Below are 218,373 nucleotides of genomic sequence, written 5' to 3' on the forward strand. Positions count from 1 at the left end.
AACCGTAGTCTGGCTTTTTTATGGAGGTTTTGGAGCAGTAGCTTCTTCCTTGCTGAGCGGCCTTTCACGTTATGTCGATATAGGACTCGTTTTACTGTGGATATAGATACTTTTGTACCTGTTTCCTCCAGCATCTTCACAGGGTCCTTTGCTGTTGTTCTGGGATTGATTTGCACTTTTCGCACCAAAGTACGTTCGTCACTAGGAGACAGAATGCGTCTCCTTCCTGAGTCGTATGGCGGCTGCGTGGTCCCATGGTGTTTATACTTGCATACTATTGTTTGTACAGATGAACGTGGTACCTTCAAGCGTTTGGAAATTGCTCCCAAGGATGAACCAAACTTGTGGAGGTTTCTTTTGATTTTCCCATGATGTCAAGCAAAGAGGCACTGAGTTTGAAGGTAGGCCTTGCAATACATCCACAGGTACACCTCCAATTGACTCAAATGATGTCAATTAGCCTATCAGAAGCTTCCAAAGCCATGACATCATTTTCTGGAATTTCCAAAGCTGTTTAAAGGCACAGTCAACTTAGTGTATGCAAACTTCTGACCCACTGGAATTGTGATACAGTGAATTATAAGTGAAATAATCTGTCTGTAAACAATTGTTGGAAAAATTACTTGTGTCATGCACAAAATAGATGTCCTAACCGACTTGCCAAAACTATAGTTTGTTAACAAGAAATGTGTGGAGTGGTTGAAAAACGAGTTTTAATGTTTCCAACCTAAGTGTATGTAAACTTCCGACTTCAACTGTATATTTGCATACATACTCTATGTATGTGTATGCGTATATGTCTCCAAATCATAAAAACGTAAAACATCCAATGATTTAGAAAAAGCACAGGGCAGGCAGCATATCAGGAAGAGCAGTCATCAGCAGCAACGGTAGGCAGAAAGCACTAACACCTCAACACGTTACTGTGGAGAGAGAGCCTTTGTGCTCAGCTCAGTCCCAACAACAGGGAATCACACAAGTACTGTAGGCAGACCTCAGAACACTCAGGGATGTGAAACGGTGTAACTCTACTCAGAAAACCAAGGTTACATCAATGTTTCGTTGGCTTTACCACTACTGCCCTTTATTAGACAAAACAACAGAGCTATCATTGTATGTAAGTGAGCAGTCCTCTTCATCATGATCATTATTGTCATCATTATCATCGTCGTAATTTACTTTACACTCTAAAAGAGCATTGTGTACTACATTCTTCTCCTTGACAACATCCATTCTCTCTGTCGGCATGTTTACTGATAAAGACTTGTTTCCCTCTCTGTTTTTGACAGGCCCCCTGTGCTGGCATGCCGTGGGCATCTCTCCCTCTATCTCTCTCTCTTACTGACCCATATTGAACCCTCTGTTCTCAGTGAGGAGGGTCCTTATCTGCCTGCCTGTCTGGTTCCACAGGTTCTTCCAATCTGCTCCAGTGAGCCACTCAACAGAACCAGCCTATATATCATTTTTTCAGCAACTAACCATTTCTGATGGGAGTGGCCATCAGTGTCATGACGTAGACCCAGAAAACAATAAAGGCATATTGTCCTGATGCTCTCACCAGGTGTGTTTGCATGTGTGTATTAATCACTCTGTTAGAGGCTGGGGAGCCGAGGCTCTGCATCTCTACCCCCTCGTGCTCTATGATAAAATATGCAACAAGAAATGTGTATGCTGCTCTCGTAGGCCTACAAAATGCCTACAAAATGCAACTGTGAAAACTGAAAAAATATGTGTGTTGGGTACTGTACTGTCTGAGTTGAAAGAGTCAACAACAATTGCTGACACAATCGTTTAATGTGTGATTTATTCCAGCCCTGCCACGTGCACACTATTGCCCCCAAGGGAGAGAGAGGAAAGGCCGAGGTACTGCAGGTATTGTTTGCAGAAAACAGGATCCCCCATTATAGTAGATGGAAAATGTCAATCTTCCAGTAAGTGAAAAAGTGCTTTGAAGACAATCGTGTTACTAATAATTGCTTCTAATACACCAGATGTATGTCATTGAACTGATTATTTAAAAATCTCACACAGAAGAAATTATAAGGATCAACTTAAACAGGAAGCACACATGGTAAGGACTGTTCAATGTTGGTCTGACCAATCGGAATCTATGCTTTAAGATTGTTTTGATCATGCGGACTGGGAAATGTTCCGGGTCGCCTCTGAGAATAGTATTGACGTATACACTGACTCTGTGACTGGGTTCATCAGGAAGTGCATAGACGCTGTCGTTCCCACTGTGATGATTACAGTTTACCTAAACCAAAAACCGTAGATAGATGGCAGAGTTTGTGCAAAACTGAAAGTGCGAACCATCGAATTTAACAATGGAAAGGTGACTGGGAACATGGATGTGTACAAACAGACCAGCAATTACCTCTGTAAGGTAATCAAAGAGGGAAAATGACAGTACAGGGACAAATTGGAGTCGCAATTTAACGGCTCAGATATGAGACGTATGTGGAAGGGACTCCAGACAATCCCGGATTAAAAAGGGAAAGCCAGCTACGCCGCGGACACCATTTCCTCGTTCCAGGATAAGCTAAACACCTTCTTCGCCTGCTTCGAGGAAAACAACATCGAGCCACCAACGCGGGCCCCTTCCGCTCACGAGGACTGTGTGCTCTCGTTCTCCGTGTCCGACGTAGTAAGTCATTGATGTTAACCCTCACAAGGCTGCTGGCCCAGACAGCATCCCAAGCCGCATCCTCAGAGCATGTGCAAACCAGCTGGCTGGAGTGTTTACGGAAATATTACATCTGTCAGTCTGTCTCCCAGTCTGTTGTCCCCACTTGCTTCAAGATGTCCACAATTTCTCCAGTACCCAAGAAAGCAAAGGTAACTAACTAAATCGCCCTGTAAAACTCACATCTGTCATCATGAAGTGCTTTGAGAGGGTAGTTAAGGACCATATCACCTCCATCTTACCCCACAACCTGGACCCACTACAATTCGCACACCACCCCAACAGATCCACGGATGATGCAATTGACATTGCACTGCACACTGACATATCCCACCTGGACAAGAGAAATACCTATGTAATAATGCTGTTCATCGACAACAGCTCAGCCTTCAACACCATAGTGCCCTCCAAGCTAATCACTAAGCTCAGGGCCCTGGGTCTGAACCCCTCCCTGTGCAACTGGGTCCTGGACTTCCTGACGGGCCAACCCCAACTAGTGAAGGTAGGCAACAACACCTCAGCCACGCTGATCCTCAAAACCTCAGCCACGCCGATCCCCACAGAGGTGCGTGCTCAGCTCCCTCCTGTATTCCCTGTTCACCCATGACTGCATGACCAAGCGTGTCTCCAACTCAATCATCAAGTTTGCTGATGACACAACAGCGGTAAGCCTGATTACCAACAATGACAAGCCCTGCCGGAGTGGTATTAGGAAATGAACCCCTCCTTTAACGTCAACAAAACAATGGAGCTGATCGTGGACTGTAGGAGACAGCAGAGAGAACACTCCCAATCCATATCGATGGGGCCGCAGTGGAGAGGGTCAAAAGCTTTAAGTTCCTCTGTGTGCACATCACTGACAACCTGAAATTGGGGGCACACTGCCTGCCCTCCAAGACATCTAACAGCACCTGGTGTCACAAGAAAGCTAAGAATATAATCAAGAACCCCAACCACCCAAGTCACGGCCTGTTCACCCCGCCACCATCGATATAGAACAGGGGTTTCAAAGTCATTCCATGGAGGGCATAGTGTCTGCGGGTTGTTGGTTTTCACTTTCAGTTAAGAACTAGACAACCAGGTGAGGGGAGTTCTTTACTAACTGGTGACCTTAATTCATCAATCAAGCACAAGGGAGGAACGAAAATCCGCAGACACTCGACCCTCCATGGAATGAGTTTGACACATACAGTATTATGATCTAGAAGAAGCAGACATTACAGCTGGATCAAAGCTGAGACTGAGAGACTGATAAACAGCTTCTATCTCCAGGCCATCAGACTGTTAAACAGTCACCACTAGCCGGTCTCCACCCGGTACTCTACCCTAAACCGAGACTGCTTTTCCCTATCTACATAGTCATTGAACACTGGTCACTTTAATAATGTTTACATACCGTTTTACCCATTTTATATGTAAATACTGCATTCTAGTCATGGCTCATCCTATATAACTACTGCAGTAAAGAACTTTTCTATTCATATACTGTCTATACTGTCTGTACACACCATTATACAGTGCATTCGGGAAAGTATTCAGACCTCTTCACTTTTTCCACATTTTGTTACATTAAAGCCTTATTCAAAAATGGATTAAATAAACAATTTGCCTCATCAATCTACACACAATACCCCATAATGACAAAGCGAAAACAGCATTTTAGAAATGTTTGCAAATATATATAAACGAAACTGATACCTTATTTAGATAAGTATTCAGACCCTTTGCTATGAGACTCAAAATTGAGCTCAGGTGCATCCTGTTTCCATTGATCATCCTTGAGATGTTTCTACAGCTTGATTGGAGTCCACCTGTGGTAAATTCAATTGATTGGACATGATTTTGAAAGACACACACCTGTCTATATGTAACAGTATATCTTCCGTCCCTCTCCTCGCCCCTACTTGGGCTCAAACCAGGGACCCTCTGCACACATCGACAACAGCCACCCTCGAAGCATCGTTACCCATCGCTCCACAAAAGCCTTGCAGAGCAAGGGGAACAACTACTTCAAGGTCTCAGAGCGAGTGAGGTCATCGATTTAAAACGCAATTAGCGCACACACCGCTAGTAAGCTAACAATTTCACATCGGTTACATATATAAGGTCCCACAGATGACAGTGCATGTCAGAGCAAAAAGCAAGCCATGAGGTCGAAGGAATTGTCCTTAGAGCTTCGAGGCACAGATCTGGGGAAGGGTACCAAAAAATGTCTGCAGCATTGAAGGTCCCCAAGAACACAGTTGCCTCCATCATTCTTAAATGGAAGAAGTTTAGAACCACCAAGATACTTCAAAGTAGCCACCCTTTGCCGTGATGACGGCTTTGCACACTCTTGGCATTCTCTCAACCTGCTTCATGAGGTTGTCACCTGGAATGTATTTCAATTAACAGGTGTGCCTTCTTAAAAGTTAATTTGTCGAATTTCTGTCCTTCTTAATGCCTTTGAGCCAATCAGTTGTGTTGTGACAAGGTAGGGTTGGTACACAGAAGATAGCCCTATTTGTTAAAAGACCAAGTCCATATTATGGCAATTACAGCTCCAATAAGCAAAGAGAAACGACAGCCCATCATTACTTTAATAAGACATGAAGGTCAGTCAATATGGAACATTTCAAGAACTTTGAACATTTCTTTAAGTGCAGTCGCAAAAAACATTAAGCGCTATGATGATAATAGCCTCCACAATCACCCAACCTCAACCCAATTGAGATGGTTTGGGATGAGTTGGACCGCAGAGTGAAGAAAAAGAAGCCAACAAATGCTCAGCATATGTGGGAACTCTTTCAAGACTGTTTGAAAAGTATTCCTCATGAAGCTGGTTGAGAGAATGCCAGGAGTGTGCAAAGCTCTCTTCAATGCAAATGGTGGCTACTTTGAAGAAAATATAGATTTTGATTTGTTTAACACTTTTTTGGTTACTACATGATTCCATATGTGTTATTTCATAGTTTTGATGACTTCACAATGTAGAAAATAGTCAAAGTAAAGAAAACCCCTTGAATTAGTAGGGGTGTCCAAACTTTTGACTAGTACTGTATGTAAATGTGATATTTCAGTTTATGTTTAATACATTAGCAAAATGTTCTAAACACATGTTTTTGCTTTGTCATTATGGGATATTGTGTGCAGATTGATGAGGGGGATTCAACAATTCAATCAATTTTAGAATAAGGCTGTAACGTAACAAAGTGGAAAAAGTCAAGTGGCCTGAATACTTTCCAAATCCACGGTATACTCTGAGTACACAAAACATTAACAACACCTGCTCTTTCCTTGACATAGATTGACCAGGTGAAAGTTATGATCAGTTATTGATTTCACTTGTTAAATCCACTTCAGTGTAAATGAAGGGAAGAAGACAGGTTAGAAGGATTTGTAAGCAATCAATTGAGACATTGATTGTGTATATGTGCCATTCAGAGGGTGAATGGGGCAAGCAAAACGTTTTAAGTGCCTTTGAACTGGGTATGGTAGTAGATGCCAGGCACACCGGTTTGTGTCAAGATCTGCAACGCTGCTGGGTTTTTCACACTCAACAGTTTCCCATGTGTATCAAGAATGCTCTACCATCTGAAGGACATCCAGCCAACAAAACTATGGGAAGCATTAGAGTCAACATGGGCCAGCATCCTGGTGGAATTCTTTCGACACCTTGTGGAGTCCATGCCCCGACGATTGATGCTGTTCTAAGGGCAAAAGGGGTGGGTGCAACTCAATATTAGGTGTTCCCCTAATGTTTGGTATAGTCAGTATTCAGACCACTTGACTTTTTCCACATTTTGTTACATTACAACCTTATTGTAAAACTGATTTAAATCGGGGGGTTTTAGACACAATACCCCATAATGACAAAGCAAAAACAGGTTTCGATTTTTTAAAATAATTTATACAAGTATTCAGATCCTTTACTCAGTACTTTGTTGACACACCTTTCGACTGCGATTACAGCATCAATTCTTCTTGGGTATGACGCTACAAGCTTGGCACACCTGTATTTGGGAAGTTTCTCCCATTCTTCTCTGCAGATCCTCTCAATCTCTGTTAGGTTGGATGGGGAGCGTTGCTGCACAGCTATTATCAGGTCTCTCCAGAGATGCTCGATCGTGTTTAAGTCCAGACTCTGGCTGGGTCACTCAAAGACATCCAGAGACTTGTACCAAAGCCACCCCTGCATTGCCTTGGCTGTGTGGTTAGGGTCATTGTGCTGTTGGAAGGTGAACCTTCATTCCAGTCTGAGGTCCTGAGTGCTCTGGAGCATGTTTTTCATCAAGGATCTCTCTCTGTACTTTGCTAAGTTAATCTTTTCCCCGATCCCGACTAGTCTACCAGTCCCTGCCACTGAAAAATATCGACACAGCATTATGCTGCCACCACCATGCTTCACATTAGGGATGGTGCCAGGTTTCCTCCAGACGTGACGCTTGGCATTCAGGCCAAAGAGTTCAATCTTGGTTTCATCAAACCAGAGAATCTTGTTTCTCATTGTCTGAGAGTCTTTAGGTGCCTTTTGGCAAACTCCAAGTGGGCTGTCATGTGCCTTTTACTGAGGAGTGGCTTCCTCTGGCCACTACCATAAAGGCCTGATTGGTGGAGTGCTGCAGAGATGGTTGTCCTTCTGGAAAGTTCTCCCATCTCCACAGAGGAACTTTAGAGCTCTGTCAGAGTGATTATGAGGTTCTTGGTCACCTCCCTGACAAAGGCCTTTCTCCCCCGATTGCTCAGTTTTGCTGGGTGGCCAGTTCTAGAAAGAGTCTTGGTGGTTCCAAACATCTTCCATTTAGAATGATGGAGGCCACTGTGTTCTTGGAGACCTTCAATGCTGCAGAATGTTTTTGGTACCCTTCCCCAGATCTGTGCCTCGACACAATCCTGTCTTGGAGCTCTACGCACAATTCCTTCGTCCTCATGGCTTGGTTTTTGCTCTGACATGCACTGTCAACTGTGGGACCTTATATAGACAAGTGTGTGCCTTTCCAAATCATGTCCAATCAATTTCATTTATCAGGTGGACTTGTAGAAATATCTCAAGGATGATCAATGGAAACAGGATGCACCTGAGCTCAATTTCGAGTCTCGTAGCAAAGGGTCTGATTACTTATGTAAATTAGTTATTTGTGTTTTGTATTTTTTATAAATGAGCAAAAATGTATAAACACACGTTTTCGCTTTGGCATTATGGGGTATTGTGTGTAGATTGCTGAGTAAAATTGTTTATTTAATCAATTTTTGAATAAGGCTATAATATAATGTGGAAAAAGTGAAGAGGTCGGAATACTTTCCGAAGGCATATAGCCTATATATTTATATTCTGGAATCTGACATTGCTCATTCTGATATTTCTTAATTTCTGTTTTTACTTTTGGATTATGTGCAAATTGTTGTCTATGTATTATTACTGCCCTGTTAACCTAGAAACACACGCATTTCACTGTACCTGTGATAACATCATCTGCAAATTTGTGTCAATAAACATTGATTTGTCCAGTCATATATACAGTCATTGGATTTAGGCCTACTCCACCATAGCCTCATCTCATACTTATCCTCATGATAATGCTGTGTTCATTTGCTAGTCTGAACTAGGAAACTCGGACATTTCCGACTTAATAACTGGTTGAACGCAGCATGTGTACAACCAGTTAGCAAGTTGGAAATGTCCGGGTTTCCTAGTTCAGACTAGTAGAAGAATGCGGCATAAATACCATAGCATCAATTTGACAATCCGCGCGTTCTGTCTCTGCTCCGTTCTTTGCTGAATTATAGTATATACGAGATAGTATAAGCCAGATATTTCACCGGATGTATAAATGCGAAGCCTCTGGTTGGCGTTTCCACTCACTACCAAATATGGTGATGAGAGGAAGCCCAGTGACCGGAATTGGGAGAAGATAGAACGAGACGAATTTTGGTAAAATTCTGCAAATGTTGTCATCAATTAAACATTTGACCTCCATACAGTTTTCTGTTTTCAAAACCTCAATCTGTAGCAAACAGAGTGGACTGCGTTTTGCAGACTTTACCCTTTGCCAAGGTTTGAAAAAAAAATTGTTTAGAAGGAATGCAAGGGTCGAATAGCGTTATTGCACATGCGCACTTCACATAGTAGGCGTTCCCTAACGGAAATATGTAAATAAATGCTAGAACGCGCCAATAGGATTTCACTAGTTCGTGCCTGCATCGCCCCACCTCTGCTCGTTTTGGCCAATATGATTATTTTGTTCCCATTTCAATCGACACGCTCTGGTCTAATTTGGGTTAGTTATAAGAATCTTTGGTATAAACATTGGCTGGATCGTACCATTCTCTCAAAAAATATTTTAATTTAACTTCTTTTGACATATTTGCATTAATTTGTTTTATAAAGATAATACATTGTTATGTCATAAATGTTGTGTAACATAACCGTTTAATGCTCTCAAAATGATCTAGTCGTGCATTTCAAAAGTGTGCACTCCCCCAGTTACGTTTTTGGTTTATTCCCATAGACTGCCATGTTGGATTGAGTCAAAAATCTGCCGCTACTTGCGCTGGAGTTCCGATGAAAGTTTAGTATCTACCATATGCAAGACGTTGCAGGAATGTTCTCATAATTTGGATTGAAGGAGGACCTTACGTTGTGTTTGGGACCAACGGAGATATTATCATACTAAAGCTGTTTCTATCGGGAAGTGAACGAAGGTGCATCGATGTGAGGGTCCAGTTGCAGGCCACGGGAGATCAATGACTGTTTGTTTGGGTTTCATACAACGTCGAATCGGAATCATAACACACCTTTTGGTTGATTGTCAATAATGAGTGGCCATCTGTCGCAACGGCGGCCCGCTAACAGTGCATCCAAACTGCTAACCCCACAAGAGAACGACTGTCTCTTCAATTACCTCGGCAGAAAATGCACCGTAAGTTTATCAATTGTTATACTTTCTTTACTAATTGCTCGTGAATGATGTTTACCCGTTTCAGGATTAATTGAAACCTCTAATTGATGCCTCAATATGTTTGATATAACATTCGAAGGAAAACAACTCTCGCCACAGGCACTGACGGTCCTTCCCTTGGCTTCGGCTAGACTGGTGGAATAGGGGTAGGGAAAAATACAACTTGATATCCCGGGACATAGTGACATTGGGCGGTAGAAAGTTTCAGTCAAGCCCCGAGGCCTCGGGTGTTCCCTGACACACCTGCATAGCATGGAAACACCGAGAAGAGCCAAACCACTGTTAACAAGAATGTGCTGCTCGGTTTTGTTGGCCTAGACCTGTGCCAGTGTTAGGATCTGCTAAACTCATCAATCTGGCTACGAATGTTTTTCGTACTGACGTTGCATAATGTCTTGGCTGATTTCGGAAGCAGCCTGTGTGTTCAGAACAATCTGTCTGGCATGCATTGTTCTGTTGTCCACACAATACTTTCTCATAGGCAATCACACAATTAAATTCAGTTGATTGCAGCAATCAGTGAAGAATGTGACCAGTGTAGCGTTAGTATATCACTGTAGCAAATTAGCTCTGATGGGCAGGGACTCTATTTAATGTGACAGCTTGAAAAATGATATTATATACCGCCTTTTGTTATCATTTGACCCAGCCAGGAAATTATATTTCAATAGAAACAATGTGTCCTCTTGAAACATGATCTGCATTGATTGCACCCTTTAACCTCGGGTATTTAAGTTGGTGTAATGTACAATAGCATTGTAAAGGCCTACACTTATGTCAACAAAATAGGTATACAGTATCTATTTGCTGGTTTTACACCCCAGTATGTCAACTTGATCTGTCAATAAACTACCTGGCTAGCCTTGGGTGGTAGGCTAATGTCATCCGATGTCAATTCAGAGAGCGAATGCACCCACCCCACTTATTTCACAGTACATGCAGGTATGAGCTACCTATAAACAGGTTGGTTGATACAATTGGATTTTTAAAATGTATTTTATTTCACCTTTATTTAACCAGGTAGGCTAGTTGAGGACAAGTTCTCATTTGCAACTGCAACCTGGCCAAGATAAAGCTGCCATTTTTAAGGCTGTTAATCAGTTCATCAGGAATGTGGTTTAATCAGATTTCCTCATGGATGTGGGTCTGTCTGTCTGTGTTGTGTAATGTTTGAAACTAAGTTGGTAGGTTTCTACCCAGTGTGAAGTCGGATACTGCTCGCACACTTTCCCTACAGTGGTTGAGCCTACAGTTTCTCCAGAGTAGATGAGTTGATCGTTTTGTCTCGGTAGTAACTTTCCCATGCCACCGTTACCACACCCTTTGCTACTTCCCCATATCATCTGGCTTTGAGTCATGTCACCTTTGTCATGTTCACAAAGATGGCTAAGATGGTGTTGAGGAAGTCGTCTTATCTTACTTCCTCGTTCTCACGTGGTGGGCCAGAAGAGTCCCGCCTCCTACCTGTCTGTCACAGTCATACCTGTCCCAGGTGTGTCTCTGCACCTGTGTTGTACACCTGCATACACAGCCAATAACATCATTCCACAGACATCCAGGCCATGTCACTCACCATGTGAGACAGCCCAGGCAGTTGCGTGAGCGACATTCCTGCCTCGCTCTCCGCATGAACACACTCCTGTTTAAAATCCGCGAGAAGTGAGCGATTGCTTGTTATGTAATGGTCTCGCGTAGCTAGAGAATGAAAATGTAGGAAGCTGCTGTCTTTTCTCTTCCTCCACAGAGAACTTAACACTGAACAGCCCCAGGCTTCTGTGTTTAACCTTTGGCTTATTCCAGTTGTTAAAGGCAAGTTATGCTAGCTGAGCCAGAAGCTCATGTCTAATACCTGTTGCCTGTTGAGACATGGATGTTATGTGCTAGTTGGAGACAGAGCTGTGTCAGTGAATTTCAGCTCAGGGCCTCGCTCTCTATCTTGGTCTCTATCGCTCTGTCACTCCCCTCTCTTTCAGTGATTCATACATACAAACAGTGAGCGGCACACTCTGAAACACAGGCCCTGCCAGATGATGAATCACATGTGAGAGGTCCAACCTGTGTTGCTGTGGCTTCACTGACATTCAACTCATTGGTATTCCTACTGCTTCACTTTTTACTATCAGCACCGGGCTAGAGGTGGAAGCTATCCAATTCGCGTTCTGTGTGAGTGAGACAGACACAGAGACTGCCTGGTCAGCAGTCCTCTCCAGCAGGAAGTGCAGTGGTCAACCTCCTTCAGTGTTTTGTGCTGGAGTGGCGAAAATGTGCCTTTTGATCTTTACCTCATACTTTCCTTCCCAACCTCTTCCCTGTTCCCTCTTTCCCCACCTCGGCCTCCCCTTACCACCCCTACTCTGGGCCTCTGCCTCCCAATACCAGTCTCTGTATTTCCTACTACTCTCCAGTCTCTACTCCTTCCCAACTCCACTTGGACTTTCCCCCCTCTCTTTCTGTCCTTCCCAACCCTAGCCATTCCTACCCAATCCCACTTTTTAGGCTACATGGGAAATACTGTCAGGACATGGATGAATGATGCACACTTACCGTACATTCAACATCCTGTTTGTTTGTTTTCCCTGTGAGCCCTCAACAGTCCTATTGGCTGTAGTGTGTAGTAGCACCAGCAGCCTGGAGAGTGGTGTCATGGCGAGCTTTGATGATGTCACTGGGACTGGTTGCTTCCTGTGGCCAGTGGGGCTCGTTCAGGCTGCCACTTGTGATCAGAGCTCGAGAGGCTGATAGATGAAACCGCTCAGCTCTCTGTGACCTCACTGCCTTAGTCCTGTTGTGGGCACAGCCAGCTAGATGAGCACAGACAAATATTGCTTTCTTTGAAATGTAGTCTAGGCTAGAAAGCTTCATGTCCCCAGACACTGCACAGCCCTTACCCATCTGTGTGTAGTTAGCTACTAGGCGTTCTCGTGAACTTGCTTTACCACTTTCCGCTCTGGCCCGCCTTTCATCTGCAGGGTAATGGGCCTGAACCCCTCTGCGAGGAGGCTAGTAAACTTGGGGAAGAACCTGGGTCCCGTTTCCCAAAAGCATTTTAAGGCTAAGTTTATCTTTAGAACCTTCGTAGGAGCTTCGGTAAATCTCTGTGCTGTTTCCCAAAACCATTGTTAGCTCAGTTGGTAGAGCATGGTGTTTGCAACGCCAGGGTTGTGGGTTCGATTCCCACGGGGGGGCCAGCAAAAAAAAAAAAATGTATGAAATTGTATGAAATGTATGCATTCACTACTGTAAGTCGCTCTGGATAAGAGCGTCTGCTAAATGACTAAAATGTAAAAAAAAAAAATGTAAAAAAATGTTTCACTTGAAAGCGCTTGTTGTTTACCGACTGCTTGTAAAACAGCTAAGTGTTTTGTGAGCTGCTTTTTTTACCCTTCTGCGTCACTTTATTCACCAAAGATCTCTGCTAATCATAGAATCAAGATGTTTCTGACTGACCAACAATAACTTCCGAACAAAGTTGTCTACAAATAGGCCTACAAAGTTGCCAAAATATTGGCAGTTGTTACAAACAAGTGAAGCATAAAAAGCTTAAAATGTAAGCCGAGATGACTGCATTTAAAATATACTTTTGCTCATGTAATGTATGTGGACACTTGCTCATCAAACATCTCATTCCAAAATCATGAGCATTTATGTGGCGGTGGTCATCCCTTTTGCTGCTATAACAGCCTCCTCTCTTCTAGTAAGCTTTGACTTAAGTCTACTTGAAAATCTATGGCAAGACCTGAAAATGGTTGTCTAATTTGACAGAGCTTGAAGAATTTTGAAAATAATAATGGGCAAATGGTGCACAATCCAGGTGTGGAAAGCTCTTAGAGACTTACCCAGAAAGACTCACAGCTGTCAAAGCTGCCAAAGGGGCTTCTACAAAGTATCCACAAAGTATCCATTTCTGTATTTAATTTTTAATACATTTGCTTTGTCATTATGGGGTATTGTGTGTAGATGGGTGAGAGAAATAATCTCTTTAGTCAACTTTGAATTCAGTCTGGCACACTGGTCGATCACGATCGACTGGTCGATCTCCAAGGCATATCTAGTCAGTCGCCAAACATTTCTGTTAAAAAACAAATAAACCCTTGTTCCTATTTTTTTTAAATTAGTCTCGGGCTGTTGGTGGTAGGTGAGGCCAATTCCGCTGCCCCGCGTGCCAGGTAGGCAAACTGTTGCCATTTCATGTGTCTGAAGGTACAAACTCTGCCTTCCCGGTGGGCCTGGAGAGGAAATCAAGTGCATTATGCCACTGCTGGCCAATCCGATTACTCAGATGATCGAGTCTGCTGTAATTTAGCAGGCTTAAAAAAAGCTACGGCAAAATTGATACTGTGAAATTTCAATACGCTTAAAACTATGACTAGAGAGAGACTGTCAACGAATACAGCAAAGAGCTGCTGTTTTTGAGTGAGTTCATGTTTAAGTTCTTACTCAGCACTGTCAACACTTTGTAGTCAACACTTTTTTTAACCCACAAAATGCGCGTTCTTCCTATTTCCACTCAGCGCTAGAACAAGCAGTGTAGCATTAATGAATGAGTAGGAAAGTGTGTGTGTATATAGGCATGCGTTGTTATTAGCGGCTTGGGTCATTTTTAATATCAAGGAATATTTCACTTTTCTCTGTTTATAGGAGTAACAACATTAATTTGTGCATGAGGCAAAAATAATGCGGTGCGACTCGAGTTTCGTCATCAGCTGGAAGACGGTGTCCCTGAGAGACGGACCCTCAGTCTGCTGCGCTCTCTCTCCGCTGAGACTGACCATCAGGTGCAGGCACCATCAGCCCAGGAAAGTAAAAAAGGCAAATGATTTAAATGTGCCTCACAAGTAATACAACCATGAATCTATTACCAGTGTGATCATATAGCCTACCTCAAAATATGAAATATTTTTTTAAATTCCCGAACAACAATGCACTGGCAGGTAAATTCAAGCAAAGCTAACATGCGGTGATAATGTATTGGGCCTATAGCCTACTGCACAAACCTCATTGCTACAGTATTGTTTTAATAGGTTAATGTTGCCTAGGCTTACATTTTTTTTAAGTCATGTTAATAAAAAATCAGAGCGGTAGATCTCGGCATGCATGTTGACTCAAAGTGATCTTGACTCAGAGAAGGTTGGTGACCACTGGGCTTCTGTCTCTGTAATTTGTCTAACGATGCACTTAGCGAACATTCTCTCCGTGTGGTGTTTTTCGGCTTTCGGCCGTTGTAGGAACGACGCATCGTAAGCCTAAGTTCCATCGGTATCGGGAAACCGGGCCCTGATCTTGAGTCTGTGTAGTGGAGCCTGACATCCAGCCCTGCTGAGTCAGAGGGTTCTGCTGCAGGCCTGTCTGCCCCAGCAGGATCACACATAACGGGCATGGTAGAAAGGCCTGGCCACATCAGTCTAAGACCATGAGATACTTGGCAATAACACTCCAGTTAGCTCTGTTTGAGCTAGCCCTTTATCTTTATGACAAGTTATCTTCAAAGAGCTGAGGACATTATTTGCATCGCTGCAGCAGCTTCACTTGGTAACCACTGCTCCCTGAGACGGCCTCCTCCTAGTACAGGGCTGCCCAACCCTCTTCCTGGAGATCTACCGTCCTGTGGGTTTTCAGTCCAACCCTAATGTAACACACCTGATTCTACTCAGATATGCTCAATTAGGGTTGGACAGTAGATCTCCAGGAACAGGGTTGGGCTGCCCTGTTCTAGAGCTTCTAGGTCTAGATGCATTACGAACATGTCTGCTTTCGGAGTCAGTCAGCAGTGTGATAGCTCGGTCCTATAGAGAAAGGCGTAGAGGCTGTTACGGTGAGACACACTGCTGCCAACAATAAAGACACATTATGACAGGCCAGCCTTCCTGTCCTCGTCTCATTACTATAAGTAAGTGACAAGAGTATATTCACCACTTTATTGGCAGCCTGACAGGCTACTTTACCGTCCTGCGTGAGGAGACTGCTGAGATGTCAGTAAGCAATACAGAGGACAGTACTGGCACACAAGAGGACAGGGTGACTTTAGTCCTGCTGAGAAATGAACAGCTCTGCGGTAGTCTAAACTCTGCCAATGCTGTCACACCTTTGTAGTAGTGTTTCTGCGCATACATTATTTTCTAACCTTTTTATTTAATGTTCGACTTGGCGAGATGAGGTTGCCCTGAGCAGATCCGCAGATATTGAGATGAGTGCGATCAGGGGCGAAAATCTGATATCAACTTTGGAGGGGACAATTACATGAAATTTTCTCAAGAGCAATTCCTGAGGGGGACACCAAAAGTAGTGCTGTAACACAGCCTACATTGTAATATGGTAAATGTATATTGCGGAACCAAAGAAATAAGGCGTTTGCCGTACTCCTAACTACCGGTACCCAAAACTACACAACTAATCACAACAGCAATACCATTGCCTTACTGGTGACTGAACTAAGATTTGTTAAAGTTGAGAGTGGGGGTATCCATGGCATTTTCCAATTATGTTACTATTTTACAAGTTAAAAAAAATTAGAACCTTTCATAATGTTGCCAAACAAAGACTCAACAAACTTACCTGAGACTCCGTCTCTGCCAGTCTGTCCCTGCATATCTGTCCCCAACTCTGCTGTCTGTGTGCCATCTGTTGCCTGCTCTGCCTAATGACATCATTGTGAAACATTTCCATTAGAATTTCATTTCTTTCTTATGAACATTTTATCAACTAGTCTTTGAGATATTAGGCTACTAGGGTTCTTACTTTGCGTTTTGGTGTACTGAAAAATACTCTGATGTCCGTCTTTTATTTTTCTGCCATTTTTCTACCTGGCTGGCTGGCTACACACACACACAGTGTGTAGGTTATTTACAGTAGGAGATGGGCTTTTATCATCTTTTATCATTCTATTTGGGCTTCGATCTAGAAGGGAGCTAGCAAATGTGAAACGGATTAAAATGACAAGAGTTGACAGCTGTATGAGTTCACCATTTACACAACATATGCTGCAACCTTTTGTAATTTTAATAGTTTGTTTCATATTGGCTGGCTTCCAACAATAGCTGAATTTGCAAAGCTAGCGAGCACCAATTTTGTTTCAGTGGTGTTTGCTATAATCTTTGCTACCCGGGTTAAATAAAGGTGAAATAAAATAAATAAATAAAAGTTCCCTTGCGACAATTTAGCTTTTGCAACGAGACCATTAAATATATTTAAGACAATGGTAGAAGAGTGTAGTTCTGTTCAGTTTGGACTTCAGTTTATCGCTAACCTTATCACAGGGACTTTGAAGCACTAACTTACATCATCTGCATGCTGATCTTGGAATAAATTGACGATAGCAAAGATTCCATCTTTGACGAGGCCACATAAATGGAATAGGTACTAGCTAGCTTAATAGTTAATATTTGCGCGCTAGCTCTGCATATTCACCTAGTGTGTGTGCGCAATTGACTGGATTAACCTCACGTCAGTTACGTTCATTGAGTGCCTTTCAGACAGTGGATACGACCCCTCTGTTACCTTGCCAACTAAGGAACTGGCAGTGGATCAAACCATTGTGAGGCAAAGGGTGGGGGGGTCGCAATCTTTTGAAACTTAAAAACGCGCTATTAAGTGTCTATAATCAGCACAATTGCTTTCATTGCGTATTATTAATATTATTTAAATTACATAGTTTTGTTTCAGTGATATATTGGGGGGGACAAATCATATTTTTTCCCAGGATGGGGGGGTCGTGTCCCCCCCGGGATTTCCGCCCCTGAGCGCGATACAAAATGTTGCGCGGTCACAGAGTATCTGCGCACACGCTCGGGTGCGCTTCACACTGTTACAGCGTGATCTCTACGTGACCAAAACAGCAGAGATGTTTAGCCTCGCGCTTCAACGCTCTTAGTAGTTGAGGAAGTCGGCCTGATATTGTGTATACTTGGGGTCCTTGAGTCTACCTTTTTAAAGCAGGAAGTTAATTCCATTAGTCAAATACATATTTTTAAAGGGAGACCTGGCCAACACTGCTTCACTGTAAAACATAGACTGAGAGTCTGTGGGTCTCAGTTGAATCCCTATTACATCCATTTTACATTTTAGTCATTTAGGCGACTCTCTTATCCAGAGCGACTTACTGTTAGTGGGGGTTAGAGCGTTGGGCCAGTAACCGAAAGGTTGCTGGATCGAATCCCCGAGCTGACAAGGTAAAAATATGTTCTTCCCCTGAGCATGGCATTTAACCCACTGTTCCCCGGTGTCCGAAGACGTGGCTGTCAATTTTAAGGCAGCCCCCCACACCTCTCTGATTCATAGGGGTTGGTTTAAATACAGAAGACACATTTCAGTTGAATGGATTCGGGTGTATGAACCCCTTGTGCCTTTCTCCCCCCTGCAGTCGCTGTGTTCTGCGGTGGTGCAGGTATACTCAGCAGACAGGAACTCAGCCTGGACCAAGAAGTGCTGTGGTGTGGCCTGTCTGGTCAAAGACAACCCAGCACGATCCTACTTTATCAGGGTGTTCGACATGAAGGTGGGTTTAGTTCACACTGTAAAACAACACATTTTCACTACACCTATCTGATGTATGTGACAAAACCATAGATTAAAACAGATGATGATGATAATAATAATAATAATAATAATAATAATTATATCCACACATTCTCTCTCTCGCCACAGGAGGGTCGAAGCATGTTAGAGCAGGAGCTCTACAACAACTTCATAATCGCTTTCCCCAAATCTTACTTCTTCACATTCGCAGGAGATGTGAGTTATCCCTTTCTCTATGTACTTGATGTGCCTTGCTCCAGCCAAGTCCTTTCACATGTCATGGTCAATTTATTTATGGCAAAAACCTATGTGTGCTGTTTTTTTTTTTAAGCTTGCAGTGTTGTTCGTTCTTATGACATTCCACTTCCTGCGTTTTGTTGGCGTGTGTGTGTGTGTAGTCGTGCCAGATGGGACTGAACTTCTCCAACGAGGAGGAGGCCAAGCTTTTCCGGGGCGCCTTCGAGGACCTGCATGGGAGACGACAGAGAAAATCTGGTGACTACTACCTACCGACGCCATCTTTTATTCTACTGACCTCTGATATTAAAAACCATCTCTCCTCTGACCTTAGCTTGGTCTGCTAATGAGTGGACAGATCCTCTCAATTTTAAGATACAGATCCTCTCAATTTTGAGATATGGATCTCTCCTTCTTTCTATGCCATCTCCTTTACGTCCTGATTGTTCAATTGACAGCTCTCGCTCTCTCTGGCCCACCGTTAAGGGCTCTAGCTCCAGTAGAAGGGGAGCAGATCTAGAATCAGCTTCACCCTCTCCTAAATCCTAACATCAACATGTGCCTGATCAGCTAAGATCAGTGTCCAGGGGCAACAGTGCTCTTCCGTGCCTCTTTTTGAAGTGCTCATGGAGATCAGCTTGCTATAATGACAAGGTCAGGACTGTTTGTCCTCTGTCCCAAACCAGCAAGCGTCGATGCAGTTTCTAATGGATGATCCTTTTTTTTTTAGATTTGAGCTCTGTTTTGTCAGTCTGTGATCGTTCTGGTAAATCACTAACTCGTACACGTACGCTTGACAATCAATCCCCCCCCACACACACGCATCCATGCTGCTTATAAACTAACTCCATCCGAACCCCCCCTGCTTACAGCAGAGTTCCTCTTTGGTCCATACACTTCAGTCACCTGTAAATCCATACCAATCCCTTACCTTTCACTAACACGCAGCACTATACAGGAGATTAATTCTATACATTTTGTTTTACAGAAAAAAGACGTGACCCTCCAGGTCAAAATGGTAGGTCCTTCATGAAAGTCTTTTTTTTTTAATATATATAATTTAGATTTTAACCAGAAATCGACATAGACACTAAGTTTTCAATCAAATAACCCAGAAATGATTTGACTTAAAATATACATACACGTAAACAAACACACTCGTCCCCACGTGGCTTTGATTGAGTGGTTCCAGTGTAAAGCCATTGGATAATCCACTGAATGCAGGTTGTTTCCGAGTGAACACCTCTCCCAAGCCCCTAACTAACACTACCTACCCTACCCCCCCAGTCTTAATCTTAACCATAAGGGGTATGGAAGTACTGTATATCTGACTGTGGCATCAGTGGTGAGAAGCAATTTCAATGTACATAAATCCGCCTTACAGGACATGCTTAGGTATTCTGCATACACATTCCAGAAAGCCAGTTCTACAGGAAGTTGAGCAGATCCCTCCCCTCAATCTTAAAATACCAAACCTGTGATACCACTCACTCCATCACACACTCCACACCAGGCCATATGAATAATCAGCTTACATTCACAGTAGATCACCTAGCTATAGATAAGATGCTACGGTTGAAGTCGGAAGTTAACATACACTTAGGTTGGAGTCAATATCGTTTTTCAACCACACCAAAACTATAGTTTCTTTACAAGAAATTTGTGGAAAGTCGGTAAGGACATTTGCTTTGTACGTGACGCAAGTAATTTTTCTTACAATTGTTTAGACAGATTATTTCACTTATTCACTGTATCACAATTCCAGTGTGCCAGAAGTTTACATACACTAAGTTGACTGTGCCTTTAAACAACTTGGAAAATTCAAAAAAATGATGTTATGGCTTTAGAAGCTTCCGATAGGCAAATTGATATCATTTGAGTCAATTGGAGGTGTACCTGTGGATGTGTTTCAAGGCCTACCATCAAACTCCGTGCCTCTTTGCTTAACATCATGGGAAAATTGTAGACCTCCACAAGTCTGGTTCATCCTTGGCAGCAATTTCCAAATGCCTGAAGGTACCACATTCATCTGTACAAACAATAGTACGCAAGTATAAACACCATGGGTCCACGCAGCCGCCATACCACTCAGGAAGGAGACGCCTTCTGTCTCCTAGAGATGAACGTACTTTGGTGCGAAAAGTGCAAATCAATCCCAGAACAACAGCGAAGGACCTTGTGAAGATGCTGGAGGAAACGGGTACAAAAGTATTTATATCCACAGTAAAACGAGTCCTATATTGACATAACCTGAAAGGCCGCTCAGCAAGGAAGAAGCCACTGCTCCAAAACCGCCATAAAAAAGCCAGACTACGGTTTGCAACTGCACATGGGGACAAAGATCGTACTTTTTGGAGAAATATTCTCTGGTCTGATGAAACGACAATAGAACTGTTTGGCCATAATGACCATCGTTATGTTTGGAAGGAAAAGGGGGAAGCTTGCAAGCCGAAGAACACCATCCCAACCGTGAAGCACTGGGGTGGCAGCATGATGTTGTGGGGGTGCTTTGCTGCAGGAGGGACTGGTGCACTTCACAAAATAGATGGTGTCATGAGGAAGGAAAATGATGTGGATATATTGAAGCAACATCTCAAGACATCAGTCAGGAAGTTAAAGCTTGGTCGCAAATAGGTCTTCCAAATGGACAATGACCCCAAGCATACTTCCAAAGTTGTGGCAAAATGGCTTAAGGACAACAAAGTCAAGGTATTGGACTGGCCATCACAAAGCCCTGACCTGAAACCTATAGAAAATGTGTTGGCAGAACTGAAAAGCGTGTGCGAGCAAGGAGGCCTACAAACCTGACTCAGTTACATCAGCTCTGTCAGGAGGAATGGGCCAAATGTGTTTGGCCAAGGTGTATGTAAACTTCCAACTTCAACTGTGTATATAAACTTGTAGAGTATAAGAGGTGCGTCCTTCTCAAATCCCCTCTCATCAGTACCCAGACAGGCTGTGGGTGATACGGTTCATTGGTGTTTTTCTTGAACTTAAGTCACTTAGTCCCAGCGCTTTCCTTACTGTACAGATACTATAGCAGTCAAAAGCTCTTTAGAGATGCTCTCGGGAACTGGTCATGTAGATTTGCTGTGGTGGAACAGTACAGTGTCACACTTTTCATAGCACTCCTTGGCTCTGTGCCTGGCTCCCCATAGTGTTGTACTGGTCTTTATGGGGGGGGGACAGACCGTGTCACCCCAATCAACTCCTGGTCTGCTTAATCAGGCTAAGAGGATTTAATTCAGCTGCTAACGTTAGTTACTTCACAGCACTCACACTACCCCAGTCTACTCACAGCACTGGCCATGGAAGTGTTGTAGGGGGGGGGGGCTGAATTGGTGACATTTTCTCCATTTGTGACCTGTAAACAGATTGCTGAGGGTGATGTTTTTACATGGCACGGCCCAGACCTATCCTGTCCTATGAAGGTTGATCAGACTGGTAACATACAACATTCTGGCCTAGCAGGCATGGTGTGTGCTGCCTGTGGACATACAGCGGTTTATCTGTGGTGTCCCAGTGTCTGCAGTCATGACAGGTGAGAAGGACCCTGCAGATAGGAAGAGCACACAGCCAGATCCAATGGTTGGACAGGTGGATGTGGTGCCGTGTTTGTTTGGGTCTGACTCACTAGAGTGTGTCTGGGGGAATTAACCGTGTTCACCCAGAATGTTACAGTTTCTGTTGCCTTATCGCTCTTTTTCTTACACTATCTATCCTTCTTTTCCCATGCTGTCTCAGAGTCCTGTCTCCCAGCCAGCCAGCCAGCCTCTCTCTCTCTGATGTAGATTCATCATGTTTAAGAGAATCTCGGGGATTATGGTGGATTAGCAGTGGGCATTAATGGTTATGTAAAATCCAGCAGCACTGTGATTTGCTGGGATTAGAGGTGGGCTGGAGTTGGGGGTGTGGTTTGGCCCGCTGGTGGAGAGGGGAGGAGGGGATGAGAGAATATGGGAAAGCGTCTGGCTCGTAGAGCTGGGACCTGGCAGTGCTCCCTGTTGCGAGGGCGAGGAGAGAGCACTCTGTTTGGAGGCGGGGCCAGCTGTAGCTGTGGCATTTGCCCAACCCCTAGGCACCTCACTCAGCCAGAGGGTCTTAGTCTGCCTTGCTCTGCCTGCTGTCCATCTGGTCATACCCTGCTCAGTCTCCTCTCACGATCTCTCTGGTTGCTCCTCCACCTGGTTCTCTGAATCTGTTTTTGGAAACGCCTGGAGTTGGTTATCTAGTTCTATGGCTCGGGATGTCTCTCTGATTCTCTAGATCTTTGGATCAGTGGATCTCTGAGCTATAGCCCAGGACTAAGCACCACGTAGTCTTGCCCGCCCCCCATGCTGCCGCCTTCGCTCTGAGATGATGTTCTGTACCACCTTCCTGTCCTCTCCCTCTGAGGACCTATCTGAGGGGGGAGGAGGAGGGGCGATGCTTCCGGGAGGGTGTCTCTCCACCCTCCACTGCCTGATCCTTCCCCAGGAGGAACTATATGCGCCCCCCTCGGACCTCGCTACCCGCCTCTCGCTACGCCACGGGGACCACGCTTGCGGCGTGGTGGGTAAGATGCTGCTGGACGTCAACATGGCGGCGGCCGGAGAGTGTAAAGGGGACAGAGGGGGGAGGAAGGGGGACGGAACTCCCTGTGACTGTAGTCCCTCAGTCTCGCCCTCGGTCAGAAAGAGCCCCCGTGGGGACTCCAGCCACAGAGGTAGGTGGCTAGGGAGTCAGGACACTCATGTCCATAGAACTCAGTTTGGATTGACCACTATGTGGGTGTCACAGAACGTGTGAGTCACAGGTAGTGGCAAATAGTATTCAGTGTGAGGATTCCACACGAATCTCATCCAGTCAGTGTTGTAGCGGTGGTTTTGTTTTTCTTGTTTGCTGTGCGTTGGTCTATCCCTGTGGTCCCACCAGCAGACATCTCTCTAACTGCCCTAAGCCTAATGGGAGGCATTAGAGAGGAGATGGGTTTTACACGAGGAGTGCTTACTGAGATTGTAATTTGATCACAGTAGCAGATAGTGTGTCGGGACATTGGCTAAACTCTCCAGGTGTTAAAAGTCAACCCACTGTCTCACCCTGTGTGCCCTCTCATTGAACTAATTGTGGGAGGACGCATCAATGATGGAAGTAGGCCTCATTAATGAAATGTACGTCAAAAGTATTTTGTAATCAGTATGTTAAACTACCTAGTTCTGAGACTCTGGTCTCTCTCTCCCTCAGACCTAGAGTCTCCCGGACTGTTGCATTGTGTGTACTGCAGTTCTGACTCTTATGTTCCTCCTTAGGCCCTGCCCTGCCCATGGCCACGGTGGACATCAAGAATCCAGAGATCAGCAGTATGTCACGGTTCCACGGCCACAACTCTCAGCTCAACATGGTGAGCAGCAACGTCAACAACAACAAGAAAGAGAAGAAGGTGAAGGGAAAGAAGGGCAAGAAGCTGACCAAGGCAGACATCGGAACGCCCAGTAACTTCCAGTAAGTATTCTTTAATCTATTCTATTCTGTTTAGGTGTGTGTGTGTGTGTGTGTGTGTGTGTGTGTGTGTGTGTGTTTAATTCCGCTCTTATTTGTGACATCTGAGAAGTAAGGGTCTTTCACAAGACCTCAGTGTGGGTTGAATCCATCATGAGATTAGATTTGTGGCACTTCTAGTTACTCACTGTGATGTCAAGTTAGGATGTGGCCCGTTTGGGTCAACTGGGGGGTATTGCACGGCTAATGTATAGAGGAGTACCTCTAGCCGTACTGCAATGTGTTAATGTGCACGCTAAGAGTTGATGGGACTTTTTAATCCTGGACATATTTCTAATCACATGTAATATGTATCTGGCATGATTGATGGATGTGAGGATCATCTGTCCTGTGTTTTTATTAATTGGACACTGGTAGTCAATACTATGGTATTGGGTTACTGAAGTAGTGTAAACCTGGGGTATTTAACCGGGGGTCTGCACCCAGGTACTGCAGGGGATCCGCGGAAATAAATGCATTTATACAGTACCAGTCGAATGTTTGGACACCTAGTCATTCAAGGGTTTTTCTTTTTACTATTTTCTACATTGTAGAATAATAGTGAAGACATCAAAACTATGAAATAACACATATGGAATCATGTAGTAACCAAAAAGTGTTGAACAAATCCAAATATATTTGAGATTCTTCAAAGTAGCTACCCTTTGCCTTGATGACAGCTTTGCACACTCTTGGCATTCTCCCAACCAGCTTCATGAGGAATGCTTTTCCAACAGTCTTGAAGGAGTTCCCACAAATGGCTGTGCACTTGTTGGCTGCTTTTCCTTCTCTCTGTGGTCTAACTCATTACCAAACCATCTCAATTGGGTTGGGTGATTGTGGAGGCCAGGTCATCTGATGCAGCACTCCATCACTCTCCTTGGTCAATAGCCCTTACACAGCCTGAAGGTGTGTTTTAGGTCATTGTACTGTTGAAAAACAAATGATAGTCCCACTAAGTGCAAACCAGGTGGAATGATGTATCGCTGCAGAATGCTGTGGTAACCATGCTGGTTAAGTGTGCCTTGAATTCTAAATAAATCAGACCATGTCACCAGCAAAGCACCATCACACCACCTCCTCCATGCTTCACGATGGGAACCACACATGCTGAGATCATCTGTTCACCAACTCTGCGTCTCAAAGACACGGCGGTTGGAACCAAAAATCTCACATTTGGACTCATCAGACCAAAGGACAGATTTCCACCGGTCTAATATCCGTTGCTCGTGTTTCTTGGCCCACGCAAGTCTCTTATTGGTGTCCTTTAGTAGTGGTTTCTTTGCAGCAATTCGACCATGAAGGCCTGATTCATGCAGTCTCCACTGAACAGTTGATGTTGAGATGTCTGTTACTTGAACTCTGAAGCATTTATTTGGGCTGCAATCTGAGATCTAATGAACTTATCCTCTGCAGCAGAGGTAACTCTGGGTTTTCTTTGGCGGTCCTCATGAGAGACGGTTAAATCATAGCGCTTAATGTTTTTTGCGACTGCACTTGAAGAAGCTTTTTATTAAGTTCTTAACATTTTCCGGATTGACTGACCTTCATGTCTTAAAGTAATGATGGACTGTTTCTCTATGCTTATTTCCCCTCTTCTTGCCATAATATGGACTTGGTCTTTTACCAAATCGGGCTATCTCCTGTATACCACCCCTACCATGTCACAACACAACTGATTGGCTCAAAAAGACATTCCACAAATTAACTTTTTAGAAGGCACACCTGTTAATTGAAATGCATTCAAGTGATTGTCCTTATCAAGCTGGTTGAGAGAATGCCAAGAGTGTGCAAAGTTGTCATCAAGGCAAAGGGTGGCTACTTTGAAGAATCTCACATATAAAATATTTAGATATTTTTTTTTACACTTGTTTTCTACATGATTCCGTATGTGTTTCATAGTTTAGATGTCTTCACTGTTTTTCTACAATGTAGGCAATAGCAAAAATTAAAGAAAAAACCCTTGAGCGAGTAGGTATCCAAACTTTTGACTGGTACTGTATATATCATTGTTTTTTGTGTGGATATTTTATTTTCCAATGTTTTTATGAATATCACTAGCAAAAACAGAATAAATACATGTTGAATTAGGAGTGTCTTGTTTCTATTGATTTGTTTCTCAACTCCTAATATTGAGTAAATTACACTCTGGAGTATCGGTCATGGGCTTTGAAAAAGCACCTGCAAATAGGCTACCAGTGTGGTAGTGTCTTGACTTGGACATATATTTTTGCCAACACATGGCTCACCCTTGGTTAACCAGGTAAACAGCTGCTCTTAGCGAACATTTGCTTGGAGTTACCTTTTCTAGTTAGGCTACTTTAGAGTTTACACTTCCTCAGTGTGTCCTCTCATCCCCTGAGTGTAGGGTTAGGCTACCTACTATATACTGATCTGATCATTCCCTCAGGCTCTGTACTCCTCTCTCTCTGATCATGTGTTTCCTTCTAGGCACGTCGGCCATGTCGGCTGGGACCCCAACACAGGCTTCGATGTGAGTATGACTGACTGACTGACTGGGTTTTGACTGAGGAAGAGATATTGTCGTCTATACTGTAGCCTCTGGCTAGTAGAATCATCCCCTACTTCTAATGGTATGGGAAGATCCTATCTGACCTGTGATCTGCCTCTTCTCACGCGGTGGTCTACCTAGCCTCTGTCATAACGTATGGGACGTTTCAAGTTTTAATGTCACATGAACAAGTACAGTGAAATGCCTTTCTTGCTAACTCAAACCAGAAGGCCTGGACAGTGGGATGGTTTCTCTCTGAGGATGTGTATTACTGGGAGAAAGAGGGGAGGGTGGGAAGGAAGGAAGGAAGGAGAGTGGAGAGGGGGGTTGTTGTGTTTTCGTCCCCCTTACCAGTGCTCAGGCTCAGAACTTGTTTATTTCTAAGATAGTGTTCGTCAGACACGATTCTCCTCAGAACTAAATATGTCGTAATATTTCATATCTCTGCCCACTGCAGAAGTCACTGCCAGCCCAGGGTTACACAAGGAGATTTCACATTATAAACCTGTTTCTGCATAATCCATCCATTCATTTCCAGAAAAGGATAAGTAATTATTGCGTGGTGTTCTACACGCACATCGAACATAGCAGACGGGAACCGGAGGATTTGTTGAAGTTTCTGAGCTTTAATACTTTCAAGGACTTAAGTTGAGAGAGAGAGAGAGATGCGCGAATTTAAGAGAAAGAGAGGATCTTTTAACATGTTTCGACAGAAACAGGAAAGAACCCTGCAGGTTTAAAATGTTTTATTTACAGCTGTAATTCATTACATAAAAGAACACAACCTGAATTACATAGAGGTGAACAAACTAACTAAGCTGTTTGTGTCTCTGCCCAGAGAGCTAGAGTAGTGGTTTAAAGTAGATATGATATAGACCTGTGTAATCTAGTTCTGTGGGAATATAATCTCACAGCCTTCAATCCACTCTACCGGATGGGCAGTGCCAACCTGGCACAGTTCCCCTCAGCCACCAGGTGGTGATGCAGGGGCTGTTTTACAACAGGGGTGCCAACATCAGAACAGTTTATCTGAGACCGCCAGCTCTGACATAATGTGGTTCTAACTAATGTTTTATCCCAGTGAGGTTCTACCTAGGGATGCACAGATGCCATTTTTGACCAATATCCAATATTTTCCTTGCCCAGAAACCCGTTACCGATAACGGATATTTAAAGTTTTAGCAGCTTTTTAAGCATTCCAGTACACTTAAATAGTTGAAACACACACATACACACACACCAAAAAGTTATTTTGTTGGCATTTACGCATGTCCCCATTACCAGTAAAACATCATCAAACCCATTTCTTTCACTTACTTGCTGTGCTGTTTTGTCGTTCAGTCATTTAACTCTCAACCAGGATTTCATTATACATGTCGAGCAGTGAAGTTTCAGCTCGGTCTGTCCTTGGCCTCTTCTGACGTGGGTCCTCTTCCTCCGTGCGTACTGTCACTGTGTCCGTTTCCATCTTGTCCAGCTGTCTAACATTTCACGTAAAAACCCTGTTCCTTTTCTGCATCGAAGTAGCGGTCCTTGTACATAGCATCGAGCTCGGTGGCGACACAGTAAAGAGGCTCAGAGAGAATGCCACGAATCCCTTATTCCCAGCCTCTAGTAGAGTACTTTTGCAAGTTTTAACCCCACAGTCTGTGTGGGCAGTTTCATTGAGCAGGCGTTTCAACTCCATGACGGAGGGTATCACGTCTGCTGCAGACGCAGTCGATGAGCTTATTTCTCCAGTCAGTGGTTCGAATGGCGCTAGGAAGTGTGTTCATGTTTTCAGTGAGAGTCCACTGGTTTGTACTGATTGTTGCAGGTAACACAGTCGGCTGCGTACACGCCAAGCACTCATTTTTGTTCCAGCAGGCTCTCCATCATGTAAAAAGTGCTGTTCCATCTGGTGGAAACGTCTTGCTTAAGCCTTTTCGTTTTCACTCCAAGCTGTTCCCGAATTGCTTGCAGGTGGCTGTATGCTAGCAGTGAGTGTTTTAAAATGACCCCGCTATCTTCCTACCTGTTGCCACTGTGTCAGATATGCATGGAAAACTGTCGACTCCGCATTCTTCCAAAGCCTTTGTCATGTTACGTGTGTTATCACGTAGCACAGCGTGTACTTTGTTCTTGGGGATTTTCCAAGTTTCAAACATGTTCTCCAATGCCATTGAAATGGCAGCAGTGGTATGACAACCAGCACATTCTTGAGCATGCAATACGGCTTTCCTCAGTACGAAATCCTCGTCGACCCACTGCTGTCAGACTCAACATGCTCATGGGGCTGACGTCGCTGGTCCTGTCGTCAGTTGTGAAGTTAATAGCAGTGACGCCCATAGCAAGTAGCTCATGGATGTGCATTTTCAAAGTTTCTGTGCAACTCCGGTAGGGCATCATCTGAAAAATAGCGCCTACTTGGTAGTGTGTACCGGGGCTCGAGGTGCTCGACCAGCCGGCGAAAGCCAACATCGTCCACAACAGAGAACGGTTGATTGTCAAGGGCAATGAATTCTATCTTGGCGTTAATGAATTTCGCCTTTGAGTTGTCTCGCTGAAATGTTCTTTAACTTGTTCAGTTGTGCACTTAGTCACTGAGCGTCTGGGGGTGATGCACTTTCAAATGAGTAATTAGGTTTGTGGTATTGAAAGATTTCACTTTTTCCCCTCGGGGAAATAATGGCAGCAGAAATGTTGCATTATGGCCTTTTTGTTATCCATCTTTGAAACTTAAATAGATCCACACAGCAGACATTGGGCTAGGTTAGTAATGCTGTGTTGCACGTGGTGTCATTACGTCACCTACCTACGTTATACAGGTATGCACGTCGGCGTTAAACTATACATAGAGCCGATATTGGCATTTTTAGCAAATATCTGCCAATTCAGATATGCTTACCGATTTTTTTTAAATTTATTTTGATTAATTTTTTTAATGTATACATCTCTCATGCATCCCTAGTTCCTAACTCATTGAGGTTCAAACTAAGTGAAGTTCTGAGTGAAGTTCTAACTGATAGAAGTTCTAACCCAGCATGGTTTTATTTCCTGTAATCCAGTGTTCTCTTCTCTCCTCCAGGTGAACAACCTAGACCCGGAGCTAAAGAACCTTTTTGACATGTGTGGCATCTCTGAGGCCCAGCTGAAGGACAAGGAGACCTCCAAGGTCATCTATGACTTCATCGAGAAGAAGGGAGGAGTGGAGGCAGTCAAGATAGAGCTCCGCAGACAAGGTGCGTGTGTGTGGGGAACTAAGGGCTTTGGGTTGTGTGTTTTGTCAGAAGAGTATTGATAGGTCAGTGACTTACAAAAACAAGTTATCTTGTAACCTATGTAGTGTCCATATAGATTGTTTAGTGCTCTAGAGTCTAATGTTCAGTGTGTGTTCCTCAGGTCCTCCACCTCCAAGGTGGTGTGGTAGGTTGGTTTATCTCTGCATGGTGCTGCTGTGGCATTAGTCTGACTGGGAGCTGTCTGATAGACTAACTCTGACCTCTGCAGGACAAAAGAGTCTAACACAGGGTTTCCCAAACTCATTCCTTGGTGCACGTCTTTTTGTCGTTGCCCAAGCTGATTCAATCACCAACTCATCAAGCTGTGTAGTGCTAGGGCAAGAACCGAAAAGGTGCAACCAGGGGGGCCCCAGGACTGAGTTTGGGAATCCCTGGTCTATCACAGGGGTGCACAACTCAGGCCCTCGAGTTCCTCAGGACTGAGGCCCTTGAAGACCAGGGTCTGTATCCACAAAGCATCTGAGTGAGAATGCTGATCTAGGCTCTGTTTTGTCTTATAGATCATAATGAATAAATTATATGGAAAGATCCTAGATCAGCACTTCTACTCGCAGATGCTTTGTGGATATGAGCCCAGAGCTGTGCGCCCCTGGGCATGATCTAACATTGACAGGCCAGACCAGGAGTCCGATTGCAGTGTGCTGAAGAGACATTTTCCTTTTCTTGACTGTAGAATGACATGTTAGTCAATGCTAAACTCTTTTATAAAACCACAAAGCTTTTGTCTGAGTTTCTGGGTTAGTTGAGAAGAATTACATGAAGCATAGCTGTCCCTAGTGGCTACAGTCATTACTGCATGGTGTCATAGAAGCAATTGAGCTGTATTTATTTGCTGCCTTTCCTCTGAGGTTCTTCTAGAATCTAAAGCATGTTGTGAAGTGTGTGTGTACAATAGTAGAAGCCATGCTAAAATTATTTCTCTGCCTGCTCCAGCCCCTCCACCCCCTCCTTCCAGAGGCGGACCTCCACCTCCTCCCCCACACCAGACCTCCAGCCCCCCACCCCCGCCCCCACCGGTCAGGGGCAGGGGTGCACCTCCCCCTCCTCCCCCTTCCAGAGCACCCACCTCAGCACCACCACCTCCTCCCCCCTCCAGACCAGGCATGGGAGCTCCACCCCCACCCCCACCCCCAACTAGAGGCCTTCTGCCCCCTCCTCCCCTAGCTCCCCATGCCCCACCTCCTCCCCCACCTCCCTCCTTCACCCCAGCAGGTATTGGTTCCGGAGCACCCCCTCCTCCTCCCCCGCCTCCCGGCCCTCCTCCCCCACCCATGCTTCCGGATTCTGATGGAGGGGTTGGAGCTGCTGGTAAGCCCTCAGCCCTGTTGAGCCAGATCAGGGAGGGGGCTCCGCTGAAGAAGGTGGAGCCCGTTTCCACCAGCACCGGACGAAACGGTCTCCTCGAACAGATACGACAAGGCAAACAGCTAAAGGCTGTGAGTGAACATTACCTCTTTATACATTACTCCCTAACCCAGCGTTTCCCAACTGCCGGCCCGTGGGCCAAATCTGTCCCATCAGCAATATGATTTGTCACCCCAAAGCCCCCCAAATTAACCTAGTCAACAGCCAGTGGAATCGCGTGGCGCAAAATACAAATACCTCAAATGCTATAACTTCAATTTCTCAAACATATGACTATTTTACATCATTTTAAAGACAAGACTCTCGTTAATCTAACCACATTGTCCGATTTCAAAAAGGCTTTACAGCGAAAGCAAAACATTAGATTATGTCAGGAGAGTACCCTGCCAAAACTAATCACAGCCATTTTCAAAGCAAGCATATATGTCACAAAAACCAAAACCACAGCTAAATGCAGCACTAACCTTTGATCTTCATCAGATGACACTCCTAGGACATTGTTATACAATACATGCATGTTTTGTTCAATCAAGTTCATATTTATATCAAAAACCAGCTTTTTACATTATCATGTGATGTTCAGAACTAGCATACCCACCAAAAACTTCCGGTGAATTTACTAAATTACTCATGATAAACGTTGACAAAATACATAATTATTTTAAGAATTATAGATACAGAACTCCTTTATGCAATCACGGTGTCCGATTTTAAAATTGCTTTTCGGCGAAAGCACATTTTGCAATATTCTGAGTACATAGCTCGGCCATCACGGCTAGCTATTTTGACACCCACCAAGTTTGGGGCTCACTAAACTCAGAATTACTATTAGAAGAATTGGATTACCTTTGCTGTTCTTTGTCAGAATGCACTCCCAGGACTTCTACTTCAACAACAAATGTTGTTTTGGTTCCAAATAATCCATAGTTATATTCAAATAGCTCTGTTTTTGTTTGTGCGTTCAGGTCACTATCCGAAGGGTGACGCGCGAGCGCATTTCGTGACAAAAAATGTCTAAATATTCCATTACCGTACTCAGAAGCATGTCAAACGCTGTTTAAAATCACTTTTTATGCTATTTTTCTCAGCGATAATATTCCAACCGGGCAACGTTGTATTCATTCAAAGGCTGAAAGAAAAAAATGGAGTAGTCTCGTGAACGCGCATCTCAGTCTCACTGTCCCCAGGCTGACCACTTACAAACTCTCCTGCTGTTCTTTGCCCAGAGACAGCAGACACCCCATTCCACTTTCTGGCGGCTTTAGAGAGCCAATGGAAGCCTTAGAAAATGTCACGTTACAGCACAGATGCTGTATTTTCGATAGAGATGCAACAGAAGGACAACAAATTGTCAGACAGGGCACTTCCTGTATGGAATCTTCTCAGGTTTTGGCCTGCCATATGAGTTATGTTATACTCACAGACACCATTCAAACAGTTTTAGAAACTTTAGAGTGTTTTCTATCCAAATCTACTAATTATATGCATATTCTCGTTTCTGGGCAAGAGTAGTAACCAGTTTAAATTGGGTACGTTTTTTTATCCTGCCGTGCAAATACTGCCCCCTAGCCCCAACAGGTTAATTATGAATATTTGTTTTGTTTAAAAATGTCGGCCCCGAGATGCAAAAACTCCCAAATGCAATGTCCCAAGAAGGCAGTTAACCTGCCTAAATAATGCAAAAGTTACTTTTTAACTTCATTCTTGAGGTGAGAGAATGCAGGAGACATTCAAATAATAATAAAGCATGCAGTGGACTATATTGTGGTGCTGAAATGTAAAGCTGCAACCGCAGTGCAATCAATAGGAGATGAACAGCACCTGGTGCTGGAAATATAGCTAACTTGTTATGCAAGTGTTGCACAGCAACAGATGGATAAAAACTACACCAGTCGAGTAATTCATTTCAACAATGATCTTCATTTTAATTTTTTACTTTACAAACAACAAGCGGGTTTAATTAGAGTCTATTTTTGAAGAGCCTAGGCCTATATAAAATAACTTAACTGGCTGTGGTAGTCTGAGACTCAAGAGCATTTTCCCAATCATTTTTTTTTATTGCCTAATAGAAGTGGGATGTTTTTAATTAGGCCTACTTACAATTGCAGCTGTCCAAAAATGTAGCGTCCTACATAAGACAATAATTTAAAGAAAAAAAGGCTGTGTCTGAATGTCGGTATAGGGGTAGCCAGCTCCTGTAACGACAGAACAATTAGAAAATACTGTCAGCTTGACCTAAATATCCCTGAATAAGCACTCACAATGTTAGTATTTATTAAATACAGTCATATAGGCCACTAAGTTGTTTAATCAATAGGAAAAGTTGCATTTCCCCCCGGACACGATCTTGTGGATGTCGGGTGAGATGGATGCGATTTTGATGCGCAGGCGGTCCTCAATCGACTTATGTGAAAGCCGGTTCCTGGCGTGAGTCTATTCCGCGTTCATAGAGGAAAATGAGGACATTGTTAGCACACAAAATGCGAGTTTCTTTATTGTGCTGTTTTCCTCTGAGAATGCCACCCAGTTAACGCTTCAAAGTTTCTGCGTCGGGCCTCTGTCTGGGGCGGGAAGGCCACTTTGAAAGTTCTATGCTTAGATTCATAATGTCTGAGATTGAATTATTTGCAGACAGCGACATTTTCATTGCAAAGAAGACACACTACGTAGACGTGTTTTTCTCCACCAGTCAACGCACAGAGAAATAGACAAAAATAATAATTTAATAGAGACATGGTGATTTTTTATGAGCGTAATCAGATCTAAATGATTATTTTATAGTCACTGAATTTATTATGTACTAATCAGATGTGTTAATAAACGTTGCTCAAATTGTAGTGTAGGCCAATTAACTGTGTTAATATTATGTACTAGTTCTGTTCTGGCTTGCCGACTATTGGCTCAGAAAAAACTTGTCCCAAGGCCAAACCTGGTTCAAGAACCCTGCCCTAACCCCTTTGCCCCTATACCCTAGCACCTACCTCAACACCTAAAAGCCAATTTATGATTGCTCTGGCATTGCTATCCGGAGGCTCCGTACTGAGGGTGTGATGCAATTGTGGATCCTCCAGAGTCTTGTAGAGGCCAAACCGAGCTCCGTACCGCATCGCCGTGCGCCTCCCAAATTTTGTAACAATGCAGAGGGCTCCGTATAGTTCCACATTGACATGATTGACAACTTCCTTCATAACAGAGCTGCTCCCCTAAGCGCAAGGAGTATGAATGCACTGGCTTCTACAGAGGCCGTATCGCAGTAACTGCTGTACAGCCTATGCAGACGTTGGCTTGACCATGCAGCGACTTTAAGGCTAGCTCTTCACACTTCCCCTATCCTCTAAATTTACTAGACGCACATTCCCCTATACTGGAGAGTGTTCACTGGTGTGTGTTCCTGTGTGTGTTCCAGGTGACTGACGAACCAGGGTCAGGAGGACCCGCCACACCTTCAGCCGGCATCGTAGGAGCTCTGATGGAGGTGATGCAGAAGAGGAGCAAAGCCATCCACTCTTCAGGTACACGCGCGCATGCGCACGCGCGCGCACACACACACTAGATAAGTGGTTGCTGTTATATTCATACCAATGTATTTTGTTTGTCTTTCTCTCCCTAGATGATGATGACGATGATGACGAGGAAGAGGACTTTGAGGAGGATGATGAGTGGGATGACTAACGACCCTCCCCCTCGCGGATGATTGACAACACTACATTGTTCCTAAATTGTCTTTCTAAATCTTATTCAAATTATAATGTAAATGTTTTATCAATTTGCTGTATATTTTTGTTGCCTTTATGCTCTTTTTTTTTCTTTTTTTTTGTTATTCTGTGCAATACCTCATTTAATCTGTAAAGGTTTGTCATGTCATCTTTCTGTAAAGTTTTTCTTCTCTCTCTCCTGGATTTAACTTTTTTTTTGTCAAGTTTCTCTTGATCTGGAAGAGGTCGGTCAGTGACTGGAGGGAGAACAAATGAACAAACTGTCAGAGCCCTTAATAATATAGTTGTTAAAAATCGAGAACACTATTTTCATACCCTTCTCTTACTTTATTTTTACTTAGTCAAAAATCCTAGTTTAACTTTCTTATGAAATCAGCTCTGTTGGAATATTTAGCCCCATTCGCTGTCAATTGTAAATCTCCTCAGAGTTTGTATTTTTGCACGAATTGAAAGAAGAGGCTCAGTACGTGAATACAGAGCAGTATCATGGCTGTATCTGCAACGTTATGCTTTAAAGGCTATCACTTCAATTATCCAACACTGTCAACCCGTACACTACAGTAGTACACACAGCTGTCTGCTGTCTTTTGGTTTGTTTCATCATACACTACATAATTGAGTACAAACAGTTATCATCAATGTTTTTAGTTTTTTTATAGTAGCAATCAGTCTCCTACGGTTATTTGTTTGAATCAGGTCGGTGCCGATGCAAAGCTTGAGGATGAATTAGTTTGTCAACTTAATATGACAACTGATCTTGCAGCCGAGTGTACCATGATGAGCTGTTTCACTAACAAACTGTCCTTCAGAACCAGTGAACTACACTAACGCTCATCTACTGTCGACACTAACCCGACTCTACACAGGGGGATGCTGCTTTCTCCTTGGAAGGGAACCAATGCTGTTTTTTTTTCAGTATCGCTCTGTCTGTTTTCACGGTTAGTGAAACGGCGTTCAGGAGCCAGGATATATGGACATCAAACCTTCAGAAATTAGGTTGGAAGAATAATGGACTATTAAATTGTACACAAATAAATGTTAATATTTACAGAGATGCTCTCCTGTTTTCTTTGGGATGGATGTATGTTAAATATGAACAGCCTTTGTACAGTAGGATATGCACATTTTACAATAAGTGCTTGTTTGGGCCTAAGATTGAGGGAGAGCAACTTCTGAGTGTTTACCTATTTTCATGTGCGAGCACGTTCAAGGCCTGGACATGGATATGTGCGTGCGTGCCCACTGGCATCCCTTCCATCAGTAGTGAGTGATGACCAGAGCTCTCATCACCAGCAGCTTAGCATGACTGATTAGATGAGCGGGCAATCTTCACATGGGGTCTTTGAACGGTACATATCGAAATGAATGCGTATGGAAGACATCTCTATATGCTACTGATATAGAGTCTGATCTACATTTAATATTTCTGACTGTCCAGTGATGTTCCACGGCATGTCTGAATACCTGAATATCCCCCTGGTTTGTCTGCTCACACAAACTGAAATAAGATTACCTGCGTTAATATTTAGATTTAAGTGTAGTTGGTTATTGCAATCTGTTCCAGGTGAGTGTAGCTATGCAATCTGTTCCAGTGTAGCTATGCTGAAGATGGAGGGGGTGCAGAAGGGTAGAGTGTGTTCTGTGTCCACGCTCCTTTGTGCACTTGGTAAGCCTGTGGGACCAGCGTCCCCTATGAAGGGTTTTACAAAAGGGATTATAGCAGGCATGTCACAGTTCCAGGCCCCCAGCATTGTATGGGAATTACTCATGAGCAGTGAGCTGGGCACCCTTGGTGACAATACACTGGGAACAGAGCAAGGACATATACCAACAAGGGGATTTACTGTAGCACAGGTGACATGGGAACAACACTGCTTAATGGGAACACGTGGGCATATGCCACAAGTCTACCACAGCCACTAAATCTGAGTACATTGTTTGCTGGAGGCCTGTAGAAGCGTGATGGGAGGGTTGGACCAAGTAGGAAAATACAGAATTAACAGCTGTTAACTTGGTTTCAGTGTGGCCTATGGCCCCATTTGTCTCTCAGTTCCCAGTACTCATCCTGTTGGCTAAACCCACACGTGAAACTGCGAGGTCGGACTGCGTCCACATCACATAACTCTTGGATTATTTGTAGTGTGTATGTAATAGAGATTAAGCTGGAATGATTGGATAGAAGGATGGAAAGAGTGAATGATTTTTTAGTTTTAAATTAATGAAAATACAGTTTGCCAGGCAGTGGGATTAGAAAAATAACTCCAATGAGCTTTCAGTAGACACTTTATTAAGTTATTTTACACCCTGTTATTGGCTGTGTTTACACAATCTGTATACATCTTTTTTTTTCTGACTGTCCATGTCAGATTTGCACATTCACACTGATGTCAAAGCCTCTGAAGTAGCATACAGATGCAGTGCTCATTTCCTGGCACTAGCTAGGTTTCCATCCAATTGGCGAGAGATTTTCATGCGAATATTCTAAAATCCGCGTAAACAAAAATGACGAATTTTCCATCAAATAGACTTGTTCGCTGATAAAAAATCATCGCGTCATGTCATTGTGCACACAAAATGTACTTTTTCGCGTAAATGTTTATGAACCGAATAATCTCTAGCCAACAGCTCGCAGATAGTGCGTGTAGACTAGTCTTCATTATGGATTATAGTTAAAAACGAGAATATTTGTAAAACGGAAGTCATGCATAAATCATCATGTCACCAGAATAAGACCCTCGATTTTTATTGGAAGGGAGCATCAAGATCACCGTACGTGCACTTTTTCCACCCTGTGAATTTTATCCTTAATTATTTCATCTGTAGCCTATAACCTGCATGGTTTTGCAAATCGTAGTGGGAGGACCACACACCATATCATCGCGTGACTCCAAGTTTACCTCGATATGATGGTTATTATATCAATATTTTTGCGCATATAGGCTTTTCCACCGCCATTAAAACAAATATCAGCATTTTATACAATTTTACCAAAACGTCATGTTTTGTGATCACCTGTTGTGATTTTTTTTTTACATGGTATGACTTTACTCTCACAAAAACTGTGGATGGAAACAAGTGTTCCTGGGTAGTTTTGTGGTAACGGCTGGTCATGTAATTAAACAAAAACACTTCCGAGGTCCAAACCATAGAGATCCTATTAAATGATTATAATTCCACGGTCCAGACTGAGGTCGCATATGGAGCACTACAATTTTATCAGGATTGAGATCCACATATGGATGTAGTTCATATCTGAACTCAAAATATCAGATTCCATGGGTTTTTTTTCTGTTTACACATTAGGGAAAGATCAGATATACAGTACCTGATGATAATACCTGATAATACCGAAAACTGTGAATATTGTTTCCCTCCAAGTCAGTTCTTTAGTAGAACTGAGGTAAACCGTGTTTTTGCGGAGTTTGATGTCCTTTCCAATTCCATGTGGGAAGCTAGGATGGTTAGTCAAGGACAGTTGTTGCTGCTGCCAAAAGCATTTCAGTGTTGTGTTTACTTTTAACAGATGTGGGGTGGATTTAGGACCATACCAGAGAACTCTTCCAAGACACACAAATGCACAGGGGAAGTATTAAGTGTTCCTCTGCTACATACACTGAGTATAAAAAAACATTAAGGACACCTGCTCTTTCCATGACATAGACTGACCTGCTGAAAGCTTTGATCCCTTATTGATGTCACTTGTTAAATCCACTTCAGTCAGTGTAGATGAAGGGAAGGAGAAAGGTTAAAGGTGGATTTTTGAGTCTTGAGACAATTGAGACGGCTTGTGTATGTGTGCCACTCAGAGGGTGAATGAGCAAGACAAAAGATTTAAGTGCCTTTCAACGGGTTTAGGTAGTAGATGCCAGGCACAGCGGTTTGTGTCAAGAAATGCAACACTGCTGGGTTTTTCAAGCTCAACAGTTTCCTGTGTGTATCACAAATGGTCTACCACCCAATGGACATCCAGCCAACTTGACACAACTGTGGGAAGCATTGGGGTCAACATGGGCCAGCATCCCTGTGGAACACTTTCGACCTTGTAGAGTCCGTCCCAACGAATTGAGGCTGTTCTGAGGGCAAAGGGAGGTCCTCAGAACCTTTTATACAAAAGCCTTAGGACAGTAACTTTTGAACATTACATTTTGAAGAGAATCTTTTGGACAGTCTCAATACCTTTTGGACAGTAACATGGTTTAAGCCGTAATAAAACACCATAAAACTTCATTGTGTTGTTACTTTTATCTTCATGTTCAATTCATACAGTATATTCCTCACACACCAAATACAATATTTACAATTATACAAAAAAAGGTTACCTCAGTAAACAATTTAGACAACAATTTATACATTAATCATCACAAAAATGTAGACAACCAAATGCCTTTCTGCAAGGCATACACCGTAAATACATTTAAAATAACATGAATTTCAGATTTCTTTTTCTCCAAAAGTACAGGTGCTATTACAGTGTTAATTTCCAGTATCCTCTCTGAGGAAATTCCAGTTCAATCTGAATGTATTGTTTATGTGTCCTGAGTAGTCTCAGGGTGTTCCCTGTGTCTTCAGATCAGCTAGTCTCTTCATCAGGGACAAAGACAAACTTCCTCTGTGGAACTTCCACCTGCAATTAAAAAAAACAACAACGATTTCTGTTAAATAAAACAGGAATGTTCTTATGCTAGGTTCCTCGAAAACAAAAGATTCCATTTTGTGATTCTGCGATTGCAACATTGTTTGCAAAATCAACAATTCCCTACATATTATGCAAGGGCTTGCAAATTTGATCAATCACCGCACTATTACCGCATATATATGTCAAATCACCGTAATATTACTGCATAAAACTGTCTGATAACCACACTACAAAAAAGGGCTCACAAAAAATTCAACCAATCACCACACTTTTACAGCATAAAGTTAAGCCACATGTCAACAAATGTTTTCCCCGCCAGCGCATTTTCGCGATAAATTGTGCAAAACTCATCATAAAATGTCAGAAATGCAGTAGCAGTATTGAACATTTTTGCCCACAAATATTACAAAAATTACTTTGCACTTTCCCTATTTACTCTTTGTTGTCAGAGTTCGTTCTGGCACTGTGAGGCAACACTCCCGTTTCCTTTATCGTAGCAGCCGTCCAACAGTCCTATTTATAACTCCAGTTAAGTGGCAGGCATTCACAGACTCTAGACCCTAGCCTTCTGAGGGCAACCAGGATTTGCCACAGTAACAACATAACAAGCAGTTACCACACATTAATGGGCCCACAGAAACATTAGAGACTAGACTACTCCACTGCTCCTTTCTCCTTCTTTCTCTCAATCTCTTTCTTTTTATCCCCCTCTCTCCATATCTCTCTCTCCTCTATCTCGCTCTCTCTCTCTCACACACACACACAGCCTGTGTTAGGGACTTCAACCATGACTTGTGTTGTGTTTGGCTTTGTTCAGACGTAACACAGCGCTTGACGATGGAAAGGTGTCATATGATCAGCGTCCATCGTAATATAACATGTCAACCACAGGAGATGACTCAGATAGCGATGTTCCTCTGTCACCTGTCTAAATCAGACTGACCTCGGAGGTATGTGTTCCCTTTGACTGTAAGAACGCACCCTAAGGTTCTCAAAGCACAACCTTATTTATCTTAGACTGTTTAGACCAGATTCTTTCTCTCAGACATTTTATATGAGTTGTCTTTGACATTTTCCATGATGACATAATGTCTCAGTCTGCTGGCTATGTCACACAAAGAGACACTTTTCCAGATGGAAACATGTTAATTAGTTTCCAGGGCTATTAGGCCGGTGGTGAAGAATTGGGGCATATAGTGTCTGTCCAGGAATACCCAGCCCAGGATACAGCTGGAATAGACTCCACATTGGTAAGGGCCAATTGTTTTTCCTAGCCATGGGACCAGACCACAAAAGAACTCTGGGCCCTAATGATGATGTATGTGACTATGAACACTCATAGGTGGTGTCTCACCAGCTGACCATCTTTAACCCTTAAACTCTTGTTAACTCTCATTGGCTGTGCATGTACATGCACGCACATGCACGCACATACACACACACACAATCTCACCTTTCTGAGGGAGCGAACACTAGCTTTGCGGATGGAGTCCATGAGCTGGTCGTGTGAGGAGCGCAGTGGAGTGGATGGCCTGCTGTACTCCTGTTCTCTGTTCTCTGCCACTGGCCGCAGAGCATTCTTCAGCTCCTTCAAGATACTGTTGGTATCTTTCAAACCTTTCTTCCCCTTCTTCCCCTTCCCTTTCCCTTGCTTCTTAACGACCTCCTCGTGGAGCCTGATCACCTCCGCTATCTTCCTAGTCGGCTTCTTCTTCTCTGCCGGGGGCTGGCAGGGCAGTGGAGGGGGTGGGGGAGGAGGTGGAGGAGGCGGCGGCGGGGGAGCAGGAGGGGTCTGTTTCTTGGGGAGTTTGGGGGATTGCCAAGGAGACACCCGCGGGGAACCATAGGGCGAAGAACCCGGAGTGCCCTTCAACAGAGCGGTCGTACGGGGGTTAACGGCCCCCTCTGGCCCCGCCTGCTGGTTCTGTCTCTGCTCCTGCAGGCGTTTCTGTCTCTGACGGTCCATGTTACGGGTCAGGATGCCTGTCATGCTCATCCGGGGGCCTGGCAGGTGGAACTGGTAACCCAGCTTGATCAGGGTGTGGTTCTCCCTCAGAACCTTCACCATCTCCATCTCCACCTGACAGACAGACAGACAGACAGACAGACAGACAGACAGACAGACAGACAGACAGAAAGGGAGAGAGAGAGAGAGAAAGGGAGAGAGAGGGGGTGGGTGGGGGTGGGGGGATCGTGAGATTGTGCTTTTACCATTGCCTGAAAATGTGTGTTGAGCAGCAGCATCAAGATTGAATACCAAGTCCAGACTGACTGACCTGTCCCCCACACATGTGTCTCTGGTTATGGAAGCGTAGCTCGGTCAGGGTGCTATTGCTAGGCAGAGCCTGGACCATGGCCAGAACCCCTTTCCCTGTCACATAGTTGGACTCGATGTTCAGGCTGATGATGGAGGTGTTTTCGCACAGCGTCTTGGCAATGGCCAGCGCAACGGGGTCGTCAGCATGCGTGTTGGCCAGGCTAAAGACACGCACGTGTGTGTTGGAGCGCAGTGCCTCAGCGAACTGGATTAGAATGTCCTGTGAGATGTCCTCGATGTTGTTGAGGTTGATCTCTTTGAGCTCAGGGTCGTTATTAAGGACTCTTTCCAGGGCCTCGTCGACAACTATTGGGTTACCGTCGGTGTTGGGGTCAAGTGGAGGTGGGGGCGGGGTTTGTCTCATAGGCTCCACCCTTGGGGGTCTCAGGAGGCTAGGGGAGGAGATGACAACTGACAGCGGTGATGGAGGACCAGAATCCTTTGGGGTCGCTGATTTAGGCCTCTTCTCTTCTGGCTCCTCTTCATCCTCCTCTTCATCCTCCTCATCCTCTGTTTCAGCTTCCTCTTCCTCACTCTCCTCCTCCTCTTCTTCTTCCTTCTCCTCTTCCTCTTCATAATCTTTATTTTCTTTCTTGTTCTCGTTATCCTTCTCCTCTGCTTCGCTGTTGCTTTCTGTCACGCATTCTTCCTCACTCTTTTCGGCATCATCATCGTCATCCTGTTTAGACATAAGGTGTAAATCTCTCATTAATCTGACTCAGACACATGGCCATGTTCTCTTTTAACTGTATTATGTCTAAAGTTAGACCTAAACGGGATGTAAGATTTGCATTTTTTTTGTGTGAAGGTCCTAACTGGTTCTCCATTTTACCAGAAAGTGATCATTATTGAATAATGAAGCTTCTTAATTGGTCAAACGTAATTTAAGGTTATCCATAAAGATCTGAGAGTAGCAAGCTAGCTGAGTTCAGACTCTCTCCTGATCACTGACCTGTTTGGGGCTGCTGGCTTCCCCTCTCTCATCCTCCAGTATCCTCTTGGTCTCCTTCTCCCAGTACTTCAACAGAGAGTCTCTACTGAAGGTGCCAGTGGGGGTCTTCTCCGTCTGGTCTCTCTGTCTCAGGCCGATGGGCACGTTGGCATCAGGGTCTATGTCTGCCAGCTCCATCTCCAGCTCTGCTAGCTCCTCTGGGCTGAGAGAAGCCAGTAGTTCATCCTCATCCACATCCTCATACTTACTCAACTCCCGACGGTACCCAAAACTGTTCATTGCTGAAGAGGTTGGCCTCTGGGCTGGACTCCAGGTAGATGGGCTATGCGTGCCGTACGGGTCCGATCAGGGTGGGATCTTTCTGGGATAGGTTTCCGGTCAGAGTGGAGTCTTTCTGGAGATGTGGGTCCAGTCAAGTTCAGTCTCAGCCTGATCTGTTTGTCCTCTACTGCTTCAGTGAGAACAGTACCAGTGGTGTGTGTGCAAGGGGCCTAGCTGGGGTGTCTGTGTCGGTGGTGTGTGTGTTGAGTGTGTGTGTGAGTGTGTGTCCTGTTCTCCTCTCTTCTAATCTCTCCAGCTGCTGCAGAGGCCTTAAGAGAGGGATCAGTGGAGTGCAACAAAGCGTTGGACCATGATGCACAGTGCTTTTTTGGGAGGCGCTGCTCAGAGAGATAGACTAGAGCCACAAAAAGCATGTGAGCTCAGAGAGCAGAGCGGCCCTGGTCAGGCCTGTCAGCGGATCCCAGCAGCAGCCACATTGTTGGTGGCCAAAAAAAGCCCAACCGGACCCAAGAGAGACAGAGAGCGAGTCATGGAGGCACATAACAACAAGCAGAAACACAGCGGCCAACATACAGAGACACATAGCAACATTAAACATCACACACAGAGAAACCTCACAGACATAGAAAGACATTCAGACTCAGAGACACACAGAGACACACACCATGGCATAAACGTTGTCTCAAATAGTACACTTTACCCTAGGCGGCTCTGTTCAAATGTAGTGTACTGCAGAAGGAATAGGGTGTAATTTCAGATATGCCTCTAGTAAGGACCAGAGTGGTTGTTGATCTGATAGGCAACAAAGTGAAGTAGGCCATATTGAAATTGTCACTTTTCAAGTGTCCACTCAACATTGCTGTGTGACACCACTGGCCATCCCGTGGGATTAAGTACTAAAGGTAACATGGTTTCTAAGGTAACATGTTTCTATGGAGCAGACTACTATGGCAATAACGTGGAAGTAGAGCTGTATCTTTTAGTGGGCTTTCATTTAGAACAATGGTTCCTGAAATACTGGGAATAACAATAGACGTTGCGTCAGTGGGCTTATTTAAAAGAGGGTTATGTTATCATTTTAGGCTTGTCAGAGTAGAGTGGAGGAGCTTTTCTGAGAGCTGGCAGACAAGGCAGTGGGATGTTCTCTATCTCTCTCTGCTATTCACTGCTGGCTTTGGGTTTTTAATCAGACCTCTTTGTACATCACCACTCTGTCTGACTGAATGAAAAATTGTATTTAGTTGGAGAACAAAAAAACGGTCTGTTTATCTATGGAGCTTTGTAGAAGCTCTTCCGTTCTGTCAGTCTAAATCTTCTAATGACCCCGAGTGATAATAGTCTGGCTAACACCTAACTCTCAAAGTCCTCCTGACTTCAAAGTCAGGAATGGCTCTTTGAAGTTGTGGGCACAATGCGTTGATAATGAAGGGGGCTGTGCTTTTACTGGTTGTTTCACCTCTGTGTCTTTCTCACTCAAACACCCATATGCACAGCCAGACACAGGCCCAGAGCGCCGTCCCCCTCCCATTACAACGGTTGGATTTTCCAATCCAAACAAAGAGGTCTCAATCCCAGAGGGAAAAAAAACACATTTGAGTGAACCAATCAAACCCGTCGCTCAATTTCTGAGCGAATACTGCATTAACAAACGGCCTCCTTTGCAGACTAGTGTGTCACAGCTCTCCCTGCTCTGGGTCACGTGGGTTGCGTCAGCCAGGCTAGGGTGATAACTCTCTTTGGGTCAAGGGCTTGTTGTTGTAGGTGGCTAATTCCAGATATTCAAAATAGGTTTGACGTGTGTAGATGCATGATGTGTGCATACTGTTTCAGGCAATGGGAAATGATGTGGAGCCTATGATACCTTTCTGTACATCTATTTCTACCGTAAATTCCGGACTATAAGCCGCAACTTTTTTCCTAGGCTTTGAACCTCGCGGCTTAAACAATGACGGGGCTAATATATGGATTTTTCCGCTTTCAATTTTTCTTTCTTAAAAAAAAACACATTCTGTGACGTGTTCAGTTTTTTGGGGGCATGAAGCTTTCATTAGACCAATGAAATTGCCGAATGGGTTAAGGTCAAACAACTTTTTTGTTTACGGTTTAGATTAAATCGAGCGCTCGCAAACTTCCCATCATTCTGATTACGGTAGTCATTTTGTCACCCTCATCATGGCAAAGACACGGAGAAATGCATATGATGCCGCTTTCAAGTTGAAGGTGATTGATCTGGCTGTTGGAAAAGGAAATAGAGCTGCTGCACGGGAGCTTGGTCTTAATGAGTCGATGATAAGACGTTGGAAACAGCAGCGTGAGGAATTGACTCAGTGCAAAAAGACAACTAAAGCTTACTGCTAATTTTTGTTGTTGTTGTTGTTACAAGCCGTGTTTCGTTAAAGCCTATTTATTTTTGTTACAAGCCGTGTTTCGTTAAAGCCTATTTATTTTTGTTTATTTTTGTTACAAGCCGTGTTTCGTTAAAGCCTATTTATTTTTGTTACAAGCCGTGTTTCGTTAAAGCCTATTTATTTTTGTTACAAGCCGTGTTTCGTTAAAGCCTATTTATTTTTGTTTATTTTTGTTACAAGCCGTGTTTCGTTAAAGCCTATTTATTTTTGTTACAAGCCGTGTTTCGTTAAAGCCTGTTTATTTTTGTTACAAGCCGTGTTTCGTTAAAGCCTATTTATTTTTGTTACAAGCCGTGTTTCGTTAAAGCCTATTTATTTTTGTTACAAGCCGTGTTTCGTTAAAGCCTATTTATTTTTGTTACAAGCCGTGTTTCGTTAAAGCCTGTGTAAAGTTAATTTGTTTCAATGTACCGGTAGGCACCTGCGGCTTATAGACATGTGCGGTTTATTTATGTTCAAAATATATTTATTTTTTTAATTCAGTGGGTGCGGCTTATATTCAGGTGCGCTTAATAGTCCGGAAATTACGGTATGTACAGCAGAATTGTGTGTCCAATACATTTTTCCCTTGGGGATAATAAAGTTTATTGAATTGTGTAATGACACACAGAGAGGGGCTACTGTGAGTGAGGAGGATGGAGGATGGGCTTTAGGTCAACGTGGTGTCAGGGAAATTCATATTATTCCGTATGTAAATCTGTGACACTCCATTTAGTGTGACGTGTTACATAACATTAGGTTACAGACCCATTATGAATGGAATAGCGGTCGTACAAATCTTACAAATTAGAGGATGTATAGTGTCATCCCACTGGGCACACAATGTCATTTCAACGTGGATAATTGGGTAATATTTGGTTGAGACGTTGATCAATGAGATTACAATTTATATTCACCCAATCAAAAGGACCGCAAAAGTCTCCTGAGTGGTGCAGTGGTCTAAGGCGCTGCATTTCAGTGCTAGCTGTGCCACTAGAGATCCTGGTACGAGTCCAGGCTCTGCCGGCTGCGACCGGGAGACCCATGGGGCGACGCAGGGAACGACGCAGGGAACACTTAAACAACACAATGTAACTCCAAGTCAATCACACTTCTGTGAAATCAAACTGTCCACTTAGGAAGCAACACTGATTGACAATAAATTTCGCATGCTGTTGTGCAAATGGAATAGACAACAGGTGGAAATTATAGGCAACTAGCAAGACACCCCCAATAAAGGAGTGGTTCTGCAGGTGGGGACCACAGAGCACTTCTCAGTTCCTATGCTTCCTGGCTGATGTTTTGGTCACTTTTGAATGCTGGCGGTGCTTTCACTCTAGTGGTAGCATGAGACGGAGTCTACAACCCACACAAGTGGCTCAGGTAGTGCAGCTCATCCAGGATGGCATATCAATGCGAGCTGTGGCAAGAAGGTTTGCTGTGTCTGTCAGCGTAGTGTCCAGAGCATGGAGGCGCTACCAGGAGACAGGCCAGTACATCAGGAGACGTGGAGGAGGCCGTAGGAGGGCAACAACCCAGCAGTAGGACCGCTACCTCCGCCTTTGTGCAAGGAGGAGCAGGAGAAGCACTGCCAGAGCCCTGCAAAATGTCCTCCAGCAGGCCACAAATGTGCATGTGTCTGCTCAAACGGTCAGAAACAGACTCCATGAGGGTGGTATGAGGGCCCGACGTCCACAGGTGGGGGTTGTGCTTACAGCCCAACACCGTGCAGGACGTTTGGAATTTGCCAGAGAACACCAAGAATGGCAAATTCGCCACTGGCGCCCTGTGCTCTTCACAGATGAAGCAGGTTCACACTGAGCACGTGACAGACGTGACAGAGTCTGGAGACGCCGTGGAGAACGTTCTGCTGCCTGCAACATCCTCCAGCATGACCGGTTTGGCGGTGGGTCGGTCATGGTGTGGGGTGGCATTTCTTTGGGGGGCCGCACAGCCCTCCATGTGCTCGCCAGAGGTAGCCTGACTGCCATTAGGTACCGAGATGAGATCCTCAGACCCCTTGTGAGACCATATGCTGGTGCGGTTGGCCCTGGGTTCCTCCTAATGCAAGACAATGCTAGACCTCATGTGGCTGGAGGGTGTCAGCAGTTCCTGCAAGAGGTAGGCATTGATGCTATGGACTGGCCCGCCCGTTCCCCAGACCTGAATCCAATTGAGCACATCTGGGACATCATGTCTCGCTCCATCGACCAACGCCACGTTGCACCACAGACTGTCCAGGAGTTGGCGGATGCTTTAGTCCAGGTCTGGGAGGAGATCCCTCAGGAGATCATCTGCCACCTCATCAGGAGCATGCCCAGGCGTTGTAGGGAGGTCATACAGGCACGTGGAGGCCACACACACTACTGAGCCTCATTTTGACTTGTTTTAAGGACATTACATCAAAGTTAGATCAGCCTGTAGTGTGGTGTTTCACTTTAATTTTGAGTATGACTCCAAATCCAGACCTCCATGGGTTGATAAATTGGATTTCCATTGATTATTTTTGTGTGGTTTTGTTGTCAGCACATTCAACTATGTAAAGGAAAAATAATTTAATAAGATTATTTCTTTCATTCAGATCTAGGATGTGTTGTTTAACTGTTCCCTTTATTTTTTTGAGCAGTATATTATCACTGTGCAACATCTAATAGCAGAACCAAATTACCTGGATTGCAGTTGAAATTACATTAAAAGTGCATGGTGCATGTGATAAATGCCGTTCGAGATTCTGCACCGGTTATTACAGCAATTTTGAAGATCTTCACAGTCCTGCGACAACCTATTCATGCTACTGTATCTTGAACATGCATGCTCTTTATGATTACATAAGTAGACATTTATAGTAACAGTAACCTTAAAATGTGGCCATGGATGTGTTACTCATTTTAAGGTTGAATGTTACATTAGTTTGTAAGATAGTCTGAACTTTAGGCTATTTACTGTATTAAAAGTAATATTGAATTGTGTTTGGTTTGCAACGCAACCAAATATCAACATTTGAAAGAGATGTTTCTGCTTGGATAGTTCCATCTGTACAACTGAAACACTGTATCAAAATGGCGCCGGAGAAGAAGGCAGACATTTTACGTGCCCCCAACCGACTGTGTTTTTAGTTGGTTTATTTGCGTTGTTTGTAACTTATTTTTTTACTTATTTTGTTCATAATGTTGCTGCTACCATCTCTTATTTCTGAAAATAACTTCTGGACCTCAGGACTGCGATTACTCACCACGGACTAGCAGAATCCTTTTTTTTCTTTAACGAGTCTGATGAGCCCGACATGAACGATATACTGCTTTCGTGGGAACAGGCCCAGATCCCCGTGATTTGCATGAAGAGGAGGCAGGGAAAAAGGGGCCGGAGGGCGGGCTGCCTTCTGAGAATTCGTAGGCGATCGAATAAACCCCCACTTCCTTCCATTCTCCTAGCAAACGTGCAATCTTTGGACAATAAAACAGAGGACCTACGCGGAAGATTAAACTTCCGACGAGACATTCAAAACTGTAATGCTTCACAGAGTCATGGCTGAACGACGACACTATCAATGTACAGTTGGCCGGTTATACACTTCACCGGCAGGCTAGAACAGCGGCGTTTGGTAAGACAAGGGGCAGCGGACTATGTATTTTTGTAAATAACAGCAGGTGCACGATATCTAAGGAAGTCTCAAGCTATTTCTCGCCTGAGGTAGAGTATCTCATGATAAACTGCAGACCACACTGTCTACCAAGAGAGTTTTAATCTGTATTTTTCGTAGCTGTTTACATACCACCACAGTCAGAGGTTGGCACTAAGACAGCATTGAATGAGCTGTATTCCGCCATAAGCAAACAACAAAACACTCACCCAGAGGTGACCTTTAAACAGGGCAAAATTCATAAGGCTGCAGGGCCAGACAGATTACCAGGACGTGCACTGCGAGCATGCGCTGACCAACTGGCAAGTGTTTTCACTGACATTTTCAACCTCTCCCTGTCTGAGTCTGTAATACCAACATGTTTCAAGCAGACCACCATAGTGCCTGTGCCCAAGAACACTAAGGTAACCTGACTAAATGACAACCGAACTGTAGCACTCACGTCTGTAGCCATGAAGTGCTTTGAAAGGCTGGTCATGGCTCACATCAACACCATTATCCCAGAAACCCTAGACCCACTCCAATTTGCATACCACCCCAACAGATGCACAGATGATGCGATCTCTATTGCACTATACACTGCCCTTTCCCACCTGGACAAAAGGAACACCTATGTGAGAATGCTATTCATTGACTACAGCTCAGCTTTCAACACCATAGTGCCCTCAAAGCTCATCAATAAGCTAAGGACCCTGGGACTCAGCACCTCCCTCTGCAACTGAATCCTGAACTTCCTGACGGGCCGCCCCCAGGTGGTAAGGGTAGGTAACAACACATCCGCCATGCTGATCCTCAACACAGGGGCATTGCACCTGTTGTATTCGGCGCATGTGACTAATAACATTTGATTTGATTTGACTCTGGCCTTAATTCCAGTTTGTCTACAAATGAATAAGATACATTTTGGATTCACGTCTCCATCTCAACCAAAAATCACACTTAAAGAATAGGACTAAATCAAATCATATCATACTTTAAATGCACTTTAAATATGGATTTAGTGCTATTGCTTTTACTTAGATTTTTTGGTTGAGATGGAGACGTGAGTCCAACATATCAATTATTCATTTGTAGACAAACTGGAATTAAAGCCTGACTAATTCAGTGGCACAGATGAAACTATCCAAGCAAAATATACATCTCCTTCAAATATTGATATTTGGTTGCGTTGACAGCCAAACACATTTCAATACCACTACATTTCAAATCAACCAGAGCTTGAAATGCTAGGCCTATTGAATTGTCTATTTTTTGTTTAATTCTGGGTTGAATTGAAACAATAGCAGTTGATGACTGCAAATGCTATATAGGCCTAAATAGCTACTAGCTACCATTTTGTATTTGTTATTTTTAAGTAACACTGCATAATCCATAACCCCCGAGGGGACATTGAGTGACATTGTGACAAAGATCTTGAAAGAAAAGGAGGGGAGAAAAACAGAATGGACTGTCTAGTTATCCTACTGTTTTGACCGAACAAATGTCAATGAAAAGCATCACTAATGATCTATGAGTGATAAAGTATGGTTACATTTCCTTTGCTCTGTTAAACCCTTTGGAATGACTTCGATAGCAACAGTGAATCTACAGTATTTCATTTTTAAGTGGCGATCGTTCAACAATCCCTCTCACGATAGCACATTGGTAATAGTTAGTGACAAATAGCTAAGCAGGGATCAGCTTTGTTAAAACCCTGGATGGGAGACCAAAAGGTAGCTGTAGATAGATCTATTCTCCAGTAGGTGGTGCTACCCAGCATGTTTTTTTTCTTTCTGATAGTGGATATTACATTGAAGATCTGACGTTGTTATAAAGGTACAAATCAAATTCAACATATTTTATAAAAGGCTTGTCTATGTTGAAATTTGGTTACCATGATGGCATAATCCTGTGGTTGAAATTTCAACCCTCAAAACACCAATTGATGTTGATTACTCTTTTCAAACTCAATGTATTGTCCAGGACATTCCACGTCACAATACGTCTACTATTACATTGAAACAACATTGAGTAAACCAGTTTGTGCCAAGTGGGATATGTCTTACCCAGTCGTACAATAATATATGAACTGGATGATAATCATTCAAGTATTATACTTTTTTTTCTCTGAGACCACATTTCACATTTACATTTTAGTCATTTAGCAGACGCTCTTATCCAGAGCGACTTACAGTAGTGAATACATACATTTCATGCATTTTTTTTTTTTTTTTTGTACTGGCCCCCCGTGGGAATCAAACCCACAACCCTGGCGTTGCACACACCATGCTGGCATTGCACACACCATGCTGGCATTGCACACACCATGCTCTACCAACTGAGCCACAGGGGGGCCGGGTTGCTTGTTGCATCTTGTCAACAGAGGAGAATTATGGGGAGAATTTAAGTTGGTGGTTAGGTGAATTAATGACAAAGGTTATGCAAATGTAAGTAGAAGGTTAGGTGAATTGGGTTAAGTTTAGGATAAGGGTGAGGGGAATAATTAGCTAAAATCCTACAGTTGTCTCCGCCATTAGCTCAAACGCTCAACCTTTGGAATGCTAGATGGTTACAGATTACTCTCACCCATCCTCCTTGAACAAATTCCCTACTTTTGTTTCTGTCTCAAGTAACTAGACCATTAGTAGGTATCATACGTCTTGGAGGTGCTAAAAAATGCGTAAGTATGTTTCATATGGTTCTGAGGCCAGGCTGTTTAGGTAGATGACCAAAGACTTGTAGTACTCATAGTACTCGTAGTATTCTCTTTGGTGTGACCAGAGAGAATTTCTATGGCAGGGTTCTCCAACCCTGTTCCTGGAGAGCTACCGTCCTGTAGGTTTTCACTTCAACCCTGATCTAGATGGCTTATTCATCACAAAACCATTTGATGTTGACAACTATTTTAATGAGTACTTTATTGGCAAAGTGGGAAAACTTTGGCAGGAAATGCCAACAACAAACAGTTGTGAAACATCATATTCATGCATCAAATAACGAAAGAAAATTGTAAATTTGAATTTTGTAAAGTTAGTGTGGGAGAGGTGGAAAATGTTTTGTTTTCGATCAATAATGACAAACCTCTTGGCATTGAAAACTTAGATGGAAAGCTACTGAGGATGGTAGCTGACTCTATTGCTACTCCTATCTGTCATATCTTTAATATGAGTCTAGAGGAAGGTGTTTGTCCTCAGGACTGGAGGGAAGCCAAGTTCATTCCTCTACCCAAGAGTGGTAAATCAGCCTTTACTGGTTCTAACAGCAGACCTATCAGCTTGATGCCAGCTCTTAGCAAACAGTTGGAAAAAATGGTGTTTGACCAAATACAAGGCAATTTCTTAGTAAACAAATTGACAACAGACTTTCAGCATATAGAGAAGGGCACTCAACATGTACTGCACTGACACAAATGACTGATGAATGGTTGAAAGGAATTAAGAAGAAGATTGTGGGAGCTGTACTGTTAGATTTCAGTGCAGCCTTTGATATTATTGACCATGACCTGTTGTTGACAAAACTGATGTTTTATGACTTTTCAACCCCTGACATATATTTTATTCAGAGCTATCTATCTAATAGAACTCAGAGGGTTTTATTTAATGGAAATCTCTCTAATGTCAAACATGTAAGGTGTGGTGTACTGCAGGGCAGCTCTCTAGGCCCTCTACTGTTTTCTATTTTTACCCATGACCTGCCACTGGCATTAAACAAAGCCTGTGTGTCCATATATGCTGATGATTCAACCATACATGTGTCAGCAACCACAGCTAATGAAGTCACTTAAACCCTTAACAAGGAGTTGCCGTCAGTTTTGGAATGGGTGGCCAGTAAAACTAAGAGCATTGTATTTGGTACAAATCATTCCCTAAGCTCTAGACCTCAGCTGGATCTGGTAATGAATTGTGTGGCTGTTGAACAAGTTGAGGAGACTAAATTACTTGGTGTTAACTTAGATTGTAAACTGTCATGGTCAAAACATATAGATATATAGATATAACTCCTTTCTATCTCATATTGCTCAAATAAACAGCAAACCTGGTTTCAAAAAACAGATAAAGCAACACCTCACGGCACAACGCCTCTCCCCTATTTGACGTAGATATTTTGTGTGTATGTATTGATATCTAGGCTTCAGTATGTGTGCCATTTTTTAAATGTATGTAGTCCTGTCCTTGAGCTGTTTATTAATGTTCTGTATTATGTCATGTTTCATGTTTTGTGTGGACCCCAGGAGGAGTAGCTGCTGCTTTCGCAACAGATAATGGGGATCCTAACAAAATACCAAATAACAAATCTAGCTCACATGATTCTAATAATTAGCTGGTTGATAAGCTGAATCAGGTTAGATAAAACTGGGATTAGAGCAAAAGCCTACAAGAGGTCAGCTCTCCAGCAACAGAGTTGGAGATCCCTGGTCTATGGTATGACTAGTGGGTAGGAACAGTTTCCACTCCACTGTGTCTCTCTGAGCGGCAGGCTGGTGTTGACAGGGCAGGAATGCTGCTGTTCAGATAACAACAACAGTCTGGCAACGCTAGAACTCTCTCAACATAATTCTACATTGGACCATGCTACTCTAGTCTACTCTCTGCTAGCTGTGCCTTCACAACAACAGAACCCACGTTTGGTTCAGTCAGTTACCTGGGGTGTTCTTCGTTTTAAATATTTCACTGCGGCGGCAGATAGCCTAGTGGTTAGAGCGTTGGACTAGTAACTGCAAGGTTGGAAGATCAAATCCTTGAGCTGACAAAGTAAAAAATATGTAATTCTGCCCCAGAACAAGGCAGTTAACCCACTGTTCCTAGGCCATCATTGAAAATAAGAATTTGTCTTTAACTGAGTTGCCTAGTTAAATAAAGGTAAAATAACTATTTGATTTCTGAATACAGCAATTGTTCAGCTACTGTAAAGGCCCAAGGCTTGGTTGGAGTGGAGGATACCAGGCACTGCATAGGACTATAGTCATATGTGTGGATGCTGGTGGTAACATTACCACCAAATGGTATTTTAGGGTTACTCGACTTTGCTTTGGGAAAACGGCCAAAATCCTAACATGTATTTGGGGAATGTTACGAGATCTGGCTCATACCCTCTCTGTGTGCCAGGGAGAGTTGAGCTGAGGGTTGCACTACAAAGCAGGATCATTGAGTTAGCCAGCCAACTCCTAAATATTCTGAAATAACTTGTTATTTGTTTTAGATAGATACGCTTGGAATGGTCTAATTGATTCAACTTCCAAAAACACACACAGTATCTAAGTTAAGCTTTCATAATTAACCAGAAAATGTATAGTTATTTCTGGTTGTTTATCAAAGTTAGCTGGCTAACTCATTGATTCTGCTTTGTAGTATACCCAACAGGTCTCAGTAGCCTTGTTTATACCTGGTGCAAACATGCATCCTGTCCTGATCTTGTCAACATTCACATTTTCAGACATTCTTTCAAAATAATATGTATTTACTTATTTTAAGACTCACATTGATGCCATAAGTCACTTGTCAAGGATTTTAGACGGCTGGATAATGATGATTTAAATGGTTTCACTGTCCAGATCGGTCTACACTTGAACGCCTGACTACCTCCGGAGGTTGTCAGGGAAATCCGATCACAAACAGATCACAATGAGTCTTTTAATCGTCTACACCTGTCTAAAAATGTGGGCACAATCAGAATGTGGACAAGATCAGGACAAAGAATCCATGTTAGCACCAGGTATAAACAGGGCTAGTGACAACACAGTCTCAGATCCAGAGCTCCAACTCACAGAACCTTAAGGGTATAATATGGATGTCTAGATCTCTCTAGATTTAAGCCCTGGTATAATGAGTCAGGTAGGTGTCAGGGTCACTGTAAAAGTCAACAGTCCATTGCAGCAGAGTCATTCAGACCAGTGTCCAGTGAGTGTTTAGCTCTATGTATAAACTGAATGAGCTCTCAGAGAGTTATTTTTAGTCCTGACCTGCTTTTCCCATGGGGAGATCTTGAGGAGCAGATCACACTACATGTACTGAACCATGCTGCACAGCTGTGCTGTCTAATGTATGCAGTCTAGTAGAAGTAGTAGTACTATGGTAAGGACTATTCAGACTATTCAGAGAGCATAAATCAGTGTGAAAAGAATTGTAGTTATTACAAACATTACATCACCAGTGCACTTGCCATACTTCATATAAGCATAAGTATATGAGCTAAAGCATTATGTGATAGTTATGTACAGAACAGGATCATTTTTTTCTTCTAAATATGTTTTCATTGATATAGTCCAGTTATGAGTGTGTGGCTGCCAACCCACCATACTCGTCGTACTCCCTGTAGGTGAGGTAGTGTTTGAGTGACGGGGGGAATGGTACGGCAGCCATGACCTGAGGGTCATTCAGTCTTCTAGGGGTCATCTGTCTCCTAATGACCAAACGACACTGGTGCTGCAGGGACCGCGGGTTGTCTGGGGGTACACACACATGGACGGGCACACACACACACACACACACACACACACACACACACACACACACACACACACACACACAAACAGTCTGTTTATTATGTTCATGATGATGGCGAGTTGATCTGTAAGATATTTCAGTATTTGCATTCCCACAGTGTTTTGTCCACTATTATTGTATTTGTGATTATAAGAGGACGTGGATTATGCTTATTAGCAATGATGCTGCCTTACCCAGAATGTCACAGATGTCTGGCCACTCTTTCTGTTTTTCCAGGACCCGTAGAAGGTTGGGGCAGATACGTGGGTGTCTGATGTAGTCCAGAAGCATCTGTACCACACTCCCCGCCAGGTTGACCACCGACGACAGGGAGATGATTTCACAGAACTGGAGCAGAGAGCGAACAGGACAGCGAGACTGACATCAGAAGGACAAACACTGGAACTGGACTTGCTGTTATGTTCTTAGTTAGACCAACACATTCTACATCATGCGCTGCCAACCCTGGTCATAGAGGACCACACTGTGTGCAGGCTTTTGTTCCAGCCCAGAACAAAAATACAGAACCTGCCTCCCTCCAGAACCAGGACTTGTCTACTTCCTGTATTCTAAATCAAAGATTGGGGGCCTACTCCTGTTGTACTGGAATAGACCAGGAATAGGCCTACAGGACTTACCGAGGCTCTGCAGTTCTCGTTATAAAATAAAGTTCTTCTATGGTTATTTTGGTAGTCGACCCAGGAGTCGCAGTCCATATCCTGTCCGTTGCCGTGGTTACACATGAAGCACTTGTCTACGTCGTAGCCGTTGTTGAGCAGCAGGCGCAGAATCATGTGATCTCTGAGACAGTACTGCAACGCGGTGGGAAACAGTGTGTCACTGATCATTCTGAAGTAGCAGTTGACCTCGGCACCCCTGGACAATAGCAGACGCACCAGCTCATACCTGGGGTCGGATGGGTTAGGGTTAGAAAGGTGATGTCATAGAAGAGAGACCAGGAAGTAGGCAATACATGAGAGCTAGGTTGAAGATAAAAGGTTAAGACAACGTCATAATTACAAGCGGAAGCGGGAAGGAAAAAAAATCATGGGACCTAGCAAACTGTTCCAATAGATAGAAGTTGGTGACGTCACTGCTGTGTTCCATTCAGTTTCATTTAAACAGTGCATTCGGAAAGTATTCAGACTCCTTGACTTTTTCCACATTTTGATATGGATTAAAATAGATTTTTTTTTTAAAATCCTCATCAATCTACATACAATACCCCATAAAGACAAAGCAAAAACTGATTTTTTAAAATGCTTGCAAATTTATATAAAAATTCAAAAACAGAAATACCTTATTTACATAAGTTTCGAAATTGAGCTCAGGTGCATCCTGTTCCGATTGATCATCCGTGAGCTGTTTCTACAACTTGATTGGAGTCCACCTGTGGTAAATGCAATTGATTGGACATGATCTGGAAAGGCAAACACCTGTCAATATAAGGTCCTACAGTTGACGGTGCATGTCAGAGACAAAACCAAGCCATTAGGTCAAAAGAATTGTCCGTAGAGTTCCGAGACAGGATTATGTCGACGCACAGATCTGGGGAAGGGTACCAAAATATTTCTGCAGCATTGAAGGTCCCCAAGACCACAGTGGCCTTAATCATTATTAAATGGAAGAAATTGGGATCCACCAAGAATCTTCCTAGAGCTGGCCGCCCAGCCAAACTGAGCAATCGGGGGAGAAGGGCTGTGGTCAGGGTGGTGACAAAGAACCCAATGGTCACTCTGACAGAGCTCCAGAGTTTCTCTGTAGAGATGGGAGAACCTTCCAGAAAGACAACCATCTCTGCAGCACTACACCAATCAGGCCTTTATGGCCAGATGGAAGCCACTCCTCAGTAAAAGTCACATGACAGCCCACTTGGAATTTGCCAAAAGGCACCTAAAGGACTCTCAGACCATGAGCAACAACATTTTCTGGTCTGATGAAACCAAGATTAAACTCTTTGGCCTGAATGCCAAGCGTCACGTCTGGAGGAAATATGGTACCATTCCTACGGTGAAGCATGGTGGTGGTAGCTTCATGCTATGGGAATGTTTTTCAGCGGCAGGGACTAGGAGACCGGTCAGGATCGAGGGAAAGATGAATAAAGCAAAGGACAGAGAGATTCTTGATGAAAATCTGCTCCAGAATGCTCAGGACCTCAGACTGGGGCGAAGTTCACCTTCCAACAGGACAACGGCCCTAAGCACACAGCCAAGACAATGCAGGAGTGGCTTCAGGACAAGTCTCTGAATGTCCTTGAGTGGTCCAGCCAGAGCCCGGACTTGAACCCAATCTAACATCTCTGGAGAGACCTGAAAATAGTTGTGCAGCGACGCTCCCCATTCAACCCGACAGAGCTTGAGAGGATCTGCAGAGAAGAATGGGAGAAACTCCCCAAATACAGGTGTGCCAAGCTTGCAGCGTCATACCCAAGAAGACCCGAGGCTGTAATTCGGTGCCAAAGGTGCTTCAACAAAGTACTGAGGAAAGGGTCTGAATACTTATGTAAATGTGATATCAGTTTTTTATTTTTTGCAAAAATGTCTAAAAACAGGTTTTTGCTTTGTCATTATTTGGTATTGTGTGTAGATTGAGGGGGAAAAAACAATTTAATCAATTTTAGAATAAGGCTGTAACATAACAAAATGTTGAAAAAGTCAAGGGGTCTGAATACTTTCCAAATGCACTGTAGCTACAGTGCCTTGCAAAAGTATTCATCCCCCTTGGTGTTTTTCCTATTTTGAAGCATTACAGACGGTAATTTAAATAGATTTTTATTTGGATTTAATGTAATGGACATACACAAAATAGTTTAAATTGGTGAAGTGAAATGGGAAAAATAACTTGTTTCAAAGAATTCGGAAAAAAAAAAAACGGAAAAGTGGTGCGTGCATATGTATTCACCCCCTTTGCTATGAATCTCCTAAACAAGATCTGGTGCAACCAATTACCTTCAGAAGTCACATAATTAGTTAAATAAAGTCCACCTGTGTGCAATCTAATTGTCACATGATCTGTCACATGATCTCAGTATATATACACCTGTTCTGAAAGGTCCCAGAGTCTGCAACACCACTAAGCAAGGGGCACCACCAAGCAAGCGGCACTATGAAGACCAAGGAGCTCTCCAAACAGGCTAGGGACAACATTTTGGAGAAGTACAGATCAGGGTTGGGTTATAAAAAAAATATCTGAAACTTGAATGGCTCCCTGCTTGTGCCATTAAACCCCTACAACTCATCCAGAACGCCGCAGTCCGTCTGGTGTTCAACCTTCCCAAGTTCTCTCACGTCACCCCGCTCCTCCGCTCTCTCCACTGGCTTCCAGTCGAAGCTCGCATCCGCTACAAGACCATGGTGCTTGCCTATGGAGCTGTGAGGGGAACGGCACCTCCGTACCTTCAGGCTCTGATCAGGCCCTACACCCAAACAAGGGCACTGCGTTCATCCACCTCTGGCCTGCTCGCCTCCCTACCTCTGATGAAGCACAGTTCCCTCTCAGCCCAGTCAAAACTGTTCGCTGCTCTGGCACCCCAATGGTGGAACAAGCTCCCTCACGACGCCAGGACAGCGGAGTCAATCACCACCTTCCGGAGACACCTGAAACCCCACCTCTTTAAGGAATACCTGGGATAGGATAAAGTAATCCTTCTAACCCCCCCTTAAAAGATTTAGATGCACTATTGTAAAGTGGTTGTTCCACTGGATATTATAAGGTGAATGCACCAATTTGTAAGTCGCTCTGGATAAGAGCGTCTGCTAAATGACTTAAATGTAATGTAAATGTTTGAACATCCCACGGCGCACCATTAAATCCATTATAAAAAAATTGAAGAGAGAGGGCCGCCCACCAAAACTCACTGACCAGGCAAGGAGGGCATTAATCAGAGAGGCAACAAAGAGACCAAAAATAACCCTGAAGGAGCTGCAAAGCTCCACAGCGTAGATTGGAGTATCTGTCCATAGGACCACTTTAAGCCGTACACTCCACAGAGCTGGGCTTTACAGAAGAGTGGCCAGAAAAAAGCCATTGCTTAAAGAAAAAAATATGGTGTTTGCCAAAAGGCATGTGGGAGACTACCCAAACATATAGAAGAAGGTACTCTGGACAGATGAGACTAAAATGTAGCTTTTTGGCCATCAAGGAAAACGCTCTTTCTGGTGAAAACCCAACACCTCTCATCACCCCGAGAACACCATCCCCACAGTGAAGCATGATGGTGGCAGCATCATGCTGTGGGGATGTTTTTCATCGGCAGGGTCTGGGAAACTGGTCAGAATTGAAGGAATGATGGATGGCACTAAATACAGGGAAATTATTGAGGGGAAACCTGTTTCAGTTTTCCAGAGATTTGAGACTGGGACGGAGGTTCATCTTCCAGCAGGACAATGACCCTAAGCATACTGCTAAAGCAACACTTGAATAGTTTAAGGGAAAACATTTAAATGTCTTGGAATTGCCTAGTCAAAGCCCAGACCTCAATCCAATTGAGAATCTGTGGTATGACTTAATAAAGATTGCTGTTCCCCCATGGAACCCATCCAACTCGAAGGAGCTGGAGCAGTTCTGCCTTGAAAAATGGGCAAAAATCCCAGTGGCTAGATGTGCCAAGCTTATAGAGACATACCCCAAGAGACTTGCAGCTGTAATTGCTACAAAAGGTGGCTCTACAAAGTATTGACTCTGGGGGGGGTGAATAGTTATGCACGCTCAAGTTTTCAGTTTTTTGGTCTTATTTCTTGTTTGTTTCACAATAAAAAATATTTTGCATCTTCAAAGTGGTAGGCATGTTGTGCAAATAAAATGATACGAACAGGCAACAAAATAGGAAAAATGCCCAAGGGGGGTGAATACTTCCGCAAGCCACTGTATTGCAGAGGTCGTTTGTGAAACATCTCAAGTAAGGAATAACTCTCAAGTAAGGAATAACTTTTCCTAAGGGAGACATGAAGACTTGCGTTATCCCAAAGTTAACACCTGCTGTAGGCTTAGTTCTAACACAGTCTTGAGGTCTTAACACGGTCTTGAGTTACCCATACAGATACGGTCTCATACCTCCCAGCGCGTACAGCCACCAGGAAGCAGCGTAGCGGGTCCAGGTCAGTTTTGGCGCCGGCAGCCAGCAGCATCTCTGTGCAGGTGAGATCACTGTTGGATACGGCGAAGTAGAGCGGACTCCGCCTCATGTCCCCGTAGTTCTCTGGTAACACAGTAATAACAACATGCTCAATTTATCCATTTTATTTCATTCTTATCCAAAACATCTTACAGTTAAAACGTTTATAATCAGAAGCCTATATGCAGGGTTGGCCTCAGGCATGAGCGACATAAGCGGTTTCTTAGGGCCCCCTGCCACTAGGAACTCAGTCGGGGGTTGAGAGTTAGAATAGTGCCATTTTGAAATGTGGTTGTGCATCGGCAGTTTTTCTCTTGTTATGTCAGTCATTCAATTAGCCCATGTCAGCTAAAATGTTTTAGATTGGTAAGTTAGTCTAGACAGCATGAAGGGAACATACCCAGGGGCCTTGACCTCCAGGGGGCCCCCATTGGCCCACACAGGAATCAACCTCACAACTCTGGAGTTACAAGCACCTTCCTCTTGGACAGGTCTCCTTTATAAACGAGATTGTGTGTCCATGTGTGTGCCCAATTGTACAACCTGGTTTGTGTGTGTCCATGGATTGTACCTGAGATGTGTTTGTCCAGCTGAGCGTTGACATCGAAGCCTTTCTCTATGAGCAGCTCCAGACAGTCAACATGGCCGCCATCTGCTGCAGAGTGGACTGGGCTCTGGCCAGACAGACGGATGGCTCTCTTAGTTGTGATTGGGATGAAGGTCCTCAGAGCACTGGGACAAACAAAACATCATAGTTCAGATTGTTGATTATACCAGCACTGTTGATTATGTTGTTGAAATTAGATGTGGACTATGAACTGAACAACTGCTTCTAGACCCAGGGATGGATCATTCCTCAGGGACAACACTTTCTAAGAACTGGATAATCAGATAACTCTCTAGCCAAATACATATGTTGATCAATTGATTTCCACAAAGACCGGCGTGCTTTCCAGTAGTTGTTCTAGACATCCTTGTTCTAGACTGTTAGTAATATATGCCATTTAGCAGACACTTTCATACAAAGCAATTTACAGTCATATGTGCATACATTTTACATATGGGATAGTTTACATCCTGGGAATCGAAACCCACATGCTCTGTCAGCTGAGCTACTGAGGACCACGTAGTAAGAGTGAGCCACTCACAGGATGTGTCCCTCATAGGCAGCTCTGTGTATGGGCAGCTGGCAGGCCAGACTGGCTATGTTAGGGTTGGCTCCAGCTTGCAGGAGGAGGGATATGCAGTCCATGTTCCCTGAGCCGGCTGCATCGTACAGAACAGTGTCTCCGTTATATGCCTGCGCGTTCACGTCGCCACCTGGTGGGAAAGGTGGACGATTAACCCTACTCTAGTCCTGTGTAGACTTCTGTTCAAGCCAAACATTTATGAATAACGGATATTTACATGAAACTATTTTTCAGTTCCTTGTAATTGTATTTTTGGTTATTCCATCGAGAATGTTTATTTGCCTGTCGGTATGACAATAAATGTCAAATGTTTACATTATTCATCAAGGATAATCTAAGGCCTCTGATTGGCTCGTACCGTTCTTTATGAGTATATCCAGGACCTCGGCATGGGCGTACTCTGCTGCGATGCCCAGCGGGGTGACATTGTGCCCATCTACAGCTGTCACCTTGGCCCCATGTCTCAGCAGAAGCACCAGGATGGCTCTGCAGCCCACCTGGCAAGATAACGCCCACTTTTTAAGGGGAAGGGAATTACAATAAAATATAGTTTTTTTTAATGGCATTCCAGCACCTTGATGATAGGGGAGATGGTTGAAGAAAAAATATAAACAAGACGACAGGTGTAACTCGATCTCACCTTGGCTGCCTCGTGAATGGCCATCCACTTCTTCAGACACACCTGTTCCACGAAGGCCCCACAAATGATCAGAGTGGACACCATGTCATATGATCCCTGTCTCACCGCTAACACACATCAACACATAACAAAACAGCACATGCATGCTTGATTGACAACATAGAACACTGCTTGAATACAGTATAGTGCAGTGCCTGTGTGTGTGTGTGTGTGTGTGTGTGTGTGTGTGTGTGTGTGTGTGCGTGCGTGCGTGCGTGTGTGTGTGTGTGTGTGTGTGTGTGTGTGCATGTGTGTGCGCGTGTGTGTGTGTGTTACCGAGCAGCAGTGGGGACTCATTCAGGCTGTTGGTTTTGTGTGGAGACGCTCCATGCTGCAGTAGAGTCCTGACATTCTCCAGCAGACCCTCCTGAGCAGCCAGAATCAACGCTGTGTCACCGTCTGAAGTCACATCGTCCACAGTCACATCACAGGAAGCTGCACACACACAAAAGTAATGGGAATGAAACACATGTCTTAGGTGCTTCATTAGTATATCCCAGTAGCAGAGTGTTATAGAAGCAGTACTGTAAGTGGCTACTGATATTTAAGGTACTAGTTGTGAGGTACTGCTGGTGGTATGTGGGCCTCTCACCCTGCAGGACCTGATCCAAGACCTGTTCCTGGGACAGCACAGCGGCTCTGTGTAGGGGAAGCCACCCTCTGCTGTCCCTCTCTGTGAAAGCCTGCAACCCAGACAGCTCCTGCAGGGTACACACATCACCTAGGGAGAGACACCACACAGAACCCTACATTAGGGTTATGGCAAGTGTTATGGCTAGGGTTAGGTTTGAACCCTGATGTGGACTTAAAGCTCAGGTTAGGGTTAATGGCTTAAGAGCAAGGGTTGGGCTAGGGCAGTTTGAAAGGCACGGTCGGTGAGGGGTAGTCCTACCTTGCTCGATGGCAGTCACTATCCTCAGATAGTCACCACTGACTGTTGGTATGCTGTTGAGATATGGGTAAACTAAGTCAGGGAGAGGTGACAAACTTTTTGCGGGATGTGCGAATAATACTTTCATATAATCCTCTCCATTTTCTGAATACCTGTCTATTGATACATCTCGAATACTCTCTCGAATGGCATACTCAATAAGCTCCTCCTCACATCTATCGACGTCTTCCATTCCTACAGAGAAATAAAAAAGAAACACCATGAACCTCAATACTCATGTTACTGCAGTCTGTATAGATCAACAGACACATCCTAAACTATAGGCATACAGACAGGAATGACATTGCAATGACAAATTGAAAGGTTTTAAAGCACCTTCGTCACTATCAAATATCCCAGTGAATGGGCAACTCCAGTCTTATCTGTAAAATCTTCAGTGAAAGTTCCAGTCTCCGAAGGTTTGTTGGTGTTTGCAGGAGTAATGGGATATTTTTAGACCTGCTTGTAATATCAGCCCCACACGCTCTGAGAATGCCTGTCACGCGGTCACATGCAGTGCTTCACTATCACACTAAACACAGTTTATCATAATAAGATTGAATTTACTATAGGAGGCATACAGTAAAGACAGGCTGTCTGACTTATAGCATTATTTTTGATATTGCTAGTATGTGTAGTGTACCCACTTGGAATGATTTTAAATTTCCATTTGTAATACTTATTTTTCCAATCTAATCATTGAACATGTATTGTAGGAGCCGTTAGTTAATAACATGTATTTAGGCTACTGAATAAGAGGACTCATGTCCACTTAACGCACAATCACACATAGTGAGCTTTTATTTTGAAAAAACGAGGACGTGTTGACGTCATTTTTATTCGACTGAAGTGACCCAGCATCCATTGCGCCCGAAATCATGGCTGGTGTTCTGAAAAAGGTACGAGTGGAGGTCATGTTATGATTTTGTGAAAATGTAATGTGCTTTTGTTAATTCAGTTAGTGTCCTTTGACTTTACAATTGATATGAGCTTTGTCGCTTTCTATTGACAAGCAATTTACATGGCTGACACGATGCGAACGCAAAGCTACATGGCGTTGTATCCATACGTTCTGTAATGTTCCACCTTCCTTCTGAATGCCGTATGACTATTTTTACCCAGGAGATTACTAGCTAACGTTAGCTATGTCGTCTCGCGTGCTAACTCATTGTGTGTAATATTTTCCCCAGACAACAGGCTTGGTGGGACTGGCCGTGTCTCACAACCCTCATGAGGTGAGTCCCCAGTAAAGACCATAATATACTGCTTTAGTAGTTGTGTAGCTGCCGTAATGATCATAAACGGCAGTAGTACACCACAACTACTTTTGTCTTTAAATGTAAATGTGAATGTGTGTGTGTGTGTGTGTGTGTGTGTGTGTGTGTGTGTGTGTGTGTGTGTGTGTGTGTGTGTGTGTGTGTGTGTGTGTGTGTGTGTCCCCTCAGCGCCTGAGGATCCTGTACAGTAAGATCCTGGCGTCTCTCCAAGTCATCCCTCAGGACGCAGCCTACAGAAAGTACACAGAACAGCTCGTCAACGACCGCTTTGACCTTATCAAAGCTGTAAGTTACACTCCAACCACGGTCACGTTCAGGGCTAGACCAGGGTCAGGTTAAGTTTAACACCGTAGAAAACCCTTCCTACCAGCCCGCATTGTGACTGATTTCATGTATTAGCTTGAACTTATGTGAACCTCTGAGGTTATCCCCTCATGTTATGAGACATTGTTTGAGATGGCGTCTGTGTGTTTAAATCCATATAGATCATTTAATTTTCTGTCTTCATTTCAATGGAAAGGAGCCTGATGTGGAGAAACTAGAGAAGAAAATCAACTGTGGTCAGATCGAGGAGGTCATTCACCAGGTACAGAGAGGAGCCTCACACTCTTTTCTTTGCTTTATATCTTCCTCCTAGAGTTGCTTTCTTTAGCCCTGTTTATACCTGGTTTCAACATGCGTCCGTTGTCCTGATCGTGTCCAAATTCGGGTTGTGCCCACATTTGTTGACAGGTGTGGACAATCAAAAGACACATTGTGATCTGATTGTGATCATTTCTTCCTGACCACCTCTGGAGGTAGTCGATGACACGTATTGTGCGGATATCCTTGAAGTGGATCACTAAAAATGGTCATTAAAGATCGCATTGAACTTATCGTAAGAGTAGGGGTGTTAACCCCCGGTGTCCTGGCTAAATTCCCAGTCTGTCCCTCGGGTACCTAATCATCCCCAGTTTACAATTGTCCCATTCATCCCTCCTCCTCTCCCTCTGTAACTATTCCCCAGGTCGTTGCTGTAAATGAGACTGTGTTCTCGGTCAACTTACCTGGTCAAATAAAAAGTGTAAACAAATCCGGACAACAAAAGCGTATAAATTTGGCTAACGTCACGGTTGTCCCGGCCAGTTGAATTAAGATCATGGTCTTAGAAACCTGTGCATCCAGCGCTGAGTAAAATTGGAATATAGAAAAATATGTTTGAGATTTTGTTCCGAATGGGGGGGAAAAAGGGTTCTCCCGTTCTCACATCCAATGCCAGCGCAGGCAATGCAAATAGTCTGGGTAGCCATTTCATTAGGTGTTCAGGAGTCTTATGGCTTGGGGGTAGACGCTGTTTAGAAGCCTCTTAGACCTAGACTTGGCGCTCCGGTACCGCTTGCTGTGCGGTAGCAGAGAGAACCGTCTATGACTAGGGTGGCTGAAGTCTTGGGCAATTTTCAGGGCCTTCCTTTGACACCGCCTGGTATAGAGGTCCTGGATGGCAGGGATCTTGGTCCCAGTGATGTAATGGGTCGTTCGCACTACCCTCTGTAGTGCCTTGCGGTCGGAGGCCAAGCAGTTGCCATACCAGGCAGTGATGCAACCAGTCAGGATGGTGCAGCTGTAGAAACTTTTCAGGATCTGAGGACCCATGCCAAATCTTTTCAGTCTCCTGAGGGGGAATAGGTTATGTCATGCCCTCTTCACGACTGTCTTGCTGTGCTTGGACCATGTTAGTGTGTTGGTGATGTGGACACCAAGGAACTTGAAGCTTTCAACCTGCTCCACTGCAGCCACGTCGATGAGAATGGGGGCGTGCTCAGTCCTCTTTTTCATGTAGTCCACAATCATCTCCTTTGTCGTGATCACGTTGAGGGAGAGGTTGTTGTCCTGGCACCACACGGCCAGATCTCTGACCACCTCCCCATAGGCTGTTTCGTCGTTGTCGGTGATCAAGCCTACCACTGTTGTGTCATCGGCAAACTTAATGATGGTGTTGGAGTCATGCCTGGCCGTGCAGTCATGAGTGAACAGGGAGTACAGGAGGGGACTGAACTCGCACCCCTGAGGGGCCCCTGTGTTGAGGATCAGCGTGGCGGATGTGTTGCTACCTACCCTTACCATCTAGGGGCGGCCTGTCAGGAAGTCCAGGATCCAGTTGCAGAGGGAGGTGTTTAGTCCCAGGGTCCTTAGCTTATTGATGAGCTTTGAGGGCACTATGGTGCTGAATGCTGAGCTGTAGTCAATGAATAGCATTCTCACATAGGTGTTCCTTTTGTCCAGGTGGGAAAGGGCAGTGTGGAGTGCAATAGAGATTGCATCAGCTGTGGATCTGTTGGTGCGGTATGCAAATTAGAGTGGGTCTAGGGTTTCTGGGATAATGGTGTTGATGTGAGCCATGACCAGCCTTTCAAAGCACTTCATGGCTGCAGACGTGAGTGCTACGGGTCGGTGTTAATTTAGGCAGGTTACCTGAGTGTTCTTGGGCACAGGCACTATGGTGGTCTGCTTGAAATAAACTCGGACAGGGAAGTTGAAAAAAAAATGTCGGTGAAGACACTTGCCAGTTGGTCAGCGCATGCTCACAGTACACGTCCTGGTAATCCGTCTGGCCCTGCGGCCTTGTGAATGTTGACCTGTGTTAAAGGTCTTACTTGCATCGGCTGCGTAGAGTGTGATCACACATTCTACCCGGAACATGATGAGGTACCGTTAGTGAATTATCAATGATTTGGAGGAAACTAAACCATGGTAATTCTCCCAGCATGTCACGTTTTTTATTTATTCCTTTGGTACTGTTTAGGCCTATACTAAAGGTTATTTACAATAATATAAAGATAATGTATGTAAACAATGATGCGTAAAGAACAAACCTATCCAGACCTGTTTGGATAATGCATTGCGCCATTCAGAGATGGACTTTGTAGCCTACTCTGTAACTTAACCTTTTTCTGTTTTTACGATGTGCATTAGGGCTTAGTGATATTTGGATTTATACTGTGCAATAATTGTATTTTGTATACGCATCCAGATTGTTTGTGGGGGTGACGCTTTTAGGGATGGGAGAGATTCTCTGAATATTTATTCGTATGGCTGCTGGACAAGTCGAGGTTATCGGCACAGTAGTCCGTTATGCCCAGTCTTAAATCGTTGGATAACAAAAGTAGGCTCTAATGATGAGTATAAAACTATTGATTATAAAAGCGTGCTGTTTTCTGTCTTTTATACAGCTTGTGTCATAGCGGGAGGTCGGATTAATATGCATACAGGGAGGGACCAGGGAATCTGGTCACAATCAGGACGAAGTGGGCAGATATGAATCACATTTTATTGCCGTGTGTAGACGCATCTCGATCTGATCACTTGATTGGATGACGACAGCCATGTTAATGCAAGGTGTAACCACGGCTACAGAGACATTGTTTTGTTTCTCAAACTATTTTGAAGCATTCAGAAACCTCCCGCATACTGTGTCTCTCTCTTCCCCATTTATCCTACATCCCTTGCCTTATCTGACCCACTAGTTTCCTCTTCCCTCCAGGCGGAGTGTGAGTTGGCACTATCCAGGAAGATGGCAGAATGGAAACCATGGGAACCACTGATTGAAGAGCCTCCTGTCAACCAATGGAAGTGGCCTGTTTAAAGACTACTTCCTGTATTTATCATATGTCTGTGTCAATGTGTAAGTACTTCATGCTCCATTCACAATGAAGCATGTACAAATAAAGCTGTGGAAATATTTTCCCTATCCTTGTAAAACTAATCTTTGACATTTTGCTTGTGGGTACTGGGTGATACATAATAAAAAATAAATTCAGACAGTTTACATAAGTACAGTAGCCAAATGAATGGAAGATACTATTTATTGAAAAACATTCCAGTCCTGATCGTGCTCATTTGTTGCAAAACGATTAGCTACTGTTTGCACTAACGAATTGACCCCATGTGTAAACCTGATGATCAGATCACAAAAAAAACAGTTAGAATGTACCTCTTTTGAGAAAGGGTGTCGTTCTATCCTAATGTACCCCACATATTTAAAGCTGTTCAGTCAAAGTTAACTTAGAAATAAGATTGGACAACAGTTTGAATCCCAGTTGTGACTGACACCCATGTGGGTCGTAACCTGCGTGTAATGCCCCTCATCCACAACCAACCTGCCAACTGTAAGGCAATTATTTTATTTGACTCTCACCTGTAAACTCCATTTACATTTTAGTCATTTAGCAGACACTCTTATCCAGAGCGACTTACAGTAGTGAATGCATACATTTTGTTGTTCTGGCCCCCCGTGGGAATCGAACCCACAACCCTGGCGTTGCAAACACCATGCTCCACCAACTGAGCCACAGGGAAGGCCACACACACCTTTCATCCAACCAATCAATTTGTCCGGGACTACCTCTGGAGGTGGGCAAGAAGATCACATCAGTCATTTTAATCATCTACAAACACAATTATTTGGACAAGATCAGGACACATACTGCATATTACGAGGTATAAACAGGGCTCAAGATACAAGCCTTCCTCAGGGAACCCTGTTATCAGACACAACAACTTGTTTTACTTCTCGTTTTATTATAACCACAACCTTAGCGCTTTAGACCCACAGTACATCATTAAAAACAGAACATATGAACAGTTGTATAGGCCAGACAGGAGAAAAGAGCTTGTCTGTTTAATAGACCGGGCTCTATTCAATCCATATCGCTGAAGCGTTACATTTAGCTCGCTATTAATCTAAAAGTAATTTCCCAATGAGCCGACATCTGCAGCGTTTACCGCAAACGCGGCGGGAACATTGCATTTATATAAAGATTACGCTCAATTTCCACCATATAGATTAAATAGAGCCCTTAGATTAGGTTATTAAAGTCCTACTATCAATCATTCCTTATAATGATAATTATTGTTCACAAAGCATTTAACAGAACAAAATTTGGTTAACCAGTAAATCCCCTACCAATAACTAGCAAGCATTTATTTCCCCGTTCACTAGTATGAAGCACAGGTAACTTCCCCCTTGTGTTGCCCTCTGTGGCATAGTTATAGAATTAGCAGAACAGAAATGTGCATACAACATGGTGTGTGGCGTTCCATTTGGAATGTTTGAATTGCTCCCCATCACATCCATAGAAATGGAGTAACCCTTAAGTCATATCAATAATGGAAACTCCTGTTGGGTGGACCATTAAAAAGGCTTAAGGATGTTCATAGCCATGTCTGTTCTACAAATTCTAATTCTATAGTCATAACATTCATAACATCTGGATGTGTTCTTCACGGAGCCGTTCTCCATGCCCGTGTGAAGCGCAGACAGTTGCATCATGGGAGCGGTAGTTCCCTCAGGTCCTGGAGTCCTGGGCTCCGCTGGTGGCCCTCTGCAGCAGCTGAACCATGATGGGGTAGACCGGGGCGAACTCCTTCCCCTGACGAGCCTTCACACTCTGCATGTAGGCCTCCAGAGCACCCCTAGCACACACAGAAGGAGATGGCGTTTCTAAAGACACACTACCCCAATAGAATTGATGGGAATTTCATCATTTTACCACAAGAGGGTGCTCACTCCCTCTGAGTGATACCAAACAACCCACCAGCGGTCTCAAAGGTTGTAAGACTTTTGTCGTTCTCCTGCAGTTACCTAATGAGTGTGAGGCGGTCTCTCTCTGAAGGGTGGTCATCCAGCCACTGGGAGTAGCGAGCGATGGACCACTCTGCTCTCTGTGGAAGAGGGAGAATTAGTACAAAGTTAAGATAAAGATGACGGTTGGAATCAGTATAGATAAGTGTGTATAGAAGTATTTGTAGGTACACTATAAGACCAAAAGTATGTGGACACCTGCCAGTCGAACATCTCATTCCAAAATCATGGGCATTAATATGGAGTTGGTCCCCCCTTTGCCGCTATAACAGCCTACAGTCTTCTGAGAAGGCTTTCCACTAGATGTTGGAACATTTCTGCGAGGACTTGCTTCCATTCAGCCACAAGAGCATTAGTGAGGTCGAGCACTGATGTTGGGTGATTAGGCCTGGTTCGTGTTCCAATTCATCCTAAACGTGTTCGATGGGGTTGAGGTCACGGCTCTGTGCAGGCCATTCAAGTTCTTCCACACCGATCTTGACAAACCATTTCTGTATGGACCTCGCTTTGTGCACAGGGGCATTGTCATGCTGAAACAGGAAAGGGCCTTCCCCAAACTGTTTCTACAAAGTTGGAAGCACAGAATCATCTAGAATGTCATTGTATGCTGTAGCGTTAAGATTTCCCTTCACTGGAACTAAGGGGCCTAGCCTGAACCATGAAAAACAGCCTCAGACCATTATTCCTCCTCCACCAAACTTTCTCCTGGCATTCGCCAAACCCAGATTCGTCCGTCGGATTGCCAGATGGTGAAGCGTGATTCATCACTCCAGAGAACGTGTTTCCACTGCTCCAGAGTCCAACGGTGGCGAGCTTTACACCACTCCAGCCGACGCTTGGCATTGCGCATGGTGATCTTAGGCTTGTGTGCGGCTGCTCGGCCATGGAAACCCATTTCATGCAGCTTCCGGCGAACAGGTCTTGTGCTTCAGCACTCAGTGGTCCCGTTCTGTGAGCTTGTGTGGTCTACCACTTAGCGGCTGAGCCGTTGTTGCTCCTAGACATTTCCACTTCACAATAACAGCACTTAGTTGACCGGGACAGCTCTAGCAGGGCAGAAATTTGACAAACTGACTTGTTGGAAAGGTGGCATCCTTTGATGGTGCAACGTTGAAAGTTACTGAGCTCTTCAGTAAAGCCATTCTACTGTAAATGTTTGTCTATGGAGATTGCATGGCTGTTTGCTCGATTTTATACACTTGTCAGCAACGGGTGTGGCTGAAATGGCCGAATCCACTAATTTGAAGGGGTGTCCACATACTTTTGTATATATAGTGTGTGTCTGTGTGTGTGTGTACCTGGTGAGGTGATTTGAGCTCAGACGGTGCTCTGGTGAACAGGAAGTGTAGCAGGGTGCTGTATGGAATCAGATCCCCCACGGCTGGACTGCTGGCTATCAGCTCACTGTTCTGGAACAGCAGGGGCCTAACAACACACACACACAAAATGTCGGCTACATTGAGGTGTCTAGCCTAAATAACGTGTTCATTATGTTACACCATTACCCTTTACCCATTATCTTTAAACCATTACCCTAGCGTCTAAGCAGAGGCAGACGGCAGGGAGACCGAGAGAATTACAGCTCCCTAACCCTCCAATAATGACTAACATCTTCATTAAGATCCACTCTCACTCTGGAAACTACCGCTGCTATTGAGGCGTTCCCCATCTCATCAAAGGTTTAACAGGAATAGGCTGTGCATAATAACTGATGTAATAACTATGTGTAACTAATGCGTCATGCATGTGTAAGAAGCAGAGATGTAATAACATACCTGAAAGATCTCAGCAGGCGGTAGGGTTTCCCCAGCTCAGACACTCTCCTACAGAGAGGAGCTACGGCCAGCTCCATCTAAAAATACAGGGAAGAAATAGCACCGTGAGAACATGAATACAGAGTTACTTGATGAACTTCAAAATGCACAGAAACACCCAAGAGACAGGCAGATACGGAGAGAGATACCGATAATACCCTCACATAGAGCCCTTCTCACCTGAGCGAAGTCAGCCGCCAATCTCATCTTGCCTCCCTCCCCTAGGGGGCGCAGCAGGCTGGCGTGGCGGATGAACAGTGTGATGCAGCGCTGGGCGATGCTCTCCGTGTTGTCGTATATGAAGTCGACACACTGGAAGTGGCGGAAGTAGTCCGCCATCACACGGCCCACGAAGCCCTGTAGCTCCCGCATGTACAGAGAGCAGGGCACGTCCGGCTTCCCCGGGGTGGACATAGTCCTGGACACACACACACACACACACACACACACACACACACACACAATGGTTAGTATAGGTCAGGGTCTGACTCATAACCATGAACCTCAGGCCATTAAGTGACTACACACTATACCTATGTGTGTGTGTGTTCTGTGTTACTGAGTGTATGCAAATGTGTGTATGTGTGTGCTGTGAGTCGGCTAACTCCCAGCAGGGCCTTGTCTGTGTAAGATCAGAGAGCGTAAAGCAGTCTAGTCTGTATTCAGAGTGCTGAATGTCAATCTGAGCTCTCGGCCTCTGTATGTATGGCCGTGACAGAATAACCAGCGTGTGCCAGGGGCCGATAACATTTAGTCAGCGGCAGGAGGCTACAGTACTGACGCAGGGACCCTTTGTGTGGCTCTGTCTAATGGGACCCTGCTAGCTGTGTGTGTGTGTGTGTGTGTGTGTTCGTGACCGCAAAGCCCCAAGACTAACTGAGTCTACAGGTCCATTGGGAGCCTCTCAATTGTACAGAGACGAGTCTGGGTAATATGAATGGACCACGGCATGAATGGAGGGAGAATATCTGAATGCAACTGTAGAGGGTCTAGAGACGAAGGGTTCCTAAACTTTTTCACTCAGGCCCCCCTTCCAGCATTGGGAAACATCCCTCATCCCCCCCTGCTGCGCGCACCACAAACTGTTCACATCCCTCTTGTTGGCGAAGAGAACACTTTGCAGGTTTAAAGCTTATTTTCCTACAATTCTACACATTTTGTCATGGGGTGCAGAGAAAATGTTGCAATTTTAAAGCGCATTTTCTTGCTATCCTATACATTTTGCCATGTCTAATGTGTATTCATGCGATATTTGAGTGACTCGAACATCACTACAAAATCTATGGGCTAAAGAACCTAGCTAGAAAACTAGCTGACATGGGCTAGTTGATCTGGGCACTTCTGACCAAGTTGTAAATAGCTCTCTAAGGTATGACTGACATGCCGTATAATGATGATGCACTACCCAATGTAGAAATGTCACGTTGTGCACCTAGAGGGTTGCGCCCCACAGTTTGGGAACCACTGGTCTAGACCATAAAGATCCTATTAAATGCATTCCTAATTCTATGGTCTAGGCTGGTTCTACCTGTGTGTGCACAGATTGACAAGTGAGCTGCTGGTCTCACAGCTAGGTTCCACAGGGCTATGGCCTTGGCTGGCATCCATGGATGCTTGCTGATTCAGACTTGACCTTTTTACAAAATGAACCCCCCCACAGTTTTTTTTAACACGTCAATATCGCCGCTGCGACTAGAATCCTGCAACAGCTACTCTGCCACTGTGTCCCTATGGCTTATGTCTGGGAGACGGTCAGTGGGGTCAATGGCTCAAGGAGACTCGGATGGTAGCGTGACTAAGAGTTCACTCAGAGGATGTGTGTGTGTGTGTGTGTGTGTGTGAGGAACAGGGTGTGTCACTGCAAGGAGCTCCCTCTGCGCAACACAAGAGCAAGTGTGTGTGTGTGTGTGTGTGTGTGTGTGTGTGTGTGTGTGTGTGTGTGTGTGCAAGTGCATTTGTTGGGGAGAAAGGGGGCAGGGGTGAGTTCAGTCACTTAGCCACATTGTGTTTATCTGACCATGAAAAGGTCATTTGGACAGGGGGCTGAAGAGACAAAACACACACACACGATTCTATACGAGAGCAGAGCAGTGTGTGTAGAACAGTAGATAGCCTGAGGATGTGTGTATGAGTGCGTAAATGTCAAGCTCAAGGGAAAGAGAGAAACATTTTGTAAATGTAAATTAGCAATGGATGCTGTTTAGTGCCAGGTGAAACAGAGAGACAATCAGATAATAGTATCACAGATAACGTATTATCAGACATAAAGCTCTGTAGCACTATGTCACCAAGCCCACCTGTAAACATTGCCCTTTAAACAACTTAAACCTCAACCTTACTCCTAGAACGGGGGCAACTAGCTTGAGGAGTGTGATGTCTTAAAGTGTGTGTATACTAACCCAGAGAAGTCTTCCTGATGCATAGTGATGATGATGGCTTCTATGGAGTCACTGACCGACAGCAGGAGAGGCTGTACTGCACTGGCCATCAGAGCCTGTACTCCCTACACGCACGCACGCACACGCAAGGGAGGGCATAATTAAACAAGGCATAAAAAGGGTTGTGTGTCATAACTCTGAAACAACTCCGTCAGACAATGACATCTCAAATATCAGTGGACGCACAATGATGAACTGAACAAAAATGACCATAACTTCTTGCATCTGCAGGCCAGGTACATAGCTGAAGGACACAGCCCCCACAGGGACACACCTGATTCACTTAAGTCTGCCATTGCCTAGCAACCCAAACAGACTGGTCGTCTTGGCAGCATGAATGCGATTTGCTGATAAGCGGACGTTTGCAGTGAGCTTTAGGATAGGAGCTCTGTGCACGTGACATGTCAGACGAGAGAGGAAGAGCGCGCGTGTGGGTGTACGTATTTGTGTGTGTGGGCATGTGTGTGTGTCGGTCGCGGGGTTCGGAGTGGGGCCGCCAGTTTATCGTTCGCTCCATCTTTAGATCAATCTAAACTCAATAGACCTGACCCACTGTGTGTGTGTGTGTGTGCGTGTTTGTGTTTGTTCCCATCAGCTAAGCCCCTGCCAATGATAGATAACCAGATCTCTGTTCAGATCTCTTCTCTAAACTCCTTCACAACAAAGTTAACAATGTCCCCCCCCCCCCCCCCCGTTGTGTGTGGCGTGGGGGATTGGCGGAACGCAGAGAGAAACAAGCCTCCGACCATCTTCCCAGTTACAACAAAATACCTTGGTGAGGAAAAAGCGAGTGATTGCCAAAGAAGAGTCTACACACTCCACTCAGTATTTACCGTTTTATCTCCCAGAGTGAGATGCATCAGAAATAGCAATGTTTTGTTTGGTTTCCATAACTCAGTTCCAAGTTCCAAAATTGCCCATTCAAACCCCATAATGAAAAACCAGCAGCATAATCCACCACCATCTGCACATCAGAGAGAATGGAGAGAAAAAGAAGAGGGGAAGACTAGAGAGGAGTAGAGATGAGAGGAGGAGGAAATCAGTAGAGAAGAACGATAGAGGAGGAGGAGTAGAGAGGAGAAAACAGTAGAGCAGTATAGGAGGAGACGAGTGTCTGTCTTACCTCTAGTGAAGCAGTGAGAGCATGTTCAGCAGCCGGAGGACATGACCCCAATCCTGATATCACCTGAGAACACACACACAGAGAGACACACACACAGAGACACACACACAGAGACACACACACAGAGACACACACACACACACACACAGAGACGCACACGCACAGAGACGCACACACACACAGAGACACACACACACACAGAGACACACACACACACAGAGACACACACACACACAGAGACACACACACACACAGAGACACACACACACACAGAGACACACACACACAAAAAGGACAAAGGTTAGGTTACAGTGAAACCTGACAAACACTATTCGTCTTTTTCCCCACATATCCCTCCCGTATTCTTCTAACGGTTATTACAGCATTTATCCTCCCTCCTTGCTCTCCAATCCTCCACGTCCCTCCTTCCATCCCATCCTTCTCCCCCCCCCTCCCCCCTCCCTCCTAAAATAACCAGCCATTCTTGCTGAAACGGCTTCACTGCTTTCAAATGGGAAAATTTTGACAACCTCCCAGGCAACTAAATATTTGATGGCAGAGTAATCTCCTTTTATGCCACTATTAATCACACAGGCCCCAGCACCAGGACACATCATACATCTTTAATGGGCCATATTAAGGAATAATTTTCCCCATTTCTCCCTCTAACTCTCTCTCTGGATCCCACTTCCTTGCACTCTCTTTCTCTGCCCCTCTACATCTCTCCCTTCCTTGTCATCCTTCTCTCTTTTTACTCCTCTCTCCGCTCCTCTCGTCCTCTCTTCTCTCCCCGCTCCTCTCTCCCTCAACACTCTCTCGCCGCTCCTCTCTTCCCCTCTCGCCGCTCCTCTCTCCCCCTCACTTACTGCATCTCTCCCTCTCTCACTGCATCTCTCTCTCTCTCCCTCCCATGCAGCTAGTTTACTTTGGGTGATGAGATACATTAACTCTACAAATAATTGGTTGTCAGCATTTTCCCATCAAACCATTGTGACATCAGATGACCAGCACACACACACACACTCTTCTGCGTGAACTCTTAGTCACGCTACCATCCCAGTCTCCCTATAATATGTAATATAACACACGTGTCAATGTCTGATAAAGATATCATGTAAAACATAATGTAGCCGTGTAAAACATAATGTAGCCGTGTAAAACATAATGTAGCCGGGTAAAACATAATGTAGCCGGGTTAAACATAATGTAGCCGTGTAAAACATAATGTAGCCGTGTTAAACATAATGTAGCCGTGTAAAACATAATGTAGCCGGGTTAAACATAATGTAGCCGGGTTAAACATAATGTAGCCGTGTAAAACATAATGTAGCCGTGTAAAACAGAATGTAGCCGGGTTAAACATAATGTAGCCGTGTAAAACATAATGTAGACGTGTAAAACATAATGTAGACGTGTAAAACATAATGTAGCCGTGTAAAACATAATGTAGCCGTGTAAAACATAATGATAATGTAGCCGTGTAAAACATAATGTAGACATGGAAAAAGAACACAAGTGTAATGTGGTGTGTGTATACGTGTGTGTGTTACTTTAGCAACAGCCTGGTGTAGTCTGTAGAGGGAGTTGACCACCGCCATGTTCCTCCTCTGGCCTTCCGTTAGAGGCCCTATCACCTGACTGGCATCCCCCTGGGTAGATAGCTGGAGAGAAACACAGAGTGAGAGAAGAAGGGAAGGATGGAGGGAGGGAGAGAAATAAGAGGAAAGAGAGAGAGAGAGAGAGAGAGAGAGAGAGAGAAATAGGTGGAGAGAAGAGAGAGAAAAAAAAGTCAGGACACCTGTAGTTCTCAGCAGACACAGCAGCAGTGAGAGCAAGGGCACACCAGAGCCAGACTCCAGATCCCACTGCTATAGCAGAGCACGGAGGGGCCAGGGAACAACACATACAAATGGGACAGGATCCAGCTGTAGTAGCAGTTTGTGCTGCTGTCTCCAGGCCATGTTCCACAGGCAGACAGGGACACCTCACCACCACTCATCTCAGAGGTGATAACATGCAGGTCACACACACACCTGGGGAAATTAGAGGCTCCCTATCTGAGATGGCCATCTCAGGAAGATGAAGAGAGAGAAATTAGGGCCATCTCAGGAAGACAGAGAGAGAGGAATTGGGGCCATCTCAGGAAGACAGAGAGAGAGGAATTGGGGCCATCTCAGGAAGACAGAGAGAGAGAAAAAGCGAGAGGCAACATGTGCAAAGTGGTGCCATAGCAACGGTCTAAAAATGGCACAGCAACAGTTAACTATAGCCTTAGAGTGTAGTTGTGTGGATGGCAAACACGCACACACAGAGGCCCACACACAAACTGACATTCATGACACATGCACGTGCCCACACACACGCACAGAAAGGTGTCAGGATACCAGCACTGAAGTAGCTTCCAGTTCACACCTGAGTATGTCTGTGTTTGTGTGAGAGTAACTGTAGATCAGGCCTGTGTGTGTCGCATCTCAGTGTGTGTGTCAGAGTGTATATTTAAAGCTTGGGGTGTCTGTGGAGGAGGCCCCAACCTACTAATAAAACTTCTAAGTTAGTCACTGTTAACTTAGAAGCATGTTTTTGTACCCTTCTCATTGATGAGCAATTTTTTTTATTTAATACATTTAGAATAAAGCTGTCACGTAACAAAATGTGGAAAAGGGGAAGGGGTCTGAATACTTTCCGAATGCACTGTAATTAGAGGGTTGTAGGCATAAAACAAATAATAATAATATTAAAGTAAAACAAAATAAGTAACCAATTCAGACCTTTACAATTAAGTTAGCAGACTTCATGAGTAAGGGTGGGTAATGAAGAAAAATAAAGAAAATTAAAACAAAGATGATATGATCGCTGTAGGACCAATAGCACTTAATCCATTTTCTTAATTCATTATTAGCAATATACTTTAAAAGACCTTAAACCAAAATGTGCCATCCTTTAAGTGCTCTATACTATTTACCAAAAAACAAGAGGGCATGAGCAAGAAGAGCGCGATGAGCCAAGTAAAGCCCCCCCCGGCCAAATCTTCCCCTAACCTGGACAAAGCTGGGCCAATTGTGCGCCGCCTTATGGGACTCCAGGTCACGGCCAGTTGTGACACAGCCTGGGATCGAACCCGGGTCTGTAGTAACGCCTCAAGCACTGCGATGCAGTGCCTTAGATCGCTGCACCACTCAGGAGGCCCCTCGCAAGGTGCATTTTTTATCTGTTTTTTAAATCAAATTTTACTGCTTACATCAGTTGATGTGGAGTAGAGTTCCGTGTAGTTATGGCTCTATGTAGTACTGTGTGCCTCCCATAGTATGTTCTGGACTTGGGGACTGTGAAGAGACCTCGTGGCATGTCTTTTGGGGTATGCATGGGTGTCCGCCAGTAGTTCAAACTGACAGCTCTGGGGCATTCAACATGTCAATAGCTCTCACAAATACAAGTAGTGATGAAGTCAATCTCTCCTCCACTTTGAGCCAGGAGAGATTGACATGCATATTATTAATGTTAGCTCTCTGTGTACATCCAAGGGCCAGCCGTGCTGCCCTGTTCTGAGACAAAACTAGGGCCTGTGAGACCTGCCTTGATGATTGCGCTATTAAGAAAGTTGAGCTGCGCTTTACTATGGACATTTTAGCTACTGTTGTAGAAATATGTTTTCACCATGGCAGTTTACAATCCAGGGTTACTCCAAGCAGCTCAATTTACACATTATTTATTACAAGATTTAAGTGAGGTTTAGGGTTTAGTGAATGACTTGTCCCAAATACAATGTTTTTAGTAAAAAAAAGAAACGTATTCCTTGCCACCCACTCTGAAACTAACTGCAGATCTTTGTTAAGTGTTGCAGTCATTTCAGTCGCTGTAGTACAGTTGCTGACTTGTATGGTGTTGAGTCATCCGCATACATAGACATCTTTGTTTGGATCTGGATACTGCTTTCAAGCTAATTTCTGCAGCATTAGTAAAGATGTGAACAATAAATGTTGCTGATTTCATTCCTGTGCTGTTTGTAACTACCCTGGTAGGTTGACTGATAACCTGAACCAGGTTGCAGGCACTGGTTACAGTTTGAAGTTTTTTCTTAAGTGGGCAGTTTGATGAAAGCCAGTCAATATTTAAAAATCACCCAGAAAATATACCTCTGTTGATATCACATACATTATCAAGCATTTCACACGTTATCCAGATACTGACTGTTAGCACTTGGTGGTCTATAGCAGCTTCCCTCAAGAATGGGCTTTAGGTGAGGCAGATGAACCTGTAGCCAACTACAAATACCTAGGTGTCTGGTTAGACTGTAAACTCTCCTTCGAGACTCACATTAAGCATCTCCAATCCAAAATTAAATCTAGATCGGCTTCCTATTTCGCAACAAAGCCTCCTTCACTCATGCTGCCAAACATACCCTCGTAAAACTGACTATCCTACTGATCCTTGACTTCGACGATGTCATTTACAAAATAGCCTCTAACACTCTACTCAGCAAACTGGATGTAGTCTATCACAGTGACATCTGTTTTGTCACCAAAGCCCCACATACTACCCACCACTGCGACCTGTATGCTCTCGTTGGCTGGCCCTCACTACATATTCGTCGCCAAACCCACTGGCTCCAGGTCATCTATAAGTCTTTGCTAGGTAAAGCCCCGCCTTATCACAACTCACTGGTCACCATAGCAACACCCACCCGTAGCACGCACTCCAGCAGGTATATTTCACTGGGTCATCCCCAAAGCCAACACTTCCTTTGGCCGCCTTTCCTTCCAGTTCTCTGCTGCCAATGACTGGAACGAATTGCAAAAATCTCTGAAGCTGGAGTCTTATATCTCCCTCTCTAACTTTAAGCATCAGCTGTCAGAGCAGCTTACCGATCACTGTACCAGTACACAGCCAATCTGTAAATAGCACACCCAACTACCTCATCCCCATATTGTTATTTATCCTCTTGCTCTTTTGCACCCCAGTATCTCTACTTGCACATCATCATCTGCACATCTATCACTCCAGTGTTAATGATAAATTATAATTATTTCGCCTCTTCATTGCCTTAGCTCCCTACTCTTCTACATTTGCACACACTGTACATAGATCTTTCTATTGTGTTATTGACTGTACGTTTGTTTATGTGTAACTCTGTGTTGTTGTTTTTGTCGCACTGCTTTGCTTTATCTTGGCCAGGTCGCAGTTGTAAATGAGAACTTGTTCTCAACTGGCTAGGTTAAATAAAGGTGAAAATTAAATTAAAAAAAACTTGTTTCTTAAACTACATATGTTACGTGGGCTATTTTGAGAAGTTTTCTTCTGGGATGCTTACCTGTTTTCATTGCTTTAATGGGAAGGCTAGCAGAAGTAGATATGCTTATGTTATTTATGTTAGTGCAGGGTGAGCTGCTAGGGCACACCGGCTCAGTGCTAATAGTATAAATCTGGTTCATAGGCATATGATTACTGCATACAATAGCTGTAGGATCAGCAGAGGCATTTAGGGCAGTTAAAGGGACATATATTAGTATACTTACATTGTGTCTACCAATGCTGGCATAATGTACATTTGCTGAAGCTTTATGACAACTCAGCGTCACAATGGCAGGGATTAACTGAGCTGGGCTTGGGTCATTGATAAGTCATTGTCTCAACGCAGCCTTTTAATGCTGTGAAAGGATCCAGGAACCCAAATGATGTGGGTGGATCCGTGTTGTTTTCAAAAGGTATAGAAATAGTCAACAAAAGTTACCCCCATTGAGAGGCAACAATCACGTAGCAGGTTGTGAAGAGAAAGAATCCTGCTAAAGCTTTCAATGCCAATATTCAGAGTGGGCACAGGGCCAGATATGATGGGTATTTTATTATTGTCTAGCAGAGAGTCAATCAGCTCTTTAAAATCCAGTTTCAACTGTTCAATGCTGCTCTTCATAATGTCATTAAAACCCACATGATAGATTTGTTTTCCATGTCCTGACGTAGTACATTCGGGAGCAGCTTAGTCATGACATTTACTCCAGCTCCAGGACAGGACATTGCTTTTGCACCAGGAACGGTCAAATGTATTACCATGGAGCTGCCCAAAATCACGGCTGGCGAGAAGGACAAGGAAATCCACCCACACCCACGCTTCACAGGATTTGGAGAACCCTTTATGGACGGGCGAGAGGCAGGATAACTTGAGCGTGTTGCTCCCGGCGCAGGCCTCTGACAGATGGAGAAGCCCTACTTTTGACCAGAGCCCTATGGGTCACTAACCCAGCCACTAGCCTCTTCAGTAACCCTCCTCATCGGACTATCCAAGCAACCCACTGATGATGACCATTGATTCATAGCAGGGAAATTCTGAATGAACACTGATGACTATGGGCTGAGAGAGACATGCTCTGACCGGTCTGTACTATTCTACCTCCCTCTATTGTCTTCTGTTCTCTCCTCCTCCTCCCCTCTCATCAAATCAAGTCAAATCAAACTTTATTTGTGACATGCGCCAAACACAAGCGTAGACCTTACCGGGAAATGCTTATTTACAAGCCCTTAACCAACAGTGCAGTTCAAGAAGAGTTTAGAAAATATTTACCAAATAAACTAAAGTAAAAAAATTATAAAATCTCCCCTCATATCCTCTCTTTGCGCCCACTGACACTCACTGCCATACAGGGCTGCCACTTAGCCACAGAACAGGGTTTGACTGATGGACAATTGGTTGTTGTGGTGACCTACCAGCTGCTCAGACTTGACACAGAAGAGCTGGACGGTCTTGGCAGCGTTCTTGGCCACCGCCAGAGTGAGACTGGTGTCTACCGACGCCACGTTCAGCTCACTGTGGAGGACACACACATAATAATATAACATGTAGGACATTGGAAAGAACAGGATCAGGGCAGGATCAGCAAAAAAAAAGTGAGATGACCAACAGATGTAAGAAATAATATTTCTGCTTTTATCCTGAGAATTTTGTCTGAGTAGGGAACAGTGTTTGTGTAGGTGTGTACCTGGTGATGGTCTTTATGATGCTGTCCAGTTCGTCGTGGGAGGGGGGGTTGCGTCCCCCCATGGGGAACACCAGGTTGATGGGGTCAAACAGACGAGACAGAGACTTGGAGAGGTACGCTGCCTCGTAGGGCTGCAGAGAGTCCTTCAAAGCCTTCTCTGGACTACACACAGACATATTATTTATCTCATGAATGTGTTTACATACTATATACATTGATGGTTAATTATTTTCCTGGTTTCAACAAAGTTCTACATTTCGGAACATGCCTAGAGGCCAGATTCTCTGTCTATTTACACATCTCACACACGCTGATCTAGACCCACAGTGAGTGCACAGTGGACTGGTCTGTGCCGCTGGAGCGAGATGAAGACATCAGCAGTGACAGGCTCTGGCAGGCCTACCCCTCTCTTCCAACTCTCTCTCTCCCTTGCTCTCTCTCTTTTCTCTCACACTGATGAAATGGGGAAGAGGTAGAGAAACCCAAGCTAACAACAGCCTGTAGGGGCATCAAGGGACAAGGTTGGATATGGGGTTGCGCATGATTACACACACACACACACACACACACACACACACACACACACACACACACACACACACACACACACACACACACACACACACAGTGTTGTATGCACTTCTGCAGCAGCGCTCCAATCTTTGGTTCATCTGGCCAGTCATTTTATGCACCATAATTCATCAGACAGGGCGCCTATTGATTAATGGTGCTCTCTCGTTAACTGAAATGTAGCTAAATGAGAATAATGACAATGTGCACACGAGCAAATGTGCATTCAATGTTTGTTCTCCATCTCATCACTCTCTCCTCTGAATTATTTTGCTCCCTTATCCCTCCCGTGTCAACCAGCCGATTCATCCATCTCTTCCCACCCCGTCACTTCTCCGTCTGGGCTTTTTCACACTACCTCCTTTCATCCTATTCCCTCACTTTATCCGTTCGTGCAGTTCTCTATCAGCTTGTTAGTGTACCCTCTTTCCTCTATTCATGCACCCCTCCCCCCTCCCTCCCTCCCCTCTCTTCAGCCCCCTCTCTCTTCAGTGCCCAACCACAGCAACAGACACCTTGAGTAACAGAGGTAATTTGGCCCACAGCAGCGCCCGTAATTACAAGTTTAAACATTGAGACGGCACACAACACACAGGCTGACAGCTCTACATCAGAGAGCAAACAGAGAGACGAAGCGAGAAAGAGGGTATGGGGTAGAGCGAGACAGGCAGAGCAAGGAAATGAAAGACCGGTAGAGAGCGGGATGGAGAGAGGGACCCAAGAGAGAAGAGAGTAATAGAAAGAGGGAGAGAAAGAGAATGAATAGAGTCAGGGAGATAACCTGGGTCTGCTCCCAGTGGCTCTCATGTACCCATGGTTAATCAACACTGACTCAACTTGACTGAGTGCCAGGGGGATAACCAGCAGGGCCAGGCGCTGTAGCCTGAGTACCCTGGCACAGGATCTCCTACTGGGAAACTGGGAGCAGCAAGGGCCCCTGGCTGGGCCTGGAGCTCCACACCATTAGGTTAATGTGTGACTCATATCAGGCTCCAGCAGTTACAGACATACGCTATAGTGTACAGGAGCCATTTCCACCTGTCTGCTCACATAGCCATCACAACGCAATTTAAACACTCAAGTTGTTGCATCTGTCACAAATATAGTTGCTTATTCCAGACATCTACAGGCAGGATAGGGATATGATAGGGATATGTCAGGCCTGAAGTTCACCCAGTAGAGGGGGTCTACGTCCCAAATAGCACCCTATTCTACGCCTGTCCCTAACAAAAAAAGATATCTTGGTCGACGAGAGTAGTCTGTTCTTTAGAACCAATCGATTGTTTGAAATTTGAAAATGTGTATTTTTCCATATATAAAAATCGAATCAAATGTTATGTCACATGCGGCGAATACGAAACAGGTGTAGACCTTACCATGAAATGCTTACTTACAAGCCGTTAACCAACCATGCAGTGAAGAAAATATTTACTAAATAAACTAGAGTAAAAAAAATGTATAAAAAGTAACACAATAGGGCCTCCCAAATGGTGCAGTGGTCTAAGGCACTACATTGCAGTTGCTAGCTGTGCCACTAGAGATCCTGGTTCGAGTCCAGGCTCTGTCGCAGCCGGCACAATTGGCCCAGCGTCATCCGGGTTAGGGGAGGGTTTGGCCGGCAGGGATGTCCTTGTCCCATCACGCTCTAGCGACTCCTGTGATGGGCCGGACGCATGCACGCTGACACGGTCGCCAAGTGTACTGTGTTTCCTCCAACACATTGGTGCGGCTTCTGTGTTAAGCGGGCATTGTGTCAAGAAGCAGTGCAGCTTGGTTGGGTCGTGTTTCGGAGGACGCATGGCTCTCAACCTTTGCCTCTCCCGAGTCCGTACGGGAGTTGCAGCGATTAGACAAGACTGTAACTACTACCAATTGGATTCTACGAAATTGGAGAGAAAAAGGGGTAAAAGTAAAAAATATATTAAAAAAGTAACACAATAAAATATTGAGGCTATATACAGGGGGCACCGGTACCAACTCAATGTGTGGGGGTACAGGTTAGTCACGGTAAATTGTACATGTAGGTAGGGGTAAAGTTACTATGCATGGATAATAAACAACGAGTAGCAGCAGTGTAAAAACAAAGGAGGGGGGGGGGGTGTCAATGCAAATAGTCCGGGTGGCCATTTGATTAATTGTTCAGCAGTCTTATGGCTTAGGGGTAGAAGCTGTTGAGGAGCCTTTTGGACTTAGACTTGGCACTCCGGTACCACTTGCCGTGCGGTAGCAGAGAGAACAGTATATGACTTGGGTGACTGGAGTCTTTAACAATTTCTTTGGCCTTCCTCTGACACCACCTAGAATATTGGTCCTGGATGGCAGGAAGCATGGCCCCAGTAATGTACAGGGCGGTATGCACTACCCTTTGTAACGCCTTACGGCGGAAGCCGAGCAGTTGGTGATGCAACCAGACGGTGATGCAACCGGTCAGGATGCTCTCGATGGTGCAGCTGTAGAACGTTTTGAGGATCACGGCACCCATGCAAAATCTTCTCAGTCTCCTGAGGGGGAAAAGACATTGTCGTGCCCTCTTCACAACTTTCTTAGTGTGTTTGGACCATGATAGTTCGTTGGTGGACACCAAGGAATTTGAAACTCTCGACCCGCTCCACACAGCCCGTCAATGTGAATGGGGGTGTGTTCGGCCCTCCTTTTCTGTAGTCCACGATAATCTCCTTTGTCTTGCTCACGTTGACAGAGAGATTGTTGTCCTGGCACCACACTGCCAGGTCTCTGACCTCCTCCCTATAGGTGGTCTCATAGTTGTCGGTGATCAGGCCTACCACCGTTGTGTCGTCAGCAAACGTAATGATGGCGCTGGAGTCATGCTTGGCCACGCAGTCGTGAGTGAACAGGGAGTACAGGAGGGGACTAAGCATGCACCCCTGAGGGGCCCCTGTGTTGAGGATCAGCGTGGAGGTTGTGTTGTTGCCTACCTGTCAAGAAGTCCAGGATCCAGTTGCAGAGGGAGGTGTTTGGTCCTAGGGTCCTTAGCGATGAGCTTTGTGGGCACTATGGTGTTGAACACTGAGCTGTAGTCAATTAACAGCATTTTCACATACAGTTCCAGTCAAAAATTTGGACACCTACTCATTCAAGGGTTTTTGTTAATTTTTACTATTTTCTACATTGTAGAATAATAGTGAAGACATCAAAACCAAAAAATATATTTTAGATTCTTCAAAGTAGCCATCCTTTGCCTTGATGACAGCTTTGGACACTCATGGCATTCTCTCAATCAGCTTCACCTGGAATGCTTTTCCAACAGTCTTGAAGTTCCCACATATGCTGAGCACTGCTTTTACTTCACTCTGTGGTCCAACCTATGCCAAACCATCTCAATTAGGTTGAGGTCGGGTGATTGTGGAGCCCAGGTCATCTGATGCAGCACTCTATCACTCTCCTTCTTGGTCAAATAGCCCTTCCACAGCCTGGAGGTGTATTAGGTCATTGTCTTGTTGGAAGAATAAAAATGATAGTCCCACTAAGCGCAAACTAGATGGGATGGCGTATCGCTGCAGAATGCATTGGTTAAGTGTGCCTTGAATTCTAAATAAATCACAGACAGGGTCACCAGCAAAGCATCCCCACACCTCCTCCTCCATGCTTCACGGTGGGAACCACACATGCGGAGATCATCCGTTCACCTTCTCTACATCTCACAAAGACATGGCGGTTGGAACCAAAAATCTCAAATTTGGACTCGGACCAAAGGACAGATTTTCGCCGGTCTAATGTCCATTGCTCGTGTTTCTTGGCCCAAGCAAGTCCTTTCTTTTTATTGGTGTTCTTTAGTAGTGGTTTCTTTGCAGAAATTCAACCATGAAGGCTTGATTCATGCAGTCTTCTCTGAACAGTTGATGTTGAGATGTGTCTGTTACTTGAACTCTGTGAAGCATTAATTTGGGCTGCAATCTGAGGCTGGTAACTAGTGAATTTATCCTCTTCAGCAGAGGTAACTCTGGGTCTTCCTTTCCTGTGGCGGTCCTCATGAGAGCCAGTTTCATCATTGCGCTTAATGGTTTTTGCAACTGCACTTGAAGAAACGTTCAAAGTTCTTGAAGGTCAGTCAATCTGGAAGATTTCATGTCTTAAAGTAATGATGGACTGTTTTTCTTTGCTTATTTGAGCTGTTCTTTCCATAATATGGACTTGGTATTTTACCAAATAGGGCTATCTTCTGTATAGCACACCTACCTCGTCACAACAACTGATTGGCTCAAATGCATTAAGGAAAGAAATCCCAAACAAACAAACTTATAACAAGGCACACCTGTTAATTGAAATCCATTCCAGGCGACTACCTCATGAAGCTGATTGAGAGAATGCCAAGAGTGTGCAAAGCTGTCATCAAGGCAAAGGGTGGCTACTTTTAAGAATCTAAAATCTATTTTGATTTGTTTAACACTTTTTTGATTACTACTTGACTCCTTATGTGTTATTTCATAGTTTTGATGTCTTCACTATTATTGTACAATGTAGAAAATAGTAAATATAAAGAAAAACACTTGAATGAGTAGGTGTGTCCAAACCTTTGACTGGTACTGTAGGTGTAAATAGACACCCTATGTTTGAATAAAATCAACTATACTATATGTAGGCACTGAAATGAAAAATAAAGACACACAAATGACTAAAGAGGGAACAAGAGATCAATATAGCCTAACCAGAAGAAAAAAACCTGTTCCCAACCCGGCCCTCTTCCTCCAGCTGGCCTTCTCAGATTCTGCCATTATGCTCCTGAAGTTGCTGGTAATAAGCTACACCAGTGGTCGGCAAGTTATCGTACCACTTCTACTGATCTGCGTGCCAGTTCTGATTTTCATATGCACATTTTTGTGGAACAGTTAGATTTAATTCATAATAAAGTCTTCACATCTCAAAATCAATGTCATGTGGTTAATCAAAATTATATCTAAATGAAAATTATACAAATTCAACTTCTATTGCCAATATGTGAAAATAGCCTACATAAAGTCAACAAATGAAAACACTGTAGCCTGCAGGTAGAAAATATCCTGATAAAAATAAATATCCTATAAACCACATTTGCTATTGCATGGCCTGTCTGCAAGGAACTTGAAACATGGTATCAACTTAACTTAGGTCCAGACTGAAGCTCACACTAGCAAACTTGTAACATTGTATAAAATACAGTTCAAGTCAGAAGTTTACATACACCTTAGCCAAATACATTTAAAAAAAAAATTCCCTGTCTTAGGTCATTTAGGATCCTTTTGAGAATGTGAAATGTCAGAATAATAGTAGAGAGAAGGATTTATTTCATCTTTTATTTCTTTCATCACATTCCCAGTGGGTCAGAAGTTTACATACACTCAATTAGTATTTGGTAGCATTGCCTTTAAATTGTTTAACTTGGGTCAAATGTTGTTTCAGGTAGCCTTCCACAAGCTTCCCACAATAAGTTGGGTGAATTTTGTCCCATTCCTCCTGACAGAGCTGGTGTAACTGAGTCAGGTTTGTAGGCCTCCTTACTCGCACACACCTTTTCAGTTCTGTCCACAAATTTTCTATGGGATTGAGGTCAGGGCTTTGTGATGGCCCCTCCAATACCTTGACTTTGTTGTCTTTAAGCCATTTATCACAACTTTGGAAGTATGCTTGGGGATATTGTCCATTTGGAAGACCCATCTGCAACCAAGCTTTAACTTCCTGACTGATGTCTTGAGATGTTGCTACTATATATCCACATAATTTTCTTTCCTCATGATGCCATCTATTTTGTGAAGTGCACCAGTCCCTCCTGCAGCAAAGTACTTTTGTACCCGTTTTCCTCCAGCATCTTCACAAGGTCCTTTGCTGTTGTTCTGGGATTGAGTTGCACTTTTCGCAATGAAGTACGTTCATCTCTAGGAGACAGAACGCCTCTCCTTCCTGAGTGGTATGATGGCTGCGTGGTCCCATGGTGTTTATACTTGCGTACTATTGTTTGTACAGATGAGCGTGGTCCCTTCAGGCATTTGGAAATTGCTCCTAATGATGAACCAGACTTGTGGAGGTCTACAATTTTTTTCTGAGGTCTTGACTGATTTCTTTTGATTTTCCCATGATGTCAAGCAAAGAGGCACTGAGTTTGAAGGTAGGCTTTGAAATACATCCACAGGTACACCTCCAATTGACTCAAATGGTGTCAATTAGTCTATCAGAAGCTTCTAAAGCCATGACATCATTTCCTGGAATTTCCCAAGCTGTTTAAAGGCACAGTCAACTTAGTGTATGTAAACTTCTGACCCACTGGAATTGTGATACAGTGGCGTATAAGTGAAATAAACTGTCTGTAAATAATTATTGGAAAAATTACTTGTGTCATGCACAAAGTAGATGGCCTAACCGACTTGCCAAAACTATAGTTTGTTAACAAGTAATTTGTGGAGTGGTTGAAAAACGAGTTTTAATGATTCCAACCTAAGTGTATGTAAACTTCCGACTTCAACTATTTGTGAGCTCTGGACAGACAGACAGAGCTGTAGGATATTTGCGCAAGGGATAAGAAGTAATCAGGTAGGTCTTTTTTACACATTTCCACCAGATCAGAGCATGAGATTCTTTTCCCTTTTCATGCTGAGTGGTTATCGAAAGAGAGAGAGCTGGAAAGATTTTTCAAATAGGCTACGCTGAGGAACTATTGTCATTCACAACGGATGTAAACACAGACTTTGTTTACTTGCGAAAAAGAGACGAAGAAAAAATGACTTTCGGAAGCTCCACAGTGATGATGAGTTAAGACAATTGGAAATAGTACATTTGCGCGCAGGCCAGGTAGCCTAGTTCTATGCGTAATCAGGTGCGTGTCCTTACTCAAGGTTGACAGGAGCACTCCAAACAAAAGACAATGAATAAATTGACAACTCGTAAATGGAAAGAAATAAACCCACATTTTTCCTCACAAGTGTAGCCTAGACTGTGCACTCCTAAAAAGACAACGGTGAGACTAATATTAATAATATATTGAATCCATTAACAGAAATGACCGTAACAAAACAAACATTGTAGATTAGAAATGATGGGAATTAACTGTAAATGTACTACTGGTGTGCCATCCCCGCGGCCTCTGTAATGGATTAGTCCAATCAGACAGGCGTGAATCAGACCAGTGTCTCGTGTGCCATTGTTTGTACATATTTGCCAATGCTCAACCCCCAAAAAATATATCGGCTGACCAACAGCCTATCGACCAAACAATCAACTAAATGGGATCAGCCCTACCCTATCCATATTTAGTGCACTACTTTTGACCAGGACGATGGGAGGGTGAGTCCGGTCTAGCAGGATTCTATAAAACTCTGATGTTGACGTTTCTTTATCAATCATTTTCTTCAACTGTCCTTCGATCGTTGTCTGTTCTCTCCACTACAAAGCCCCGTCTCTCCTCAGAGAGGTGCCATATAGCTTGCTCCCGTCAGATAGCTACTGCCCTCCATGTCTTCATTCAACTACTTCTTATACGCTCACACTGGAGGCCTCTGGAAAAGCTTTATCTCTCTCCCTTCTTTCACTCTTTCTGGCACTCTGCCCACACACATACACACTTTATCTCTAACTCGCGCTCTCTCTCCCCCATCACTCTCCTCTGAGCACTCTAAAATATAGTAGGTTTAATGGACGTTTACTTTCTGCTCCATCCATGCGTACCAATCAGTGTGCTGGCTGTGACCGGTTCTGTGGTTTGTTTTAATTGCTAGTGGTCTCCCATATTTAAACTCTCCTACAGCTTTAGTACTGTATATAAAGAGACTTTACATTCTGAGATTCACCACGTATCACAGAATCTGTCTGTCTGTCTGTCTGTCTGTCTGTCTGTCTGTCTGTCTGTCTGTCTGTGTGTGTGATCTGTCTGTCTGAAATCTGTCTGTCTGTCTGTCACAGCATGTCTGTCGTCTGTCTAATCGTCTCTTCTCTGTCTGTCTGTCTGTCTGTCTGTCTGTCTGTCTGTCTGTCTGTCTGTCTGTCTGTCTGTCTGTCTGTCTGTGTGTGTGTCTGTCTGTGTGTGTGTGAGACTCATCCAGAACCGTTCGATCACTGAGTAGGATGTGAAGAGGCAGACTGCATACTGTAACAAGTTAGCACACAGAGAGAGAGAGAGAGAGAGACAGACACAGAGAGAGAGAGAGAGAGACAGAGAGAGAGAGACAGAGACATTGTGTGTGTGTGTGTATGTGTGTGTGTGTATATGTTCACTTCAGACTCACTCGTAGTCGTGTTTGGTTTGTGTGAAGAGGTCCTGGTTGTCTATCTCTGTGGTGGGCAGGTCCATGGCGGTGTCCAGCCCTGCGCTGCTCGATATCACCCCCTGGATGCTGGAGCTGTACTGCTGCAGCCGACGCCACAGGTCGTTATAGAGACGGAGAAGCTTAGGGTACTCTCCCTCTAATGCCTGCTTGAGGAAGGATGAGGCTGGAGAGGGAGAGAGAGAACGAGAGTGAGAGAGAGTGAGAGAGAGGGGGTAGGGGTGAGAAGGTCACAAAAAGAGGATGGGAAGGAGGACGAGCAGAAGAGTGGAGCCGTAAAATGTCACCTTCTGTGTTTTAATGACTAGAAAGGTAAACATCTGCTTTGATGCACACTAATAGTCTTTCTGCTCCCGTGAACTAAAAACATCACATTATCCCTGATTACCAGACTTGAACATGGATGAAGGGATGAGACTGAAACAGAAAGACTATCCTGATAAAAAATAAAATAAAATAAATGGTGACATTTTCCCGCTCATTATTATGTTAATTACCTGACTTTGCGAGTGATTAGTTGCTCGTTAAGGGATGATATGCAGATTGTTTTAATGTAAATTGATTTGGTGAATGCATAATATAGTGTTTTATAATTATTCATACAGGTTTGAACTGAAGTACTTTCAGGCTCTTGTATATTTCCATATGCTAATAGAACCAAAAGGTTATTTCACCATAACAGAAAGAATAAGAGAAAAAAAATTAAAAATATTTGGAGGGGTGGGGGGCACTGGCACAGAGACAGACGGATAGAGAGAGAGAGAGCCAAGGAGACAAAGAGAGAGGGAGGAAAGAGAGATATACCGGGCCTGTGCGGATGAACTCCGTATTGACCAGTGAGAGTGAATGAGGAGTGTCATTAACAGGTGGTAACACTGTACTGTGTTAGAGCAGGGATCAATAGACACCGATTCGTCCAAGGCAGGCTGCTGTCGGCTTCACGACATGGTAAAGACACACGTAATGATTCGTGTGCTGGTGACTGGATCATAGCATGACTTCTCTCTTTCTTTACCCTGCCAAGAGAACACTTTGTATAGGTTGTGTTGGAGACATGTTCCTTTAGTATCCTTTTCATGTCATCCGCTATCAGTCAATGTTCTCGAGTCTGTCTCACCACCAGGGCATTAGATACAGATCTCGGCAGGAGAAACGGCAACGGCGTCTGGAAGAGTTTTTAGAAACAGTTCCACACGCAGTCAACAGATCCTGTAGGTAGGCAGCCCACAGATCGCTGTGTGAAAATAGAGTTAACAGCACCACAGGAACCAAACGCGCCTCTCTTTTACTCACCTCTAAATCTACTGACATTTATCCCTTCTGCTGAAATGGCACACTTACTGTAAGATAAGGAGGGGGCGGAAACTTTTCTCCGCGGTGTGCGTGGATGGATGCTGTTGGGTTGTCTCTCCACCTTTTATAGGGCCTGTCCCATGGCGGGGTATAAATTAAAGAAGGGGTGTGCGAGTGTGTCTGTATGTGTTTATAGACCCTGTCCCGTCTGAAAAAGGGGCTATATATCACCAGAGAGGTGTAATCATACCCCGCAGTGGTTGGGACGGCACAGGGAGGGGCGTTTAGGGTTTATAGGCGAAGGGAAGAGTGATGGCCCACTGTTTGTGCTGTACCGCTGACACACACACACACACACACACACAAATGCAGGGAAACGCAGGTACAGCATTATTTGCAGGTGGCATAACGCTATGGCTGACAGAGAGAAAATGAAGAGAAATGTAAGAGGGCGAGAGAGACGCAGAGAGAGAGAGTAAGCGCGCACACACACACACACACACACACACACACACACACACACACACACACACACACACACACACACACACACACACACACACACACACACACACACACAGCTACTAGGGTGCATCAGCGTTACTCTGTGAAACAGACATTGCTATGCAGCCTCACCAGCCGTAGCTCTCTGGAACTCCACCGAGAGAGTGTGTGTGACATCACTCCAAAACGTGTAGAGGATATCAGGCTGGCCGTCCTGCCGAGAGAAGAGAGAAACAACTGAACAGAGGGTCACACAAGGAGACACACACAGGGCTGTGATGAGTGCAGTCTGCGCCCAACAGGCAGAAGGGCAGTATGACTTCCATTATCATCATTATCTACCAGTGTGATCCTCAGCCACACCAGATGCTGCTATCGCCGCACACATTTATCACACTGCAAATCAGCTAGAAACACACACACACACACACACACACACACACACACACACCATAACCATCACCGTGGACAACAATGACAGCTCATCACCATAATGACAAGTCATAGCAGGGCGTCTTAAGATGGGCTGAGGAGGTTTGTCCACTAATGAGGGTCCACTCCTCTGAAGCATGCAGAGCTAGTGCACACATCTGACTCAAATAAGAGTCTTGTAACACAGGGAATACACAGTGACTAGATAGGTTGGTGAGGACAGAGGAGTGCCATTTTTAAACACACACACACACACACACACACACACACACACACACACACACACACACACACGTAAATGCAAACACACACACACACACACACACACACACACACACACACACACACAGTTTAATGAACACACACACACACACACGACGGAAGTTAAAGTAGAGAGGGATGGGAAAGTCTAATCAAAACAAAGACATAAGAAGGAGGAGTGTGTGTGTCACCCGGCCCTCCATCAACGTGGCCCTCCTCGCCTCCTAATATAATCACTGCTAATCAGTGGAGAAGGAACACACACACACACACACACACACACACACACACACACACACACACACACACACACACACACACACACACGATGCTAGATCTATGTGTGTCTTCGATGGGTGTGTCTTCGATGGGTGAAGCAGATTAGTGTGTGTCTTCGATGGGTGAATTTCAATGATTTAATGGCCATGTCTCACAGAAACTAAAGTAAACTAGGCCTACTTCGCTTCATGTTCTGCACCAGGGGTGGGCAAACTTTTTGGCTTGAGGGCCACATTGGGATTTTAAAATTCAACGGAGGGCCGCATTTTTTGGGGGACCAGTTGTTTGTTAAAATCAATTTGCGGGGGCCTCCTGAGTGGCACAGCGGTCTAAGGTACTGCGTCGCAGTGCTTGAGGCGTCACTACAGACCCGGGTTTGTTCCCAGGCTGTGTCACAGTTGGCCGTGACTGGGAGACCCATGAGGCGGTGCACAATTGGCCCAGCGTCGTCTGGGTTCGGAAAGGGTTTGGCTTGCCGAGATTTCCTTGTTCCATCGCGCTCTAGCGACTACTGTGGCGGGCCGGGCACAGTGCACGCTGACACGGTCGCCAGGTGTACGGTGTTTCCTCCGACACATTGGTGCGGCTGGGTTCCGGGTTAAGCGGGCATTGTGTCAAGAAGCAGTGCAGCTTGGCTGGGTTGTGTTTCGGAGGATACACGGCTCTCGACCTTCGCCTCTCCTGAGTCCGTACGGGAGTTGCAGTGATGGGACAAGACTGTAACTACCAATTGGATACAACAAAATTGGGTTGAAAAACAAAAGTGTAAAAATGTTTGGGTGTAAAAATAAATTATTATTCGTATTTAAAAAATAATGTTATGTCTCGCGGGCCGGATTGAAGTGCCTGGCGGGCCGTACTTTGCACCCCCCCTTGTTTTACATTGTCCTGTGGGCCAACACAGAAAGGACACACACAGTCCATCAATGCTAACCTGCTAATGTTAAACCAACACAAAACAGACCATGTGTATGTCCTCCTTCTAAACATACGCACACAGGCAGGCAGGCACGCAGGCACGCACGCACACACGCACACACGCACGCACGCACGCACGCACGCACGCACGCACGCACGCACACAGCACTAGATCTTAATTGGAGCAAGCTGATAATAGGTCCACTGCTCTCCTGAATATAAAAGGACAATTATAGGACTGTGGACTTTCATAGAGGATAAAGAGAGATGGAGAGACAGATGGAGAGAGATAGAGAGAGCGTGACAACGGAGGGAACGAGAGGGTGGGGGAATATAAGGAGAGATAGAGGGAGGAAGGGAGAGAAAGAGATGAGCGGGAGCAAATTAAGAGGTCTATGCTCCTCTAAGAAAGAAAATTGGCACAGCTGAATCTCTTTCAGCTTGTATTAGATAACTCAAGTCCCTCCAAGCTGTTCTGCTTAACAGCCCAGCATTCTGCAGATGCAAGCAGAGTCAATAAAGCCTGGGTAGATCTGGTTCAGGACAGGCCCAAGTAACGGACCGATCAGTATGGAGAGAGGGGAATGGGAGAGGGAGAGGGGAGGGGAAAGAGGTAGGCAGGGGAAGGCCAAAGAGAAGAGAATGATACTGCCAAGAGTAGAGGAATAGATGTTGTGGAAGAGTGTGCTGATGACAGTCCAGGGGCAAGGACACACGGGCCTTATATGAGGACATGGCGTCTCACCTTAATGATCTCACTGATGAAGCAGACGTGAGTGACAGGGTCTCTCTTCTTCGTCAGGACCTTCTGGAGGTGTTGCACCTAAACACAGAGAGATTACAGGTTAACTCCGTACTCCCTGACTAGGTACATTACTCTACTTCAGCAGGTAAAAAAGTGCACACTTACTTTTACTCAGGTAAAACTAAAATATCTGTAAAGGTAAAAGAATACCTGTCCGCAAGCGGCACAGATCTGGTCCATGAGTTTCTCAAGGTTGGTCCATAGAGCAGCTCGGAACGCTGCTGTGTTACCTGGGGTTGGCATCACCGCTCTGCCTGGCGCACCTGACACACACACACACACACACACACACATGAAATGACACAGGTTAAAAAGTTACACAAGACAAGAGTACCAAAACTGAAACACCATTTTCCTCACCCTCTAACTCTCACCCCCACCTACCTCTGTTGCCAGTGGGCTGGGTGAGTCCCTTGATGTCCAGGGCGGTGGTGACGTTGTCCTGTATGGTGGTCCGGTAGCCCTCCACCACCCCACTGATGGTCTCCCTCAGACTGCCCAGGTTATAGAACACCTGGAGGGCCGTGCCCACCTGGGTCGGGTTCTACATGAGGACACAGAGGAGAGGAGACAGTTGGTGTGTGTCAGGTTCAGTCAGTCAACCCCAACCCCATCTAGTCTGAGACAGTCAGTCATGGAGCACAGTGAAGTCCAATCAACCAACTAAATACACATCAGACATACTTCTACTAACTGGACAGACACACAGAATGAAGTGTACATCACACTCTGGAATAGCACACTTAGAAACACACGTACAAATTGACACACACACACATTGACACACACACACACACACACACACACACACACACACACTCACACACCCCACACACCTCCACACACCTCCACACACCTCCACACACCTCCAAGCTCAGACGATTGACGTCACTATACGCAAGGGAGGGGCTGGTCTAAAAATGGGTCATATTCAACAATTCTCCTTAGCTAACGAAAAAAATAATAAAAAATAAATAAAAATCAGGATACGCAAGTACTCTGACATTTCTCGGTGTGAGTGTGAATGTGTGTGCGTGCATGGTTGTGTGTGAGTAATTACTAGTAGGGTCTGATAGCAGCTCTCATTAAAGAACCAGCTCTCAGTACTAATAGGAGCTTTGTTCACCATCATCCAGAAACCGCTCACACCCTCCCCATCTCTCCCTCCCCTCTCTCCTCGCTGTTGCACACATGAAACAGAGATTGAGGTCAGAACCCAGTCTCCTAGCTCCCTCCCTCTCCATCTCATTTCTCCGGCCTAACGAGTTCTTGGAAACACAGTTTCAACTCTCTCCATTCCTAACTCAAGGCCATTTAGGAAACTGCCCCTAAAGTCAGCTCCAGCTGGGTCCTAATCAGGAAGTCAGAGCCAGAGCTCACGGCCCAGTGAGGTGTCAGCTGGTGGATGTGATAATGTCAAGACCCTGTCATGGAGCCTCGACCCCAGCCGTCTGGAAGACGTGACACTATACGTCTCATGTCTGCAGTCCATGGATCAGTCAATGGGGTGACACAGGTGTTGAGTAAACCATGCTGTTATGATGTCCAGAGCCATGACGCAGTACTTCTAATGCCAAAGAGTTTGCTGTGGATAAAAAGGGCACGTCCGTACATGACACACACACACACAGAAATACACTAACTGACGAGGGGCGATATTTGATCAGTTCTTTGCGAGCTTGAGCTCTGCAGCATCCATCCGGGTCAGGTGTGTGTGTGTGTGTGTGTGTGTGTGTGTGTGTGTGTGTGTGTGTGTGTGTGTGTGTGTGTGTGTGTGTATACACATACACTACATGACCAAAAGTATGTGGACACCTGCTCGTCGACTTGCTTCCATTCAGCCAAAAGACATTAGTGAGGTCAGGCACTGATGTTGGGCGATTAGGCCTGGCTCGTAGTCGGCGTTCCAATTCATCCCAAAGGTGTCCGATGAGGTTGAGATCAGGGCTCTGTGCAGGCCAGTCAAGTTCTTCCACACCGATCTCGACAAACCATTTCTGTATGGACCTCGCTTTGTGCATGGGGGCATTGTCATGCTGAAACAGGAAAGGGTCTTCTCAAAACTATTGGAAGTTGGAAGCGCAGAAATGTCTAGAATGTGAAGGGAAATCTTAAGGGGACTAGCCCGAAACATGAAAAACAGCCCCAGGCCATTATTCCTCCTCCACCAAACTTCACAGTTTGCACTATGCATTGAGGCAGGTAGCGTTCTCCTGGCATCCACCAAAGCCAGATTCGTCCATCGGACTGCCAGAAGGTGAAGCGTGATTCATCACTCCAGAGAACGCGTTTTCACTGCTCCAAAGTCCAACGGCGGCGAGCTTTACACCACTCCAGCTAATGCTTGGCATTGCGCATGGTGATCTTAGGCTTGTGTGCGGCTGCTCGGCCATGGAAACCCATTTCATGAAGCTCCCCTCAAACAGTTATTGTGCTGACGTTGCTTACAGAGGCAGTTTGGAACTCAGTAGTGAGTATTGCAACCAAGGACAGACGATTTTTACGCGCTGCCGTTCTGTGAGCTTGTGTAGCCTGCCACTGAGCGGCTGAGCTGTTGATGCTCTGAGACGTTTCCACTTCACAATAACAGCAGCTCTAGCATGGCAGAAATTTGACAAACTGACTTGTTGGAAGGGTGGCATCATATGACGGTGCCATGTTTAAAGTCAGAGATTATATACGCCTGTCAGCAAACGGGTGTGGCTGAAATAGCTGTCATCCAATGGACTCAAATGATGTCAATTAGCCTATCAGAAGCTTCTAAAGCCATGATATCATTTTCTGGAATTTTCCAAGCTGTTTAAAGTCACAGTCAACTTAGTGTACGTCAACATCTGACTCACTGGAATTGTGATACAGTGAATTATAAGTAAAATAATCTGTCTGTAACAATTTTTGGAAAAATTACTTGTGTCATGCACAAAGTAGATGTCGTAACAGACTTGCCAAAACTATAGTTTGTTAACAAGACCTTTGTGGAGTGGTTGAAAAACAAGTTTTGATGACTCCAACCAAAGTGTATGTAAACTTCCGACTTCAACTGTACACACATAGACACACAGACACACACCAGTCAAACTTTTGTACATCCCTACTCATTCAAGGGTTTTACTTTATTTTTACTATTTTCTACATTGTAGAATGATATTGAAGACATCAAAAACTATGAAATAACACACATGGAATCACGTAGTAACTAAAAAAAGTGTTAAACAAATCCAAATAGATTTGAGATTTTTCAAAGTAGCAACCCTTTGCCATGATGACAGCTTTGCACACTCTTGGCATTCTCTCAACCAGCTTCATGAGGTCGTCACCTGGAATGCATTTCAGGTGAGCCTTATTAAAAGTGAATTTGTGGAATTTATGTCCTTCTTAATGCGTTAGGGGTGGTATACAGAAGATAGCCCTATTTGGTAAAAGACCAAGCCCTATTTGGTAAAAGACCAAACCCATATTATGGCAAGAACAGCTCAAATAAGCAAAGAGAAATGACAGTCCATCATTCTATCATTCAGTCAGTCAATCCGGAAAATGTCAAGAACATTGAAAGTTTCTTCAAGTGCAGTTGCAAAAACCATCAAGCGCTATGATGAAACTGGCTCTCATGAGGACCGCCACAGGAAAGGAAGACCCAGAGTTACCTCTGCTGCAGAGGATAAGCTCATTAGAGTTAACTGCACCTCAGATTGCAGCCTAAATAAATGCTTCACAGAGTTCAAGTAACAGACACATCTCAACATCAACTGTTTAGAGGAGACTGCGTGAATCAGGCATTTGTGGGCGAATTGCTGCAAAGAAACCACTACTAAAGGACACCAATAAGAAGATGAGACGTGCTTGGGACAAGAAGCACGAGCAATGGACATTAGACCGGTGGAAATCTGTCCTTTGGTCTGATGAGTCCAATTTTGAGATTTTTGGTTCCAAGCGCCATGTCTTTGTGACACGGATGATCTCTGCATGTGTGGTTCCCACCGTGAAGCAAGGAGGAGGAGGTGTGATGGTGCTTTGCTGGTGACACTGTTGGTGATTTATTTAGAATTCAAGGCACACTTAACCAACACGGCTACCACAGCATTCTGCAGCGATGCGCCATCCCATCTGGTTTGCGCTTTTGGGACTATCATTTGTTATTTTTTAAAGGACAATGACCCAAAACACACCTCCAGGCTGTGTAAGGGCTATTTGACCAAAAAGGAGAGTGATGGTACTGCATCAGATGACCTGGCCTCCATAATCACCCAACCTCAACCCAATTGAGATGGTTTGGGTTAAGTTGGACCGCAGATTGAAGGAAAAATCTGCCAACAAATGCTCAGCATATGTGGGAACTCCTTCAAGACTGTTGGAAAAGCATTCCTCGTGAAGCTGGTTGAGAGAATGCCAAAATATATTTTGATTTGTATAACACTTTTTGGATTACTATATGATTCCATTTGTTATTTTACAGTTTTGATGTCTTCACTGAAATTCTACAATGTAGAAAATAGTAAATAATGTAGAAAAAACATTGACTGAGTATATATATATATATATATATATATATATATATAAAAAACACACAGTATAGGCCCTGTTGGGGCTCTGTGGCAGCTCAGTGCCAGTGTGAGTTGTTTTCACGTTGCCTCGCCCCAGGGTAAAACACAAACACCTTTTGTTCCCAGTGTAGCAGGTGCCAAGCAGGATCTTTCTCTTTCGGCGAGACAAAAATCAGGTTAATTGGTTTGGCTTGATTGGGCCACACACACACACACACACACACACACACACACACACACACACACACACACACACACACGAGTAGTGAGACGTTCTCTGTCGACGGGGAGGTGAGAGGAGCAGTCTAAAAATAGCCCCACTCCGTCTTAAATGAGCATGTGGCAGTATACACAGGCTGCTTCCCAAATGGCATCTTATTTTCTACATAGTGCACTACGGGCCCTGGTCAAAAGTAGTGATCCATGTTTTTTTTTGTTTTTTTTAGGGTGCCATTTTTGGTATTTATATTGACACCCCCCCCATCCATTTGGTTTGCACACTGCTGCTACTCACTGTTTATTATCTATGCATAGTCACTTCACCCCTACCTACATGTACAAATGACCTCGACTAACCTGTACCCCCGCACATTGACTCGGTACTGGTACCCCCTGTATATAGTCTCGTTATTGTTATTGTGTTACTTTTTACTTTTGTTTATTTGGTAAATATTTTCTTAACTCTCTTGGCTGCACTGTTGGTTAAGGGCTTGTAATTAAGCATTTCACGGTAAGGTCTACACTTGTATTCATCGCATGTGACAAATAAAGTTTGGGGAAGAACAAATACAGTACAGGGGAAAAAAACACCCTTCACAAACCATTACTGTATTGTTGTTGTCAGGCAGGCAGCTGCATCCTTATGGACACCATGTCAGATAACCTCATTAAACCAGGCAGGGAATGTAATATTCACAGTGCTGTGTAACACAAACAGCTGGCTAGGTTCTTGGCTTCCTTCACTGCTAGGCCTATTCCTTGACATGAAAGTGATGCACTGACCGCAAGGCTGCTGTCATGGTTTCGGCATTTCTCATTTCAAGAGACGTCCCGGTAAAAGAAAAATCATTCTTAACATATGAACGTAGCCAAGGTCAGTTAAATTCACTCACAGTGTTACATATTCAGCTGGCAGCGCCTGCCTCTTTACAGATGGCCTGGGTCCGCAGTGTTAAAATATATATCTCTATGGCCGGGCCTGCTGCTAGTACAAGGTTGGTGTGAACTGGATCCCACACACTCAGGGAAGACATCCAAGAAGGTACATCATCACACAGAAAACAACCATTTCTCATTAGAAGTGAGGAGGATAGCAGGCCATATGTGCAGGCATATTCACATTCACAGGAGTGAGAAAGGCTTATTTTGGTGGTTACAAGATTAGATCCGTTTCTCTAGAGGAAGGTGGGTAACCATGGAGAAGAAGCTTTGCATGCTGTGTCTCTATTTTGTTTCGGAGAGAGGCATGTTTCAATGTTCGTGGTTTTGTTCTTTCTAAAACATTACAGGCAGGTTTAATGTTTGTTTTTTGGTGTGCACGCATGTGTGTGTGTAGGTAGGTTTATTTGAACAGTGAGAGACAGAATAACAACAACAAAAAAATCCAGAAAAACGCATGTCAAAAATGTTATAAAATGATTTGCATTTTAATGAGGGAAATAAGTATTTGACCCCTCTGCAAAACATGACTTCGTACTTGGTGGCAAAACCCTTGTTGGCAAACACAGAGGTCAGACGTTTCTTGTAGTTGGCCACCAGGTTTGCACACATCTCAGGAGGGATTTTGTCCCACTCCTCTTTGCAGATCTTCTCCAAGTCATTAAGGTTTCGAGGCTGATGTTTGGCAACTCGAACCTTCAGCTCCCTCCACAGATTTTCTATGGGATTAAGGTCTGGAGACTGGCTAGGCCACTCCAGGACCTTAATGTGCTTCTTCTTGAGCCACTCCTTTGTTGCCTTGGCCGTGTGTTTTGGGTCATTGTCATGCTGGAATACCCATTCACGACCCATTTTCAATGCCCTGGCTGATGGAAGGAGGTTCTCACCAAAGATTTGAAGGTACATGGCCCCGTCCATCATCCCTTTGATGCGGTGAAGTTGTCCTGTCCCCTTAGCAGAAAAACACCCCCAAAGCATAATGTTTCCACCTCCATGTTTGACGGTGGGGATGGTGTTCTTGGGGTCATAGGCAGCATTCCTCCTCCTCCAAAAACGGCGAGTTGAGTTGATGCCAAAAAGCTCCATTTTGGTCTCCTCTGACCACAACACTTTCACCCAGTTGTCCTCTGAATCATTCAGATGTTCATTCAGATGTCAGTGGTTTAAGGCACTTCTGGGAGCAGTTACAGCAGCTTCCAGGTAACTTCCCCTGTCAGAGAGACTGAGGCAGCGACGCAAATGACAACCCTCTGCTTTCCACTTCCCTCCTACAGACACCTGTTGGCCTGAACCATTACCCACTGTCCATACGCCCTGTTAGCTTTACCACTGAGTGGACATTTACTCACACACACACACACACACACACACGGTATGACAAGAAATTGTTCAAACAAACCTATCGCTGATAAGAGGATGGGTGAGATGGTTTACACACATGCTGGTGGGTTATGTCCCATCTGACGTTTGCTTTCCTGTAAGTGTGTCTGTGTGTGTGTGTCTCAGTTTTATGACAAATATCTGTTTTGAGGTAACAGTATCAAACAACACCTATGACATATAGGTATGCCATGACTGGGCTTTTGTCTGTCTGGGGTAGATGTCTGTCCGTCCTGAATGGGGTTCATGACTGGGCATATGTCTGTTTTAGGGTCATCTATAAAAATGCTGGGCAGGCCCAGTTGCCCATTATTTTGCCTGCCATGACTTGTCCCCATAGAATGACAATGCCTTCATTCAAAGGACACGAGTGGTCACTGAATGGTTTGATGAGCATTAAAACGATGTAAACCATATGCCATGGCCGTCTCAGTCACCAGAACTCAAACCAATTTAACGCTTATGGGAGGTTCTGGAGCGGCGACTGAGACAGCGTTTTCCACCACCATCAACAAAACACCAAATGATGGAATTTCTTGTGGAAGAACGATGTCACATCCCTCCAATAGAGTTACAGTCATTTGTAGAATATATGCCAAGGTGCATTGAAGCTGTTTGGCTTGTGGTGGCCCAACGCCCTATTAAGAAACTTTATATTGGTGTTTCCTTTATTTTGGCAATTGCCTGTATGTTGGTGGGTTAGGCACACTCTGACATTTGCTTTCCTGTAACTGTGTGTGTGTATATATATATATATATATATGTGCGTGTGTATGCGGGTGTGTTTGTGTGTGTTCTGGGAGTAGTTACAGCAGCTTCCAGGTAACGTCACCTGTCAGAGAGACTGAGGCAGCGATGCAAATGACAACCCTCTGCTTTCCACTTCATTGGTTCCTTCCTACAGACACCTGTTGGCCTGAACCATTACCCACTGTCCATAGCTTTTACCACAGAGTGGACATTCACACACACACACACACACACACACACACACACAACACACACACACACACACACACACACACACACACACACACACACACACACACACACACACACACACACACACAGTATTTGTCAAACAAACCAATCGCTGATAAGAGGATGGGTGAGAATGTCCAAACACATGTTGGTGGGTTATGTACACTCTGACATTTGCTTTCCTGTGTGTGTGTGTGTGTGTGTGTGTGTGTGTCTGTTTGATGACAAAGGTCCAATCTGCTTTGATGTAACAATATCAAACAACACAATAACGAGCTTATGCTTTTACTTGACTTAATCTACAGCTGTCTGAGTTCCTCACAAAATTGTATTCCTAAATTGCTGAGAGTGACGTTAGTTAAAACAGAGGTTAACATGAGGGTTAAATGCACTAAATCATTCAGGAGGAAAGGAGATGAAAAAAGGTATGAAAGTGCAGCTTTTAAAAGAGATAAAGAAAATAGAGGGTGTGTTAAGCAGAAGAGCCAGAAATAAGTGAGCAATAACATCTGCAGCGTAACCAAGGCAACCCCATAACAAACATCTGAAAGGCCTACTCAAGTCTTTTAGGGCTGGTTGTGTAAAAATTAAGACAGACACAAAATACACATACGACAAACGACCAGGAGAAAGAATGCACTTTTTAGGAGAGGAGGATGGGAAGAAGACAGAGGGTGGGAAAATGACAGAGGAGTGAAAAGGTGACAAACAAGTGCATGTAGAGTGGCCTCACAAGTGAGTCAATGAGTGAGGAAACGTTGGAGAAGTGTAAGAAACAAAAATCCCTTGACAAACAACCCATTTATTATCTATTTGGACATCACAGCACAGGATCAAACTCTACTCAGAAGACTTAGATAATTGGCTCATTTCTTCAAGGCTGGGGGGGGGGAGACGAGATGTCGTCAAATATGAATATAAAATGAGGACTTCATCAATGTGCATGAAGCACACGCACACACACACACACACACACACACACCTGCTGGAGTCATTAATATCAAATAAATAGACTAATGAATATGAGGAGATGATAGCTCAGTACTGTCATTTTCATGGTAGCTTGAGCTGCTTCTGTTGTTGTTCGATGACAAACCTCTTGCCCTCTGCTAATGACTTGAGCATGAGGTGACTTATGTTCCCCCAACATCACTGGCATTTAGTTTCCCTTGATTTGATATTCAAACTAAAAAAGGTCAACGTTTCAATAGATGCTAAAATGCTTTTCAATATTCAAGACGTGTACAATAGCAAATTATGCCCATTAATTATCATACAATAACCACCAAACAGACAGTGTCTTTCTGCTAGATGAACCAGAACCAATATAACAGGAAGTGGTCCTGTGCTGCTCAGTCGGTAGAGCATGGTGCTTGCAACACCAAGATCGTGAGTCGATTCCCACTGTGGCCACCCACATGAAAATGAACACACATATGACTAAGTTGCTTTGGATAAAAGCACCTGCTATATAGCATATATCATATTCTGTGTCATAGGAGGAAGAAGTGTCCGACTCAGTACATCTTCCACAAAACAAGTGTAAAGTGGTAGAAAAAGCCCACATTTTCTTGTGGACCAGTATTTTTCTCCATAAAGAAATCACCAGGTAAGCACAATGGCTTATTCTGCTCTCTTTCCACCCAGAGCTCTAACTATAACACATTTTAACTAGTGGGCCTGGTAATGTAAACAGCGAGGGAAAGTGTTTTTCCAGCACAGGACACTTGTCTCCCCGCTGGTACACAGAAGAAACACATCCTGGTCCTCACAGAACACTGAGCTACACTGAGGAAACAATATCACTTTGTTAAAGCCAACTTGGCCCACTGCCAGATAAAGCCTGTAGCTGACAGAGTGTGTATGTGGGGTTGTGTACGAGCATTCGAGTGTGTGTGTGTGTGTGTGTGTGTGTGTGTGTGTGTGTGTGTGTGTGTGTGTGTGTGTGTGTGTGTGTGTGTGTGTGTGTGTGTGTGTGTGTGTGTGCTCCGTCGTATGTGCATGCCAGTTATGTACGCGTGGAGACAGTGAGCTAAAGAGCTCGTTCTGGGATGCTCTCTCCTCATTTACTGACAGGAGCTTTGAACAGCTCTGCTCTGTCTCTGTATGTATGAGGAACAATCCCAAAGTCTCAACAATTAAATAATGAAGGGACTGTAGCATGCTGGTAGGAGGACGGACTCCTCAACTTTCTGAACACTAGCAAAGAGACTACAGGATGTAGTAATACCTTGGCAACATGTTCCATCAGAAAAAACAGACCCTTCCCAATCAGTCCTGCTGGGGCAATCGTTATTAACACATACACCGCCAGTCTCTCCTTTGTGGTCCCTCAAAGGTCAGCTCACAATAATAATAATGAAACCGTCACTACCATGCCATAAATCATCTGTCAAATTAAGTGTTAAAGATTATTCCCATCCATACACGATTATCGTCACTCACGTTTTTATTGTTGTCGTTTCGGTCAGCGGCCTTTTTTGAAAGACAAGGCTATACTTTTGACCAGAACTTCCTCTCGTGTGTTCTTTGTGCCTTCAAACAATACAAGTAGGCCTAATACAGATGTGTGAGTGCATTCTCTCTAGTCCTGTCTCTACTTAACCAATCAGCTTGGTGTAGCACCCAATCACACTGAGCAACAATTCACTTTTTCTATTTTATGCTCTCTACTTGTCAGTGTTCCAAAAGGACACTATTTGTTTTTTTTACCTAAACATGCAAACACCATCAGATAGAATTCATAGCAAGCAGTGTACTGGAATGACATTCACTCTCATTGGATGCGAGGTAAAAAAGAACTCACTGAAAGCCACACCTCCATTATTACCACATTGAGGCATATGTCACTGTGCTTCTTTGGCCACACACACACACACACACACACACACACACACACACACACACACACACACACACACACACACACACACACACACACACACACACACACACACACACACACACACACACACACACACACACCACTGCCTACTTTGTTTGTTCATTTAGCAAACAAGACGGCTCATAATCCAGTGCCATTATCACAGTCAACACACCTATATTTGAGCTTTAACTAGCTTTAAAAATGAAAACATCTCTCCCAGTATCATGGCAAAATATGTTGAATAGCATCAGATTAGCTATAAAACTGGTAATTTTGCTCTTTGGCCCATGGCAAAATGTGTAGAATTGCAGGTAATTAGCTTTAACAACACCAACATTTTCTCTCAACCTCATGGCAAAATCTGTAGAACAGCATGAGATTAGCTATAAAACTGCAAATGTTTCTCTTTGCCCCATGGCAAACTGTGTAGAGTTGCAAGAAGTTAGTTAGCTGTTTTCCGAAATGTCCCACATTTTGGCAGACCCACCCACCAATGAATTTCTGGCTCCGCTACTGCCGTGTCGGCTAATGATTTCCTAGAAAATGTCACTGAAGGCTAATTTTGCTGTTTAAGGGAGATGATAAAGCACACAGTATATGCATGGTGACAAGACTTTCAGCCAAGTGACAGATGGTCACTTGTCAACTGGTGAAGGATAGAGAACACAAAGTTATGCAAAGGTTGTGTGTGTGTGTTTATGGGGGGGGGGGTTGAAAGCCAATACAGTGCTCCACTTCTGATATAGTGAATACAGTCATTTGGTATTTGCACATAGTCTTCTGTATGACACAACAGAGAATGCTGATTGGCTGACAGCTGTGGTATATCAGACCGTATACCATGTGGGTATGACAAAACATGTATTTTTTGAGAGAGATATGAGAGAGAGAGAGAAAGGTGAGAAAGACAGTTGCAAAAGAAGGAGAGAATTATGCAGAGTGAGTGAGGGAAGGAACAAGAGAGATTTTGTGAAAATAAGAGAGAGAGAGAAAGATACAGAGTAGTGACAGCTGCTGTCACTACAGACAGCGTGCACTGTAGAAAACCACCTTTTCACACATTCTGTCTGTTCCTCTCACCTTTTCCATCCCTCCCTCCCCGCCTTGCTCCCTCATTCTCTTTCTCTGCATGTCCTCATGTCTCCTGTGGTTCTCATGACACACGCAGACACAGGTGGTCAGACAGACTCACACAGACACACAGACTGACACACAGACACACACTCACTCCCAGGCTGAGGGGCCATCTGCTCCTGAGTCACCTCTGATCACGTCTATCCCACTCTCCATCCTTTCATTTCTCCATCTATTCCCTTCTCATCTTCCCTCCATCCTCCTCTCGTGTCTCCAGATCCTCTCATCTGCTCTCTCTCTCTCTCTCTCTCTCTCTCTCAGAGTTCAGATCAGTCAGAGACAGGTCTAGGAATGATGCTAGTAATGGCTGGCTGACATTTCATGACTTTGATTCTAGACCACTAATAGGCTCTGGGTTTGGATATAAGCTCATTAATTGACAATTTCTTGATTGTGTTAATGAACTCCGATGAAGATACAAACTGTATCTACAGGGACAACGGAAGAGGGCTGCAAGCACATTTCCTCCTGATGTGCTGACAGTGTGCTTGTTTATGCCTTTTAATACAGAGACAAGGTGCAGTCAGCATGAAACTAGCTTTCATCTTCTCCAATCTTCTCGGTTTCTGGTGGTAATACAACAACTATAAATAAGTCTAGTGTGCGGAGACACGGGCAATTAAATAGGCTCATAATAATAAATGTGTTTCTGAGGGAGAGAAATGGAAGGATGACTGAAAATAAACAGTTCTTCCAACCTATTTCCCTCCATCTTTACCCACGGCAACAGAGGCAGAATAGCACTTTCTTAGCATTTTCTGAGTAAGAGATTAGTGAGAAAAACAAGTTGACACTGATTTCCTTCTGTTTAGCTGGAGGGATACACAGTCAAAGCCCATTTGTAGCAGCAGACACAACACTTTAAGTAACATCAGAATCGATTTAGATTAGGGCTATTCTCTGCTGTTTTTCAACTGGCCCCTGTAATCAGGGACTGATTCAGACCTGGGACACCAGGTGAGTTGGCCTCTCTGGGCAATCAATGATAACACATCTATGGGGATTTAACAATAATACATCTATATAATAGCATGTAGAATGATTAGGGTAGACAATACACTACTAAATGCGTAGGTAGGTAATCGTGTGCGGGAGTTATCTTTCATAAGGAATTGAACTCTGGGTCCTGTATTTCCCCGTTCCTCAAATGAGACTCAGCGTGGTGGTGTTCATGCCAGGAGTCATGCACACAGCCACACACACAGCCACACACACAGCCACACACACACACACCACTAATCAAGGGGAATTACAACCTACACAGATGCATGTTAACATGGAAAACATGCATGACCTGGAATGTGCACATTAGTAGCCTAGGGCAGACAAGCTCTAATGAAGGAGAGGTGGTTACTCATCTATACAGATTAGCCTTTATAGAGACCTGAGATAATGTGTATAGCCTCAACCTACACACACATCTACCTTTATCAGCACAGTGAGCTGAACAGAACGTGGCCCATTACAGACTACGGAGAACAGACACAGGCCCAGATTATCCTGTTCTGTTCTCACCAGAGTTCTTTTTATGGTCAAAATCATTCCATTATCTTCCCAGGGTGAGACTGAGCAGACTGCGTGTATGCATCCCTCCTAATCTCTTCTCTCCTGACCTCCTCTCATCCCTCCCCCCAGAGTCTCTGAAACAGGACACTGTCCCCCTGAGAATACAGCTTTCTGGGTCACGATGACAACAGCCAGGGTTTACACACTCTCCTCTGTGTGTGTGTGTGTGTGTGTGTGTGTGTGTGTGTGTGTGTGTGTGTGTGTGTGTGTGTGTGTGTGTGTGTGTGAGTGAGAGAGAGAGAGGGGAAGAGAGAGTGAGCGAGAGAATGAGGTAGTGAGACACACTAATGTTCAGAGAAAGAGCAGTTTGTAATGAATAAGAAACACTTCAGATTAAAGATGAGGAGATTAAGCATACAACTCTCTCTCTATCTCTCCCCCTCCATCCCTCCCACACTTTCGCCATCTCTGTATCTGTCTCTCCTCCTCTCCCTTTCGGTCTCTTTCTCTCTGCCCGTCTCCCTCTCTTGTCTGAGTTGCAGTTTTGAGAAGTCTGTCCGTCTGCCTGTCTGTCCGTCTGCTGTGCTGCATAAGTGAATATCTCACGGAGGGAGAAAGGGAGGCATGCTGCTTGCCTGATAGCAATCTGACCTTGACACGTTCACCTTGAATCCCCCTCTCAAAACATCCCTCCGCCCTCCCGTGAGCTACTCTTCCCTCTCTTCTGGTGCATAACAAGTAGAGAACCTCACTACGTTCCCAACATCAAACCACAATAATGCTTGATGATTTAAACAAATCACCATGTGCAGGGAATGTAACAGCGGGGGGGAAGAAACTGGAAGAAGAGTGACTGTTTCAAGGGCACCCACACACTGCACGGCACACACGCACGTTCCTAACTTCCTACTCCTTCAGAATAATACCTCTGTAGATGTATATCGGACGCCGACACACAGGTACAGGTACTCAAGCAGTAGACAATTGGAGGGGGCGGTTCTCCATTCCTGTCAGCATCGGTCTACTGTAACCGCTATATAGTGCACTACTTTTGACCATATATAGGGAATAGAGTGACATTTGGGTCGCAGACTTAGTCTTTTATCTGAGCTGCCTGATAAGAACCAGGGACTACACACTATGGCGTGCCACAGTGATGCTCTGACCAAGCCCTGAGTATACAGACACACATCTGTGTGCATCACTCTCCAATTGCCAAGCCAGGCCTGAAATTGCAGAAGTCAATAAAAAAAATATGAGATGATTTATTAAGCAATAAAAACAAAAAAGACAAACATTAAGTCCTTGAGGGTTTGACTATTCTCCAGAAGAGTTTTCATCTCTAGTACAGGCAGGAGGGAAGGAGGGCTGGATGGATGGGTGGAGGAACAGGGTCAACATTTAATCAGGCAAAAAGCTGTGTCCTCTTCGGGAGGTATAGTGGAATAAAAATGAAAAGAACAAGAGAATAGTGTTTTTATGGGAAGGACGAAACAAAAGAGGGCAGTAATTGGAGGACTATAAATAAATGTCTCATGAAATGTTCACACACACACACACACACACACACACACACACACACACACACACACACACACACACACACACACACACACACACACACACACACACACACACACACACACACACACCAGGTGAGAGGGGCCACGAGGAATCGTGATAGGACTAGAACAGTAGCCACCTCAATTTCCCTGGATTTCAGAGCATCCGGTAACAGGAGTCAGTTTATTTGGCCTTGCAACACGATCACATTCCAGGTCACTGGTTTACCGGACACCCCCGCAGCTCTCAAGCTCTGGGGGCCGTTGCGTCTGTCATCGATGTCAATTATATATATTTTTTTTTACATAATAAATCATTGAGAGCAACCCTCCAAAAAGTCATTAATTCATAAACCTTTTTAAATTTCCATATGTACTAGGAAGCTAAGTGTTTGTTTCTCGGGCTTCAGGAATGTGACTGAAAAAGTGCCACAGGTCTTAATATATATATTTTTTTACTGATAGAAAGTATAAGGGGGACAAGGAACAAATGCCATGGTCAAGGCTACGGTGGTGCCAGTGCAATGAGTAGAGCTTCCTCAGGTGTTCAAAAGCTCATGTAGTTCTTTATGAGTTTTAGTTTAGAAAACGATCTCTTTGCAGAAGTGACAGTTACAGGGATGGTAAAAACAGCTTGATTTCCGTAGCAACGTCAGGGAAACTGGGCAGAAGAGAGGAGTGCTTCAAATACAGCAGTTCTGTAACATCTTTAATTTAGCCTCTCATTCTCCTTAATTGCCGGCCTCAACACGTTACGGAAAGAGATGAACTGTATAGGAAACTCTGGGGACAGGTCGTCTGGATACTGGACAGACAATAAATTGGCAGCTGAAAACAGATGATCATATTTAGCAGACAACAGTTCTTGAGGGCTTGAACAGAAAACAAAGTGGTTAGCGATTTTCGTTCATACTGGTGAACCGGTGTTTGAGTTGCGTGGTTGCAATATCAACAGTCCCTGATCGCTGGTATATCTTGGCATGCATCAGAAATGAGTTTAAATTGTGTGAAGCGCAATGGACATATAAAGCACAATGTCTCAAGAAAGACTGTCTGAGTTGGCAACTCGGTAATAGTATGGACCAACAGGCCGCGGTGAAAACATTTACACACAAAATAGGAGGACTTCAGGAGACCAGGGGAGTCTCTCAAGTTGGATTTCACTTGATTTAGGCCTAAATTAATTTACCTTCAATATTACAGCACATTTGTGTAGGGTATTAGCCAGACAAAACCCGCTGGGTTCAACAATACCGGCTGAATTTATCCTCAAGCCAACTACTTTTTTCTTCATTGTTAGGCTATCTGATGTGTCATTTTCATAAAAAGGTTTATAAATAGCACCTAAATCGCAGAAAAAAATGGTATATAGCTATAGATAGTACACTACATAATGAAACAATCTCTAGTGAGTTAGCGTTGAGGGTGGCTTGACTATTATTGGCATAAATGCAGAAAAACTGCGTTATGCCAGTGTTCCAGGTATGATATAAATACAGGGCTGAGGCCAATCGAGGTCGGACCAGGCGAGGACAGTGTTATTTTAGCTGCCGAGCGGTGCAGTGAGGGTCAGTATCAGAGATGTATTACATTCAGAGCCTTGACCGACTGCAGGGCGTGTTTCCCCGATAGCCGTACAGGGGGGTGGACCCTGGCCTCCAACTCAAGGCTTCCTCTCTAATATAATGTGAGTTTCCTGCAAATCAGTTCTTATTAATAGTACTGTGGCCAACCTGCTCGCTGGGGTATGGGCTGATAAATTATACACTTAACCTTGGAGAACTCCTAACATTTCCAGTAAACATTTTCAATAGAAGGTTAATATTGATTCGACTCTATTTAAAAAGCATTCTCTCCAGTATCCGTTCAGTGAATCTAAAAGTAGATGTTAAATCTGAAACTGTACACTGACCAATGGAATGAGAGAAGTACAGATACAGAGAGAGGTAGAGGTAGAGGTAGAGAGAGAGAAGGGGTAGAGAGAGAGTGGGGGTAGAGAGAGAGGGAAGAGAGATTGAGAGAGAGAGAGAGAGAGAGAGGGGAGAAGAGAGAGAGGTAGAGACAGATCAGTGATGACCATCTGGTCCTCACAGTGAGGTGTGCTGTAGGCAAAGCCATCTCAGTGGGCGTCGGCGCTGGAACTCAGCGCCAGCTGGGCCCCACCGGGTCATATATTACCTAACTGACACCCATCTTTGGCCTGCTTGTTTGAGCCTACAGTGAATTCTCGTTTTGGCCAAACGGCAAAAAAAAATATGTGAGTCACCTTTCAGGAAATGTGTACGAGTGATAACTAGGAACGAAGTTATCCACATTATCTTTGTAGACTGTGTGTGTGTCCTACCTGTATCTCCATGCCCTGCTCCAGCAGTCTCTTGGCTTGGTTCTCCACCTCCAGTCTGGCTCTGCTGATCAGCAGCAAGTCATTCTCTATCACGTCTATACCAGACAGATCCACCCCCTGGGACAGGTAGTCTGGAGAGAGGGAGAAGAGGGTGTTAGAGGGGGTGTGTGTGTGTGTGTGTGTGTGTGTGTGTGTGTGTGTGTGTGTGTGTGTGTGTGTGTGCGCGCATGCATATGTACACCTTCAGACATTTGCCTGAGATCTAGAAAAACACCCTTCGACATTTGACAATATAACATTTGGCATTCAGTGTGATTTATTTTCATTTCGACAGAAAACCAGCCTCCCACAATACAGCCTCCCACAATACAGCCTCCCACAATACAGCCTCCCACAATACAGCCTCCTACAGTATTGGAGAGTGAAGGTCAAAGGGAAAAGGTGACAGGCACACAGCTGTTGACATAGAAAACAGGTGGAACTGCAGTCAATAGGAAAGGTAGCAGTACATGTTGACTTTTAAACATGCGTGTGTATATTAGTGTGTGTGTGTGTGTGTCAGCCAGATGTTCTATGCAGATGGGTTGATCCAATTAACCCCTTTAACCCCTTGCTAACATTCATTAAGACCTTCCCATGGCTGACACAAACATCTTCAGTCCCTTCTACAACCTATTGTGTTAAAAACAATATACAGTTGTATCTTTAAAAACTCTGTCACAAAAAGAAATGTGAACCAGCGACACAGGTGGGGAAAGCTAAGCTACCATTTCAGTGCAATCCAAAGGAGAGTGCAGGCAGCCAGATAAAAAATCTGAAATAGCTTTTATGTCTGTTTGTCTAGACTCCCTGCTCTGCGCTGAGCGCTGTGCTCCCCAGTGAGAGCAGTCAGTCAGCAGACTGGCCAGGGAGAAGAGCTTGGACAGCAGAATATCTAATCCAAAGAAAATCCACTCACAGACAACTAAAATTCACATCCCTAGTATGCTGGGCCCTGTGTGTGTGTGCGCGCGTCAGGCATGGAGTGCGTGTGGGGCAGCCCCCAGGGACGGCCCTGGGCATTAGCGACATAGGCGGTCGATCCCCCCCGCAACAAAAACAAGTATATATTAGTATATTTTTTTTTGGGGGGGGGGGGGACGACTAAGTCAAGGTTTCAATTTACTGTTGAGCATTAGAATAATAGAATACACAAGGTGCAATTTCGAAATGTAGTTGTGCATCAGCGAATTTGCTCCTGTTATGTCAGTCACTCAATTATCTGGGTAGACTAACTTACCAACGGAGTCATTTATTTTGGTACTGTCCATATGTAGCTTGTTTTTGGTCACAGGTCCAGGAATTACTGAAGAATTGCAACATTTACCTGGAGCTAACTCTACTGATAACACTGCTGGGTGATTTGAAAAATCTTAGTAAATTGATCAGTAATATAATAATACTTTCAGCAACAACAAAGCATTTCACAATCTGTAGAAACTATGAGAATAGAAAGGTTCAGAACTGTTGTGAAACATCACACACAGAACAGTTGAAAAATATATGGCAAATAGAAATCCAATATGGATGGTGTTAAGCGATAGATGAGATGGGGTTGAATGGAGCTGAAGGGTGGGACCAATAACAACAAGATAACTCATGTAAAATATCCTGAGTCCGTAAAATGTATATAGGTTCAGAACTTTTGTGAAACATCACAAATAAAAATATATGGCAAATGAAATAAAACTGGATGGAATAGAGGGGAAAGGTTGAAGGTAGTAGAAGGACAGGACCAAAAACAAACAAAATATAACTATTGTAAAATATACTGTGTCCGTAAAATGTATATAGTATGTATAATCTGGAAGTAGAAGCCTACGTGTTGTTGTCCTTTAGTTTACTCCAATTAGGGGCTAGTAGAAAATACATTTTTTAAAGATATGTATGTATGTATGTATGTATGTATGTATGTATGTATGTATGTATGTATGTATGCATGTATGCATGTATGTATGTATGCATGTATGTATGGACACCTAGTCATTCAAGGGTTTTTCCTTATTTTTCGTATTTTCTACATTGTAGAATAATTGTGAAGACATCAAAACTATGAAATAACACATATGGAATCATGTAGTAACCAAAAAAGTGTTAAACAAATCAAAATATATTTTGTATTTGAGGTTCTTCAAAGTAGCTACCCTTTGCCTTGATGACAGTTTTGCACACTCTTGGCATTCTCTCAACAGCTCAAATAAGCAAAGAGAAATGACAGTCCATCATTACTTTAAGACATGAAGGTCAGTCAATCCGGAAAATGTAAAGAACTTTGAAAGTTTCTTCAAGTGCGGTTGCAAAACCATCAAGCGCTATGATGAAGCTGGCTCTCATGTGGACCGCCACAGAAAGGAAGGGCGGGGGGGAAACCTCACGGGCAAAACATTTTCGTACGCCAACCCCCCACCCTACAACCAAATATCGCCTAGGGCCCCCAAAAGGCTAGGGCCGGCCCAGGCAGCCCCTCAGATAACCATACCCTTCTGAGGGGCTAAGGGTATGGTTAAGAATTCTCATTTGTTGAGAAAGGCTGGTCAGAAAATGCTGTACTTCCATCCTTTCTAGCTTGGCCACTGGCCAGGTAGTGACGGCTAGCAAGGTCCTCTTTGGCAGTGGCATGGCACTGCTTGCACCATGATGTGCATGTTGTTGGCTTCTTGTGGTGCCTCTACACTGGGCCCTCGGTCTGTGTTGTGCCATTGCACTGGAAATCGGTTACCTCAGAGGAAGTGGAGGCTACTGATTCAACATCAAATCAGCCTGTCTCATCGTCGGCCATATTTATCTGCACTGAGCAGACCCGTCTAAACCACAGCATTACACTAAAAACAACTCCAACTGTGACCTTGGAAACACAATTTAGTCATTACAAGGTACAAGGGGAGAAAGGGACTTCTGATAAGAAACATTAGCTATGACTCAATATGGCCGACTGGAAGCTCTCTAGGACGGGAGAGGAACGCTGAAATGATTTCACAAAACATGTAATTCACTTCACAGCTGATAAGGAGGAGGAGGCGACAAATAGAGAGAGCGATTGTTATTGTCCAGAGAGCCAAGCCTCCATTTTAAAATTAGAAAGGAGGGATGAGAAAGAGAGAAAGCGAGAGAGAGAGAGAGAGAGAGAGAGGGGGATGGACAATTTCTTGGGATAGCCTTCCAAATAAGCTTTGTAAATTCCCTTCTGCTATATATGCCTCAGCTCTCTGGCTCCATCAATATGTGAACCTCTTAAAAGGTCTTCACAAGAACACAATACAGCAAGAGCAATGGTGAATCCTCTTGTTTCACTTTCAAAAGGGAATGGAGAAAGCCTGCAAGTAACATCCAACGCAACGACGGCGAATTCTGCAGATATTGTGTGAAATGACATTTGAACGGTCCACATTTCCAGAGTAAATGCAACCATGCAGGACACCATAGTGTGACAGTGAACGTATAGGCTACTACTAAAATAATACAGGTTTGAAAGCCATTTAGAGAGTCAATGTTGCGGTAAAGCATGCAGTAAATGTTAGTTTGGATGGCTGGTATAGACAATCACAGCACACGGTTTTAAGTGCGTGCATAAAGCTGAAGAGAACAGCTCTAACCCTGGCGCAGTCAGAGTCATTATTGTGACAATGACATACTCACTCAGACAGGAGCACTATTGAATAAAAATAATTTTCCCTTATGTAACCCAGAGACGGGGTTAAAACTGGTGCACTGTTTAGGGACTAGAGACGTATTATCATTGTTGTCTCTGCCTGTGATTGTACAGACTGTAACAACTGTACCATGAGTTCTCATTGGTTCCATACACTGAGCATTTCCCTTCTATTGTCTGTCTGTCAGATGGACGAGAGGATAGAGAATGTGTTTGTAAGTCATTGGGCCGGGAACGCCAAAAATCCACACACAAGGGGACACGAGGATTAGAGGAGAGAATGGGCAGAGAGAGACTAGACAGGGACTGGGTACAGTAGGAGTCAGCCTCTCTCCTAATGTTTATTTTTTAAACCAGGTTTCTGAGAACCAGTTTCAGAGTGGAGGGCTAAAATAGCTCTGCAGTCATTATATCTGGACACCAGGGACACAGGGGCTACATAGAACCCGTTTCCACACTTGTTTGAGTGTAACTGCTAGCATAAACCTCAGTGTGAATTTGCTGCCAAAGCCGAGATGTGAAATAGACAAAGAGGAATCAGATAAGATAGAGAGATGTTTAAATGTTTATTTGCCAAGCAGAGCATGTGTTTGTTTGTGTGTGAGTGTGTGTGTGTGTGTACAGTATGTGTGTGCGTGTGACCTCCGCGCTGCTTGAAGGTCACCCCCAGTGTTTATTGGCACTCAGTCCTTTCCCAGGACTTCCCAACGCCTCTCAGACAGCAACACATAAGCACATGCTCCCTCCACAGCAACAGGAAGAGTGTGTGTGTGTGTGTGTGTGTGTAGAGAGAGAGGGGTGGCTTGCACACCCTCCCAGTGGGACAGTGAACAACAGGAAGAGACAAGCTCCAGCTCCATGGTCCACAGAGGGGCCTAGTGAACAAAATACAACCCCAGGAGAGAACACTGTGTGGGGGAGACAGGGCTGACCTTCCTCCCTAGAGACTAGATGGATGGAGGGTGTGATTACCACACAACACGAAGGACAGTGAGTGTTTACGGTTTACACCAATGATGGCTCTGGAATTATCATCAGATCACACCAGCCAGTTTATCACACTATCCCCATGTTTTATTAAGAGGGAAACACACAACTATGTTTCATAGGTCTTTCAGTGAAGAGATTTCAACGGTGTTCACCTTGGCCAAATATATGCACGTACGGAGACATACGGAGACATAGCCAGCCTGCTACAGGATGACCCCTGAACTCAGATGACCACTGACCACTGACCGCACACAGAATACACTAAAATCATCTCTCTCAGTATAGGGCTATGAGTGAGGGGGAGAAGAGAGGGATGAAATGGAGGAGAGAAAAGACACTCAAGAGGTGAAAGGGACATGAGGTACTGTGATTAACACATAGTGACATAATCTAAGAACACTCTGCTATCCTGTCCGTCATCACTAAAACGGGCAGACTGGGTGAGTTCATCAAAGATGGTCAGTCAATGAGGTCATCACAGAGAGCCCAGGTCATCCGTGTTGTTATCAGTGGTGTGACATCAGTGAGGTTTAATGATTCAGAATGGAGTAACGCTGGTGTGTGTGTGTGTGTGTGTGTGTGTGTGTGTGTGTGTGTGTGTGTGTGTGTGTGCACGCATTTGTGTGTGTGTCTGTCAAAAAGGAAGGCGTAGCAGGTGGCGTGGTGGTAATGGGGTGGTTTTTAAGCCAATTTCCTGCAATTCCACAAATTTCTCCATGGAGCTGAGAGACATTTTTGCAGTTTCAGAGGAAATTTCCTGCAATTCTACACATTTTGTCATGGCGCTGAGATAAAATCTTGCAGTTTTAAAGCACATTTTCTGCAATTCTATATATTCTGCAATGGAGCTGAGAGAAAATGTTGCCATTTAAAAAAAAAATCCTACAATTCTATGCATTTTGCCATGGCTAATGTGTTATTTTTCTCAAACATAATAACAAAATCAATACTGCTGAATTCATTGTTTTTGGCATTTTAAATTATTCCAGACTGTCTAGCCTAGCTTGTATTTTGGTGATTGTTAGTTCTCAATGATCATATTATTAAAAAAAGATAGGTCCATTATCTTTTCTACATACTTTATATCTGCTTTTAGTTGTTGAAGTTTACACAAAGGATTTTGATTATTATAATTGTTTCACCGTTTGGTCCCGCCCAAGCATTTTCTATGCAGAAAAATCCCTGACTGTCTGAATTCTTATGTCATTTACTGGAGTTTGATCAGGTTCCAGTCACTGTCTGCTCAGTCACCTCATCCCTCGCTCGTTCTCTCTTTCTCCTCCAGTTGCAGACTACACAATGAGCCCAGACAGGCTGTTTCTGCCCCATTAGCTCTTGCCATGGTGCACTGATCTACAGCCTCAACACAGATAGTCAATATGGCTGGAGCTGGGCAGACACACACTGATCTAGACCCACAGCGAGTGCACAGTGGACTCGTCAGCAGTGACAGGCTCTGGCACGGCTACTCTTTCATCCCACTCTCTCTCTCTCTTCCCTCTCGCTCTTTGCACACATACACACACAAAAGTTGAAATGGGGAAAAGGTAGAGAAACCCAAGCAAACAGCAACCTGTAGGGGCATCAGGAGACAGGGTTGGATATGGGATTGCAATATTAATACCAGCATCAAACATTTATGGGCATTCTCTCCTCCAAGCAGAGAAGTTGAAAATTATTTGTGTGTGCGCGCGTGTGTGTGTGTGTGTGTGTGTTAGGGCTGCACAATTAATAGAATTCACATAAAAACCGCAAGAGATCCATGATGCATGTTATATTTTGAAACGTCACTCAGAACACTCATGTAACGTCCGCTTTTATAGTTTACTCCGTTTGTCAGTTTACATGCTGCTCTGTTAGGACAAATGCAGTCAACAGATTGTACCAAACAGGAACGATGCTGCTTTTCACTTTGTTTCTTAATATACACTACCGTTCAAAAGTTTGGGGTCACTTAGAAATGTCCTTGTTTTTTAAAGAAAAGCACATTTTTTGTCCATTAAAATAACATCAAATTGATCAGAAATACAGTGTAGACATTGTTAATGCCACTCCTGTGTTCCAATGATCATTTAGCCTTTTAAAATGATAAAAACTTGGATTAGCTAACACAACGTGCCATTGGAACACAGGAGTGATGGTTGCTTATAATGGGCCTCTGTATGCCCATGTAGATATTCCATTAAAAATCAGCCGTTTCCAGCTACAATAGTCATTTACAACATTAACAATGTGTACACTGTATTTCTGATCAATTTTATTTTATTTTAATGAAGAAAAAAAAAGTGCTTTTCTTTAAAAAAAACAAAAAAACATTTCTAAATGACCCCAAACTTTTGAACGGTAGTGTAAATCATTTTATTTTTTATGATTCCAACAGTTGTCCAAGTGTTTTGATCTATATCGCAAACGCAATATTTGGCCAAAAACAATTTGCAATGACATTTTTTGTGCATATCGTGCAGCTCTAGCGTGTGTGTGTTTGCATTGTACAGTTCACCACTTCTAATTTTTGTAGGTTACTAATGATGGTCATTAGTAACCTACAAAACTTGCTAAGTGCCTGGTACTCAACACTCTATTGTCCCTCTAATCACTCTGACATCAATGCAAATGTGATCAGAAATCTAATCAAACACTTCCTGAGAGCCCATGAGCTCATATTGCTAGTGGTTGTATTAATTTGGGATCTATCCCATCCCACAACTGTCCCAGACTATGTTTGGAATATTTCCTTCTCGCACAGAATATAATAGGTCGACTTTTATACTATGGGGGATAGTAGATTGACATAGGCTAGTGCTTTTGCTGTTCGTTAGGCCAACACATCTTGTTGGCTGATGAAAAGTAAAATGTGGACAGTTCTTCCAATATGCACCTCGGAATTGGATAAGGCGCGCGCAGTTGCATCCCCGATGTGTCCGTCTTCACTTGTAGCCTGTAAGAAAGACCAGATCACGTGACGGAGAGCCATTTGAGTGAGAGGTGTCATGTCTTTGGCTATGCCGGATTAAGTGATATGACATGCTATTCTATAAAATCATTTCTCTGTAAGTAATATTACCTGATTAAGCTAATCAGGTAAATGTAATTAACAAGAAAGTCGGGGAACCACAAAATAATGTTTATAGAGCTGTTATCTTCCGAATAAACAGCTGGTTACACAAAGAAAGGGGGTTGGGTTTTGAATGAAAGAGCAGGAAGACTGAGGAACAAAAAGATTTTGTGTCTCTATCGGGCCGTAGTCAGCTATGCTATCGTAAATACAGTATCTTATGCATTCTAAATAGCTGCCCATTTGAAAAAAGAAAATGCAATAAATATTTACTCTGAGTTGCGCTTCGGTAGAATGGTCGTAGAAAGAAGGCGGGGTGGTCCAGCATGGATCTCTGGTCCTCTGAAGAATGTCTAGTGGTGAACTGGAGCATGGTAGAATGGATACTCCGTCCGTCCTTTCCTAGCCCACGTTTAACGGGCGGAGAGGGTATCACTTATTTAGTGAATAAAAGTTAAAAGTTCATACCAAGTTGCCATACTTTTATGCTCATGCTATATTCTGGCTGGTATAGTCGAAATTCATCCTTCCGGCGTGTAGGTCATCACCTTCACGTTGAGATTTGATGCAAATTTCGTTAGGTTCCTGTCGTTCAACCAGAGCTCACGCTGAGGTTGGCTTAGTTATGTAGGTAATCGGACCGCAAGTCCGCACGTCCTTGGAACAGAAAGTTGCATTTTCGTCAACGGGTTTATATAGTGGTGAAAGAAGGGCGTGTTTCATAGTTTACAACCAATGTCTGTTCACTTGGGCGGGGCCTCTGAGTGAGCGGAGTTCCTCTATGACAAACCGTTCTCTCATTTAAGAAGCTAAAATTACATTTCATCTTTTCACAAATAGTTTCATATTTAAACACGTAAAATTGCACAACAATTCCATGTGAATCTGATAACTACAATGTGTCGACTTTCCAAGATACAGTTTGTCATCCTGTCATTAGTAGTAATGTCTCAGACAACAACTGATCTGAGATCATTTTCATTAAGTACCAACGCATATTTTCAACTGGTTGGATTACCGAAATATGGTTCCGTTTCCCACCTTTCGATGTTACCAGGCTCTATGTTACAAAGGCTTTACAAGAGTCAACTCTATAAAGTAGAGAGAGAGAAAAGAGGAAAGGTATTTATGGGGGTCATAAACCTCCCCCAACAGGCCAACATCATGACAGTGGTGCTTTGGAGCATGCAGCCGGGAGAGTAGAATAATAATGATAATATTCAGCCCAAGGGCACAACGGCCACTGGCCACAAAAGGCATGTTTTTTCAGGGGGCATTACGGCCACACAAAGAGACGCCGCAGGGAAATTGGAAGCATTATCAAGTGCTTGTCAAATTGTGAATGAGAAACTAATGCAGTGTGTACAGCCTGTGCAAAAAAACAAAGCAGAGCTCATGCCTTTCATGCAACTTTTTTCAAATCATCATTAGAGTCTCATCATGCAGCCTTACAATGTATTAAAAATCAAAACATATATCCAACTTTTTTAGAACTAAAGTTACATTAATAACTCTAAATTAAGCATATAGGAATACCTATTTCTTTGTTAACCGCTCAACACAGAATAGCCGCATGTGCGCACTCCCTCAAATCGCTGGGAGAAAATATCCTTCCTATTTTATTCAGCTATGTTCAATTATATTCTTCATACTATAAAATAATGCCATGAAAAAGTTAAGCAAATCTTGTCTGCAAAATGAATTGGTGTAGCCCACAGCCATATCAGGGCTTAACATAATGACAACTCAGAGTATGTTATTCTGTTCTTCTGAAATACACTACATTTTCTTCAAATAATGTTTCCTTAGACCTGTCTAAAATAAATAATGGATTTATTGTGATGGTGTAAGCTATACTAGAGTTGTGGTTGTCATGAAATTTAGTCAGCCGGTGATTGTCAAGCAAATAACTGTCATGGTAATTGACTGTTAATTAGCATAAACACATTTAGCATCTCCTGTCTTCCACGCATAGCCTCCAAGCCACTGATGCAGACCTTTAGTAACATCTACATTTTAAAAAGTCTGTATTAGACTTGGAAGACAGGAGATGCTAAATGTGTTTATGCTAATTAACAGTCAATTACCATGACAGTTATTTGCTTGACAATTACCGGCTGACTAAATTTCATGACCACCACAGCCCTAGATGTGACACTTGGCATTCAGGCCAAATAGTTTAATCTTGGTTTCATCATACCGGAGAATCTTGTTTCTCATGGTCTGAGAGTCCTTTAGGAAGCCTTTTGGCAAACTCGGTCATGTGCCTTGTGGCTTCCCTCTGGCCACTCTACCATAAAGGCCTCTGGCCACTCTACCATAAAGGGTTCTCCCATCTCCACAGAGGAACTCTGGAGCTCTGTCAGAGTGACCATCGGGTTCTTGGTCACCTCCCTGACCAAGGCTCTTCTGCCCCGATCGCTCAGTTTTTTTATTTCATACATTTTAGAATAAGGCTGTAACGTGACAAAATGTGGAAAAAGTCAAGGGGTCTGAATACTTTGTGAATGCACTATATATTCCCTACAGGCTGCATCTAATCTAACCTGGTCATGTTGCCTGATATTCTTCATAAATTAGCGAACTCCTTTGTCATTCAAAGTGTCATTTGGCATTAAAATCAACAAAAGAGTAAGATAAAACAAGCAAATCTGACAACCAGGCTAGTGTGACTAATGGATTGGGGGCAATTATGTGTGTCCTATCAGACAGGTGTATAATACCTGATGATTGGCCAAAATCCCCTAGGGTTCACCTACCTTTACCATCGGCACAGTTGCCGAGCCCGGTCTTCAAGAGAGTGCAAACACACAGACTGGCATGGCGACAAAGAGAGGGAGAAAGACACAAAAAGGGAGTGTGTGTGTGTGTGTGTGTGTGTGTGTGTGTGTGTGTGTGTGTGTGTGTGTGAGAGAGAGAGAGAGAGAGGAGGGGGGAGAAAGAGAGCGACAGAGAGAATTTTGAATTTAAAAATCGACCTTTGGCACAATTCCGAGATGTAGTGACACCAGCACCAGCGGAAAACCAGCGGAAAACACCCTCCGAAGAACCATATGTGCTCTGATGCCTCGGAGTTGAGAGAGACAGACAGCTCCTCTTTCATTTTGCCATTTCCTGGCAAAATATGACATCATTATCCTCTGCCTGACATTGACATCCCAATTTCAGTTCTGAAACCTAGCCAATCTGTGGAATGTGAATCCTAATGACAGTGTTCCAGAGCTTATGTGGAGAAAATAGCCATTACTGAACACAGGCTTGAAAGCTGCATCTTGATGGGTGTCATGTCTATCTGTGGAGCTAGTGCTCCTCTCCACCCTCTCCGAGTTGGGCATCTCCGGCGCGGCCCACGCTTGGATTGCGTCCTACCTGACAGGTCGCTCCTACCAGGTGGCGTGGCGAGAATCTGTCTCCGCACCATGCGCTCTCACCACTGGTGTCCCCCAGGGCTCTGTTCTAGGCCCTCTCCTATTCTCGCTATACACCAAGTCACTTGGCTCTGTCATATCCTCACATGGTCTCTCCTATCATTGCTATGCAGACGACACACAATTAATCTTCTCCTTTCCCCCTTCTGATAACCAGGCGGCGAATCGCATCTCTGCATGTCTGTCAGACATATCAGTGTGGATGACGGATCACCAGCTCAAGCTGAACCTCGGCAAGACGGAGCTGCTCTTCCTCCCGGGGAAGGACTGCCCGTTCCATGATCTCGCCATCACGGTTGACAACTCCCTTGTGTCCTCCTCCCAGAGTGCTAAGAACCTTGGCGTGATCCTGGACAACACCCTGTCGTTCTCCACTAACATCAAGGCGGTGACCCGATCCTGTAGGTTCATGCTCTACAACATTCGCAGAGTACGACCCTGCCTCACACAGGAAGCGGCGCAGGTCGAGTCAATCACCACCTTCCGGAGACACCTGAAACCCCACCTCTTTAAGGAATACCTAGGATAGGATAAAGTAATCCTTCTAACCCCCCCCCTTAAAATATTTAGATGCACTATTGTAAAGTGGTTGTTCCACTGGATATCATAAGGTGAATGCACCATTTTGTAAGTCGCTCTGGATAAGAGCGTCTGCTAAATGACTTAAATGTAAATGTAAATGTAGTGCCACTGAGGCTACAGACACACTAGAGTAGTGGGCTACAGGCCTACCAAAACTGGCCAGCGAGTGATAACAATACTGCAAAATCATTAGGAATTCAGCTAAAATAAATAATACTATTTAGGAAATCTGTTTGCAAGTATTCCCAGAAATAAAGAAAGAGACGTGATCGTGCCTCAATGTAATCAAAGAATGAAATTGTCATTTTGAAATACAAATTTAAATTTCTTGGGCTTAGTTATGTCAATTTGCAATGAACATTAGAATTGCAGTGTACATTATAATACATGATTATAATTATGTTCCGGCCCCCCAGGCTGAATCTACCTGCCTACCCCTGCACTAGAGAGACAATACTACACTGAATTAAACACTGCACAAAGCTAACGAAAGGATGAAATGAGGGACCTGTTACACGAGACCCATCAGAGGAAGGAGAAGTAAAGAGAGAAAGGGAGAATAGGGAAAGAGAGTAGAGGTCGACCAATTAATCGGAATGGCCGATTAATTAGGGCCGATTTCAAGTTTTCCTAACAATCGGTAATCTGCATTTTTGGACACCAATCATGGCCGATTACATTTCACTCCACGAGGAGACTGCGTGGTAGGCTGACTACCTGTTATGCGAGTGCAGCAAGGAGCCAAGGTAAGGTGCTAGCTAGCATTAAACGCATCTTATAAAAAACAATCAATCAATCTTAACATAGTCACTAGTTAACTACACATGGTTGATGATATTACTAGTTTATCTAGATTGTCCTGCGTTGCATATAATCGATGCGGTGCCTGTTACTTTATCATTGAATCACAGCCTACTTTGCAGCCTACTTCACAGCCTAAAAAAGCACTGTCGTTGCACCAATGTGTACCTAACCATAAACATCAACGCCTTTCTTAAAATCAATACACAAGTCAATATTTTTAAACCTGCATATTTAGTTAATATTGCCTGCTAACATGAATTTCTTTTAACTAGGGAAATTGTGTCACTTCTCTTGCGTTCTGTGCAACAGAGTCAGGGTATTTGCAGCAGTTTGGGCCACCTGGCTCGTTGCAAACTTTGTGAAGACTATTTCTTCCTAACAAAGACAGCCAACTTTGCCAAATGGGGGATGATTTAACAAAAGCACAATCGCTGCACGAATGTACCTAACCATAAACATCAATGCCTATACACAGAAGTATATATTTTTTAAACCTCTATATTTAGTTAAAAGAAATTCATGTTAGCAGGCAATATTAAACTAGGGAAATTGTTTCACTTCTTTTGCGTTAATTGCATGCAGAGTCAGGGTATATGCAACAGTTTGGGCCGCCTGGCTCGCTGCGAACTAATTTGCCAGAATGTTACGTAAGTATGACTTAACATTGAAGGTTGTGCAATGTAACAGCAATATTTAGACTTATGGATGCCACCCGTTAGATAAAATACGGAACGGTTCCGTATTTCACTGAAAGAATAAACGTTTTGTTTTCGAAATTATAGTTTAAAAATTTTACCATATTAATGACCTAAGGCTTGTATTTCTGTGTGTTATTATATTATAATTAAGTCTATGATTTGATAGAGCAGTCTGACTGAGCGGTGGTAGGCAGCAGCAAGCTCGTAAGCATTCATTCAAACAGCACTTTACTGCGTTTGCCAGCAGCTCTTCTGTTTGACTTCAAGCCTATCAACTCCCGAGATTAGGCTGGTAATACTATAGTACCTATTAGAACATCTAATAGTCAAAGGTATATGAAATACAAATGGTATAGAGAGAAATAGTCCTAAAATAACTATAACCTAAAACTTCTTACCTGGGAATATTGAAGACTCATGTTAGCAAGGAACCTAAACGTTAGCTTTTTTACATGGCACATATTGCACTTTTACTTTCTTCTCCAACACTTTGTTTTTGCATTATTTAAACCAAATTGAACATGTTTCATTATTTGATCATATTACTCCAGTGCTAGCCTCCCTACACTGGCTTCCTGTTAAGGCAAGGGCTGATTTCAAGGTTTTACTGCTAACCTACAAAGCATTACATGGGCTTGCTCCTACTTATCTTTCCGATTTGGTCCTGCCGTACATACCTACACGTACGCTACGGTCACAAGACGCAGGCCTCCTAATTGTCCCTAGAATTTCTAAGCAAACAGCTGGAGGCAGGGCTTTCTCCTATAGAGCTCCATTTTTATGGAATGGTCTGCCTACCCATGTGAGAGACCTCTCAACCTTTAAGTCTTTACTGAAGACTCATCTGTTCAGTAGGTCCTATGATTGAGTGTAGTCTGGCCCAGGAGTGTGAAGGTGAACGGAAAGGCTCTGGAGCAACAAACCGCCCTTGCTGTTTCTGCCTGGCCGGTTCCCCTCTCTCCACTGGGATTCTCTGCCTCTAACCCTATTACAGGGGCTGAGTCACTGGCTTACTGGTGTTCTTCCATGCCGTCCCTAGGAGGGGTGCGTCACTTGAGTGGGTTGTCACTGATGTGGTCTTCCTGTCTGGGTTGGCGCCCCACCTTGGGTTGTGCCGTGGCGGAGATCTTTGTGGGCTATACTCGGCCTTGTCTCAGGATGGTAAATTGGTGGTTGAAGATATCCCTCTAGTGGTGTGGGGGCTGTTCTTTGGCAAAGCGGGTGGGGTTATATCCTACCTGTTTGGCCCTGTCCGGGGGGGATCATCGGATGGGGCCACAGTGTCTCAGCCTCCAGTATTTATGCTGCAGTAGTTTATGTGTCGGGGGGTTAGGGTTAGTCTGTTATATCTGGAGTATTTCTCCTGCCTTATCCGGTGTCCTGTGTGAATTTAAGTATGCTCTCTCTAATTCTCTCTTTCTTTCTCGCTCTCGGAGGACCTGAGCCCTAGGACCATGCCTCAGGACTACCTGGCTTGATGACTCCTTGCTGTCCCCAGTCCACCTGGCCGTGCTGCTGCTCCAGTTTCAACTGTTCTGCCTGCGGCTATGGAACCCTGACCTGTTCACCGGACGTGCTACCTGTCCCAGACCTGCTGTTTTCAACTCTCTAGAGACAGCAGGAGCAGTAGAGATACTCTCAATGATCGGCTATGAAAAGCCAACTGACATTTACTCTTGAGGTGCTGACTTGTTGCACCCTCGACAACTACTGTGATTATTATTATTTGACCATGCTGGTAATTTATGAACATTTGAACATCTTGGCCATGTTCTGTTATAATCTCCACCCGGCACAGCCAGAAGAGGACTGGCCACCCCTCATAGCCTGGTTCCTCTCTAGGTTTTGGCCTTTCTAGGGAGTTTTTCCTAGCCACCGTGCTTCTACACTTGCATTACTTGCTGTTTGGGGTTTTAGGCTGGGTTTCTGTATAGCACTGAGATATCAGCTGATGTAAGAAGGGCTATATAAATACATTTGATTTGAGACTAAATTGATTTTATTGATGTATTATATTAAGTTAAAATAAAAGTGTTCATTGTTCATTCAGTATTGTTGCAATTGTCATTATTACAAATATATATATATAAAAAAATCAATTAAAATTGGCCGATTAATTGGTATCGGCTCTTTTGGTCCTCCAATAATTGGTATCGGTATCGGCGTTGGAAAATCATAATCGGTCGACCTCTAAAAGAGAGGGGTTGATAGAGAGAGAGAATGTTGAGAGCGAAAAGGTTGATACAGAGAGAAATAGAAAGTGTTAGAGACATGCAGCCAGAGAAGAGGAGGGAGGGTGGGTGGGCGAGATGAGTAGGAAGGGCTGTTAGTGCTCTGAGACGGAGCGAGTGAGAGTGGGAGAGGGAAAGAGGGGAGAGCGCAGCACAGCCAGAGAGCAGAACATTGATCTCTCTACTCCAGCCTGGATCCTTCCACACTTCTCATTGAGACCAGTCCCGGGAAACAGACCCTGAGGACTTAACTACACCATCTTACCCGTCACACACAGCCAGAAACCGCCTCAGCAGCTTCTGGTCCTTTCCTCTATCTCTTCCTCCTTCACTCTACCTGGGAGAGAGTGTTCCACCTGGCTATCTATGCTGACAGTGCTGTGAGGTAGAGGACGGACACACGACTACTTCAGAGGACAAGGTAAACATCTATCACTGCACTGATTTCTCTATTCTCTGTTACAATTGCGCGCTTGATAATGAATGTCAGTTTGTACACTGAAGCAAATAAATGCATTTCAGATGCGTTCAAAAACGAACTCAAAATGACAACAGTAATGACTTCAGTTCTTGACAAAAGCACTCTCATTTTCTATCTCTGCTGAACTGTGAGGAACGGTTGTCAAAACGCCACCATACTGTACAGTATGTGCACACTAATCAGCAGAGTTCAAAAGAACTGGAGCAAAAAGCCTGCAGACTTCTCACTTGTATTGTACCAACAGACAAAGAACCACCAGCCGTGTGCGCTCACTGCATGTACAGTACCATAGCGTTCTAGCACAGTCTCTGCCTGTCTGCTCCACCAGCCTACAGTCACACAGTAGAGAGAACTTGACCAATACAGCACACAGTCTCATCCAAAGGGATTATATTTCCGCTCCCTCTCCTGCCTGCCCACTTACTCAACACTCTGATGCTAATGTTAAGCATCACTTATGAGCGCGGTGTCTCTGAAGCCTTGCTCTTAGCGCGGTGCAAACACACCGCTCTCATAACAGCCTGAGCCTTCCACTCATCTCACACACGTAGAGAGACACACACACACACACCAAATACACCTTCTCAGAGTGCTCTGTGAGCTGTCATGCGTGCAAGTGAATAACTGAAAGCCAGTGGCTTAACCTCTGTGTGCAGTGCCACTGTGTGAAATAACAGAAACCAAACCACATGCTCTGTGTCATACGGATCCCAAACTGTCATGTTCCGTGTCATACGGATCCTACGGATCATACAGTGTTATATGCTCTGCGTCATACACTGTCATATGTTCCGTGTCATACGGATCATACCCCGTCGTATGTTCCGTGTCATACGGATCATACCCCGTCATATGTTCCGTGTCATACCCCGTCATATGTTCCGTGTCATACGGATCATACCCCGTCATATGTTACCTTGTCATACGGATCATACCCCGTCATATGTTCCGAGTCATACCCTGTCACATGTTATCTTGTCATACGGATCATACCCCGTCATATGTTCCGTGTCATACGGATCATACCCCGTCATATGTTACCGTGTCATACGTATCATACCCCGTCGTGTGTTCCGTGTCATACGGATCATACCCCGTCATGTGTTCCGTGTCATAAGGATCATACCCCGTCGTGTGTTCCGGGTCATACCCCGTCAGTGTTCCGTGTCATATAGATCATACCCCGTCATGTGTTCCGTGTCATACGGATCATACCCCGTCATATGTTCCGTGTCATACGGATCATACACTGTCATGTTCCGTGTCATACGGATCATACCCCGTCAGGTGTTCCGTGTCATACGGATCATACCCCGTCAGGTGTTCCGTGTCATACGGATCATACTCTCATATGCTCTTTGTCATGAGTTTCTCTCTTCGCCCAGTAGCACTACCACTCTCTGGCCCTCTTGAGCTTCTGTTCACACACAGCCAAACAGCCACAGCAAGAGATGAAGACAGCGAGAGAGAGACAGAGACACAGAGAGCAAGAGAGAGAGAGCAAGAGAGCGAGCAAGTGAGCGAGATGACAGAGGGAGGGAGCCTGCACAAAGGACCAGTTCAAAGACTGAGGGCTCATTTGTCAAACAAACGCATGACAGAGACTACAGTATCAAGAACAGCAGAAGGCCTTGAATAGCCAACAGTATAATAAGTAAGACATCCACTATGAATCAAACAAGAGACAGAACACCTCTCTCTTTGTGTCTCTCCATCCCATTTTCTTGGGGGGGAGGATAATTAATTCAATACAAACCCGATTAGAGGTTATTAACAAAACACACTATAACAGACAGGCAGTTCTATCACTGGGTTAACTTAACGTACAGTAAGTAGGCTGTTACTGATACAGCTCAACAGACTGTCTGGATAATGATAATTTGGGTCTGATATGTCATGACACACTTTCTTCTCATTCATTATCCTCCTTTCATTTACGTCTCTTCCTCTCTCCATCTTTTTGTTCTCCAGGGCGACGATTGAGGGAGGAAAAATAAACAGAAGGATGATGACGTCATCCCCTGATTGGTCCCCCTCTCCTACTCTATGATAGATAGAAAGAGAGGGAGAACGCGAGAGAGCGCACCAAACGCCACATAGCTAGCGGCCCAGTGTTCTAATATATTCTCCTCTCGCCGAAGTAGCTAACGACCTTCCTCCCAGCCTGGTCTGAATTTGTATAAGGTGCCACAGCACTGAGGTGATCCTGCCTCACTCCAGTGGAATTACAAGGTGGGAGGAGACGGAAAGGCCATTGACCTTTGCTCTGCTCTCTGGAAGGTGATGAAGGGGTGTTTCTGAAGGGTGTCGGGGGGGGGGATACGTACAGAAGGAAGAGAGGAGGACAGTTAAGTATCAGCCAGGCACTGCTCTGGCTCTGTTAAGATCCAAGGAGGACTACAGATCAAATAACAAAGAACAACAAGCAGCTGCCTAAAAGAAACCATTCATTTAGTAAACCACGTGGCTGGATGCTACAATGCACATCCTCTCCCTGCCCACTGCAGACGATGAGTGAATGTGTTTCTGCATTTAATGAATCCTCAGTGCTTCTCCCTAATCGGAATACGGTGTTTTTATTGGATGTACGAGAGCACAGACCAGTCCTCTGTGATCCATCACTGTTGTTTGCAGCCTCTGGGTGAAATAAAATCGAGAAATGTTTTGAAGGTGGACTGTTTTTTCTCTCATGGTGGAGCTGAATTTGAAATAGAAAAGGAAGGATCCAAGAAATACAGTTTCAGCTTGCTCCAACTGCACTCATCGGCATAATAATCTTCCCATTATTTCGACAAAGGGCTGCACCACTTGGATTAAACGTGTGCCAAGTGGAGATTTCTTCTACTACTACATACAGAACTATGGTTGAATCTTATGATTTCCTATTGAGGCCTCAGCAAGTCAGCTCTGGCTGGTTCATGGACTCTTGAAGGGGAGACAGCACACAAGGGAGGGGTGAGTACAAAAGGACTGTCTGGTTCTGGACAGTTTCTCTGGACAGGACAAGCCTCTGGACAGATCACACGGGGAAAAAACGGTTATATCTAGACATCAAAGCAAAGCAAGGACATGAATTACTGAAATACCTAAGAACATGGACACATTGATCAAAGTAGCCGAAAAACACAACTCTAAACCTAATGTAACAAACACTGACATAAGTGAAGCACTATTAGTTCTAGTCAGCTAACAACAACTTAACACTTGATAAAGCTGTCAGCAATGAAGGAATAAAAGGGAGAGTACTCATTTAACACTCTTTCCACAAAGAGAAAAAGTTATCATGCACAGCAGAACACCATTTTTCAAAAGCACAGCGGAAAACTGCGGAAATTGGCTTTTTGATTTATAATTGACACCTTTTGAAAGATTCCATCAAGATGACATCACAAATTGAGAAAGGTTCACACATCGGCCACATTTCACACTAAATGGAATCCCAGTGAGGTAAAAATACACTCAGACAAAGTCCCAGACACAAAAACAGACAGACAGATTGACAGTTAAAAGGAACAGAAATAGCCTATTCTACACTGTTGTATGCTCGCATATGAACTAGTTTCAACTTTTTGAAGGTACAGGAGATGACAATGAGACACATAAAACCTAGATGAGGGGAAGTCAATAGTCATGTATACTATACACTGTTGTGGTGAAACACAACACCTTTATCTCCCCCATATATGTTAATGCAATCAGTCCCGGTTCTGATCTCTCTCCTTTCCCTCCTCTCCCTCTGTCACCACGTCTCTCTAGGATAATGCATACCCCTCCTGTGCTGATCTCAGAAGCCGCCATGAGCAACGTGACTGTCCTCGACACCTCGGAACCCTCTGACCTTGATATGACCCAGTCTGCCGCCCCCTACCCCGTCAGCTTCCAGGTACACGCTTACATCACTTCTACTTTTCCTTAAAACTTTGTTCCACGTCAGTTATTGTGATTAAAGCAGTTATCACAGAAAATCTATTTTCGCGATTAAAAGCAGATTGCACGATTAAAGCTTACAGTTGAAGTCAGAAGTTTACATACACCTTAGCCAAATACATTTAAACTCAGTTTTTCACAATTCCTGACATTTAATCCTAGTAAAGATTCCCTGTCTTAGGTCAGTTAGGATCACCACTATATTTTAAGAATGTGAAATGTCAGAATAATAGTTGAGAGAATTATTTGTTTCAGCTTTTATTTCTTTCATCACATTCCCAGTGGGTCAGAAGTTTACATACACTCAATTAGTATTTGGTAGCATTGCCTTTAAATTGTTTAACTTGGGTCAAACATTCCGGGTAGCCTTCCACAAGCTTCCCACAATAAGTTGGGTGAATTTTGGCCCATTCCTTCTGACAGAGCTGGTGTAACTGAGTCAGGTTTGTAGGCCTCCTTGCTCGCACACACTTTTTCAGTTCTGCCCACATATTTTCTATGGGATTGAGGTCAGGGCTTTGTGATGGCCACCCCAATACCTTGACTTTGTTGTCCGTAAGCCATTTTGCCACAACTTTGGAAGTATGCTTGGGGTCATTGTTCATTTGGAAGACCCATTTGCGACCAAGCTTTAACTTCCTGACTGATGTCTTGAGATGTTGCTTCAATATATCCACATCATTTTCCTCCCTCATGATGCCATCTATTTTGTGAAGTGTTCCAGTCCCTCCTGCAGCAAAGTACCCCCACAACATGATGCCGCCACCCCCGTGCTTCACGGTTGGGATGGTGTTCTTCGGCTTGCAAGCCTTCCCCTTTTTCCTCCAAACATAACGATGGTCATTATGGCCAAACAGTTCTATTTTTGTTTCATCAGACCAGAGGACATTTCTCCAAAAAGTACAATCTTTGTCACCATGTGCAGTTGCAAACCGTAGTCTGGCTTTTTTATGGCGGTTTTGGAGCAGTGGCTTCTTCCTTACTGAGCGGCCTTTCAGGTTATGTCGATATAGGACTTGTTTTACTGTGGATATAGATACTTTTGTACCCCTTTCCTCCAGCATCTTCACAAGGTCCTTTGCTGTTGTTCTGGGATTAAGTTGCACTTTTCGCACCAAAGTAAGTTCATCTCTAGGAGACAGAACACTTCTCCTTCCTGAACGGTATGACAGCTGCGTGGTCCCATGGTGTTATACTTGCGTAATATTGTTTGTACAGATGAACGTGGTACCTTCAGGTGTTTGGAAATTGCTCCCAAGGATGAACCAGACTTGTGGAGGTCTACAATTTTTTTTCTGAGGTCTTGGCCTATTTCTTTGGATTTTCCCATGATGTCAAGCAAAGAGGCACTGAGTTTGAAGGTAAGCCTTGAAATACATCCACAGGTACACCTCCAATTGACTCAAATGATGTCAATAAGCCTATCAGAAGCTTCTAAAGCCATGACATCATTTTCTGGAATTTTCCAAGCTGTTTAAAGGCACAGTCAACTTAGTGTATGTAAACTTCTGACCCACTGGAATTGTGATACACTTAATTATAAGTGAAATAATCTGTCTGTAAACAATTGTTGGAAAAATGACTTGTGTCATTCACAAAGTCGATGTCCTAACCAACTTGCCAAAACTATAGTTTGTTAACAAGAAATTTGTGGAGTGGTTGAAAAACGAGTTTTAATGACTCCAACCTAAGTGTATGTAAACTTCCGACTTCAACTGTATATCGCAATGAAAGCAGTTATCACAATGAAATTGGTTATCACGATACAAGCAGATATTACAATACTATTATTGTGATAGCATTTAGTTTTACGATAATGATACTATTATCCTCCAGGTGTCGCTGACAGGGTTCCTGCTGCTGGAGATTGTGCTGGGCTTAAGCAGTAACCTGACAGTGCTGGTCCTCTACTGCATGAAGCAGAACCTCATCACCTCCGTGTCCAACATCGTCACCATGAATCTGCACGTCCTAGACGTACTAGTGAGTGTCAGTATTTGATGTTTCCATTAGGCACAGGCCTCGGATCAGTGAAAATACAAACTTTAACCATTGGGAGGGAGAACACAAAACTGACCTTACACCAATGTGTGGGGAAAATTCCAGTGAGTGTCTAGGATGAGATGATTGCAGTGCAATTGGTCTGTTACAAATCTCAAGATTCTTCAGGAAGCAGGCCACTATATCTGCTGTAGGAGAAGACAAATTTAACTAATAATAATCGTAATCTTTATTTATCTCTCTGGTTCCAGGTGTGTGTGTCTTGCATCCCTCTGACTGCCGTGGTAATACTCCTCCCCCTAGAGGCTGATACAGCGCTGGTCTGCTGCTTCCACGAGGCCTGTGTCTCCTTCGCTAGCGTAGCCACTGCCTCGAACGTGCTAGCCATCACTGTCGACCGCTACGACATCTCAGTGCGTCCAGCCAACCGCATGCTAACCATGGGCCGCGTTGTGGCTCTGCTGGGCTTAATTTGGGCTATGTCCTTTTTCAGTTTCCTGGTCCCCTTCATGGAGGTGGGCTTCTTCAGTGATTTTGGCTCAGAGTTCGTCAACCAGACTGCAGTTGCCTCTGTGGTCCATACTAATGAGTACTACACAGAGCTGGGGCTGTACTACCACCTCTTGGCTCAGATCCCCATCTTCTTCTTCACGGCCGTAGTCATGCTGGTGACCTACTACAAGATACTCCAGGCACTGAACATCCGCATCGGGACGCGCTTCCAACACAACCAGCCCAAGAAGAAGCCCCGCAAGAAGAAGACCATCTCCTTGACTACCGCAACGCAGGTGGAATCTACAGATGCGTCCCAGGGCAGCGGGGCAGTCCGAGGGGGCGGAAACCCACCTGCGGTCCTGTCCATGCGGACCTCCGTCTCCGTCCTCATGGCTCTGCGCAGGGCCGTTAAACGCCACCGGGAACGGCGGGAGAGGCAGAAACGCGTCTTCAGGATGTCCCTACTCATCATCTCCACCTTCCTGCTCTGCTGGACGCCCATCACAGTCCTCAACACGGTCATCCTCAGCGCAGGGCCCTCAGACTTCACGGTCAAGTTGAGGTTGGGTTTCCTAGTCATGGCCTACGGGACGACCATCTTCCACCCGCTGCTCTATGCCTTCACCAGGCAGAAGTTCCAAAAGGTGTTGAAGAGCAAGATGAAGAGGGTGGTGTCCGTGGTGGAGGCTGAGCCCACGCCCAACAATGTGGTCATTCACAACACCTGGATCGACCCCAAGAGGAACAACAAGAAAGTCACCTTCGAGGAGACGGAGGTCAGGCAGAAGTGTCTATCTTCCCAGGATCCGGAATCAAACAACATCGTCTGTCATCCATGATAAGGCTATAGGGCATCGTGAAGATTGGCGCGGCTTGGGGGCAGTTGTTAAGTCGAAAGACATACCTCTCAACAGAGGTGGCAGAGTGGGATAACTTGGAATAAGCTATGTCCATCTTCAGAGAAAGTGAAATAAAGAGATAATTTCTGAGAAGCCATTGAATATCTGCATGGCTAGAGGGAGTTGGTAGACATGAGTCTGAGCCAAGGTCAAGATAGAAAAGCTTCGGTTCAGAAGATGCAGAATAAGACAATGTGGATTATGAGGACGTGAAATAAGAATAAAATGGAATAAGCAACGGACACATACAGGGTGACAAAACATTATCAGGAACCAAGTCATTTAAAAAAGGGAAACCACTTATCCAAAGCAGTAATGTAAATGAAAGTGTTTTACCTGTACAGTTACCCTAAAGGGGATAATTTATTACTATTTATTGTAAGAGGTTGATGTGGTGTCAAGGACAATTTAAACAAAGTACTGTACCTACTGCATGGTGTTGTTATAGCCCGTAACATAATTATTGTGTATAGTCATGTACAGTGTATAGAATAAATATATGTTTACAACACAAAGGGAAGATTCACCCATTTTGAATGTTATATCGTATAGTGCATCTCTGAGCTATGAGCAATGATGCAAAATGTGTCATACCGGCTGTATTTCTGCCTGCTTGAATAGCCTTTTATCTCAGATACACATGAAAACAAATGACCCCTGGAATCGATAGAACATAGCTCAGAGATAGACAAATATGATATAACATTTAAAATAGGTGACTTTTTCCTTAAGCACTAAGTATTTGTCCTTTTATAATAAATAATGTGAAAAAAGTTTAGAGGCCATTCTGTTGGGTATTCTGGTTAAAGGGTCTTCTGTCACATATTCCCCAGTTTATTACGCTTTTGTAAACTTGGCCACTAAGGCACAGATGACATCAAGTCAGTGTTGCGCCACAAATATTTACAGGTGAAATTCCACTTACCCCTTTCCTGTCCTCTGAGAGTCTCTTTCCATGTGCCTGTTATATGTGTGATTTAGTGTAAGATGGAGGGATAGAAACAGAGGCAAGCAGCACTTTACAACCTAAGCGAGAGGCTGCAATCTGAAAACTAATCACAGCATTACTAAGACATGACCTTATGATTTCAACACATAATCAGCGCCTGTAGTCTAACTATCCTGAGATGACTCCAGCTCCTCTACCGGCCGTAAAGCAGCTGTTATGCTACTTCTCTTGTTATCTAGCCACAGGCCGGGGTGAAGAGAACAACATGGCTGCCAAAACTGGAGCCTGCTTCCTTTCATAATCACACAGAGGCCAACTGGCAAATCATTCTGTATTTTCTGGTTGGAGTTGGAGGACACAGAGTGAGCGAGTGACTGAGGACTCGGATCTACTGCAGTCCATAGCGCTTAGCAAGGCTGGGGCAAGTGGGAGGAGAATTGTGAAGTGGTCTGGTCACGGGCTTATGTGGTGTTGATACAACACTCGCCACAACACTTGCCCTTGCCGAGCTCCCCTTTCTCCCACTTGATGCCTTGTGATTACCAAGGCTAGCACTGCTAGCTAGATCATAAAGGCTGACTGTGGCAGGCGATGCATCACAATCACTCTCCCTCCCCGCCGCCATCATGACACGGCAAGGTCAAGGTGGTTTTCCCTATTCTGTGTCAGAGATGCGGTCACCGACACACACACACACACACACACAGACACACAGACACACACACACAGACACACAGCACTGTACCTAGCAATCTGTGCAGCTGAGAGAGGGCATCTAGATGCTAGGAAGGGGAGGGGATGTGAGCGAGGGGAGAAATGTCTGGACACTTAAAGAATGACTCATATTCTGTAATGCCATTCAAGGCTAAACACATTTTGTCTAAACTGCCATTCAAGATGTCCTTGCAATGTTTGTATTGGGCAAGTGTGTGTAAAATGTACATCCCTCTCATATCTCTCGGCCGATGAGATAATAGGGTACATTTCCTTTGAGAAATTATTTTTTGAGAAGGGGATGTAAACAACTTGACCTACAGTGTGTGGGGTGTGGTCATATGAAATATCAGTTGAGGCACTATGTGAGGTCAGGAAGAGAACGGCGTAAAAAAAAAAAAAGAAAAGGTTTGGAACAGATTGGCTGGGCGTCATACAGCCACTCTGTAGAGGTCATAGGTATGGTATGCAGCCAAGCTTTCTGTTTTAGAACCCTCATCGAATGGCCCTCTGAGTCTCCTAAAAATCACTCCCTCTCCATGAGCATTTTAAGAGCTGGGGTACTTGGCTGGCTGTTTGCCAGCAAGCAGCACTAAAGGCAGGTTGGCGAAGTTGATTGAAGATCCATCTAACTGTTCACTACAGGTTGGCTCGCTCCTCAAGTGCCATTACCAAATGAAGGCAAGAACCACTTGTCTATATGAAGTAGATGAGTAATGCATAGACAAACCAACACTGTACCACAATCTTCACAACTTGACTGATTTTCTATGCCTACATGGAGGATGTGCACACTGCACAGGTTCACAAAGGTTAGATTCCAGGCTACATTTCATGGGTCGAAAACATCAAGCCTATTCTTTATATAGGCCTCGGCTATCGGTCTACATGAGTAGAGTGCCGAGGAGGATACATTGAACCGCTCTCCTCTCTGAAGTAGCAGAGTAATCTCGTCTGTCTAAGCGATCAGTCTCACAGAACTCTGAGTCATCAGACCGGAGAGGAGCAGAATTCTGTTCTAGAATGAGATGAAGAAAGATGAGCCTAGACAGAGATGTCAAAACCACCAAATGTTCTTCAGGAAATATAGACCTATCAGCATTGCCAGCTGGGGAGCCAAATGGAACTTACTGATAAGATTGGAACAGTTGGTTCAACTTCTCATGAATACTTCCTCGGTGTTTGGTGACATCATCTTAATCCTGCATGTCATCCCGGGCGCTACCTGGAAAACTACTCAGAGTAGGCCCATCTGACTGAAATATCCGCCTCTGGTCCACACCATTTCCCACCCTCTTAGCTCACTTACTGCACACCAGGCCCCCCTCTCTCTCTTCCATTCTCTCTATCCATCTCTCACTCTCTCTCTCCTTACCTTTCCATCTATACAGTATCTCTCTCCTCTGTTCCCTCTAACAACACTCAGCCCAGGGTCGCACGTGGCCGATAAGAGGAGTGCTTTTGATTCCGGAGGCCCTGCGTGTTCTAGTGTTCTGGAGTGTTCTGTGTGCCAGGGTTGTTATGTAAAAGGTTGTTGTGCATTTGTTATGTATGACCAAAAAAGGTCTAGCTCATATGAGGGGAGGTGTTTTGTGGTGCTGGGCCTCTCAATGGCTTAGCCAACTGCCACCTATACTTTGCCAATAAATTGAACACAATGAATTGCCTTTCCATTCCCATCCTTGTCCCACATCTTACTTCAATCTTCCCTCTCTTCTCGGTCTCCTTCCTTTCCTCCACTCCCATGTGAGTAGCCTGTATGACTGACAGTCAGGACCATTGTGTCATTATAGCTGGTCTCTGGGGCTGGCTGCTGTGATTGACTGACATTCAGTACCATTGGGTCATTATAGCTGGTCACTGAGGCCGGCTGCTGTGACTGACGGTTAGCACTGACTGACACTTCATCCGCTCTGACTGACAGCCAGGGCTGTGGTCCCACAGCAGCGGAAACCAATAAAGCCGAGATATGAGAGGAAGACGACATAGACACAAGTGGATTAAAATATGCCAAAGATATTGAGTCAAATGAGACATTGCAATACCACCAAGTTATTGCTCGATAACATCATATGCTGTCACATTGAAAATACAATGAAGAAAAATATAAACACAACATGTAAAGTGTTGGCCCCATGTTTCATGTGCTGAAATAAAAGATCCCTGAAATGTTCCATACGCACAAAAAGCTTTTCTCTCAAATTTTGTGCACACATTTGTTTACATCCCTGTTGGTGAGCATTTCTCCTTTGCTAAGATAATCCATCCACCTGACAGGTGTGGCATATCAAGAAGCTGACTAAACAGCATGATCACTACACATGTGCACCTTGTGCTGGGGACAATAAAAGGCCACTCTAAAATGGTCAGTTTTGTCACACAACACAATGCTACAGATGTCTTAAGTTTTGAGGGAGCGTGCAATAGGCATGCTGACAGCAGGAATGTCCACCAGAGCTGTTGCCAGAGAATGTAATGTTAATTTCTCTACCATAAGCCACCTCAAACTTTGTTTTTAGAATTTGGCAGTACGTCCAACCGGCCTCACTAACGCAGACTACATGTATAACGTCGCGTGGGCCAGCAGTTTGCTGATGTCAACGTTGTGAACAGAGTGCCCCATGGTGGCGGTGGGGTTATGGTAAAGGCAGGCATAAGCTACGGACAACAAACACAACTGCATTTTATCGATGGCAATTTGAATGCACAGAGATACCTTGACAAAAACCTTGAGGTCCATTCATCTGCCACCATCACCTAATGCTTCAGCATGATAATGCACAGCCAAATGTCGCAAGGATCTGTACACAATTCCTTGAAGCTAAAAATGTCCCAGTTCTTCCATGGCCTGCATACTCACCAGACATGTCACCCATTGAGCTTGTTTGGGATGCTCTGGATCGACATGTACGACAGAGTGTCCAGTTCCTGCCAATATCCAGCAACGTCACACAGCCGTTGTAGAGGAGTGAGACAACATTCCACAGGCCACAATCAACAGCCTGATCAACTCGAAGCGAAGGAGATGTGTCGCACTGCATGAGGCAAATGGTGGTCACACCAGATACTGACTGGTTGTCTGATCCACACCCTTACTTAAAAAAAAAAAAAAAAAAGGTATCTGTGACTAATAGATGCATATCTGTATTCCCAGTCGTGAAATCCATAGACTTGGCGCTAATTCATTTATTTCAATTTATTGATTTCCTGCCTTATAGGATCTGTAACTCAGTCAAATCTTTGAAATTGTTGCATGTTGCATTTACATTTTTGTTCAGTATAGTTTGTTTTCTATTATAAGTAGCAGATTCACGTAGCAGATATCGAACGTTGTAGTAAATTTGATCTAAGCCAAAGCCAATCCTACAACAGACGGCTACGCTACACAGTCCAACATCAGTGCAAATAAAGGGAATAGGGATGTGGCTTTTGATTCCCTCCTCAACAACAGCAGGCTGCTCTCTCTCTGTGTCCCCTCCACCCTGCCACTGCATCCACTTCAATCACTTTATTACATTCGGCAGGTGGCTCTCCCCCCAGTCACCCCCCTCCTGCAGCCATCCATCCATCCCTTGTTTACTCACTCTTGTTCTTTCTCCATCCCCCATCTGATCCCTTCTCCCTCTTCTTCTCCTCCTATTCAGTCTCCCTCTCCTCCCTCTCTACTACCTGTTCAGTGTTCTCATCCCTGCCCAATGCTACAGGCTGACAGAAGAAAGCACTCCAAATCACATTAGGCTGGCTGTGCTGTGTGATTGTATTAGGCCAGAAGCAGTATCAGGCCTGTAATTCAGGCCTATTATAATGTCCTGGCAGTTGAAGAAAGGGGGCTGAGAGTGGATTGAAGACCGACCGGCCGGTGCGGAAAATTACTGGCTGGAGATTGATTTCTGGCTCCGTTGAAAAGCTTGCTAAAAACAGGGAAAACAACCAGGGATGTGTCTTGAGAGTCAAGAAAGAGGGAGAGGAGGAGGTTGAGAGGAGGAGAGACCGCATGATGCCAACGAGAGAACAGTGACTCAATCAGCTTTCGTCTACCATTCAGGCAGCAGTTCGAGCCGAGGTGGCCATTCGTTGTGCTTTGCCAGCCTCATTGTAACTACAGTAGATCATTGGCTAGTTCAACAGGTAGGCCTAAAGTTAGCCTCTCACCCTTAAACAATTGTATAGTTGTAACCAGATTGGACAGGATTGGTCCTGAAACTCTACACAATAACAATTTCTGGTTGGGTGGTTGAGTTGGGAAATTCCCACCAACATGATCACGTGAAACCCCACATGAAGTGAACTCAACACTGAACACACTCATATCACCTCTACGGGACCAGAAGTCACAACTGAGTCAACAACCAAACTAATCTTATTTAGTGTGATAGAGAGAACTGTGTATTGTACTGTGAGAGAGAAGTTTGACAACATGACTCCAATGTGGTGGAGAGTGTGTGTGTGTGTGTGTGTGTGTGTGTGTGTGTGTGTGTGTGTGTGTTAGGGCTGGCACAATTACCGTATAATCGACGGTTATGGATGAAGACCGTCATGAAAAGAAAAAAACCTGTAATAACCGTAAAAATAACTACAAATCATTTGGAACGAACAGCTGACTGAAGACAGGACAGCCGTGCATTCGTAACATGACAAAACTTTGTTGCTCCTTGCTGAAAAAAGCAACGTGTTGTAGCAAACGAGGCAACACCCCTGACAATGCAGCAGTAGCACCTCTAACCTTGGCAATTTGACTGGTAAACTCACGGGTACACTCGCAATGGCTGCCTGTTATTGTGACGCCATCATTTCCACGGTAATGTAGAATGCTAATGCAAATGATGTTAACTGATGTGGTTCATACAATGGAATGTATATTTTGTGTGTCAATTGAGTCAACAAAAAACAAAACAAAAATCACAACACATATTGATGGTTAGACTTCTTGCTTTTGCTTCCTGCTTCGCTCCTAAGGGTACACTCGCAATGTTGTTGTTTTGTTGTTGCTGTCATTTAGCAGACACTCTTATCCAGAATGACTTACAGTTGTGAGCGCATACTTTTTCATATTTTTTTCTCTCCTCATTTTGGTCCCCCCGTCGTAATCAAACTCACAATCCTGGCGTTTCAAGCGCCATTCTCTATCAACTGAGTCCCCTGGGATCCTGTGGGCAGCCAATCCACCTATTATGCCATCATTGATTTGAATGGGGATGCCTGTTTTATTCATTCTATTTCTATGGCAGCACATGCAGTCATGGGCATAATGTATTTTTTATTTCTTTTTGCTATTCAAACAGTTTTACAGAGACCGCGGTCATTTGGCAGACCAATTACCGTCATCCAAAATTCCATGACCGTCACAGCCCTAGTGTGTGTGTGTGTGTGTGTGTGTGTGTGTGTGTTACTAGCTTTTATAAAAGCCACATGATCCACATGCATGGAGAAACAGGAGTAGAACTAATAAATATGTACAATGTAATTTCTGAAAAGGACATTGATTTTCTCTACCAGCTCTCTTTCCCTGCATTGGTTAAATGCAATGAGACTCTTTCTGAGAAATTCACTGGAATCCCTGTCAGGGTGCTGCAGTATAATGAAAACTACTGTTAATGTTAAAAGTCCCTCCAACCACAGCATAAAAATACATTTGCATAGTACTTTGCTCTGCACTTGGCAGACAGAGTACTAGATTCAGCGTTGAGTCACCAGCACAGAGTGTAGAAAACAGGGACCGAATGCATCATTGTTCTCTGTTAGCCTACTTGGCTTGCGTTTGGTACAATCTGTGAGGAATGATAATGGCGGTTACGTTCCAAATGGCACCCTATTCCCTATGTAGTGCACTACTTTTGACCAGGGCCCATAGGGAGCCTACCATACACAATCTCTTATCCATACATTGAATGGTAAATTGCATCCCTGAATGACTTTATAGCTCACTAGCTAAATGTAGAATATTGAGCACAAGCACAACAACTCCAAGCTTTCGAAAACCCTTCTTCTCCGTATGTAAGGTTTTCAGCCATTACATTCGTCCACATTTGGCTCCGTGTAAACTACAATTCTGACCGTGTGTTTTAACGTTTAGGAACTTGAATAACAATCGCTTTCGCAACGGTTTCCGAAACGTATGCTAATATACCCCTTATCTTTCATGTCAGTGAGAAAGAATCTTTCAAATAATAAAAGATACACTTCCTGTAGCAGTTTTGCACAGATCCATACACTGTGTGCCTCCAGTTGACCAACTACACTTCCTCGCCAGTTAGCTTACACAAATTCAGAGCATGCTAGACAGCTAATTTGCACAGATGGCGACCTGTCTTCTGTGAACAAGCGCTGTAACATGGAGATATGGCCGTGCGGAAACACTAACCCTAAACCCAATAAAAAGGTGTGTATTCATTTGCTTTTTGAAAATGACTTCTTGCTGACATGAAAGATGCGTTCCTTGTTTCCAAAACAGTACCACAAGTGATGTATATTTAAGCAATAAGGCCCAAGGGGGTGTGGTATATGACCAATATATCACGGCTAAGGGCTTTCTTTTGCACGATGCAACACAGAGTGCCTTATTGCTATTATAAACTGGTTACCAACTTAATTAGAACAGTAAAAAGAAATGCTTGTCATACCCATGGTATACGGACTGATATACCACGGCTGTCAGCCAAATCAGCATTCAGGCCTTGAACCACCCAGTTTATAATAATGTTTAGAGTAAGCGTTGGGGCTCTTAACAAAACTCCCCCGGTCAGAAGATACTATCGTCAATAGGCGCTAAAGTAGTTAGCGTCTATGAATGGGGTAATCAACCACATGAATACCTGAAACAGGGCTCCAGACTGCAACCATTTAGTCACATTTTGCGATGTTGGCTGTGCGAGTAAGATTTTTATTAACTGGTCGCATCGGTGCGACGTTCTACATTGTCACTCAAAAGCGTCATATTTTTAGGATGCTAAAACCACGGTTTGGTCAAACAGTAAAGTGCATTATCCTCATGATTCCTGTAATGAAAGTGACTGCCTGCCCTTGTGACTGTTTCGCTGGGGCCTGCTGCTGTGTCCAGTGAGACCCTCCTTTCCCAGGGGAAGAAAAGACTCCAGGAGAAAAATAAAGAAAATCAGATTGTATAACATTTTAAAATCAAATTGCGGGGAAAACACAGCTATCTTGTTGTCACAGATAAAGAGAGAAGGGTAATATATTTACAGAATATTGCCTGGCCTATAGGTCAGGTATTAATCAAGTGCTGTGCATTGCTTAGCCAACACTGCACTCCAAAAATACCTTAAAGTAAATACCAGGACATCCGCACTGTGGGAAAATATAATCTTGTTCCTGTGCTGCAGAAATTAAATATATTAAAAATATTTATCAAACTATTAATTCTATCCTCCTGATTCCTGCTTATAAGCAAAAATTAAAGCAGAAAGCACCAGTGACTAGATGAATAAAAAAGTGGTCAGATGAAGCAGATACTAAGCTACAGTACTGTTTTGCTAGCACAGACTGGAATATGCTCTGGGATACCTGTAATTGCATTAAGGAGTACACCACATCAGTCATTGGCTTCATCAATAAGTGCATCGATGACGTCGTCCCCACAGTGACCATACGTACATACCCCAACCAGAAGACTAACCCGGAAGTTTATCCTGTTTGGGCTCGGGGGCAGTATTGAGAATTTTGGAAAAAATATGTGCCCATTTTTAACTGCCTCCTACACCAACTCAGAAGCTAGAATATGCATATTATTGTTCAGGTTTGGATAGAAAACACCCTAAAGTTTCTAAAACTGTTTGAATGGTGTCTGTGAGTATAACAGAACTCCTATGGCAGGCAAAAATGGCAGGACCATTGAATGAGGCGCGTGCACGATTCGCCCCCGCGGAGAAATTTCATTCGGCTGTTTAGCTTATTGCAGATTCCCGGTCGGAATATTATCGCTTTTCTACGAGATAAATGGCATAAAAATTGGTTTTAAACAGCGGTTGACATGCTTCGAAGTAAGGTAATGGAATATTTAGACATTTTTTGTCACGCCATGCGCCATGCGCACGACCGTTATTTACCATTCGTATAGTGTCTAGAACGCACGAACAAAACAGAGGATATTTGGATATAACGATGGATTATTTGGGACCAAACCTACATTTGTTATTGAAGTAGAAGTCCTGGGAGTGCATTCTGACGAAGAACAGGAAAGGTAAGAACATTTTTCTTATAGGAAATAGGATTTTGGTGAAGGCTAATCTTGCCGGGTGTCTAAATAGCTAGCCGTGATGGCTGGGCTATGTACTTAGAATATTGCAAAATGTGCTTCATCCGAAAAGCTATTTTAAAATCGGACATATCGAGTGCATAGAGGAGTAATGTATCTATAATTCTTAAAATAATTGTTATGCTTTTTGTGAACGTTTATCGTGAGTAATTTAGCAAACTGTTAGTAAATTCCCCGGAAGTTTGCGGGGGGTATGCTTTTTCTGAACGTCACATGCTAATGTAAAAAGCTGTTTTTTGATATAAATATGAACTTGATTGAACAGACATGCATGTATTGTATAACATAATGTCCTAGGTGTGTCATCTGATGAAGATCATAAAAGGTTAGTGCTGCATTTAGCTGTGGTTTGGGTTTTTGTGACATTATATGCTAGCTTGAAAAATGGGTGTCTGATTATTTCTGGCTGGGCACTCTCCTGACATAATCTAATGTTTTGCTTTCGTTGTAAAGCCTTTTTGAAATCGGACAGTGTGGTTAGATTAAGGAGAGTCTTGTCTTTAAATAGCTGTAAAATAGTCATATGTTTGAGAAATTGAAGTAATAGTATTTCAAACGATTCAAAAATCGCGCCACTGAATTCAGGTGGCTGTTACGTAGGTGGGACGAATTCGTCCCGCCTTGCCCATAGAGGTTATAAGAAATCCCGCTATGCCCTCCGAAGAACCTTCAAACAGGCAAAGCGTCAATAGAGAACTAAGATCTAATCGTACTACACCGGCTCTGACGCTCGTCGGATGTAGCAGGGCTTGCAATCCCATACAGACTACAAAAGGAAGCACAGCCGAGAGCTGCCCAGTGACACAAGCCTACCAGACAAGCTAAACTATTTATATGCTCATTTCGAGGCAAATGGCACAGAAACATGTATGAGAGCACCAGCTGTTCCGGAAGACTGTGTGATCACGCTCTCTGCAGCCGATGTGAGTAAGAACTTTAACACAGGTCAACATTCACAAGGCCGCAGGGCCAGATGGATTACCAGGACGTGTACTGCGAGCATGCACTGACCAACTGGCAAGTGTCTTCACTGACATTTTCAACATCTCCCTGTCCGAGTCTGTAATACCAACATGTTTTAAGCAGACCACCATAGTGCATGTGCCCAAGAACACTAAGGTAACCTACCTAAATGACTACCGACCCGTAGCACTCACGTCTGTAGCCATGAAGTGCTTTGAAAGGCTGGTTATGGCTGACATCAACACCATTATCCCAGACACACTAGACCCACTCCAAATTTGCATACCGCCCCAACAGATCCACAGATGATGCAATCTCTATTGCACTCCACACTGCCCTTTCCCACCTGGACAAAAGGAACACATATGTGAGAATGCTATTCATTGACTACAGCTCAGCGTTCAACACCATAGTGCCCTCAAAGCTCATCAATAAGCTAAGGATCCTGGGACAAAACACCCCTCTCTGCTACTGGATCCTGGACTTCCTGACGGGCCGCCCCCAGGTGGTAAGGGTAGGTAACAACACATCCGCCACGCTGATGCTCAACACAGGGGCCCCTCAGGGGTGCGTGCTCAGCCCCCTCCTGTACTCCCTGTTCACTCATGACTGCACGGCCAGGCACGACTCCAACACCATCATTAAGTTTGCCGATGACACAACATTGGTAGGTCTGATCACAGACAATGACGAGACAGCCTATAGGGAGGAGGGCAGAGACCTGGCCGTGTGGTGCCAGGACAACAACCTCTCCCTCAACGTGATCAAGACAAAGGAGATGATTGTGGACTACAGGAAAAAGAGGACCGAGCATGCCCCCATTCTCATCGATGTGGCTGCAGTGGAGCAGGTTGAGAGCTTCAAGTTCCTTGGTGTCCACATCACCAACAAACTTACATGGTCCAAGCACACCAAGACAGTCGTGAAGAGGGCACGACATAACCTATTCCCCCTCAGGAGACTGAAAGGATTTGGCATGGGTCCTCAGATCCTCAAAAGGTTCTACACCTGCATCATCGAGAGCATCCTGACTGGTTGCATCACTGCCTGGTACGGCAACTGCTCGGCATCCGACCGCAAAGCACTACAGAGGGTAGTGCGAACGACCCAGTACATCACTGGGGCCAAGCTCCCTACCATCCAGGACCTCTATACCACGCGGTGTAAGAGGGCCCTAAAAATTGTCAAAGACTCCAGCCACCCTAGTCATAGACTGTTCTCTCTGCTACCGCACGGCAAGCAATACCGGAGCGCCAAGTCTATGTCCAAGATGCTTCTAAACAGCTTCTACCCCCAAGCCATAAGACTTCTGAACACCTAATAACTTTTATTTCTTATCCATATTTCTTTTATGCAAATGTTTAACTGCATTGTTGGTTAGGGGCTCGTAAGTAAGCATTTCACTGTAATCGGCGCATGTGACTAATACAATTTGATTAGATTATTAGTAGTTAAAAAGTGCTGTTTCTTTATATAATCAAGGACATTTTATTTGAACTTTGTGTCTGTCTGTCTGTCAATCATTGGTTTGTTTGAAGCCAAATCCAACCTGAGTGACCTTACATTCAAGTGACTACACCAATCAGTGAAGAGTGCGTCAGCATTTACCAACCTAGCATGTTAGCAGAGGCTATAGTGAGACGTAAGCAGTGTCCGAGTCAAATCAGACAGTTCTCAAAAAACAAGGAGGACCCAGGCACTATTCATATAATTAAAATGCCTTTATCATAAAACAGCATGTTCAATAGAACAAAATCTTTCCAAAAATATCAAGATAAAGGCAATTTAATTATATGAAGACACTCATTTTTTGATTACCCTTAACCAAAGAGCACCTTCCACCTCCAGAACAAACATCTAGTAACTAGTGTGTCCTTGCAGCACTTCCTATCCTCCATTTTCTTCTATAAGTCACTCACCCAGCTCTTTGAGGCTCTGAGTAGCTTTGGTGATCTCAGCACCACCTACACCTTCTACAGTCGGCCTAAATGAGGGGAGTTTCACCTTAGTGTCAGTAGAATTATAGTGAATGAGCAGGGTCACTCACCCAGTTTGTTGAGGCTGATCTGGACAGCCTTGGGGGATCTCATCACCATCTACACCAGGGGTAGGCAACCCTGTTCCTGGAGTGCCGCCCGTACTGGAGGATTTTGTTCCAACTACACCCTGATCAACTGATCAGTTCAATGATTGCCTAAATTCAAACACACCTGGCCTTCCAAGTCAGTTAAATCAAAAACACGAAGTGCCTGCGGCACTCCAGGACCAGCATTGCCTATCCCTGATCTACACTCTCTTTACAGTAGTCCCAAATGAGGTGAGTTAACCATGTCAGTATTACAGTTCCCAGTTCATTGAGGCTTTGAGCAGCCTTGTCAGTAGTACAGTGCAGTGTATCAGAGGTGAACAGGCAGTGGTCGCTCACCCAGTTCGTTGAGGCTCTGGGCAGCCTTGGTGATCTCCCTGCTTCCCCCCTGGAGCTGGCCCTGCAGACGCTTGGACAGGTACAGGATCCTGATGATCCTTCGCAGCAGATCACACGCCACCTGGGGAAAATAGGAAAATATATAACCAAACAAAATGGAACCCAATCTGAACCAGTCTTTCTGAATCTCTATGAGAAGATGTGAGCGAACGTCAAAACTAATATGGAACGACCCTCTTTTTTCGTCATAATTGATTGAAAATCACTTATTGTAAATGATCTCGATTTCAATCAATGTCGACATTTCCAAGTATTTATTTTCCTATTGTAGCCTATATAGTAACAATAACACCGACCATGGGCATATCATTAGTGGTAATAATAACCGTGTGTCTAGCAGCATTGTGGAGCTGTGTCTGGGGCTGAAGGACACAGAGGTCAGCAGTGTGTTTGGACTTAGTAGTGTGTTCAGAGGAATAGATGCAGCTGAGAACTGAGGGTCTGTCCCTTGAGCCTCTGTGAAGTCTATGTGTCCGTCCCAAGTGTCTGTGTGTGTGTCAGACTGATTGCTTTATCTGTGGGTGGCCGAGAAGCTTCCATTTTGTGAGCGAACACTAGACTAAAAGATAAACAAAGCACTCTCCTATTCCCCCTGGATTTATAGTCTGACCATTACCGGTCTCCTTCAGACCCACCTCACCCCAGTCCCACAGAGACAGACAGACAGACAGACAGAATACAAACACACACACACCCTAACACCAAGGACATGACAGTCCCTGGGAGTGAAAAAAGAGGGGTCTCAGATATTGGTCCCACAACTCCACTGTCTGTCTGTATAAAATAATATAAAAACGTTGTAACCATTCTATTCAGAAACCACAGCACCCTCTCCTTTCACAAACCAGGCCCGTCTTCATCCTAAGATCTTACCAGCCTGGTATGCCTGCCTGCTACTAGTATCTTCTCTGCAGGACGCATGTCTGAGGTGTAGATAACAACAATAACACTCCACACACACACGACAAAGCTGAGACAGAGAGAGCATCAGAACACAGACAGTGCTAACACAGAGACAGAGCCATGTTTGAGGAAAGAGCCAGTTAGAATCACAGTAACCTTTCTGACTGAAGCCATAGTCCATCAATATTTAATAAGACTTCCCCTCGACTCCACAGACGACGGAGCTGCAGTGTGTGGGCAGTGTGCGTAAGTTGACAGAGCCTGTAAACCCAGAGAGTCTCTATTTCGCTCTCTATCTGGCCGCGGCTATCCAGCCTCGGACAGGACAGGGTCAGGTTGATCACAAGAACAGGTCTTATTTTAACAGGGGTACAAATTCAACCTTTAAAATCACCCGATTGCTTCTAAACGGGGGGCCACTGATAGCGAGGTGGATTAAAAACCACAACAGTGATGTCACAGGTTAAGATTGCAGATGCTATCTGAGAACAGGATCAAAGTAATTCTGTTTGAAAGGTTGAGATAACGTTGTAAACCTTTAACATGGCCTTTATGTATTATATAGTCGAGGACTTACCAAGAAAAACAGATGCATTTTACATAACAGCTAGGATTCCTGGTATGAAGATCGCTCAGCCTCCAAAAGCACAGTTCTATAAATCATCTTTATAAATATACCCTTCTGCAAAGTGGTGGCGAGTGATTCCATAATGGCAGGCATGTGCAACAAGAGTAAAAGGGGTCATATACAGTGCCTTGCAAAAGTATTCACCCCCTTGGTGTTTTTCCTATTTTGTTTGTTGCATTACAACATGTAATGGACGTGCACAAAATAGTCAAAATTGGTGAAGTGAAAAAAATAAAATAAACTTGTTTCAAATAATTCGAAAAGATTTAAAACTGAAAAGTGGTGCATGCAAATGTATTCACCCACTTTGCTATGAAGCCCCTAAATAAGATCTGGTGCAACCAATTACCTTCAGAAGTCACATAATTACTTAAATAAAGTCCAACTGTGTGCAATCTAAGTGTCACATGATCTCAGTATGTATGTGTATGTATGTATGTATGTATGTATGTATGTATGTATGTATGTATGTATGTATATATATATATTACACACACCTGTTCTGAAAGGCCCCAGAGTCTGCAACACCACTAAACAAGGGGCACCAACAAGCAAGCGGCACTAACAAGCAAGCGGCACTATGAAGACCAAGGAGCTCTCCAAACAGGTCAGGGACAAAGTTGTGGAGAAGTACAGATCAGGGTTGAGTTATAAAAAAAATAACCGAAACTTTGAACATCCCACGGAGCACCATTAAACCTGCCAAGAGAGGGCCGCCCACCAAAACTCACAGACCAGGCAAGGAGGGCATTAATCAGAGAGGCAACAAAGAGACCAAAGATAACCCTGAAGGAGCTGCAAAGCTCCACAGTGGAGATTGGTGTATCTGTCCATAGGACCACTTAGTCGTACACTCCACAGAGCTTCCATCCTGTCCTCTTCCCTCAGAAAGGGAAGAGGACAGGATGGAACATTGTCTTCATATGTGAATGTTAAACCATGTGAAGGGATGGCGTGATTAATGGGGAACCAATTACTTGTCTCCACAATGTCTGTGCGCAAGTCACTCCCTCCATTGGCATTGGGGGAAGGTGTATGGCAGTGTCTGGAACCATTGTATGTCCTCTCTGATGTTGCACTTATCCTGGGATAGTGTATGACGTAGAGGCTCACTCCCCTCAGTGAGCTTGTCCAGAAGTGGGGTCAAGGGGGTGGTTTACATGAGATGGGAGTATCTAGAGTTGACAATTGATTTATGCCATTGGATGAGATGGTGTTTTTGTGCTATGAAGTAACAAGAACGGGATTAGAACCTCGTCTTAGGGACCAAACTGAACAATAATTTATAGCGAATGCTATCTGGCTATGGGATACTCCTCTCTCAAGTAAAATTCTTTCTTTGTGAACTGTTCCTAAGATCTGCTGTTCGTCATGTAGGTTGAGAGGGGTGTATCTTGCCAATAAAAGATCTTCGTACTTTTGTGTTGTCACTTTCAATGGTTCATTAGAAATGGCGCATCATTGAAAGTCAAGTGCTAATATAAAGCTCTTATTATTAAAGATGTAGTTTAAGCATAACTCTGACTGGTGGTGTGAAGTTTGTAACTCTCCTCATTTGGTAATGGAGAAATTAGCCACCACAAGTTTCACCATCCAGCAGGACAATGACCCTAAGCATACTGCGAAAGCAACACTCGAGTGGTTTAAGGGGAAACATTTAAATGTCTTGGAATGGCCTAGTCAAAGCCCAGACCTCAATCCAATTGAGAATCTGTGGTATGACTTAAAGATTGCTGTAAACCAGCAGAACCCATTCAACTTGAATAAGCTGGAGCAGTTTTGCCTTGAAGAATGGGCAAAAATCCCAGTGGCTAGCTGTGGCAAGCTTATAGAGACATACCCCAAGAGACTTGCAGCTATAATTGCTGCAAAAGGTGGCTCTACAAAGTATTGACTTTGGGTGGTGAATAGTTATGCACGCTGAAGTTCAGTTTTTTTGTCTTATTTCTTGTTTGTTTCACAATAAAAAAAGATTTAGCATCTTCAAAGTGGTAGGCATGTTGTGTAAATCAAATGATACAAACTCCCCCAAAATCCATTTTAATTCCAGGTTGTAAGGCAACAAAATAGGAAAAATGCCAAGGGGGGTGAATACTTTCGCAAGCCACTGTAATATTTGTGGTATTTAACGTTCAAATAAATATCAATGGGTAGATCGATGCTCGCATAAAACATACAGTATCATTGTTGTAAACCACTGAGTACAGAGCACTCATATCATTACAGCATGATAGACACTGACACCTGCTATAGCTATATTCTATTGACAGGTTAGAAGAGGACATCCCAGAGCATATACAGATATATAGATCTCTATATGGCTCTGGGTTGTTGTCATCTTTACAATTTAAAACAGGAGGATCCTGGAAACTGTCCAAGATGCATTAGGCGACCTTGACAATATGTACAGCACCTAACTTGAAGTACCTATCTTGAAAATGGGGAGTGAGACAATAAAAACCCAAGCAAATACTGTCAATACATTTCTCTACCTCAGAAACATGGAAATCAAGTCCAGTGCAGAAGTAGAGATAATGTCAGAGTGCTGATAACAATAGAGAGGAAATCTTCCCCCTGCTATTGAGCCGCAGTCCACGGACATACAACAATACAAAACCATCAACACAAAAGATAGTAATATGCCTCTCAAACACAAGGAGATGGATGGATACCTGCAATCTGGCGAGCTGGGCAGTCCGGGCTACAATCTTATTGTAGGGGTCAACGATCTTTGTCCTTATCCTACGAGAGAAAACAAATAGGAGGTTGAGTGCTGTTATTAGAGGTCTGATTATTGAGGGTCTCTGAACACAAGGGTAATATTTTGCCTTTATCATTCCCTGTGATGATGTGTTATGGTCTGTTATAGGCTTGGAGTAGGTAGATAATGCACCTAACCACTGGGTAAGATGTTTCTTCATCACCATAATGGCTGAGATTGGGGTTATGTTAATCTGGTCCAAGATCAGCTGTTAACCTACCTGTCCACAGCACCCTGCAGAGCAGCGATCCTGGTCTGCATCATCTGCAGGACCCCTGAGAAACAACACACAAACATCTCACTCAATATATTGACATAAAAATGATATGATTGGCTTTTATGTAATGATGGAAGAGTATAAGATGCTTTGTGAACTTTCTAAATGTATGCACTCAGCTGACTGTATCCTTGGTACTAAACACTTGAAACTTCTCTTGAGCTTTTGGTCTCAATTCCTTATTGCAAAGAGGTTTCTTTTTAACAATTGGTGCCACAAACCGGATTCATCCTTGAAAGACAGACTTGGTGGAGAATAGGTAGTGGAGGTGGCCGGCCCTAAATAAAAAAAGTTAAGCTAGTTTCTTACTAATACCTCCTGTGCCCCATAAGAGCCATCTGCCCTTTCTGTTTTATCCCTCAGTCATGTTTTTTGAGGTTGGTGGAAAAAGTATCTGTAGGAGAGTGAAGTTTCAAATTGTTTATGTGAAACCATTGTTGGCGGGAGGGGTATCCAGAAAGAGAGCAAGGGTGCAGACTATTGGTAGTAGTTTGGAGGAAGGACTGTGACAAATCCGGACTGTCTAGCACAGGTCTATAGAAGGTCTCCGGGTGGGGGCATTACAGTCGGGTTGTATCATCGTATGGTCTGGGGTGGGAATTCAGTATACAGAGTGGCACCATAACGTGCTGTTGTTCGGGGGTTGTTCAACCCAGATGGGTCATATTCGGTGATCGATTCGGGTAGGGGTGTGTCCCTATCAGAGAAAAGATTGCGGTGAACACGGTACAACCGCACAAGACAGGGTTCAGAGGAAGGGGATCCTGGAGTGGAGACTTGTATTTAATATAGGTGAAAACAATGTCTTTGTGCGCTGGTTTTCATGGGTGAGAGCTGTATTTGATGCAAGTATCCACAGGTGAAATATATATAATATATATGGTGAGGAGCCTGGGATTTTAGTATGGGAATTGGTAGAAAGATACACTACCGTTCAAACGTTTGGGGTCACTTAGAAATGTAATTGCATTTTTAAAAGAAAAGCACATTTTTTGTTCATTAAAATAACATCAAATTGATCAGAAATACAGTGTAGACATTGTTAATGTTGTAAATGACTATTGTAGCTGGAAACGGCAGCTTTTTTTAATGGAATATCTACAAAGGTGTACAGAGGCACATTATCAGCAACCATCACTCCTGTGTTCCAATGGCACGTTGTGTTAGCTTATCCAATTTGATTATTTTAAAAGGCTAATTGATCATTAGAAAACCCTTTTGATATTATGTTAGCTGAAAACTGTTGTGCTCATTAAAGAAGCAATAAAACTGGCTGTCTTTAGACTAGTTGAGTATCTGGGCATCAGCATTTGTGGTTTCGATTACAGGCTCAAAATGGCCAGAAACAAAGGACTTTCTTCTGAAACTCGTCAGTCTATTCTTGTTCTGAGAAATGAAGGCTATTCCATGCGAGAAATTGCCAAGAAACTGAAGATCTCGTACAACGCTGTGTACTACTCCCTTCACAGAGCAGCGCAAACTGGCTCTAACCAGAATAGAAAGAGGAGTGGGAGGCCCCGGTGCACAACTGAGCAAGAAGACAAGTACATTAGAGTGTCTAATTTGAGAAACAGACGCCTCACAAGTCCTCAACTGGCACCTTCATTAAATAGTACCCGCAAAACACCAGTCTCAACGTCAACAGTGAAGAGGCGACTCTGGGATGCTGGCCTTCTAGGCAGAGTTGCAAAGAAAAAGACATATCTCAGACTGGCCAATCAAAAGAAAAGATTAAGATGGGCAAAATAACACAGATACTGGACAGAAGATATCTGCCTAGAAGGCCAGCATCCCGGAGTCGCCACTTCACTGTTGACGTTGAGACTGGTTACAAGTTTGAATCGGAATGGAAAAATACTCCTTGTAAACTCATAAAACCTTGGGAAGTTTTTAATCTTGTGAGACATTTTATTTTGTCTTATTCTGAAATCGATTTATATAATTGACGAAAGGGTGGCTGGGTCACGCGAAATGAGATGAGTTAATACTGGGAGAAGGTCACGAGAAATTAGAGTTGGGGTTACCAAACCTAAAATGACCTTTTTAAAATGTTGTAGTGCCGTGGTTATGGAAAAATCAAGGAGAAGAGAGACCAGTCTTTACGGGAGTGTATCTTTGGTGAGATAAATGTCGCCTTGTCTAAGGGTAGTACATGCTAAATTAAGTGCATATAAACAATGGGGTGGATTAAAACAAAGGATTAATAATTGGAGGAGGATAGTGGATTTATCATTATCGTGTTTGGTTTGTAATTTAAAACGTACGAGTTGCTGATTTCTTATGGATCCCTTCGTGCGCCAATCCCTTTAGCGGGATCAATTTGACAACACCCAGTGAAATTGCAGGGCGCCAAATTCAAAAACAGAAATACTCATAATAAGAATTCATAAAGCATACAAGTGTTATACATCGGTTTAAAGATTAAATTCTTGTTAATCCAGCCGCAGTGTCAGATTTCAAAAAGGCTTTACGGCGAAAGCAGACCATGCGATTATCTGAGGACAGCGCCCAGCATACCAACACATGAAAATCAGATTTCAACCAGGCAGGTGCTACACAAAAGTCAGAAATAACGATATAATTCATGCCTTTGAAGATCTTCTTCTGTTGGCACTCCAAAATGTCCTATAAACATCACAAATGGTCCTTTTGTTTGATAAATTGTTTCTTTATATCCCCAAAATGTCCATTTATTTGGCGCATTTGATTCAGAAAAAAAACGGTTCCAACTCGCCCAACATGCCTACAAAGTATCTAATAAGTTACCTGTAAACTTTGTCCAAACATTTCAAACAACTTTCCTAATCCAACTATAGGTATTTTAAAACATAAATAATCAATCAAATTTAAGACGGAATATACTGTGTTCAATAGCGGATAAAATGAAAGTGGAGCGAGTTCCAGGTTGCGTGCCCCAAACAAAAAAGTACACTTGGCTTGACTCTCAGAAAGGAAAGGGCTACTTCTTAATTCCTCAAAGGAAAAACATCAACCAATTTCTAAAGACTGTTGACATCTAGTGGAAGCCATAGGAACTGCAAGCATATTTCTATTAAAAAGGGATTTCCATAGAAAACTAATGGAAAACAGCTTGAGCTTTTGGATGGATTGTGCTCGGGGTTTCGCCTGCCAAATCAGTTCTGTTATACTCACAGACATTATTCAAACAGTTTTAGAAACTTCAGAGTGTTTTCTATCCAAATCTACTAATAATATGCATATCCTAGCTTCTGGGCCCGAGTAGCAGGCAGTTTACTTTGGGCACGCTTTTCATCCGGACGTGAAAATACTGCTCCCTAGCCCAAAGAGGTTTTAACCTGTTAGGGCTAGGGGGCAGCATTTGCACGTCTGGATAAAAAAAAATGTACCCGATTTAATCTGGTTACTAATCCTACCCAGTAACTAGAATATGCATATACTTATTATATATGGATAGAAAACACTCTAAAGTTTCTAAAACTGTTTGAATGGTGTCTGTGAGTATAACAGAACTCATTTGGCAGGCAAAACCCTGAGACATTTTCTGACAGGAAGTGGATACCTGATGTGTTGTATTACCTTTAAACCTATCCCATTGAAAAACACAGGGGCTGAGGAATATTTTGGCACTTCCTATTGCTTCCACTAGATGTCACCAGCCTTTACAAAGTGTTTTGAGTCTTCTGGAGGGAGATCTGACCGAACAAGAGCCATGGAACGATGATGTCCCATTAGACACCTGGCGCGCCAGTTCATGTTGGGTACCCTCGTTCCAATACGTTATAAAAGAGTATGCATTCGTCCACCTTGAATATTATTCATGTTCTGGTTAAAAAAGGCCCTAATGATTTATGCTATACAACGTTTGACATGTTTGAACGAACGTAAATATATTTTTTCCCCTCGTTCATGACGAGAAGTCCGGCTGGCTTAGATCATGTACTAACAAGACGGAGATTTTTGGACATAAATGATGAGCTTTTTTTAACAAAACTACATTCGTTATGGACCTGTGATACCTGGAAGTGACATCTGATGAAGAGAATCAAAGGTAATGGATTATTTACATAGTATTTTCGATTTTAGATCTCCCCAACATGACGTCTAGTCTGTATCGCAACGCGTATTTTTCTGGGCGCAGTGCTCAGATTATTGCAAAGTGTGATTTCCCAGTAAGGTTATTTTTAAATCTGGCAAGTTGATTGCGTTCAAGAGATGTAAATCTATAATTCTTTAAATGACAATATAATATTTTACCAATGTTTTCTAATTTTAATTATTTAATTTGTGACGCTGACTTGACTGCCGGTTATTGGAGGGAAACGATTTCCTCAACATCAATGCCATAGTAAAACGCTGTTTTTGGATATAAATATGAACTTGATAGAACTAAAAATGCATGCATTGTCTAACATAATGTCCTAGGAGTGTCATCTGATGGAGATTGTAAAAGGTTAGTGCATCATTTTAGCTGGTTTTATGGTTTTGGTGACCCTGTCTTTGAATTGACAAAACATTACACACAACTCTTGTAAATGTACTGTCCTAACATACTCTAAATTTATGCTTTCGCCGTAAAACCTTTTTGAAATCGTAAAACGTGGTTAGATTAAGGAGATGTTTATCTTTCAAAGGGTGTAAAATAGTTGTATGTTTGAAAAATTTGAATTTTGACATTTATTTGGATTCAAATTTGCCGCTCTTGAAATGCACCTGCTGTTGATGGAGTGCACCACGGGTGGCACGCTAGCGTCCCACCTAGCCCATAGAGGTTAAGATGTAGCATAGTGAATGCTAACGAAATGGACACTTTCTCTTCCAGGAGTCGGTGTCATTTTCTTTCTTTCTCTTTGGAAGGATTAGGCCGTAAAATTAGCTCCCAGATAAGTAAGACCTAGCCATTTGTGTGTTTTCGCCATATGGTTTACCACACACACACCAGAACGCAAACACAATTTACCAATTATGAATGTGGGTTAGTGGTGTTAACCTGTTAGGGCTAGGGGGCAGTATTGACACGGCCGGATAAAAAACGTACCCGATTTAATCTGGTTACTACTCCTGCCCAGTAACTAGAATATGCATATAGTTATTGGCTTTGGATAGAAAACACCCTAAAGTTTCTAAAACTGTTTGAATGGTGTCTGTGAGTATAACAGAACTCATATGGCAGGCCAAAACCTGAGAAGATTCCATGCAGGAAGTGGCCTGTCTGACAAATTGTGTTTCATCTTGGCTTTTTTTATTGAAGACTGAGGATCTTTGCAATAACGTGACACTTCCTACGGCTCCCATAGGCTCTCAGAGGCCGGGAAAAAGCTGAACGATATCGAGGCAGGCTCTGGCTGAAACACATTATCGCTTTTGGCAAGTGGCCGATCAGAGTACTATGGGCTTAGGCGCGTGCCCGAGTCGACCGAATGCTTTATTTTCTTTCGTCTGTTTACCTAAACGCAGATTCCCGGTCGGAATGTTAGCGCTTTTTTATGAGAAGAATGGCATAAAAATTGATTTTAAACAGCGGTTGACATGCTTCGAAGTACGGTGATGGAATATTTAGAATTTTTTTGTCACGAATTGCGCCATGCTCGTCACCCTTATTTACCCTTTCGGATAGTGTCTTGAACGCACGAACAAAACGCCGCTGTTTGGATATAACTATGGATTATTTTGAACCAAACCAACATTTGTTATTGAAGCAGAAGTCCTGGGAGTGCATTCTGACGAAGACAGCAAAGGTAATAACATATTTCTTATAGTAAATCTGACTTTGATGAGTGCTAAATTTGCTGGGTGTCTAAATAGCTAGCCCTGTGATGCCGGGCTATCTACTGAGAATATTGCAAAATGTGCTTTCACCGAAAAGCTATTTTAAAATCGGACATATCGAGTGCATAGAGGAGTTCTGTATCTATAATTCTTAAAATAATTGTTATGCTTTTTGTGAACGTTTATCGTGAGTAATTTAGTAAATTCACCGGCAGTGTTCGGTGGGAATGCTAGTCACATGCTAATGTAAAAAGCTGGTTTTTGATATAAATATGAACTTGATTGAACGAAACATGCATGTATTGTATAACATAATGTCCTAGGGTTGTCATCTGATGAATATCATCAAAGGTTAGTGCTACATTTAGCTGTGGTTTATGTGACATTATATGCTAGCTTGAAAAATGGGTGTCTGATTATTTCTGGCTGGGTACTCTGCTGACATAATCTAATGTTTTGCTTTCGTTGTAAAGCCTTTTTGAAATCGGACAGTGTGGTTAGATTAACGAGAGTCTTATCTTTAAAATGGTGTAAAATAGTCATATGTTTGAAAAATTGAAGTTTTTGCATTTTTGAGGAATTTGAATAACGCGCCACGGGATTACACTGGCTGTTGAGTCAAGCGTCCCACCTAGCCCATAGAGGTTAATATCGTGGGATTTACTGTCGGGGTCTTTTCAATTTGGTTTTAAACTGGGTGAATGAATGATGAAAATGTTTGAAAAGGTTTCTGAAGGAAAGGGAAAGAAAGGGAAAGGAAATACATAATGGTGGTGAATGACCTTTGTCCTGACCTTCTGGTGAGTCCTGATCAATCTTATTAGAAATAATGGACAATAGAATTATCAAGTTATCAAGACTTGTAATTCTAATTGGATGTTAATAGCCCAAGTTATTTATCTTTGATTTAACAGGCAGTGTTATCATGTCGGTTAGTGTTTCTGTATTTGTTTTGATACAAATCTCACCAGATTGGGGACGCTGTATTGTTGGGATTTCTCCCGAAAGGTTAGCGATATAACTCCCTGTCCCGGTATTTGCGGTGAGATAGACAGTATAAGGGAGTATAGGACAATTTGGTGGACAATTTCGTGGACAACAGTGTGTGGTTATGCTCTTTGGCATTAACGTTATTTGGAATTGGAAGAGCGGAATGGAATGTGACTGGGGGTGGCTCATAAATTAAGGAAGTGGGTACTAGAGTCTCAGGGAAAAGGTACCACTGTATGTATATTGTTACAGGAGATAGCACGTAGGAGAGGACAGCTAACTGCACAATATAGAATATAGAGACTAGTATGAAGTAAATTGAATGTCACACAGACCCAGATCATGGTGATAGTAGCAGAGATAGTATTGTCATTTCAGACACTTTTGTCAACTTTCAATGAGGGGTTTGTCAAAGGTATAACGCTTAAAAGGAAAGCCACAAATTCCTGTATACAGGAGACTACATCAACAGAAGGGAAGTTTGCTGTAATAATATCATCACATCTCCTGAAGAGTGTGATTAAGGAACATATGACTCAGAGTTTGTTAGGTTGGATACTATTCCAACACCACCACAGGACTCATGCCACATCAATGGGTAACTGGAAGTACCGGGTGCTGTTATTCACATGTCACAAATGAGTGATTTGGCCATACTGGGAGAATCTATGTTGTCCTATTGTCAGGAAATGACCCATGCGTTGCAGTGCATATCTTCCCAAGTGAAAGAGACCCACCGTAGACTCCCTCAGGATTGGAAAGCACACTCACTAGAGCCAGGAGACGAGGTGTGCTTGAAGGTCCATCAACCGGGTACCTTTCAGCCCAGGTGGACCAGACCCCACACTGTCCTACTAGTGACTGACACAGCAGTAAAAGGTGTCGGGAAGGAAGGCCTGGATCCAGGTGAAAGCTGTACCAACACCTACTGACATGGTAGAGGCCGAGCAAGATGGAGAGGCTAGAGCAAGTTTTGGTAGAGGAGGTGATGATGGAAAAGAAGGAGTGTAGATCACACTGTAAAAGGGCTATAATGTGGGGCCTTGGGACATTTTTAGTTGGGGTAGTGTTTGTGGCGACTGCTATTTTTATTTTTTTTAACTGACTTGCCTAGTTAAATAAAGGTAACAACAAATTCTTATTTACAATGACGGCCTACCAGGGAACAGAACTGCCTTGTTCAGGGGCAGAACGACAGATTTGTACCTTGTCAGCTCGGGGATTCGATCCAGCATTCGGTTACTGGCCCAACACTCTAACCACTAGGCTACCTGCCGCTATAATCACTACCAATCCAAGGGGAGAAGATCAGATAACACTTTGTATAGCGTGGATAGCGTTGATAGCTCGATATGAAGATACTCGGGTTCATTGTGAGAGGGTAACATCAAACGTTTCTGAAGCCGCGAGCGTAACTAATCATCAGGGCATGGTGATATGGGTGGCTCCATTAGAAAATAGGTCTAGTGTCCTAGACGTAGAATGTTCTGATAAGGGGATGGTTCTCTTACAAACAGGAATTTGGAAAGAACGCAATGGAACAGATAGTTTGAGGAATGAAACTCGTCCCTCCTTCAACTTGGCATTGTGTGCGTAAAACTCCAGTTAAAAGAACAGCAGTTAATAACCTTCAAGTTAGTGTGGGCAGAGGACAAACTTCTGAGAGTTCTACGACACAGGACGTCAAGCCAGGTGAAGCTACAGAAACGAAAGATGGGAGATTATATCGGAGCAAGAGGTTTTACATACCCGTCTCTCCGTACTACCCAACACCAACAGGAATGAAATGTTCGGGGAAGATTTTAGATAGTGAGAGACCGAGGACCTGGGGAGAAATAGCTTGTTGGGGCAATCAGACCCTGGACAATATTATGCGAAGAGTGTATAATGACCAGATAGTCCTTATTGTTAAATGGCATGAGGAAAGCGAGGGATATGAGCAGATGAAGGCTTAGACCCTACTTTAGTTCATGAGACAAATATACACCAATGTCTGTGGCAGAGTGGGGGAAGTACAGGACATTCCGATGGAGTGTTGGTGTCGGATGTGGGGGTAACCCATGTAAGCCCTCTCCTTGGTATCCCGAAAACCAAGGCCATAGTCTTTACAGGGACAGGAAATAGAGGAATAAATGTGACAGAGGCAGAGGGATGCCTCACCTATAAATTAAGAAAATGGGTGATGGACTCATTAGAGAATGATACCACTCCACTGTGTAGACTTATACAGGGAATAGTGCATAGTGTGGGAAAGACAGTGGTCTGTGCAGAGTGGAAGGTCTACTATGAGGATAAGCTCAACATGGGAGGACTCTAGGAGGGTGATCATAACCGTCGCTGAAATAGTCTTATCATTTCAGACTTCAATATCCACATATGGAGAAGGTTTTACTGGTGAGGGAACAACAATTGAGAAGGTTGCCACAGACCCATGTATTAAGGAATCTGTATTCCCAGAGAAAAAGCTTGCAGTAGTGGTGGCAGCCCATCTGTTGCAGGGGACGATCAGGAAGCATGTGACCCAGAGATATGTAGAACTGGACACTCTCTCAACCCCACTGCTCTCTCCTCCATATCAAAGGGCAGATAATCAATTGACATACCTCGCAGAGAACTGGGGCCAAGACACGGTAACAGGAATTTGTAGAGGGATTGCGGAAAAACAACCTTTAGGCCCTAAAACCTATGTCACCCATAGGGTTTTCACGAGGGGGGGGGATGGGTATGCCATGGGATGAGAGCTGTGATCCAGATCTGAGTAATGATAATTAATACCCGGCCAGTCCCTACTGTAGCACAACATAAGGAGGCAATAGATAAGCTAGTCAGGAAAACGTTAGGAGAGGACTGGGGAAAAGGCAGAGAATATCTCACAAACTCAAATCATAGATCTAACGGTAAAGGCATTGATGAAAGTTACTGAGTGACAGAGTTAAAGCTGGAACAATACTTACTGCTGTTACATTGGGAGTAATAACAAAAGAGACTTTTAAAGTGGTGGAAGGTGCTGTAGGAACAGCATGGAATTGGACTATTGATAAATTTGGTGGATGTCAAAATATGCAGCATGGGCAGTGTTGGCAGTTACAGGGGTAGCTCTGATGGCATTGTTAGGATTCCATATAGTAAAAGCTTTGTTGTTGAAACGCATCTATAGTGCGGATCTGCCACAAGAGGTGAAATTGATTCAGGCTACGGCTCGCGTCTTTAGGGTAGATTCAGGAGGTGAACGCAGTGAGGAGGACTTGGCTGAAAAACATCTCTTGTGATCCTGTAGCCCTTGATGGAAGACTGAGGAAAAGCATAATGGGGATATTTAGAGCCCTACTTTTTGTGGACTTGGCAGAAAAGCACATCAGTGGGCATAGTGTTCAGGGGTAGCAGGAGATTGTGTCGGTCGGGTTACTCAAGCTGTGGTCAGAGATTTAGTTTAGAAATGTTTCTACATAGATGCTTATGATAAATCAGTAGAATTCAGGATTGTTTTAACTATTGAGTTTTGGGGTTTTTGTTTTCTGTTTTCTATAATTTTCTATATCAAGTCTGTTTCTATCGCACTTTCAGGTCTGGAGAAAACCAAAGAAGAAGAAAGTCTACAGCCAGCAGTTGAGTGATTATTTTGTGATATTGAACAATAAGAAGTGTTTATGGTTTAATAGGGGGGACTGATGGATTCTATTAAAATGTTTCAAGTTAAACTGTAGTTTGTTTGTATCCTGTTTAGTGAACGATTACTGTGAGTATGAACGGAGTTTGGGCCATGAAAATGTGTGTATACTAATTTAGAAAAGGTTGACCTAGTCAGATAAGAGGAAATTGCATAGAATGAGAGAGCAGGGTCAGGCCCAGGACAATGAAGATGGACGGGGTGTGCTTCTAACATACAACTAAACAAAGAGAGGACAATGGACATTCCACAGGGTAAAGGAGGGAAACTCATTGGGGTCATAAAATGTATAGCTGGGGAGGTGACACCTTCAAGGAGGGTAGAGTGTAAGATGCTTTGTGAACTTTCTAAATGTCTGCACTCAGCTGATTGTATCCTTGGTATTAAACACTTGAAACTTCTCATGAGCTTTTGGTCTCAATTCCTTATTGCAAAGAGGTTGCAATAGCGTTTTTCTTTTTAACAATAATACAACATTATTCTCTGTTCAAATAGAACACAATCACTTCAATACTGAGACATGCGCTGATGTTTTTTACAAGTGTGTGATAGCAGCGCCCCCTATGGAATGTCAACAGCACTACAATGGCAGCATATATTCCAGCATAGGGGTTCTCAAACTTTTTGGGGCTGGGGACCCCTTTTGTGATAGCAAATTGATCAGGCACCCCCTCATAATCAGAACACAAAAGAATTGTCTACACTGAGTTTTACTGTGACGTCTGCAGTGCATAGCCAGAATGAATCTAGTCTCGTGCCAGGGGAAAGAACATTGAAAAGGGCCGCCATGGGGCAGAGATTTTTTGTTGTTGTAGCTTTAAAGCTAAATACTGCAATTCTACACATTATGCCACGAAGCAGAGGGAAAAGTTAGCGTTTTAAACATTAAATTACAGTGCATTTATGTACAAATCTATATACAGTAGCAGTCAAAAGTTGACACACTTACTCATTCAGTGGTTTTCTTTATCTATTTTCTACATTGTAGAATAATAGTGAAGACATCAAAACTATGAAATAATGCATATGGAATCATGTATTAACAAAGAAAGTGTTAAACAAATCAAAATATATTTTATATTTCAGATTCTTCAAATTAGCAACCCTTTGCATTGATGACAGCTTTGCACACTCTTGGTATTCTCTCAACCAGCTTCATGAGGTAGTCACCTGGAATGCATTTCAATTAACAGGTGTGCCTTCTTAAAAGTTTGTTTGTGGAATTTCTTTCCTTCTTAATGCATTTGAGCCAATCAGTTGTTTTGTGACAATGATAGACCACAATCAGAAGATACCAAATAGGGCTAAAAGGCCAAGTCCATATTATGGCAAGAAGAGCTCAAATAAGCAAAGAGAAACGACAGTTCATCATCACTTTAAGACATGGAGGTCAGTCAAGAACTTTGAACGTTTCTTCAAGAGCTGTCGCAAAAACCATCAAGCGCTATGATGAAACTGGCTCTCACGAGGACCGCCACAGGAAAGGAAGACCCAGAGTGACCTCTGCTGCAGAGGATGAGTTCATTTGAGTTACCAGCCTCAGAAATTGAAGCCCAAATAAATGCTTCACAGAGTTCAAGTAACAGACACATCTCAACATCAACTGTTTAGAGGAGACTGCGTGAATCAAGCCTTCATGGTTGAATTTCTGCAAAGAAACCACTACTAAAGGACACCAATAAGAAGACGAGACTTTCTTGGGCTAAGAAGCATGAGCAATGGACATTAGACTGAGAGAAATCTGTCCTTTGGTCTGATGAGTCCAAATTTGAGATTTTTGGTTCCAACCGCTGTGTCCTTGTGAGACGCAGAGTAGGTGAACTGATGATCTCCGCATGTGTGGTTCCCACTGTGAAGCATGGTGGAGGTGTGAAGGTGCTTTGCTGGTGACACTGTCAGTGATTTATTTGGAATTTAAGGCATTACTTAACCAGCATGGCTACCACAGCATTCTGAAGCGATACGCCATCCCATCTGGTTTGCGCTCAGTGGGACTATAATTTGTTTTTCAACAGGACAATGATCCAACACACCTCCAGACTGTGTAAGGGCTATTTGAACAAGAAGGAGAGTGATGGAGTGCTGCATCAGATGACCTGGCCTCCACAACCACCCAACCTCAACCAAAGTGAGATGGTTTGGGATGAGTTGGACCGCAGAGTGAAGGAAAAACAGCCAACACGTGCTCAGCATATGTGGGAACTCCTTCAAGACTGTTGGAAAAGCATTCCAGGTGAAGCTGGTTGAGAGAATGGTTCAGAGAATGCCAAAGCTGTCATCAAGGCAGCATACCACCATGCATCCCACTGCTGGCTTACTTCTGAAGATAAGCAGGGTTGGTCCTGGGCAGTTCCTTGATGGGAGACCAGATGTTGCTGGAAGTGGTGTTGAAGGGCCAGTAGGAGGCACCCTTTCCTCTGGGCTAAAAAAATATTCCAATCCCCCAGGGTAGTGATTGGGGACATAGCCCTGTGTAGGGTGCTGTCTTTCAGATGGGAAGATAAAAGGGTGTCCTGACTCTCTGTGGTCACTAAAGATCCCAGGGCACTTATCATAGGGGTGTTTAACCCTGGTGTCCTGGCTAAATTCCCAACCTGGCCCTCGTACTGTCACCTAATCATCCCCAGTTTACAATTGGCTCATTCCTCTCCCCAGGTCGTTGCTGTAAATGAGAATGTGTTCTCAGTCAACTTACCTGGTAAAATAAGGGTTAATAAATAAAAGGCAAAGGGTGGCTTCTTTGATGAATCTCAAAGATAAAATATATTTTGATTTGTTTAACACTTTTTTTTGTTACTACATGATTCCATGTGTTTTTTCATAGTTTTGATGTTTTCACTATTATTCTACAATGTAGTAAATATTAAAAAAAATAAAATAAAAATTGAATGAGTAGGTGTGTCCAAATTTTTGACTGGTACTGTATATACTTGGTGGAGTACTGTGGATAGCAATATCCCTGTGAGCCTCCCAGGCCCATTTTGTCCAGGGTTATATTTTAGATTAATAATATTATATTTTATCCACAGTACTTGTATTGTATTACACAGGGGTCCGTGGCTTTTGGCCATGGATCCCTTGGCCAAAAGCCCCTAGGGGCCCGCAGACCCCAGTTGAAAACCCCTGTTCCAAAAAGTCAGAAGTGCCATGATGATGACAAAAACAAATATGTGCTAAAAGGTGTGTTACCTTCCAAAGACTCAATCCCAGTAGCTTGAGCAAGTAGCTCCTCATGCCTGGCTACCACCTGACAGGAGAAAGAAATTCAACACATGAAGGAAAAGTGTCTTTCCTACAGAAAACTTATACATACCAGCCATCAGTATAGAACAAACTGACTGGCTGATTAAACTAATCATATATATAGATATGGCACTATGGATCTCACATGTGTGAGATACAGTTGTGTGTGACAGATGATAGGTGTCATGTATACCTGGCTGTGGAGCTCCTTGTCCAGCTGACTGATGCCCTGAGCCAGCTTGGCCAGCTGTTCTGCGATGACAGCATGGTGGATGGCCTGGGCTGTGTACGTCTTCACGTCAAAGTCCTCTATGAGAAAATCAGCATAGCATTCTGGAGAAGAGACGGAAAAAAATAGGAACAATTTATTAGCTATCCACTTCCTGGATTATTTATTACCCATGGTGAAGCAACAATATGGCCACACATATTCCACTCCAAACGTATTTCCAAAGACACTTCTGTTTTTATCACAAGCAAAGAATATTGACAAACAGAAACAATTATGACGCTTTGCTGTCAGTCAATGATGGACTGCCCTGTCAACTCGGTAGCTCTCATTCCTAAACGACTACGGAGCTGATACACCTAGCTAAATAAAACAAAACATCCATCTACGTGAAGTAAAACTGACTGACAGAATAGTATTGAAAATAAATGTTAAAATACAGAATTGTACCATCACTTAGCAGTGAATTCGTTGAAGCTCCTCCACTACCCTCCATGTTTGCCACTTCATCACACGATGACGTAGAATTTCAGCGACAGGAAATGAACCAAACCAAACATTTTATTCTTCAAAAGAAAATATCAAACGAGCTGTATTTTGTACCAAAGTTCATTGTGATAACTTTATTTATTTATACGTATTACGTTCAAAGGTAAAAAAAAAAAAGTTGTTTGGTGGACACGCCCACTAACGATACCGAGTGTTATTGTTTGCATTCGGGCGTCAATTTTAGCTAGGTATCTTAATTACATAACATATGAACGTCATCTAGTCACAACAACGTTAGAATAGGCCATAAACTGTATTCACCAAACAGTTTCGACTGTGGAAAGAAAAGCATTGCCATGGCTAACTAGCTAGCTAACTCACTTCAGTGATTAAAAACATACGGTCTATGACAAAGACGACCATCAACATCATGGACATGTTTGAGGAAGGGAAAGTTCTGAAAATCTGTGCTGCTATGGTCCGGTATTCAAAGTAAGATGATCTGATCTTCGGATATTTTCAATGACTTGTTCAGCTGTTGGGATTTGTGCCTATAGCTGAAGTACAGTCGTGGCCAAAAGTTTTGAGAATGACACAAATATTAATTTTCACAAAGTTTGCTGCTTCAGTGTCTTTAGATATTTTTGTCAAAATGTTACTATGGAATACTGAAGTATAATTACAAGCATTTCATAAGTGTCAAAGGCTTTTATTGACAATTAAAGAGGGACTTTGCAAATAATTGCAATTCATCAGATCACTCTTCATAACATTCTGGAGTATATGCAAATTGCCATCATACAAACTGAGGCAGCAGACTTTGTGAAAATTAATATTTGTGTCATTCTCAACTTTTGGTCACGACTGTAGGTTGAGCAATAGCTATATCTCATCGTTTATTTTCTGCTTTTCCAGGTTGGCATTCAGGTCACTGGTGAGGAAATTTGACTGACATTTGCTTCACTCCAATAATAGTTGCTCCTGACTTTATGCGTTCTGTCAAAGCCAGAGACAGTGAATATACAAACAATGAATGTAATATGAGATCACTTTTTTCTAAAAGGAAATATTAGATGCCTTTCAAAATATAGGGACTTGTGTCTGCAGTCATTGGATGTGTGAAGACTGTCAATTTGGTGTCAATTAAATCCAACTTTATTGCTCTCTGTCTCTCCCAGCTGACCATCCTCTGATCGTGCAGTTTGCTGCCAGTGATGCCCAGACCCTGGCTGATGCAGCCTGTGTGGTTGAACCCTTCTCTGATGGAGTGGACCTCAACTGTGGCTGTCCCCAACGGTAGGCCATGTCGGAAGGCTACGGGGCATTCCTTATTACATTTACATTTACATTTAAGTCATTTAGCAGACGCTCTTATCCAGAGCGACTTACAAAATGGTGCATTCACCTTATGATATCCAGTGGAACAACCACTTTACAATAGTGCATCTAAATATTTTAAGGGGGGGGTTAGAAGGATTACTTTATCCTATCCTAGGTATTCCTTAAAGAGGTGGGGTTTCAGGTGTCTCCGGAAGGTGGTGATTGACTCCGCTGTCCTGGCGTCGTGAGGGAGCTTGTTCCACCATTGGGGTGCCAGAGCAGCGAACAGTTTTGACTGGGCTGAGCGGGAACTGTGCTTCCTCAGAGGTAGGGGGGCCAGCAGGCCAGTGGTGGATGAACGCAGTGCCCTTGTTTGGGTGTAGGGCCTGATCAGAGCCTGAAGGTATGGAGGTGCCGTTCCCTTCACAGCTCCGTAGGCAATCACCATGGTCTTGTAGCGGATGCGAGCTTCAACTGGAAGCCAGTGGAGAGAGCGGAGGAGCGGGGTGACGTGAGAGAACTTGGGAAGGTTGAACACCAGACGGGCTGCGGCGTTCTGGATGAGTTGTAGGGGTTTAATGGCACAGGCAGGGAGCCCAGCCAACAGCGAGTTGCAGTAATCCAGACGGGAGATGACAAGTGCCTGGATTAGGACCTGCGCCGCTTCCTGTGTGAGGCAGGGTCGTACTCTGCGAATGTTGTAGAGCATGAACCTACAGGATCGGGTCACCGCCTTGATGTTAGTGGAGAACGACAGGGTGTTGTCCAGGATCACGCCAAGGTTCTTAGCACTCTGGGAGGAGGACACAAGGGAGTTGTCAACCGTGATGGCGAGATCATGGAACGGGCAGTCCTTCCCCGGGAGGAAGAGCAGCTCCGTCTTGCCGAGGTTCAGCTTGAGCTGGTGATCCGTCATCCACACTGATATGTCTGACAGACATGCAGAGATGCGATTCGCCGCCTGGTTATCAGAAGGGGGAAAGGAGAAGATTAATTGTGTGTCGTCTGCATAGCAATGATAGGAGAGACCATGTGAGGATATGACAGAGCCAAGTGACTTGGTGTATAGCGAGAATAGGAGAGGGCCTAGAACAGAGCCCTGGGGGACACCAGTGGTGAGAGCGCATGGTGCGGAGACAGATTCTCGCCACGCCACCTGGTAGGAGCGACCTGTCAGGTAGGACGCAATCCAAGCGTGGGCCGCGCCGGAGATGCCCAACTCGGAGAGGGTGGAGAGGAGGATCTGATGGTTCACAGTATCAAAGGCAGCAGATAGGTCTAGAAGGATGAGAGCAGAGGAGAGAGAGTTAGCTTTAGCAGTGCGGAGAGCCTCCGTGACACAGAGAAGAGCAGTCCTTATCAACAAACCTGAGCTGGTCAAAGACATGGTTTGACATGTCAGGAACCAAGTGGACAATCCTAACTACACAGCCTCCATCAAAATAAGATAAGAGTGATCATATCACCAAATATAATTGTTTCACTTTTGCTTCAAAGACAAAAGAGCTTGTAACAGCTGTATTTTGCAAGCAACCTAAGTGTCATCTGAAGTTCCTTTTCCAGTTGTTGTTTCCTCTCTCTTTTCCCAGAATTCACAAGGACCTGGGATGTACGGTGGACCTGTGTCAGAAGGCAGAGGCGGCAGGGGTGTCCTGGATAACGGTCCATGGTCGGAGCGCCACCAGCCGGTCCACTTTGACGTTATCAAGACCATCAAGGTCAGTCTGTCAGTCCCTGTCATCGCCGACGGAGACATAAAAGACCCTCCGAGATGTGGAGACCACTCATCAGCTCACTGGAGTTGATGGTCAGTTCAATTAGTGCAAATCTCAATTGATTCCCTATTCCCAATATTGTGCACTACTTTTGACCAGAGACTCCAAAGGCAGTCACATAGGGCTCTGGTCAAAAGTAGTGCACTCTGTATGGGAATAGGGTGTCATATGAGACAGACACTTAGTAACTAGACACGTGTAGTTATTTCCTTGGGAAATATGCTCTTGAAATGGCTTCATATTAAATCCCTTTATATAGGCCAAAGTGATCCACAATGACACGCTGTGCAGTTCTATGAAAATAAACCACAACATGGGGGATTTCTGAGTGGGAGCCACTATCATGGTTTATTTTCCTAGAACTGCATAGCCCACTGTTTACTCCTTATCATAAACACTATCTGTTTTTCATCTGCATTTATTCTGTAACCTCTCATTCCCTCCAGGGAAATCATTCTCTGTTTATTGTGTCATCTTAACAGATATTAATGGTAAATACTTAAAAGGGTAGCTAGATGTTCCATGCACATAAATAATTCGAGAAAATATAGAATATCTCTATACATGATCTTTATAGTTATATGGCTCACTCAAGGCACTTCCCCTCCCACCTCACATGCCCTGTCTTGTAGGTGTGACGACAGGCCCGGGGGCTGTTGCCCAACCCGGCCATGTTCGCTGGCTACAATGAGACCCCTCTTGAGTGTGTGTGGGACTGGGTGGACCTCGCCACAAACCAGGGGACCCCCTTCACCTGCTTCCACCAGCACCTCATCTACATGCTGGAGAGGGTCAGCTCCCAGCCCGAGAGGAAGGTGGTCAACTCCCTGCATAGCACCGCCGCGGTCATAGACTACCTCCACAACACATATGGATCCCCAGACACACAGACAGTAAGCCTATCATAAACACAGGCTAGGTATATTTTATTGTGTATGTTATTAATTTTATTGTCAATGTAATAAAATATTTTATTTACTATATTACCTTTTTTATTTTTTGTCTTATTCTGATAGTTGAGGTGTGCAGTGTGCATGCACATAATGTGTCCCTCTACCTGCAAAAAAAAAAAATGGTCACATCAGATTCACTTCAACATGTCCAGTCAGACACGACTAAAAGGTACAAACAAAACCAAACACATTACACCTAATTTCATCATATTTGTACTTTCCATGATGTGTACAGTATGGGATTTACAACATATGGCAGAACCTTATTGGTTCTCCTCAGTAAAGAATAAGCCAGTAAGCGAACAGCTAAAACCTTCTGTATAACGTCATTCCAATGAGACCCAAAAAGAAAGTGACAGCAAAAAAAAGAGGGTGAAACAACTGTCTCCCAACTTAAGTTTGCTTTTCATCCTCCAGTTTCTTTGTTCGGGTGCCGCAGAGTAAGTTACATACTTTGCATAATTATTAAGATACTTAACTTGGCTCCTCGTATGTGTAGTTACTTACTATGTATTTCACAAAAGCGCTAACGTTAGCTAGTAACGTTACCAGTTAACGTTAGCTAAATAGCTATCGTGTCCTGCCTTAAAATATTGCCAGCTACCTGGCTGATGTCACCGCATGAAGTATTTAGCAATAACGTTATATAGCTAGCTACTATTTATATTAGGCGTAGCTACTATTTCTATGATATAAGGCAGCATAAACGTAGTACTGCTGGATGTTATTAACCAAGCATGTGAACCTAGTAACGTTACGTATCTAGCTAGGATAAGAGGCTTATCACTGAAACAGGAACTACATTGTTGTTCTTAATACATTTGCATTGGTGGTTTCACAGGTAGCTGAAATATATCCAGAGGAAACTAGCTAGCTACGTAGCAAGTTGAATCTTTCTGTTGTTGACGTCAACAATTAAACCATTCCTTTTCCATTCTGGCAAAACAACCTAACGCTACTGCCAGACTGTGAAAAGGACCTCTGATGCTTAAACTGTTTCATATTTTACAGACTGTATTGTTAGAGATGACGTTGCAATGGACTGCAGTTGCCCTCTTCCTCTATGTGGAAATAGGTGTACTCCTCATCCTCTGTCTACCCGTCGTCTCAGCCACCAGGTAGGAATGAGCCCTAACCAATCCTGATACGGCAACAACCCAGTAAGCAAAATTATGTTGAAATTCTGTCTAAAATACGTATTTTCCAGAAGTCAGGTGAATTTAGAGTTCTGAATGAAAGTTGAAAATACGTTATTTACAGATGTTAAAAATACATTATGTTTTGGTCACGGACGGATTCACTGACATTTTCAACCATACCCACATGTTTCAAGCAGACCACCATAGTCGATGTGCCCATAAACGCCAAGGTAACCTGCCTAAATGACTTCCACCCCGTAGCACTCACATCTGTAGCCATTGTTAGGTTCTAGTTATTAGAGTAAGAACCCGACGGACACTGAAAGCTTAAGCCAAGTTTATTCTTGCCAAAGGATCGAAAAGCTGAATTGACAAAAACATGTTTACAATAGTGGTGGTATTTGTACCAAAGTTTGGGTGGAGTCTCATCCTTCTTGCTAAACATAGTTTCCTGCCTCGCAATAAAGATACAAAGTGATACGGGCAATAAACGGTTCCTCTTCCCTTAACATGACCTGACCTGACCCCCTTCATCACTAATCCACGGCTCGCTCCCCTTATTAATGTTGCCACGTGATCGTTTTCCCTGCACTCAGCACATTCCAAGCTTAATTGTACACACCATACACCTTCCTCCTACAGATAACCATTAAATTCTGGTGTAGACCCTCCAAACCTAAGCACTCAATATATCAATAGGATACCTGATAAATAACCCTATCCCAAGTTAAGGAGTTAGAAGCCAGAATCCATCACAATGAAAATCTTTAAAAAGCTGGTCATGGCTCACATCAACACCATCATCCCAGAAACCTTGGACCACTCTAAATTGCATGCTGCCCCAACAGATCCACAAGTGATGCAATCTCTATTGAACTCCACACTGCCCTTTCCCACCTGGACAAAAGGAACACCTAGGTGAGAATGCTGTTCAAATCAAATTAGTGACATGCACCGAATACAACAGGAACCTTACAGTGAAATGCTTACTTACGAGCCCCTGAACAACAGTTCAGTTTCCAAAAATATGGATAAGAATAAGTGAAAAAAGTAACAAGTAATTAAAGAGCAGCAATAAAAAAAATAACAATATATACAGGGGGGTGCCGGTACAGAGTCAATGTGCAGGGGCACCGGTTAGTTGAGGTAGTATGTACATGTAGGTAGAGTTAATTAAAGTGACTATGCATAGATGACAACAGAGAGTGGCAGTGGTGTGGACGGGGGGACGGGGGGGGGACAATGCAAATAGTCTGGCTAGCCATTTGATTAGATGTTCAGGAGTCTTATGGCTTGGGGGTAGAAGCTGTTTAGAAGCCTCTTGGACCTAGACTTGGTGCTCCGGTACTGCTTGCCTTGCGGTAGCAGAGAGAACAGTCTATGACTAGGGTGGCTGGAGTCTTTGACAATTTTTAGGGCCTTCCTCTGACACCGCCTGATATAGAGGACCTGGATGGTAGGAAGCTTGGCCCCAGTGAAGTACTGGGCCGTTCGCACTAACCTCTGTAGTGCCTTGCGGTCGGATCCCGAGCAGTTGCCATACCAGGCAGTGATACAACCAGTCAGGATGCTCTCGATGGTGCAGCTGTAGAACCATTTGAGGATCTGAGGACCCATGCCAAATCTTTTCAGTCTCCAAAGAGGGAATAGGTTTTGTTGTGCCCTCTTCACGACTGTCTTGGTGTGCTTGGACCATGTAAGTTTGTTGGTGATGTGGACACCAAGGAACTTGAAGTTCTCAACCTGCTCCACTGCAGCCACGTCGATGAGAATGGGGGCATGCTCGGTCCTCTTTTTCCTGTAGTCCACAATCATCTCCTTTGTCTTGATCACGTTGAGGGAGAGGTTGTTGTCCTGGCACCACACGGCCAGGTCTCTGACCTCCTCCCTATAGGCTGTCTTGTTGTTGTCGGTGATCAGGCCTACCACTGTTGTGTCATCGGCAAATTTAATGATGGTGTTGGAGTCGTGCCTGGCCGTGCAGTCATGAGTGAACAGAGAGTACAGGAGGGGGCTGAGCACGCACCCCTGAGGGGCCCCTGTGTTGAGGATCAGCGTGGCGGATGTGTTGTTACCTACCCTTACCACCTGGGGGCGGCCCGTCAGGAAGTCCAGGATGCAGAGGGAAGTGTTTAGTCCCAGGGTCCTTATCTTATTGATGAGCTTTGAGGGCACTATGGTGTTGAACGCTGAGCTGTAGTCAATGAATAGCATTCTCACATAGGTGTTTCTATTGAGTGCAATAGAGACTGCATCATTTGTTGATCTGTTGGGGTGGTATGCAAATTGGAGTGGGTCTAGGGTTCCTGGGATGATAGTGTTGATGTGAGCCATGACCAGTCTTTCAAAGCACTTCATGGCTACAGATGTGAGTGCTATGGGTCGGTAGTTATTTAGGCAGGTTACCTTAGTGTTCTTGGGCACAGGCACTATGGTGGTCTGTTTAAAATATGTTGGTATTACAGACTCGGACAGGGAGATGTCGTAAATGTCAGTGAAGACACTTGCTAGTTGGTCAGCGCATGCTCGCAGTACACATCCTGGTAATCCGTCTGGCCCTGCGGCCTTGTGAATGTTGACTTGTCTAAAGTTCTTACTCACATCGGCTGCGGAGAGCATGAATGATCACACAGTCTTCCGGTACAGCTGGTGCTGTCATGCATGTTTCAGTGTTATTTGCCTCGAAGTGAGCATAGAAGTAGTTTAGCTCGTGTGGTAGGCTCGTGTCACTGGGCAGCTCTCGGCTGTGCTTCCCTTTGTAGTCTGTAATGGTTTGCAGGCCCTGCCACATCCGACGAGCGTCAGAGCCGGTGTAGTACATCTCGATATTAGTCCAGTATTGACGCTTTGCCTGTTTGACAGTTCGTCAGAGGGCATAGCGGGATTTCTTATAAGCTTCCGGGTTAGAGTCCCGCTCCTTGAAAGCGGCAGCTCTACCCTTCAGCTCAGTGCGGATGCTGCCTGTAATCCATGGCTTCTGGTTGGGATATGTACGTACGGTCACTGTGGGGACGACGTCATCGATGCACTTATTGATGAAGCCAATGACAGATGTGGTGTACTCCTCAATGCCAGTGGAGGAATCCTGGAACATATTCCAGTCTGTGCTAGCAAAACAGTCCTGGAGCTTAGCATCTGCTTCATTTGACCACTTTTTTTTTATTGATCTAGTCACTGGTGCTTCCTGCTTTAATTTTTGTCAGGAGGATGGAATTATGGTCAGATTTTCCAAATGGAGGGCGAGGGAGATTTCTGTATGCATCTCTGTGTGTGGAGTATAGGTGGTCCAGAGTTCTTTTCCCTCTGGTTGCACATTTAACATGCTGATAGAAATTTGGTAAAACTGATTTAAGTTTCCCTGCATTAAAGTCCCCGGCTACTAGGAGCGCCGCCTCTGGGTGAGCGTTTTCTTGTTTGCTTATGGCGGAATACAGCTCATTCAATGCTATCTTAGTGCAAGCCTCTGACTGTGGTGGTATGTAAACAGCTACAAAGAATACAGATAAACTCTCTCGGTAGGTAGTGTGGTCTACAGCTTATCATGAGAAACTCTACCTCAGGCGAGCAATAGCTTGAGTCTTCCTTAGATATCGCTCACCAGCTGTTGTTCACAAAAATACATAGACCGCTGTTCTATCCTGCCGGTATATCGTATAACTAGCCAGCTGTATGTTGATGTTGTCGTCGTTCAGCCACGACTCCGTGAAGCATAAGATGTGACGGTTTTTAATGTCCCATTGGTAGTTTAATCCTAAGCATAACTCGTTGATTTTATTGTCCTAAGATTGCACATTTGCTAGCAGAATTGAGGAAAGTGGGGGTTTATTCGATCGCCTTCGACTTCTCAGCAGGCAGTTCGCTCTTCGGCCTCTCTTTCTCCGCCTCCTCTTCACGCAGATCAAGGGGCTCAGGGACTGTTCCCCAGGGAGCCGTATATCCTCCGCCTCGGGCTCGCCAGAGTCGTGAAAGAAAAAAAAGGATTCTGCTAGTCCGTGGTGAGTAATTGCAGTCCTGATGTCTAGTAGTTATTTTCAGTCGTAAGAGACGGTAGCGGCAACATTATGTACAAAATGAGTAAAAAAATAAGTTACAAACAACGCAGATAAACGAACAAAAAAACACATTGGTTGGGGGCACGTAAAACGTCTGCCTTCTGCTCCATCGCCATTTAGAGTACAGCTTAGCGTTCAACACCATAGTGCCCCTCAACCTCATCACTAAGCTAAGGACCCTGGGACTGAACACCTCCCTCTGCAACTGGATCCTGGGCTGCCCCACACCACGGGGGCCCCTCAGGGGTGTGTGCTTATTCCCCTCCTGTACTCCCTGTTAACCCACAACTGCGTGGCCACGACTCCAACGCTAAGTTTGCAGACGACACAATGGTGGTAGGCCTGATCGACAATGATAATGAGACCGCCTATAGGGAGGAGGTCAGAGACCTGGCAGTGTGGTGCCAGGACAACAACCACTCCCTCAAGGTGAGCAAGACAAAGGAGATGATCGTGGACTACAGGATAATGAGGGCCAAGCACGCCCCCATTCAAATCGACAACGCTGTAGTCGAACGGGTCGAGAGCTTCAAGTTCCTTGGTGTCTACAACATTTTAAGAACCTATCATGGTCCAAACACACCAACACAGTCGTGAAGACCGTACGACAACGCCTCTTCCCCCTCAGGAGGCTGAAAAGATTTGGCATGAGACCTCAGATCCTCAAAAAGTTCTACAGCTGCACCATCGAGAGCATGCTGACTTGTTGCATCACCGCTTGGTATGGCAACAGCTCTGCATCCGACCGCAAGGCGCTACAAAGGGTTGTGCGTACGGCACAGCACGTCACTGGGGCCAAGCTTCCTGCCATCCAGGACCTCTATACCAGGTGGTGTCAGAGGAAGGCCCTAAAAAGTGTCAGACTCCAGCCACCCAAGTCAGACTGTTCTCTCTGCTAACGCACGGCAAGTGGTACCGGAATGCCAAGTCTGGGACCAAAAGGCTCCTTAACAGCTTCTACCCCCAAGCCACAAGACTGCTGAACAGTTAATCAAATGGCTACCCGGACTATTTGCATTGACCCCCTTATTTTATTCTTATTTGTGCTTTTTGCTATGACTCTCTTGCACAGGCTCAATGTACACTCACTGGATTCTAACCACACACTCACACATACTACACTGACACTCCAACACGGACACACAGACAAAACACACACACATGCATATTAGGTCACACACACACACACACACACATTCACATTCCTTCACACTCTTCAAATACGCTGCTGCTACTCTCTGTTTATTATCTATGCATAGTCACTTTACCCCTACCTACATGTACATATTACCTCGGCTAATCTGTACCCCTGCACATTGACTCGGTACCGGTACCCCTTGTATATAGCCTCGTTATTGTTATTTTGTTACTTTTATTTATTTAGCAAATGTCTTTTTAAAACTCTGCATTGTTGGTTAAGGGCTCATGTGTAAGCATTTCACAGTAAGGTCTACCTACACCTGTTCATCCCAAATGTGTTCGATGGGGTTGAGGTCAGGGCTCTGCGCAGGCCAGTCAAGTTCTTCCACACCAATCGCGACAAACAATTTATGTATGTACCTCGCTTTGTGCATTGGGGCATTGTCATGCTGAAACAGGAAAGGGCCATCCCCAAACTGTTGCCACAAAGTTGGAAGCACAGAATATCATTGTATGCTGTAGCGTTAAGATTTAACTTGACTGGAACTATGGGCCTAGGCCGAACCATGAAAAACAGCCCCAGACCATTATTCCTCCTCCACCAATCTTTACAGTTGGCAATATGCATTGGGCCAGGTAGCATTCTTCTGGCATCCGACAAACTCAGATTCGTCCGTCGGACTGCCAAATGGTGAAGCGTGATTCATCACTCCAGAGCACGCGCTTCCACTGCTCCAGAGTCCAATGGCGGCAAGCTTTACACCATTGCAGCCGACACTTGGCATTGTGCATGGTGATCTTGGGCTTGTGAGCGGCTGCTTGGCAATGGAAACCCATTTCATGAAGCTCATGACGAACAGTTCTTGTGCTGACGTTGCTTCCAGAGGCAGTTTGTAACTCGGTAGTGAGTGTTGCAATCAAGGACAGATGATTTTTGCACACTACGCGCTTCAGCAGTCCCGTTCTGTGAGCTTGCGTGGCCTACTACTTCGCGGCTGAGTCGTTGTTTCTCCTAGACATTTCCACTTCACAATAACAGCACTTACAGTTGACCGGGGCAGCTCTAGCAGGGAAGAAATTTGACAAAGGTGGCATCCTATGACGGTGCCATGTTGAAAGTCACTGAGCTGTTCATTAAAGCCATTCTACTGTCAATGTTTGTCTATGGAGATTGCATGGCTGTGTGCTCGATTTTTATACACCTGTCACCAATGGGTGTGGCTGAATTAGCTGAATCCACTAATTTGAACTGGTGTCCACATAATTTAGAATGTACACTATATATACAAAAGTAAGTAGCATTATATCACAATAATACTTTTTAAATCAATTTATTATAGGAAACAAAAGCCAACTTAAGATTACAATATAGCGGTGATTTTCAATTTTTTCCAACTCACAGAATAAATTAACAGACCACTTCAACTACAATAACATTCTCAGTAACGATTACTGAAATATTTGTTTCTTGCTGTGACTGTGATATGTTGTTTATCTACCTTAGTTGAATGCACTGACTGTAAGTTGCTCTGGATAAGAGCGTCTGCTGAATGACCAAAATGTGAATGTAGAAACCCAAAAAGTGTTAAACAAATCAAAATATATTTCATATTTGAGGTTCTTCAACGTAGCCACCCTTTGCCTTTGACAGCTTTGCACACTCTTGGCATTCTCTCAACCAGCTTCATGAGGTAGTCACCTGGAATGCATTTCAATTAACAGGTGTGCCTTGTTAAAAGTAAATTTGTGGAATTTCTTTCCTTAATGCATTTGAGGCAATCAGTTGTGTTGTGACAAGGTAGGGGTGGTATACAGAAGATTTGATAAAAGACCAAGTCCATATTATGGCAAGAACAGCTCAAATAAGCAAATAGAAACGACAGTCCATCATTACTTTAAGACATGAAGGTAAGTCAATGCGGAAAATGTCAAGAACTTTGAAAGTTTCTTCAAGTGCAGTCGCAAAAAATCAAATCAAATGTTATTTGTCACATACACATGGATAGCAGATGTTAATTCAAGTGTAGCGAAATGCTTGTGCTTCTAGTTCCGACAGTGCAGTAATATCTAACAAGTAATCTAACAATTCCCCAACAACTACCTAATGCACACAAATCTAAAGGGGTGAATGAGAATATGTACATGTAAGTATATGGATGGCCGAGCAGCATAGGCAAGGTGACATAGAGGGTATAAAATACAGTTATACATGTGATATGAGTAATATAAGATATGTAAACATTATTAAAGTGGCATTATTTAGAGTGCATTGTATAAAGTGACTAGTGATCCATTTATTAAAGTGGCCAGTGATTGGGTCTCAATGTAGGCAGCAGCCTCAGAGTTAGTGATTGCTGTTTAGCAGTCTGATGACCTTGAGATAGAAGCTGTTTTTCAGTCCCAACTTTGATGCAGACACATCTCAACATCGACTGTTCAGAGGAGACTGCGTGAATCAGGCCTTCATGGTCGAATTGCTGCAAAGAAACCACTACTAAAGGACACCAATAAGAAGAAGAGACTTGCTTGGGCCAAGAAACACGCGCAATGGACATTAGACCGGTGAAACCAAAATGTTTGAGTCAGTCAAATCACATGAATCCATATTAGATACTTTTCTTGCAATTCTATACATTTTGCCGTATCTTTAAAACTGCAGAATTGTTCTCTGCACCCCATGACAAAATGTGTAGAATTGCAGGAAATACGTTTTTAAACCTGCAAAATCTTCTCTGACAACAAGATGGGTGTGACCAGGGGCGGCCTGAGGGGAACACTGTGGGAAACCCTGCTCTACTGTGCTGTTCAAACTTGTGAAACATAGGTGTCTATGTTTGGTTCAGATTTGAACATGACCGGACCAAATCTGAAACAATCAAAGACATCTATGTTGGGGTCAAATCCAGGCCGATCAGGACAGACTAGAGGCATGGCCGATTTAATTAGGGCCGATTTTCAAGTTTTCCTAACAATAGGTAATCGGCATTGTTGGATGCCGATTACATTGCACTCCACAAGGAGACTGCGTGGCATGCTGACCACCTGTTACGCGAGTGCAGCAAGGAGCCAAGGTAAGGTGCTAGCTAGCATTAAACGTATCTTATAAAAAAACAATCAATCTTAACATAATCACTAGTTAACTACACATGGTTGATGATATTACTAGTTTAACTAGCTTGTCCTGCGTTGCATATAATCAATGCGTGCCTGTTAATTTGTCATCGAATCACAGCCTACTTCGCCAAACGGGTGATTTAACAAGCGCATTTGTGAAAAAAGCACTGTCTTAGCACCAATGTACCTAACCATAAACATCAATGCCTTTCTTAAAATCAATACACAAGTATATTTTTTTTAAACCTGCATATTTAGTTAAAAGAAATTCATGTTAGCAGGCAATATTAACTAGAGAAATTGTGTCACTTCTCTTGCGTTCTGTGCAAGCAGAGTCAGGGTATATGCAGCAGTTTGGGCCGCATGGCTCGTTGCGAACTGTGTGAAGACCAGTTCTTCCTAACAAAGACCGTAATTCATTTGTCAGAATTTTACATTATTATGACATAACATTGAAGGTTGTGCAATGTAACAGCAATATCTAGACTTAGGGATGCCACCCGTTCGATAAAATGCGGAACGGTTCCGTATTTCACTGAAAGAATAAACGTTTTGTTTTCGAAATTATATATTTTTCCGGATTTAACCATATTAATGACCTAAGGCTCGTATTTGTGTGTTTATTATATTTAAGTCCATGATATTTGATAGAGCAGTCTGACTGAGCGGTGGTAGGCAGCAGCAGGCTCGTAAGCATTCATTCAAACAGCACTTTCCTCCATTTGCCAGCAGCTCTTCACAATGCTTGAAGCACAGCGCTGTTTATGACTTCAAGCCTATCAACTCCTGAGATTAGGCTGGCAATACTATAGTGCCTATAAGAATAGTCAAAGGTAAATTAAATACAAATGGTATAGAGAGAGAGAGTCCTATAATAACTATAACCTAAAACTTCTTAACTGGGAATATTGAAGACTCATGATAAAAGGAACCACCAGCTTTCATATGTTCTGAGCAAGGAACTTAAACGTTAGCTTTTTTTACATGGCACATATTGCACTTTTACTTTCTTCTCCAACACTGTTTTTGCATTATTTAAACCAAATTGAACATGTTTCATTATTTATTTGAGACTAAATTGATTTTATTATATTAAGTTAAAATAAGTGTTCATTCAGTATTGTTGTAATTGTCATTATTGCAAATATAATATATATATATCGGCCGATGTAATCGGTAGCGACTTTTTTTGTCCTCCAATAATCGGTATCGGCGTTGAAAAATCATAAATCGGTCGACCTCTAGACCAGACCAAATCTGAAATAAACAAAGATGTCTATGATTGGTTCATATTTTCACAGAAAATCAACGTCCTGTACGTTGAAATCAATACCAGTCCGGACTGCACCAAAAAAAGCCTGCCGGTCCAGACAGGACCAAAAAAAGACGTTGTGGTCCATGCTTAGTAGGAACTCCATCATAACATGGAGAGTATAGCTATAGCCATGGACAAAGTAGTAAAAGGGACTTGGCTCCCTACAAGCTACAACGGGAATCATGTTACAATTGAGACAATGTTGTGACTAGCTGCATTAGGGCTGACCTAAATTAGTTGACTGGTTGATTGTTTGGTCGACCAAGTTGGGTTTTTTTTTATTTGTTTTTTAGCAGTTGCAAACAGACTAGACACCCTAATGTACCTGTCCTCTTGCTCAGTTGTGCACCGGGGCCTCCTACTCTTTCTATTCTGGTTAGAGCCCATTTGCGTTGTTCTGTGAAGGGAGTAGTACACAGCGTTGTACGAGATCTTCAGTTTCTTGGCAATTTCTCGCATGGAAAATACCTTTATTTCTCAGAACAAGAATAGACTGATGAGTTTCAGAAGAAAGGTCTTTGTTTCTGGCCATTTTGAGCCTGTAATCGAACCCACAAATGCTGATGCTCCAGATACTCAACTAGTCTAAAGAGGGACAGTTTTATTGTTTCTTTAATTAGAACACAGTTTTCAGCTGTGCTAACATAATTGCAAAAGGGTTTTCTAATGATCAATTAGCCTTTTAAAATGATAAACTTGGATTAGCTAACGCAACGTGCCATTGGAACACAGTGATGGTTGCTGATAATGGGCCTCTGTACGCCTATGTAGAAATTCCATTAAAAAAATCTGCCACAATATTCATTTACAACATTAACAATGTCTACACTGTATTTCTGATCAATTTGATGTTATTTTAATGGACAAAAAATTTAATTTTCTTTAAAAAACAAGGACATTTCGAAGTGACCCCAAACTTTTGAACGGTAGTGTAGAACATTTACCGTTTAATTCCTATCATTTCTAATCTATAATGTTTGTTTGGTTATGGTCATTTCTGTTCATTCATTCAATCTATTATTATTATAGTTTTGCCGTTCTCATTGTCAAAGTGGACACGTTTGCAGAGTGCACAACCTATGCTACTATTGTGAGAAACAAATGAGTTTATGAGTTTTGTCAATTTAGACGCTGTCTTTTGTTTGGAGTGCTACTGTCAATGTTGAGTAAGGACGGTCACGAGTCAGGAAGGCAGTCAAATTCCACTTGACTGTTTAGTCACGGTAATTAGGCTACTCCAGCTCTGCTGCTGATGGTCATTCGTAGTCTAACAAACTTGCTAGCTGTTTCAAAACAGGTGCATAATAATGGTCCACTCTAAATGAAAACAAATTGCACACATTATTTAGTATATGTAAAGACGAGATTAAATCAAGAATACTCTGTGTGACAATTTTAGCCACTTATCACGTGAATGATGCCCAGCTTAAGGCAAGAAACAATGCATTTTTATTTATTTTTTATTATAGTTGCAAACCTCATGTAGCCTAGGCCATAGCACTATATGTTTTGATAAGGTTTGTATCACAACTAAAGGGGCCAAATAATTTTAAATCAAGCACATTAATCTCCTTCACAAGGGGTGTAGAGCCTAACTGGCATACATAAGCAGCACTTGAGTTTCAAGTTTGGGGAAGATCATTTTCACCGTTTAAAAAAAAAAACAACTACCCTAACCCGTACAACACTAGGCAAATTGTGCGCCACCCTATGGGACTCCCGGTCACGGCCGGTTGTGATACAGCCCGGGATTGAACCTGGGTCTGTAGTGATGCTTCTAACACTGCAATGCAGTGCCTTAGACCGCTGCGCCACTCGGGAGCCAATGCCACAGAGTTCTAGGCAAATCTTGTCTGCTAAATGAACTAGTGTGGCCCACAGCCAAATGGCATAGCCAGATCAGTAACATAAGGACAAGTATGCTATTCCTTTCTTCTGAAAGACTGCATTTTCTTCATATCATCTTTCTTTAGACCTGTCTAAAATAAATAATGGATTTATTATCATTTTTAAAAATGTAGATGTTCCAAAAGTCTGCATCAGTGGCTTGTAGGCTATGTGTGGAAGCCAGGAGATGCTAAATGTGTTTGTTAATTAACTGTCAATTACCGTAAGACTGACCAGTTATTTGCTTGACAATCACCGGTTATTTGCTTGACAATTCCATGACCGCCACAGCCCTAGTAAGGAGGACGCGCACCTGATTACACATAGAAGTAGGCCTAAAGGCTACCTGGCCTGCTCGCAAATGTAGGCATATAAATGTGCCCATTTGGGGATCTGATAGTATTTGTGAATGGCTGAACACACCACCACTAATGAACTGTGGAGCTTCTCAAAGTAATGTTTTCTTCACCTCAAACAGAAAGTCTGTTTTTACATCCATTGAGATTTTGAGAATGATAATAGTTCCCCAATGTATTTGAAAAATCTTTACAGCTCTCTCCCTTTTGATAACCACGCAGCGTGAAGGGAAAAATGTCATGCTTTGATTGAGTGGAAATGTCATAAAATAGGCCTGCCTGGTGAGCTCTTATCTCTTGCGCAAATAGTCTACAGATGTGTCTGTCCCGAGCTCACTGGCGTGGCGAACTCTAAGTGCCCAGAATATTTTAGTTTGCTAGTGTGAGAACTTCTGGCTGAACCCAAGTTGATAGTTGATACAATGTTTCAAATTCGTTGCAGACAGGCCATGCGTAGCCAATGTGATTTATAAGACATTTATTTTTGTCAGGATATTTTCTACCTACAGGCTGCCATGTTTTATTTGTTGGCTTTATGTAGGCTAATTTTACAAAGTTGGCAATGGCAATAAAGTTACTTTTTAGGTTTGTATAATTTTTGTTTAGATTTTGATAGAATTTTGATTAACCACATGTCAATGATTGAGATATGAAGACATTATTATAAATTAAATAAAACCGTTCAACTAAAATGTGCATATGAAAACCATAACCGGAACACAGATCAGTAAAAATTGTAAGAAATTGGCATTCCACTCGTGTAGCATATTACCGGCAACTTCAGGAAAGTAGAAAGCCAGCAGGAGCGGGAGGAGGATGGTCGGGTCAGATTAATACGTTTTCCCCCCCCCCTTCCCTTATCTTGATCTCTGGCTCCCTCTTGAGTCATTTGTGTCTTATTTAATCAAACAGTTTGCTTGAAGCGTCAGACAAGTATCTAGATTATTTTATTAAAACACATAGGGTGTGTCTATAAATGGAAAATACACGTTTTAACATTGCTACCATTCGATTGGTAGAAAGAACAGAGGACTTTTGGTCGACAAAGTTGTTTATATTTTTGTCGGAGACAGCCCTAAGCTGCATCTAGGGATATTTTATTAGACATTGACTTGCTGTTGCAGTGTTCTGAGTCTCAGCATTATGTTTTTATGCTCTTTTGCAGATGGCAGAGTATCTTCCAGCTGAGAATATGGAACAAAATGGCCAGGTTTTGGAATAAATTCTTCCTCGCCATGATCATAATCCTTATAGTCCTCTTCCTCGGTAAGCTGATGCCACAAAGTGTCATGGTTTAATTTACTCACAGATCATAATGACTCACAATAATGACAATCTCATACAATGCTTTTGCAATCTCCATGTCTTACCATGTTTAACCATGTCGTACCACACCTGCACACCCTCCTGTCCTCCTATAGACGCTGTGCGTGAGGTGAGGAAGTATTCGGGGGCGGGAAACAGCAAGGATGCTAATCTGCATCCCAACATGTTTGACAACCTCCACATGAAGCTGTTCAGAGCCCAGAGGAACCTCTACATCTCTGGCTTTTCCCTCTTTCTCTGGCTGTAAGTCCTGGATCTGTCTGTCCATCACTCAACCATTGACATACTGAATCCTCACTGTGTCGTCTTCACATTGGGATGGATACTGGTGAAAACCAGCCAGTGCATGGATCGTCATAATCATAGAGACTTGTTTATTCATTACAATGACCATAACACCCTGGTCGTATTCAGTAGGGCACACCGTAGCAAAATGTTTGGCAACGGAAAACAAAAAATGTGTTCAGATGGACAAGTTCAGGTGGCAGCTCTCTGTTTAAATAGTTTTTATCAGTATTGAACACAATCTGTGTGTTGTTTCTCTACAGAGTGCTGAGGCGGGTGATCACTCTGATCAACCAGCTGGCGACGGCGTCTAGCACCACGGCCTCTCTGCAGACCAAGGCAGAGAGTGACAACCAAACTGCCAAGAAATACATGGAGGACAACGAGCTACTGAAACAGGTAAAGTCATACCCAGTATCACTTCCCTTTCTGCACCTGAGCCCATATTTAAAAGGGTCTCAAAAAGAAGAGGAGCGCTAATCTAGGATAATGGAAACGTATTCATTTCAATGTAAGAGGCGAAATGGAAGTTATATCAGAACTCCTACTCAGAGATATGGGCCTTCATCCACACAATAAGAAACTAAAATAATTTTTGTATTGCATATGGTTGAGAGGTGTGGTTAATGTTTACCTGTCTTTTTTTTCAGACTCTGATGGATGGGAAGGGGAACAAGGCCACAGCAGATGGAAACGAGCTGCTGAGAAAAGAGATGGAGAAACTGAGAGAAGAACTGAAGGGTTCAGAGGAAGGTGAGGAAGACACACACATAATACTTTTGTGACAGACTGAATAATAGAACCAAAAATCCAATAATACTGAAATCAACTGAAAATGTACAACTACAATACAATAACCAACCAACCAAATGAAATCAGACCATAATGACAATAAAACAAACATGGGCTTCAATTACTGTTCAATAATGTGCACTTTGACTCATAGCATGTCACCTTTTAGAGAGATTGGATGATATGCATGGGAATTGGATGATAATGGGAATGCTTTGGGGTTAATGTTTTACCTAGCCTTGAAAATGTCCCAATCCGAGATGGAAGCTATGAAGAAACAATCCGATGGACTGACCAAAGAATATGACCGACTGCTGAAAGAACACCAGGTAACCCCAGACTTGCTCATACATACAGTATCTACAATTAGCTTACAGTGCCTTCAGAAAGTATTCCCACCCCTTGACTTTTTCCAAATGTTGTTGTGTTACATTTCGCAAATGGCCTTCACACAATACCCCATAATGTCAAAGTGGAAACATGTTTTTTGAAATTTGTACAAATTAATAAAAAATAAAAAGCTGAAATGTCTTGAGTCAATAAGTGTTCAACCCCTTTGTTAGGGCAGGCCTAAATAAGTTCAGGGGTGAACATTTTCTTAACAAATCGCATAATAAGTTGCATGGACTCTGTGTGCAATAATAGTGTTTAACATGATTTTTTATAACTACCTCATCTCTGTACCTCACACATGCAATTATTTGTAAGGTCCCTCAGTCGAACAGTGAATTTCTAACACAGATTCAACCACAAAAGCCAGGAAGGTTTTCCAATGCCTTGCAAAGAAGGGCACCTATTGGTAAAATTACAATAAAAAAAGCAGACTTTGAATATCCCTTTGAGCATGGTGAAGGTATTAATTACACTTTGGATGGTGTATCAATACACCGTCACTACAAAGGTTCAGGCGTCCTTCCTAGCTCAGTTGCCAGAGAGGAAGGAAACTTCTCTGGGACCGCCATGAGGCCAATAGTGACTTTAAAACAGTTTGAGTTTAATGGCTGTGACAGGATAACCGAGGATGGATCATGAACATTCTAGTTACTCTACAATATTAACCTAATAGACACATAGTGAAAAGATGGAAGCATGAACAGAATTAAAAAAATATCCCAAAACATGCATCCTGTTTGCAATAAGGCACTAAAGTAATACTGCAAAAAATGTGGCAAAGCAAATAACTTTTTGTCCTGAATGCAAAGTGTTATGTTTGGGGAAAATCCAATGCAACACATGACTGAGTACCACTCTCCATATTTTCTAGCATTGTGGTGGCTGCATCATGTTATGGGTATGCTAGTAATTTTTAAAGACTGGGGAGTTTTTCATCATAAAAAATAAATGGGATGGAGCTAAGCACTGGCAAAATCTTACAGGAAAACCTAGTTCAATCTGCTTTCCACCAGATACTGAGAGAATTCACCTTTCAGCAGGACAATACCCTAAAACAAAAGACCACATCTTCACTGGAGTTGTTTACCAAGAAGATAGTGAATGTTTCTAAGTGGCCGAGTTACAGTTTTGACTTGAATCTACTTGATAATCTATGGCAAGACCTGAAAATTATCTAGCAATGATCAACAACAAATTTGACAGAGCTTTAAGAGTTTTGAAAAGCATAATGGGCAAATACTTCTCAATCCAGGTGTGGAAAGCCCTTAGATTTACCCATAGACTCACAGCTGTAATCGCTACCAAAGGCTCTTACAAAGTATTGACTCAGGGGTGTGAGTACTCATGAAAATGAGATATTTCATTTTCAACAAATTGTGCAAGAAATGTGTAAAAACATGTTTTCACTTTGTCGGAATCGTGTATAGATGGGTGAGACTTTTAATTTAATCCATTTTGAATTCAGGCTGTAACACAACAGTGTGGAATAAGTCAAGAGGGATGAATAGTTTCTGAAGGCACTGTACATGTTTGATTTGATATTACTGCTTACCCTGCCTTGTTCAAAGCTATATTACTACCCTGCTCAAATGTAGACCGAATACTTCAGCTCTGACTTTAGTACTACTACTGTACATTTACCTCTACCACTTCACAAATATACTGTATATATTATTTTTTCCAGAATCTTCAAGAGAGTGGAGACAAAAAGGATGATTGATCGGGCTTATGACTACAGCGGTCAGAACGTTTACAGATTGTACCAAGAAACCAGGAAAAAAAACACTGTCACGCACGCTATCATTTTCCTTTGACATACTGAAGCACTCTGCATGTCACCAAAATATTCCTCCAAAGCACCACTGAGCCGCCAAACATTAGATAAAAAGCACCTTAGCACGTTTGTAATAGAATAGCTACTACACCAGCCTAGAAATAGTGTTTATAGTATTTGCTGACTTTTGGAGAATTTCACAGTTGTGAATGAATGCCTGCATGCATGGCTGTACAAGCTTCAGATTACAGTGGTCTTCTACTGTGAATGTATTTTTGATGTAATGGGCTTGCTATGCTGTTTTCTCCCTGTATATGGCAAGAGTACCACCGTTGCATGTATATCCATTTTGTTTCACCTCAGCAGCTAGGCATATTACAGATTGAGTTGTATGTGTTTTTTGTAAAACAAAATTAGCATTGAGTTAATAGTGGTAGAGAAACTACATTGAGTTATTTTTGTTATTGAATATTTTATATCAATGGTGATCTGTTTTCATTCCTCTTAGATGTGAAGGGTTTGTGAATATTACACAGGGTCATGATTTTCTGTTTTGTAGTCAGGGTACTGAAACGGAAAAGTCTGAGCTAATTCATCTTTCCTCTTCTCACTCTGACTCCCTGTATTGACTGTCCCAGCCCAGGGGTTGGGTTGGGTAGACCGGGTCAGCACTTGGAGTGGGTAATTGACCAACAAATCTTCCTCCAGCCCCCATCCCCTAAGTACTTATCTCCTATAGGGCCCCAGTACTGTACATCCCCCAGTACTGACTGAATAAGTGCCTTTCAGACCACTGTAGAGAGATTTTCTCATTGCGAGTACAAAAATCTGATTTGAGTAAGAAAGTGTTGCAATATTCCAGTATTGCTCACTATTAGTTGTTTTTGTTGCAAAATATGTTTTTTTAGTTTGGAAAAATTGTCTCCACATACCAACATGTTATCCCATATTAAAAATGTTTTACTGTTGTATTACATTTACAAGTTATTCACTGTTTAATCGAAGAAATACAACTATTTTTTAAGCGAGTGAGAAATGCCATCCATTTCATTTGCTTCACAGAACAAAGTGATTCATATACGTTTTTTCCTTGGTATCGCTTGCAAAATCAACAAACTCAGCAAAAAAAGAAACGTCCTCTCACTGTCAACTGCGTTTATTTTCAGCAAACATTACGTGTAAATATTTGTATGAACATAAAAAGATTCAACAACTGAGACATAAACTGAACAAGTTCTACAGACATGTGACTAACAGAATGTGTCCCTGAACAAAGGGGGGGTCAAAATCAAAAGTAAGAGTCAGTATCTGGTGTGGCCACCAGCTGCAGTAAGTACTGCAGTGCATCTCCTCCTCATGGGCTGCACCAGATTTGCCAGTTCTTGCTGTGAGATGTTACCCTACTCTTCCACCAAGACGCCTGCAAGTTCCCGGACATTTTTGGGGGGAATGGCCCTAGCCCTCACCCTCCGATCCAACAGGTCCCAGACGTGCTCAATGGGATTGAGATCCGGGCTCTTTGCTGGCCATGGTAGAACACTGACATTCCTGTCTTGCAGGAAATCACGGACAGAACGAGCAGTATGGCTGGTGGCATTGTCATGTTGGAGGGTCATGTCAGGATGAGCCTGCAGAAAGTGAACCACATGAGGGAGGAGGATGTCTTCCCTGTAACGCACAGCGTTGAGATTGCCTGCAATGACAACAAGCTCAGTCCGATAACGCCGTGACACACCGCCCCAGACCATGACGGACCCTTCACCTTCAAATCGATTCCGCTCCAGAGTACAGGCCTCGGTGTAACACTCATTCCTTCCACGATAAACGCGAAACCGACGATCACCCCTAGTGAGACAAAACCGCAACTCGTCAGTGAAGAACACTTTTTAACCAGTCCTGTCTGGTCCAGCGACGATGGGTTTGTGTCCATAGGCAACGTTGTTGCCGGTGCTGTCTGGTGAGGTTCTGCCTTACAACAGGCCTACAAGCCCTCAGTCCAGTCTCTCTCAGCCTATTGTGGACAGTCTGAGTACTGATGGAATGATTGTGCGTTCCTGGTGTAACTCGGGCAGTTGTTGCCATCCTGTACCTGTCCTGCAGGTGTGATGTTCGGATGTACCGATCCTGTGCAGGTGTTGTTACACGTGGTCTGCCGCTGCGAGGACGATCAGCTGTCCGTCCTGTCTCCCTGTAGCGCTGTCTTAGGCATCTCACAGTACGGCCATTGCAATTTATTGCCCTGGCCACATCTGCAGACCTCATGCCTCCTTGCAGCATGCCTGTGTTTAGACCCAGGGTCCTTAGCTTAGTGATGAGCTTTGTGGGCACTTTGGTGTTGAACGCTGAGCTGTAGTCAATGAACAGCATTCTCACATAGGTGTTCCTTTTGTCCAGATGGAAAAGGGCAGTGTAGAGTGTGATTGAGATTGCATCATCTGTGGATCTGTTGGGGCAGTATGCGAATTAGAGTGAGTCTAGGGTTTCCGGGATGATGGTGTTGATATGAGCCATGACCAGCCTTTCAAAGCACTTCATGGCTACCGACGTGTGCGCTACTGAGCGGTAGTCATTTAGGAAGGTTACCTTCGCTTTCTTTGGCACAGGGACTATGGTGATCTGCTTGAAACATGTAGGTCTTACAGACTCGGTCAGAGACAGGTTGAAAATGTCAGTGAAGACACTTGCCAGTTGATCAGCGCATGCTCTGGGTACACATCCTGGTAATCCGTCTGGCCCTGCGGCCTTGTGAATGTTGACCTGTTTAGTCTTGCTTACATCGGCTACGGAGAGCGTGATCACACCGTTGTCCGGAACAGCTGGTGCTCTAATGCATGCTTCATTGTTGTTTGCCTCGAAGCGAGCATGAAAGGCATTTAGCTCGTCTGGTAGGCTCGTGTCACTGGGCGGCTCGGTTTCCCTTTTGTAGTCCGTTATAGTTTGCAAGCCCTGCCACATCCGACGAACTATACGGGTCCACACTTTTCAGTGTTAAATTAACACACTGCTTAGTGTAAAGCCTTATTTGCATATTGCCCAGAGTGCCTTGCCTTTTGAGTGAATTGTAGAGTTACCACCCATGACTGTATTTGTTAGTGACAGAGACATGGTTGTTGTATTCATCCATTTACAGTCCTGTAGTCTTCACCAAGTGAGAAGCTAAGTGAATAAAAGTTAGGACAGTACAACACAATTCTTAAGGCTTTATTTTGGGGGCCTAGTTTTAACCCTAATACAGTGGCTAGGAACTCATGGTTTAAAGGCAAAATCAGGTGCGCAGGTCACATTATGCTGGCTTGCAAAGTGATGTGCAATTCCAATTGGAATCTAGCCAGGGGATAAACAGTCCATGGTCGGACCGCAGAGGAGCGCCACCAGCCGGTCATTGCCAACTGAGACATAAAGAGCATCCGAGATGTGGAAACCACTCACCAGCTCACTGGAGTTCATTTTCAGTTACATTTGTACAAATCACAATTGATTCCTTTTTGCCAATATTGTGTACTGCTTGTGACCAGAGACTCCAAAGGCAGTCACACAGGACTCTGGTCAAAAATAGTGCACTCTGTATGGGAATAGGGTATCATATGAGACAGACACTTAGTAACTAGACATGTGTAGTTATTTCCTTGGGAAAGATGCTCTTGAAATGGCTTCATATTAAATTCCTTTATATAGACCAAAGTGGTCAACAATGACCAGCTGTGCAATTCTATGAAAATAAACTACAACATGGGGGGTTTCCTGGGAGCCACTGTAATTGTTGATTTTCACAGAACTTCATAGCCGTCTTTATGATAAACACTTCATCAGCATTTCATCTGCATTTAGTCTATAACCTCTCATTCCCTCCAGGGAAATCATTCTGTTTGTGTCATCTTAACAGATATGATTTGTAAATACATAAAAGGGTAGCTAGAGGTTCCATGCGCATAAATAATTAGAGAAAATATAGAATATCTCTATACAGGATCTTTATAGTTATATGGCTCACTCAAGGCACTTCCTCTCCCACCTCACATGCCCTGTCCTGTAGGTGTGATGGCAGCCCAGGGGCTGTTGTCCAACCCAGCCATATTCGCTGGCTACAATGAAACCCCTTTTGAGTGTGTGTGGGACTGGGTGGACCTCGCCACAAACCTCGCCACAAACCAGGGGACCCCCTTCACCTGCTTCCACCAGCACCTCATCTACATGCTGGAGAGGGTCAGCTCCCAGCCCGAGAGGAAGGTGTTCAACTCCCTGCAAAGCAGCGCCGCAGTCATAGACTACCTCCACAACACATATGGATCCCCAGACAGAAGGCCTATCATAAACACAGGCTATGTATATTTTAATATGCATGTTATTAATTATTGTCAATGGAATAAAAGTGTTTGTTTATTATTTCTCATTCTGATAGTTGTGGTGTGCATATGTCTCCCTCTACCAGTGGTATAAAGTACTTAAGTAGTACTTTAAAGTATTATTTAGGGGTATCTGTACTTCACTATTTATGACTACTTTTACTTCACTAAACACACATGCTTTGATTGGAATTTATTGTTTTTTTGGACTGTGCCCATGGCGATCCGTACATTTTAAAAAGAAAATGGTCCCATTTGGTTTTCTTAATGTAAAGAATTATTTATACTTCAGTATTTTTAAAACCAAATACTTTTACTCAAGTAGTATTTTACTGGGTGACTTTCATTTTTACTAAAGTCATTTTCTATTGTATCTTTATTTTTACTCATGTCAGGAACCGGCTCGAAGTTTGTAACAAAAAGGGAGACATGGAGATAAGGAATAACAAATATATATTTATTAACTAAAGTAAACTAAATACAATTAACAATGGTGTGTGTAGTCAGTAATCAGTAGTGTAAGTGAGTGGTTGCATGCATAAATGTGATAATGACGGGTGTTGAACGGTGCCAACGCAAACAAAACAAAACAGCCACACCTTAAATCTGTCAGTGTGTCTGCATGGAGAGAGTCTCCTCAATGAATGTGGAAGTGGTGCACTTTATCCTGGGACACACCCGGGTCCAAGTCTGTCCCATGTCGCTGACGACCCTCCCAGCTCGACCCCCCCGAGATCCTAATAAGGAAAACAAGAGCAAAGAGAAAGATAACGGCAGACACAGTGGGAGGGTCGTCACACTCAAGTATTACAACTGGGTACTTTTTCCATCACTGCCCTCTACCTCCAATAAACTAAGGTTACATCAGATTCACTTCAACATGGTCAAAAGGTACAAACAAAACCAAACACATTACACCTAATTTCAACATATTTGTACAGTATAGTATTTACAATATATGGCAAAATCGTATTGGTTATTCTCAGTAGAGGATAAGCCAGTAAGCGAACAGGTAAACGTTTCTGTAGGACTTCATCCCAATGAGGCGCAAAAAAGTAGCGTGAAACAACTCAACTTAGCTTTTCATCCCTACAGTTTCGACCGTTTCTGGGTTCTGGTGCCGCTAAGTAAGTTACGTACTTTGCATAATTATTAAGGCATTGAACTTGGTTCCTCATATGTGTAGCAACTAACTATTTCACAAAAGTATTCGCTAACGTTATAGTACCAGTTAGATAGCTATGGCTTCTCTCCTAACAGATGGCCAAGCTGCCTGGCTGATTTCAATGCATTATGCAAAAGTCTTTCGAAATATATAGCTAGCTAGCTTCAGAATGGAGAAGGCATAGCTACTTTTTCTATGATATAAGGACGTATGTTATGTACTGAATGAAACAGCAGCTGTAATTTGCATTGTAATTTCAGAAAATGTCCATAATATATCTGGAGTAATAGTGCAATTATAGATGGTGTTTCACAGTATTATTTACCCGCCAGTGATATTCGCCTCTTTATTTCTCCTGCTGGAGCAGAGTCTGTTCTGACTTTCTGGCTGTGGTTAACTTGTGGAAATTGCTCTGTAATTTCCTGATATCTAAAATTGTACACTGTTTGCTCAATTTCAGTTTGTGTGAACAAGCACTGAATAGTGTAGGGAATCACTGTACCATCTAAATCGCTGTGAAATATATTTTCAATAATATCGTTTTACAGCTGATTGAAGCTGGTGTACCGAAAGTGAAAGGCGCAAGTCTCTGTCATGTTATGAGAAATGGGATGCGGGGGAAGGAGGATGTTTGTTTTGAATGCAGCCTAATGCTAGGTAAATTACAAGATGCTCCAGTGATTTAGATGGTCCCTACACTATTCAGTGCATGTTTTCTCCCATAAAATGAAATTGAGCGAACAGTGTAGAACTTCAGCCACCATGATATGACAGAGCGATTTCCACTAGATAATACAGCCACAAAGTCAGAAAAAGTTTTCCCATTTTTACAATAGATTCAGCCCCAACGGGAGAAATCAATAGGCTAATATCACAGTCTGGAATGTAATACTGTGAAACGCTATCAGTCATTTATTACTACAATATATTGATATTAGAAATTACAATGCAAAAATTCGACAAAAAAAATAAAAAGCCTTTGTGTAGCACCTATAACCAAGCATGTGAACTTTGTAGGTAACGTTAGCTAACTAGGATAAGAGGCGTATCACTGAAACAGGGACTGCATTGTTGTTCTGAACACAATTGCATTCATGGTTTCACAGTTAGCTGAAATACAATATATCCATAGGAAACTAGATAGCAAGCTAACTACGTAGCCAGTTGAGTTTTCCGGTTGTTGACATCAACAATTAAACCAGCCCTTTTCCATTCTGGCAATATAACCTACTGCCATACTGTGAAAGGATCTATGATGCTTAAAATGTACTCTTTTTCAGACTGTATTGTTAGAGATGACGTTCCTATGGACTGCAGTTGCTTTCTTCCTCTATGTGGAAATAGGTGTACTCCTCATCCTCTGTCTACCCTTCATCTCAATCACCAGGTAGGAATGAGCAATAACCTGTCCTGATACATTCCGCAACTTCACATTAAACAAAATTCCTTTGAAATTATGTCTAAAATAAATATTTTCCATATGTTGAAGTGAGGTTAATTTCAAGTTCTGAATGAATGGTGGAAAAGTATTTTTCGGAAGTTGAAAAATACATATTTCTGAACTTGAAATCAGGTTCACTTTTGGTTCTGAGTGAAAGTTGAAAAGAAGTAATTTACAGATGTTGAAAATGCGTGTTTTTTGGTCATTGATTCTATGTCCAAATTTCAGCTGCGAAATTCTAAATGATAAAAATTATTTTTCTTATTTTATTTAACCTTTATTTAACTAGGCAAGTCAGTTAAGAACACATTCTTATTTACAATGATGGCCTACCGGGGAACAGTTTGAACAGTATGGCACAGTTTAGTACAGTAGTTTAATTCAGTAGAGTACAGTTTAGTTCAGTAGAGTACAATACACTGTACTGTAATCTACTGTGCTGTACTCAACAGTACTTTTCTTTACTGAACTGTACTGTACTCTGCTGTGCTCAATTGTGCTGTACTGTACAAACTTGTGAAACAGATGTCTATGATTTGTTCAGATTTGGACTGGACCAAATGTGAACCAATTATAGAGATTTGATCCGGACTGGGCCAAATCTGAACCAATCATAAGAGGTCGATGTTTGGGCCAAATCAAGGCCGGTCCAGACGTCTGTGGCTGTTGAAATCCAGGCTGGTCCAGCCCGGACTAATTCTGAACCAAACATATCTATGTTTGGGCCAAATCAACGCCAGACCAGATCAAATCTGAACCAAACCGACGTCTACATCCGGACCGGACCAAAAATCTACATCCGTGCACGTTGAAGTCAAGGCTGGTCCAGACTGCACCAAAAAAATACATTGCCGTCGGTCCATGCTTTGTGGGATTATGTTTTTGTGCTGTTTTGCAGAATGCAAAGTATCTTCCAGCTGAGAATATGGAACAAAATGTCCAGGATTTGGACCAAATTCTTCCTCAACATCAAATTATCCTACATCATGATCACAATCCTTATAGGCCTCTTGATTGGTAAGCTGATGCCAAAAAGTATGTTTAATTTACTCACAGATTTTAATGGCTCACAATAGTGACAATCTCTCACGGAGAGTTTACAATCTCAATCTCATACAATGCTTTTGAAATCTCAATGTTTTACTATGTTTAACCATGTCGTACCACACCTGCACGTCCTCCTGTAGACTCTTTGCGTGAGATGTGGAAGTATTCGGGGGCGAAGAACAACAAGGATGCTATTCTGCAGCCCAACATGTTTAACCACCTCCACATGAAGCTGTTCAGAGCCCAGAGGAACCTCTTCATCGCCGGCTTTTCCCTTTTCCTCTGGCTGTAAGTCTGGGAGCTCTGGATCTGTCTGTCCTCCCATTGACATACTGAGTCTGAAAACCAGCCAGTGCATGGATCGTCATAATCATAGAGATTTCTTTATTCATTGCAATGACCATAACAGTGGTCGTGTTCAGTAGGGGACACCGTAGCAAAATGTTTAGAAAAACGGAAAACAACAAATGTGTTCAGATGGACAAGTTCAAGTTGCAGCTCTCTGTTTAAGAAAAAAAATTAAATCTCATTATTGAACACCATCTCTGTGTGTGTTTCCCTACAGAGTGCTGAGGCGGGTGATCACTCTGATCAACCAGCTGGCGACGGCGTCTAGCACCACGGCCTCTCTGCAGACCAAGGCAGAGAGTGACAACCAAACTGCCAAGAAATACATGGAGGACAACGCGCTACTGAAACAGGTAAAGTCATACCCAGTATCACTTCCCTTTCTGCACCTGAGCCCATATTTAAAAGGGTCTCAAAAAGAAGAGAAGCGCTGATCTAAGATAAGGCCCCCCTTGTCCATGAAAACGTATTCATTTTGATCTAAAAGGCGAAATGGAGATATGGGCCTTCATCCACACTAAAAGTAACTAAAATAATTTTTGTATTGCATATGGTTGAGAGGTGTGGTAAGTGGTTAATGTTTACCTGTCTTTTTTTTCAGACTCTGATGGATGGGAAGGGGAACAAGGCCACAGCAGATGGAAACGAGCTGCTGAGAAAAGAGATGGAGAAACTGAGAGAAGAACTGAAGGGTTCAGAGGAAGGTGAGGAAGACACACACACAATACTTTTGTGACAGACTGAATAATAGAACCAAAAATCCAATAATACTGAAATCAACTGAAAATGTACAACTACAATACAATAACCAACCAACCAAATGAAATCAGACCATAATGACAATAAAACAAACATGGGCTTCAATTACTGTTCAATAATGTGCACTTTGACTCATAGCATGTCACCTTTTAGAGAGATTGGATGATATGCATGGGAATTGGATGATAATGGGAATGCTTTGGGGTTAATGTTTTACCTAGCCTTGAAAATGTCCCAATCCGAGATGGAAGCTATGAAGAAACAATCCGATGGACTGACCAAAGAATACGACCGACTGCTGAAAGAACACCAGGTAACCCCAGACCAGCTCACATACAGTATCTACAGTAGCCTACATATTACTGCTCACCTGGCCTTGTTCAAAGCTGTCAGCACTTGGATACTGTATATTACTACCCTGCTCAAATGTAGACCGAATACTTCAACTCTGTCTTTAGTACTACTACTGTACATTTACCTCTACCACTTCACAGATATACTGTATATATAATTTTTTCCAGAATCTTCAAGAGAGTGGAGACAAAAAGGATGATTGATCGGGCTTATGACTACAGCGGTCAGAACGTTTACAGATTGTACCAAGAAACCAGAAAAAAACACTGTCACACATGCTATCATTTTCCTTTGACATACTGAAGCACTGCATGATGTCACCAAAATACTCCTCCAAAGCACCACTGAGCCGCCAAACATTAGATAAAAAGCACCTTAGCACGTTTGTAATAGAATAGCTACTACACCAGCCTAGAAATAGTGTTTATAGTATTTGCTGACTTTTGGAGAATTTCACAGTTGTGAATGAATGCCTGCATGCATGGCTGTACAAGCTTCAGATTACAGTGGTCTTCTACTGTGAATGTATTTTTGATGTAATGGGCTTGCTATGCTGTTTTTTCCCTGTATATGGCAAGAGCACCATTGCATTCATATAAATGATGTCTATATTCCAGTTTTTTACCTTAGCAACTATGCAGATTACAGATTGAATTGTATGTTTTTTGTAAAACGAAATGAGCATTCAGTTCATAGGGGTAGGGAAGCTATATTGAGTCATTTTTATTGTTAAATATTTATCAATGGTGATGTTTTGTTTCCATTCCTCTGGAGATATTCCACGTACTTAGATGTTAAGTGGTTTGAGAATATTACACAGGGTCAGGGTTCGGCTAGATTGAAAATCCTATATGGGGTCATGATTTTCAAGGATTCTCAAACACTTACAAAAGTGTGAGGTGATTCCAGTGGTGTAAAGTACTTCAGTAGTACTTTAATGTATTTTTACTTGTTGTTTTTTGGGGTATCTGTACTTTATATTTGACTACTTTTACTTCACCAATTCCTGAAGAAAATATTGTACTTTTTACTCCATACATTTTCCTTGACACCAAAAAGTACTGGTTACATTTTGAATGCGTAGCAGGACAGGAAAATAGTCACATTCACACACTTATCAACCGAACATCCCTGGTCATCCCTACTGCCTCTGATCTGGCAGACTAACTAAACACACATGCTTCGTTTGAAAATGATGTCTGAATGTTGGAGTGTGCCTGTGGCTTTCCGTAAATAAAAAAACAAGAAAATGGTGCCATCTGGTTTGCTTAATATAAGGAATTTGAAATGATTTATACTTTTACTTTTGATACTTAAGTATATTTTAAGCCAAATACTTTTACTCAAGTAGAATTTTACTGGGTGACTTTTACTTGAGTCATTTTCTATTAAGGTATCTTTACTTTTACTCAAGCATGACAGCTGGGTACTTTTTCCACCACTGAGAGATTCCCTCTTCTCACTCTCAGACCCCCTGTAGTGTGTCACACACACAACTGAAGATTGTATAGACTAATAAAACCAGAGTATGACTGTCCCAGTCCTGGGGTTTGGTTGGGTAGATGGTGAGCTTGAGTCGGTTAAAAATTGTGAAAAAGGGAGATTATTTGTTAAAGAAGAATGGTAGAAAGTGTAAGCAGTGTGAGCTGAAGACGGGAGAAGAAATGGAAGTGAATGAGGGCGAAGTATCGGAGGTTGTTGTTTAACTAGCTAACGTTAGCTGGCTGGCTTGTTAACTAACGTGACGTGTGTGATCTTACACGTTGTTTACCTAGCTAGCTACATGTCGTAAGCTAAAGTGTACAATGCCCATTGAATATGGCCGGTAAAGGTAAACGTTGGCAAAGAAGCATAATGAAATTGTTGCCAGCTGAGCTGGTTTGGCTGCTTTCATATTATCCAGAGGTAAACAAATCATCGGCCAGAGCCGACGCTCTGAATACTCCAGGAGCAAAACGAGATGGGTGGGGCTAAAGCTTAAGAGGGTGTGAACGATGCTGAATGTGTGTAGACAAAGAGCTCTTCACTAGATACCAAAACATTCAAAGGCCATTTTCTCAAAAGTGAGTTTACAAGTTTATCAACTTTCAAAGCAGAATTACTTTCCCATTGTTCCTCAAAAATGCAGTGTATGATATACCATTTTGTAGCTCTGAGTCTCTACTTTTATCCAATGTAAATAAATACAATTTCAAATGTTGCTACATAAGACCAAATCCAGCAGATGAGTCATTTATATTATCATGACAGCACACCTAACATCTTAGGTGAATGACTTCTATTTTAGCGCTTGGCAATGCAGATGCTTGTTGCCGCGAGCGAGCGAGCAGTGTGGGTGCAATAATTGAATAACGTGTATGTTTACATTTATTTTGCAACGGTGTGGTCAGCATGTTGGGCACTGCATCTCAGTGCAAGATACTTTACCCTATGGGTACCAAGTTCGAATCCAGGCTGTATCACATCCGGCTGTGATTGGGAGTCCCATAGAGCGGCGCACAATTGGCCCAGAGTCGTCCAGGTTTGTCCGGAGTAGGCCGTCATTGTAAATAAGAATTTGTTCTTAACTGATTTGCCTAGTTAAATAAAGGTTAAAAATAATAATCATTAAGAGTCAAAGCACATGCACAGCTGAGCTATCTTTGTTGCAGGTGCATGGTAACAGTTGAATAAGATGAGAAAAAAACAAGAAACCCATACACTGCTCTTGCTAGTATCACTGCTCTTTATTAAGCTTTACGTATCGGCCTCATGGCCTTCGTCAGAGTTTTTGTGAAGGTTTATAATTTGCACCCTTATGTAGACTTTGCTCCACCCACATCCATTCAATGCATCGAATGGGGTTGGAGTCAAGGTAAAATAAGCAAGTGTTACCAAATATAACAATGTGCATTTCATAACTATCCTTATAAAGAGTGTACAAAAAAACGTATTAAACACGTCTGTAAAACCACAATGAGGACATTGACCTATCAAGTAAGTTTTCATAAATCATTGGGTATAGTGCAAGAACAAACGTCAGCGTAATCTGAAGTGGTGGCATTAATTCATGTTCACATTTACAACATAACATGCATGGGCATTTCATCATTAAGACCTTTTGGGAATAATGTCTGGAGGGTGAAAATCCCAAAACATTATTTTTTGCTCTGAGTATTATTTATATCACCTCCCCTGTCTGATATCTTAACTTTCTCTATGCCACAAAATCTAAAAAGGTAGAAATGTCATGTTTTTGGTAATTAAAATCCCTGTCGTTTCTCCTGATTTAATTTATGTTCACTAATTCTCTTTGAGAGAAATTAGATGTTTTACCTACAGCCCACATGGAATTTAATCATGTCGATCACTGGTTCTCAATCCTGGTCCTGAGGACCCAAAGGGGTGCACATTTTTGTTTTTGCCTTAGCACTACACAGCTGATTCAAATCATCAATTCATCAAAAGGCTTTGATGATTTGTATCAGGTGTGTAGTGCTAGGGCAAAAACATAAATGTGCACCCCTTTGGGTCCCCAGGATTGAGAACCACTGATAGATAACATGGGTGGTGGAGCATGTAATAATGTAATTTATTTGGAACCGGTTTCCTGTGTGAGTGGCAGAAATATTCACAATTCATCATATTGTTGCACTGTGCGGAAACTCTGCATTTATAGCTACCATTCGGAAGAGGGTGTAAAAGAGCCTGGCAAAAACAAATTGTGAATGGTAGTTGGCATGGACCAATTTGTCACGTAAATTGCAACCTCTCCTATATAAAATAAGTGGTGGGTTCTTAAATTAAGCTGGCAAAGCTGGGTCCGATAATAACATGCCAGTGTTTCTTGACAGCATCTCCCAATTTGCGCGAGTTCAAAGTATATGTGGTGGTGAACATTAGTGTTCTTTAACTCTAGTGGGTCTTTTTTGTAGCAGTTCATCTCGTGTTTTCCCTAATGCCAAATTTAGAACTCTATCCACACATTGTGGAGAGTAGCCTCTTAGAAACGTATTGCTTTTTCTAGATAGTCCTCTGTGGAGTGGCATATACGGTGCAGTCTGAAACACTGGCTTCTTGGAAGTCCTCTTTTTAATGGCTCAGGGTGGAAGCTATCCCCCTGTAATATAATATTTCTGTCTGTTTCTTTTCTGTACAGAGTTGTAAACAGGGTTCCATTTTGATTTCTCAATCCACATATTGATGTAATGAACACGTTTCGTGTGACATTCAATAGTGAATTTGAGATTGGGGTCAATGTCATTGAGTAATGCCATTAAGTCTGATGGCTCTTCTCCCGTTCCTCCCTATATGCAAAATATGTTATCAATATATCTATACCACTTCAGGATTTTATAAAAATAATTGATTCTCATTTTCATTGTTAACAAAACGTTATTCAAAATGACCCACATAAAGGTTAGCATAGCTTGGAGCGAATGTGGAGCCCATAAATGTTCCATTCATTTGGAGGTAGTATTCATCATCAAACCTGAAATAGTTAACTTCTTTGGGATAGGCGGCAGTATTTTCACGTCCGGATAAAAAACGTACCCAATTTAATCTGGTTACTACTCCTGCCCAGAAACTAGAATATGCATATAATTAGTAGATGTGGATAGAAAACACTCTAAAGTTTCTAAAACTGTTTGAATGGTGTCTGTGAGTATAACAGAACTCATATGGCAGGCCAAAACCTGAGAAGATTCCATACAGGAAGTGCCCTGTCTGACAATTTGTTGTCCTTCTGTTGCATCTCTATCGACATTACAGCATCTGTGCTGTAACGTGACACTTTCTAAGGCTTCCATTGGCTCTCTAAAGCCGCCAGAAAGTGGAATGGGGTGTCTGCTGTCTCTGGGCAAAGTATAGGAACAGAGTTTGTAAGTGGTCAGCCTGGGGACAGTGAGACTGGAGATGCGCGGTCACGAGAACTCGCCATGTTTTTCTTTCTCTCTTTGAATGAATACAACGTTGCCCGGTTGGAATATTATCGCTATTTTACGAGAAAAATAGCATAAAAATTGATTTTAAACAGCGTTTGACATGCTTCTAAGTACGGTAATGGAATATTTTGAAATGTTTTGTCACGAAATGCGCTCGCGCATTACCCTTCGGATAGTGACCTGAACGCACGAACAAAACGGAGGTATTTGGATATAACTATGGATTATTTGGAACCAAAACAACATTTGTTGTTTAAGTAGAAGTCCAGGGAGTGCATTCTGACGAAGAACAGCAAAGGTAATCAAATTTTTCTAATAGTAATTCTGAGTTTAGGTGACCCCGAAGTTGGCCGATGTCAAAATAGCTAGCCGTGATGGCCGAGCTATGTACTCAGAATATTGCAAAATGTGCTTTCGCCGAAAAGCTATTTTAAAATCGGACATAGCGATTGCATAAAGGAGATCTGTATCTATAATTCTTAAAATAATTGTTATGTATTGTCACGCCCTGGCCATAGAGAGGGTTTTGTTCTCTATTTTGGTTAGGCCAGGGTGTGACTAGGGTGGGCGTTCTATGTTCCTTTTTCTATGTTTTTGTATTTCTTTGTTTTGGGCCGAGTATGGTTCCTAATCAGAGGCAGCTGTCTATTGTTGTCTCTGATTAGGAATCATACTTAGGCAGCCTTTTCCCACCTGTGCTTTGTGGGATCTTGTGTTTGTGTAGCTGCCTGTGAGCAGGCCAGAATGTCACGCTTCGTTTTCGGCTGTATTGTTTTGGTGAGTTTCTTATTTATTAAACATGTGGAACTCTAAGTACGCTGCACCTTGGTCTACTCCTTTAGACGATCATGACATGTATTTTGTCAACGTTAATCATGAGTAATTTAGTAAATTCACCGGAAGTTTTCGGTGGGTATGCTAGTTCTGAACATCACATGTTAATGTAAAAAGCTGGTTTTTGATAAATATGAACTTGATTGAACAAAACATGCATGTATTGTATAACATAATGTCCTAGGAGTGTCATCTGATGGAGATCATCAAAGGTTAGTGCTGCATATAGCTGTGGTTTTGGTTTATGTGACATATGCTTGCTTGGAAAATGGCTGTGTGATTATTTGTGTCTATGTACTCTCCTAACAATCTAATGTTTTGCTGTAAAGCCTTTTTGAAATCGGACAATGTGGTTAGATTAACGAGTCTTATCTTTAAAATGGTGTAAAATAGTTGATTGTTTGAGAATTGAATTGTGGTATTTTAGTTGGTTTTGTATTTCGTGCGATGCCATTGGCTGTTGGCTAGGGGTTCCGCTAGCTGAACGTCTGTCCTCAACAGGTTAATACGTCTCAACTTATTCAGCCAGCTCTAGAATAAAGTTTGTTGTTGGGTATTTGTTAGTATCTCGGTCTCTCAAATAGTGAGCTAGGTCTGCCAGCCCCCCCCCCACCCCTTTAATTCATGGCCACTTGCTCAGCTGGGCCATGGGCGCTTTAATTAGGTCAGGTGGAAATGTCCAACAGATCTCCACTCATTAAAAGGAGGAAATCGCCATCTCCCGATCTCGTTGCTTTCTCTTCCTTAACTCTGTGCGTCCATGACTCCACCAGACTACCCAGTTAATATACCACTTTATGGTTAAAGGAATTCCTGCCTCAGTCTCATCCATTCCTCTGTCACCTGACCACCTGTTAACCTTCACTGTCAGTCCTCCTACCGATCTAGCTACCCACACAGATTCCACTAATCTTTCAATGGTCCTTCGAGCCGGACGATGACTGAACCAAAGATGGGTGAAAAAGAAATGGAGGAGAAGGAAGAATTATCTCCACTGGAAGGAAGAAGAGGAAAGTGCAGCTGAGGGAAAGGAATTGGAACAAATAAAAGATCCTGGAGCTAGAGCTCAAAGTGGCAATGGATCAACTGTACGTTTCAACCATCAACCATCCCCTCCAAGCCAAGGACCAGAAACTGCTTTGGGATGGGAAAGTGGTCTTCAGGAAGAACCCACGGAGGAGAACTCCCACCGCACAGGTCGACCAGCTTCCTGAGGCAGGCTCCGCTCACCCCTTAACTAATGGGAAATCGTCGAGGCACTTTAGACGGAGTGAGAGTTCGACCAGTGGATACCCCTTTGGAAGTGGCCATGGCAGCAACCATTCGCTAGCCCTCAGTGATTCAGACCGCTGTCCTACGAGAGAGGATGAAACTACTAGCGTTGGAGGAAATTGAGCGTCAGATTGAGGAGGAACGACAGGCTGACAAACGATGTCACCTATTGGATGTGCAGGCCCGTAGAACTCTACAGGAACGGAAATTCATTGCCAAAGACCTGGCACAGCAGCGACGGCACCGTCAAGCAAGAAGGGAATTGGAGGACGCACGGATGGTCTCATCCTTCCTGAAGAAGAACAAACAGGGAGTTGACCTGACCACCCCTCCACATGGACCTGACCCATCTGCCTTTCTTTACCAATCTGCTCCTCTGGTACAGCATGGCATACATCGCCATTAATGCCAGTGACACAAGTTAGCATTCCTCCTTCATCTAGACAAAGCACCACTCCTTCGCCTTTCCGCCAATTACCAACCACGGCTAATCATTCCTCTCGTCCAGGGCCTGGGCCAGGCCTGTCATCAACCATCAGATGGGAGGGCTCTCACCCAATTCCGGCTGCACCAATCAGGGCTCTACAGTGCGAGTATTTCAGTTGCATTTGCCCCTAAAAATAACTGTGCGAACTGGAAAAAATATTTATGAGCACAGTATGCGATTAAAGATTACAACCTACTGTAATCTATTTTTCCCCTGCTGCTAATTGTTTAAACTACAAGTTCCACAATGGCATGTGCCAACCACAGTAGAGTTTTCTGTGATGACGCAGTCCAGTCAGAGAGAAAGTTGAACACTGGAAAATAGTATCGTATAGGCTATAAGTTAACGTGCAGACATTGCTAAAAATGAAGCCCATTTTATTTTAAGCGACAGAGAGACGAGGAGAAAGAGGAATCCGGCGAGGGGGATTCGTAAAGTTCAACTAATAAAGCCTCTTCACAAGGTGTACCTGAAGCGGCTAATGTTAGGGATGCTGAGAACAACGTTAGCGAAGCTACCGTGACCCCCGCAGTCATTTCAACGTCCACTGTAGCCGGTGGAAGGAGAACATATAGATTCAATGCGAAGGCCACATTTCGTGCTGTTTGCCCAGAGGAGGATGGAGGGTCATGGATGAAGAAGTGCATCTCCTTCGGGGCAGATGGTGGCTCCGTGAACATGGGCCATTGTGGGGGAGTGATTTTTCCCACCTGCAGAGAGAGGCAGAGGGGCATATAATCCAAATCAACTGTATGCCACATAGGTTTGTAACTAATAAATTCTCTATGATTTAGTTTTATTTGCTAGCAGAGCATGTTAAACAATACTGTGTGTGCGTGCACTAAGTGCTGGAATGGTAAATACCACAGAATTATTGTTTTCTGTTGGCACAAGAGACGGGGGGGAAGGAGACGGTGAATAGTTTGGAAGATTCTGTTCTGACTTTCACAGACTAGAGCTGTCTTTCAGAGTGCTAAACCCTGACAGATGGCCAGAAGACCAAGCCAGCCTCCTCACCTTTGATGGTGTGGCATACCTGATGAGGCATTTCAAGGAGCCTCTAGAGAAGTAAGAATTTATTTGACACTGCATTGCATATTTGCAAACTCACTTGCTCTGTTCAATCCTGCAGATCGGGGTGCAACATGGCTGCAATCCAGGATGCGTGGAAGGGGATGAACATTGTTATATTTGGCAACACTTGCTTATTTTCCCTCTACTCCAACCCCATTCGATGCATAGAACGGATGTGGGTGGAGCAATGTCGCTTACTTATGGCGGGTCCGCAAACAACTGTTTAAGTGCAAGCGGCCCCCTACTGTGCTGGAATGTACAATCAATCATGATCTGCCCAATTCTGTACAGCATGAAAATAACATTCTAAACCAAATAAATCCCTAACTTCTACCCCCCCAACCCTATTAAAATGTATCTATATCATACTGAAACACTCCACCCTTAGGATTGTTCAGCATGTGCATGTCAATAACCATTTCAACAGTAACATCTGTTACTCCCAATATCTCTTTTGCCGTCTCCAAAATAACCTTCAACCTGGCATTTCTTCTTTCCACAACCCGAGTCGTATTGATAACCTTACCAATAAAAGCTATGAAGTCAACTTTATTCATTAGCAAAGTGTCCTTTGACACCGCAATTCATGAGCACAAGAATTCTGAACAGGCCTCGTAACCATCAGAAGCAACAGCCCCAACAGTGGGTCCACTTACTACAGGTACATCCATGTAAGCTCCATCAGTCCGCACTGTAGTTCTACCAATCTGATTCACAGCCTCTGCATACGATACATCATGACTGATCCTATGTCTCTGAGCCTCTCTCTGTACCTGGCATCCACCAAATGCTGCACTGTGTTCTCCCCTACAATTACAGCACTTAACCTTCACATTGCTTCCACATTCACCGTAATCATGTACCTCTCCACACTTGGCACATCTTTTCTTTCCTTTACACTGAGCAGCTACATGTCCTATTCTTTGGCATTTAAAACAACTCAATGCATATGGGACAATTTCTCTAACATTGACACTAAGGAATCCTATCTGTACACTTCCCGGCAAGACTTTCTCAAACTTCAGGATCACTGATAAGCTTTTCACTTCTTTGACCCTGTTTCCTACTGATCAACCTTTTGGCCTCAATCACTCTGCCTCCCTTCACATTTTCTTTAATATCATCTGTGGACATTGATATTGGGACCCCAGTGATGACTCCCCTCAATCTAACATAAGCACCAGGCACATGGCTTTTAATCTTCTTCCTATGAAGGTTTTCCATTTTCAAAATCTTCTCTTGCTTACCTAGCTACCACACAATATTAACAATCTACCATTTCCAATGAACCGAGCTAATTTCACTTCACCTCTTTCTCTACGGCAGGTATTCCGTAACTGGGGTACGCGCAATGCTGTCGAGGGTACGCCAAATAAAAATGTGATTCACATTTTTTTCTCGCCTGAGTAGCCTCGTTTCATTTCCTTAAAATAAACCATCTCGTGTTCAGTGAAATAACAACACAATGTCAAATACAGGTAGCCTAGTCAAATAATTAACATCCAATCACATTAACCATTACTCTCTCCTGGGAATTCCACTAATGGTCTTGATGTAGCCAAACGTAGCTGCTGCTCATGTTGGTATCTGTACTGATGGTGCAAAAGCCATGACAGGGAGACATAGTGGAGTGGTAATGTGGGTGCAAGCAGGTGCTCCCTACGCCACTTGGGTCCACTGCAGCATCCACCGAGATGCTTTTGCTGCCAAGGGAATGCCTGACAGCTTGAAAGATGTTTTGGACACTACAGTGAAAATGGTTAACTTTGTTCAAGCAAGGCCCCTGAACTCTTGTGTATTTTCTGCACTATGCAATGATATGGCCAGCGACATTGTAACGCGTTTACAACATACAGAAGTGCGCAGGTTATCAAGGGGCAAAGTATTGACTTTTGTTTTTCATTGGAGACCAGCTTAAAGTTCTTTACTGGCCATAATTTTAATTAGTCTGACCGCTTGCATGATGACGAGTTTCTCACACGACTGGCCTATCTGGGTGATGTTTTTTCTCGCCTGAATGATCTGAATCTAGGATTACTGTCACGTCCTGACCAGTAAAGGGGTCTATTTGTTATTGTAGTTTGGTCAGGACGTGGCAGAGGGTATTTGTTTTCATGGTTTTGTGTATGTGTTTAGTTAGAGGGATATTTTGTGTAGAGTGTTTCTGGGGTTTATTGGTATAAGTGTTGATTTAGGTGGTTCGGGGTGTGTGTTTTGTAGAGGGGTATTTGATTTATGTGTTCCAGGGTGTTGGGTATGTTCTTGTGTTTGTATTTCTGTGTTGGCCTGGTATGATTCTCAATCAGGAACAGCTGTACATCGTTGTTGCTGATTGAGAGTCATACTTAGGTCGCCTGTTTTCACCTGTTAGTTTGTGGGAGGTTGTGCTGTGTATAGCTTTGTGCCTTACCGGCCTGTTATTAGTCGTTGTGTTTTGTATACGTGTTTATTTTGGTTTTCCTTCTTTGTCTGAATAAAAGAAGATGCGTGTACATATACCCGCTGCGTTTTGGTCCTTACCCTACGACAACCGTGACAATTACAGGGACTCTCCGCAACTATATTCAATGTGCGGGACAAAATTGAGGCTATGATTAAGAAGTTGGAGCTCTTCTCTGTCTGCATTAACAAGGACAACACACAGGTCTTTCATTGTATGATTTTTTTTTGTGTGCAAATTAACTCAAGCTTATGGACAATGTCAAATGTGATATAGCGACGCACCTGAGTGAGTTGGGTGCACAATTACGCAGGTACTTTCCCAAAACGGATGAAACGAACAACTGGATTCCTTATCCCTTTCATGCCCTGCCTCCAGTCCACTTACTGATATCTGATCAAAAGAGCCTCATCGAAATTGCAACAAGCGGTTCTGTGAAAATGTAATTTAATCAGAAGCCACTGCCAGATTTCTGGATTGGGCTGCGCTCAGAGTATCCTGCCTTGGAAAATCATGCTGTTAAGACACTGATGCCCTTTGCAACCAAGTACCTATGTGAGAGTGGATTCTCGGCCCTCACTAACAAACTAAATACAGGCACAGACTGTGGAAAATTAAGACTGAGACTCTCTCCAATACAACCCAACATTGCAGAGTTATGTGCATCCTTTCAAGCACACCCTTCTCATTAACCTGTGAGTTATTCACAGTTTTCAATGAACAAATAAGGTTTTATATGTAAGATCATTAAATAAAGAGCAAAATTATTGATTATCATATTATTTGTGCCCTGGTCCTATAAGAGCTCTGTCACTTCCCACGAGCTGGGTTGTGACAAAAACGAACACTAATTCTTATTCAAATCTGTAAACCCGGGCACCCTCAGATGTCATCCTAACTAACTCGCCTTCCAAATACACCTCTGCTGTTTTCAATCAAGAGCTCAGCGATCAGTGCCTCATTGCCTGCATCCATAATGGGTCTGCGACCAAACGACCACCCCTCATCACTGTCAAACGCTCCCTAAAACACTTCTGCGAGCAGGCCTTTCTAATCGACCTGGCCAGGGTATCCTGGAATGACATTGACCTCATCCCGTCAGTAGATGATGCCTGGCTATTCTTTAAAAGTGCCTTCCTCACCATCTTAAATAAGCATGCCCCACTCAAAAAATGTAGAACTAGGAATAGATAGTCCTTGGTTCACTCCAGACGTGTCTGCCCTTGACCAGCACAAAAACATCCTGTGGCGTTCTGCATTAGCATCGACTAGCCCCCGTGATATGCAACTTTTCAGGGAAGTTAAGAACAAATATACACAGGCAGTTAGAAAAGCTTTCTCAAACAGAAATGTTCATCCTGTTGTACTAACTCAAAGTTCTGGGACACTAAAGTCCATGGAGAATAAGAGCACCTCCTCCAAGCTGCCCACTGCTCTGAGGGTAGGAAACACTGTTACCACTGATAAATCCACTATAATTGAGAATTTAAATGAGCATTTCTCTACGGCAGCCACGCTCAAGGTCCTAAACGATACCGTAACCGCCATCGATAAGAAACAATACTGTGCTGCCGTTTTCATTGACCTGGCCAAAGCTTTTGACTCTGTCAATCACCACATCCTCATCGGCAGACTCAATAGCCTTGGTTTCTCTAATGATTGCATCGCCTGTTTCACCAACTACTTCTCTGATAGAGTTCAGTGTGTGAAATCGGAGGGCCTGTTGTCCGGACCTCTGGCAGTCTCTATGGGGGTGCCACAGGGTTCAATTCTTGGGCCAACTCTTTTCTCTGTATACATCAATGATGTCGCTCTTGCTGCTGGTGAGTCTCTGATCCACCTCTACGCAGACGACACCATTCTGTATACTTCTGGCCCTTCTTTGGACACTGTGTTAACAACCCTCCAGACAAGCTTCAATGTCATACAACTCTCCTTCCGTGGCCTCCAACTGCTCCTAAATACAAGTAAAACTAAATGCATGCTCTTCAACCGATCGCTGCCTGCACCTGCCCGCCATCACTACTCTAGACGGTTCTGACTTAGAATATGTGGACAACTACAAATACCTAGGTGTCTGGTTAGACTGTAAACTCTCCTTCCAGACTCACATCAAACATCTCCAGTCCAAAGTTGAATCAAGAATTGGCTTCCTATTTCGCAACAAAGCATCCTTCACTCATGCTGCCAAACATACCCTCGTAAAACTGACCATCTTACCGATCCTCGACTTTGGCGACGTCATTTACAAAATAGCCTCCAATACCCTACTCAACAAACTGGATGCAGTCTATCACAGTGCCATCCGTTTTGTCACCAAAGCCCCATATACTAGCCACCACTGCGACCTGTACGCTCTCGTTGGCTGGCCTTCGCTTCATAATAGTCGCCTAACCCACTGGCTCCAGGTCATCTACAAGACCCTGCTAGGTAACGTCCGCTCACTGGTCACCATAGCAGCACCCACCTGTAGCATGCGCTCCAGCAGGTATATCTCTCTGGTCACCCCCAAAGCCAATTCCTCCTTTGGCCGTCTCTCTTTCCAGTTCTCTGCTGCCAATGACTGGAACGAACTACAAAAATCTCTGAAACTGGAAACACTTATCTCCCTCACTAGCTTTAAGCACCAGCTGTCAGAGCAGCTCCCAGATCACTGCACCTGTACATAGCCCATCTATAATTTTGCCCAAACAACTACCTCTTCCCCTACTGTTTTTATTTATTTTATTTTGCTCCTTTGTACCCCATTATCTCTATTTCTACTTTGCACATTCTTCTACTACAAATCCACCATTCCAGTGTTTTACTTGCTATATTGTATTTACTTTGCCACCATGGACTTTTTTTGCCTTTACCTCCCTTATCTCACCTCATTTGCTCACATTGTACATAGACTTATTTTTCTACTGTATTATTGACTGTATATTTGTTTTACTCCATGTGTAACTCTGTTGTATGTTGTCGAACTGCTCTGCTTTATCTTGGCCAGGTTGCAATTGTAAATGACAACTTGTTCTCAACTTGCCTACCTAGTTAAATAAAGGTAAAATAAATAAAAATATACTGTATATATAATTTTTTCCAGAATCTTCAAGAGAGTGGAGACAATAAGGATGATTGATCGGGCTTATGACTACAGCGGTCAGAACGTTTACAGATTGTACCAAGAAACCAGGAAAAAAAATCACTGTCACGCACGCTATCATTTTCCTTTGACATACTGAAGCACTCTGCATGATGTCACCAAAATACTCCTCCAAAGCACCACTGAGCCGCCAAACATTAGATAAAAAGCACCTTAGCACGTTTGTAATAGAATAGCTACTACACCAGCCTAGAAATAGTGTTTATAGTATTTGCTGACTTTTGGAGAATTTCACAGTTGTGAATGAATGCCTGCATGCATGGCTGTACAAGCTTCAGATTACAGTGGTCTTCTACTGTGAATGTATTTTTGATGTAATGGGCTTGCTATGCTGTTTTTTCCCCAGTATATGGCAAGAGCACCACTGTTGCATTTATTTATTTTATTTATATATATATATATATATATATATAATGCAACAGTGGTGCTCTTGCCATATACTGGGGAAAAAACAGCATAGCAAGCCCATTACATATATATATATATTACCTTAGCAGCTAGGTATATTAAAGATTTGAGTTATGTGTTTTGTTAAACACAATTTGAATTGAGTTGATATGGGTAGAGAAGCTATATTGAGTGAATTTTTTTTAAATTTATTTTTTGAATATTTTATATCAATGCTGATGTTCTGTTTCCAGTCCTCTGAAGATATTCTACGTATTTAGATGTTAAGGGGTTTGTGAATATTACACAGGGTCGGTCTAGATTGAAAATCCAATATGGGGTCATGATTTTGTGTTTTGTAATAAGGCTCCCGAGTGGCGCACCGGTCTATGGTACTGCATCTCAGTGCTTGAGGTGTCAATACAGACACCCTGGTTTAAATCCAGGCTGTATCACAACCGGCCGTGATTGGGAGTCCCATAGGGCGGCGCATAATTGGCCCAGCGTCGTCTGGGTCTGGCCGGTGTAGGCCGTCATTGTAAATAAGAATTTGTTCTTAACTGACTTGCCTAGTTAAATTAATAAAATAAGGATTTTCAAACAGTTACAAAAGTGGGAGGCGATTCCTATTCCCTCTTCTCACTCTCAGACCCCCTGTAGTGTCACATACAACTGTGAAGATTGTATAGACTAATAAAACCAGAGAGTATGACTGTCTCAGCCCAGGGGTTTGGTTGGGTGGACCGGGTCTGCACTTGAAGTGGGATTGACCAACAAGTCTTACTCTAGCCCCCATGCCTTAAGCACTTATCTCCCCCAAGTACTGTACATTAAATTCCAATACTAGGGGACAGAAGCTTCCCTGACAGTATAAGTGCCTTTCAGACCACTGTAGATATATTTTCTCAGTGCGAGTACAAATATCTGCTTTGAGTAAGAAAGTGTTGCAATATTTCAGTATGGCTTACTATTAATGTAATTATACTTTTTTTTGGGGGGGGGTTCTCCACATACAATCATGTTATCCCATATTAAAAATGTTTTATTATTGTATAACATTTACAAGATATTCTTTGTTTAATCGAAGAAATACAAAAATAATTTAAGCGAGTGAGAAATGCCATCCATTTCATTTAATTTGCTTCACAAACAAAACAAAGCGATTCAAATAAAGGTTTCTTGGTATCTCTTGCCAGATTAACATATATTTGGCCCACCAACCCAAGTGATTCAAATATTCACCTGTATAATATAAAAAGACATGTTTATTCACTAATTTAGGAACAACCTGAGAATTGACCATGATGTTTTTGTTCAGAGATTTTGGCACATTAAGGGCTCTATTCAATCCGTATTGCGGAAATTCAGCGTTAGTGTGTTTAAAATATAAAGGCAATATTCCAACTGTAGTGGAGACTGCATTCATGGTAAACGCTGCTCAATCGGAAATGACCTTTACATTTCTATAGCGCAATTGTAAAGCTTCAGCGATACAGATTAAATGGAGCGCTAAAACTTTCAAACATACGTATACACACTCAGACACGCAGACAGACTGACCAATAAATTATGCAAATTTGCTTTACTTCTCATAATGAATATGGCACCTACAGTGGATAGTCACTGATGGTAGACAGTGTAGTGGTCCAGTGGATGTGCATTTTTATATCTATAATGATCTTTGAGTTGTTAAATGTATCACAATTCATTGTGATAATACTGACATTTTCAAGACCGAGATGGATTTACTACCAGTATACAATACTGCCACCTAGTGGATTTGATCAGTGAAATAAGAACACTCCTGCTACACACCTAAGGCAGAGAACAGCTACGGTCAACTGGCACAGTGGCATCTCCTGTGGCATAACAGTCACACAGACATGATGAACAGTAGCCCTGTTTATACCTGGTGCTAATGTGTCCTTTGTCCTGATTTTGTCCACATTCTGATTGTGCCCACATTTTTAGACCGGTGTAGACAATTAAAAGGTGTATTGTGATCAGCTCTTACACAGCAAATTCTCCAGTGTTAAATCAACACTGAGAATGTTACATTAACACTGGTCCAATGTCAATACCGGTCCACACTATTCAGTGTTAAATTAACACACTGCTTAGTGTAAAGCATTATTTACATATTTCCCAGAGTGCCTTGCCTTTCGAGTGAATTGCAGAGATACCATGAATATTTCTTAGTGACAGAGAGATGGTTGTTGCATTCATCTGTTTTCAGTCCTACAGCCTTCACCAAGTGAGATCTTAAGTGAATTATGTTATCATTTAAATTTAATTATTTAACCATAAATCCAATGCCATAAACTCATGATTTACAGGGAAGATCAGGCCTGCAGGTCACATAATGCTGAGATGTGTAATTCCTATTGTAATCCAGCCAGAGTGGGGATCGCCAACATTTGGAATTTTTGTTCGCAGATTACTGGTTTGAGAAGGATAAGAGATGAGACAACCTAAAGAATCTAAACTGGAACAACCATTTCAGTGCCGGGTACAATAAGTCCAAGTAACATATTTGATTTGTTTAGAAAAATGCATGTTATATTCGAGTTGAATCAGACTATTTAATCAATAAATGTACATGCAAAAACAGAGATATTGAAACAAACAATTCCAAGAAATCTACCTGAAGTAGAGCATGCTGGGAAATATGATAATGATGTGTGTGGTTTTGGTTTACCACTGGTTATTAATTAATACCAACAGTGGGTTTCTTTTAAACCACTGAGTGTTAATTTACCACCTGAATCAACACTACAAATGTTAAACAGAAATATCAACACTAGGTAACACTAACCAATTTGCTGTGTATAAGTGTAAACAGACAAGATCAGGACAATATCAGCACGAAGGGTGCATAAACAGGGCTATTGAGTTCACAATTTGGCAATGTTAACAGTAGAGAAACGCAGAATGTCTGACATTCTCTTTCAACAGATTGAAGCTGTCTAACAATATTATAATGTAGACTACCTTGAGAGTTGTTACAAAAATACTCAGTGACTGAAACTGGACTCTCGCTGCAGTAAAAACAATTAACCAATGGTTAACAAATCCAATTAAATACTTTCTTTGTACCAACAACAAAGATGACATTCTATGTAGTTACATTTGTGGTTTTGTAAAATACAGCAAGTACATCTATGAAATACTTCAGTTATATCAAGAACATATACAGCTGAAGTCGGAAATTTACATACACTTAGGTTGGAGTCATTAAGACTCGTTTTTCAACCACTCCACAAATTTCTTGTTAACAAACTATAGTTTTGGCAAGTCAGTTAGGACATCTACTTTGTGCATGACACAAGTCATTTTTCCAACAATTGTTTACAGACAGATTATTTCACTTATAATTCACTGTATCACAATTCCAGTGGGTCAGAAGTATACATACACTAAGTTGACTGTTCCTTTAAACAGCTTGGAAAATTCCAGAAAATGATGTCATGGCTTTAGAAGCTTCTGATAGGCTAATTGACATCATTTGAGTCAATTGGGAGGTGTACCTGTGGATGTATTTCAAGGCCTACCTTCAAACTCAGTGCCTCTTGGCTTGACATCATGGGAAAATCAAAATAAATCAGCCAAGACCTCAGAAAAAAATTGTAGACCTCCACAAGTCTGTTTCATCCTTGGGAGCAATTTCCAAACGCCTGAAGGTATAACCTGAAAGGCCACTCAGCAAGGAAGAAGCCACTGCTCCAAAACCACCATT

At 43.4% G+C, this 218,373-nt stretch overlaps 8 protein-coding genes and 1 long non-coding RNA gene across 12 annotated transcripts; 6 read left to right on the forward strand and 3 right to left on the reverse strand.

Annotated features, from left to right (window-relative positions):
* The first annotated feature begins 9,159 nt into the window (after positions 1-9,159).
* LOC106609199 (neural Wiskott-Aldrich syndrome protein) lies at positions 9,160-35,815 on the forward strand. 2 transcript variants are annotated; one of them, XM_014207716.2, is made up of 11 exons: positions 9,160-9,585; positions 17,981-18,115; positions 18,265-18,351; positions 18,534-18,630; positions 19,361-19,390; positions 23,661-23,853; positions 26,341-26,383; positions 29,469-29,622; positions 30,616-31,118; positions 34,454-34,559; positions 34,658-35,815. In XM_014207716.2, the coding sequence occupies exons 1-11, from the start codon at positions 9,481-9,483 to the stop codon at positions 34,717-34,719; spliced, it is 1,515 nt and encodes a 504-aa protein (XP_014063191.1). In that variant the 5' UTR covers positions 9,160-9,480; the 3' UTR covers positions 34,720-35,815. The 2 variants fall into 2 exon arrangements, with proteins under 2 accessions (XP_014063191.1, XP_014063192.1); XM_014207717.2 differs by lacking the exon at positions 19,361-19,390 and having other exon boundaries at positions 9,161-9,585.
* A 3,175-nt stretch (positions 35,816-38,990) lies between these two features.
* Positions 38,991-44,886, reverse strand: LOC106609198 (leiomodin-2). Its single transcript, XM_014207715.2, has 4 exons — positions 42,669-44,886; positions 41,676-42,395; positions 40,853-41,479; positions 38,991-39,387 (listed from the first exon to the last, which is right to left on the reverse strand). Exons 1-4 carry the CDS (start codon positions 42,945-42,947, stop codon positions 39,334-39,336), a joined length of 1,680 nt encoding a protein of 559 aa, XP_014063190.1. The 5' UTR covers positions 42,948-44,886; the 3' UTR covers positions 38,991-39,333.
* Positions 44,887-51,854: 6,968 nt separating this feature from the next.
* On the reverse strand, positions 51,855-63,803 carry LOC106609197 (ankyrin repeat and SOCS box protein 15). Of its 2 annotated transcripts, XM_014207714.2 has the most exons (13): positions 63,688-63,803; positions 63,465-63,546; positions 63,313-63,365; positions 63,013-63,141; positions 62,697-62,855; positions 62,382-62,488; positions 62,100-62,238; positions 61,700-61,871; positions 61,123-61,283; positions 60,491-60,635; positions 56,077-56,344; positions 55,633-55,786; positions 51,855-55,398 (listed from the first exon to the last, which is right to left on the reverse strand). In XM_014207714.2, the coding sequence occupies exons 2-13, from the start codon at positions 63,542-63,544 to the stop codon at positions 55,223-55,225; spliced, it is 1,743 nt and encodes a 580-aa protein (XP_014063189.1). In that variant the 5' UTR covers positions 63,545-63,546; positions 63,688-63,803; the 3' UTR covers positions 51,855-55,222. The 2 variants fall into 2 exon arrangements, with proteins under 2 accessions (XP_014063189.1, XP_045577933.1); XM_045721977.1 differs by having other exon boundaries at positions 63,313-63,546.
* Positions 63,804-64,045: 242 nt separating this feature from the next.
* LOC106609195 (NADH dehydrogenase [ubiquinone] 1 alpha subcomplex subunit 5) lies at positions 64,046-68,366 on the forward strand. Its single transcript, XM_014207711.2, has 5 exons — positions 64,046-64,250; positions 64,542-64,586; positions 64,797-64,913; positions 65,149-65,214; positions 68,149-68,366. Exons 1-5 carry the CDS (start codon positions 64,230-64,232, stop codon positions 68,248-68,250), a joined length of 351 nt encoding a protein of 116 aa, XP_014063186.1. The 5' UTR covers positions 64,046-64,229; the 3' UTR covers positions 68,251-68,366.
* An 86-nt stretch (positions 68,367-68,452) lies between these two features.
* LOC106609192 (conserved oligomeric Golgi complex subunit 5) lies at positions 68,453-169,054 on the reverse strand. The gene is made up of 22 exons (XM_014207707.2): positions 168,957-169,054; positions 168,471-168,610; positions 168,224-168,281; positions 154,573-154,627; positions 154,264-154,333; positions 150,001-150,121; positions 113,399-113,529; positions 96,290-96,449; positions 96,056-96,168; positions 95,846-95,923; positions 93,343-93,424; positions 91,375-91,579; positions 82,595-82,756; positions 82,323-82,422; positions 77,174-77,284; positions 75,624-75,686; positions 74,462-74,565; positions 72,243-72,480; positions 72,024-72,100; positions 71,547-71,673; positions 70,249-70,328; positions 68,453-70,079 (listed from the first exon to the last, which is right to left on the reverse strand). Exons 1-22 carry the CDS (start codon positions 169,000-169,002, stop codon positions 69,953-69,955), a joined length of 2,448 nt encoding a protein of 815 aa, XP_014063182.1. The 5' UTR covers positions 169,003-169,054; the 3' UTR covers positions 68,453-69,952.
* On the forward strand, positions 128,967-140,517 carry LOC106609193 (G-protein coupled receptor 22). The gene is made up of 5 exons (XM_014207708.2): positions 128,967-129,295; positions 131,327-132,310; positions 133,112-133,238; positions 135,119-135,265; positions 135,535-140,517. The coding sequence occupies exons 3-5, from the start codon at positions 133,116-133,118 to the stop codon at positions 136,615-136,617; spliced, it is 1,353 nt and encodes a 450-aa protein (XP_014063183.2). The 5' UTR covers positions 128,967-129,295; positions 131,327-132,310; positions 133,112-133,115; the 3' UTR covers positions 136,618-140,517.
* Positions 169,055-169,138: 84 nt separating the features above from the next.
* On the forward strand, positions 169,139-173,073 carry LOC106609196 (uncharacterized). Its single transcript, XR_001329660.2, has 4 exons — positions 169,139-169,487; positions 170,174-170,291; positions 171,905-172,122; positions 172,723-173,073. It is a non-coding gene; the product is annotated as an uncharacterized lncRNA (long non-coding RNA).
* A 244-nt stretch (positions 173,074-173,317) lies between these two features.
* On the forward strand, positions 173,318-191,592 carry LOC106609194 (B-cell receptor-associated protein 29). Its single transcript, XM_014207710.2, has 8 exons — positions 173,318-173,483; positions 174,055-174,161; positions 187,212-187,312; positions 187,468-187,615; positions 187,921-188,056; positions 188,308-188,410; positions 188,687-188,778; positions 190,527-191,592. The coding sequence occupies exons 2-8, from the start codon at positions 174,070-174,072 to the stop codon at positions 190,560-190,562; spliced, it is 708 nt and encodes a 235-aa protein (XP_014063185.1). The 5' UTR covers positions 173,318-173,483; positions 174,055-174,069; the 3' UTR covers positions 190,563-191,592.
* A 4,177-nt stretch (positions 191,593-195,769) lies between these two features.
* LOC106609191 (B-cell receptor-associated protein 29) lies at positions 195,770-201,104 on the forward strand. Of its 2 annotated transcripts, XM_014207704.2 has the most exons (9): positions 195,770-195,850; positions 196,055-196,086; positions 197,405-197,511; positions 198,464-198,582; positions 198,753-198,900; positions 199,178-199,313; positions 199,562-199,664; positions 199,941-200,032; positions 200,241-201,104. In XM_014207704.2, exons 3-9 carry the CDS (start codon positions 197,420-197,422, stop codon positions 200,274-200,276), a joined length of 726 nt encoding a protein of 241 aa, XP_014063179.2. In that variant the 5' UTR covers positions 195,770-195,850; positions 196,055-196,086; positions 197,405-197,419; the 3' UTR covers positions 200,277-201,104. The 2 variants fall into 2 exon arrangements, with proteins under 2 accessions (XP_014063179.2, XP_014063181.2); XM_014207706.2 differs by lacking the exon at positions 196,055-196,086 and having other exon boundaries at positions 195,790-195,850.
* Positions 201,105-218,373: the final 17,269 nt, after the last annotated feature.

This window comes from Salmo salar, chromosome ssa07, assembly GCF_905237065.1.
Source record: "Salmo salar chromosome ssa07, Ssal_v3.1, whole genome shotgun sequence".
Classification (NCBI taxonomy): Eukaryota; Metazoa; Chordata; class Actinopteri; order Salmoniformes; family Salmonidae; genus Salmo; species Salmo salar.

Coding starts and splice junctions, on each gene's coding strand:
- LOC106609199 (XM_014207716.2), top strand. CDS start 9,481: ATGAGTGGCCATCTGTCGCAACGGCGGCCCGCTAACAGTGCATCCAAA. Junction 18,352..18,533: donor TCTTCACATTCGCAGGAGAT/GTGAGTTATCCC, acceptor GTGTGTGTGTAG/TCGTGCCAGATGGGACTGAA. Junction 34,560..34,657: donor CAAAGCCATCCACTCTTCAG/GTACACGCGCGC, acceptor TTCTCTCCCTAG/ATGATGATGACGATGATGAC.
- LOC106609198 (XM_014207715.2), bottom strand. CDS start 42,947: ATGAACAGTTTTGGGTACCGTCGGGAGTTGAGTAAGTATGAGGATGTG. Junction 41,480..41,675: donor GACACATGTGTGGGGGACAG/GTCAGTCAGTCT, acceptor TCTGTCTGTCAG/GTGGAGATGGAGATGGTGAA. Junction 39,388..40,852: donor GTGTTCGCTCCCTCAGAAAG/GTGAGATTGTGT, acceptor TTTTAATTGCAG/GTGGAAGTTCCACAGAGGAA.
- LOC106609197 (XM_045721977.1), bottom strand. CDS start 63,544: ATGGAAGACGTCGATAGATGTGAGGAGGAGCTTATTGAGTATGCCATT. Junction 61,284..61,699: donor GCCTATGAGGGACACATCCT/GTGAGTGGCTCA, acceptor TGTTTGTCCCAG/TGCTCTGAGGACCTTCATCC. Junction 55,399..55,632: donor AGACATCTGTGACATTCTGG/GTAAGGCAGCAT, acceptor GTGTACCCCCAG/ACAACCCGCGGTCCCTGCAG.
- LOC106609195 (XM_014207711.2), top strand. CDS start 64,230: ATGGCTGGTGTTCTGAAAAAG. Junction 64,251..64,541: donor TGGCTGGTGTTCTGAAAAAG/GTACGAGTGGAG, acceptor TATTTTCCCCAG/ACAACAGGCTTGGTGGGACT. Junction 65,215..68,148: donor TCGAGGAGGTCATTCACCAG/GTACAGAGAGGA, acceptor TCTTCCCTCCAG/GCGGAGTGTGAGTTGGCACT.
- LOC106609193 (XM_014207708.2), top strand. CDS start 133,116: ATGCATACCCCTCCTGTGCTGATCTCAGAAGCCGCCATGAGCAACGTG. Junction 133,239..135,118: donor CCTACCCCGTCAGCTTCCAG/GTACACGCTTAC, acceptor ATTATCCTCCAG/GTGTCGCTGACAGGGTTCCT. Junction 135,266..135,534: donor TGCACGTCCTAGACGTACTA/GTGAGTGTCAGT, acceptor CTCTGGTTCCAG/GTGTGTGTGTCTTGCATCCC.
- LOC106609192 (XM_014207707.2), bottom strand. CDS start 169,002: ATGGAGGGTAGTGGAGGAGCTTCAACGAATTCACTGCTAAGTGATG. Junction 82,423..82,594: donor ATCATAAAGACCATCACCAG/GTACACACCTAC, acceptor TGTCCTCCACAG/TGAGCTGAACGTGGCGTCGG. Junction 74,566..75,623: donor CTCTCACTGCTTCACTAGAG/GTAAGACAGACA, acceptor GCGTGCGTGTAG/GGAGTACAGGCTCTGATGGC.
- LOC106609194 (XM_014207710.2), top strand. CDS start 174,070: ATGACGTTGCAATGGACTGCAGTTGCCCTCTTCCTCTATGTGGAAATA. Junction 187,616..187,920: donor TTTTCCCTCTTTCTCTGGCT/GTAAGTCCTGGA, acceptor GTTTCTCTACAG/AGTGCTGAGGCGGGTGATCA. Junction 188,411..188,686: donor ACTGAAGGGTTCAGAGGAAG/GTGAGGAAGACA, acceptor TGTTTTACCTAG/CCTTGAAAATGTCCCAATCC.
- LOC106609191 (XM_014207704.2), top strand. CDS start 197,420: ATGACGTTCCTATGGACTGCAGTTGCTTTCTTCCTCTATGTGGAAATA. Junction 197,512..198,463: donor CCCTTCATCTCAATCACCAG/GTAGGAATGAGC, acceptor GCTGTTTTGCAG/AATGCAAAGTATCTTCCAGC. Junction 199,314..199,561: donor ACAACGCGCTACTGAAACAG/GTAAAGTCATAC, acceptor CTTTTTTTTCAG/ACTCTGATGGATGGGAAGGG.